Source organism: Leuciscus leuciscus, assembly GCF_965113295.1.
Source record: "Leuciscus leuciscus genome assembly, chromosome: 4".
Taxonomy (NCBI): Eukaryota; Metazoa; Chordata; class Actinopteri; order Cypriniformes; family Leuciscidae; genus Leuciscus; species Leuciscus leuciscus.
In genome coordinates, this window is record NC_138728.1 from 43,820,478 (window position 1) to 44,052,575 (window position 232,098).

A 232,098-nucleotide genomic window follows, 5' to 3' on the forward strand; every position below is an offset into this window, starting at 1 on the left:
CTCTAAGCCCGAGGGTGGTGGTGTGTATGGAAAGTTAGAAAAATGGTGCTGAAGGAAGTGGCGGATTTGAAAGTAACGAAATAGGCTAGACCGCGGTAGACTAAATCTGTGCGACAAATCATCAAAGTTTGCAAAAATGGAGTTTGTGTACAAGTCTTTAAAATAGAGAATGCCTCGCCTTTGCCAAAGAGTGAATTCAGAGTCTAGCATTGCCTGGGGGAAAAGGTGATTATTGTGTATGGGACTTAAATGAAAAAGGTTTTCACATTTAAAGTTCTGTCTAAGTTGAAACCAAATTTTAAGGGTATTTATGACTACTGGATTGTTAGTGTATTTCATAATAGGGGCGGGCAGGCTGGAGGTGACCAGGGCTTTAAGAGATGTTGAGGTGCAAGATGCAGCCTCAAAGAGGCACCAGTCTATGACAGGGGTATGTAGCCAATGTATGATTTTTTGAACATTTGCGGCCCAATAATAGTAGCAAAGATTTGGAAAAGCTAAGCCACCTTGGTCTTTAGGTCTTTGTAGGAATTCTAACCGTATTCTAGGCTTTTTCCCATCCCATAAAAATGAGATAAAAGCTTTATCGAGGGACTTAAAAAAAGATTTAGGGAGATTAAGTGGGATACACTGAAATAGATAAAGAAATTTGGGGAGTATATTCATTTTGATACAGTTCACCTTCCCTGCCAAGGATAGATGAAGTGATTTCCATTTTTTTAGGTCTAATTTAGTTTTTTCAAAGAGCTGACAGAAGTTTTCTTGATAGAGGTGCTGCATGTCCCTTGTAATATTAATGGCCAAGTATTTAAAGCCATTTTTAGATATTTGGAATGGTAAAACATAATTTTGTATTTGAAGGGCCAGATCATTAACAGGATAACATTCACTCTTACTAAAGTTCAATTTGTACCCAGAGAAAGCCCCAAATTTCCTCAAAGCATGGGTAATATGAGGGGTGCCCAGAGCAGGGTCTGATACATATAATAATAAATCGTCTGCATATAGAGATACTCTATGCTCCCTCCCCCCCCTGTGTATTCCGCTAATTGATGGTAAAGTGTTGAGTGTAATAGATAAGGGCTCTATGGCCAAGGCAAATAGAAGTGGGCTGATTGGACAGCCCTGGCGAGTACCCCTTGACAGCTGGAAATAGTGTGAATGTTTGCCATTTGTTACTACAGAGGCTTTTGGTGAGCTGTACAGAAGCTTAATCCATGAAATGAAGTTAGGGCCATAACCAAACTTCTTTAAACATGCCAATAAGTATCCCCACTCCACCCTGTCAAATGCCTTCTCTGCATCAAGTGCGATAACCACCTCGGGGACCACACTAGATACAGGAGAGTAAATTATACTTAAAAGTCGACGGATGTTTGTAAATGAGTGCCGCCCGGAGATAAAACCAGTTTGGTCAGCAGAAATCACATCATGTATTGTGGTTTCTAGGCGTAAGGTAAGAGCTTTGGCCAAAATCTTTACATCACTGTTGAGGAGGGAGATGGGTCGGTATGAGCCACATTCTGTGGCATCTTTACCTGGCTTAAGCAGGAGAGTAATAGATGCTTCAGTTAGTGTCTGTGGGAGAGAGCCACGGGACAGAGAATCATTAAACATATCGAGCAAAATTGTTGATAACTTGTTGGAAAACTTTTTAAAAAACTCTATAGGGAACCCATCAGGGTTTTGCCATTTTGCATTGCTTTTATTGCATTAGAGATTTCTATATGATCTAGTGGGAGCTCAGTCTTAGTCCTATGTATTGCTGTTACTGAAGGGGTTTGGAGGTCCTTGAAAAAATGTTCCATATCAGAGCCATCTTCTGTCATCTCTGACATATACAGATTTGAATAAAATAAGGCAAATGTTTCATTGATTTCAACTGGATCGATAGTTAGTACACCATCATCTTTCCGTATTTGGGGGATTTGTTGGGATGCCGAGTGGCATTTAAGTTGGTGTGCTAATAAACGTCCAGCTTTGTCGCCATGTTCATAGAAATATCCCCGTGATTTTAAAAGAAGACGTTCTGTCTTCTCAGTTGATATCAAATTATATTGCGTTTGGAGATCCAGCTTCCTTTTGTAAAGCTCGGGGGAAGGAGAGGTAGAATACTGAGCATCCACCATAGATATTGATTTAATGAGCTCCTCTTGTTTGATTCTTTTAGTTTTATTTATTTTAGCTGAATATGATATAATCTCACCTCTGATTACAGCTTTTAATGTTTCCCAGAGGAGAGAGGGGGAAATATCATCTTTTTTGTTTGATTCTATAAAGTCGTCTATTTTTTGGGATATCATTTTGCAAAAGATGTCGGTCAAAAGATTTCTTTCTAATTTCCAAAAGGGGCGTTCCAATTTGCAAAGAGGAAAAGCAAGATCTAGTAATACAGGCGCATGATCTGATATAATTATAGACAAATATTCGACTTTTGTGACAGAAGAAAGAAGGTTCTGATCAATGAAAAAATAGTCTATTCGACTATACGAGTGATGTACAGGAGAAAAAAAAGAAAAAGATTTACCCACTGGGTACAAAAAACGCCAAGGATCAACACATCCTATGTCATCCATAAAACGTGATAAAAGTTTGGCTTTTTTGGAAAGGTTTGTAAGTTTAGAATGGGAGCGGTCAAGTGTTGGATTTATCACACAGTTTAAGTCTCCGCCAAAAATCAACTGGTGAGAATTCAAATCTGGAATTAATGAGATCATTTTACCCATAAATTTATCATCGTCCCAATTTGGGGCATAAATATTGACCAAAACCACAGGCTTATGATAGAGGAGTCCAGAAACCATCACAAAGCGTCCTTGAGGATCTGAAATAATAGTAGTCGCACTGAACTGAATTTTTTTATGAATCAGTATGGCTGTTCCACAAGTTTTGGAATTAAGATTAGAATGAAATATGTTACCAACCCAACCTTTTTTAAGTCTGACTTGGTCTTTAACCAGTAGGTGGGATTCTTGAAGAAATGCCACGTCACATTTTAAATGTTTAAGATGATTAAATATCCTGGCTCTTTTAACAGGCCCATTCAAACCTTTCACATTCCAGCTAATGAAACGTACAGCAGCCCCTCTTGCATCAGTACCATACACCATGTTTAACTAAAAAAAAATATATATGATGCAAAGGAAAAGAAACTTCTGTTAAAAATAAAATAAAAAAAGAAGTGTGGAGTTGTCCCTTACCCTATCCCTAATCTTAACCTTATCTAAACACAAAACCAGAACAAAGCCTATACTTGTCCCTCTCCCTGAGGCAAGCTGCAGGCTAAACACCATTTCCAAGAGCTTCTGGTAGCACATTCTCTTAATATTTAGGTCTGGGGGGGGGCTCCCAGTTATTTTTAATATTCAACAATAAATCCTCTCAACATTCAAGTGAATTAAAGAGAAAATATATATATATATATAATAATGGAAATAAAAAAAATAAAATAAAAAAAGTGAGGGGTGAGGTGGTTGGGAAACGCAGTAAAAGTCAACCACTGAACATTCACAGAGGCCAAAGCCTGTTCCCCTTATTGTAAGAAAACACATATTATAAATTGATACACGCACAAACATACCTATATGCACGCGTAACGTTACACACATCTGGAAAGCAGCACGAATGGTTTACTCCGTTAAGATTTAAATGTATAAACTCGTGCATAGCATAGTATGAATTAGCCTAGCATAAACATCGTTATGTATTCGTACCGGACTGCTGCTTACCATTATAAGGTGAACATACACACCTTGAGTTCGGGCAATTAACCATCGTCGGGTTGTACAGACAAACCAGACTATAACATATGAGGTGAAGTCCTACTCTTTGCCGAACTTCTGGTGGAAAAACTTCTGAGCTTCATCAGGCGAGTCAAAAGTGAGTACATCGTTCCCATACATCACTCGCAGTCGGGCCGGGTGGAGCAGGTGGAATCTGACGTTCTTCTGATACAAGGCTTGCTTTATACCGTTAAACGCAGCTCTCTTTTTAGCGAGAGCAGCGCTGAGGTCCTGATAGACCCTTAGAGTGGCGCCTTGATACTTGAGCTCATGATTCCGGGCCCAGCGCAGCGCAGCTTCCTTCTGCTGGAATCTGGAGAAGCAGACCAGGAACGCGCGAGGGGATGATCTTTGGCCGGGTTTAGAAGTCGGGGTCCGATGGGCTCTCTCCAGCTCAGGCGGTGTAGGGAAGGCTTCGGGTCCCATCACTTGCATCAGTACATCTACCATGAACTTTAGGGGATCTTTGCCATCTTCACAGCCTTCGGGGATGTTCAATATACGGAGATTGGATCTCCGCGAGCGGTTTTCCAGGTCATCGCACCGATCTAGAAGCACCTGATTTTGGCTCTGGAGCATTCTAATGGCAGACTCCGCCACCGTTAGCCGTTCAAAGTTATCACCAGCTACAGATTCCACAGAGGTAAGACGGCTCTGGAATGAGTTGATTGTCGTCTGTAGCGAATCCAGTGACGTTTGAATTGGTCTGATGGCGTCTTGGATCAGAGACGAGACATCCTCCTTGAGCGAGGTTCTCTGTTTTGCGAATTCAGCCGAAAGTTGGTCCATAACCCCCGCTTCGGGTGTCGCAGGCGCCTTCTCAGTTGTTGGAGAGTTGTTAACGTTAGCTGCAAAGGATGCTAGCTTTCCAGCTGCACGTGTAGCCGGGGTCTGCGTGTTACTGGCTGATTTTGTGCTTTTGGAGTTGCTCATTTTGCAGGAATAAGCTAAAGCAACTACAGCCAAAAAAGTTATGTCGAGATTCGAGCAAAGAATGAATTAGAATGAGATTATGACAAAAAGTAAACTGGGAGCCTCCGCGTGTGCGTCCTCTCCCTACATGTCGCGACCGGAACGCCTCAATCCAGGTATATTAAATGATCCTCAAATTTTGATCCAAAAATTTCAAAACTGAAATTGATTTATATTTTAATGAGAACGACAATGGAGAAGTTACTCCATCCATTTTGTGGGATGCATATAAAGCAGCAATAAGGGGGAAAGTAATTGCCTACACCGCCCTGTTAAAAAAAAAAAAAAAAAAGGAAAAGAGAAACTTGAAAAGTTACAGACCAATCTTAAGGAGTTACAAAGGCAGCACAAAAGCTCTTTAGACAATAATAAGAAATTGGAAATAAAAAGATTACAAAACGAAACTGGCATAATTTATACTGAAGAAACTCAGAAAAAGTTGTTATTTATAAAGCAAGGGTATTGTGAGGTAGGGGGTAGATCTACAAAATGGCTGGCATTAAGAAAACAACAACAGCACAGTTTACAAGATTAAACATCCAAAAACGGGCTTAATACACCATGAGGTGGAAAAAAATACAACAGAGCTATGAAACTTACTATAAAGACCTATACTCCCAGCCAAAGTTGGATAATGATAATCTGGTGGAAAAATTCTTGGACTCACTGAACCTGCCACAAACTTGCCTGAACAAGAAAACAGCAGTCTATTAAAGGAAATTACAGATAACGAAATGAATGCAGCAATAAGTAGGCTAAAAGCTCATAAGAGCCCAGGCACAGACGGCTTCACATCCGAATATTGTAAGATGTTTAGAGAACAACTAACTTCAAGGCTACGAGCAGTCTGTGACTGGGCCCTCAAAGGGGGAGAGATCCCCTCCCCCTCATGGAAAGAAGCAACCATTACAGTCATACCAAAAGAAGGTAAAGACAAAACGGACTGTGGTCAATACAGGCGGATTTCGGTCCTCAATTTAGACTACAAAATTTACATTTCAATAATAGCCAAACGACCCGACAATATTATGCCTAATCTTATAAAAACAGACCAGACGGGGTTCATTCGCCAGTGGCAGACCCAGGACAGTATTAGACGGACCCTGCATGTCATACAACACATCCAAAATAATAACACAGAAGCAATGTTGATAGGACTGGACGCAGAGAAAGCTTTTGACTCTGTGAGATGGTCATTTCTTTATCAAGTTTTAACTAAGTGTGGTTTTCATGAAAACATTGTCAAGGCGACCCAATCAATTTACAATAAACCAACAGAGCTATATACAGGATACAGAATATATATATATATAAATAATGGAGAGACTCGCTATGACCTTAAGATTAGAAAAGGAGAAATGAATTGGTCTATGATCTAAGTGGATTGAGTATATAAGGGCGTTTTTCCACTGGGTTCGTTTGCTGCGGTCCGAACCCGAGTGCGCTAGTTCCCGGCCCCCCCCGCAGCGTTGGTCTGGTTTCACACTCAATTAGTTGTATCGTACCCAGGTGCGTTTGCAGTGATCTTATGTCATCGCAAACGCACACGGAAAATGCATGGATAATACAACTCGACTGAGCATAGCTGTAATTTGTCTGTTTTTTTGGTGCTATTATGCACAACATAGTGAGAGACATCACCTCTTCAGTGTCCCACAACGTTCCCCTGCCACTCATGTTTGTCGTGTGTGAGGAAACAATGATATCGACAGTGATACGCATGCGCGGGATACTATACTTCCTGAACAAGCGCGCACCCGAGTCCGTGTTGCTTGCACATTAACGCGAACCGCGCCACGGTTCGGGAGCAACCGAGCTCAGACCACCTCCTCCAGGTAGTCTCGGGTTCGGTACTCTAGTGCGCACCCGGGTCCGATGACAGCGTTCACATTAGCGATTTTTCATGCGAACCGTGCCCCGGTCCGCACTAAACTGCCAGTGTGAAAGCGCCCTAAGAGTAATAAGACTGGATCTTGTCTGAGGTCTGAGCAGTGAGGGCAGACGACACAGGGTTGGGAAGGGAGTGGACAACAGGAGAGAGAGGATTTAAACAAACTGTAGTTTGTTTTGTAGTCTGTTTGTGTTACATGTTATGTGTTCTGAGTTCTGGTTTTGAGTCTGTTTCTGTGTTATCAGTTTTCTGTGATCTGTTTTCCCCTGTCTGCTGTTGGATTTTGGTTTAGTCCTGGTTTTCCCGGTCAGTTTAATGAGTTCATTTGTATCACCTGTTCTGCCCTCGTTAGTGTCGTCAGCTGTGTCTTGTTTTCCTGATCTGTTCTCCCGTGTATTTAGCCCTGAGTTTTGCCTTGTTCAGTGTCGGTCAATGTTTATTGTTATGGTTATTTTTGTCTGAGCACACGCTCCCTTTTTGTTTGCATTTGTTTATATTAATAATTAAAGCCTTGGATTTCTGCATCCACGTGTTCATTCTCCTTCTTCATCCACCTGAGAGAACCCTGACAGATTGTGGTTTTGTGTAAATTAAGCACTATACGAGATTTTATCCACTTGTACCATTTGTATATAGTTTTATATATATATATATATATATAGTTTGTGTTTTTAACAATGTTTTTTTTTAAATTGTGTTTATTGTGTGAGGCAATAAAAAATACTAATCTTCTTTTGTTTTCAGACCGAATGTTGTGTTTGGAAGAGTGCATAATTAATGAGCATAAGTCACACTTTATTCAAGTTTTTGAGATATTATGGAAGTGTGTCTTTCGCAGAAAATGTCAGAAAAGTTTGCCTCCAATGTATACTGTCAAATGTGCAAGATCTTATAATAAAAAAAAAGAAAACCTTTTTTTCATACATCTGTGTATATTCGTGTTTGCCTATGCAGACATGCTCTATAACGAAAGACCACATTCTTTCTCATTCTTCTTTTACTGACAGTTGGTGTGTTGGATGTAATGGATAGATAATAAATAAAATATTTTGTGTAACAGATGCACAGTGATAGTTGTCATTGGAAAAGTCTCACAGTCGTGTTAGAAATAACGTTTCTTTTTTTTCCTTCCTTTCTTTATCTCTCTCTTTTGACAGAGACTGCTTTGACAGTTGCAAGGATGAATGACACTGTGGGTGGAAGTTTGTACGAAACTGAAAATCTTTCAGTTTAATTTCTCTATGAAATTCACAAGAAAAGGCGTCAAAAAAGGTGTTGGCCCACACCATGAACTTACATGTGAAGGAGTGAACAATTTATGGGTTGTACATGGCAGATTTTTGTATTTGTCAGTTGTATTGTGAGCTTTCAAAACACAGGATATTTTGATGAGTGATGAATGAGACTTTTTCTTTTCTTTTTATCAATGACTCCGCAATCACTGTGCATCTGTTACACAAAACATTTATTATTATTCAGGATTCATTTTGTTATCCAAGCTAAAGAAACCCTGTGAAGGCCTTCTGGACTTTACTGTCTCAGAGAGTTCTTTTGGATGCGGAGCACAATAACTGAATTTAGAAAAAGATCAAGTTAAACCGTATTTCAAATGGCATTCAGCTGGTTTCTTGGATTGTTTCTTTGAACAATGAATTGTTTTCATTCATGAATGTTTTGTTAATTCATTACAAGTCACTTATAAATAATGAACTAATCATTTACAAAACATGACTACACATGCATAAATGATTAATAAGTGGTATGCTAATGATTTACAAATGCGTTGTAAGTTAGCATAAAAAATGTGTAAATCATGAAATAAAACAAACAGATCATTAGTAGATGGTTTAAAAGTTATTAGCTGAATCATTATTTATCACCAATAAATCATTGATCTATTCATGTCAAAATTGTTTTAATATCATTATCTCAATAAACAATTGTCTAATGTTTGCTCTGAAGAAGAATGTTTAATGTATGCGGATGACACCGTTCTATTTGTTCATGGTCGCTCTAAAGACATTGTTGCAGATAAACTCACTAAAGCAATGATTCGTGTTACATCCTGGCTGCAGGAGAACTGCCTGCAGCTGAATATTTCGAAAACTGTAGGTATGTTCTTCAGTAAAACCAATAGAGCTTCATTTAATCCTGACATAATAGTTTCTGGAGAAAAATTACGAATCGTAAATCAATACAAATATCTTGGCTTAGTAATAGAATCACATCTCTCCTTTAAAGCCCATATTGAAAAATTATGTAAAATAATCAAGTTTATTCTTGCAAATTTCCGCTCAATTCGAAATGACATGTCAACCGAAGCTGCACAAATTTTTTTACATTCCATGATTTTCAGCCACCTTAACTACTGCTTAACAAGTTGGTCTCAAGCAAGTCAGAGCGCAAAAAGACTTTTGGAAACATTATACAAACAAGCCATTAAAATCATGGACAAAAAACCAAGGCACTATCATCACTGTGCAATTTTAAAAAAACACAGCCTTTTAAACTGGGACAGTATTCATAAGTTTTTAGATCTGAGTCTTATATACAAAGTGACACATGATTTGGCCCCAGCTCCTCTGGCTGAGTTCATCAGCCAAAGAAACAGCTCTGAGCGCGTCACTCGAGGCTCTGCCAGAGGGGACTGTGTCATCCCTCTGCGCAGGAGCGCTTTCAGTCGCTCGGCCTGGTCAGTGAGGGGCGCTGCTGAATGGAATTCTATACCTGAGGAGGTTAGACAGCTCAACACTTACAAGGCTTTTACAAAAAAAGTGAAAATTTGGCTCATTAACAATTATGTCTGCCAACATTAAAAGCCTATTGAGCTGTATTATATATTTGATATACTATAGCCTTTTTGAAAATGTGTTGTTTGTGTGTCTTATTATTGTAACAGGTACAGTGTACCTTAAGTTATTTTACAGTGTCATTTATATTGTAGGTATATTGTAGTCAATTTGCCATAGATTTGTAAATGTATTTTCTTGTTCGTATTTTAATGCTTTTTTTACATCTTGGCCAGGGGACTACAGATGAAAAATAGCCTTTTGGCTAATTCTGGCTTTTTTAACCATGTTTGTTCATGTGTTTTATGAAATTGCACTGTCCCCTTTTAAATAAACCAATAAATGAAAATGAATGTTAATCATCAACAAACCAATAGTAAATAATCAGAATATAATTTATTAATGTATTGTGAAGTTGTAAGCTGGTCTGTGTTCAAAAGCACAAACCTGCAGGTATGCTAAAGCAGTATTTTTTTTTGAAGAGTCATTTATTTGTGTTGATGTGGATGCCTTACAGTCAGGGGATTGCAGTGGGTTATGTTACAGTACATCATTTCACTCATCAGCACAGACTTGTGTTCTGTGTGGAATGTGTGGGATCTGGCGATAATGTGAACCGGTTTTACCTTCCACTGAAGCTCACATCAGGTGTCTACAGCAGTTAAAGAGTCCATGTGTGTCAGAGAAGACAGCTGTCTGTACCCTCACCTGTCAACACTTACACTGCAGTGCACACTACAAAGTGTACAACACCTGTTATAGATGATGTGTAAATGCATGAATAAACCAATTACAAAGCTTTTATTCATCTGAACTATTCATCCCACGCAAACATGTTTCATATCATTTACAGATCTTCGTTACAAGATATGTGTGTAATGTGATCTCATGGAGTGTATTAGTACGTTCTGTGTGACATTTCTTGTGCAATATTCAACTCATTTAGAAACATATCCATCACTTTACCCAAGCCACTTTATTGCTCAGAAACCGAAGGGTGAGGATCCAAATGCAGTTTTATTGAAAGGGTAATCCACAATCGTAGTCAAAACCAAGCAAAAGTTCATAAAACACTGGATTAAACAGTCAAAACGAACAACAAGGCAGGAAATACAGGCAAAAATGGTTTTCTGAGTCTCATAAGATATGCTACCTGTAACTGTAAATGCATTTCTGTAAATCACATAGATAAAATAAATGGTCGGAAAGTGTTTATACCTTTTTTAAATGATCCATCTCAAGAAAAACATAGAACATTAAAAAATCAAATAAAATACAGGTAATCCTTAACACTGATAAGTTGATCGTAGACCTGTTTCGCCTCCTCATGTCTATGGAATATGAAAGTTTCTTCAGTAAAAGTCACTCTCAGGCGAGCCGGGTAGAGCAACTAAAAAATCGAATGCTCCTGTGGCTCAAGTGATCACTTAATGCCATTGTAAGATGCAAGTTTCCTTGACAGGGTAGCGCTGAGATCTGGGTTGTCAGGATAAACAGAGGACCCAAGAGCGAAGGCAGGTACAGAAAAAAAGTTTAACTGAAAAGGGAACAAAAGCAGTCTGCCGTCAGGCGGACGCAGAACTGGTAAACACAAAGTAGATAACTTGGCTGGTGAAACTCTACGGCAGAGGTCCCCGAGCTGGGTGGCAGCAGTCAGCAAGGATAACACAATCTTAGGTCAGTAGTTGCTGATACGCAGGCAGCGGTGAGGTTGGAGACCACGAGCAGCAGGATGGCTGGGCAGAGAATTAAGATTAAGATTAAGATATACTTTATTGTCCCCGAAGTGAAATTTGTTTTGGACCCTGTCCATTCCGCAGTTTTACAAAGACAACACAAAATACAAAGTACAAGAATAAACGTCGTATACCATCGGGAATGTACAATATGTATACCATTGGGGATGTGCAATATGTATACCATCGGGAATGTGCAATATGTATACCATTGGGGATGTGCAATATGGGAGCTGAAATCAATAACGGTTGTAATTTTTAAAACTGCCAATGGAAAGGTGGTAATGTGCTTACTATATACGTACCTGTCTAATGTATATGAGAACGGGTTTTGTGAGTGGATGTGTTGATAACATATTGCACATCCCCAATGGTACACATATTGCACATCCCCGATGGTATTCATATTGCACATCTCAATGGTATACATATTACACAACATATTGCACAATGAGATAATGCACAACCCCCCTACCCTACAAAATGCACAACTGACATATTGCACAACCTCGATAATATACATATTACACAAATGACCTAATGCACAGCTCCCAAAATGGCCTACAGATTGCACAACTGACATATTGCACACCCCAATAGCCTACAAATTGCACAGATGACACATTCCACATACCCTAAACATTACATAACGACATAATGAACAATCCAACAATCCATGCATTCAACCCCTAACATATTACATTACCCCAATAACCTACGTATTGCATGGTGATGTAGCCTACATATAAGTATTAATAAGTTTAATGGACATAGGCAAAATTTAGTGTTTATATCGGTTTAGCCTGCATTTAGGAACTCTGAATCTTCTGCCAGAGGGTAAAAGCTCAAATTCTGGGTGAAGTATGTGGGTTGGATCTGAAAAAATGTTTTGTGCCTGTCTGATAACTGACTGTTCATACATTTTCTGGAGCGGCAGATAGTTTTTAACCCCCATAGTCTTCATAGCTGTCTTTATCTGGTGGGCGATCTGTGATTTTAACTGTACTGTCAGGTTACCATACCAGGCTGTGAGATAGAACAGTCTAAACAAACAGGCAAACTGGACAGGACAAGACATGCTACTCCAGAAGTGGATTTTAGCTGAGTAGAAGATAACTGCTGATAGTTCAGGAACGAGCCTTGACAAACCAACAATAATCTGGCAAAGAAGCAGGAAGAACGGTAACTAGAAGTAGCAGGCAAAATTAGACTAAAGAGAAAACAGGTGTGGTGAAAATCAGCACGAGCTGAATCACCAACCAGGGATTCTGTTGCGGTCAAACAGCTTTGAAAGCCATCCACAGTCTCTCTTAGTGCATTTATAGAGCTTTGTAAAGGACCAATAGATTCCTGAATCAAGACAGAAGTGTCTTCCCTAATACTAATACGCTGTTTAGTTCATTCGAGAAATCAACTGGTCCATGGAGACCGATTCAAAAGTTTCTGTCATGGCCTGTTTTTCGAGATTGGAAGTAGGCATGCCCCCTCAATGATAGACTTTATCGAAAACGCACTAAAATAAAATCTGCAGCTCCCCCCGACCTTGAATCTCCAGATAGAACGGGCACACCGCACGCTCGCCCCGGCCCCCCCACCAGACGGAGCCCTTCCTCGGTCCATCGTTGTCCACTTTCTGAGCTACAGGTCTAAAGAAGAGGTCCTTAGAAAAGCGTGTCAGAAGAAAGGGTTTAACTGGAAAGGTAAACAAATAAACTTGGATAACGATTACGCACCCAACGTGCTTAGACAAAGACAGTCATACGTGGAGGCTTAGAAGATACTAAAAGAAAGAGGGATACGGTTTCAGGCGCCATTCCCAGCGAAACTACGGGTGTTTTACCCGGATGGAGCACGAGTATATACCACGGCTGAGGAAGAAATGTATGAGAAGGGACTACCCGTCACTGTCATTAAACCACCTGCGACGCTGATGGAACCGTTAAAGAGACTAACGTGGTCCGTGAGTGACGGGAACCGGAAAGAGCAGCGACGAGGAGGAGAGCGCACAACACGAGCAGGACCGTCGACTGAAGATAGACTTGAGCAGTTTCGAAGGGAGCCAGCCTAGAGTGACAAAGGAGTACGTAAGAAATATGCTCAAATGTGAAACAAACAGCTTCAGGTACTTTTAAGTGCTTTAGTTACATTTTGTTCTAGTGTTGGTTACACACGAGGAATCCTGTAAGAAATGATCAAAGAGCAGATGGTTTTAGTATACAAAAAATGCCTGCCTATTTTGATTTGACGCCGGGAAACGACAGTTTTTATTTATTTACTTTATTTTTATTTTTATTTCGTTTGTTTGTCTCCACACGAAAGAATGTGGGAACTGAGCGACAAGGACGCTTCAGCAGAGGGCCCACCCCTAACTGGGGGGCTTACCCTCCTAGAGACTGTACTACATCAGGTCTTACAGGGTTATATCATGATAACCCCACCTATGGGAGTCATTTCAGTTTGTATGTTTTCAAGTATTTGTTATTTTACTTGTTCAACTATGTGTTTTTGGTTTGCTGCCGTTCTATGCATCTTAAAATCTGTTATTGGTACAAATGGAAATACTGGGTCTGAAAACATGTCTTACCTTAATAATAATGACAGACACTAATCAATTATTACATAGTCTCTCCTTCAATGTAAATGGGGTGGTTAATCCACAAAAGAGAACCAAAATATTGGCTAAATTGAAAAAGGAAAAGGCTCATGTAGCCCTGCTCCAGGAGACACACTTATCGGACGAGGAGCACACAAAATTAAAGAGAGGTCCATATGAGTATGTTTTCTCATCATCTTACAAGTCAGGACATCGAAGTGGGGTGGCAATCCTAATTTCCCACCAAACCCGCTATGAGCACTTATCTGAAAAGAAAGATAAAGATGGTCGATACATACTAGTCAAGGGGAGAATTGATGGCTTACTGGTCACTATTCTTAACATATATGCACCACCTGGGAACGACTGGGTATGTTACAAACAGTTATTTGAAATTATGATGTCAGAAACCCAGGGAATGGTGATATGTGGAGGTGATATGTAAATATATGTGTCAGGGTAGTGCAGGTTGAAGACGAGGAGACAGGATTTCAGTACATCTGGTTTATTCACAAACTCAGATTACAGGAATACTCAGGAACTTCAGAAACTCAGGAATACAATGACATTCAACACTGACCTTGAAACTTCAACGACCTACAAAGACTGAAGGGACACACAGGGCTTAAATACACAAGGAAACAGATCAGGGAAATATGACACAGCTGGAGCAAAACAAACGAGATAACTAAATGAGGTGATTAACCGGACACAGGTGAGACAGATTAATTAATGATGAACTGAATACAAATCACAAAAACAGTCCAAACAGAAACGTGACAATATGAGATTATCTAAACTAGATAGTTCATGTACAAATTTACTACAACAAAAATCCCTCACCAGAAAGATAAACTGTATCATGACCGAAACTGGAATTATTGATATTGAGACTACACGCATTATTCTGCACCCCACTCCACGTACTCTAGAATAGACTACTGTTTTACCTTTGGTAAAGACAGACACAGAATTAAAACATGCAACATTGGCACAATTGATTTATCGGACCACTCTCCTGTACATTTTATCCATCCACACTAATAATAAACCTAAATCAACAATCTGGAGACTCAATCCAGGTATATTAAATGATCCTCAAATTTTGATCCAAAAATGTCAAAACTGAAATTGATTTATATTTTAATGAGAACGACAATGGAGAAGTTACTCCATCCATTTTGTGGGATGCATATAAAGCAGCAATAAGGGGGAAAGTAATTGCCTACACCGCCCTGTTAAAAAACAGGTGTGGAGAAACTTGGGAAGTTGTGGAAAAAGGAAAAGAGAAACTTGAAAAGTTACAGACCAATCTTAAGGAGTTACAAAGGCAGCACAAAAGCTCTTTAGACAATAATAAGAAATTGGAAATAAAAAGATTACAAAACGAAACTGGCATAATTTATACTGAAGAAACTCAGAAAAAGTTGTTATTTATAAAGCAAGGGTATTGTGAGGTAGGGGGTAGATCTACAAAATGGCTGGCATTAAGAAAACAACAAGCTGACAGCACAGTTTACAAGATTAAACATCCAAAAACGGGCTTAATACACCATGAGGTGGAAAAAAATACAACAGAGCTATGAAACTTACTATAAAGACCTATACTCCCAGCCAAAGTTGGATAAAAATTCTTGGACTCACTGAACCTGCCACAAACTTGCCTGAACAAGAAAACAGCAGTCTATTAAAGGAAATTACAGATAACGAAATGAATGCAGCAATAAGTAGGCTAAAAGCTCATAAGAGCCCAGGCACAGACGGCTTCACATCCGAATATTGTAAGATGTTTAGAGAACAACTAACTTCAAGGCAACGAGCAGTCAAGTCAAGTCAAGTCAAGTTTATTTGTATAGCGCTTTTCACAATACAGATTGTATCAAAGCAGCTTCACAGTATTAAATTAAAATAATACAACAAAGTTTGTTTCAAGAGGAATTTATTGATTGATAAAATTAAATTAAATATCCCCAAAATATCCCCAACTGAGCAAGCCAAAGGCAACAGTGGCAAGGAACCGAAAAACTCCATCAAGTGACCTAATGGTGTCCTAAAACTCCATCAGGTGACCTAATGGAGAAAAAAAAACCTTGGGAGAACCCAGGCTCAGTCGGGGGCCAGTTCTCCTCTGGCATTTATGAGCTAGAGGCCGGATTGTAGTTTGAACTGTAGGATTATATGAATGCCTGGCTGAAGAGATGCGACTTTAATCTAGTTTTAAACTGGGAGAGCGAGTCTGAGCAACGAACAGTATCAGGAAGACTATTCCAGAGTTTTGGAGCCAAATGTGAAAATGCTCTCCCTCCTTTGGTGGTTCTGGATATCCTAGGTATGACCAAAAGCCTTGAATTTAGTGATCTTAAAGAGCGCGATGGATTATAGGGCGATAGAAGATCCGTTAAATAGACTGGAGCTAAGCCGTTTAGGGCTTTATAAGTCAGTAGCAATACCTTATAATTAATACGGAGCTTTATAGGTAACCAATGCAGTGATGATAAAATCGGCTCATGCAGCGATGAGCAGTCTGTGACTGGGCCCTCAAAGGGGGAGAGATCCCCTCCCCCCCTCCCCTCCGCAGAGAAAGCTTTTGACTCCGTGAGATGGTCATTTCTTTATCAAGTTTTAACTAAGTTTGGTTTTCATGAAAACATTGTCAAGGCGACCCAATCAATTTACAATAAACCAACAGAGCTAGAATAAAAATAAATGGCAGCTTGTCAAAGCCATTTACATTAGAAAGATCCTGTAGACAAGGGTGCCCCTCCCTCCCCAACCTTATTTGCTCTGTTTATCGAACCACTCACCCAGTATACAAGGCAAGATTATCTCGTTAAAGGAATAAATATGCAAGGAGGGGACCAGAAACTATGAAAGTGAAAGTGAAAGTGAAAGTGACACGTGACGGCCAAGTATGGTAACCCATACTTGGAATTTGACCTCTGCATTTAACCCATCCAAGTTAATGCACACACATTAGGAGCAGAGTAGTGAGTAGTTAACACACACACTACACTACTGCAAACGTGGATACACACACCCAGAGCAGCGGGCAGCCTTGTGTGGCGCCCGGGGAGCGATTAGGGGTTAGGTGCCTTGCTCATGGGCACCTCAGTCATTTCCCACCGGTTCTGGAATCGAACCAGCAACCTTTGGGTCACCAGATCAACTCCCTAACCACTAGGCCATGACTGCCCCAAATATCTCTATTTGCCGATGATATCTTGATTTATTGAGGCCAGCCAAAGGAATCGTTACAGAGGCTGATGTCCAGACTTGGAGAATATATATATATATATATATATATATATATATATATATATATATAAAATCTTAAATGGGGCCAGAATTCGATGAAATATCTTGGGGTAATTTTATGTAGAGACACTACAGCACTATTCAAGCTTAACTATGGGCCATTAAATTAAAAAAAATTAAGTCTGATCTATCAAGATGGAGTCTTTTCCCTTCTCTAGGGCTAATAAACAGAATTGAATCAGTAAAGATTAGCGTTTTGCCACGCCTCTTGTACCTTTCCCAAACCCTCCCTATTGTAGTTACTAAACAACAATTTGTTGAATGGGATAAAATAATTTCTCGCTTTATATGGCAGGGGAAAAAACCAAGGATAAAATACAACACATTACAACTCACAGAAGATAAAGGAGGCCTGGCATTGCCATGTCTAAGAGATTATTATTCAGCTGCCCAGTTAAGACCCCTAGTATGCCTATGCAACCCAACTTTTCCAGCAAGATGGAAAGACATAGAGGAGGCTACCACTAATGGCCCTCCAATACAAGCCATGGTAGCAGATAAGAGACTACTCGCTCACCTAAGAGATAAAGATAACCTGTGGATAAAACTAACTTTTAAGATCTGCCATCAAGTTTGTAAAAATAATAAACTAATCGAGGCAGTGGCGATGTTAAGATGGTGTGCCTATGACACGGAATTTGTTCCCTATAGACATGATAAAAGATTCCATGAGTGGGCAGAGAAAGGCCTCACCTCTTACTTTACATTTACACATAATGGACAACTAAAAGACTTTCAAACTCTCAAGGTGAAACATGGTCTGGTAAATCAAGACTTCTATCGGTATCTGCAAATGAGAAATAGATACGAGAAAATTACAAGGGGAAGCACAGACAGAAGGGACGGCATCATTCTGAATATATTCCGGTTAGCTTATAATGTGAATACCATTACAAAAGTCATAACAAGGCTGTACCAAGGTCTCCAAGAAAGCAAACCAATAAACACACAATACGTCAAAAAGAAATGGGAAAAGGAAATAGGCACATCAATAGATGAGAATGACTGGGAAGTAATGTGTAAAATGCAGTGGAAGACAACTTACTCGCTGACTTGGAGAGAATTTGGATGGAAAAACATAATGCGATTTTTTATTAACCCTGTTCAGAAAGCTCACCAAAACATAGGAACAGGGTGCTGGAGATTGTGTGGCGTCAGCGACGCTAATCATTATCATATATTCTGGGCCTGCCCAAAGGCTGTACCCTTTTGGCAAGAGGTATACAGATGCTTAGAGAATATATTCCAAACTAATATCGCTTATGATTTCTTACACATGTACCTAGGTCTTGAAACCCCAAATCTGACTTCAACTGCTGTTTTGGATTCTGTTATTGTCAGCCAGAAAGGCCCTGACAAGAAAATGTCTTCAACTAGACCTACCGGGCACTGAGGCATGGTACAACACTATATACTGTACCAAATATATATATATATATATATATATATATAAATAATGGAGAGACTCGCTATGACCTTAAGATTAGTTTGTTTTGTAGTCTGTTTGTGGTTTTGTGCAAATTAAGCACTATACGAGATTTTATCCACTTGTACCATTTGTATATAGTTTTATATATATATATATATATATATATATATATATATAGTTTGTGTTTTTAACAATGTTTTTTTTAAAATTGTGTTTATTGTGTGAGGCAATAAAAAATACTAATCTTCTTTTGTTTTCAGACCAAATGTTGTGTTTGGAAGAGTGCATAATTAATGAGCATAAGTCACACTTTATTCACGTTTTTGCGATATTATGGAAGTGTATCTTTCGCAGAAAATGTCAGAAAAGTTTGCCTCCAATGTATACTGTCAAATGTGCAAGATCTTATAATAAAAAAAAAGAAAACCTTTTTTTCATACATCTGTGTATATTCGTGTTTGCCTATGCAGACATGCTCTATAACGAAAGACCACATTCTTTCTCATTCTTCTTTTACTGACAGTTGGTGTGTTGGATGTAATGGATAGATAATAAATAAAATATTTTGTGTAACAGATGCACAGTGATAGTTGTCATTGGAAAAGTCTCACAGTCGTGTTAGAAATAACGTTTCTTTTTTTTCTTCCTTTCTTTATCTCTCTCTTTTGACAGAGACTGCTTTGACAGTTGCAAGGATGAATGACACTGTGGGTGGAAGTTTGTACGAAACTGAAAATCTTTCAGTTTAATTTCTCTATGAAATTCACAAGAAAAGGCGTCAAAAAAGGTGTTGGCCCACACCATGAACTTACATGTGAAGGAGTGAACAATTTATGGGTTGTACATGGCAGATTTTTGTATTTGTCAGTTGTATTGTGAGCTTTCAAAACACAGGATATTTTGATGAGTGATGAATGAGACTTTTTCTTTTATTTTTATCAATGACTCGGCAATCACTGTGCATCTGTTTCATTTCATTTTTTCATTTTATTGTTTATTTTTACAGGGACAATGCACAATTAAAAGTAATTGCACCAGAATTAGCTAATAGCTAGTTTACATCGGCATTCAGCTGGTTTCTTGGATTGTTTCTTTGGTTTTTGGTCATTGTATATATTTATTTTTAAAGATAGTATATTATTGCTGTGGGTCTGTGGAAAGATACGAAACGTGTAGTTAAATAAAATAAAACAAATATTTCAATAATGCTTTAAACTGCGTTTATTATGTAATTATTAGTTGTGGTAAATCTGTAACACTTTATTGTAACATTCTTTATAAGTTATAAGTTATTAGTTAATGATGAACTTATCATTTAAAAAACATGACTATATATGACTACTCATAAATGATTAAGTGATATGCTGACATTTATGAATGTTTTGTTAATTCATTACAAGTCACTAAAGCCCCTTTCACACAGAGATTCCGGAAAATACACGGATAAAGTGACACGGGATTTGACCCGGGTTCGTTTGATTTTGGTTCATTCACACTGCCAGTGATTTTCCGGAATCAGGGAGTGCGTTCACACACAACCCGTAAAAATGCCGTATTAAAGACACATGACATCGATGTGACTTGTAATCTCAGCAGCGTCTTAAGTTTGCTTATGAACCACGCTTGTGCATTATTTTCTCTGATTCGATCATAAACTTGCGCATTACGTACCGTTTCACAGCTGGCGAACGATCCCGGCTTCAGCGTCATCACATACGACACGGCATTATTACGGCTTTTGTTCACACAGCGCGCGTTCCGGGACTGAACACGGCAATGTTACTAGGTCCCCAACACGGCATCGATCCCGGCATGAATCCCGGGTCGAGTTTGCGTTCACACAGAAGGCGCTCTGGCAATTTGCCGGCAATTTCCCGGGTTCAAAGCGCTGTGTGAAAGGGGATTAAATAATGAACTAATCATTTTCAAAACATGACTACACATGCATAAATGATTAATAAGTGGTATGCTAACGATTTACAAATGTGTTGTAAGTTATCATAAAAAATTTGTAAATCATGAAATAAAACAAACAGATCATTAGTAGATGGTTTAAAAGTTATTAGCGGATTCATTATTTATCACTAATAAATCATTGATCTATTCATGTCAAAATCTCAATAAATCTCAATAAACAATGGTTAATCATCAACAAACCAATAGTAAATAATCAGAATATAATTTATTAATGTATTGTGAAGTTGTAAGCTGGTCTGTGTTCAAAAGCACAAACCTGCAGGTATGCTAAAGCAGTATTTTTTTTTGAAGAGTCATTTATTTGTGTTGATGTGGATGCCTTACAGTCAGGGGATTGCAGTGGGTTATGTTACAGTACATCATTTCACTCATCAGCACAGACTTGTGTTCTGTGTGGAATGTGTGGGATCTGGCGATAATGTGAACCGGTTTTACCTTCCACTGAAGCTCACATCAGGTGTCTACAGCAGTTAAAGAGTCCATGTGTGTCAGAGAAGACAGCTGTCTGTACCCTCACCTGTCAACACTTACACTGCAGTGCACACTACAAAGTGTACAACACCTGTTATAGATGATGTGTAAATGCATGAATAAACCAATTACAAAGCTTTTATTCATCTGAACTATTCATCCCACGCAAACATGTTTCATATCATTTACAGATCTTCGTTACAAGATATGTGTGTAATGTGATCTCATGGAGTGTATTAGTACGTTCTGTGTGACATTTCTTGTGCAATATTCAACTCATTTAGAAACATATCCATCACTTTACCCAAGCCACTTTATTGCTCAGAAACCGAAGGGTGAGGATCCAAATGCAGTTTTATTGAAAGGGTAATCCACAATCGTAGTCAAAACCAAGCAAAAGTTCATAAAACACTGGATTAAACAGTCAAAACGAACAACAAGGCAGGAAACACAGGCAAAAATGGTAATCCAAGAGATAGTCAGAGAAACCAGGAAACTAGGATAATGTTCAGAATAGAGGGAATGAATTGACGTCACTTTCACGTTACTCTAATCAGAGCCTCATCCCAAATTTCGTCAGGTATTTCACTTCCTATGTCCTTTACCCACTGACCTCTTAGTCTGTCCATTAAAACATTATTTGAGGCCATAACCATCTTACAGATGCGGCCTTTAAAAATGTGGCTCTTCTCAGAGAGAAGAATGCCGCGAGCACTTCCGAAATTCTGCGGGATCGTGCAGAAGGGGGATTAGGTGTTGGACGCAGGAAATACTAAAACCTGTAGATAGCAGTCGTGTTTCATGTGGCCATACTGATGAAGTATGACGAAGACAAAGTTTTCTTTTGTCAGTTACATAAACAGTCACATATTCTTCATAAAAATCCAACTCAAACGCGCATCATTTGTCTTATTTTTTTTCTGTGTACTTACAGTAGAAGAGACGTGATGTATGATAACTGAGTCTTATAACACAATAATTCGCGAAGACCTTTGAAGAGACCGAGAGCATTTGTGCAATATCATTAACTAGTTTATCTAATTTTACATTTAGTTCCTTTTTGCATCTGAACGTTTTAAATAGCTTTAACAATGTTGTAATGCGCTTTTCTGCATTACTGTACAGTACTTTTTACATTATCATGTTTCCCTTATAGGCATCGATTTTGTCATGAGTCATTTTGTACCCACCACTTTTAACTTCCGTCCATATTAATTTGACTTTTGGTTAAATTTTTTTGACCGTTTTCAGTGGTTATGAGGAGCAATATGAGAGAGAAATTTGGTAATCATTGTCTGACCCAACAAAAAAAACATTATAATATTCATTTTATTTTATTTTTCGTGTTCGCATTTATGAGGGAAAAAACAACGTGTCAGTTTACAGTTACGGACGTGAGCACTCTGAAAGTGGCACTAAAAGACTGTCACCGGGTGACGAAGACGGAACTAAAAATCAGCGCGTGATTCCCTTGGGGAGCACTTCCGGGGTGACACCAGGCCGGTTCCGGTTCGCTGTCATGGCCGACCAGAAAGGTAAACGGGGAAATTAGTGGCAGCTGCATCAAATCGGAGTTGATTATGGTGGTGATTAGGACGCGCATTTCCAGAGGGGAGATAAAAGCAGAGATTGGAGAATCTAGAGGGAGGAAGGATGTGAGGCACGCAGCAGGTGAGGGAGAGAAAGGCTGAGGCCGAGGCCGAGGCGGAGGAGGGAGCCGCGGAGGGAGGCCGCGGGAGAGAGAGAGCGAGAGAGAGAGAGTAAGAAAAGACTTCGGCTGGATTGTGGGTGTAAGCCTTGGTTGCACCGTGAGTCTGTTGAATTGCAGTTTTATTGTGGAAATGAGCACGAGTGAAACCTTACAGTGTGTTGGTGAATATACGAGTGTGGGAATTGTGTCCTGCTGTTCACTCGCAGTCACAGCTGTTCATTCCTCTCCCCTCCTGAGCCCAGTGAAGAGCCTGCTGAAGCTTGAAGAGCCTGCTGAAGCTGTGAGTTATGCGTACCCTCCATTCTCTGTCTGAGTCCAGTGAAGAGCCTGCTGAAGCTTGAAGAGCCTGCTGAAGCTGTGAGTTATGCGTACCCTCCATTCTCTGTCTGAGTCCAGTGAAGAGCCTGCTGAAGCTTGAAGAGCCTGCTGAAGCTGTGAGTTATACGTACCCTCCATTATCTGTCTGAGGCTAGTGAAGAGCCTGCTAAAGCTGTGAGTTATGCGTACCCTCCATTCTCTGTCTGAGTCCAGCGAAGAGCCTGCTGAAGCTTGAAGAGCCTGTTAAAGCTGTGAGTTATTATTATTATTATTATACATTTTATTTATAGGCGCCTTTCTTGACACTCAAGGTCACCTTACATCATCATCAACAGCAATAACAATATTTAAGTAAAAACAATGAGAGATACAATACAGTTAAAAGAAAGGGCAGTTGTGGTCAAAGGGAGTAAGCTATTCTAAACAAATGAGTTTTGAGTTTGGATTTGAAATGTGAGAGAGAATCAATATTACGGAGGTCCGGTGGAAGCGAGTTCCAGAGCTGAGGAGCAGAGGAGCTGAAAGCTCTACTCCCCATAGTAACAAGGCGGACACGGGGAACAGTGAAATGAATAGAAGAAGAGGATCTGAGAGTACGAGTGTGTGTGGGTATATGGAGGAGATCAAAAAGATATGAAGGGGCTAGATTATCCAAGATGGCGCCGCGGATGGCTGCCTCGGTGTGGAGCTCTCCAGTTATTGTGTTGTTTTTGTTGGTTTGTTCTGCGTTTAGTCATTCTTTTCCTATCAGTTTCACCAAAGACGAACTACTGGACATTAGGAAACACACACCAGACAACTTTTTTACAGATTTTGATTTCTCAGGCGTTTTACTGGACATTCTCGTCGGAGGGGCAGCGGTGTTGTTCAAACGCGCGGTCAGACGCAAACGCGGGAAGCGCGCTGGCGCGCTGGTTAAACTCCGCGAGCGCGGCCTCCGCACTGCACTCCCCAGTATTCATCTTGCGAATCTCCGGTCTCTTCCTAACAAAATGGACGAACTTCTTCTCCTCACCCGCACTAACAAGGATTTTTTAAACTCCGCTGCTCTGTGCTTCACTGAAACCTGGCTGAGTGAAGCCATACCGGACAACGCACTACATCTGCCGGGCTTTCAGCTGTTCCGAGCGGATCGCATCGCGGAACTAACGGGGAAAACGAGAGGTGGTGGATTGTGTTTCTACATTAACGAAAGTTGGTGTTCAGATGTAACAACACTGAAGAAGATGTGCTCTCCTAATTTAGAGGCACATTTCATAAACTGTAAACCTTTCTACTCGCCGCGGGAGTTTTCCTCATTCATTCTCGCGAATGTTTACATTCCTCCAGACGCGTGTGTGAGCGCGGCGACACAACAGCTGGCTGAACATATAGCTGAAATGGAACAAAGGTACCCAGACTCTCTTTTAATCATTCTTGGGGATTTTAACAAAGCAAATCTCTCCCGTGAACTGCCAAAATACAGACAGCATGTTACATGTCCTACCAGAGACAGTAATATATTGGACCACTGTTACACCACGATAAAGAATGCGTATCACTCCGTCCCACGGGCAGCTTTGGGGCTCTCTGATCATTGTTTGGTTCATCTTATACCGACCTACAGGCAGAAACTGAAATCAGCTAAACCTGTAATAAGGACTGTAAAAAGATGGACCAACGAAGCAGAGCAGGATCTACAGGCCTGCTTCGATTGCACTGATTGGACTGTTTTTGAAGCTGCAGCCACCGATCTGGATGAGCTCACAGATACTGTAACATCATATATCAGTTTCTGTGAGGATACATGCATTCCTACCAGGACATTCTTATCATTCACTAATGATAAACCATGGTTTACTGGGAAACTCAAACAGCTTCGTCATGCCAAAGAGGATGCTTACAGAAGTGGGGATAAAATCTTGTATAACCAGGCCAGAAACAGACTGACAAAGGAGATCAGAGTTGCTAAAAGAAGCTACTCTGAAAAGCTGAAAAACCAGTTTTCAGCCAACGACCCGGCATCAGTCTGGAGAGGCCTGAGGAACATCACCAACTACAAATCACCATCCCCCTGATCTGTGGAGAATCAACAACTGGCTGACACTCTCAATGCATTCTATTGCAGGTTTGAGAAGCCCAGACTCACACCTCACACCCGCTCTGATGTGCACTTCACACATCCACCATCACCTCCTGCAACCCCTCTCCTCCCCCCTTCTGCCATCCAACCTGAGCTTAAGGTCTGTGTGGAGGACGTGAGCCGAGTCTTCAAAAAACAGAAGACTAGGAAAGCTTCAGGCCCAGACGGCATCTCATCTGCTTGTCTAAAAGCCTGCGCTGACCAACTGGCCCCAGTCTTCACGCAGATCTTCAACAGATCATTGGAGCAGTGTGAAGTTCCCTGCTGCTTCAAACGCTCCACTATCATTCCGGTTCCCAAAAAACCTAAAATCACTGGACTTAATGACTACAGACCTGTCGCTCTCACGTCTGTGGTCATGAAGTCGTTTGAAAGACTGGTGTTAGCCTATCTGAAGGACATCACTGGACCCCTTCTGGATCCCTTTCAGTTTGCTTACAGAGCAAACAGGTCTGTGGATGATGCAGTCAACATGGGACTGCACTACAGATGGTGGACAACCAGAATGAGACTTTTACCGCCGCCGTTCCCGCGGCGGCAAAATTGGCATGTGTATTTGCTGCCTTTTACCGCCGAGTGGCGCTGTAATCACAGACTTTGAAAAGTGTCAGTTTATTCTCTTAATGACGTAATCTGCCGCGGCAGTAATCTGAGCTGAGGTCACAGATAAATTCAAGATAAATCTTGTGGTTAAACGAATTCAAATTCATTAAATTTAAAAAAAGTAGACACACGTTAACATTGTGTGCCCAGTTTTTCTATAATTTAGAAAGGCTATGTCAATAGGTTACTTGTCATTTACTTCGTGTTATTTTAATGTGTTTGTAGATTTATTAACTGAAACATAACAGTGAAATAAATTAAAATAATTTACCGTAAAATTAAAACATTTTCAGGACTTGCAGTTAGGCTACTAACCGATGTTAGTCGGTTTAAGCATTCTTTGTTATATTCAGAATTAAATAGGCTTACTTGTTGTTATGATTATCAATTGAATTCTTTAATAAATAATCAACCACAATGCCTATTACTGCCGCAGAAAAAATAAACCAGTCGAATTTCAAAGTCGTTCGCGAAATGACTATAGGCTATACCGGGTGGCGCAAGTGACAGGGCAAAACAGCAGCAACTGCGGCATTTTAAAAGGTAAGTTTCCTATCTGTTTATAATATATATATATATATATATATATTTTTTATTATTATTATTTGAACAAAAATGAGACTGATTGAATATGTAAAAATATAAATCTGCTAAATTATTTTTTTGTGTGTGTGTGAATCATTCACGAGATTGAGATGACTGACAGTGATACCCGGCCATAGCAACGGAAGACATTTTACAAAACAGATCGAACAAATCAGAAAAATAGCCTACTTTCAATACAGTATTGCTTTCAATTAAAAAATAAACAATGAAAATGTATAAGAAAATTAATTAAGTTTGAAAACCCATCGCACATTTCAAGGTATGAATAAAGTGTCGGGACAGTTTATTTATTTAAACAGGGTTGCATCGATAGAGTTTATTCCCTTTGTGATGCAAAATAAGAAACACAGAATCTTATTCTTGCAACATTTTAAATTTCTATTGTCAAAGAAATTGCAGCTAAATTAAAAAATTAAAACGGTACAAAACGAAAAAAGTTCAAAGCAACATAAATTAAGAACAGGCGTTTTTCTTTGCCTCTCTCGCGCTGGATATTTTTATAGTAAGTTTGGTCTCCCTCACTGCGCGCGGCGGGTCTTTCTCGAAATTAAGCATTTCAGCGTAAAAAAAAACACCATACAGCTGATAATACTGTATATGTGGCTGTGTGTCATCCACACAAATCACGAAGAAAAAACTGTAACAAATAGCTTTTGTTCCTTCAAAGATACAACATGCCTTGCTGAATTCACCTACAATAAAACGAGGTGGGTCGCGAATTAAAGAGCTGCTAAATTGAAATTGTTTGTGGAAAACCTTTAAATACAATCAATAAAACTACAATATAAATATAGGGCCTACTGTACGTAGGCTATGGACTTTTGGAGATTTTGAGATTAATCCTTAGAATTTTGCCTTTGCCTGCTCATCAGGCTGGCTCCGACACTCTCCATATGAAAGACGGAACATTAACACCTCTGTCCTGCACCCCCACGATAAAGCAACTATTGCCTTCTCCAAACCCCCCACAGGCTAGCTGAGTTTGCAAAACAAAACAAAGAGTTTGCCACTCGTCGTGGTGTGCCAAAACACTTAATTATTAACTTCAATATTTCATTCAAAACAATCTCAAAACGCTTTGTGACATTTTTAAAAGCCGTGGATGCATTACTGCCACTGGAACCATGAACGCAACAGAATACTTGTTCTGGTTTTATTGTTTGTCGTTTAAACGTCATATATATATAGCCTATAGCCTATATATTATTTTTTTTACAGAACTGCTTTTGAAATTACGATTGGAATTATTATAGGTTACAGAAGTAAAGTCATTGTATAATATTTGTTCCTTGGTGTAAAATGGAAATGCATGGTGATTTTATTTTGTAAATAGGCTATAAGCAAAAAACTATGTTTTAGAACTATAGACAAATCTCTCTGCATCAACAATAGACTATACAATGCATTAATAGGCTAATATAAAAATATCAGTAGTCTAAGTTAGTTCGGGTTTCGAACCCGTGTCATCTAAATGATCGTATCGTAAGTTCAACCACTCTGCCACGATTCACACGTTGCGACATGGCCTAACGTTCCAGTGTGTGTTCGCTCACACGAGCGAGAAGCGCTCTTCATTCAAAAGAACGCGCCGCCGCGTTTGTCGAACACTAATTCAACATGCTAGAATAAAACCTGGCTTTAGAACAATGCATAGCGCCACTCGTCGTGGTGTGCCAAAAAATTTACAATACTTTAGTTTCATTTATTTCAGTGTTAATGTTTGAGTTAAAAAAATCCTCTACAGATTAAATTAACACAAAGTCGCCTATAAGAATCCTTTATAGGCTACGAAAAAAGCAAAGGGCTTACAGTCTTAACATTTAGGCTACTTTGCTTAAATTCGATACATTTATTTTCAGTAGGGCCTAATACATTTGTAGGGATGTAATTTCAGTATGCTTTACCAACGCTATGTATTCAATTAAAGTTCCAAGAGGTCTGGTCTCTATATTTCCTTCCCAGCTGACACTAATATGCAAGTGCACAGCAAAAATCACAACTTGTGCTTGCTGCGAACGCAAGTTATTTAAGGTGTCTCAACTGTACACAGTCTACCCTACAGTGTGAATTCGTTACAAGGTTTCATTTAATTAAATTAATGTGCAGCAATTTGTACAAATAGAGTCTATAGGCCTACTATACTGTTGTAGCCATTAAATAATCTCATTTAGTATCATATTTGTTAAAATATTCTAATGTTATTTTTTTCCATCTATGTTGAATATGAAAAGTGAACAGCACGAGTAAGATAGGATGCATTATATCGAGAGATGGATATGGAGTGGGTCAGACATGATTTTGACCACTTCATTAAGTTTTGTTTAGTAGAAAACCTTTCTTTAAAGTGAATTTCGTTTTCTATAAATTGTATCTTAATTTTAATAAATTTTTCATCAACCAATTGCTGGATTTAAGAGATAAGTAAGAGAAGCAAATATAACAGACACTAATCATGGAGGCGCCCGCGCGGTCACTTGCATTGCACGTCAGTTGGAGCGCATCTCATCCTCCTAACTTAACGAAACTCAGCGTATGCCTCACACAGACATGAGAAATACATCAAATACACAAAGCTTGAAATGTCTTCAAACGAAATAATTCAAAACGAAAAGAAAAAGGCTACTCTCTGATTATGTCTTTACGTGCATTTCTCTCTAGGTGCGTTCACTACAAATATGGCGATCGTCAACTTCATCTTTGCAGTCGACACTGTCAGAAAACACTAGTTTATTGATAAAAATCTATGCACGCATCACCGGATTTACAAATACACATCTTGCTTGTTGCACGCACATATTATGTCGAAAAAACGAAATATTATGTTGAAATAACATTATTATTAATAATACATCTTTTAGAATATTTGATTAAATGCTGCTTGTTCAATTTAATAAAATTAAAACTTGAATTGTGATAATTAAAATAATTGAAAATTAAATATTTAGTGCCCAAGTTTTGCTAATTTATTATATAGGCTATTATATGCCTATTGCCTATATTAAGTAGGTCATATTAAGACAAGGCATATATTAAGTTATTTTAGCTGTTATGAGAAAATAAATCGAACGAAATCTAAAATCGAAAAAAAATTCTAACGCCAATTCAACATGCCAGAATAAAACCAGATTTTTGAACAATGCGTAACGCCACTCGACCTGGTGTGCCAAAACACTCCATTTTAAACTTCAATTTTTAATTCAAAACAATCTCAAAACGCGTTGTGACATTTTTTTAAGCAGTAGCGTAGCCTATATAAGGGCATTGAAACCAGGATCTTAACTAAAACGCGTTCCGCGTAATCTCTCAAAAATTATGCCACACTAGGCTACTCCATGCATTTCAAAAGGACTGCTTTTGAAATCACTATAAATTACTATGCAATTGTATCGCTCACGAGAGCTCTTCATTTATCTAATTCCTCAATAGAATAGTAAAATATTCAGCGTCATTGCTCCTAATATTGTCTCTATTTTTAACTTTTGATTCTATTTTTTCAGTTCTAAAATTGATTCTATCTTTGGTTCTATTCTGTTGTAGCCTAATAGGCCTATTTATATATATGAACAATATGCCTATTAGGCTTAGGGTTTTATATTTAACCCACTTACATTTTAAAATACGGCAATTGCTGCTGTTTTGCACAATGTCCCTTTGCGCCACTTGGCGGTCATTTCGGGAACGACTTTGAAATGCGGCGGTAATAGGCATTCTGGTTGTCCACCATCTGTATATCCTGCAACATCTTGACAGACCTGGGACTTATGCACGGATCTTACTTGTGGACTTCAGTTCGGCCTTCAATACCATCATCCCTGATCTTCTCACAGCCAAACTGACTCAGCTCTCCATGCCATCCTCAATCTGTCAGTGGATCTCCAGCTTCCTGACAGACCGGCAGCAGCGAGTGAGACTGGGGAAGCTCACATCCAGGACCCTCACCATCAGCACTGGCGCTCCCCCAAGGGTGCGTTCTCTCCCCACTGCTCTTCTCCCTGTACACTAATGACTGCACTTCTAAAGACCCCTCTGTCAAGCTCCTGAAATTTGCAGACGACACCACCGTCATCGGTCTCATCCAAAATGGTGACGAGTCTGCTTACAGACTGGGGGTTGAACAGCTGGCTGTCTGGTGCAGCTATAACAACCTTGAGCTGAACACGCTCAAAACAGTGGAGATGATTGTGGATTTCAGGAGAAAATCCCCAGCACTCCCCCCTCTCACCATCATGAACAGCACTGTGGAAGCAGTGGAGTCATTCAGGTTCCTGGGCTCTACCATCTCTCAGGACCTGAAGTGGGCAAATCACATTGACTCCATTGTGAAAAAGGCCCAGCAGAGACTGTACTTCCTTCGCCAGCTGAAGAAGTTCAATCTGCCACAGGAGCTGCTGATCCAGTTCTACTCAGCCGTCATTGAGTCTGTTTTAAGCACTTCCATCACTGTCTGGTTTGGTTCAGCTACCAAATCGGACATCAGGAGACTACAACGGACAGTCCGGACTGCAGAGAGGATTATTGGTGCCCCCTTGCCTACCCTCCAGGACCTGTACTCTTCCAGAGTGAGGAAGAGAGCAGGTAAAATCATCACAGACTCCACTCACCCTGGACACCCCCTGTTTGAACTGTTACCGTCAGGACGGCGACACAGATCACTGGCCACAAGAACATCCAGGCACAGGAACAGTTTCTTTCCACAGGCCATTTCCCTTCTGAACACTTAACATGCCCCCCAAGGCATATGCCTGCAAGTGCAATACTCCCACTGTCTAGTGCAATATTCTCTTAACTCAGGTGATATTTATATTTATATTATTCATACTACTCAAAATACTGTAAATATGTTCATAATCTGTAACATGCACTAGACTCCCACTGTCTAGTGTAATATTCTCTAACTCAGGTGATATTTATATTTATATTATTCATACTTCTCAAAATACTGTAAATATGTTCATAATCTGTAAATGTTTATTCAGACTAAACCCAACTGTGACCCCTTTTTTTACTTTTTATACTATTTTTTTTTTTTTTATATATATTTTATTCTTAGAATTTGTATTACTATGTTTCTTGTTGTATTTGTATTTGTATTTGTGCACTGGAAGCTTCAGTACCAAGAAAAATTCCTTGTGGGTGCAAGCACACTTGGCAATAAAGCTCTTTCTGATTCTGATTCTGATTATGAATGACTTTAAAAGTAAGGAGAAGTATTTTATAGTTGATACGGTAAATGATAGGGAGCCAATGGAGCTGTTGTAAAATAGGAGTGATGTGATGAATAGAAGAGATACGAGTAATGATACGAGCAGCTGAGTTTTGGACCAGTTGAAGTTTATGAAGGGTTTTATGTGGGAGGCCAAACAAAAGGGAATTGCAATAATCTAAACGGGAGGTGACTAAGCTGTGAACAAAAATGGCAGTGGAATGAGGCGTGAGGAAAGGACGCAGGCGGTTGATGTTTCGAAGATGATAATAAGCAGACCGGGTAACATTATTAACATGAGATGTAAAAGAGAGGGTGCTGTCGAAGATGACACCCAGACTCTTAACCTGAGGGGAGGGGAAAATGAAGGAGCTATCAATGGGAATAGAAAAATTATGGAGTTTGTTTAATCTTGATTTTGTACCTATAAGAAGCAATTCTGTTTTATTGCTATTTAATTTAAGGAAGTTTGAAGTGAGCCAGGATTTTATGTCAAGCAGACAGTTAGTAAGGGAAGATGGTGGAAGTGTAGAATTAGGTTTGGTTGAGAGATAGAGCTGGGTGTCATCTGCGTAGCAATGGAAATTAATCTGATGTTTACGGAAAATGCAACCAAGGGGAAGTAAATAAATAATAAACAGTAGGGGCCCCAGAACAGAGCCCTGGGGCACACCTGTAATGACAGGGACTGAATGAGAGGTGAATGATTTTAACTGAATAAACTGAGTGCGGCCTGAAAGATATGAATGAAACCAGTTAAGAGGTGTATTAGTAATTCCAATGGAGGAGAGTCTGTCTAAAAGGATGGTGTGTGTGATGGCCGACGACGTGGCCACACAGCAAGGCGGTAACTAAACCACACACACTGACATGCCTTTTCCCCTTTTGTTTGTTTACATGTTATTTTGATTGTCCTTTATTACATTTTATAATTAAATCTTTTGTTGCAGATCATCCTATATATTTCATAATAAAGACACACACAGATTTGGTTCATTTTACCCACTTTATTTATAATTTACACTTTTACCATACATGACTAGGTTGGGTGCACACTTTCTAGTTATTAGTGGTATATTGTGTTAATGTTTATTTCTTTTGAGTCTAAGTTGCTTACGTGGGAAGAGCGGAGGTTTGGCGTTGTCTGGGACGCTGCGCTCCGGTGGAGGTCTATTCCAATAAAGGACCGGCTGGCGTCAGTTGCTGCCATTTTGTTCTGTTGGGCTAATCCATGTTGCCAATTAGTTGGGGGGTGTATGATTGACTGTATGTTTGTTTTGTTTATTATAATTCTATTTGTATTTTGTTGATTATAATTATTTGGGTAAATTACTTTGGTTTATGACCTATTTCTTTATTTCTGAAGTTAATTACTTTATTTATTGTAATTGTGTTAAGTGATGTTTGTGGTGTTCCCTGTGTATGTGTAATGGACTAGTCCTTTGTGTATATAAGTTCCCCTTGTGTGTCATTTGGGAGGTCATGTTGTTTTGTTAGTTGGTTTGATTACTGTTAAGTTTGGTTCTGTTCAGTTGATCCTTTTTATGGGCCCAGACCTGACTTTATTTTGTTCAGTTTTTCAAACTATTTAATTTGTAACTTTGTTTTTGTATTTAATAAATCATTTTTGGTTGGAAATCCTGTGTCCTTTGCCCTTGACTGCTTGGTCCCTCACAGTGTGTGAAATAGTATCGAAGGCCGAACTCAAATCAAGCAGAAGAAGAATGGATAATAAACCAGAGTCCGCCGCTCGGAGAAGGTTGTTAGTGATTTCAAGTAGTGCTGTTTCCGTGCTATGAAAAGGATGGAAACCAGACTGGAATTGTTCATATAAATTATTGTAAGAAAGATGAGTATGGAGTTGAGCAGCAACATACTGTATACGTATAATGGGGGTACTGCACTTTCCCTCTGTGCAGTCGGTGCTGAAAGACAATGCTTCTGCATCTGAGACATTTGACAAAGTTGCAGAAAAGTACTGTGAAGTCGTAAACAGACTTGGGCAAGAGTTTGAGAATAGGTTTTGTGACCTTCATCAGCTTGAGCCATGTGTGTCGTTCATTTCCAATCCTTTCATGAATCTGGACACAACATGGTTTGCTGAGCAACTAAGTGCAACATTCAACTTGGATGCTGGACAGGTGGAGATTGAAATCATAACATTGCAAAATGACCTCCACCTCAAAGCCTACCAGGCTGCACCAAACTTTTGGTCCCTTGTTGACACAGAGAAGTACAGTGGAGTATGCACAGCAGCTATGAAGGTTGCTAGCCTGTTTGGTTCAACCTATCTCTGTGAATCAGCGTTTTCTGACATGAACTTCATCAAGAACAAACACAGAACACGCCTCACTGATGCACATCTGAAAGACTCACTCACAGTTGCAGTGTCAAGTTACACACCAGATTACAATACACTGGTGAACAGCATGCAATGCCAGTCTTCCCACTAAAAAAGAAACAGATACCAGATGTTGTCAGTGGCAACATGGCAGTGCCATGGCGAAGTTGAATTAAAATAATGAAGAATTGTGTTCAATTTAAAAGTGTGTTAAAAAATGATGCTGATTTGGTCATTAGTTCAAAATGTGACAAGATTTATTTAAAAATATGTAAGTTGATTTTTCTAACATTAATAATTGATAACTTTTTGAAACAGTGCAACATAGTTCATGATTTGTTAAAAGGGTTTGTCACTGGCTAGTGAAAATGGGACATTTTTCCCTTTTCAAATATTGAAGAATTGTGTTCAATTTAAAAAGTGTTTTAAAAAATGCCACAGATTTGGTCATTAATTCAAAATGTGACAAGATTTATTTAAAAATATGTAAGTTGATTTTTCTAACATTACATAATTGATAACTTTTTGAAACAACAGTTCATGATTTGTTAAAAGGGTTTGTCAGTGGCTAGTGAAAATGGGAAATTTTTCCTATGAAATGTAGTGATGTAAGTGATCATCTAAAAATGTAACAATTACTGAGATTAAAGTGCTGAATATTGATATCTGTTTCCCTCCTTTATTGTCATTGTTGCTAATTATTGTGAGAAATCATTTACGTGATTAGTGTCTTCACATAGATGAGTATTATTAATAATGTATAACTAAAGGCAAACTGAGCAAATTTGTTATTTCAGAAGAGCGTATCAAACTGGTAGCCCTTCGTATGACTCAGTACCCATGAAGTAGCTCTCAGTTTCAAAAAGGTTGGTGACCCCTGCTGTAGGCTATATAAGTAATTAAATTAATATAAAGGGGCGATTTGTCCACGAATGACTTAAATGAACAATCAGCCTACTAGTCGAAAAAAAAAAAAAAAAAAAAAAACCTTTTAGTCAGAGGCAGCCCTTATTCCACATATTTTCGAACCAGGCAACAGGACATCTGGGTTGAGCGAGCGACCCTGCGGAATGAACGAGCGGAGCGAAATATTCAGAAAGGCGCTCTCCACTCACGAGCTCTGATCGGAACAAATTCGAACCTCACTGTCTGCTGAACTTGCGCAGAAACATCAAAATAGAATATTTTCTAAAGAAGAATTTTAAAACTTTATTGGTGGTGGTTGAGAAGAATTCCTCTTTCCATATCTAAATCATTTTAGCGCAATATAAATGTATCATATTTTTATTCTTATTATACAAGAATACGTATTTTTTACAACATTTTTAACATATAGAGAATATAAGTTTAGCGTGTTGTGTGTATTTCCTTATTATAAGCTTTTGGTGAAATTGCAACAAAACTAAAAGTGCATAAAACATAAAAAACGTCATTACTGTTTTAATTCTTATTCACTCTTTGTTTAGCGATGTTTATAAATATACTATATTTTTTGCATTTTGTTGACAAACTGTCCTACACTGTGGAGCCAGAGCTTTCCCTATCCGATTTTTTTTTCCCCCGTTCAAAAAAAAAAGTCGTCTCAAGAAATATCTGCGTACACACGAAACCACTGAAACCGACTCAAAACGATGTAGTATACATGCCAGACCAGGGCCGGGTTTCCCGATAACGATGTATCTTAGCTCTTAAGAGCGCTTTCTACGTGCAAGGTTACGAACGCTCGCAGCAATTCCACGAGCGTTTCCCAAAAATGCACTTAACATGAACGTGCTTCTTAAGAGTCGCTGTCCATTCGCGAAGTGCTGAAATATAACCTTATATGGAATCGTATTCTGAACGTTTAACCTAATAACTGTCATCTGTTGTGGATTAGCAATCAAGGCAAGTCTATATAAAGCACCTACAGGCGGAGGCACTGACAAAATGGCAACAAATAAAAAAATAAAAACATAAAAAAAGATACCTTTCAAAAAGATGAAATTAATGTCCTTTTAGAGGAGATAGAGCGAAACAAAGATGTCATTTTTAACAGATTTAAAGGATTTCTTTTATTTATTTTTTGTTCATTCATTTAATTTTGATTCAAATTATTAGATTAAATTATTTCAATTTTTTTGTTTTGTTTTCTGACCTTTTTAATTATTTAAAGGTGCAATGTGTGATATTTCTGAGGATCTATTGACAGAAATGCAATATAAGATCCATAACTATGTTTTCAGTGGTGTATAAAGACCTCACTTAATGAACCGTTATGTTTTTATTACATTAGAATGAGTCATTTATATCTACATAACCGCGGCCACCCCCTTCTATGAAGGTCGACATACTGTGACGTCATGTTTCTACCGTAGCCGACAGCGAACAGAGCGCTACAGAGCGCGTTTCGTCACTAACTTGAATGAGAAGCAGCAGAAAAAGATGTAGCAGAATACTCAGGTTGTCCCTGACGCAGCAAACGTGGAGAAAAACATGCTGTCTGAACGACGCCTCGGACATCGTAACGTTAGCTCTTTCCCCTTACCTAAGTTAGCTGCTTTGATGCTCTTATCTTATACTAACTAGCATGGAAACAAGCTATGGTAAAGCCAGTGAATAAAAGACTAACACAATGATAAACAAGGAAAAATAACAATCGCAATAACATGTGGTTTTACTGAATAATTAAGTAAATATAATTTAATATAAAATATAATATAGAGAAACCTCATTGCTTGACTTGCTACTCTCTGCTGACTCAGACGACGACATCTTCCGATCCTACGTCGGCCACCGTAGCTTCTCATTCGAGTTTGCAATTTGAAGGAAAGGCCGCGAGCTATTGACCTGTTGCAATTCGCAAATCTCACCACTAGATGCCGCTAAAAATCACACACTGCACCTTTAATTTATACATTAATTTAACCAACAACAAAAAAAAGAGTAATAAAGTGTACAATAAAGTACAATCAAAACCTTAAATTATAATCACATTGCATTTGAATAAAGTTAAAGCTGTAATCTGCCGGTTGTCCTGCAGGTGTCCTCATAAATCTGTCTTCTTATGATGCATTTGGGGATGTACGATTACTCCAGAGCACTCGTAGTTCTACGAAGATTTTCAAGTGCTACTTAAGCTACGATGCTTTTGGGAAACAGACCATAATATTAAGATCAGTCGTACGATCGTTTTTACGATCAACTTAGGCTTACGATGCTTTTGGGAAACGCAGCTCAGTATGTGGCGTTGTAATTCTGCCACAGACATACACTAAAAACGGAGAAGAAGACTTAACCCTCTGGGGACCAAAAACGCGCCCGCGCGTTTTGCTCGTTTTTTTTTTTAGCAATGAAAAATAAACACAAAATGCTCTGTTAATTTTGATCTTTCATTTTCGTGTAATACATCAATCGATCCTGTTCAGTTTCTATTTTTTTTCTGTATACTCACAATAAAAATAAAGTGTTTTGCTTTTTGACAAATAAAGAAAAACTAACATGATGCTATTTCTGCCTTCTCTCTGCCAGTAAACTCCCATTTGAAACGCGTTCGAAAATTATCTATAACTCCGCAAAAATTCAGTCAAACAGGGAAACAGACCCACGGGCATGAAGCTTGAGATCGCAGCTTTTAAATGAAGTAATTTATATAAAAAACAAATATTATCAGCTTCTGTAATCTGTATAAAAAGAGAGCGACTCCAGTCGAGCTCATTACGAGATGATTCACAGTAATTTGACCACGCCCCGGAGAGCGCGTGCTATTCAAACGCAAATTCTGAGAACCATTTCAGTCTGTGAAACGCCCCCACATCAGCTGTAAACAAAGAGGCATAATATAGCCTACCTTATGGAGAAAATTTTCCGTGCTGATATGAGGAGCAGATCCCGCTGAGGAGTGAGGTAGGCTAAGTTATCCTTTCTCAAGTGTTAATGTGGAATAACGTTATGGAATAACGTTAGTGTAGGCCTATGTAAACAAAAAGATGAATCGCGTTTCTATAATATGAATCGCGTTTCTGTGAGATGAATGAAGGGTACATATTTGTAAAGACTGTTTAGCCTAAATATGAATCGCGTTTCTGTGAGATGAATGAAGGGTACATATTTGTAAAGACTGTTTACCCTAAATATGAATCGCGTTTCTGTGAGATGAATGAAGGGTACATATTTGTAAAGACTGTTTAGCCTAAATATGAATCGCGTTTCTGTGAGATGAATGAAGGGTACATATTTGTAAAGATACTTTTCTGCTCATATATATAAAATACTATTTTGTCAAAAATAAAGTCATAGACTAAGATGTTCCAATGTTGGCTATATTCAAACTAATGAATACATATGATAAAATGTAGGCCTATAATCTTTTTTTTTTTTTTTACAAAGAAAGAGTACTTTTTTTGCAGAAATATTGCTGAAATTGTAATTATTGTTGTAATTGTAACCTTTTTAATAAAATAGCAAAACATATTTACAAGATAGATGTAAGCAAAATCTTAAATGGTCAATATAAGTCTTCTTCTAAATATATAGGCTATTTTGTCCTTGCATTGTGGCTCAGTCAGTGTCACACCTGAATGAATGGCTAATTATGCAGAGTCATTATGCAGAGTGGGTGGGACTGGGTAATCTAAGGTGTAAACTACTCCTCCCCCTCGCATATTGGCTTTCCAAGCAAAACCTGTTTTACACCATTTAAATCAATGTATTTTTTTTTTGTGAACGATAAAGCAAGACTATTTTCACATAATTTTGAAGCTAGAACTCCAAGAGAAAACATCCATTAGTCAAAAGTCTTGTGGGCACATATTTTGTATGAGTTTTGTGGTCTTATTTCAGCAACTTTCATTTTTATTTTTTTTAATAACCACGCATAAACATTATTCTCTTAAAAATACAAACATCTACATACATGTTGCTCGCATATTATGGTAGGCCTGTTTGTGCTATATAGAGTGAATTTACACCTTTGCCATTAACATGTTTATAAATAACTGAAAAAAGCACAAATGTCAGAGCATGTCAGAACATCTCAAGGGCCCCAAAAACAGCTTGGTCCCCAGAGGGTTAAAGCATGTGCATAAACCTTGCGTGCTGTATACAACAATAATATTAGGCACAGTAGCTTCTTTTTTTTTCTTTTCTTTTTTTATCAAGAACTTTGTTGAACAATATGAACAACCATAAATGGCCTGGTACAAAATACGAGTCACGATTTTCGATAGTTAGCGGACGCATAAAGCTTGCCACAAAGAACCGGCAAAAGTAGCCTAATCATTATGAATGTGTCAAATATAGCAAGGAGACATTTTAATTGTTTATTAATAAACTAGTGTTTTATGTGTCAGTCAAAGATGTTGACAATGCTGACTCGTCATCTTCGCAGTATTGTGAACGTGCCTAGAGAGAAATGCACACTTCATAAGGATTACATAAGAGAGTTGTCTGTTTCTTTTCGTTTTGAATTGTTTTGTTTAAAAGTGGACATTTCAAGCTTTCTATAGATACATTTCTGAGTTTCGGTTCATTTATGATTATGAGACGAGCTCAGTTCACGAGCAATGCAAGTTATATCGCGCTGGTGCCTCCATTTCCTGATTAAATCGTCTGCTATATTTGCTTCTTATTTATTAAATCCAGGCAATTGGTTGATGAAACATTGATTCAAATTAAGATACAATTTATACAAAACGAAATTCACTTTAAAGAAAGGTTTTATACAAAACAAAACTTAATGTGGTCAAAATTAGCCTATGTCTCCCGATATATTGCGCATCTTATGATTACATGCTGTTCACTTTTCATATAATCAACATAGATCAAATAAATAAACAAAAAACATATTATTCACACATAATATGAAACTAAATACATTTTCTTTAATGGCTACAACAGGTAGGCTACAGTACAGAGAAATTTAATGTCAGAGTGGAATTTGAGCGAACGTCATTTTACCGGTGATCATGTGGGGCAGGGGTGCGTTTTTTGAATAATAATCAAATAATTCCCAGCGATCGTCGAAAAAGATTTTTTCTTGAAACGCCCATCCCTACAAAATACGAAATGTCTTAATCAGACAACAGACAAGCATCATAGCATAAGAAAGAAAATATAAATAGGCCTAAATAAAGAAGTAAAAAATAATTAAAAAAATAAATAATAATAAAAAATAAATAAAATATAAATACATTCAAGTAAATAATAAATAAAATATAGCTGCAAGCAGCAATTATCGGGGCCAAGCGCAAGCAGATGACAGGATATGCCAACATGGCTGAAGGTGTCAGACCAACTGCAACAATGAGCAATTAAATACATTTAAAGAGGATTTTAGGTCAAATGGCTGAAGAATCACATCAATTGTCATTCAAAATATGATTTAAATGATTATCACTTTCGACCAATAGGTGGCGCAGTTACAAAACTGATGTGATGTGGTCAGAGTGAAGTGACAATGACACATACAAAGTTTGGTGTCAATATGTCAAGGCATTGCAGAGATAAAGCCTGAATAGTGCTTTTAGCATCATGCCTCAACTTTGCTGCTACGCTATACGAAAACAGTTTCGTGTATCGACACGAAATCCATAACTTTTAGTCGGCACGGTTTGGAGATGATACGATTCGATTTTGGTGAAAATCGGACAAACGGTCTAGGAGGAGTTCGAAAAAGTAGGTTTTGACTGAAAATCAAGATGGCGGACAGGAACTTCGGCCAAATAAGGAAAACTTGGTATCTATGTTCTCGGCTTGACCCAAGGAATCTATTAAGACCAGTGGCATTTCAAAAGCCAGATTTATTCAAAAGTTATTAGCCTTTTTGGAAATTTTGTCATAACATTTGATCACTAGGTGGCGCTGTCTCGAAATATTTTGGGTACCTTCAGGGGATGGTGCTGATGGCACATTCTGAGTTTCGTAATATTACACCAATGCATTTGTTTACTATAGCATTTTAATTCACAAAACTGTATTGAAGTCAATGGGAAATTCATGTTTTGTTCTGTTATATCGCCACCAAGAGACTCAGTCCCACCATTTTTTTTAAGTGTCCTCAGAGTGAGCCCATGCATATTTGTGTCAATTTTGGTGAAAATATCTCAATTCGCTTCGGAGTTATAGACATTTATATGAAAAAACACGAAAAAAATGACTGACACATGACTTTGATTGGAATTTACTACCCCTAAACATCAATATTTTCACATTTGGGCATAAGCATATAGCTATCGACCTATGTTTCCAAACTTCTGACGGTGGTTTCGTCTCGATCGGACAAGCGGTTTCAAAGATATAGCCAAATGTTTTTTAAGCGCTAAATCACAACGCTACACAAACCATAAGGCGAAACCTAACATGTTTGGTATCGTTGGACTCGGCAACGATTCAGGAGTCTAAAGAGATGAGTCTCGTGAAAATAAGTTGACCACATCCAAAGTTATAAGCATTTGGAAGCATTTGGGGAAAAAAATTCACCACTAGATGGCACTGTTTCGAAACTTCTCAGACTCCTTCAGGACATCGTGCTGATGACCCATACCGAGTTTCGTAACGATACGTTCATGCATTCCTAAAATACAGCATTTTAGCACATAATTCAAAATGGCCGACAGCCAAAATGGCTGATCTGGGAAAATTGGATATCAGTCGACTCAGCATGACGTCCTGAATCTAACGAGACCACGTTTATGATTTTTGGGCAATCCATTCAGAAGTTATAAGCAAAAACAGCCATTTTTCATATCTCCGGACCAGTAGGTGGCACTATGACGAAACGCAGCATGTAGCCTCAGGTCATGCTTGTGATGATATGGACCAAGTTTGGTCTGAATATGATAAAGTGTTGAGGAGATACAAGCTTGTGTCTGTTTTCGTTAGCGCTACGTAAAATTTGTTTGCGCGGTATTCGAGAACAGTTTGACGAATCAACACGAATTCCATAACTTTTTGTCGGCATGGTCTGGAGATGATCTGGTTCAATTTTCGTGAAAATCGGAGTAACGGTCTAGGAGGAGTTTGAAAAAGTATGTTTTTCGGAAAATTCAAAATGGTGGAAATATTTCCATGACGGAAAATGACGTCATAGGGTGCAGTCGAATCGTCCTGAGCCAAGGAATAAGAGGAAAAAAGAAATTTTGTTTCTAGCCCTTGTGGTTCAAAAGTTATTAGCATAAACATGAGTGCAACTTTGGACAGCTGGTGGCGCTAGAGGGAATGAATTGGAGACTCCAAATTTGCTATGCTGATAGGTCAGACTCTCCTCTATCAGTGTGCCAAATTTGATAACTTTCCCGCAAGCGGTTCTATGGGCTGCCATAGACTCCCAGTCGGAAAAATGAAGAATAATAATAAATATAGCTGCAAGCAGCAATTATCGGGGCCAAGCGCAAGCAGATGACAGGATATGCCAACATGGCTGAAGGTGTCAGACCAACTGCAACAATGAGCAATTAAAGACATTTAAAGAGGATTTTAGGTGAAATGGCTGACAAATCATATAAAAAGTCATTCAAAATATGATTTAATGGATTATCACTTTCGACCAATAGGTGGAGCAGTTACAAAACTGATGTGATGTGGTCAGAGTGAAGTGACAATGATACATACAAAATTTGGTGTCAATATGTCAAGGCATTACAGAGATAAAGCCTGAATAGTGCTTTTGGCATCATGACTCAACTTTGCTGCTGCACTATACGAAAATGGTTTCGTCTATCGACACGAAATCCATAACTTTTAGGCGGCACAGTCTGGAGATGATATGATTCGATTTTGGTGAAAATCGGACAAACGGTCTAGGAGGAGTTCGAAAAAGTAGGTTTTGAATGAAAATCAAGATGGTGGACAGGAAGTTTGGCCAAATAAGGAAAACTTGGTATCTATGTTGTCGGCTTGACCCAAGGAATCTATTAAGACCAGTGGCATTTCGATAGGCCGATTTATTCAAAAGTTATTAGCCTTTTTGGAGAAATGTTTATAAATTTTGACCACTAGGTGGCGCTGTCTTGAAATATTTTGGGAACCTTCAGGCTATGGTGTTGATGGCACATTCTGAGTTTCGTAATATTACACCAATGCATTTGTTTAGTAAAGCATTTTCTTTCACAAAACTGTATTGAAGTCAATGGGAATTTCATGTTTTGTTCTATTATATCGCCACCAAGAGGCTCAGTCCCACCATTTTTTTTATGTGTCCTCAGAGTGAGCCCATACGTATGTTTTTCAATTTTGGTGAAAATATCTCAATTTGCTTTGGAGTTATAGACATTTATATGAAAAAACACGTAAAAAATGACTGACACATGACTTTGATTGGATTTTACTACCCCTTACTATCAATATTTTTGCATTTGGGCATTGGCGTATAGCTATCGACCTATGTTTCCAAACTTCTGACGGTGGTTTCGTCTCGATCGGACTAGCGGTTTCGAAGATATAGCCAAATGTTTTTTAAGCGCTAAATCACAACGCTACACAAACCGTAAGGCGAAACCGAGCATGTTTGGTATCGTTGGACTCGGCAACGATTCAGGAGTCTAAAGAGATGACTCTTGTGAAAATAAGTCGACCACACCCAGAGTTATAAGCATTTGGGAAAAAAGATTAACCACTAGGTGGCGCTGTTTCGAAACTTCTCAGGCTCCTTCAGGACATCGTGCTGATGACCCATACTGAGTTTCGTAACAATCCGTTCATGCGTTCATAAAATATAGCATTTTAGCACATAATTCAAAATGGCCGACAGCCAAAATGGCTGATCAGGGAAAATTGGATATCAGTCGACTCAGCATGTCACCCTGAATCTAACGAGACCACTTTTATGATTTTTGAACAAACCATTCAGAAGTTATAAGCAAAAACAGCCATTTTTCATATCTCCGGACCAGTAGGTGGCACTACACCGAAACGCAGCATTTAGCCTCAGGTCATGCTTGTGGTGATATGTACCAAGTTTGGTCTGAATACGATAAAGCGTTGCGGAGATACAGGCTTGTGTCTGTTTTCGCAAGCGCTACGTAAAATTTGTTTGCGTGGTATTCGAGAACGGTTTGACAAATCAACACCAATTCCATAACTTTTTGTCGGCATGGTCTGAAGATGATCTGATTCAATTTTCGTGGAAATTGGAGCAACGGCCTAGGAGGAGTTCGGAAAAGTAGGTTTTTCGGAAAATTCAAAATGGCGGAAAAATGTTATGACGGAAAATGACGTCATAGGGTGCTTTCGAATTGTCATGAGCTCAGGAATCAGAGGAAAAAAGAATTTTGTTTCTAGCCCTTGTGGTTCAAAAGTTATTAGCATAAACATGAGTGCAACTTTGGACAGTTGGTGGCGCTAGAGGGATTGGTTTTAAGACACCAAATTTGCTATGGTGACAGATTGGCCTGTCCTCTATCACGGTGCCAAATTTCATAACTTTCCCGCAAGTGGTTCTATGGGCTGCCATAGACACCAAGTCGGAAGAAAAAGAAGAATAATAATAATAATAATAAATATAGCTGCAAGCAGCAATTATCGGGGCCAAGCGCAAGCAGATGACAGGATATGCCAACATGGCTGAAGGTGTCAGACCAACTGCAACAATGAGCAAATAAAGACATTTAAAGAGGATTTTAGGCAAAATGGCTGAAAAATCATATAAAAAGTAATTTAGAATATGATTTAATGGATTATCACTTTCGACCAATAGGTGGAGCAGTTACAAAACTGATGTGATGTGGTCAGAGTGAAGTGACAATGACACATACAAAGTTTGGTGTCAATATGTCAAGGCATTGCAGAGATAAAGCCTGAATAGTGCTTTTGGCATCATGCCTCAACTTTGCTGCTGCGGTATACGAAAACGGTTTCGTCTATCGACACGAAATCCATAACTTTTAGTCGGCACGGTCTGGAGATGATGCGATTCGATTTTGGTGAAAATCGGACAAACGGTCTAGGAGGAGTTCGAAAAAGTAGGTTTTGACTGAATATCAAGATAGCGGACAGGAAGTTTGGCCAAATAAGGAAAACTTGGTATCTATGTTCTCGGATTTACCCAAGGAATCTATTAAGACCAGTGGCATTTCAATAGGCGGATTTATTCAAAAGTTATTAGCCTTTTTGTAAATTTTGTTATAACTTTTGACCACTAGGAGGCGTTGTTTCGAAATATTTTGGGTACCTTCAGGGGATGGTGCTGATGGCACATTCTGAGTTTCGTAAAATTACACCAATGCATTTGTTTAGTATAGCATTTTAATTCACAAAACTGTATTGAAGTCAATGGGAATTTCATGTTTTGTTCTAATATAGTGCCACCAAGAGGCTCAGTACCACCATTTTTTTAATGTGTCCTCAGAGTGAGCCCATACATATGTGTGTCAATTTTGGTGAAAATATCTCAATTTGCTTCGGAGTTATAGACATTTGTATGAAAAAACACGTAAAAAATGACTGACACATGACTTTGATTGGATTTTACTACCCCTTACTATCAATATTTTCGCATTTGGGCATTGACATAATGCTATTGACCTATGTTTCCAAACTTCTGACGGTGGTTTCGTCTCGATCGGACTAGCGGTTTCGAAGATATAGCCAAATGTTTTTTAAGCGCTAAATCACAACGCTACACAAACCGTAAGGCGAAACCTAGCATGTTTGATATCGTTGGACTCTGCAACGATTCAGGAGTCTAAAGAGATGACTCTTGTGAAAATAAGTCGACCACACCCAAAGTTATAAGCATTTGGGGAAAAAAATTCCCCACTAGGTGGCGCTGTTTCGAAACTTCTCAGGCTCCTTCAGGACATCGTGCTGATGACCCATACTGAGTTTCGTAACAATCCGTTCATGCGTTCATAAAATACAGCATTTTAGCACATAATTCAAAATGGCCGACAGCCAAAATGACTGATCTGGGAAGATTGGATATCAGTCGACTCAGCATGACGCCCTGAATCTAACGTCACTTTTATGATTTTTGGACAAACTATTCAGAAGTTATAAGCAAAAACAGCCATTTTTTATATCTCCGGACCAGTAGGTGGCACTGCGCCGAAACGCAGCATGTAGCCTCAGGTCATGCTTGTGATGATATGTACCAAGTTTGTTCTGAATACGATAAAGCGTTGCGGAGATACAGGCTTGTGTCTGTTTTCGCAAGCACTACGTAAAATTAGTTTGCGCTGTATTCGAGAACGGTTTGATGAATCAACACGAATTCCATAACTTTTTGTCGGCATGGTATGAAGATGATCTGATTAAATTTTCGTGGAAATTGGAGCAACGGCCTAGGAGGAGTTTGAAAAAGTAGCTGTTTCTGAAAATTCAAGATGGCGGCCATATTTTATGACGGAAAATTACGTCATAGGGTGCAATCGAACCGTCATGAGCTCAGGAATCAGAGGAAAAAGGAATTTTGTTGTTTGACTTTACGGTTCAAAAGTTATTAGCAAAATAAAAGTGAATTTTTGGACAGGTGGTGGCGCTAGAGGGAATGACTTAGAAACACCAAAATTGGTGTATTTAATGTTGGGACTGTCCTCTATCAGAATGTCAAACCATTACAACTTTCCCGCAATCGGTTCTATGGGCTGCCATAGACTCCCAGTCGGAAGAAGGAAGAATAATAATAATAATAGGAACGGGAACGAAAACAATAGGTGCCTAGCACCTTCGGTGCTTGGCCCCTAATAATAATAATAAGAACGGGAACAGAAACAATAGGTGCCCGCACCTTCGGTGCTTGGCCCCTAATAATAATAATAATAAGAACGCGAACGAAAACAATAGGTGCCTAGCACCTTCGGTGCTTGGCCCCTAATTATCGGGGCCAAGCGCAAGCAGATGACAGGATATGCCAACATGGCTGAAGGTGTCAGACCAACTGCAACAATGAGCAATTAAAGACATTTAAAGAGGATTTTAGGCGAAATGGCTGAAAAATCATATAAAAAGTCATTCAAAATATGATTTAATGGATTATCACTTTCGACCAATAGGTGGAGCAGTTACAAAACTGATGTGATGTGGTCAGAGTGAAGTGACAATGACACCTACAAAGTTTGGTGTCAATATGTCGAGGCATTGCAGATAAAGACTGAATAGTCATTTTGGCATCATGCCTCAACTTTGCTGCTGTGCTATACGAAAACGGTTTCGTCAATCAACACGAAATCCATAACTTTTAGTCGGCACAGTCTGGAGATGATACGATTCAATTTTGGTGAAATTCGGACAAACGGTCTAGGAGGAGTTCGAAAAAGTAGGTTTTGACTGAAAATCAAGATGGCGGACAGGAAGTTCGGCCAAATAAGGAAAACTTGGTATCTATGTTCTCGGCTTGACCCAAGGAATCTATTAAGACCAGTGGCATTTCAATAGCCAGATTTATTCAAAAGTTATTAGCCTTTTTGGAAATTTTGTTATAACTTTTGACCACTAGGTGGCGCTGTTTCGAAATATTTTGAGTACCTTCAGGGGATGGTGTTGTTGGCACATTCTGAGTTTCGTAATATTACACCAATGCATTTGTTTAGTATAGCATTTTATTTCACAAAACTGTATTGAAGTCAATGGGAATTTCATGTTTTGTTCTATTATAGCGCCAACAAGAGGCTCAGTCCCACAATTTTTTTGATGTGTCCTCAGAGTGAGCCCATACATATGTGTGTCAATTTTGGTGAAAATATCTCAATTCACTTCGGAGTTATAGACATTTATATGAAAAAACACGTAAAAAATGACTGACACATGACTTTGATTGGATTTTACTACCCCTTACTATCAATATTTTCGCATTTGGGCATTGGCGTATAGCTATCAACCTATGTTTCCAAACTTCTGACGGTGGTTTCATCTCGATCAGACAAGCGGTTTCGAAGATATAGCCAAATGTTTTTTAACCGCTAAATCACAACGCTACACAAACCGTAAGGCGAAACCTAGCATGTTTGGTATCGTAGGACTCGACAAGTTTTCAGGAGTCTAATTAGATGAGTCTCGTGAAAATAAGTCGACCACACCCAAAGTTATAAGCATTTGGAAAAAAAAATGTACCACTAGGTGGCGCTGTTTCGAAACTTCTCACGCTCCTTCAGGACATCGTGCTGATGACCCATACCAAGTTTCGTAACAATCCGTTCATGCGTTCCTAAAATACAGCATTTTAGCACAAAATTCAAAATGGCCGACAGTCAAAATGGCCGATATGATAAAATTTGATATCAGTCGACTCGGCATGTTGCCCTGAATCTAACGAGACCAATTTTATGATTTTTGGACAAACTGTTCAGAAGTTATAAGCAAAAATAGCCATTTTTCATATCTCCGGACCAGTAGGTGGCGCTGCGCCGAAACGCAGCACGTAGCCTCAGGTCATGCTTGGGATGACATGTACCTAGTTTGGTGTGAATCCGATAAAGCGTTGCAGAGATACAGCCTTACGTCTGTTTTCGCAGGCGCTACGTAAAATTTGTTTGTGGCTTTATCGAAAACGGTTAAGCGAATCAACTTGAATTCCATAACTTTTTGTCGGCATGGTCTGGAGATGATCTGGTTCAATTTTCGTGAAAATCTGAGAAACGGCCTAGGACGAGTTCGAAAAAGTAGCATTTTTGGAAAATTCAAAATGGCGGCCATATTTTTATGACGGAAAATGACGACATAGGGTGCAATTGAATCGTCATGAGCTCAGGAATCAGAGGGAAAAAGAATTTTGTGGATTGGCCTTACGGTTCAAAAGTTATTAGCAAAATATGAGTGAAACTTTGGACAGGTGGTGGCGCTAGAGGGAATGACTTAGACACACCAAAATTGGTGTATTTAATGTTGGGACTGTCCTCTATCAGAATGTCAAACCATTACAACTTTCCCGCAATCGGTTCTATGGGCTGCCATAGACACCCAGTCGGAAGAAGGAAGAATAATAATAATAGGAACGGGAACAGATACAATAGGTGCCTACGCACCTTCGGTGCTTGGCCCCTAATAATAGGAACGGGAACAGATACAATAGGTGCCTACGCACCTTCGGTGCTTGGCCCCTAATAAATAAAAGAGGCTCAGTAGCTTCTGCAGCACGAACACAAGCATGTAGTCGGCAATTGTTGCTGTGACTTAGAGGTGTCTTACTAGTTGACACTTGGTGTGATTACATCATCGTTTCACAAAATGTACGGATTGGCCGTACACACGAAAACGCAAGGGTGGCGTTTTCAGATTTATCCACCTTGGGACCCGGTTTCAAAAACTAGCAGTTTCAATCTCCGAGAACGCCGGATCCGTCTGGACGAAACGCCAATACTATACAAAATTTTTACATATACAGCTAAACGCTTCTCCGTGTGGACAGGGAGAAACCAATGTAATCTTCCTGATTTAATCACGTAAAACACAAGTCTAAACACAAGCACCACTCTTCTGAATGATGGTAACCACAAACCTCCAAGAGTTTGTAAACCAATTGTTTGTAAAACATATTTAATGCTAACTTTACTTACAAATTCCCCAAAAAATTTTTTACAGTGTATAAATAAAACGACATGAAGGAAGTTATTTCCAAAATGTAATTAATTGCACAGTCTTTGTTTTAGCTGCTACCAATTGAGTCAAGAAATTACAAACCACCCAACCCCCACGTCTGCCGATTCTTTGTCAACCCCCAATGCTAATCGATCTCCTCTCAGGGAATCAAAAGAAAACCGTTTTTTCCTGTTTTCACCAGCGTGTGGGGTTTTAATTCCTACCCTAGCAGTTCCTTTGTTTAAGCAAATCTACTATACATACGCTTTAAGTTATTTCAAAATAATGTTTATAACTTAATTTGTTGATATCGCGTAGGCTAACTTAATTTGACATATGTTGATATAACCAACTGACATTGTAGCCTAGTAGATTAGATTGCATGCCAGGAAGAGGCTTATGCTTTGTATTAAGTAATGAGCGTTTACTTAATATAGCCGCACTCAAGCGCACGACCGCACGCATAAAGCTTGCCACAAAAGAACCAGTAAAAGTAATGATTATGAATGCGTCTAAATACGCTGTGAATGTGAATGTGCATTATACGCTGTTTTTATGCACTTTTAGTTTTGTTGCAATTTCACCAAAAGCTTATAATTAGGAAATACACACAACACGCTAAACTTATATTCTCTATATGTTAAAAATGTTGTAAAAATACGTATTCTTATATAATAAGAATAACAATATGATACATTTATATTGCGCTCAAAATGATTTAGATATGGAAAGAGGAATTCTTCTCAACTACCACCAATAAAGTTTTAAAATTCTTCTTTAGAAAATATTCTATTTTGTTGTTTCTGCGCAAGTTCAGCAGACAGTGAGGTTCGAATTTGTTCCGATCAGAGCTCGTGGGTGGAGAGCGCCTTTCTGAATATTCCGCTATAGCCTACAGGATAATGAGCGTTTACGTAATATAGCCGCACTCAAGTGAACGACCGCACGCATAAAGCTTGCCACAAAGAACTGGTAAAAGTAATGATTATGAATGCGTCTTAATGTGTCTAAATACGCTGTGAATGTGCATTATACGCTGAGTTTCGGTTCATTTATGAGACAAACTCCAGTTCACTCGCCGGCACCTCCAATGTCGTGATTGTCTGCTATATTTACTTCTTATTTATTAAATCCAGGCAATTGGTTCATGAAACATTGATTAAAATGAAGATATAATTAATACAAATGAAATTCAATTTAAAGAAAGGCAGCTGTTCTGTTTGAGGTCTCTGTGAAAGTTTTAAAGCAGTCTTTTAGTTCCGCTTTCAGAGCGCTCACGACGTCCGTAACCGTAAACTGACACGTTGTTTTTTCCCTCATAAATGCGAACATGAAAAATAAAATAAAATGAATATTATAATGTTTTTTTGTTGGGTCAGACAATGATTACCAAATTTCGCTCTCATATTGCTCCTCATAACCACTGAAAACGGTCAACGGAAGTTAAAAGTGGTGGGTACAAAATGACTCATGACGAAATCTGGTGGGTACGCGCAGGGCCGGAATGGGGCCACTTTTCAGCCTGGGAGTTTCAGGCCCAAGACCGGCCCTCTTTTTCCATGGTGGAATTCCAAATTAGCACTTTTTCCAAATTGGATAAATGAAGCAACAGTTCAGCTCTTACTATTGTGTAGTTTCTATTAATACCATGGTTCAACAAATAATGTAAAGGTTAAATAATAATTCACTTAAGCTGAGAAGTTAACAAAAAAATATTCCACTATTCCACAAGGATAGTTTGATAAATTAACAAAAGCAGAAAGAAAGAAAGCATTTGAAATGTCTTCCACAAAGAGGCATATTGAACTAATGTTTACAGATTTAGTTGTATAAAAAGAAAATGCTTTTTTTTAAATCAAAAAACGTGATACCTACTAGATAATAATAATAATAATAATAATAAATTTTATTTAGAAAATCGCCTTTCAAGGTACCCAAGGACACTGTACAAATTGGTATAGTAAAGAACATACCAAAAAAACTACAACACAATGCAGCTACATCCATGATGGAATTCACTGACAGTATAGACAGTACAATCAGCTTGGGACATAGATTACGTACACGGTACATAAAATGCCAAGATGCAGAGAAAATATAAACACCCTCAAATGGCATACATGAGTGCACTGAGCACGAAGTGAAGACAGTGCAATCAAAATCAGGGTGCTAACACGAAAGCTAATCTAAAAAGATGTGTTTTTAACTTCGTTTTAAAAATGGATACACTTGTGCTTTGGCGCTTTAGATAAATGAGGCCTATGATTAATCAGATGCAAAGAGAAATATAAAACCAGTCCTAATTGAAAGAAAACAAGTTGACAAAAAGATTGAATCCAATATTGGGTGATATTATAGTATAATGAGAGATTTATAAGCTATTTTTTGTAGGCCAGTCATTTTTGACCGGGAACACCACAAGTGTGTCTATGTGCCATTTTGTACAAAATAAAAGTTTTTCAAAACAAATTTTCTGGTGAAAAATTCAAGTAGACTAGTGTGATCAACAGTGCCAATTTTTTCATATTTTATGTAATATTTACAAATTTGTTGAAGATTGAATCCAATATTGGGTGATTATATAGCATAACAAGTGATTTATAAGCTATTTTTTGTAGGCCGGTCACTTTTGACTGGGAACACAAAAGGTGTTATAGGGTTTTGAACACAACCTGAGGGTTAAAGCTGCCGTCGGCAAGTCTGGCAGATTGGGTCGATTAGCCAAAATTTTGAATGTTTACAACTCTCATGCCCCTCCCCATTACCAGCGAGCACCCTCCCATCGAGGTCGTGCTCGTCAGTGCGTCACTGTGCGTGTGTACCTGATTTTCTGTGAACGCGTCCGTCTCTTCAGCATCTATCAACACCATGGACTCGGAGGTAGGCTGCCCTGGCTAATCTATCCATAAATAGCAATAACCGAGGAATTGGAAGCTTGTTAGTAGATTTTCTCTCCGCCATCACGCTTCATGCAATCTCCAGATGAACTTCAGGCGTGGCGTGTGCATGTGATATTAACGTGCGCGAGTGAGGGGGATCTGTGGCGTGTGCACGACCTGTGATTGACAGTCAGATCTCACACCCCCCTGCGCTGATTGGACCAGATGAAGCGGGAGCGCTGGATTTTTGCAAAACAAATAACACGCTCCAGGTGGAGTTAGAAGCTCGGGTTTTTTTCTAAAACCACCTTATTTATGTTGTTCTGTCGGATTATAGTGTCGATTACACTGAATATGATCAAAAAAATGTTGCCGACGGCAGCTTTAAATAACTTTAATTCATATTGTTTACTCTGGTATCCTCTCTACCTGTCCCTGTAGTCATCATGGCCTCCTCATTTTCAGCGGGGGACTGGCTTATCTGCTGCTCAGAAGCTACAAAAAAATTATTAAGAGGTAATTTTACTGCATACACAGATCAAGCTTGAGTTTTGTTATCAATATTAAATTGCATAATATTTGCAAAGTATATGAATCGCCATGTATTGGGTGATACAAAAAGGCTAATATTTTAATTCAATTTTATATTTTGCTTGTGAGTAGGTTGACAACCCTACAACAGTATTAGCCAAATAATTACGTTGCAGCGTTGCTAATGCTAATCATTACTAGGCCTATCCAAAGTCTTACATAAATTGTCTCTGGCCTATCTCTCTTTACCTGTTGCCACTTGTGTTTGTCCTCTTGAAAATAAATCTGTAAGCTTGGCACATTTGGCAGCATCCTCCTCCAATGCCTTTCTTTTTTTCAACCTGGCTTTTTCAGCCCCTCCTGGCCTCTTCCTCCCATCCATCCTCCCTAACGCGTACCGTTACGGTAGGGCCGGCCCAGCTATCGGTAGGCGCCGGCGGTGCCGCGGTAGCCTACCTGAGGAAAAGACGGGCAATGGACCCAACCAACTCTATGGGAGGGGAGGGGAGAACTCCCTCTCATGGTACAACCCATGCAGAGGCTGCACGCTGTGGTGTCAGAATGTGGAACGTGTGTTGGAACTAACGTGACAATTTGACAAATGTAAAAAAAATAATAATAATTATAATTCCTCGACCGGCCCAAAAGTGAAGCGGCCCACCGGGAATTCTCCCGATTACCCACCCCGGGCCTGGGTAGGTGTACCCACCGTCCCCACCGAAATCTACGCCTATGCTAGTACAATATCTTTGCTTCTGACAAGTTTCTGTAATAAATCCGTAAATCAATCACAAAACGTGTTGACGTGTTGGCGAATAAAATTTTAAATTGTCAATTTAAAAAAAGCAGAAACGTGTATAAAACCCGCTTCAGTTACAGTTAACAATATCTGAACTGTGCTCTTTTGCATATTTTCTCATGCACTTTGTCTTGTATTTCTGCAATAGATTAATTGATCTGGCCATATATGTGACCAGACTAACGTAATTTCTCTGTCATTTCTCTTTTTATCTCTTTAAAATATTGCTACTTTTAGAAAAAAATGACATAATTATGAATCAAATTATTATGAACAAACAATGAAACTGTGTCAAAATTCGACAACACAAAGAATTATCAAAAGGCGATGTAACACACATCTCAGGTTAAATTAATTATATAAAAAACAGGGAACATTTTGTAAAAGCAAAACTGAACAAAATGCGTAATTAAAATAATTGTATTATGTTTTACCAAATATTTAATACCACTTCCCCATAATGATGTAATTAATTTTTAAAACAACATCTGTCAAACTGTCAATCAGATACCTCTTATCTGGTCATTTTTATTTTATTTTAGAAGTCATAACTGTTGATCACCCTTTATATGGATTTTGTGAATATGAATATTTAAAAGATTTACAAACTGTCGGCAAGACCTCAAACCAACCTCGGACATTCTGAGACTAACGTAGAAAAATCTTTATGCTTAATGCATTAAGACAGTTCAATTAAAATATTTATTAATAATGTAATGGCAAATCAGATGCGCCCAAAATATAAATGCTACGCGTTGTGCTGCAACATTACCTCACAAGAAATATCTGCACAAGAAGAGACTAACGTGGTCCGTGAGTGACGGGAACCGGAGAGAGCAGCGACGAGGAGGAGAGCGCACAACACGAGCAGGACCGTCGACTGAAGATAGACTTGAGCAGTTTCGAAGGGAGCCAGCCTAGAGTGACAAAGGAGTAAGTAAGAAATATGCTCAAATGTGAAACAAACAGCTTCAGGTACTTTTAAGTGCTTTAGTTACATTTTGTTCTAGTGTTGGTTACACACGAGGAATCCTGTAAGAAATGATCAAAGAGCAGATGGTTTTAGTATACAAAAAATGCCTGCCTATTTTGATTTGACGCCGGGAAACGACAGTTTTTATTTATTTACTTTATTTTTATTATTATTTCGTTTGTTTGTCTCCACACGAAAGAATGTGGGAACTGAGCGACAAGGACGCTTCAGCAGAGGGCCCACCCCTAACTGGGGGGCTTACCCTCCTAGAGACTGTACTACATCAGGTCTTACAGGGTTATATCATGATAACCCCACCTATGGGAGTCATTTCAGTTTGTATGTTTTCAAGTATTTGTTATTTTACTTGTTCAACTATGTGTGTTTGGTTTGCTGCCGTTCTATGCATCTTAAAATCTGTTATTGGTACAAATGGAAATACTGGGTCTGAAAACATGTCTTACCTTAATAATAATGACAGACACTAATCAATTATTACATAGTCTCTCCTTCAATGTAAATGGGGTGGTTAATCCACAAAAGAGAACCAAAATATTGGCTAAATTGAAAAAGGAAAAGGCTCATGTAGCCCTGCTCCAGGAGACACACTTATCGGACGAGGAGCACACAAAATTAAAGAGAGGTCCATATGAGTATGTTTTCTCATCATCTTACAAGTCAGGACATCGAAGTGGGGTGGCAATCCTAATTTCCCACCAAACCCGCTATGAGCACTTATCTGAAAAGAAAGATAAAGATGGTCGATACATACTAGTCAAGGGGAGAATTGATGGCTTACTGGTCACTATTCTTAACATATATGCACCACCTGGGAACGACTGGGTATGTTACAAACAGTTATTTGAAATTATGATGTCAGAAACCCAGGGAATGGTGATATGTGGAGGTGATATGTAAATATATGTGTCAGGGTAGTGCAGGTTGAAGACGAGGAGACAGGATTTCAGTACATCTGGTTTATTCACAAACTCAGATTACAGGAATACTCAGGAACTTCAGAAACTCAGGAATACAATGACATTCAACACTGACCTTGAAACTTCAACGACCTACAAAGACTGAAGGGACACACAGGGCTTAAATACACAAGGAAACAGATCAGGGAAATATGACACAGCTGGAGCAAAACAAACGAGATAACTAAATGAGGTGATTAACCGGACACAGGTGAGACAGATTAATTAATGATGAACTGAATACAAATCACAAAAACAGTCCAAACAGAAACGTGACAATATGAGATTATCTAAACTAGATAGTTCATGTACAAATTTACTACAACAAAAATCACTCACCAGAAAAATAAACTGTATCATGACCGAAACTGGAATTATTGATATTGAGACTACACGCATTATTCTGCACCCCACTCCACATACTCTAGAATAGACTACTGTTTTACCTTTAGTAAAGACAGATACAGAATTAAAACATGCAACATTGGCACAATTGATTTATCGGACCACTCTCCTGTACATTTTATCCATCCACACTAATAATAAACCTAAATCAACAATCTGGAGACTCAATCCAGGTATATTAAATGATCCTCAAATTTTGATCCAAAAATTTCAAAACTGAAATTGATTTATATTTTAATGAGAACGACAATGGAGAAGTTACTCCATCCATTTTGTGGGATGCATATAAAGCAGCAATAAGGGGGAAAGTAATTGCCTACACCGCCCTGTTAAAAAAAAAAAAAACAAGGAAAAGAGAAACTTGAAAAGTTACAGACCAATCTTAAGGAGTTACAAAGGCAGCACAAAAGCTCTTTAGACAATAATAAGAAATTGGAAATAAAAAGATTACAAAACGAAATTGGCATAATTTATACTGAAGAAACTCAGAAAAAGTTGTTATTTATAAAGCAAGGGTATTGTGAGGTAGGGGGTAGATCTACAAAATGGCTGGCATTAAGAAAACAACAACAGCACAGTTTACAAGATTAAACATCCAAAAACGGGCTTAATACACCATGAGGTGGAAAAAATACAATAGAGCTATGAAACTTACTATAAAGACCTATACTCCCAGCCAAAGTTGGATAATGATAATCTGGTGGAAAAATTCTTGGACTCACTGAACCTGCCACAAGTGCACAGGTGCACAGACGCCACTAAATGGCCAACGCCACAGAACGCTGCAATGACACACACTATAAGCGCACGTACACCAACCCCGAACCCACGTGAACGCCATTCACCTGAATAAACAACCAGCCAACCCCAACCTATCTGCTCCTGTATCAAGTGGTCCAACTGATTTGCATGCTACCTTCCAGTCTATACCAGCGGCAACAAAAAATATTTAATTGTCATATCACAAGCAAACATATCCAACGCAAACATTTACACATACCTTTTCCCCTGCAGCACGTCGAGCCCGAATGACGACACAGAATAGGGCGGGTGTTACAACCGATCGCGTCACCCAACTGGCGCAGCCCATTTAAATACGCGCTTCCTAATTTGACATAACCAATGGGTGATATCTACATCACCCACACACAACATTCACATATTCCCCCTTTAAGTATGATGAAATGTAAATTGAAATTTTGTTGTGAGACCCCTGACCATTTGGTCTGTTTTTTTGTTTTTAAAGGGGCTTCATTTTCTGTGGTTAGTCAGTTAGTTCTGGTGAGGGATCCCTGAAAAATATCTGAGACCCAGAACTAAATAATGTGCTGCTGTCCTGTTTCCCACATAGCAACATTGTGTCGATCTGGCACACGTGGAAAATTATCTGGCCCACATGCAGCATGGAATGACGGCCCTTGGGTGGACCGCTCCTGTTTGCCAGATCTGGGCCACAAGCAGGCATAGCAATGCCACATGTCAGCCAAGAGCAAATAAATAAACCACAACTGAACCTTATCTGAGCCACAAAACCTGTGTATATTAAATATGAAGTCATCTCAGCCTTAATAAGCCTGTTAACAAAAAAAAATCACTGAAGGAATGAACAGAAAAAAGAGACGAGCAGAACTACAAATGACTTCAACCACAGTCTAAGATGAAATCAACTGAAGATAAAAGAAGACATTAAATCTGTGAAGATCTCAGATCTAAATCAGATCTAACCAGATTTACTTTATATCTGTCAGACGTCTGTAACCCAGGTGGGTTATTATTATTTCATATAGGGTTATTATATCTTATTTCTGAGAATATTACAGAAATAGTTAATTCTGAGTAAGAAGGGAATTATTATTGATTAAACAATATTATTAGTAATTCAGAGAGTTAATTTATAGGATTTATAAGTGATATAAATTCTCATGAAGAAGAATAAAACTGGGATGTGTTGCTTTAAGAATAATGAGGGAGATTAAAGTTTGTCTGTAATGCACTTGGCAAAAAATTGCTTTTGCCTAGCAATCTTGTATTGTTTTATTCTCATTGGCTGTTGCTTTATGTTTATCCCGCCTTCTTAGACCGAGGGTGATTCTGATTGGATGGGAGCGGGGTAGAGACTGACAGGGAGGCGATTCGAGAAGGGTGAGAGACTGAAGTTGGAAGAATATGTTCTGATGGCTGAAGTGGAAAATGTAATCTAAGTGCTGTATAAGTGTTTCATTCTTCCTAATCGGACTTTCAAAACAAGAAACATTTGTGAAAGTTTTAGGTTTTAGGTTCTGCATCCTCCGATTGGCCGTATCTGAAGGCCGATTGCGACACAACGGCCTGATGAAGGACGTCCCAATTCAAAGGCTGCATCCTTGGAAGGTCGCATTTGAAGGCCGATTGCATTACCACGGACCGATGAAGGCTGTCCCAATTCAATTCTGCATCCTTCAAAGGCCGTATTCGAAGGCTGGTTGTGTCATCGCGACGCAACGAAGGCTTCCCTGATTCCAAAGCAACACCAAATGCACCCTTCGTTTCCCTGTGAAAGGAAGGATACATAAATGGATCCAAAGCGGCCTATCCTACCCTATCCTACCCCATAAGTCATTGCATTGTTTTTTGTTGTTGTTTTTTTTAAAGGCGGCCGAGACAAGAGTTTGGTGGTGGACAGCAAATTCACATTTAAATGTAAGTATTATGTTTTCATTTACTCAAATAGCTAGCGAAACCAGAGTTAAAGTTTATCATAAACTTCATCTTAACTCCTTCGTCACCATTGCGTGGCTTCATTTGTCAGGTAGTTTTAGGCAAAACTTGTGCTAGTTTAACAACCTATTTGTAATATTTGCCTTTATCTATCTCACTTGTGTATTATAAGAAATATCACTCACCCTATAAAGCCCACAACAATAAGAAAAGCATTAGATAAGGCAGTTCACTTTTATGTGTTTTTGTAGTGCTGTCATGCAAGCTATGTCTTCATAGGTTTTAACCAAATTTGAGTATCCAGAAATATGATTTCTGAAGTATTTTGTATGCATGTCTTGATGTGTCATATTTTGCAGCGTTACCAATGCACTTAAGATTGCACCCCTGTGTTAAGTAACCTTTTCTACTTTTTTTAGAGCAATTCAGGAGAAAATGGGTCTGGGGAAGGTTACTGCCATACAGGCAAAAAAAATAATAAATAATAATAATAATAAAAAAATGGGACAAAATGGGACTTAAAGAAAAAAAAATACAAAGTAAGAAAATTAATACACATCTTTGCTGAAATGTATTGTGCTGTTGCTGTTAACAAGCCATGGTTCATTTGCTCTGCCCTTAGGATTGCAAGTGTACTGGGACATGTGAGGGTGTGAGTGGGAAATCCACTGCTGAAACTTGGCCCTGGTTTGTCCTCATGGATGAGGTGTTGGGACAGAGGTATTGCACCAACCCCCCTGTCCTCATTGCCTCAATGCCTGAGGACACACCAGGGCCGAGATCAGTAGGTGCCCACGGTGAGGAGGAGCCAGGGGCAGCAGCACCAGCAGAAGCAGCACGAAGGCGGCCAGACAGAGGATGAGTTTTTGGACTTCATCAGAGAAGACATGCAACTACAGAGAGAGGCAGAGGCGAGAGCACAGGAGAGTAGGGAGAGGATGGACAGGCTGTTTTCTCTTCTTGAGAGAATGATTGAAAAATATCAATTTTTGCTACATATTCTTGTTTAACTTTTTTTCACTTTTATTTTTTAAAAGGAAAGAAAAAATCTGTACATTATTTTTATGCAACTTTAAATGTGTAAATAAAAGAGAATGAATTGTTCTGGACATTGTTTATTTTTGTAATGAAAGTGTCACATTTTACGCCTGCTGTTTCCATCCATTCACCACCAGAGGTCGCCAGTTCACCATTAAGACTTTTTCACTGCACACTACATTACAGGTTACCCTGGACTACATTTCCCATGTTCCATGGCTTTAATTGTTTCCACACCTGGGACTAATTGGGACTATACAGCACTATAACATCTTTATGGAGCCTATCTTAGTGTTCCTAGTCTTACTCAGTGCAAAATATGAAAAGACAATGCAGAAAAGCAGAGCGCATGTGGCGGAAGACAAAACTTGTAGTCCATTATAACCAGGGGCGGATTAAGGTTGTCAGGGGCCCCTAGGCTGCTCTTTGTGTGAGTCTCTCTCTCTCTCTCTCTCTCTTCACTTGCTGTTGTCTTTCTCTCATCACTTGCTGTTGTCTCTCTCTTCACTTGCTGTTGTCTCTCTCTCTCATCACTTGCTGTTGTCTCTCTCTCTCTCTCTCTCTCTTCACTTGCTGTTGTCTCTCTCTCATCACTTGCTGTTGTCTTTCTCTCTTCACTTGCTGTTGTCTCTCTCTCTTCCTGTTGTCTCTCTCTCTTCACTTGCTGTTGTCTCTCTCTCTTCACTTGCTGTGTCTCTCTCTCTCTTCACTTGCTGTTGTCTCTCTCTCTCTTCACTTGCTGTTGTCTCTCTCTCTCTTCACTTGCTGTTGTCTCTCTCATTTCAATTTTTTCTTTCTTGATTTTCTGGCAGAGAAGTCCTTAATGAGGCCGGAAAAATCCAATTTGCGCAGAACGTCATTTTCAATGGACATCAGAGACAGGTGATTGAGTCGGTTTTGGCCCATGGTGGATCTGAGTCTGTTTTTAATTAGTCCCAGTTTTGAAAAAGAGCGCTCCCCGCTGGCGTTGGTTACAGGTAAAGTCATAAATAGCTGGAGTGCTATGTCAACATTTGGAAACACTGATTGTAGTTTCCTTGCTCTTATAAATTGCAGTAGTGACCTTCCTGAGGTGTCCTCTTTTTCTTTGAGGAATTGTCTGAATTGTCCAATTTCGTCCACAAAATCCTCCTCTAGATCACCTGCATATTTTTTCTGCAGATTTGCTGCTCCTATACGTAGATCTTGTAGGGGGATGGATGGGATCTCATTCAGAAACCCAAATGTCTGCTGAATTCCTTTGTAGGAGTGATACCTCCTATCCAGCTCGGCAACTAGACGATCTATGATGGCAATAAAAACAGCTGTTTTGAATTTTTCGCGGCCTGACCGCACATAGTCCGGTTCACTGGATTCATCCGCTTGTTTTTTCCTTTTCCTGTGTCTCTGCGTGTCCACTTTGTAGTCTTGGGACAAAGATGGAGACATGTTTTTTGCATCACTCTCAAAAGTGTCAAAATCTTCTCGGAGGCTGGCTACATAATCCCTCAACGAGCTGACCAAACTAACAGCATTGCATAAATCCAGGTCAACTCCCTGTAAAGCAGTACTAGTCTTGTGGAAACGCTGCAGTATGTTGTTCCACATATTACACAGAATGGCATTCTCTAGTTTGTCCATCTTCATATACAGTGTCCTGGCTTCATCCCGTGTAGTAAGACATTGAGTTGTGTCATTACTGATCTTTTGCAGTGACTCCTGGATTCTGGAATAATTCTGTTGCAGTGCTTTTGTCGCTTGCGCGTGAGCTGACCATCTAGTATCTGAAAGGCTTTTCAAAGTTTCGATCCTTTGGTTGTCATTTGGTAGTAAACCCGCTGTAATTGTCTGCCAACGGGATGTGGATTTGGAGGAAAAATTAAAAAGTGTCTGCACTAAATTAAAAAATTCCTCCGTCTCAAGGCAGCAGTTAACACTATTAACACCCACTAAATTTAGTGTGTGTGCAGCGCACGGTACCCACTCGACTAATGGGTTTACTTGTTTGATGCGAGCTTGTAGGCCACTGTAAACACCAGACATGTTGGCTGCATTGTCGTAACATTGGCCTCTGCAGTTACCGATATCAATGCCCATGTCCTGTAAAACACCAAGCACAGACTGGCAAAGCGACTCTCCTGTATGACTCTGGATTGGCAGAAACTTGATGAAACGCTCTGTGATGCAGCCATCAGGTGTCACATATCGCATGATAAATGTGAGCTGGTCAGTGTGTGTAACGTCAGGAGTGGAATCAACACTGATCGAGAAGTACTTTGCCACTTTAATTTGACAGATGATCTCTGCGAGGACCTGTTCCCCCATCAGTTCAATAAATTCTAGGCATGTTGTCGATGAGAGGTATGATGGAGTTCCCTTTCCAGCATTGCCATATTTTTCTATGTGTGCTTTCAAAAAGGGATCAAACTCGCTGATAACTTCCAGCACACCCATAAAGTTCCCATTATCCGTTTTCCCAAAAACTTCACTATGTCCCCTAAGTGGTAGTCCTCGTTCTGCTAAAAACTTCACCACCGCAACCACCCTCTTTAACCCTCTGAGGTCTGAGCTGTTTTCTGGGCCCTGGAGGTGATCTGACATGCTGTGACATTTGTTTTTTTTTCAGTTATTTATAAACATGTTAATGGCAAAAGTGTAAATTCACTCTATATAACACAAACAGGGCTAGCATAATATCTGATCAACATGCTTGTAAATCTTTGTATTTTTAAGAGAATAATGTTTATGCGTGGTTATATATATATATATAAAAAAAAAGAAAGTTGCTGAAATAAGGCCACAAAACACATTCTAAATATGTGCCCACAAGCCTCTTGACTAATGTATGTTGTCTTTCTAGTTCTGGCTTCAAAATGATGTGAAATTCATCCTGCCTGATCGTTCTCTTAAAACAATACATTGATTTAAACATTGTAAAACAGTTTTTTTTGTCAGAAGAGGTTTATGCGTGGGAGGGGTAATCGCTCATCAATATTAATGAGATTCAGACCAGGGGTGTGACAGACACTCCCCCAATGACTAATTGGCCATCAAGAGAGGCAGCCTGAACAAAGTAGAGGAGATTCAAAGGTTTTGTTTTTCACTGTTTTATTGTAATTCCTCTATGAGGAGGAACTAAATGTTTTAAATTTGCAGGTATCTCACAGTAAATGCTTATGCCCCGTTGATGCGGGCTCTAAGCAAAATAAAGCAAAATAATGCAAAATGAGCAAAATAAACAAAAATAAAGGCAGATAGAATATAGTTACATGTCTTTGTGCCATTCTTGAAAACAGTTCCTGTTTAACTGAAGACACAAGTGAACATTACATGCCTGGCATTACCACATTCCTATAAAAATAATAATATTAATATTAATAAAGGTTGAACAAAGTACTATGCCAGCACATGCATAACTGATGGACAGTCAGCATTTTGGTAAAACAACAAAAATAAGCTCTTTTATACTAACATTACCAATCACTAATTGTAATATTGTGCATACATAACACCACAATTTTTGCAATTGTGTCTGGTAATTGTGTTTTACAATTGTGTCTGGCAATCCACACAGGCAGGCACATGTACATATAGCATCACTAAGTATATAAACAAAATTGGTCTAACATCTGTAAAATAGTGGGTAAATATGTACTTACTCCTTCTGATTTCTGTCTGTGTTGCTGCGTGCCCTCTTAGTGCGAGTTGCAGTGAGAGGTGAGAGTGAGCAACCTACATCATTCCTTTCAAAAAAAGTTGAAAACTATTATTATCATATATTTTAGAGTACTATTCCAGCACATGCACAACTGTTGGGCATTAGCATGCTGATAAGATGACACAAAGAAAAAAATGTAACATTATCAACCAACCTCTAAAAATAAATAAATTCATACAGGCTCATATTGTAATAAGTATATAAACAAAATTGCACAAACATTGGTAAATATGTACTTACTCTTTCTGACGTTCAACTGTGTTGCTGCGTGCCCTCCGAGTTGCAGATGAAGGAGATGCAGCATTCCTGTTTTAAAAAAAGTTGAAAACTATTATAACATAAATATTTCAAAGTATATTACCATTAGTCTATATGAATAACTGATGCAAATAATTGTAGACACGTGCTGTAGGCATATATTGTGTGTAATGGGCCATTACGGAGATAGCACAACGCAAACATTAACACATTTGCAATTCATCAGCTGGGCATATTTACACATTTCAGCACATACACACATTTGCAATAGATATTTGCAAGCACTCTTCATTTAAATATAAATTACTCTGAATGGAAAGTATGGAAATGGTCCAACCAGTAAAATCTGTAGCCTACGTTTATTTAAAATAGCTTGTCAACTAATTTCTCTGTACTGTAGGCTAATTGGCCTACGTGTTGTAGCCTAGTCATTAAAATTAAATAAAACAATTTAGTTCATATTTAGGTTTAAATAAAATCATTATTTTTTTTTATTTCATTTATGTTGATTATATGAAAAGTGAAAAGCATGAGTCAGATCATGCGCAATCGCGAGACAAATGGAGTGGGCAGACAAGATTTTGACCATTTCATTAAGTTTATTTTTTGTATAAAGCCTTTCTTTAAAGTTAATTTTAATTTTAATAGTTGTTTCATCAACCAAATGCCTGTATTTAAAACATAAGAATTAAAAATAGCAGGAACTGGAGGCCTCATAAATGAACCCAAACTCATAAGCTTTGCCTAAAATACCAGAGAAATATATAGAAAGCTCGAAATGTGTTATTTTAAACAAAACTATTAAAAACGAAAGAAAACAGACTGCATGAAGCCTCTCTCCTACTTTATAAAGCATAGCCTAGACCAGTGGTTCCCAAACCTGTCCTGAAGGCCCCCCAACACTGCACGTTTTCTTTGTCTCCCTACTCAAACACACCTGATTCAACTCATCAGCTCATTATCACATGGGTTAATTGAGCTGATGAGTTGAATCAGGTGTGTTTGATTAAGGAGACAAAGAAAACGTGCAGTGTTGGGGGGCCTTCAGGACAGGTTTGGGAACCACTGGCCTAGACCATTTAAATATAATTACTCTGAATGACAAGTATGGAAATGGTCCAACCAGTAAATATGTAGCCTACGTTTATACAAAATAGCTTGTCAACTAATGCAAGTAAATTTAAAAAGACTTACTCATCCGAAATATCCACGCCTGGATCAAGTCGCTCCTCAAAATACAAACGTTCATTGTCAGAGTCCTCTTCTTCTTCTGAGGAAAAAGTGAACTCTTCATCACTATCCAGGACGAGCTGAAGGGCTTCCTCACTGGTGTATCGCGTCATCTTCCAACGGCGCAGGAACGTGAGTGAATGAAACTAGCTGGTTTTAAAGCATTTCAGGGGGCTTTTTACCTTATTTTGCATAGATCACCTCAGCTCATTAGCTCATGAATAGCGCGCTCTGCGAGAGGGCGTGAACTAATTACAGATAATTAGATGAGACGGGAGAAACTGTACTTCACTTTAGTTTCATACAGATTACATTGCAGGAGAATATTTGTTTTGAATGTGAACTGTTTTATTTAAAAGTAGAAATTTAAAGCTTTCTTTAGACGCATGTTTCATGGTTGTGTGATAAGTATTCGCTGAGTTTTCCAGACTTGTTCCAGAAAGATTTTTGCGGAGACAGAGTGAGCTGAAAGCGCACCCTGTTTATTTTATTTATTTAAAAATAAAAACAAGGTTTTGATGTTAATGTGAGTGTACACAAAAAAAAGAAGACCCTCTATAGTTTATAATCATGTATTTATTTTATTTATATGACCATAAATTACGGATTTTTTTAAGTTTATGTTGCTGCTATGTGAAAAAAATCCAGCAAAACGCGTGGGCGCGTTTCTCGACCTCAGAGGGTTAAAAGCTCGGTCCAATATTCGCATTCATTGTCAAATTGTTTTTTTAGTTCTGAATCTATACACCCACCATCTGCACAGCGTGTAACATACGTGAGCATTGCCTTTCTGTGGCTCTCTGATCCCTCGTGTTCAGCTAGGCGGACAGCTGCATTTTTCCAGTCACTATAGCCTGCTGTCAATGCAGACTGAATATCACTGTCCCCAAATAATTTGCACGCAAAACAAAACACGGTGCCTGTTGAGGGGGAATAAAGCAGCCATTCTCTTGGCTGAGTTTCACCATTTGCCAGCTTTCTATTAAACAGGGTTTTGGAAAAGTATCTCTTTTGGTGTTTATGTTGTCTTTCAGAGGCAGCAACATCTGCGTCTTTGTTCTTGCACCTTTCATGTCCAATTTTAATCCAATATGCCCTCATGTCTTCATCAATTTTATCCCAACATGCAGGATCCGAGCTATAAGTAGGATTTGCGGCCTCTTTTTGTGGTCTCTCCTCCGCAGCAACAGGTGGAGGGGGGCCGGGAATTCCCTCCATCTCTGCCAGGGGCTCGACTGACCCAAGAGCAGGTGAACTCTGTCTGCAGCATGGTGCTTCGGGTGGCTGAAGTGTCTGATTCAATCCCTCTGTCTCCCTCCTATTAGAGTGAGATGGTTGTCTGGCTGTCTTAAAAACCAACCTGTGTGTAATATGAATGTCATTGCAGTGTTTCCTTTAAGATTTGTTTTAGCAGTGGGGGCGGGGCGGGGCGGGGCAGGGCAGCCCCCCCCCCCCCCATTTTATTACCATATTCAATATTGTTGTATAGAATTGTAATAAAACTATACTATTTCTCATCCTATTTTATGGTACAACTGGTATTCCTAACAAATTAGGTCTAGGCCTAATAGCATATTATTGTGCAAATTTACTTAATTTATACCTAGTCCTAGGTCAGAGGTCATGAGGGCCAGAATACAACCAGCATCATCATCAAGAATGAAGAGGTGAACATAAAGATTGCGTCATTCACGTGCATATTAAATAGCCACATAATTGGTTTGTTTTGGTCTTGTACATCCATAAATGCTCCAGCAGATGATGGATAGTTTAGCTGTTGATGATATTAATCATTGCTATATAAAACTAAATAAGCTATGTATTAATATTAATAATAATAATAAAAAAAAAATAATCCTCACCATCGGCATTGGCGTGTTCCACCTCTTTAGGTGACGGCTTACAAAAGAAATCTGTCAGCGTTCGTTTCATCTTCTCTCTAGCCGATCACACGCGTTGTTCAGGTTCGATAACACAGAACGAGCAGTGCGCTGCACTTTATGTTGCTAGGCAACCACCGAAACAGCTGTCCCGTCAGTCAAGTAAACGTCAAATCAGCCTTTTAAATTTCACGCAGTAGTCAGCTCCCAAATATATTTTTAGGTCGCACAGATTATATTTCAGGAGCATATGCGACCAAAATGGCTTTTATTTCGAGCATTGATGTTTCTTGTAATGTTAGCCATAGTTATTTATTTCTTGATTTTGGTGTCTGGGTTTCAAAGCCATCTCCCACGGACGCGGTGACGTTTTTAAGCGCGAAGGGCTAGGAGGGCGCCAGCGCCTCTGCCTCGCGAGTGGATGATAGCCTAGCACCCGAATCGTCCCGCGAGCTGTTCGTTTAATAGTCGAATCGGAAGAAAGCGAACATTTTGGCAAAAATAAAAAGCGAGGCGGAAGAAAATGCCATTGCGCACCGCCATAATAAAATAAACATAGAGGAAACACTGCATTGTGGAATAACTCCCCAAATTCCCTGAAATATTACCGATAACATGATGAGCTAGCTGCAGGCGTTTCAGCTTGCTCCTTTCCGGCAGTCTGCGGTGGATCTTGTCTTTGACTGGATGAAGATTCAGCAGCTTTGAAATATCCAGTCAATTTAGGAATTTTTTTCAATATATCTTGGTCCCGTTGTTCTCTTAACTTTAGTAATTTACGTTTTTGTGCTCCACTTTCATGCTTTCTTTCAGCCATTCTGCCACTATGTCGTCCAGCAATAGCAGTGAAGTAAATGAAAATGATTGACATGATTTGACCAGCAGCAGCTGATTGGATAACCAATTCACATCTACCCAATCACCTGCTTGTTTTTTTTTAATGTTTCTTATGGGCCAATTAGGGTCTTCTTTTGTTCGCGCCCTGACGGGCCTAGGCCCACCCACTTTTCAACAGGCCAATCAAAAACTTTTCTTCAAATAAAATATATATATTTTTATATGTTCTAATTTTGTCAAGAATAAGAATATATTCTTATCAAGAATAATAATTTTATGAGCAATAAGCTCATAATTTGTGCTAAAATAGTCTAAATATTAGTATAAAAAATAATAATTTTAAAAAGCTGGTTATGTCTAACCTGTCTTTGATGTTTCTGCGCAAGTTCAGCAGACAGTGGTTCGGGTTTGTTCCGATCAGAGCACGTGAGCGGAGAGCGCATTTCTGAATATTCTGCTTGCTCATTCCGCTCAGGGTCGCTCGCTCAACCCAGAATGGCCTGCAGGCTGCAAATATGTGGAATATGGGCTGCCTCCGACTAATGTTTTTTCTAGTCGACTAGTAGTTGTTCATTAAGCCATTCGTGGACAAATCGCCCCTTTATATTAATTTAATTACTTAGGCTATATACCAGATAGATGAGCGTTTACATAATATAGCCGCACTCAATCGCACGACCACAAGGATACATTTATTAATTATGTATTAATAAACTGGTGTTTTCTGTGTCGCAGCAAAGATGAAGTTGATGATGCGGTCTCGCCATGAACACCAGAGAGAAATGCACATTTCATATTACATATTCAGAGAGTAGGCTAGCCTATTTATTTTAGTTTTGAATATTTTCGTTTAAAAGTAGACATTTCAAACTTTCTATAATAGATAGCCTATATTTCTCAAATCTGTGAGGCACAAGCTGAGTTTCGGCGCCCTCCAGTTCACATGCAATGCAAGTGATCGTGTCGGCACCTTATTACACTGTCTGCTATATATTTCCTTGTTATTTAATAAATACAGGCAATTTGTTGATAAAACATTGATCAAAATTAAGATACAATTTATACAAAACGAAAATCTTTTAAAAAAGAGACTACAAAACAAAACTTAATGAAGTGGTCAAAATGTTTTACCCATGTCTCCAGACATATTGCACATCTCATGATGTATAATATCTTTCTCATGCTGCATGCTCACTTTCATAATCAACATAGATTAAATTAAAAAACATAATTACGTCACATATTTTCCAACCCAGCCCTCGGCCCTGTTGCAACAGTCGTTGTTTAGGTACCTTAAACGCGCACGTACAGTCTCGGAGTCATCGCTGCAACCAGGAGATGAAGAGAGCTGAGATCCACATCATCACCTACATCTTCGTCTCTGCCACCCCAGGATGCTAGCGCGACCAGCGCCATTGCTAAGAGGGCGCCAGCGCCTCTGTCCTCAGCACCTCTGCCTCGCGAGTGGATGATAGCCCTGAAGACGCCTAGCAATGGTTTAACCTTTAGTTAAGTTATACCTTAAGAGTCTTCGTAGCGCGCTAAGAGACAATGTTATCGGGAAACGCAGCCCAGGAATGATGCTTATGATGCGTAATGGAGATTCCAAAGCGCTCTTCTTTGGTCAGAACCACGGAGAGCGATCGCGGTTAGGTCCGTCCTATGCACCGAAACTTTTTTACAATGCAACAAAATATTTAAAGAGCATCAAGCTATTAAAATCTATATAGTCACAGATAATTTAACAGTATATTAGTCAGTATTTTTTATTAGGTTAAACAGTGATTAGATAACGTTTTTAATTTAACGTTCTTTCCCATCCAAACTGGAATCCCCCCCCCCCCCAAAAAAAAAAAAAAAAAAAAATTGTCTGGCCAATCCGAGGCCCCCTGAACACGTGGGGCCCCTAGGCTGCAGCCTATGTAAGCCTGTGCATTAATCCGCGCCAGATTATAACATCTACAAAGACAGCCTTCATGCTTTTGTAGTGGGATTGCCCCTTTAAGAATAGTCTGCGTGGCCCTTTTAAAAATCGCGCACGGATTGCATTAAGTGGGTGGGTACCCAGGTAATCACGTAGCTATATAGATACAGGTGAGAGTTAGTTTCCTCATGACATTGTACCGATGTGACCTGTTTGTGATCTTGTATCTCCTTCATTCCTCGGGAAAGGTAGGTTTTATTAAACTGGTGGCTCATAGACGGGAGGGAATTATAAATTTAGAATACGGGTGTTCGTGGGAATTTAACTTAATTCACATGATTGATTAATGTGTTTGTTTGGCGTAATTTTAGATTAGTCGGGTGCGTCCTGGCATTGTTAGTGAGCATGTGTGAGTGAGTATCTTACACGTGAAAGGTAATATTATTTTTCCCTTACCCTGTTTGATTACAAATCTGAGAGGAGTGGGGAGGGAGAAGAAAGCAAACCAAAATGTCTATTTGTTTTTCAGAAGTTGCCAGCTGCTGCTTTGCTGCGGCTTAAATAGCGTTTCCAGTTTGGGACGCGGGATGATTCATTGAATGCTCGCGATTGCATTGAACGTGTTCTATTGCCTGTACAACGCTCACGTTGGATGCGCTGTAAACCCGTGGTCTGTGATTCTGGCGCCACCTGGTGTTCGCTCACTTCGCTGGCGTAATTTCATTGATTTGTGTCTATTCGTGATCTGTGTATTTTGTTTAAGTGTGCGTGCAATATAATATAATTGAAATTGTTTTGTTTGCTTTATTGTATTATTATTATTATTATTATTATTAGGTTTGTTTATTAACTAATTCATCCATTTTGTTTATTGTGTTATTTTGGGTTGGTTGTATAATTTATTTGTCTTGCTTTACATTGATACTGCTCCATTACAGAGCTGATTAATTGTGGTTTATTTGTTCTTTTGTTCTTTTTGACTTTGGTTTATTTGGTGAGTGCTGAGTGGGTTTAAATAATAATTGTATTTTTGGTTTTGGTTGGTTTGAAGTGTTTGATTTGTATTTTGTTTTATTATTTGAGCAGTGAAAGGTTTTATGCAAGGACATAACACCGAAAAAAGAAACCAACTTATTTAGTTTATCTTTTTTTTGTGAATTGTTCTTTTGTTAGTAAATTTTTCTTTTTGTGTGTGTTTGGCCAGTGTATAGGTGGCCGGCCCATGTGAACCGACTAAAACGAAGCCCATTGGGCTGATTCATTCACAGTGATTAAATTGTTTTTATCATTGATGTTGAGCTCAATGTGTTTTTAGTAATTCATTGATAAATAAAATTGTAGTCTGTGGTTTTGTCTCTGCTCGTCCTTTTCATTTAGTTGAAAGCCTGTTTGGGGAGGCTTGAAAATTTGGGGTCTTGAGTACGGGCCTTATTAGTGTAAGCTGATCGAGTCATACGGTCACACTTTCAATATGGAACTAGGCAAAACTAGACAGACTTACTTCTCAAATATTATAAACTGCAATTTAAACAACACACGCATTCTTTTTGCTACTGTAGAGACTGACAAACCCCCCAAGCCAGATTCCCAGTGAAATGCTCTCAAACAGCAAGTGCAGTGAGTTTGCTTCTTTCTTCTCTGAGAAAATCAATGATATCAGAATATCACTTGATTTTAAAGTATTATTACTGGTATATAAATCATTCAATGGCCTAGGACCTCAATACATTGCAGATATGCTCACTGAATATAAACCCAACAGATCTCTCAGATGAATGTGAAGCTATGAGCTGTTACTGACCCTCTGATGTTCAGAGCTGGAGGAAACATTGAGCCGGTGAGCAAATGTGAAGTTATGGACTACATTCTTCTTCTTCTTCTTTTTGGGTTTTATGGCAGTTGGCATCCAAAATGTTGCATTACCGCCACCTACTGAATTAAATAGTTTTCCCAGTGCAGTATATTTACAGTGACCACCCTAAAGTTCACTGCCCGTTCTATATGTCATACTCTATGGTCTGAGATGGTATAAATTCTTTCCTCAGTGTATTATCTAGTTCTTCTCCTGATATGTCCACAATGTCCAAAAATCTTCTCGCCGCATCCAACACCATCTTGATCCTCTCTGATTTCCCTTTAATTTCCACAGCACATTTGACCACCATAGCAATAAATCCTAGAAATCGCTTCTTGTCCATGCCAATAACGTTATTCTGATCATCTCCCTTCTTTCCCGTCTCCTGTTCTGTTTGCACTACTACTCGTTCCATTCTCTTAGTAGCTTCTGCATATGTTAGCCCTTCTTCTGCTCTGATTTTACTCACTTTTACCTGTTTGATTTTTTCAGGACATTGCATTGACCCCGCATGGTGATTTCCCAAACAGTGAATGCATTTTACTTGTTCCTCTTCACACTCCCCTCTTACACAAGTATTTTTCCCACATCTCCCACATCTCCTGACTCCTCTACACACTGCAGCCACATGTCCATACTCCTGACAGCAAAAGCACCTTAACGGAGCTCTTTCATAAGACCTCACCCTGTAGCATATATAGTCTAAATATATCCTCTCTGGCAAATCTCCCACAAAAGTCAGACACACAGAAGTACTTTCTTCCCTTTCTCCTTGACGGAATCTTGTCAGTCTTCTGGCCTCACAAACTCCTTCAACGGCCCGAAACTCCTCGTCTTCCACTGACAGCGGTACGCCACTTACTACTCCTTTCTTTTTGTATTCTGTCCCGAGTGGGAAGCATTTCACAGCTCTGTACTCTGTATACACCTTAATCTTTAGAGCTTGTTCTCTCTGATGCCTTGACACGAAGTCAATAATAACCATCCCACTCCTAGTTATTTTAATGGACCGAACATCTCCGAGTTTCTTTCCAACGAATCTTCCAACCTCATGCGAATCCTTGAAGATCCCGTCACTTCTTGTTACTGCTATCATTCCTACTTGATATCTCTCAACAGTTCTTCTTGTCTGGCTTCCGTCACTTGAAACACTGTTCTTTTTCCTTTTCCTGTTCTCAACTCCTCTTGTATCTTCTTCATTTCCCTCGCTCTCGTCTGACTCCATTTTCCTCCCCGTTCAGGTTCCCCTCTATCCGCTGAACGACCTCCACTCCTCCCTATGGACTACATTTCCCATGTTCCATGGCTTTAATTGTTTCCACACCTGTAGTCAATCACAGGGACTATACAGCACTATAACATCTTTATGGAGCCTTTCTTAGTGTTCCTAGTCTTACTCAGTGCAAAATATGAAAAGATGAAAACATGTTACTGACCCTCTGATGTTCAGAGCTGGAGGAAACATTGGGCCGGCGAGCGAATGTGAAGTTATGAGCTGTTACTGACCCTCTGATGTTTAGAGCTGGAGGAACCATTGAGCCGGTGAGCAAATGTGAAACTATGAGCTGTTACTGACCCTCTGATGTTCAGATCTGGAGGAACCACTGAGCCGTTGAGCGAATGTGAAGTTATGAGCTGTTACTTACCCTCTGATGTTCAGAGCTGGAGGAACCATTGAGCCGTTGAGCGAATGTGAAGTTATGAGCTGTTACTGACCCTCTGATGTTCAGAGCTGAAGGAACCATTGGGCCGGCGAGCGAATTTGAAGTAATGAGCTGTTACTGACCCTCTGATGTTCAGAGCTGGAGGAACCATTGAGCCGTTGAGCGAATGTGAAGTTATGAGCTGTTACTGACCCTCTGATGTTCAGAGCTGGAGGAACCATTGAGCCGGTGAGCGAATGTGAATTATTATTATTTTTTTTTAAATTGTTATCTTCATTTATATAGCGCTTTTAACAATGTAGATTGTTTCAAAGCAGCTTTACAGAGATAAACGTATAATTTATGGTAGCAGAGATTGTTTTGGCTTTATAGCGGTTCTTTAGTAAAGTTATTTCCAGCTAAGGTTAGTTATGATTGATTCGCTTCCGTCGCAACAATCATTTGTTATTAAATTAGGGGCTGCTAAGACGACATCATTCTCTCTACATAGACTTTAAACGCGAACCTGTGAGAAACGCGGATGGCGTTCACATGCGCATTAAGAATTGGTTCTATAGTTATGTGCATTTGAATATATGTACGCAGGTTTGTAATTCCCTACAAACCAAGCCTAAACAAAGTACTGGTGTTTCCTTATAATTTTTGATACAGAATTTTATTTTATTTTATCAATTCGGGGTAGATACGCGAATTGAGTTGAATTGAGAGATGTGTCTTTAATCTGGCTTTGAACTGACAGAGTGTGTCTGCTTCCCGGACAATGGTAGGAAGACTGTTCCAAAGTTTTGGTGCTAAATAGGAGAAGGATCTACCGCCAGCAGTCGATTTTGATATTCTAGGTATTATTAACTGGCCGGAATTTTGAGACCGCAATAGATGTGAAGGACTATAATGCGTTAAGATCTCGCTCAAGTACTGCGGAGCTAAACCATTTAGTGCTTTGTAAGTAATCAGCAATATTTTAAAATTTATGCGATGTTTAATAGGCAGCCAATGCAGTTTTGACAGAACCGGGCTAATATGGTCATACTTCCTGGTTCTGGAACTTAATATTGTTTATATCAAACTTAATAAGTGTTATTTTTTGTGATGTATAGCATATGAAACTTAAAGTTGTAACACATGGTTTTGTTTTCAGGTAAACAATTTGTAAATTGTTCATAGTTAGATTTTTTTAATGTTTAAAAGTATTATTTAAATATACATTTAAATTGAATTAATTTTAATGTATAATGTAGGCTATAAAGATTTAAAGATAATTCCAAAAAGATATGCATTATTTATACATAAATTCAGACTAAATCAGTGGTCTGCACAGTCTACAGCTGTGACCTTAGGAATAAGTTCATGAAGTGATCCACATCTTTCTACCAAAACGGGAGGTGAATTATTATTCTGATTTGGCCCAAAAGCTACTTGCACTGGCGCACCTATTGTTTTTAAGGTCCACTTGAATAATTACTTTTCAGTGTGTTTGCACCATAGACTGTAAAACAGGATGCAACCCTAGATAGATATAACTCTAATTTTAATTAAACTCCAGTACAATAGGTGGCAGCATGCATTTAATGTTCTGCCTGGCAGTAAACCTATTTGATGAACAGGAAGTTGGGCCATATCCGCCTGTGATATGCACACAACACGGCTGGCAGACGCGCTGGAAGACTGCGGGTAAGATTTTTGTCCTAATTTGAACATTAAAATGTGTTTAATCATGACTACAGTAACTTTGCTTTTCTATTATACTATAATCTTTTGACAGATTAACGTTATTTGTCACAAGCTAAGGATGCATGATCTTGCACACATCACTCGCTAGAAATGTAACGTTATCTCGCGCGCTTCACGCAGCGTATATTATATGTATGAAAGGTTAATATATTAATACATTTACTTACCACAAATGTAACTGTATGTCCACAGTTGTCGCGAAGAAAGTGTAATGGACCACTTCGACGTACTATAAACGCTAAATTTCACTAAAATATGATAACGTTACATTTCTAGCGCGAGTGATGTGTGCAAGATCATGCATCCTTAGCTCGTGACGAATAACGTTAATCTGTAAATGTACATTTTACATTTATTTACCACAAATGTAACTGATTGTCATCAACTTCTCTTATGTTTCCTTATCCTAGTTGATCTGAGACAAGAACATATTCTTATCCTAGTTGATCTGAGACAAGAACATATTCTGTGTTAATCCCAGGAGTATGAGAAATAAAAACATTTAATTAATGTATGCTTTCTTTGACAGACAGAAGACAATAAAACCTCATGTAATGTAAGGTGGAGGTCTTTATGTTGAGCCAATACATTTACTCTGGAATAAAAAATAAAGAGACTTAAAAGTTAAAATATATACAGTATTTATTCATACAAAAATAATACACAACAACATACAAACTCCTGTCTACATTCACCGTGGGGAAAAAAATTGAGGAAGTCAAGTATAAGGTGGAATGGCTGGGGTAAAGCAAGGGGTTTAGAGAAAGAGGAAGGGAGAGGAACAGTGTGATGGCTACCCTTTGTACATTAACAAAAGAGTGCACATTAATCATCACATAAAGTATAAAAATCCTGGACTACTTTTGATGCCAAAACTTTTGGTGGGAAATCCAAATCCAGCATCACCCTACTGGATTTGGTCTTTCAGACACCGGGCAATATTTTTTAAAAACATATCATTTCCCAGAGGGGTGAAATGAACTCCACCATGCAAAAATTGTCCAGGATCTCAATGCTTTATCTGAGGATGATGTACAATCTTTCCAGCAAGAGTACAAACAAAGGAAGACATCACAGTGTCAAAAAAGCGCTGAGCTTTGTAAATTTTCTTGGTTGAGAAGACCTCCACCGGCATCTCTGGGTGATGGCAGAGAAGATGATTTTCATCTGAGGGAACTACCGATGGAGGTCTTCCAAGTCCTGCTTGATCCCTGCGACAAGCTTCACGCTTTTGATGGCCCAAAGATCATTGCCGCCACAGTGGACCAACAGGACACCTGGCACAGCTCTTCCTCGAAGGCACTGGTGAAAGAAGGAGAGGAGATTTCTCCAAACCATGCCAAACCACCGGACTCGCATGTTTTTCCCCATAGCGAATGTAGCTGTCCCCAATTATGTATATTTTGGGTCCTGTTGATTGTAAAACCAAAAGAAAACAACATTACATTTAAAAAAAAAGTATCTGGTGTTATATTAAATGTAACTTAAATTATATTTTATTATTTATTATATATATTCAGTTTTTCCAAATTTTCCACATCCACAACTGGATATAAATTTCAGTGTATTTAGATCATTCTCAAATTATTCTCAAATTAAAAATCTCATGGTGAAATCACAATACAAGGTTTTATTTCTAGATATTTCCATGTAATTTTTACTTACTCTGGGCCTCCGTGGAGATGAATGATACCTGTGAGGAGGATGTTTGGTCTCTTGATGCAATGACTAACAATCCATTCAAATATAGGCTATTGCTTTTGTATGAGAAAGCAGAGGTGTGTTGCATTAATAACTAGTTGCTAACATATTGAAAGCATGTTAACAATAAATTATAGGATGCTAACCTAGCTAAAACAGACTGTATGAGCTAAATATGAAGTTGATTTAGCTGTCCATCAAATTGTGATAGTTGTTTAATTGTACTAATATGAGTACTCGTATTTTACAGTATAGCATATATTAATGTGTTACTTTTTGTGGTTAGTAGTTGTATTTACCTTATTTTAATGAGGTACTGCAATCAGCAGACATCAAAATTGGAGCAGAACGGAGCAGATAGAGGCCTCTAAAAAAAAGTGCAGGGGTGTCACATGCTGCGTCCCAATTCGCCTACTCATACTACGCCCTAAAAGTATGTACTCTTTTTGTGAAGAAAAAGTGCATACTTTTGAGTGTGTAGCAAAAGAGTAGGCAAGCTTTGGGACATACTACTCCGTCATCTTTAACGGACAGATCTGTCGCGTGCGTCCTGTCACCGTAAACTGCCCTGTCTTGTCACAGTTAAAATCCTCCATTCAATCTAATTTAATTTCCTACCGTTTCGGAGAGAAAAGTTGCACGTTCATCTGTCAGTCGTGGGTCTTTCATGCGGAGACTCTCCTCATGTGCTTGCAATATGCATATAATGATGCATTTAAAAGTTAATGGCTAAACGTATCTTTACAAAAGTTCACAATGCATCTGCAGATGCAATATAATGTAGACAACATTGAATAAATACATTTTCGTCAGGTTAGATACTGATAATTAATCACTCAAACCCCTTTATCTAAACCTCTCTACATAACCGCCAGACTCGCGCGTCCTCCATGTCTGTAGTTTTTTTTTAACACTTTTCACTCGTGTTTGTAGTTCTTACCGAATCCTCGTCCAACGCGCGATGGGTTGTGGGCAATATAAGCCGTTAGAGTGTGCATCGATCTGCACATCGGATTCTGACCGGAAATAGTAGACCATCCGGGTATCTTTGGAACACTCATTTCAACATACTACGATTTGGGATGTACTAATTCTATTTTCGAATGCTATTTAGGACGGATAGTATGCGAATTGGGATGCACCAACAGTGTCTGGTTTGTGTTTCCCCGGGTGTCCACTAGAGGTCTCTTCCCCATATTGTCACCATTACTTCCTGAACTGCATTTCCCACAATCCCTGTCTGGACTCATCACTGATCATTGCACTCAGCTGTTCCCTATCACATTGTTAGTTTCTGTGTATATATACCCTGTCTGGTTAGTGTTTGTCATGGAGTACTTGTTATTCGTCACTACACTTCTGAAGCCTGTTCTTGCTTTGTTTCTTGTGTTTGGATTGATATTTGGATTTTGACCCCTGCCTGGATTACTTACGATTTTGGATTACCCTTAAATAAATACTGCTTTTGGATCTACCCTTTTCCCGTGTGTGTCACGTGACAAGGGGCATGTGCTTGAGACTGATTCTGCGAGAGTGAGGGCGGGGCCTTGATTTCGCGGCTTTACTTCCTGCTCACTACTGCGCGGGTCTGGTCCCGAGATCGCTACTGCGCAGACTCAAGTCCAAACATGTCAGCGCCATATCGGGACACTGGCGGCTTCACTTCTCACCAATGGAAGAGAGCGAAGGGGCGTTGTCCATCTTTTTTTACAGTCTATGGTTGTGACAGTCATGAAGAGTAGCTGCCCATTGTGTCAGCCTTTTGAGAGTGACCATTAACTGATTTCTTAATGAATGATAAGTTGTTGAATGTTTTTACAAAGAATATTGTTATATTAATGCAATGGATTTATAGTATGCACAAGACAATCAATTCAATTAAACAAAGATGTCTTAAATATGAATGTAATTTTATGTAGTCTAAGAGGTGTTATTTGCAAATCAGTTTTCAACTTCTTTACAGTTCTATTTTGAACGGTTTTACACAGATGTTATATTAATACAATGATTTTATAGTATGCACAAGACAACAAATTCAGTTTTTTAAAAATGAATGTGATTTTTATTCATTGTTTAAAACTTGAAGCATAACATAACATACACTGTAGAGAAGATTCACATATTATAGTATCAATTTTATATCACTTGTAGGCCTAAAATATATTTTTTAAGATTTTATCCATAGCCCTGTCGAGCAAGGTCACTGTGAGCTATTGATCGCTATTCTTTTACCTATTAATAGCTTGTGGTGACCTTGCTCAACAGGGCTATGGGTTGAATAAAATCTTTAAAAATATACCTAGTAGGAAAAAAAGATATACCATGGAAGTCAATGGGACCAGAAACTGTCTGGTTACTGACATTCTTCTAAATATCTTCCTTTCTGTTCAGCAGAAGAAAGAAATTCATACAGGTTTGAAACAACATGAGGGTGAGTATATGATGACAGAATTTTCATTTTAAAGTGGAGTATCCCTTTAATGATTCTTCATGATTTCAATCTTAAATCATATATCAATATATTTAATTAATATGCTGAAGGTTCAGAATTATTGGAATCACATTCTGCAAAGCTCCTGTTCTCTTAAGGGAAACAGTAGGAAACCACTGAAAGTGTTGTGGTTATACTGGCTATCATATATCCTCGCGCCAGACCAAAGTCTCACATAGACAACATCTCCAACCTCCAGGATCAACACAACTCCATTCGAGGAGCTCATGCTATCCTTAGCCTGATAACCATCTGCTGAAACCACACGCTCTCCATTCTTATAAATGGATGCAGTTGCTGTAGTTCCTCCATGACCAAATACAGAGACTCTGAACATGTACGCTCCTTTCAGTGGGGCTGTGAAAATACCTAAATCAAATAACAAGAGACACAGAATCAGATGTTTCCTGTATGATTGCTTAATTACCAAGAACACTGTGTAATAGTTTTGAAATATGGCAGATCATTTAATTCTCTAATACACATTACACAACTGCAGAGAGGTCTGAATGGAGCAGAAGGGTTTTCATTACTATAAACTGAGTTTTATGATTCATTTCATTGATTACCTGTAATTGGGTTGTAGGCGTTCCCTATGTTTGTGAAGACTTTCATGTAGGTTAGTGTGATTTCAGTGGTAAAAGGACCAATATATCCACTGCCAGATTGCACCAGTGCAGCTGAAAAAGCTATTTCTCTGTCTGTTATTGAAAAACATAAGCAATATTGTTATATATTACTGAATTACACTGATAATGTATACACTGAATTTAACATCATTCAAGCACACTTTCACCTCTATTTTCCTTTCTCAACTCCACTTGACCCAGAGTAAGATTTGATATTTCTGTGAAGGAATAATGATTCTGTTAAATGACATTGAAACTGCTTATTGTAATATATAATATAATATGTAATATATTTACACAGTTGACACTAACATTTTACACTATGCAATGTATTTCATTTGAGGATCATTGATAAAAGAGTGAAATTTTTGGTGAGGTACCATCATTTTTCTTGTTCATCTCTTCCCTTAGTTGTGTCTCTAAATCTCTGATGTTTGCTTTCTGCTCTGTAACGGTGGTGGTCAGTTCTCTGATGTTCACTTTCTGCTCTGTAACTGTGGCGGTCAGTTCTCTGATGTTCACTTTCTGCTCTGTAACTGTGGCGGTCAGTTCTCTGATGTTCACTTTCTGCTCTGTAACTGTGGCGGTCAGTTCTCTGTTGATGGTTTTCTGCTCTGTATCCGTGGCAGTCAGTTCTCTGATGTTTGCTTTCTGCTCTGTAACGGTGGCGGTCAGTTCTCTGATGTTCACTTTCTGCTCTGTAACGGTGGCGGTCAGTTCTCTCAGCGCTGCATGGATGTCACTGAAGCACATATGGTAGTTTTGTTGGCTGTCAGTTGAAGCTTCATCTCTCAAAGTGTCTGTTTGAGGTGGATTCTGTCTTCCGTCCTCAGATCTGAGCTGTTGAATGATCTCATTCTCATTGAGTCCTCCATCTACCTGATGCTGTACGACACACACAAAGGTTTCCAACAGCAGCAGTAAACATACTAAACCCTTCATTCTTCACTGATGTTTGTTTCCAGCTCTTGCTCTGTCATCCTCACAGCCTCTCATGATCTTTTTATAGTGTCCTGATTTACTGTCTTTTGTACTTTATCTATATTGCTTCAGATAAAAAAAAAAAGTAGTTCAAGTTAATTGTTAATCATAATCAAAGGGATGTTCAGGGTTCGGTAGATGTTTAACTCTATTCACAACATGTGCGTCACTATGTTGATCACAACAGAAAACAACTCTGATTCATCTCTCTCCCTTTAAAAAAAACTAAATTATATAGAACAGTGATCGGCATCATTATAGCATGCGAAGGGAAAAATCACAGAAACCTCCAGTTGCGTTAATGGATTTTTGGATCTCTTTAATAGTATTTACTGGACAGGCTTAATAAAACAGGCTGTGTGACTGTGAGGATGATTACCTCAAAATGTACGTCCATATGAAAGTTTGAGTGACTTTATTTAAATTAAATACATTAGCTATTGTCACGTGCCAGTGATTATCCTTACCTCTGATATATTGCTAACTTCTTATATAGATGGTCAGGAGAGTCCCAGAGATGGACTCTCTGGTGTCCATGTGTGTTTCTTACAACAGTTACCAGGTTTATCAGCTTTATGTTATGACATAAAAAGAGGAAACATTGCACATACATTTACAAAGTCAAAATTAGTAAGTGAGGTTTACATAAATAAGGTTTAAGCCTTGTGGCTATACTAATGAAACAGTGTATTTTAATCTTGGCCCATTTATGTGATTGAGTTATTTCTGTGGTTACTGATATCATGCCACAAATGGTGGAGTTTAACTTGTTGAATTCACAAAATTAATTTAAATGTTATTTTTCCTCCTCATGCAACAAACATCCTGTATCAACAAATGTAAAACTGAATAAATTCACAAAACTTGTTAACTTAAAATAATTGAATGACATGTATAAAACATTGAATGTAACTAGATGGTAAAGTTCGTAGACAAACTTTAAGCCTAGCCAGAAAGTTTGAAAAAGTTTTAAACTGTTCTAGCATGGTTTACCATGATTTACCATGTTTCTAGTATGGTTTACCACATTGCTAGCATGATTTACCATGTTTTAACATGACCATGGATGGTTGGATGGATAGATCAAGATTAGTTAGAAAGAAAGAAAGAAAGATTAGAGAGAATGAAAGAAAGATTAGTTAGAAAGAAAGAAAGATAGATTAGTTAGACAAAGATCAGTTTGAAAGAAAGAAAGATTAGAAAGACAGAAAGATTAGTTTGAAAAAAGAAAGAAAGAAAAGTAAAAAAGAAAGAAAATGTTAGGAGAAAAGAAAGAACAGTAAGAAAGAAAGAGAAAGAAAGAAAGAAAGAAAGAAAGAAAGATGGATTAGTTAGAAAGAAAGATAGATTGGTTAGAAAGAAAGAGAGATTAGCTAGAAAGAAAGAAAAAAAGATTAGTCAGAAAGAAAGAAAGATTAGTTAGAAAGAAAGAAAGAAAGAAAGAAAGAAAGATGGATTAGTTAGAAAGAAAGATAGATTAGTTAGAAAGAAATATTGATTAGTCAGAAAGAAAGAAAGATTAGTTAGAAAGAAAGAAAGATTAGTTAGAAAGAAAGAAAGAAAGAAAGAAAGAAAGATGGATTAGTTAGAAAGAAAGAAAGATAGATTGGTTAGAAAGAAAGAAAGATTAGCTAGAAAGAAAGAAAAAAGATTAGTCAGAAAGAAAGAAAGATTAGTTAGAAAGAAAGAAAGATTAGTTAGAAAGAAAGAAAGAAAGAAAGATGGATTAGTTAGAAAGAAAGAAAGAAAGATAGATTGGTTAGAAAGAAAGAAAGATTAGCTAGAAAGAAAGAAAAAAGATTAGTCAGAAAGAAAGAATAGATAGAAAGAAAGAGAAAGAGAGAGAGAAAGAAGAAAAGAAAGATAGATAGATAGATTAGTTAGAAAGAAAGAAAAAGAGAAAGAAAGAAAGATGGATTAGTTAGAAATGAAGAAAGATAGATTAGTTAGAAAGAAATATTGATTAGAAAGAAAGAAAAATTGATTAGTTAGAAATAAATAAAGAAAGATAGATTAGTTAGAAAGATTAGATAGAAAGAAAGAAAGATTGATTAGTTAGATAGATAGATAGATAGATAGATTGATAGATAGATAGATAAGTTAGTTAGAAAGATAGATAGATAGATTAGTAAGAAAGAAAGATAAGTTAGTTAGAAAGATAGATAGATTAGTTGGATAGATAGATAGATAGATAGATAGATAGATAGATAAGTAAGAAAGAAAGAAATATAGATAAGTTAGTTAGAAAGATAGATAGATAAGTTAGTTATAAAGAAAGATAGATTAGCTAGAAAGAAAGATGAGATAGATAGATAGATAAGTTAGTTAGAAAGATAGATAGATTAGTAAGAAAGAAAGAAATATAGATAAGTTAGTTAGAAAGATAGATAGATTAGTTAGAAAGAAAGAAAGATAGATAATTTAGTTAGAAAGATAGATTAGTTAGAAAGAAAGATAGATAATTCAGTTAGAAAGATAGATTAGTTAGAAAAAAAGAAAGATATATAAGTTAGTTAGAAAGATAGATAGATAAGTTAGTTATAAAGAAAGATAGATTAGCTAGAAAAAAGAAAGATGAGATAGATAGATAGATAGATAGATAGATAGATAGATAGATAGATAGATAGACGTTTATAAGTACATTGAATGGTAGTTTAATTGAGTCTTTATAAGTACATTGAATGGTAGTTTAATTGAGTCTAGGGCTTCAGAGAATTTAGATTTGAGTTTTTGGCTTGTACACTAATGGGCCACCGTAGTCTTGGCTCAATTTGAGCATTCTGCAATGTAAGTCTATGGGATTTTTATGATTTTTAATATTAATTTTTAAGAAAACCATAATTTAAAATCAGTCTGAAAAGATATAGCACACTAAGGCCGGGTTCACACCGGACGCAGAAGCGGCGCGGAACGGAAAATCACGCGCGGTCCGGCGCCTGCCTGTTCACACCAGACGCGTATTCTCCGCGGCGGTCGACAAGCGCTTCTGCTCAGTTGTTGTTTATTCAGAGCTATTTTTTACATCATGGGTAAGTAAATAACCTCATAAAATGAATACACCATGTTTCTGTAACCAAGAAGTTTGTACACTTCTTTTATTAATCTGTTGTCGAGACACACACGCAGCCAGAGAGAGAATATGGTAGACAGTTTTTTTCTTTGTTTGTTTTCATCTTTCTAGTCTGTTTAGATACACAAATATGATCGCATTTGTCACTCGCGGTATTTTAATTTGAAAATTGCTTTTATTTTGACAATTGACCGGATGTCTCGTGTTTCTTGGTGTGACTTCCTGCCGGAATGGACGCGGATCACTCGCGGTGGCGCAAAAAATAGACCAGACGCCGAAACTAGCGCTTCACGGCGCGGGCCGGCCGCGGCATGCCGCGGCGCTCCGCGTCTGGTGTGAACGACACCATAGGTTAACATGGGCGCCGAAAGGAAGCGGCCTCCGTTCCGCGCCGCTTTCGCGCCGCTTCGGCGTCCGGTGTGAACCCGGCCTAAGTCAGAACAGTCTGAAGGTCTGACCCGAGTTTGGTGGTCGTAGCTTTAACGGTCTAGGAGGAGATACAGTCTAAAATTTGGCTCAGAAGAAGAAGAATAATAAGTTTAAGTACAATATCATTAAGTTGGCTTTTCCAAGCCAACTTAATTATTAACCCGATTTACAACTTTTCATGTAAAAGATTTCCTTAGATTTTGGGAAAGTGGACTATGCACTAATGATAACATTCACATGGACTTTTTTACAGTACCATAATGTGAACTGTGTTTTTATCTTTGTTAATTATTACTTACTCATAGGTTATGTCAGAGTGCAACAATTTTACATTTACACATTTTGCAGATGCTTTAATCCAAATCCATTTATATCCACATTGTTGCACAGCTTTGTTTACAGAACACAGAGAAGAACATATAAAGAAGAGAAAATAGTATTTTAAAACACGAGCAGACAAAGGGAAAAGTGCCAAGGGAATTCCTTAAGATAGTTACAAAATGAATAATGTTGCAATTTTCCATCTTGAGTTGTTTTTGTCAGCATTAGCTATGTAAATAAATGTGTGCACGTATCATTTGGTGAAAGTGCATTGGTGCAGTAAGTTTTAAAAGTTTTCTGTTTTGGTTCATAATCAGAGTAGTCTGTCTAAAAGTACACTGTATGATATACTACTGTTGTATGTGCACATTTATATCCTGTTCATATTTTACCCTTTGTTTGCCATTACTGTGTATTTAGATTCTAGTCAAATGGTGCAAAATCACTAAGTGGTTTATTGTGCTTTTCTTACAAATGGATTTACCAGTATTGACAGTAATTTCACTGATCCATTTTAGTCTGAAGGAGATAACTGATAACATGTAAAACACAAATGCACAGGAAAAAAACAAATAAAAGAGAACTAAATATAGAATCAAAGGACAATGATATGCAGGAAGAAAGTGTCTATCAAAACAAAGGTGACCAAGAGAGACAAATTACAGAGAAAAAAACAATGGAATCTACAGTTTTGTTTGCCTTCAATGACATCTAGGGTGCTTTCACACTGAGCTCGTTTGCTGAGGTCCAAGCCCAAGCGCGATTGTCCACGGTGTCATGCTGAAAAGTGATCGTCTGCCAAAAGCCGTCTGCGGTAGCGCATGCAGCGTGTTAAAGTTGTATCGCCCCAGTTTCTGGGTGATTCTATGAAAACATGCCATTTTGTGTACCTGACACAAAAACCTCTCGGTTAGTAATGTAACCCTCGTTCCCTGAAGGAGGGAACGGGAGACGTAATTGGGATCACTTCAGGGAGCCTAATCATCATCGAGCGTCTACAGAACGAGCCAATGAACGCTGGCGTGCGTGAATCGCATCACGCACCTCACAGCGCGGGTATAAACAGGAAGCGTGCGCACACATTCATTGTTTTTCGCTGAGGAGCCGAGATCGTGATGGCCATACAGCGATGGTCAGCAACGGTGGCGACGGGACATAACGTCTCCCTTCAGGTAACAAGGGTTACATTAGTAACTGAGACGTTTTTGTGTCAGGTACACAAAATGGCACGTTTTCATAGAATCACACCCAGAAACTGGGCGATACAGCTTTAACATGCTGCGTTGATGTGATGACGTAATTGCAGACCTGCCAACCTGTACGCATTTTGCGTAGCGGATACGCATTTTGACTTCAAAGTACGCTGGTACGATTTGTCACTCTAAACTACGCAAAAACCTGGTAACGCCTCTGTGCACGCGCTGTCCTCAAATCAAGCTACAGCAAAAGAAGAAGAGTTCGACCAATCATAGCGCTGGGTTCATTCCCCAAATAGCAAGCGGGGATGATTGACAGATGCGTAAGGCCTATCATTAAAAAGAGACTGAAAATCGACACCAATAAAGATTCCCGCTCGATCCCCCTTCCACTCCCGCGGCCGCCGTCTGACTGATTTCATAAGCGAGTACAGTACAGTACGGTACTTCTGACTCCTGAAGGTAAACGGCCTGGGGTTGATGTGGAAAGTTGATTGTTGAGTTAACTTAATCTTATGGATTCGATGATCACACAGATCGCATGGATTATCTTAAAATACTCCGTTAAGTTATTCATGGTCACTCAGAAAAGAGGAAGACATCATTCAGTCATGCAAATAATAAAATGCTCAAGTAATGCTGAACTATAAATCTTGAAATCGCTATGGCTTAGTGATTATGAAAGTGCTGTGATTTGTGGATTAGCCTACTGATAAGCGCGAGTCTGAAGAAACAGGCGTTTATTTATTCATTCATTCTCAGTGTTGAGAAACGTATGTGTTATTATTGTGTTAATTATAACTAAAGTACCTAATTATGTTACATATTTATTTTGTATGAAAACTAGCGCGTTAGTTACTTATGGATTAAAAAGTACCGTTGTATCAGTGCTGCGCGAGCTCTCTCACAAACACGCGCGCACACAGAGAGAGAAGATCATTGTAAAATTAAAATTGACGGGCTAAGTTTAAATTTTGTTCTTGCTTGTTTTTTTTTTCTGTCAAAAAGCATTTTGTATTATCCATCCCTGCTTTTAAAATTCGTTAAATGACGGACGATTTACTGTTAACACAGCCCTGATTATATGTCGGATTCGGAACTTATACTTTATATTATTTTTAGAATAAGAGATTCGTTATGCTATTATTGGACTCCTGTCTATTCATTGTCAAATGTTTTATATAAATATGTTTGTATTGGCTAACATTTATTCAGCTAATGCGTGTCCTGTTTAAAATGTGCAACGTTCAAACGCAAAGACAGCACGTCACAAATAGAAGCCCCTTTCCCTGTGCTATTTAGTATCATATTTGGATATTGGAAAATAAATTAAAATGTTTTTATATTTTTTTAATAATTTTTTTTTACTGTGTTCTAGGGGTTTCTTAATTTTAGACTAGTTGATCAGCACACATTATATGCAATGCAATTATATAATGCATGTGTGTTGTCATCCAAACCGCCCATACAATACCGGGCCGGGCCGAATTCTATAATCTATCTATCTATAATCGGATACCGCTACAGTTTAATTCGAAGTTGTTAGTTTGCTCTGCCCATTTCACCACGGACTGTTTTTCTAACCTGGAACAATATCAAGCAGCCAGGCTTCTCCCGGCGTCTCAAACGGACGAAGGGGGCGATTTCAACTAACGTTATATTCCCGCAAGCGGTAAGTAGTGATTTTATTAACGATAATTTACACTGTGTTATCCAGCGCGATATTGTTTTTTCCTCGAGAGACATCGTGGCTTGCAAACGAGCGAACGAAGCATGGCAGTTGCTCAGTGTTTGGATGTACAAATGAACACAAAAATATTTGTTTAGCTCCTTCATCCGAGCCTCTGGAGAACCAGTGGGTTATGTGAATTTCTGATGTGTAATTGTTCAAGTTCAGACAGATAATCTTTCTCTCAAAGTCGTTCAACACTGTTTATGCATCAGTAAATCGCGTTGCAGTGATAAGATCTTCATTCACGCGATCAACAGGCTGTCATCTGCTCAATGCTCACTGCAACCTTTTATGTGATGGGAATAGATCTAAATACTTAAAAAACGTAATCCCGATAGCTGTAATAGTAAAAACGTATAAAAGCTGTAATAGTAAAAGGTTTCCAGATAGCTCGAATGCCAGATTTCATATGCAAGCATGTCAGCCAATCACAGCAGTGGCCGTTTACATTGAGGTCTCACAGCAGACACGCCCCTTCAAACAGAGCGTTCAAATCAGGGGATGAAATCAGGCTAGGAAATATGCCTTTTATTTCTAAATTATAACAACTTTTGATCTAAAAAACATACTAACATTATAAGGGCACCCCAGGAAACATTCTAAAATAATAAAATAATCCATTCTAGGGCACCTTTAAGGTTGGAGGAAGACAGTCTTCGCTCCAACCCATCTTGCAGGAAGAAAAAGACAGCTCTGCCCCGAGCAAGTTCGGGGGTTCTCCTTGTGAGAAGAACACCACTCAGCGAACAGGTTCCACTTCAACGCATAGAGGCGCCTCTTGCGGAAGTGATGGTGTCAATAAACACCTGGGATAGGTCACCTAGAACAGGGGTTCCCAAACTTTTTCGTTCTAGGACCCACCTAGACAAGTATAATCAATCTCAAGACCCACTTGCACTGGTGCTACCAACTTTCTCAGTTGGTCGCACCAGCATGATTTGGTCGCACATTTTTCTTTTTTTCTTTTTTTTTGCTACATGCCATGGGATTAATCAATGCATGCTGATGGTCTTAATCTGCATTCCCTAGTTTTGCACTGATGTAAAAAAAGACTGACAGTGACAAGCCTTCATGTTAGCAAAATATTTTAAACTTTTAACTCTTAAAAAAACTTTTAAAAACATGTATGTTCTTTAATGTTTGATTATAATTTTACCGTCTTCACATAGGGATGGGAAATTATAAGATTTTATCAATAATAATAATGCCACTGACGATTCTGATTATCGATCCGATTCTTTAACGATTCTCTTTATCGATTCTTGATAGCACTGTGTGGAAAAATGTAGTCATATGCTTTTCAAAAAAAAAACAAGGGGTTTTATTTATTTTAAAGCTTAAGCTTGAGTAAGCAAACTGTACTTTTTATGTAATTTATGTAATAAATAGAACTTTATTGTAAAGTGTTACTGATTCAGACGTCTCCTGAGTTCACTGTTGGAAAGATCAGTTGTCCATTCATTAAAATGAATCGTTCAAATGAGTAATTAGTTCGCGAATTGGACATGTCGTGCGCGTAGTGTGATTATCCCAGCAGTTAGGACATAGACATCCAAGATTTGTGTCAACACAGAAAACATTTCATCACTGGATAGTTTTTTTTCGTTTAATTGAAGTGTTGTTTTATGTCAGCTGAATGTCTGGGACGCTTTTCAGAGAAGATAAGGCAACAACTTATTTAGCACAATTCACACCCAGCGGTAATTGAGGAAGAAAAAAAAAATCTCCGAATGCTCCACATGAAACTTTGGTCTTCCGACCTTTTACCACCGTGTCGATTTATTTTGATTAATATGTGCGAGGGAGAGAGAGCAATACAGCGCTTAGTTTGGAGACGGTGAAGTATTTTTTACACTTTCGCCTGGCTCCGAAGAGAGAGAGAGAGAGCGCGCGCGCGACCGAGTATTCTCTCTGCTCGTTCTTTCAGTTAAATGTGCACTGTGACTCTGTCACAAGCGCAGCAGTTCATCTACATTACTCAGCGATCAAATAACACTTTGGCGGCCGCTAAAATAGTCGTTTGATCATTAATCGGACTGGTTTTGTTTCACTCATCGTAACGTAAATTTAGCTGCAGCTATGTGCCTTTGTGCGACCCACCTTTTCTCACTGTGTGACCCACAAGTGGGTCGCGACCCACAGTTTGAAAACCACTGACCTAGAACCTCTGCGTCCCGTCCAGAGACCAGACATGGAGTTTCTAGAGTTCTGGACGCAGGTGCCATAGGGTCCCCTGTCTCTGAGAGAGCAGGTCCTCTCTCAGAGGAATGGGCCAGGGAGGGACTGTCGCGAGGAGGACCAGATTCCGGGAACCAGGTCCGGTTGGCCCGATATGGCACAACAAGTTTGGCAGGTTTAGCAGCCCCCAAAGCGACCGCAGATGCTTCTTACTCCAGAGGAGGAGATAGCGGGCGAGTTGTGACATGTGGCGGGAGCGTAGACCACCCTGGCAGTTGATGTACCCAAAGGTCGCAGTGCTGTCCGTACTGACCAGTACATGCTTGCCTAGTAATGGCCTTCTGAAGCGGCCCATCGCAAGATGTACTGCTACCAACTCGAGGTAGTTGATGTGCCAATGCAGTTGAGGCCCGTCCACAGACCTGAAGCTGCATGCATGTTGTACGTGGCCCCCCAGCCAGTGGCAGAGGCATCCGTGGTGACCACAGAATGCCTGGACACTTGTTCTAGGGGAACACCTCCCCGCAGGAACGAAGGGTCCGACCACAAGCTGAGAGTTTGGCGACAGTGCGGGGTAACTTGGACCCGACACGAACCGCTCTGCCACACCCATCTTGGGACTCGATCGTGGAGCCAGTGTTGGAGCGGCCTCATATGAAGCAACCCGAGCGGAGTTATTGCGAATGCAGATGCCATATGCCTCAGGAGCCTCTTAAAACTTTTCAGTGGTCCAGCTGTTCTGCGTCTGAGCAAGCTCATGCACTTCAACACTGGCTGGACGCGGGTCTCAGTGAAGCGCTGTCATGTTGATCGAGTCCAGCTCCACACCAAGAAAATAGATCCTCTGCCCGGGGGTAAGTTTGCTCTTTTCCCAGTTGACCCAAAGCCCTAGGTGGCTGAGGTAGCCGAGCACCATGTCCCTGTGTTCGCAAAACTGCTCTCTCGACTGAGCCAGATCTCCTCTCGGTCTTCATATCGGCTGGAGGGACCGGCTCGAATGCGTCCTTCGCCAGTAGTACTGCGATCTCTGCCTGGAGCACAGGGGCATTGTCAGCCAGAACATTGGTGAAGGCTGGGGGGCGCCGGGCTAACTGAATCGCATAGCCGAGTCTGATAGTATGGATGAGCCAGCGAGATGGGCTGGGAAGTGCTAGCCAGGCTCCCAGACACCATGCTAGCGAGACCAACGGTACCACAGGCGTACCTGCGGTGGGGCAGCGCGGCAAAATGCAGGGACCTGACTCGGACGGCATAGCAGCCCGGAGTGGGGTCTGAATGTGTGGTGCAACACGTACCTGGTTCCGTTGAAGGGCAGAGTGAGTGTGCAGAGGCATCAATGCGTCCGGGACACTGCCACTGCTGCTCGCTGGCGATGAAAGAGGGGGCTGAGGGTGACAAGGCATAGCATCCTCTTGGGAGCCAGAGGTTCAAGAAATTGCTCTTTTATTGAAATTGTGGGTTTTGTGGAAATAATCTACCACCTATCCTTGTGGAAATTGTGGGCAGAACAAAAAGAAAAGGAAACAAAAGATGATCTGCCCTCCACCGGGGGAAGGAGTGGTGCGTTCACCATCTCTTGAAGAGCAATCTGATCCACCTCTGGGTCGCCCGTCTTGGGGGCGACTTCCCGTGGCTTACCCCACGCTGAAGCCTGGGTGAAGGCTGCTGTGGCTTAGCAGGAGCGGAGGATACAGCAAGAGGTCGGCCTCGGCGACGAGTGGATGGATGCTCCAACGGGGCAGGATGTGCCGGATGGCGTCCGTCTGCTTCTGGCCGGCCGAGAACTACTGGGTAAAGGTCTCGACCGTGTCGCCGAATAACTCAACCTGGGACAGAGGCACATCCAGGAACCGATATTTATCAGTGTCCCTCATATCCGCCAGGTTGAGCCAAAGGTGGCGTTCCTGGACCACCAAGGTGGACATCGCCTGACCGATGGAATGTGCGGTTTGTGTGCTGCTCTTGGAGGAGCTCTGAGTCAGAACCACCCTTGTGCATGTCCATAAGCACCTGGGACCTGCAGGAGCACCATGGCATGGAGAGCGGAAGCAGCCTGTCCACAGGACCTGTAAGCCTTTGCCGTGAGGCCGGACGAAAACTTACAAGCCTTGGACAGGAGGCGTGGATTACCCAGCCAGGAGGAAGTGGACGCTGGACACAATTGCATCGCAACGGCATGCTCCACCGGCGAGACATCCACATACCCCTTATCTGCTTCGCCATCGAGGGTGGTGAGGAGGGAGGAGCCACTAGGACGGCTTCTGGCACTATACGGTGCCGTCCATCTCCCAGTGAGCTCCTCATGCACTTCTGGAAAAAATGGTAACGGGGCAGTGCGCTGAGAACCAGGACGCCCCGCCCCGAGAAACTAATCCAAACGGGAAGGTTCCGGACGTGGTGGAGGGATCCACGCAAGCCCGACCTTCTCGGCGGCCTGGGAAAGCATAGCTGCCCATTCTGAATCGGACTCCGGCAACGCTACACTCCTCGAAGGGGGTAACGTAGCCGAATCCTCATCTACAGAGGACTAAAGCTCCCCTCCGACTCTGCAACCGACATCTGCTCCAAGAGACACGACTGGTCATCCATGTGAAGGACCAGCACGCTCTTCTGGAGGCTCCGTCAGCGTCAGCGTTTGTGAGGCGTGAGGGGCCCACGGAGATTGCCTCGGCGGGGAAGCCCTAACGGTAACCCTCAGATCACCCTGGCTAAGCACCAAAGTAGGCCTATTCTGAGGTCCAGAATAAGCGCTAGATCGGGTCATAGGCAAGGGGACTGCACCTCCCTTGAGGTAAGCAATTCTGGATCTTAACGCTGCAATGGAAACATGAACTATTCACAATAGCTGCCTCAGCGTGCTGAATACCTATACACGACAACTATTGTGGCAACTATTGTGGCAACTATTGTGGTCGTCTGCTGGCACCAGGGAACGACCGCATCCAGAAACGCACAAGTGAAATGACATCCTGAAAAGTATGCAGGGTCACACTTGTGTTGCTCTTTTGTGAAGAAAAAAATGCTCTCTTAATGCATTCCCTCAGTGCTGAGGCACCCAGGGAATGGCCGCTGTGTGCAGCAATGCTCTAAACACTTTGCAGGGAATGCCCACCGAAACTGACACAGAAATTTCAATGCTGTGAAAACAGCAGTTCGTCCCCTTGGAATTATAAGGTTCTGTCTGCGTTCTGAGCAGTTTTGAGATATTGAGCTTTAAAGTTTTTGCATTCCATTCGACTGTGTAAAAAAGAACCTTTTTATTTTCTAAATAAAAAGTTCCAAAATGTACACAACTTAAAAAACAACATCACATAATGTAAAGAAGTGGTCACAGAAGTTCATTCACAAAAATGTCAGATAGAACCTTATAATTCCAAGGGGACGAGTTGTTGAGCTTTGAGCTTGCGGCCACTCGCTGTTCGTGCCGTCACACCAACACTGGGTACAAGGAAGGAGAGAGAACGCAGTAGCTTGAGTCTGTATTCAGAAGACCAACTGGAACTCGGCTCCGAAGTGAAAGACAATGAGTGCGTGCGCCCGCTTCCTGTTTATACCCGGGCTGCGGGGCACGGCGCGTGATGTTTAATGTTCATTGCCTCATTCTGTAGTCACTCGAAGATGATAGTGCTCCCTGAAGTGATCCCAATTACGTTGTCACGTCAACGCAACATCGAACATGAGCGACTAATAGGGAACTACCCCATAAAGCCATATTAACCACAAAATATTTAAGAAATTTGTAGGTATGATATGGTAAACAAACAATCTTCATTTCAAAAATTCATACATTGATTTTTTAAAAGATTTATGTATTGTAAATCTTTTCAACATTGTAAAAATGGCTTGTCCCTCGGTAAAATGTTTCTATTACAACAGGCTTTTAAGGAGGATAAAGTCAAATTATCTGAAAAAACCTTTAAGTTATGAAAAGCCTCAATTGTTAGTACGTTATTGTTAATACCTATGATGCATGTATTTTATTCTTGACCTTTTTGGAATATATATTAAAAAAACAAAACATTTTAGTACTGTCCCTACGTTTTACGTCAAACCTATTACTTTGGATAAACACACCCCTCAGGGACAATGGACTATACTGCCGTGCAAAGGCAAAAGACCTTAACTTCAATTTTGGTCAACATTAGTTATTGCCATTTTTGGAACAATGGACATCAGTTTTATCATGTGGAAAAATATCTTGAGTCAATTTTGTTCTTTTCTGCTAAAAATAAGATGTTGTTTTTGTCATAACTTCCAAAAGCAGAGGGAAAGCAAAGGCAGAAGCCTTTTAGGCCTTTTAGCTTTGTTCCGCTGCACTCTAGAATGCTGGAATCAAGTTACAGTTGGAGTTAAGGCACTCTGCCTTTGTTTTACCAACGTTACATTTTTGCCGCGCTGAAGTTACGGTGTAACGTTAATGCCTATATGTAATTGAAGCACTTTTGCCACACCCATTAAATAAATAAACAGGGTTTATACAGAGATTCTTAAATTGAATTTACTACCTTTTTACCACCTATTTTACTACCATCACAATATTTTTACTACCAACACGGCTTCAAACTTCAACTGTAGCAGTGTTAAGTGTTAAGTAAAGTGACAAGTAAAGACATGAAATATCTTTCCAAAATGAATTAATAACATATTTAATCACAATTTAATGAGGCAATTATAACTTAATTTCAACACTGGGAGGGAGAGATAGAGAACCAGAGAGAGCGAGAAAGAGAAAGTCAGGAGAGGTTCTGTAGGTGTATGTGAGTGTGCATGTGTGTTAGGGCAAGTGAGTGAGCTACATTCAAGTAAGAGGGAACTCTACCATAGGACTTGGATTAATCAAGATATCACAACAGGCCTTGGTCCATAGGATTTACTCAATATGTCAAAGAGTAACAATTACATAAAAATTAGAAGACAGACTGGACCTTTAGAATGAACAGCTACACAATGTGTAATAATAAAGTGCAATTGAACACTATAATAACAGTATTTCATTAATAAACAAATAACTTCAACACTGGACACAAGCCAAGCACTGTCCAACACACACAGAGAGAGAGAGAGAGAGAGAGAGAGAAAAAGAGAGATTGAGAGAGAGCATAAACAATTAATTGAATTTACAACAAACATAAAAGTTGCCAAGGCAGGATCACAAGTGCCTCAGCTGTGCAGCCTTTTCTTCGATCAATTTTTCCACTTGGAGAAGTTCTGCTTTTTTGTCCTTGTGCCTTCTTCGAAGAGAGTTGGATTTTGTGATGAGCTCAGCCATCTTTGTTCCTGCCTTTCCCTCAGCCATCTCTGCACACTTGTCGGCTTCATTCTCAAGTGAATGGCACACACTACCGAGTACCTGCCGCTGGTTCCGGAGGTCCTCCAGCTCTTTCTCTGCTGCTTTCCTCTTCAGCTCTTGTGTGGCACTCTCCTTTTTTTTCCGCTCACTATCAAGGTACAGCCTGTATTGTGACCTTGCTGAAGCAGCAGATGCCAAGAGCTCCTTGGTCAGGGGAACTTTCAGAACGCCACCATAGACAATTACTTTATCGCAGATTAACCTGAGGGCTTCGAGAGATTCCTCGCGAAGGTTGCACGTTTCTACCTCCTTATTAACTGAGAAGCCTCTCTCCACTGTGGCTTGTCCATGGGACAGGAGGAGAGCACTTTGACAGAACTTGAGCAGGTCAGGGTGGGACGTGCAGAGTTTGGAGTGGAGAAAGACATCCAGACGCTGCCTCAGGGGTTGGAAGGAAACAAACTCTTCTTCTCTGCCCACAACCGAGAGCAAGGAAGTGAACTGCTGAATGATGACATCACCTGCAACATTGAAAGGAAAATTTAAATACATTTTTTAAATTAACAGATACCAGTCAACTGCGTCATCATCCATTCAACAAAAGTACATACTGTTCATCATAGATACACAACAGTATCTAAAGCAGTGGTTCTCAACCTGGGGACACAAAGATCTTGCCTAAATTACAAACTGATCATTGACATTTTCAAACCTCTATTAAAAAGGCAGAAAACCACAAATGAGCACAAGTCCTTATTTTCTTACCAGCTGCAATGCCACCTGCCAGCTGCTGTCCCCGGATGAAAGTTTGTACTAATGCCTTCATTTGTACGATGCACCACTCTGGATCTTTGACCATCTTTGTGGGATCCAGGCAGGCAATCTGCCTAACAATGGGGAATTTCAACGGGGACCTTTCTTGCAGTTTCTTTATGATTTGAATCAGACTCTGCAAACACTCTCTTCTCAGGCTGAGTATGGAGTGTTCCCCTATCTTGGTTCCTGGTTTGCCCAGGAGTGCCTATTAAGGAACATTATTAATTTAATAATTAATTAATATAATAATTATTTATTAATTTAAGGAACACCCATGTCAATGTTTTCTTTGAAAGGAAATGTTTGTATAATATTAATGATCATAATATTCATAGTGAACAAATTGTATGTAATTGTGATTGTGTAATTAGTGTGATTGTGTAAAACAAATAAAAAACAATGAAATTACCTTGATGGAAGATTCAGCCCCCAAGCCTATGTCTACCCTTTTGAGGGAGATCCAGTTCTTCTCATCAGAGATGTCCAATTTAATGAGCTGCAGGGGGGTTAGGTCTTGAATGAGCTCCCTTCTGATGAAGCGCCTCAGTAAACTCTGATGATGACAACAAGCAGATAGTTACCAAGCCATTCCATCAATTAATACAGGTTTACATTCAAATGAGTTAATCAAAACCTTTACAGTGATACTCACCAAGAGAAGCTGAGTTAAATCTTTTGCCAAAAATGGCAACACAGGCTCATCTGTCTGGTATTTTTGGAGAAAGGGGTTGAAACTTCTTGCAATGGAGAGGAAGAATTGGAGCTTTGGGATTAAGAGTGGATCCCCCTGTGCTGCCAGGATGGCATCATAAGAGGCCGTGTTTGGTTTTTGAACCTTCTTATTCTCTGCAGCATTGATGTATTTCTGAATCATAGGCCAAATTTCCAGGACTCTCTCGGCAACTGGCACATTTTCTACCCATCTGTGGCCACAGAAAGAGAGGGGAAAGCAGGACGACCCAGTGGTGATGGTGTAGTCCTCTCTGCGGGCAGGAACGTTGTGAAAGAGGAAATGGAGCGCACGCAGGAGCTTGTCAATTTGCCAGGCTGTAAAGCCTGCCTTCATGGCATTGTGGAGAGTGTGAAGTCCACAGCTCCCAACTATCAGGACTTGAGCACCTCCATACAGCTCGGTATGCTCCTTTTGAAGGAGATCGAGGAGCTTGAAGTTTACGTTGGGGCCATCCATTCCCACAGAGAGGAGCCGCCTCATGTTGAGCTGAGCAACACATTCCTGTGAATTATCACACAGAAGAAAGTTTGTTTAAATAACATTTATTGATTAAGTAAACCACATTCAATATACAGACCGACAGTAAAACTGTATACAGTATGCTTCAAATTAAACTTTTAGCTTTATTATCCTAATGTAAAACGTAAGTAAGATGTTGAAATACATTTGAAAGAGATAGATATTATGCTTATGTCAAGGACTGCTTTGCCAAAGCATAAGTTAGGCTATAACACTTTTTAATCACCATATATACATTTTTCCAACATTGTGTTACAGAATTCAGAAGTAGGCTAAATGAATAAAATGATCAAATCCATGAAACTGTTCAAATGCAAACAATGTCCCCTGGCCAGTGTTGGGCAAGCAACTTGGAAAAATGTATTAAGCTAATCTATAAGTTACTCTCCATCAATCACTAAATGAAAAGCTAACGTTACCCACCAAACGAAAATATAGCAAATGTAGCAAGCTAAGCTACAATAAAATGACAAAAGTACATAACTACATCAAAGCTACTTTATTAAAACATTGAACTAATTTCACTCCAAGCCATGGCTATCTAGTGATCAATAAAACTGTAAGACAAACTAATAGGCAAAAATGTCAAGATAGCTTATTAAACTGTTCTCAATGCTTTAACTGCTAAAAACCATGGCAACACAAACCAACAAAAACATCCTCACATAGCCAATTACAAAAACGGGAAGAGTGTATATTGTAGAAGAGCCACACTGTTTGGATGTATACTTCATTTAGGGCACATTGGGAGGACACTTTGTATAAGATCACTAACGTTAACGTGGTTCAACCCACAGGAGCAAAATTAAGACCTGCTCCAAACAGTAGCAGCCTGGCAAAAAAAAAGGACAAATGACGTTGAAGGTGAATTTAAGGAAAGAGTTTTCCTGAAGTCTGATAAGATTCACTATATGAACTCGCACTTCTCTCCCCCTGCTTTCTCACCGCTGTCTCCTGTGCACGCTCCCCAGCTACCCCGCAGCAGCGTCTGTCATCACCATGGTTACGGCTTGAGCCTAGACCACAGCAGAAACTCCGCTGGGAAATGTAGCTTCTGTGAATGCTACCATGTTACTTAATCAGTAAAATAGTTTCACTTCTGAAAAGCTACTTGATGTAGAAAATAGCGACGCTACTGAGAAATGTAGGTAAACTAGTAACGGCGCTGTTTTGAATGCTGCTACTGCCCAACACTGCCCCTAACCAATAAGTAACGTTATATAAAAATAAACTTACTTTGATGTGCTGCAACAGATCCTCAGCTCTTCCATGTCCCAGAAATTGAGAGACAAAATACCTCGAGCGGACACAGCCATCCTCCAAAAAACGAATGTGTATGTCCATTTGTTTTTTCTTTGACGATTCATTCAGACTCTCATCAAACATAAGTACGTATGGTCCGGCATTATTTATAGCTTCAACCAGTTGCTTATTAAAATAGGGGGCGATGCCAAATTTGATCATGTAGCTGGTCTTGTCTTTGGCCAAAGCGAACGATTTGGCGATTTGGGAATCCAGGAACATCATGCTAAACAGCTCTCCTATGCCATCATTGGACTTGAACGAGTGGTGTTTCACTGCCAAGTCTAAACACCATAGTACTTCAGCCTGTAGCGTAGCGGTGGTGGTGCAGATCGTCTGTATGCTGGTGGTAGGATTACTGGCCGTGGACTGCGAGGAGCGAGCAGGCAAGGTTGAGGGAGCAGTGGAGGTTGATGGCGTCGATGTAGCCGTTGGTCCAGCGCAAAACAGCGACAGCTGGGTGTTACGTCCCCACATCCTGGCTTGGTGGCTAGTAGACTCCCTGTGGGAATTAACCGCCTTCACCCCCATCCAAGTAATATTTATCGTTTTCTTGCAAACGTTGCAAAAAGCTTCTCGGCTGTTTCCAACTACTGGCCTAAGCCAGTCTTTAAACCGAGCGTCCTCCAGCCAGAGGTCCGAAAACTTGCACTTGCCCATATTTACTTGGTAAACTCGCGAGGAGCAGAGGTTTACCGCCAAGCTACCAGCTTCAACCGCCCAACGTACACATCGCGTGACGTCATTCCGTTCACTCGCTATAAATCCTTCCATATTTTTTTTCAAAACGCTATAAATCCATCCATATTTTTTTCCAAAACGCTATAAATCCATCCATATTTTTTTCCGAAACGCTATTAATCCATCCAGATTTTTTTTTCAAAATGCTATAAATCCATCCAGATTTTTTTCCAAAATGCTATTAATCCATCCAGATTTTTTTTCAAAATGCTATAAATCCATCCAGATTTTTTTCCAAAATGCTATAAATCCATCCAGATTTTTTTCCAAAATGCTATTAATCCATCCAGATTTTTTTCAAAAGCTGTAAATCCATATTTTTCCCCCCAAAAATTGTCTTTTTAAAAAGTATTTTGTCTTTTATTTCGTGTTTGCATTTGAGGAAAAAAACATGTTATGTAGCCTAACCGTTCGTTCTCCATTAAGGATGCTTTTAAAACTTTCACAGAGACATCAAACAGAAAACACAAAGCCTCTCTTTGAAACGAATTTCATTTTGTATTAATTTTATCTTAATTTTAATCCATGTTTCATTATTTTGTATAATCACAACACGTTCAGACATGAACCGAAACTCAGCGTATAGGTAGCCTAGGCTACTCGCCTCACAGTCCTAAACAAATTAGAAATATCCTATATCTATTATCTACAGAAAGCTTGAATTTTCTACTTTTAAACAGAACCATTCAAAACTAAATAAAAGTAGGCTATATATAGGCTAATCCGTAAGAAATGCATTTTTCTCCGGCGCGTTCACTACTGCAAAGATCGCGAGTCAGTGTCAACTTCATCTTTGCAGCTGACACAGTAACACTTGTTTATTAATAAACAATTAAAATGTCATAATATTTTTTTTAACGCGTCACCACTGCATGAGAGAGAGAGAGAGAGAGAGAGAGAGAGAGAGAGACAGACACACACGCAAGGTCTCTGCCGTGCGCTCGCTACACGGTTTGCACGCGCGCTTTTGCTCGCTCGCTCGCTCTAGATTCGCAGGAGATTTTAACTAATTTCCAGGCATCATTACATTACAAAAGGCAATTGTAATCTTTTTTTATTACTATTTTGGTATGATGAACATTCACCCGCCAGTGTGGCGGATAGTCTTTTGAGATTTACTCGCCAAACGGAAAATCTAACCGCACTTGGCGCTTGGCGGGTGTTAATTTCGGACCCTGGCTGCGGGCCAATAAAAACTGGACCTAAGTTTGGACACCCATGATATAGACCCAGTTAGATGGGGCTTCGAAAATGTACTACCTCGTCAGATGACGTTTACTACTTTTTACTACTTTTTACTGGCCTTAATTTGGCATAATTTAATTTACTACCTTTTACTACCTTTTACAACCCCGCGGAAACCCTGATAAAGTGAAAAAATTGTTGCAGTGGTTGTTTTTTAACTTTATCTAGCATTAAGAATGGCCTATCCTCGCGGGAAAATGATGGTGGAGATGGCTTTGAAACGCAAACACCAAGATCAAGGTAAGGATGATATGGATACATAGCTTCAACCAGTTGCTTCTTAAAATAGGAGGCGATGCCAAATTTGATCATGTAGCTGGTCTTGTCTTTGGCCAAAGCGAACGATTTGGCGATTTGGGAATCCGGGAACATCATGCTAAACAGCTCTCCTATGCCATCATTGGACTTGAACGAGTGGTGTTTCACTGCCAAGTCTAAACACCATAGTACTTCAGCCTGTAGCGTAGCGGTGGTGGTGCAGATCGTCTGTATGCTGGTGGTAGGATTACTGGCAGTGGACTGCGAGGAGCGAGCAGGCAAGGTTGAGGGAGCAGTGGAGGTTGATGGCGTCGATGTAGCCGTTGGTCCAGCGCAAAACAGCGACAGCGGTAGCTGGGTGTTACGTCCCCACATCCTGGCTTGGTGGCTAGTAGACTCCCTGTGGGAATTAACCGCCTTCACCCCCATCCAAGTAATATTTATCGTTTTCTTGCAAACGTTGCAAAAAGCTTCTCGGCTGTTTCCAACTACTGGCCTAAGCCAGTCTTTAAACCGAGCGTCCTCCAGCCAGAGGTCCGAAAACTTGCACTTGCCCATATTTACTTGGTAAACTCGCGAGGAGCAGAGGTTTACCGCCAAGCTACCAGCTTCAACCGCCCAACGTACACATCGCGTGACGTCATTCCGTTCACTCGCTATAAATCCATCCATATTTTTTTTCAAAACGTATAAATCCATCCATATTTTTTTCCAAAACGCTATAAATCCATCCATATTTTTTTCCGAAACGCTATTAATCCATCCAGATTTTTTTTTCAAAAGCTGTAAATCCATATTTTTTCCCCCAAAAATTGTCTTTTTAAAAAGTATTTTGTCTTTTATTTCGTGTTTGAATTTGAGGAAAAAAACATGTTATGTAGCCTAACCGTTCGTTCTCCATTAAGGAAGCTTTTAAAACTTTCACAGAGACATCAAACAGAAAACACAAAGCCTCTCTTTGAAACGAATTTCGTTTTGTATTAATTTTATCTTAATTTTAATCCATGTTTCATTATTTTGTATAATCACAACACGTTCAGACATGAACCGAAACTCAGCGTATAGGTAGCCTAGGCTACTCGCCTCACAGTCCTAAAAAAATTTGAAATATCCTATATCTATTATCTACAGAAAGCTTGAAATTTCTACTTTTAAACAGAACCATTCAAAACTAAATAAAAGTAGGCTATATATAGGCTAATCCGTAAGAAATGCATTTTTCTCCGGCGCGTTCACTACTGCAAAGATCGCGAGTCAGTGTCAACTTCATCTTTGCAGCTGACACAGTAACACTTGTTTATTAATAAACAATTAAAATGTCATAATATTTTTTTTTTACAGCGTTTAGGTGCCGTTTATATGAACGCGTCACCACTGCATGAGAGAGAGAGAGAGAGAAAGAGAGAGACAGACACACACGCAAGGTCTCTCCCTCTCTGCCGTGCGCTCGCTACACGGTTTGCACGCGCGCTTTTGCTCGCTCGCTCGCTCTAGATTCGCAGGAGATTTTAACTAATTTCCAGGCATCATTACATTACAAAAGGCAATTGTAATATTTTTTTATTACTATTTTGGTATGATGAACATTCACCCGCCAGTGTGGCGGATAGTCTTTTGAGATTTACTCGCCAAACGGAAAATCTAACCGCACTTGGCGGGTGTTAATTTCGGACCCTGGCTGCGGGCCAATAAAAACTGGACCGAAGTTTGGACACCCATGATATAGACCCAGTTAGATGGGGCTTCGAAAATGTACTACCTCGTCAGATGACGTTTACTACTTTTTACTGGCCTTAATTTGGCATAATTTAATTTACTACCTTTTACTACCTTTTACAACCCCGCGGAAACCCTGATAAAGTGAAAAAATTGTTGCAGTGGTTGTTTTTTAACTTTATCTAGCATTAAGAATGGCCTATCCTCGCGGGAAAATGATGGTGGAGATGGCTTTGAAACGCAAACACCAAGATCAAGGTAAGGATGATATGGATACATGAAGAAATATTTTTTTAGATATGCAATTTACTTTAGATTTTGTGAAATTCAGCTAGGATACTGGTAGCCTAGTTAGCTAGCTAGCGATGCAAACTTGGGCTAAGATAGGCTACTTGACACACAAAACACAACTATTCCTGATCCAAAAATAGCCTAATGTTACATAATAGATGGTTGTGTCAGCTGTAAGACACCATAAATCAAAGCCTGGATACTATCCAGCCAATCTGACAGTCCATGCACTCACTGACAGAAAACAACGCGAGTGGGTTGGGGACGCCTCGCGATAAGTAAGGGGAGGAGAAAACATTACCACGCAAACAAACAAACCCAGCAGATATAACTTAGATTGCAGCTTACCTTTTTTTTAACATGGTCAAACTCAAAATCCATGGAAAACGACATCCACTGAGAAGACAATCCATTGTTTAAATCCATCATGTGCCGGCTGGCTAACCTAATCTATCAAAGTGCAAGTTGTCCGGAGGTTGACATTTTAAGTGTCGCTGTGGGTAGGCTATTAGTAGGCAGACGTCCGGTTAAACAGTTCAAATTAGGGTGACCAAACGTCCTGTTTTCCCAGGACATGTCCTGTTTTCACGTCTTGTCCTGGCCGTCGTGGTTGTTGTTTTTTTATAAAGTGATGAAAATGTCCTGGTTTTCATTATTTTTCATTGGGCCGTTAAGCATATACTTTAAATTTATTGGCGCTTATCTTTGCACACACAACATATGAAACCGGCTAATCAGCACGTTCCTCAATCCGCAACGGCAAGCAGAGAGCACGTCAGAAAACAGAGGCCTCTGTGTGTGTGTGTGTGTGTGTGTTCATCTCAGCCTCATTGGTCTGTCGAATATTTGAAATGAACAATCAATCAAATCAAAGTAGGCGGACTTTATGTTCACAAAAACTTTTTTATACGTTTTTTTTAAAAAAAATTTATGGCCATGAAAAAAAATATGTCATGTAAAATGTGTTAAAGGGTTAGTTCACCCAAAAATGAAAATTCTGTCAGTAATTACTCACCCTCATGTTGTTCCAACCGCGTAAGACCTTCGTTCATCTTCGGAACACAAATTAAGATATTTTTGATTAAATCTGAGAGCTGATCACTCCTCCATAGGTCAAGTCAAGTCAAGTCAAGTATATTTGTATAGCGCTTTTCACAATACAGATTGTATCAAAGCAGCTTCACAGTATTAAATTAAAATAATACAACAAGGTTTGTTTCAAGTGGAATTTATTGATTGATCAAATTTAATTAAATATCCCCAACATATCCCCAACTGAGCAAGCCAAAGGCAACAGTGGCAAGGAACCGAAAAACTCCATCAAGTGACCTAATGGTGTCCTAAAACTCCATCAGGTGACCTAATGGAGAAAAAAAAACCTTGGAGAACCCAGGCTCAGTCGGGGGCCAGTTCTCCTCTGGCATTTATGAGCTAGAGACCGGATTGTATTTTGAACTGTAAGATTAAAAATATTATATGAATGCCTGGCTGAAGAGATGCGACTTTAATCTAGTTTTAAACTGGGAGAGCGAGTCTGAGCAACGAACAGTATCAGGAAGACTATTCCAGAGTTTTGGAGCCAAATGTGAAAATGCTCTTCCTCCTTTAGTGGTTCTGGATATCCTAGGTATGACCAAAAGCCTTGAATTTAGTGATCTTAAAGAGCGCGATGGATTATAGGGTGATAGAAGATCCGTTAAATAGACTGGAGCTAAGCCGTTTAGGGCTTTATAAGTCAGTAGCAATACCTTGTAATTAATACGGAACTTTATAGGTAACCAATGCAATGATGATAAAATCGGTGTTATATGATCATATTTTCTTGATCTCGTAAGAACTCTAGCGGCGGCATTTTGGACTAACTGTAGCTTGTTTATTGAGGATGCAGGACAACCAGCTAATAAAGCATTACAGTAATCTAGTCTCGAGGTCATGAATGCATGAACTAACTTTTCTGCATCAGAAACTGATAGCATATTACGCAGCTTAGCAATGTTTCTAAGGTGGAAAAAGGCAGTTTTTGTAACATATGAAATATGATTTTCAAAAGACAGGTTGCAATCAAGTATAACACCCAGGTCTTTTACTGTAGAGGATAAAGTAACAGGACATCCTATGATGTTAAAGTTGTATTGTGCGAGGTTTTGTGGCCGGTTTTTTGAACCGATAAGTATTACCTCTGTCTTGTCTGGATTTAATAAAAGAAAATTACGCGTCATCCAATCTTTTATATCTTTAACACACTCTGTCAATTTGGAAAATTTAGCGTTTTCATCCGGCCGTGATGAAATATATATTTGAGTGTCATCAGCATAACAATGGAAACTAATTCCATGTTTCCTTATAATATTTCCAAGTGGCATCATATATATTGAGAATAACAGAGGGCCTAACACAGATCCCTGCGGCACTCCATAGTTTACTGGAGTTATGATCGATTTTTCTCCATTTAAATAGACAAAATGGTAGCGGTCAGATAGGTATGATTTGAACCAGCTTAATGCTTGTCCTTGAACACCAGTATAATTTTGTAGTCGATCTAAGAGTAATGTGTGATCTATAGTATCGAACGCAGCACTAAGATCAAGTAAAACTAGTATTGAGATACAGCCTTGGTCAGAAGCTAAAAGTAAATCATTTGTGATTTTAACGAGCGCAGTTTCAGTGCTATGATGTCTGAATCCAGACAGAAACTTTTCATAGATATCATTTTGTTGAAAGAAAGAGCCCAGTTGAGCGGACACCACTTTTTCTAATATTTTAGACATAAATGGAAGATTTGAAATGGGTCTATAATTTGCTAGGTTATTATGATCTAATTGTGGTTTCTTAATTAGAGGTTTTATAACTGCCAGTTTAAATGTTCTTGGAACATGACCTAAAGATAAAGACGAGTTAATAATATTGAGGAGAGGCTCTTCCACTACAGGTAACACTTCTTTCAATAGTTTAGTTGGTATAGGATCTAATAAACATGTTGTTGTTTTAGATGAAGTGATAAGGTTAACTCTTTTTGTTCTATAGTTGTAAAGCACTGTAATTGTTCTTGCGGGGTGATAATTGAAGCTGAATTATAAGGCGCAATTGAAGATTGAACGTTTACAATTGTGGTTCTGATGCTTTCTATTTTCTCAGTGAAGAAGTTCATGAAATCATTACTACTGAACTGTAACGGGATATTTTGTTCAGGTGACGTCTGTTTATTTGTTAGTCTAGCCACGGTGTTAAATAAAAACCTTGGATTGTTTTGGTTGTTTTCTATTAGTTTGCGGAGGTGCTCAGCCCTTGCCGCTTTTAGGGCCTTTTTATAAAGTGACATACTGTCTTTCCACGCGATTCTAAAGACCTCTAAATTAGTTTGTTTCCATTTACGCTCTAAAATACGGGTTTCTCTCTTTAAAACATGCGTAGTATTGTTGTACCATGGTACTTTAATTTTCTCTCTGACCTTTTTTAATTTAATAGGTGCAACCACATCCAATGTTCTAGAGAGAATGGTGCTCATAGTGCTAGTTAGTTCTTCTAGTTCATCTGTTTGTTTGAGTTCAGGCAGCAGCTGAGACAGATTAGATAAGCAATTTGAGAAATTATCTATGGTGGATGGGAGGATTGTTCTGCCTGATTGATAACGCGGCGCCGCATGACATATTACAGCAGTACGTAATATGCAAGTTACCATGTAGTGATCAGTGACATCATTACTTTGTGGAATGATATCTATATCGGTTGGATCGGTTCCATGTGATATAATTAAATCGAGTGTATGATTAAGACGATGAGTTGGTCCGGTGACGTTTTGCTTGACCCCAAATTAATTTAATAAATCTGTAAACGCAGCCCCTAACGCATCATTTGGATTATCTACGTGTATGTTAAAATCTCCAACAATTAATGCTTTATCGACATTGACTAATAGGTCTGAAAGAAAATCTGCAAACTCTTTTAGGAAATCAGCGTAAGGCCCTGGCGGTCTATATACGGTAGCCAAGGCTAGAGATAATAGGGATGTTTTTCTAACATCTAAGAGCGTAACATTTAGTACAAGTACTTCAAATGAAATAAACTTATAACCCGTTTTCTGAGTAACATTGAGAATATCTCTATAGATTGTTGCAACACCGCCGCCACGGCCAATCAGACGGGGCTCATGCTTATAACAGTATCCAGATGGAGTAGACTCATTTAGACCGAAATAATCATTTGGTTAAAGCCAGGTTTCAGTAAGGCAAAGTACATCGAAGCTATTATCTGTGAGTATTTCATTTGCAATAACTGCCTTAGGTGTGAGTGATCTAATGTTTAGAAGACCTAGCTTTAGAAATTGTTTTTGTTTACTAATAGCAACATTTTCTGTTTTAATAACAATTAGATTTTTCCTAGATCCTGCAGTAGATTTATTATTTGATCTCACTAAACGAGGAATAGACACGGTTTCTATGCAATGTTCTACACTAGTATTTATATCAGTTAAGTTGGTGCAGCAGAGACTATGATTTGGACTTTTGGTTACTAAAGGTCCAAATCATAGTCTCTGCTGCAGAGAGAAGGAAATGAATAGTAGAATAAAGTCGTTATTTTTGTTTGTTTTTGCGCACAAAAAGTATTCTCAACGCTTGATAAACTTAAGATTGAGCCACTGTAGTCACTTGGATTATATTAACGATCTCTTTAATAACTTTTCTGGGCCAGCAAGTTTCAATCACATAGAAGCCTATGGAGAAGTGATCAGCTCTCAGATTTAATAAAAAATATCTTAATTTGTGTTCCGAAGATGAACGAAGGTCTTACGCGGTTGGAACAACATGAGGGTGAGTAATTACTGACAGAATTTTAATTTTTAAACTAATATAATGATATTCATTAGCTGCATGTGTCTAATTCATTTTCTTTTCTACATTTCAGTTTCTTTCGAGTCCTTTCCTGGGGTTAATGCACAAAATGCAGAGAGCATGCCCCCCGCGAAACTAGAGGCAAAGGAGTGGACAACTCCACACTTATCTAGACATCAGCGGATTCAGTGATGATCTGTTTTGTGGAGCAGATGAGCTGTTCACCCCGAGCACACCAGACCCCACTCCTCTGCCACTAATGACACCAGAGCCTGTGATTGCCCATGTCACAGCCCCAGACCCAGTTCTTCCACCAGTCACACCACTGCCTGTCCTTGTTCCAAACGGTCAAGCACACTCTCCTGCTCCTCCATCAGAGCCCACAAATAGACCACCAATGAGGGGACCATGTGGAGCTAAATGCCGACGGCAGTGCTCTGGAAAATTTTCCGAAGACAGGCGGCAAGAAATCTGGTCTGAGTACTGGAATATGAGGTATGCACAGAAACGGGCCTTTATCTTTGCCTCAGTCAGCCAGGTTCCAACAGAAAAGGTCTGTGCCAATGCCAGTCGGCAGCGGAGCAGCTCATTTGTCTACAGGCTGCACGACCACAAGACCCTGCAGCAGGTATGCAAACTATTCTATCTTTCCACACTAGGCTATCATCCCACCAGTAATAGCCTAGTTCTCTCAGTCATGGGCAAAGCAATAACAACTGCTCTAGCTCCACCCAACGACATGAGAGGGAGACATGAGCCTGCCAACAAGCTGGACTTGCAACCACTGATTGACCACATAGAATCCTTCCACCCGTCAGTCAGTCACTACCGGAGGGAGCATGCACCATTCCGGCGCTATCTCCCAAGTGATGTCACGGTCAAGCTTATGTTTGCCGACTTCATTGAAAAAGGTAACCGCTGCTCTTATGAAACTTACCGTAAAACAGTGAAGTCGAAGAACATAAGCTTTACCAAGCTTGGAGAAGAGGAGTGCGAGTGCTGTTTGCTCCAGGACCAGCATGTGAGGTCTGATCACCAGGGGGAGGCTGCAGAAAATTGCCCTCAGTGCGAGAGGTGGCATAAACACCAAACTGAAGCAGCTGAGACCCGACTGCACTACAGGTCGGATGCAGACAAGGACTGGCCTGAGAATACATCTGTCAGAAGCGTTGACCTGCAGAAAGTCATCATGCTCCCACGCATGCCAGGTGTGAAGTCGGCAGTGTTCACCCGACGAATATCCACATACCATGAGACCTTCGCGTCAGTAGGCAAAAAGCTAAACAAAAGAAAAACCATCTCTGTTATCTGGCATGAGGGAATTGCAGGGCGGAATGCCAAAGAAATCACATCGGCGTATGCAGCAGCACTAGAAAAAGAGCGCGACATCAGGCATGTTATATACTGGGTGGATAATTGTAGTGCCCAAAATAGAAACTGGTGTCTGTTTACTTCACTGCTGACATTGGTCAATTCTGAAACAATATCAGCTGAAGATGTCACTTTGAAGTTTTTCGAGCCGGGGCACACCTTCATGAGTGCCGACAGCTTCCACCATGGTGTGGAACAAGAAATGAGGCACAGACCTGGAGGAGTGGTTTTTGATTTTGATGACTTTTTGTCAGTGGTGGCCAATTCCAACTCTAGGAAAGTGGAGGTGGTGGAGTTGAAGAATGATGACATCAGGGCATGGATGAATGGCCATTCTGCAGCCAAGACTAAAAAAATGCCAAGGCTGGCTGAACTCAAAGTGGTGCAACTGCGACGTGGGTCAAGGTCCATGTTCGTGAAGAAATCCCATGGGGAGGAGGACTTCATAGAGCTGGACTTCCTGCAAAAGAAGTTCATTCCCTGTATACCAACCACCTTGAGGCAGCAAGACTGGGGTGTGGAGGAGGCCAAGAAGACGGAGATCCTAAAGAATCTTGTTCCCCTCATGCCTCCTACCAGGAGGTTTTTCTGGAGCTCCTTGGCTATAGGATAAATTAAGCCCCTCTGCGGACTGATTTCCGGACTCTTGTGATTCTCTCTCTCTCTCTCTCTCTCTCTCTCTCTCTCTCTCTCTCTCTCAACACACACACACACACACACACACACACACACACACACACACACACACACACACACACACACACACATCTGTGCAGGCAGACACACACACATCTGTGCAGGCAGACACACACACACACACACACACACACACACACACACACACACACACACACACACACACACACACACAACCAAAATACCAGCAGCATTTTTCATTTTATTCACCTCTTAACATTCTTTCTTTTAATTTTCTTGTTCATTTAATACATTTCTTAAAATCATTTTGTTGTTAAACTCCCTTCTTTGTAAACTGTCATAAACTAACTATATCAAGAAAATCTATCCTAATCACATCAAATTTGTGAGCGAGAACTGTAGTCTGTACATGCATGTGGTACTAAATACATTTTCCATTTTGTCCAGGAAAATGTATTACAGTTTTTCTCAATTGCTAAAACACTAAACCCTATTGTCTGAACCAAATGCTCAGTTGCCTGAACCCACTGATTGAATCAATCACTCTTTTGGCAAAACCATAAGCACTTTTCACCTGTTTAGACACAACTTGCCAACACATTTTCATTGTGATGCACCCGTGCTGCATAATGGTGAGCACAGGTGACAAAAGTCAAACACAATTAAAGCACAGGTGTCACCACTTGAACACAACAACTCAAAATTGATCACACTTGTGGCTAATGATGTGAGGGAACATATACAGTAAGCCAGTTCAGAGAGCACTGGTTTGTGAGGCCCTACAATGGATAGAAATCTGAGAGGAAGAGTTCGTGTGAGAGGAGGTCGAGGTGGTCAGCGAAGACAAAGAACAGTAATATTTGATGAAATCAGAGCTACTGTGATTGACCATGTTCTTGTCCATGGTATGAGCATGAGGGAGGCTGGACAAAGGGTACAACCAAACATCAGTAGATTCACTGTGTTCACCATAATCCGAAGATTTAGAGAAGAGAACTGGTAATTACCTTTTTTTGACATTATAGTACAGTATGTAAATGTTGACAGCAATTACTGTATTACATACTATATACTGTACCACAGTATACTGTAAGTAAATATATGTTTCAGTACATCACTGTACCAATGTACTGTAGTATTGTAATGGAGGGTTGGTCTAACTGTTTGTAGGCCTAGTTTTCCATGTATATTTTTTGTAACTCCATGTTCTCTTTTTGTAGAATTGAAAGACTGCCACATGGGGGTGGGAGGACAGGTATGTTCTCCCTACAACAAGAGACCCTAATTGTTGATATGGTCCGTGAGAACAATGCCATTAACCCTCTGAGGTCGACAAACGCGCCCGCGCGTTTTGCTGGATTTTTTTCAGTTCAGTTCAAAAGAAATAAATTTTGCTCTGTTGACTTTGATATTACAAGCAAGTTTCATACATCAATCGATTCTGTTAAATGTGTATTATTTTTGTGTATACTCACAATAAAAACAAAGTGTTGTGCTTTTTGCCAAATAAAGAAAAATAAACGTGATGCGAGTTCTGCCTTCTCTCTGCCAGTGAAGACCATTCTGAAACGCGTCCGAAAATGAACAATAACTCAACGAATACTGAGTCAAACAGGCATACAGACACACAGGCATGAAGCTTGAATTCTCTTCTTTAAAATGAGGTAATTTATATAAAAAACAAATATTCTCATCTTGTGAAATCTGTATTAAAAGAGCGATTCCAGTCGAGCTAATTAGAGCTCATTCAAAGGTAATGTGACTCCGCCCACGGAGAGCGCGCGCTATTCAAACGCAAATTACTGAGGCAAACCTGTGAACGCCCCCCATATCAGCTCGAGAAAACACAAGTTTAATCATATCATTGTAGCCTACGTGTTTACACCATCTGGCAGCGCTGTGAGGAATAATAATAACGGAAAATCTACCTCAGAGTGCGGGTATTGCAGGAGAGAGGATCCGAATATGTAGTAAGTTTTTTTTCCTTCTCAAGTTAATCGCGTTTCTGTGAATGAATGAACGGCAGCCGCAGAGATGCGCGCTGTTTATCACAGCTCGCAAAAAGACAGTTTAAATTTAAATTGCGTCTCTGTGTGAATGAATGATGATGTTTTAGCAAACTGTATTGCTATACTGAGATGAGTAAACTGAAAATTAACATTTATATGCCCTAATATTTCATAAAAACAACGTTACAGTCAGGCGTTTCTGTTTGTGAATGAATGTTTCGGTTTTAGCAAACTGTATTGCTATACTGAGTAAAAATCGACTGAAATGTTGAAATAAAATGTATTTGTATAAGCAACGTATTAAACTGCAAATTAACATTTATATTTCTTATAATAAAAACGAAAGACCTATGTTACAGACATATGAAAGACAACATTTCGTTGATTAGTTTTGGATAGATTATACATTTTTACTGTAAAATATCTGCCAACTCAAATAAGCCAATATTTGTTTGCCAATATTTGCTCATGTTAAATATAGTATGTTTTGTCAAAAATAAAGTAATCAAATAATCAATCAAATCCTTAACTTTGAAATATGTATGATAAAATGTATACTTTAGTTTTTACAAAGAAAGATTACACTTGAATTGTTGTTGTAATTGTAACCTTTTTAATAAAAAAATATATTTACAAGGTAGATGTAAACAAACTATTAAAAGGTAATAAGGTAATAAGCCTTTTCTTTAAATAATTTTTATTGTGTTTTATTAGTGACAAATTTGGGGAGAGGATAAATATTCCAAAACTGAAAATACAGTATGAGAATTAACTGCACAATTACTAGACATGTTTTCCTTGGATATTATAGGCCAAATTGCAAGCACACTATGTGGAAAAATAAAATATAATTGAGATGCTTCCAACTGTTGCTCTTGCATTCTTGTGGCTCAGTGACTCACCTGAATGAAAGGGTCATTAAGTATGCAGGCCCCATTGTCTCCTAAGGTGTGAACCACTAAATATGCATGATCGTTGACGCCCACTCCGCATATTGCCTTTCCAAACAGAAAGTGCTTTGCAAAATTCAAATCAATGTATTGTGTTATGTGAATGATAAGGGCAGGATGATTTTCACATCATTTTGAAGAAAAAACACTAGGCAATGACATCTATTAGACAAAAGTCTTATTGGCACATATTTAGTATGTGTTTTATGGCCTTATTTCAGAAACTTTAGTTTTTAGTTTTTTCAATAACCACGCATAAACATTATTCTCTCAAAAATGCAGACATGTACATTCTTGTTGCTCACATATTATGATAGCCCTGTTTGTGCTAAATAGTGTGTAATTTTTTTTTGCCATTAATATGTTTATAAGCAACTGAAAAAAGCACAAATGTCAGGGCATGTCAGAACATCTCAAGGACCCCAAAAACCCCTCAGACCTCAGAGGGTTAAACTGAGTGAAATTCAGCAGAAGATCATTGAGGACCATGTAAATTTTGAGGGTATCAACAGTGTCAGCCTCTCTACTGTTGATCGTGTCCTCAAGCGCAACAGACTGCGCATGAAACCGCTATACAGAGTGCCCTTTGATCGCAACTCAGACAGAGTCAAAGAGCAAAGATTCCAGTATGTACAGGTTGGCATATATCCAGACACATTCAAATTTTGAGGGTATCAACAGTGTCAGCCTCTCTACTGTTGATCGTGTCCTCAAGCGCAACAGACTGCGCATGGAACCGCTATACAGAGTGCCCTTTGATCGCAACTCAGACAGAGTCAAAGAGCAAAGATTCCAGTATGTACAGGTTGGCATATATCCAGACACATTCAATGTTGATTACTCTAAGTAGTGATTTACTCTAGTGGCCTAAATCACTTTTTCCGTATCACTTACAAAACTATATCTATTTCTACAGAGGGTTTTTCAACTGGATGCAATGAAAAGACCCCATGAATTCATCTACATGGATGAAGCTGGGTTTAATCTCACCAAAAGAAGGAGAGGCCGTAATGTGATTGGCCATCGGGCCATTGTTGGTGTTCCTGGGCAGCCTGGTGGCAATGTCACATTATGTGCTGCCATCAGCAATCATGGGGTTGTCCACCATCATGCCAACCTGGGGCCCAACAACACTCACCAGCTCCTCATTTTCCTCAATCACATGCAAGATGCTCTGTTAGGGCAGCAGGATGAGCATCCCATCTATGTTGTTGTTTGGGACAATGTGAGTTTTCACAGAGCCCTCCAGGTTAGAGAGTGGTTCAATATGAACCAAGGTTTTATCAATCTTTGCCTTCCACCGTACTCCCCTTTCCTAAACCCCATTGAGGAATTCTTCTCCTCATGGCGGTGGAAGGTATATGAACGCCAACCTTACACCAGGGTAAATCTCCTGCAAGCCATGGGACTTGCCTGTGGTGACATGGGTGTGGAGGCATGCCAAACCTGGATACGGCATGCCAGGGGTTTTTTCCCCCGTTGCCTGGCCAGACAAAATGTGGCCTGTGATGTGGATGAAGTCCTGTGGCCTGACCCAGTACGGAGACATGATGCTGTGGCTGAGTAATGCACTTATTTGTATATTTTTGTACTTTATTTTTACATGGGCTTACTGTACACAAGTGGCAAACGCATAAGATTTCTGTTTGGTCTTTTCGTACAAGTGCTAAATGCACAGGTTTTTTTTGTTTTGCAACATGCATTTAGCCTACAGTGAACAATAAACATTTATTTCTCCAGCTTCATGTCCTGAGCATTGTGTTTTCTATCTTTCTACGTAGTGTTTAGTGACTGTTCAGTAGTGTTTTTAATTTTGATTGACTCGGGGCACGATTTGACAACATAGTTCAGTTTTGAGCACAGATTGAACTGTTTTGAGGTGAAAGTTTGGTTTTGCAAGAAGAGTCTGAGGTTTTGTGAATGTAGCTTGGAAATTGGGTTTTGTGTTCACAGTTTAGAGAAAAGGAGAGCAGCTTTCAAGAAATGTGTCTTCGCAATCGAGAAAAACTGTATTACAGAGTTTTTTCATTAATTCTGGAAAAACATACACCCAATGTCATCAGATATAAGCATATTCCAATACGTTTTGTCTGAAAAGGGTGAATGGTATTTGAGAAAGGGCGTCTACAGATTACTGGCATAGCCAAATCAAATCTTTCAAATGTAAGAAATATTTGTGAAAGGTTACTTTAACTTCTTAAAGTGTTATTTTACTTAAATTAAGAACACCGATAAAGTTTTAAAACGATCCAGTACAGTAGCCTTCTCATTATTTTTTATTTTGTAATATTCTATTGATGTAATATTAAGCCTTCTAAACAGAACTCACTAAATGTTATTTTAAGACTATCATTATCATAGAAATGTTTTTATAGAGTGATAAAAGTCAAAATGGTCAATAAATTAGAAGTTAAGGTACTTTGCCTTTTTATGAGCCATTATTGTTTTGCAGATAATGCAAAGGCAGAATGCAGTAACTTCCGAATAAGGGTCAAAGGTCAAGTTTGAGCTCAAATTTTTTTTATGTAGATAAATATATTCATTATGACAACTACTTGGCAAATTTTCAGTGTCCTACCTATCATACAATTGGCTGGACAACAAAAAAAACTTTAAAGTCATTTTTCTCAGTTTCACACTGGTGAGTTAAGGTCTTTTGCCTTTGTAGGGCAGTATACCAGAAGTGACATTTTCAGGAAGTGAAATTAGGGCTCTCAAGTTTTGAAGACAGGCAAGAGTAACCCCCATCCACCCATTAATGTTGTTGCTATTAATAATTGCTCAGACTTGCAGAAGAAAAGATTTGACACATGGCACTGACAGTTCAACCAAATAAAAAGTATTTATTAAAATTCCACGTGTGTGTGTGAGAGAGAGAGAGAGAGAGAGAGAGATTATGACTGGTGGTGTTTATTGTAAGTGTTTGTTGCCTTTTTGGACTTCTTTATCATGTGTGGTGTTGGCTCCCATTTGGAACAGTTCGGTTTAAAGGGATACTCCACTTTAAAATGAAAATTCTGTCATCATATACTCACCCTCATGTTTTTTTCAATCCTTTATGAATTTCTTTCTTCTGCTGAACAGAAAGGAAGATATTTAGAAGAATATCAGTAACCAGACAGTTTATGGTCTCATTGACTTCCATAGTATATTTTTTTCCTACTATGGAAGTCAATGAGACCAGAAACTGTCTGGTTACTGATATTCTTCTAAATATCTTCCTTTCTGTTCAGCAGAAGAAAGAAATTCATACAGGTTTGAAACAACATGAGGGTGAATATATGATGACAGAATTTTCATTTTAAAGTGGAGTATCCCTTTAAGCCCAGACATTTTCAGGGTCATGATTGTAGACAATATGTCAGTCATCGTGTGATAAGGAAAATATGACTAGGCCTAGACTACTTTTTCTGAGTGAACAGGCTGTACAACTGTTGGCTAAGTTACAGACACTCATGAAAAACTGATGCTAATTATCTGGGAAACATTCTCTAACAGCAGTCAAGTTGTCATTGTTTGTGTCAAACAAGTTGTAAATTTGTTGTAACATTAAAACAGGAGATCTTGACTTGCTCTGTGCTCAAAGTGATGCTCGGAGGTCCAGTGGTTTCCTCTGTGGGTGAACGAAACTTTCGGAAGATGTTGTAGCAGAATCACGTGAATAATTCCAGGATATGCTTTTTTTTCATTGGTTTTTGCTTTAAATCTTACCCAGATACTATGGTGCTATTTTCTGATTGGCTATTGTGTAGCCCCTTTCTTTTTTTTGATTGGCTGATAAGTGGCAGGCTCGACTAAGAACTCCAGGGGAGACGTGCTTGATTCCTGCGGGTTCCATAGTGAGAGCGGCACGGCCAGAGAAATTTTGCCAGCTGCGGCATATTAAATATATTATAAATAGTTTTTCCGCATGAGAAATACAATGTGTGGTGGGAGTGCTTGACAAAAGACCGAATTGAGTGACTGTCACGCTCAATGCGTGACACTTGAGAGCCCTATGACTGCCTTTTATAAGGAAGATGCCAAACAGACAAGTAAGTGCTCCTCTCTTTTAATAAATTTTCAATGAGTTGTGTTTAGTCTGACAGAAGAGGATGATCATAGTGTGTCAACCACGTTACTGTGATATCATGTATTAAAAAGTTAAAATACATGTGGTATCATGGTGTGAACCACATGGCTAGTAATGGCTGCCAAAAACATATTTCATCAACCCCGTTACGGGCAACCCTGTTACTGTTAACCTTTTCCCTGCCATATCCCAATATTTATTGTGTGTCCAGAATTATTTATACAATACATAATTATTATGTAGACTTTGTTATTTATATTATGAATAACATGTTTTGTCCCTAAATACATTTGTAAGTCCATTAAACTGATAAACCAAATTGTTATAAATAATAACCAAATAGGTTATTGAACAGAAATGTGTATTGACCCCATATCATTTCGTTAGGTTTTGAAACTTCTTCAAATCATACTAATAATATAAGTTACAATATGAAATAACCTATTGTGAACAAGAAAGGTGTTTTAATATGCATTTGAATTTTACATGTTTTTGTTAGGATGCCTCTTTCTGCAGCAGAAAAACAGTGCTGATACAGGCAGCGTAGGAATGCTGATTCTGAGAAATGACAAGAGTATTTAGAAAAAGAGAGGGATAGATGGAGGAAGGCAAAGACGCCAGCAAAAAGCCATCTATTAGATAATTCAATGAAAGAGAGATGAAAGCCAAGCGGAAATACTGGAGAGCAGAAATCCAGAAGAGCCAAAGCACAATTTACAGCTACCTTAGAGCAGTGCATGACCCCTCCCTTAGGTCCAGAGCCAGCTCCAGGGCCCTCAAGGTTAGAGTTCAAGGACAGAGGTTATGGCTTATTATATGAAGTAAATTTAGGTTTGACAGAAAGAGAGATAAAGTGTGTGTGAGAGAGAGAAAGAGAGATTGGTTACATAGATGATAATCAGTAGATTATCAGCATTTCATTGTGTTGCAGGCAACGTCGTAAGGGTCGAAGATCGAAGAAGGAGAGAAAAAGGCTCTGACTTGAACTTGAGGAAGTAAAGAAAAAGCTGAAAGAAGAAAGAAAAAAGACAGAGAGGTACAAAAAAAAGTTCTTCCATATAACAAATAAAGAAGCTTCGCCATTTTCTGAAGTCAAGCATCACCTGAGAACACCATCTGAGCAGTCACACGCACAGAGAACCCACAAATTTCATTCTGCACTTTTGAGGGACTGAACGCTGCGGAAGCCCCAGCCTACCTGAGGAAGGCCTGGAATACACATATGTACTAGCCCAGTGGGGTAGTGAAACATATGGCAGTCCCTGAGGTAGTCCCAATCCGAGGGAAGTGGGAGCGTACTCAGCAGGGACGACAGAACGAGTCTGTCAAGGGCAAGACACGGCTGAACTGCACGTGGCATCATGGGTCACCGTAGAGACCACTGGAAAAAACACCCAGTCTACTAGCGACTCCTTACTAGAGGTAGCAGACCCGGCGCCGGGCGGTCCGCCACGCCTGGCACCGGAGGGGAGGTGGAGGAACTCACGAGGCTCACCAACGTTGGGCGCCATACGGAGCAAAGGGCGCACGTATCCGGCCGAGGCGCGGAGTGGCGTAGCAAGCCGACACAACCTATTCCCTCGCACCACTGGCCGTAGCGAGTACTCGGGAGGAAACAGGTTCCACACGTAGGCTATAGAACCTAGCGAACGTGTTCGGTGTCGCCCAGCCCGCAGCTCTACAGATGTTTGTCAGCGAGGCGCCTTGAGCCAAAGCCCAGGAAGCGGCAACACCTCTAGAAGAGTGAGCGCGCAACCTGGGAGGACAAGGCTCACCCAGAGATTCATACGCTCGGGTGATAGCATCCACTAACCAGTGAGCCAACCTCTGCTTGGAGATAGCCTTCCCCTTCTGCTGGCCTCCGTAACAGACAAAGAGCTGATCTGAGGTCCTGAAGCTTTGCGTTCGGTCAATATAAACCCGCAGGGCGCGGACGGGACAGAGAAAAGCTAGGGCTGGGTCTGCCTCCTCCGAATGGATGCCGAATGGACCAAATGGACAGCTGTCCACAGAGTAAGTGATTATTTTAAACCAGGAAACTGGAAATAAACAGCATAAAGGAGGCAGCATGTCAAACAATGGGAAAACAGTGACACCTAGTGGTCACTTGCAGTTGTTGATCTGAAACAACCTTGACAACGAGCCATTAAAAAATGTGTTGTTTTTTTATTATTGTATTTTTTTAATATGTGAAGCTTGTAACCTGTAGGCTCCTCACTGTGCATAATGTTATTTTGGTCATGAAAAATGAATATTAATAAAATAAATCAAGCCACAATGTCTCACTTATTTATAGATTTTTATTCAAAAATATGAATTTCTCTGCTGTGGAAGGACTTAGCCTACTTCTTTTTTTACAGATAATTTCTCCAGCCTTTGAAAAAATCCTCTCACAAGGGACACTTGTTGCTGGCATGCAAAGATATTTTTTAGCCAGGACATACTGGAAAGAGAGAGCAGTAATCTTTCCTCATTTGTAAGTTAGGGGATCATGAGTTCTGGGCAAAAATGCATCGTTGAGGTATTTTTTCACTTCCACTGTGACATCAGCTGTAGCATTGTGTATCATCTGGGTTTCACGTACACGATTATCAAAAAGTTCCCATAAACTGTCCAGTGTTTCTACTGGTGTTGATGTTGATGATGATGATGGGCCTGATGTTGAAATTTGTGGCTCTGAATGAAAATGAAAACAGCAATTAGTAACAAATCCTAAACTGACGGCATATGAAGTATAAATTACATGAATCAGATTACATAACATAACATAGACTGAAACTGCTCACCAGGAGTTGTGTTTGAACGCATCAGCGAAGCACACTCCAGTGTGATGTGCTTTTCAGCGTCCTGGGCTTTGGCAGGATTTCCAAATGCCACATTTTTTAACCTTGGGTCCAGCAGTGTAGCCAGTGCCAAGGCTCTAAAAGTCTCATACCCTCCACATCTGGAGTGCAGACCTTCTTGCAGATGTGAGCCTATGAGCCAAAACAGGAGAAAACCATATTAATTATAATAATGACAACAATATGACAGTTATGGCCAATTACATGGGTAGTATGGTCATTGTGGCCTACCTAATTCTACAGTTGATTCCTGCGTTGCATGTCCTTTTTTCTGTGCAAGCTTGTGCTGCAACATCCTGTACAGTGGTATAAGCTTTGAAGCAGACACTCTCTGTTCCTCTGACATCTCTGTTGTTGCTAGTTTGAATGGTTGCAGTAGTGACAATGATTGTTGAATAATGTCATACTCAAGACTTGTCAGGGTAGCAGTATCAGAGTTTAACTTACCTTGTTGTTCATGCCATCTACAGGTCCTAACTTCATGGATATATTCAGCTATGTCTCCAAGTAGGCAATCCGCTACTTGAACATTTATCAGCCTCCCCCTTGCCCATTCAAGGCTCCTCTGCATAGTCTCCAATCTAATACACAGGAAATGTAAAGATGTAGCAGTTGACATCAAGATTAATGGCAGGAAACAATTCAGTGGAGTGCCAGTCTAGGTTTGACTTTTAACATAAGTGGGAAGGAGAATTGCATTGGGACAGGATTTCGTAGGACTGCAGAAACATGGAGACGATCATTAAAAGGTTTTCAATCAGGAACAAGGTTTATATATTGCTGTACACCAAGGGAGAGAACATCGTTTCCCAAGAAGACTGACCAGCATCTCTGATTACACATGCACTCTAAGCGCAAAGGGGTGTCAACAATTAAATGTATGGGACAGATGATCTGAAAATTAAAATACCTGATGACAGTCAATAAAACTAACATTTCTTCAGGTGAGAGTTCGTCGTTCGATTTTTAATCATGATCATGAACTTCTTTAAAGACAAGAACGATGGAACAATGTGTCCCAGAGAGCAATAAAACCTCTGAAAGACAACAGCAAGTTGTTTTATAGTTTTCCTTAAGATCCAGTTGATTCACGTCCGGCTTAGAGTGCATTCATTCTCAGATTCAATGTGCTATACTATTAAAGCACTCATGAATTAACCTTCTGACAACTTCATCTGCATTGGGAATAGCATAACGTTAGCTGGCTTAATAGTTTTACAATAACAAAAACTGCTCACCACAATTGCTAATAACGTAAACGTTAGCCCAAAATGTTTAACCAAGCTAACATTAATCTTTTAGATCTTCGTTTGAAATGAATTCACCAATGTTGCTCTTAACGTTACTTTCCCAGTTAACGTACAGGGAATAAGATGGATAAGTTATATAAAGATGGACCATTGAAACTTGCTAGTAGGCGAGCCAGGTTAACGTTAACTAACATTTAAGTTAAAAAGGCATGGTTAGCCTCTTACTAAATTATATATCCAGATGCTTTGACATGGCTAACGTTAACCCAGTCACTGGTTCAACTTGACATTCACTATCAATACTGTAAACGAAACTCCATTTCTCAAGCAACTTTACTAATTACAGCTAGGTCTCAAAAACCCAAACTCTCACCTGGTTAATGTGGATTCCAACACAGCAGGCCCAGCATAATCTGTCTGCAGAAGACGAGTGCAGTCATCTAATGTCCACTTGCACTGGGAAATAAAGTTTATCCTAGCCATCTTTTCAAACAAAAGCGGGACAGTCGTCGTCGTTCTTCTCTTTTGATTGAAAACAGACTGAATTGTTAAATAGAGTTTAAAAGTGACCGCCCCCTTATTTTGCGGTTCAGTTTCCGAAGTAAATTCCCCCTTGATTTCCCCAAAAGCCTTTAAATAGTTTTAAGCCTTGAGCCAATCCAACCGGCTACGATATGGATCGCGACCACAAAACATTAAATCAGCACAAAAAAACCCCAGGAAAAACGGAAAAAGACAAAAGGTACAAGACTGTGTACATCCTTTTTTAAATGAGTAAAGGAACTACTAATCCCATAAACCATTGTGAACTCAGTTAACCAGGACGATTCCACACAGAAGTACCTTATAGAACATGTTATCATAAATCATTTAGTATCATTAATATCATATTAGAACTGATACATGTATTGCATATCAATTTGTAAATTCTACAATTAAACAGGTAAAAAAAGACAAAAGCGTGGTCTTTGACGTTTTGATTTTGCAAAAGTATCCAGATTTAAAACGTATCCCTTTATTTAGGCTATTTCTTGAATGGTTCAGTCTATAGTGCCCAGGTGCGGTGACCATCTATGGCGGTGACCGAATGAAATGTAGCCTCCACTCATTCTGCGAGTTTATGAGGTGGGCTCATATGTATGGGTATACAATTTAGTTAGTAAAATAAAATAAATGCTACAATGCAGTCCAGTTCAACCAGGCACAATGTCACAGCCACCCAAATGAACACAGTTGAATCACCAGCTCTTCAAATTAGTTTAAACAGTTGCTGCATATACACTTAATGAAGCAGCAAGGATTAATGCTATAGCCTGACAATAGCCTACACCCAGTATCAACTCTTAAAAAGTCTAAAATGACATATAGCAGCTTATAGGCTACTTTGTTGGTATTTTTAAAAGTCCAAGTGTGAACAGTTTATTTGTGGACACATCCCTTGTACCATCTGGACAACTGGGGTTAAGATATGTGCCCCGTCACGGAAACCAGTGACACAAGTCGGCAGCACAACTTTCGAGCAAAATGAGAAAGAAGCGGGGTTTTTTTTCAAAATTGGTGATTTTTGCCTTTTTTGCAGAATCTGTTAGTTGAGATCAATAAGAAGCCTCTCCATGTTTGAGATAGCAGTATTGGTATATTTAAAAGCGTACATTTTGAGGTTGAAATCGGATTGTTTTTCGGAGATTCTAGCATGCAGTAGAGCGTGTCATTGTCTGTGTGTATTTCCATACTGGATAAGCCGGCTTTTGTTTCTTTTGTTATTGCCCCCGCCCTCCAAGGCAGCGTGGCTACTTATTATGCAGTGCTCTGGCCGGCTCTATCTGATATCAAAATTCAATGAAGATGGACGCCGCAAAGATTGTCGCAGACGAGCTGAACCGTGGCCGTTAAGCCGAAAATGTTTTTATGTACTTCTTCGACATGCCGGATTCTTATGAACAAGTGCTCACTGATTCTGAAGACGATCTGAGCGATGATGAAAGCGGCATGATAAGACTGAATAATATCCCTAAAATGTATCGGACTGGCGTCAGACGAGTTGGACCGTAAGATATCAGAGGCTATATCGATAGTAACATTTGATGGGGATATAGACAGAGAAATGGGGAAAATCCGTAACTTTGAATGTAAATGCTACACGAGGATAAAAGAGAACTCTCTGCATGGGAGACAGTCCTGTAGCCAGAAGCTTTCTCCAGACATTATGTACAACATACGGCTGGATTCCTTAGCTGCGGAAAAAGAGTGGCAGGACATGTGAATTATTGGACATTTAGAGGCAAACAGACGCACAGTGCAAACTTCGGAGATGGTTACATCCACAAAGAAGACCCCAACAAAGAGAAAGTGTGCCCGGACGACTTATTTCATTGGAGGCAACGAGATCTGCAAGAATACTTTTCTGTTTCTTATGGGGTGAGTTTCCATAAACATCAAAGTTTGTCGTTTTGTGTTCATTCTAAGAACACGTACACGTTATCTCATGTTTAGTCCATGTTTAGACCTTCCCATACCTACCTATTGTTATTAGCTAGCTCAGGACTGTCGTTTTAATTGTAATCGTTAGCATCATATCACTTGCCGAAAAGCCCCATTACTATAATGAGCTTTTAGATGGTAATGTGAGCATCTGCTATTAATTTGAATAATGCTTCAATTGCTTGAATTGACTGGTGTGAATGACTTAGCCCACGTAAACCTGCCTGTTAGCATTCTTGAATTGAATGTGATGCTAATCATTTTAGCCAGTGGTGGAGGAAGTACTATTTAAGAAGCGCAGTCTCAGTTGAATGGCATTTGCGAAAACCTGACTGAAATTTATCAAACAAATTGTTTCCATCAAGAAATGAAGTCAGCTGCCCCGCCACCACTTGGATTTTAGATTAAAAAAAAAAGGCAGTTTAGATATAGGCCTGTAGTTAGTTGGTTTAAAAGAATCCAAATTAGGTTTCTTCAGTATGGGGCTGACAACTGCTTGTTTAAAATGGCTAGGCACAGAACCGGTTAAAAGGGAAAGGTTAATCAGTCTAACAACATACGGTCCAACTAAATCAAACACATTTAGTATCAATGAAGTCGGCAATACATCAAGCAAGCTTGAGGATGGTTTCACTTTACTTAATAAACCCTTAATATTCTCACAAGTGACAGGTGAAAAAGTATCCCAAGAGTATGAAGAAGCTAAACCATAGGATATAATCTCAAAAGATGGGTTTATAGTAGTTCTAATATCTTGCACCTTGTTTACAAAAGCGTATAAAAACCTGTTGCAATCAGACTTTGAGTGCACAGGCACTTGGGGAGCAAGGGGAGAGACAATCTTAGATATTGTATCAAACTGGACTTTAGGATTTTTCTTGTTTAGAGTTACAAGATTAGCAAAATAGTCCGACCTGGCCTGTTTTATCATAACATTAAGCAATGTGATAAGCTTCTTCAAATGCAGTCTATATACTTCCAATATATATATATATATGGGGGTGTACAGTGTGTGGTAATGTGTTCAGATATACATTCTTCACAGAAAATGAGCCAAGGCCAATGAGTCTGAAAAAATAATTATCATATAATTTTTCTCTTGATAACAAACACCATACAAGGGTTAAAAAACAACAACTATCCATTTTTGACGAGCCATTTACCATAGGCTACAGTAAATGTAATTTTTTATGAACCGCCAAAATGCAGATTCATCACTCAACAACTTTTGGGGGAGGGGTTAGTAAGTTAATTGGATTCATTTAGAAAATAAAATTTTTCAAAAGTAAAAGAATACCTAAATCAACATGTATATCTATTTTGGGGTTGAGAATACATACACATATATATATATATATATATTAAATCTTTAGTAACATCTTTTAGCCAATAGGGGGTCTGGGCCCCTGAAAGCTCCACTTATGTGTGTGTTTGTGAAGCTGTTTCAAACATTTCTGTATGTCATTTGTACCAGAAGTAGCCAAGGCCAAGGCTGAGTGCTATATCGAGATAGATTAGCTGCATTTACGTGGACACGAACCTGAGAATAAACCACTGGTGAGACTGCTGAGACCGCCGAGTATCAGACGCAAGATTAGAGAGGAGGAGTCTGACTTAGGCCTCGGCATGCTCATGATAGCCTTCATCTGCTCACTGTGTTGCCTCATCATTAGCTTCATAGTCTCATCATGTCTTTTGTTCATGTTTTCTATCATATTTTTAAACAGCTGGTCACTTTTCTTTTCTGCTTCTTCATTCTTCCTCCTGAAGTCTTCCATCTCTTTAGTCATCCTGTCTGCCTTCTCCTTAAAGCCCTTCTCCAGCAGATCAGCCTGCTCCCTCAGTTTACTGTCCATGGCACGCTTAGCCTCCTCTCTCTGGAGCCTGATCTCCTCATCCATCTTCTCCTTCATCTGTCTCATCCTCTCTTCGTTACTCTGTCTCTCTGCTTCCATCTTCTCTTCGAGTTGTCGCTGCTTTTGTTCCTTGGTATTTATTTCCTGAGCCAGGAGAACAGCCTTATCTCTTTCCTCTGGAAGATTTTAAGGACAAATGAGATACATTTAAATGGAAAGTGCAAAAAAAGTGCACCCAAATTTCCACCCAATTTTGCATTGCATTTCAAATCTTGACTTTTCACTTCAAAATTGATAACATTGAAATGAAATGTTTACACAGATCACAGATGTACTGGCTTTCTCCGCTAGATGGTGCTATTGTTGCCTCCTCCAGGACACAAAAGACTCACCCATAATCTTTTTCTCCTTCTCAGTCAGTTTATTGTCCGCCTGCAGAATGGCATTAGAATCCACACACTTCTGCTTCAGAAACACTTCAAGTGTGTCTTCTGCCTGTGGACAACACACATATGATAATCTTAAAACTGCTGCTAGTACTATTACAAGTGTCTATGCCCCAACAACCGGGGACTCAATGTCTTGCATAAGGATTCTTCCACAAGGAACCAGGAATCTACTTGTTTCCAGTTGATTTCTCTACCCCTAATTCACTGTTTCCCACATTCTATGAACAGATATTCTAGGAAAACATGACAAACCTCTTGTAAATTGAAAAAATCTGATACTCACCTTGACTCCTTTATTGGCTTGGATTTTGTATTCTTTTACAATGTCTTCAAGGTCCTGGGAGAAGAGAACATAACCACCAGATCTGGCATAAAATCCTTTCTTGAGTTTTTCTGTCATTGGTGCAGAAAGGGATGACAGGAGATTCTCGCATCTTTTTTTTGAAGCCTCCTCATTTTGGCACAGGTATCCATCAAAGAGTTTATTAATGTCTTCCTGCAGCATCACACAAAATATAACAAACAGAAAACTTTAAATACCATTTCACGAGTTCACACTTACATCAAATTAAACAGAGTAAAGATTATGCGTATTTGGCGTGCTGTCCGGGGGGACATTTTTGCCTGAACCCAGAGTATTACGAAAGTATAACGAAAGTATTACAAAAGTACGAAAATATTACCTATAAAGCCAGAGTTTAAACTATTGTGCGAACCAATTATTCAATGGCCCATTGATAAAGAGCCATTGAAAAGGAATTACTTATTTAGACATTTACCGCCACCTACAGGCAGTTTTAATTTCTTATTTAGATATTGCTTTTTTAAATCATATTTTGTGGATAGTTTGGCCAAAAATGAAAATTCTGTTTATTTACATTTACTCATTCCCATGTTTTTTAAATCTGCAATGAATTTCTTTCATTTATGTAACATAAAAGAAGATATTTTGAAGAATGTTTAGTAATCATGGCTGTTGTAGTCTAAAGTTTTTTTTTAAATAATAAATTCAATGTTGAATCAAACAAACTTTATTTCTAAAGCTACTTTTTGTAATGTCTAATTTATGATTTTCTCATTTAACACAATAATGACTTTAAGTGATCTTTTGGGGGTAATTTCTAATTAAATTAATTAATCGGCACATAATTAATTAAGATAGATAGATAGATAGATAGATAGATAGATAGATAGATTCTTGAATAACAATTTAATAGGAATTGTATATTAATAACTGGGCATTACCTCTAGACATTTCATGAATATCCCGTCACTGTCCTTAAAGGAACGGTTCATGAAGACCTGTGTTGCCAAGCTGCTGAGACGTTGGTGTTCTGAAGATACTTCCTTCAGTTCCAGAGGGAAGGATTCATTCAGCTTCTCCATTCCACTCTTGTAAACCTCAAGCCCCTCCTTCACTGCAGCCTCATTCTCAATCATTGACATGGCGATCACAGCATTCTCCAGAAATGGAACTTCACCACCGGAGATTGTGTCCACATACGTCTTCACCAGCTGACCAAGAACTTCAGGGAAGGAGAAGGGTCAGACACAAGTAAATTAACTGGGCAGCTATAGATTGACATGCAGTCAAGAAAGTGTCATTAACAATGTTGTAACTTAATTTATGCTAGTTTTAGTGGGAATAATTACAATTTGCCACTCTCTTCTGAAGATTAGGAGCTTATATTGTGTCTCCCAGTTCAGTGCTATTACATCACAAAGATGGAAGAACATTTCGATTTAGAAATTAGTGTTTTTCCTCCTTCTGGTATGGGGCATTACAGTGCAATGAGAACACGACCTATTAAAGAGAAGCTTAGGTTTTTGAACCAAAATGGTTCCTCGTTGACAGCAGTTTGGCAACAACTACAGGATAAATACATGTGTCTGGTTACTACTTCAAAACAGCTGACCGCTGTGCTATTCACTTGTGTAATTGAATATAGTAAGTTAATAATATATTAATGTTTATTTAGCAAATTTGTCACGTCACATCATCTAATATATCCTATTGAATCACCTCTGCCTGTGACTGTGTGTCCATCTTTCAGCTTTTTCACTTCACTCCTGTCAAAGATGAACTTGCAGAAATGATCTGAGACCTTCTGGAAATCTGGGGAAAGGTCAGCAGGATCCAAGCTCTCCAGACGAGACACATTCTCTGGGCTGGTTGGAAACGGGAAAGTAAAACACTTCCGGGATGGGAAATAATTTCGGATACATTCCCGTGGAAGGTTGAACTCTTTAACTGTTCTTGAAGTGCCTTTAAAAGATGTGAAACACCTTTTTGTCAAAGAGGTTAGGAAAATACAGTGTTGCTTGTAAATTGCTATTCCCTGTTGCTTTTGGTTGCTTGCATGCTTGAACAGAAATGAGATTATTAGTTTAAGTTAAGTTTTTCCCAGGCTCTCTAAAATTGTATCTAAAACAGACTCTGACCTTCCAGTCAGGGTTTATTTTATGATTCTGGCTGGCTGTACAGTATCTCTTACACACTATTTTCAAGGATGATAAGGTCATTTAAAAGCTCAATTTAAATATTACCTGGTTTCAGCTTCAAGGCATAGTCTAAGTATTGGTCCTCAGTCACGTATTTGCCATTGATTTTATGTTCCAGGGTGAAGTCCCTCACAGCCCAGATGAAACTAGGGAAGAACTTAACAAACTCTGAGTCGTCTTCATCCTCATTAGATGATTTGACCTTTATATACTCAGTCAGCTCTGTGACATATCTGGCAGCGGTTTAGGTTTGAACACTAAGGAAACAGAGAACATAAAAAACACCATAGAGAAAACAGAAAACTATCTGGCAGAGAAATCACTAGCATGTGGCAGTCCATGATATATGTGGAGCGTCCATGAGTTAAAAAAGGCATCTGTAAAACACGTAATCTTTTTATGTCATCAGAAGCCGATTGATTGTATGTCGAGCATCTACACCTCGTGGTTCAGGTCCTGCAGTCGCCGATGGACTACACCGGCTGCTTTGTCAAGGAGCCATTTGTCTTAGAGCTCTGCTCTAGGGGCCTTACAAGGCTAACGCTTGTCCTGCCAGGGAGGGAGGAAGGTTGTAAAGGCCAGTACTTCCATTGCTATAGAGCAGGGGTGTCCAATCATGCACCTGGAGGGCCATTGTCCTGTAGAGTTTAGCTCCAACCCCAATTAAACACACCTGAACCAGCTAATAAAGGTCCTACTAGGCATACTAGAAACTTCCAGGCAGGTGTGTTGAGGCAAGTTGGAGATAAACTTTGCAGGACAGTGGCCCTCCGGGACTGAGTTTGGACTAGTGCTGCACGATTAATCATACCGCAATCGCAATGTCAAGCCTATGCGATTATATGACGCAAAATGCTGCGATTTTATGAAATAAATAAATGCATGATGGGACATGACAACCCATTCTCTCTGAGAGCTGTTTTCCCATTTTCTACACCGCTAAAAAAAAGAAGACCAGTCAATCAGTTTCAGTTTAGGCAGTGGCATGTGTGGCACGTATGGTCACGTCGTGACTTTTCCCGGTGTGCATCGCGGAGAACAGGTGAAGATGGATGCCGAGCAGAAGGACACTGAACTGGTGGCCAGAAAAAATTCTACCTCTGTTATATGGCGATATTTTGGCTATAAGAAAACTGACACTGAGCTGAGAGAGCAGGACTGCCAAATCTCACTCATTCAGCGTGAGACTCACGCAATTGACACTTTTCACACGCTCTCACGACACACATCCATTTTCTCACACAGAGAAAAATCGCGAAGCAAAGAGGACACAGAGACCGACAGACTAGACAGAGCAGGTTACTTTTATCAGCTCTCAGATTCTGTCAATTTTTTTAGTCATGAAATTCAAACAATAGCGTTTTGGCGCTTGTAAATGTGACGTTACAGATCGTGGTCGTGAACCGATCATCAATTACTCTTTCATAGTAAATAAACACGAATGAACAATGTGTTGAAAGATACAGTACAACTTACTGAAATGTTTATACCTCGTACATAATATCGATCAATCAGTGTTTTTCAACCGTGGAAAGAGGGTGGCAAGGGTGAGGAATAGTGTACAGTCAGCGGATTATTATGCAAAAGAAATCTCTGCAGGGTGATAAAAGACTACACTGGGTAATTATTCATTATGTGGCTACTCACCAGATAAGTAAATAATTGGACACAAAATATTAATTTATTATCTCAAAATAATGCAGTAAACGCTTGAACGTTCTGTTATCAGTTGTAGTGGTTGTTGTTGTGTAATAACACACCACTAGATGGCATGATTGAAGAATCAGAATTGAGTACTGCAGGGAGACGTGTAGAAATATAAATGAATGATGCATGGTTCTGTTCTAAGCATGGGACATTTTGTGAAAGGATTGCTATGGTAAACGTACAACAGTTGACGAATAGCCTATACTTCAGACTCAAAAATACCAAAACAAAGGGTCTACACCAGGTGCGAGTGGTGCGACCAAACAAAATCAAATAGAACCCACTTATGTTCAATGTTCAATCTTTTACGATTGGTGGTGCTAAGAGACATGCACAATGAGAAATAAGTTTGGAATGAAGACTTTACTGAACAAACTAGGAACTAGGAGAAACTATGGAGGAAAACACAACCAAACATCAATGAGAACCGACAGAGACTGAGGGAGAACACAGGGAATATATACATGGGGCAGACAAAGGACCTTAACAAGATAATTAATTACACACAGCTGAATCAAATGAACTAATGATGGCGGTGACTTTGGAAAACGAAGGTGTGGCAGGAAACTGAACAAATGCAAACAGAAAGTCCAAAACACAAACTGACATGTAACAGTTACTGGGTGATGTGACACAACAAATCCCGAGAGTAAACTGATGCCCTGTTCTATTTCTGATGAACTCCAGTGCTCTTACACAAAGGACTAGGAGTGTCACGATTCTCCAAATCCGTGATTCGATTAAATTTTCGATTCTAAAGTCACGGTTCGATTCGATTCTCGATTTAATTAAAAACATTTTTTTAAAGCACAGGTTGCTATGCCATTTCTAGACAAGACTTTTATGCATAGGCATAATTTGCGGGTGGGACAGTTGGGACATGTCCCCACCACTTTTTGCCAGGGTCGATATTGTCCCCACCACTTTTGAAACAGTGGTTAACTCCAGTTAACTAGCAGAGCATTCATTTCGTTTGTGAAAACAAAATGCACACAAACGTGTCCCTGCCTGATATACAACCACTGATAAACATAATCGGTTTTGATGAAAAAAAAAAAAACCTATATGAGTGCGGATTAGAACCCAAAAGCTCTGACACGCTTGGCAAAAGTTCTGCCACTGGACCATTTAAATACACACTTAAAATAGTCGGATCTATGTATTTATTCATGTGAAAATTCTCGCCACTAACAACATATATTAGACCTCATTAAACAACAAATTAAACCCAAAATACTATTTAAATCGATTGCTGGACATTGTAATGTTATTGTACATACATCTGATTTATGATTTAGCATTGTGTTAGCAATGCTTTTTTTTTTCGCTTGGCAAGCCTACCGGACGTGACATGGGGGCGTGGCAGCATTGACGATTCCATTTTTTTATTCGAAGTTCTTACAAAGGACAAACATATTTGCAATGTTTTGTCACGTCCAGTAGACATCAGCTGTTGTGGTGCTGCTGTCGCATCTGGTGTGGTGAAAAGAAAACATATGATGAGGCATATTTCACCCTTGCTTGAAAATATTTTTTCAAATATTTAAAAGGGGGAAAAGTTTGGGAACCATTGGCTAAGGGACTGGTACCACTATACAGTCTTTATAAGTAATTTTGGTTGCTCCCTTGGGGTCGACATGCTCTAACTCTGGCTTAGTAATCAATTTAAACCATGCCGATTATGTTTGTGCATATTTACAGCTCAGTGAGGTAGGCATTCCTTCAGCATGGCATAGGGGGGTATTGGTTCCCCATAGCATCAATATCCTAGCGTCTCATTCCAGGGAACCGGGGCTGTCTCCTACTTTCACTCGCTCCTACGAGTCTACATCCCTACCAGAAGCCTACGATCAGTCAATGAGCGACAGCTCATGGTTCAATCACAGAGAGCCACAAAATCACTTTCCAGAACTTTCTCATTGATGGTTCCATGTTGGTGGAATGCTCTCCCCCTCCCTCACCCGGAATGCAGAATCCCTGACAACATTCAAAAGACAACTGAAAACTTATCTCTTCCATGAGCACTTAACCTCATATATATATATAAAAAAATTTATAATAATCCTTTCCTTTTCTCTTAATCCTCCCTTGTCTGTCTTATGCTACTCTGAGCAATGCCTGCACTTTGTATTTTGAGTACCTCTTGCATTGATTTTTCCTCTTCACGATGACTCCTAATCTCCTTGTCTCCTAGTCCTAATTTGTAAATGTACTAAAAGCTGTTTTAAAACTAATGAGGAAGTTGAGTTCTGAAACGTATATTGTTTTTATAGTACAATGAACACTTGTATGTCAAAATATCAAGGTCATTTGATTGTCTCCTTGAGATGAATCGCTTCTTATATTCCTCATTTGTAACTTACTTTGAATAAAATGCTGCTAAATAAATAAATGCAAAAGTGCACCACTGGGGCTTCTTCAGTCTTTAGAACCTGGCTCAACTGCTTTTAATGTATATAAATAGTGGTTAAATTCTTACTGAATTAGTAGTATAATATAAGATAAGTACAATGATGGAATTTTGAGTTTCATGTATTTTCCCCCATGAATAATGCTATTTTGGAAATTTTCAGAGGAAACAACACTCCTTTGTACTAATCCATGAAATATCAACTCGAAAATTGTATAATGTATGAATGAAAGGATACTGCAAATCCTCTATGGCCCTGTTGTCGATAGTTCCTCGGCTGTTCAGCACTAGAGTGCTACTCAGAAGGACGGCCAGAGAGAAGATCTTGGTGTCATGCTTTGAGTCCCCCTGAAACAGATTGGATACAATAATTTGACAAAGAATGACATTACAAGATTGTTATCATACACAAACCCCTGACAGTATATAGTGGAACTGTGCACACCCTGGTGGTTAAAATGTGTCAGAAACTAACACATGAATGGTTATTGATGTCTGGTTTGTGGACAAATTGTTCTTTTGAACTGGTTCTTTTCTGTGAACTGCTCTCTCAAATATGTCCAACACCTATAATTGTAAATGCTGAAAACTTTAACTTTAGTTTTCTCATTAAAGGTTCTGATGTATGCTTTCATACAGGCTGTTACGTCACCTTGTCCACGTCTCCTAGTCCCTCAGTGTCCAGCAGCACCAGAGTGGTTCCTGCTTTAGTAGGGTGAGACACACACCACATCCAGATGCCCTTCGTCTTGGACTCAATGGTGCTGCCCAACGCAAATCCTAAAAGACAGAAAAAGCCAAGAAACATGGAACACTGTTCACCAAAATATTTTGTTTACCTCCTTGGCAAATTGAGTATTGCTTTATTTAGGTTGTAACAACTTATGTGCTTAATTTCACATTAGATAACAGTCTTGCTGAACTAGAGAAAGTTTGGCAGATGGTCAGCACAAACATCTGTGAAATGGTTTGAGTTACAGTTTTCTGACAAATTTCCACCAGGATACGTAGTTGTTAGATTTTGACAACAACAGTGTCTTCTGACAGACTGACAAGACAAATGTCTTGATAACATCGTTATGATAACTACCAGTTAAGGGGCAAAAAGAAGAAACATGGTTCCACTGTGGCCTTTTGGCAAACGGCTTCCAAACCACTGTGAAGAAGATTAGATGTAGTATTGCTAGATATTGTGTAAAGATAATGTTTACTTTTACGAATAGAAAGTAAACTGTGAACTAGTTAGTATGTAGCTTATTAGTACATTTTGTAGGCTGCAAGTCACATTGTCATGGCTATTCTACCAGATATTATGCACAGTGTACAAACACACCATGAACCTAGCTTCTCCGTCAAACCTGTGGTCGACAGATTTGCACGTGATCACTATGACTGCATGTCAAGTGTGACTATTGTTTAAGACAGGCATAAAATATGGTTATTGGTCTTGAACAGTCATCAAGTCATGACATTGGGTTGCTCTTTGAATGTTGCTGCCTGTATAGATCTAACCTGTTTGTTTCCCTGCGAGGCGATTCATCAGGTAGGACTTCCCGGTGCGGTAGAGACCCACCACGGCCACCACCACCACTGGCTCCTGGATCTGCTGCAGGATCTGTAGTGCTGACTCCTGCACACACAGCTTCCCTTCTGACCCAGTGTCAATCAAGCAGACTGGTGTATCCATGATCACTGGAGAATACAGCTGTACAACAGATACACACATTTAAAATGCCAATAAATAAATAACTGCAGTGTACTACAAGTAAAATATTAAGGTAGGTTAAGAAATATTCCAGTAAATCTACAGTACACAATACAGTGATTCCCCAGATGAGCAGCTTTTTCCTTTTTTCTGTTTGGAGAAGTTTATGTAAAAGTGTTTCTCATGTCGTCTTAACACACACATACACATGTGGAAAGAGAAACAGACAAAAGCCACAGAATATACTGACTTATAAACATTTATAAACAGTCCAATATAAACCACATCTTTCAACACATCCAGACGTCCACAATCACATAATGCACACATACACGTTCACCACAAATGACACAAGCACACTGAATGAGACAAAAATGCTGTAAGCTTTGTTTGTGTCCAGCTAAAATATCAGGCCCCATTCAAACTCCTCTGGTCTATAACTTTACTGGATTTAGTTAATGAATAAAGTCATTTGAAGCTGTAGCAAGACCTGTCCCTAAACTTTATCAAGACATGTCAAAGTGTAGAGTTAAAACACACACACACACACACACACACACACACACACACACACACACACACACACACACACACACACACACACACACACACACACACACACACATTTATACATGGCTTAGGGTGACTCTCCATATGTGTAATAGCTTTTATGCTAAGCCAATGATATTTACTATCTGTTGTAATACCCATGGATGAAGGAACATCACTTACCCTTTTACTTTACTTAACTTCAGCAGCTTGATCTGAGTTGTATACATGCTGTAGCTTCCTCACATTCTGTCTGTGTTTCTTAGACACTCCTTCAGGTCCGGCCTCTTAAAGCTAATTGGTCTAGAGTAAGTTAGGGGATTTCCCTGGTCTCTCAGTTTATCTCTGGTTATTCCCTGACTGACTTACATCCACTTTTATCGACACAGCAAATAGCAATGTGTCTTCCCAGACTGTGTAACCACATTGTCATTGTTAATCTGTGGTGTTTTTTCCCCCTGATGAAATTCACTGGAAATTCCCAACAATGTCTGACTTTATCCCGGGTATCAGACAAAATATGTTTACCTGTGACTCAATCAGTGGTGTATGACACTAACAATGCAAAGGTAAGAGTCCAGGAAGCTCTTTTACTCAAACATTTTCTAACGTAGAAATGTGTTCAATAAGTTTACTGTTCTATAAAATTATTGCATGAAAGCCTTGATACAAATAACAAACCTTGCCAGATAAACAACAACAGATAACCTTATGTCTCCAACATACACATGGAAAGAGTCTAACCCAAAAGTTGGGATTTCCTAGCAAATTCTGACTACACTGACATTATTAGGCCATTTTTTGTCGCTATAAGTATGTCAAAGCAGTACACACATGCACGAACACACACTCACAGATCTTATTCAATATATATATGGATATGCATTAAAAAAAATGTCAGGGTTACTTTGGGACTTTGGCTGGAGTGAGACTCTGTAAAACATCAGTGCGCACGCGTAACCCTATCCCTAATTTTAAAAATGTCAGTCCTTGTTTACTTAGTATAAACCCTGATTTATGAAAAAAGAAAAAACCTAATAGAATGGAAAAGTTTTTTCAAAATGTACAATTAATTTATTGATTGCACTATAAAAAAAAGAAAGATAGAGGTGATTAAATAACAAACATGTAAAACAACAACATCAAAACAATAAAAAATCTCAAAACAAAAGGGACACATAATAGTTACTCCACCTCCCCAGAAAACCACAACACAAGTTTCACACATTAGGCCTGTTGTGCCACAGTGGCAGTGTTGGCCTGCTTCACTACCTCTGCAGGAGCTCGTATCTGAAGCAGGGTTCAATCCGTTCATGAACGTTCACTGTCACGTGACAAATGAACGAAAGACTCGGAAGGTAAAGTAATTATTTATGTTCCCTGTAAATATTTTTTGACTGCATTATAATGATTTCTTAATTCAGAATATGATAAAGATTGCGTAGGTGGATGTGTTCGGGGAATTTGGCTGTTAAAAGTATAACATTTAAAGCCCCTTAAATGAACGAAATGACTCGAAAAAAGATTCGATCGAACAAGCGAGTCAGTAAAATGATCCGAACTTCCCATCACTCACAGGGTGCCATCAAGTGACAGTCTGTTCCTGGTGTCAGTCTTGTTTAGGCCAATAACTGAAAAGGGTCGCTCAGCATCCACAATCTGGGCAACCTTTGATCATTTGGGGAATTTTAAAATGCCACTTGCCCAATTTGCCAAAACGTAATTTGTACCATGAGCCTATTTTTATTGAGCAATTAGCTAGCCCACATAACGCACGTCAGACACGGTTCGCAACAATAGTTGAAGTCCGGCACACAGACTGATTAGGCAAGGCTACGTCTGTAGTGAAAGGCACACCATTTTATTATCTGCTTACCTTGATTGTCATCCAAACTTTCAAACACGCATCAGTGGGCTCCGACTCGGACTCCGAACCTATGCTCTGAACTCTCTCTGGACTTTTCACACGCAACTGACGTTTCAGGTGCAAGGTTTTCAGCGAATCATCGATCAGAGAATACTGCAGTGAGAACGTTGTAGGCAGATGTTACAGCTGTGGGCCTTAAACTCCTCTCCTGTCATTAATACGCTGTGGTCTAGTCATCAACAGAAAATTAACATTTCTTGCGTGTGCGTGAGAGCGTGAGTGTCACGCCAGATGCGTGAGAGTTGGCAACCCTGAAATTTATAGACACAGATGACTGGTAACCCTTTCGCACGTAAGCTTCAAATATTCTAGCTGAACCCCAAGCGTGAGTTTTTAGGGCGACCTTTATTTTAGAATGTATCACCTTATTATTTCCATGACGACACATCATGCTCGTCACATGACACATCGCAGCCACAACAGCCCTATATGACTGATGTATTGTTTTTATTTAGTTTTAAATCAAAATATTTACAAACTTGTTGGCTACGTCATCAACTACCTGATATTCCGATCCTCAAATACATGTAAGTAAATGTGTTTTGTTGTTTAAAAACCTTTATAATGATCGTGTGAGTTGATCTGGATCGTATCTGTTGGATTTACAACACGTCCGTTCATCCACTTCTTCCGAAGCACATGAAAGTAAGCAGCCGGTGAACTGGTAGAAGAATAGAGTAAGCTGTGTATTATCTATATCCATACCATGTTATCTGACTAGACTAACAAAAACGCTTAGCACAGTAGAGCTAATAGCCGTATGATTAGCTTAGATCATTACAAACCAATCACCAGATCAGTATAACCAATCACAGTGAAGAAGACTTGTAACACTGTTTTTCTTTTTTGACTCTGAAGAACTGTAAGTTATGGATATGTGTGCATTTTTCTGTGCTGGGAGTCTTTCGGTTGTTGTGACTAAATGCTCCCGGCCGTTGTCAAATAAAACTTTGCTCCTGCAAAGAACAACTTGAGAGTGTATTCTTGAATGTTGCAGCTTGGAAACAGAAGTACTAAAGATTTTACGCCCAGATGATCACAACTGAGTGATTGTGTTGGACGACTAAGTCCTGGACTCAGGGTGAGACAGTAAGACTCTTGAGTTAAGTGTTAATGCCCATGTGACACATCTGCGTACTCCCAGTAGGGTGCCAATAGTGTATAGATGCTAAAGACCTGGGCCCGTATTCTTATGTCACGGGGTGACTAAAAGCCGGAACTTTTCTTTTGTTGATCCCCCCGGCATGGAAATATCTCGCTGGACTTGAGCATTGTTCTAGTTGTGGGGAATTGGAGTGATACTGCGGTGTCTGTTGAACTTTGCACGATTAATGAGAGTGATATTGCGGTGATTGCACGTGTGGGGCGGAGTACAGTGTTTGCAGCGAGGGAAAAAAAGTGCAACAACAACGTGTCGAGGGACGGGGGATTCAAGCATCTAAGTTGAATGCAACCACAGCTGAACGCCCATTGTGAGTACTCTTTCTTGAAGTTACACTGAATGTTCTGAATGCCTCCTCTCCTTATGCTGTTGCATTGATACCTATATGCTGAGCCATCGTCTAAAGCACTGTCTTCTACGCTGAGCCACCACAGCTGAACGCCCATTGTGAGTATTCTCCCTTGAAGTTACACTGAACGTTCTGAATGTTTCCTCTCTTCATGCTGTTGCATTGATACATATATGCTGAGCCATCGTCTAAAGCGCTGTCGTCTATGCTGAGCCACCACAGCTGAACGTCCATTGTGAGTACTCTCTCTTGAAGTTACACTGAACGTTCTGAATGTTTCCTCTCTTCATGCTGTTGCATTGATGTCTATATGCTGAGCCACCACAGCTGAACGCCCATTGTGAGTACTCTTTCTTGAAGTTACACTGAATGTTCTGAATGCCTCCTCTCCTTATGCTGTTGCATTGATACCTATATGCTGAGCCATCGTCTAAAGCGCTGTTTTCTACGCTGAGCCACCACAGCTGAACGCCCATTGTGAGTACTCTCCCTTGAAGTTACACTGAACGTTCTGAATGTTTCCTCTCTTCATGCTGTTGCATTGATACCTATATGCTGAGCCACCGTCTAAAGCGCTGTCTTCTATGCTGAGCCACTATGGTCTAAAGCACTGTCTTCTATGCTGAGTCGCCACAGCTGAACGCCCATTGTGAGTACTCTCTCTTGAAGTTATACCGAACGTTCTGAATGTCTCCTCTCTTTATGTTGTTGCATGGATGCCTATAAGCGGAGTCATCACAGTCTAAAGCGCTGTCTTCTATGCTGAGCTATCACAGTTGAACGCCCCTTGTGAGTACTCTCTCCTGAAGCTATACCGAGCAGCCTGAAGGTCCTTCCGCGTAAGCTGTATGCTTTGAAGCCGCAGTCTCGCGCCACTACCTCCAAGAGCCTTGTCTCCTATGTTGAAGTACCACCATTGACGGCTTGACCTGACTACCCGAACTACGATCTTTGCCTACCTGGAGCGGTGACCCGAGTCCGATTCAGATTCCCCGAGGCCCGAGTGGCGGCTCTACGCAGCCTTCGAAGAGGTGTACAACCCGAGTCTAGAGCCCGAGGCCGTTCCGGTGGTGCATTGATCCTGAAACACAAAAGCCGAAGAATAGAGGATATAGCTACTTACCCACATTGACGTCGTCCCGAATCTCTGGTAGTGCCGTTTCTGTCCAAGCCGACGATCCTTCCCGGCCGTGGTCCAGGCTGACCCTGTGGAAAAGAAGCTCAACGTTAGTGCATTTACTCTCATCCAACTGCTGCTGTGGAATTAGTGCTGCCACTTTCCTGTCCTTCCCTTGCTGGTTCCGGCCCGTCCTCGGAAGAGTTTCCCCCTCCTGTAGTGGTGCCTCGCTTGGCCAGCCGAATCCCGATCCTGTGAGGTAGAAAACAACGATAAAGAGTACACCCTGTGCCCACCCCTTTGTAAGAGACAGAACGGCCACCAGGAGCGAGGATCTGCGCCGCTGTGTTCGAGAGTCTTGCCTTCAGTGCCATATTCGCCCACCAACGGTCCTGACCTTAGTGACCAGATACTTACCCCCCGTCCACATTCAGAGCAGCCTCCAGTTTTAGAATCATTTAAATAATAAAGTCTTTTAAATTGTTACTCTGTTGTCTGTCGTCTCTGGGCTGTGGGGTAGCTCCTCGGAAGGGCACTGCCAAGGGGTTAACGGGGAGGTCGGTCGGCGTGGTGCCACCGTATCCCCGACCTGTGACACTTCTAAGAATCCTCTCAGAAAACTCCTAATTTAGCTTAAAAACTTATACGTAGGAGTCTTAGCTTAAGAGCAATTCGGGCTGACCCCGTTGCTACGTATGACACAATCTTTTGACGACTGTGATTGGTTGGTTGCCCAAGAAGGAAAAATAAGGTCTATTCTAAGCCTTCAAATTACATAGAAAGTTCTATTCGCGGATGATACTTATATTTTTTGTTCTGGGGAGAAATTACAGGAGGTTTTTGGAGACTACTACTTCAGAAATGTGTAAATTAAAAAGATGGTTTGATAGAAATAAATTATCATTAAACATTTATAAAACCAAATTCATGTTATTTGGTAGCTGTAAAAAGAGTACACAAGTCTAGATACAGGTAGATGGTGTGGACATAGAGAGGGTTAATGAAAATATGTTTCTTGGGGTGTTTCTTTCTTAGATGACAAAATATGTTGGAAATTTCACATAAAACATGTACACAAACTTTCAAGAAGTATTTCATTACTGAAAAAAGCAAAACATGTTCTGGACCACAAATCACTCCACATTCTTTATTGTGCGCTGATATTACCATATCTAAATTACTGTGCGGAGGTTTGGGGTAATACTTATAAATGCAGACTATCATCTGTATCTGTGTTGCAAATAATAGCCATAAGGATAATTCATAATACCAGTTATAGAGATCACACAAATTATAATTTTTTTTAAATCAAAGACATTGAAATTCACTGATCTGGTTCATGTTCAAACAGCACAAATAATGTATAAAGCAACTTCCTGGCAATATTCAAAACTGTTTTTTAATAGAGAAGGGAGGAATAATTTTAGGGGTGAGTGCAACTTTAAACATTTCTGTGTCCGTACATCATTCAAAAGTTGTTGTATTTCTATGTGTGAAGTGAAGCTGTGGAACAGATTAAGTTCAGTGCTCAAACAATGTCCAAGCATGACAATGTTCAAAAAGCGGTACAAAAAAGCGGTAAAAAAAACAAGGTACAAGGATGAATGATGAAGAAGGTCATTAAGTAGGTGTTCTCACAGTTTATTTATATATTTATTTTTTACACATTTTATTACATGCATATGCATAATTTTTACTATTTTACCGTTCTCTCTCTCTCTCTCACACACTTTTATTTAATTTAATTTTTTTACTTTGTTTGTGTCACCGGGTGACATCGAAGGAACCTTGGCAGCGGAACGAGTTGCCCTGGGGGGAGACTTCCGGTGCGACACCAGGCCGACCGCGTTGACAAGCGACAGCTGCAGCGGCTAATCAAGCAGCTATTGGAGTGCGTGTCTCCAATGGGGGATTTAAAAATGGCGTTTTGAAGAGGCAGAAGGGGAAGCAGAGCAGTCGCGATCAAAGTTGGAGTTACGAGAGCAAGAGAGGCAAAAGCGGTGGGACAGCAGCAGAAGTAAAGACGGTTGATATTGTGAGAGAAACGAGTGGGCTCCGAATTTCAGGCGGTATGGGCGGTTTGGACGACAACACACATGCATTATATAATTGCATTGCATATAATGTGTGCTGGTCAACTAGTCTAAAATTAAGAAACCCCTAGGACACAGTAAAAAAAAAATATATATATATATATATATATATATATATATATATATATAACAACATAGGAACATTGTGTACAATTAAGATAGGCTAATTCATTTATTTTCCAATATCCAAATATGATACTAATACCACAGGGAAAAGGGCTTCTATTTGTGACGTGCTGTCTTTGCATTTGAACATTGCACATTTTAAACAGGACACGCATTAGCTGAATAAATGTTAGCCAATACAAACATATTTATATAAAACATTTGACAATGAATAGACAGGAGTCCAATAATAGCATAACGAATCACTTATTCTAAAAATAATATAAAGTATAAGTTCCGAATCCGACATATAATGAGGGCTGTGTTAACAGTAAATCGTCCGTCATTTAACGAATTTTAAAAGCAGGGATGGATAATACAAAATGCTTTTTGACAGAAAAAAAACAAGCAAGAACAAAATTTTAACTTACCCTGTCAATTTTCATTTTACAATGATCTTATGTCTGTGTGCGCGCGTCCGTGTTTGTGAGAGAGCTCGCGCAGCACTGATACAACGGTACTTTTTAATCCATAAGTAACTAACGCGCTAGTTTTCATACAAAATAAATATGTAACATAATTAGGTACTTTAGTTATAATTAACACAATAACATAACACATACATTTCTCAACACTGAGAATGAATGAATAAATAAACGCCTGTTTCTCCAGACTCGCGCTTATCAGTAGGCTAATCCACAAATCACACCACTTTCATAATCACTAAGCCATAGCGATTTCAAGATTTATAGTTCAGCATTACTTGAGCATTTTATTATTTGCATGACTGAATGATGTCTTCCTCTTTTCTGAGTGAATGCGAATAACTTAACGGAGTATTTTAAGATAATCCATGCGATCTGTGTGATCATCGAATCCATAAGATTAAGTTAACTCAACAATCAACTTTACACATCGAGCCCAGGCCGTTTACCTTCAGGAGTCAGAAGTACCGTACTGTACTGTCCTCGCTTATGACATCAGTCAGACGGCGGCCGCGGGAGTGGAAGGGGGGTCGAGCGGGAATCTTTATTGGTGTCGATTTTCAGTCTCTTTTTAATGATAGGCCTTACGCATCTGTCAATCATCCCCGCTTGCTATTTGGGGAATGAACCCAGCGCTATGATTGGTCGAACTCTTCTTCTTTTGCTGTAGCTTGATTTGAGGACAGCGCGTGCACAGAGGTGTCACCAGGTTTTTGCGTAGTTTAGAGTGACAAATCGTACCAGCGTACTTTGAAGTCAAAATGCGTATCCGCTACGCAAAATGCGTACAGGTTGGCAGGTCTGCCATATCAATCCGAACGCAAGTCCAATAATGAAACACTGGAAGAACTAGTCATTCAAACCGAACCTCCATCACAAGGACGACTCGAGCTGGTCTCAGTGTTTCTCAGTGATACACTACTCAGTTTGAGGTACATTATATGAGATGTTGCAACTGTAATTCCTCAGCATCAGCATTAACAAGTGCATGTCCATCAACAAACCCGATTATTTTACTTGTACTAATTTATTTACCGAGTATTTTTCTAATATATTGGAAGTACTAGTGCTAGTAACATGTTGCAAGACACTTTTAAAATCTGGCTATCATTTTTAATGGTATTATTTTAATGTTTATGTAAACAAAAAGTGCATATTGATGCTAATTTTATTTGTTATTTGCTGGTTTTCGACATAAAACTTGGTGAATTGATTTCATTGTGTAGTATTAGTACTTTTTGAACAGGATTATGTGATAACTGTGATAATTTTTGTCACTATAATCATGAAATGAAATGTTCATGCCATTTCATCTCTAGTTATGATCAACTAAAATCAACTAATTATGTGTTTTTTACAGTATAATATGCAAAGTACAATTTTTTTTTATTTTTTTTTTTATATAGATCTGATTATTTTCTTTTCTCTGACACACGTTGTTGGGTGTGGAAGGTTACTAATGTGATTGCTTTATCTGTAAATTAAATTAATGCTTTTTCAATTACTGAATTCATTGAAATAAAATGAATTCTTTGATTTGAATATGTTTTTGGCAATGCGTCATGTAGGTCTTAAATTTCAATCTTTATGGTCTTAAAATGTCTTAAAAAGGTCTTAAATTTGACTTACTAAAACCTGCAAGAACCCTGTAATTACCTCTGTTTTAATTTAATGTTACTTTAGATAAGTGTACGTGGAATGCCACGAGCTTGGCCAATCCAAAGCCATATTAAGGGAAGTGAAGTTGATCGACTAACGTCTTTTAATGGTGGTCAAGAGCTCTACTAAAGTAAAACGATTGAATTAAGTTCAAGAGGAAGCAGTCCAAGGGGGCTATTTAATTATCTTTGATTGTGTACGTGTGAATACGGCAAATCCCAGATATTTAGCCAATTACCTCTGTTTTGATGAGTGGAACTGGCGAAATTGTGTCGTGAGACCTTGCAAGAGAGATTCAAGGACCTCAAAGTGATATATTCCTGATCTAGGTGGGTAAAATATAATTAAAGAGTTAAAATAATCAAATATTCGTTCACTTTTAATGATGCCCAGACATCATTTAAAATCTTTTTCATTTATGGAGTCAGATGAAATAACGAGTCAATACATGTGAGAAAATATATTGCATTTAATCTTGTTGTGTTGCAAAAAGGAAAGACAAGTAATACGCAGAGAAACCTTCCCCGTATTATTGGAAACCCTCATTGGACCAATAGACGGACTTACAAAACTGTTAAACAGAGACCATAAACTAATGAAGACGAAGAATAGAAGCGTTGTGTGCTCAGGGTCGCCCGTAAGAATAAAAGTCAGCTTCACTGGGGACACATTATCGTCAAAATAAAAGTCCTGCTGTTACGAGGACATAAAAGTTTGCGATCTCTAAGGGCGTTTTTCCACTGGGTTCGTTTGCTGCGGTCCGAACCCGAGTGCGCTCGTTCCCGGCGCCCCCCGCAGCGTTGGTCTGGTTTCACACTCAATTAGTTGTATCGAACCCAGGTGCGTTTGCAGTGATCTTACGTCATCGCAAACGCACACGGAAAATGCATGGATAATACAACTCGACTGAGCATAGCTGTAATTTGTCTGTTTTTTTGGTGCTATTATGCACAACATAGTGAGAGACATCACCTCTTCAGTGTCCCACAACGTTCCCCTGCCACTCATGGTTGTCGTGTGTGTGTGAGGAAACAATGATATCGACAGTGATACGCATGCGCGGGATACTGTACTTCCTGAACAAGCGCGCACCCGAGTCCGTGTTGCTTGCACATTAACGCGAACCGCGCCACGGTTCGGGAGCAACCGAGCTCAGACCACCTCCTCCAGGTAGTCTCGGGTTCGGTACTCAAATGCGCACCCTGGTCGATGACAGCGTTCACATTAGCGATTTTTCATGCGAACCGTGCCCATCGCACTAAACTGCCAGTGTGAAAGCGCCCTAAGATTCGCTTGAAAAGAGTCTTCAAGATCCATCACAATATAAAATCGTCAGATTGCCCAGCCCTACGTTAGAGTTCTGAAAAATGAAAGATATCAAACGGAAAGGTACTATCAGGTTACTGTTTTTTTTAGTTTAGTTTTTTTTACCTGTGACAACATTGTAAAGATGGAGCTTGGTGAAGGCAAGCGTCCCCTTCCCGCACTTCATATTGAAACTGGCCATTACCTAATTTGTCATCAACCTGTGGATACAAAAAGTGGATTTAAATGTCCAAATAATTAATTACATACAACACATTATGAAGCGGTTGTTATAATTTAGTAGGTTTGTCATATCTTGATGTCACACTGGTTCTACTGTTGGCCTGGTGTTGATTCCAAAGGTCAGTAAGGATTTGAACATGTAGAAAAATCTCTAAATATTTAATATCATATTTAGATATTGCATATTGGAGTAGTAAATTGAGTATTTTAATTGAATCAAATGTACACAGTGTTCCTATTTTTACTGCAGGGGTTTGTTAATTTTAGACTAGTCGGTTACTAAACTTCTGTTTAAACGGCTAACCATAGACCATTGACCAGGGACCATTGACCCTCCCAAAGCCTTTATACAAACTAACAGATGTCTTTGTAGTCAAATACATCTTTAGAATTGCATATGAGTTACAGCTATGAATACAAATATTGATAGTGAATGTTAAAACAAGTGAGACATAAAGCTTGTGTATATGCACACAAGCATTCACTAACTGGAATTTTTAAAGGTAATTTTGGAAGATGGTTGTCTACTTGATCAACAAATATAAAAGCAAGTCATTAGTACCATAAATTAGGCTAGTTCATTATGATACCTAATTATATTCCAGACTCAGTGAACAAGTCTAAGCTTTCAGCAGATTAGCCTGCTGGCAACAGATTTAGTGTCCCACACAGCCGGTGTGTGTATTGGGGAGTGGGGTGAAAGAGATTTACCCCAAAACTAGGGTTCCTGCAATAGTCGGTGTAACAGGTGTTAATGATGTCCAGCCGCAACACAGGTTACATCACTTGCCCACTGCGGCCCCGTCCCCCACTGTCATTTAGATTATTTTTTTTAGTAGTAAAAATAATTAAGTTCAGTTAGAGCAGGGGTTTTCAACCCATATATTTGAGTCAAACAGCTGCAATTGTGAGATTTTACAAGCAAATATTTAGTCATCAACTAGAGGGGGGCAATTTGACTATTCTCCCAGCTAATTGTCACACTAAATTTGGTAAGCTGTTTATATTTTTAATATTTCAGTTTAACTAGTTCAGTTGCACCTGTCTATACTAGAGATGCACCGATTGCAATTGTCTTGGCCAATTCTGATTTCCGTTTTTTTGGTAAGTGTGACCTGCCAATACAGATTTTTGCTGATGAAATTAAATAAACCCTTCCGTTTTTTGGGGAAAGTGCTGCACAACAGAGGTTTAAAACATGGAAGAAATCAAATCGAAAAGTTGAGGTGGGCCGGTGGGTTGGTTTGGGGGTTTAGCTTATTTATTGAAACATAACAGTTTCAATAAATAAGTTAAAGTAACCTTAAAAAAGTATGGTATTTACTTGGAAATGTGGTACCCAACAGTATGCAGATATATAAAACCATAATAAATAAAAACTTGATAATCTACAGCTGTGTACAACTATTTTCCTTGGAACAAATAAATTAATTATACAGACTCGTAGCTGTTGGTGAGAAATAATTATTTATTTATAATTGTTATGCTTACATGAAAATATTCTGACAGTGAGACTTGATAACCACAGGCTACTCACTCCCACTGTATAAAAAATGCCTAAACACAAGTTAAAAACTATGCACCTTTACAAAGAAACTGACAATTTAATAACAAACATAATTATATATTTCTCTACCCACCTAATAAATCTAATCAGAATCAGAATCAGAATCAGAAAGAGCTTTATTGCCAAGTGTGCTTGCACCCACAAGGAATTTTTCTTGGTACTGAAGCTTCCAGTGCACATATACAAATACAAATACAACAAGAAACATAGTAATACAAATTCTAAGAATAAAATATATTTAAAATTTTTTTTTAAAAAAAATAGTATAAAAAGTTTTAAAAAAAGGGGTCACAGTTGGGTTTAGTCTGAATAAACATTTACAGATTATGAACATATTTACAGTATTTTGAGAAGTATGAATAATATAAATATAAATATCACCTGAGTTAGAGAATATTACACTAGACAGTGGGAGTCTAGTGCATGTTACAGATTATGAACATATTTACAGTATTTTGAGTAGTATGAATAATATAAATATAAATATCACCTGAGTTAAGAGAATATTGCACTAGACAGTGGGAGTATTGCACTTGCAGGCATATGCCTTGGGGGGCATGTTAAGTGTTCAGAAGGGAAATGGCCTGTGGAAAGAAACTGTTCCTGTGCCTGGATGTTCTTGTGGCCAGTGATCTGTGTCGCCGTCCTGACGGTAACAGTTCAAACAGGGGGTGTCCAGGGTGAGTGGAGTCTGTGATGATTTTACCTGCTCTCTTCCTCACTCTGGAAGAGTACAGGTCCTGGAGGGTTGGCAGGGGGGCACCAATAATCCTCTCTGCTGTCCGGACTGTCCGTTGTAGTCTCCTGATGTCCGATTTGGTAGCTGAACCAAACCAGACAGTGATGGAAGTGCTTAAAACAGACTCAATGACGGCTGAGTAGAACTGGATCAGCAGCTCCTGTGGCAGATTGAACTTCTTCAGCTGGCGAAGGAAGTACAGTCTCTGCTGGGCCTTTTTCACAATGGAGTCAATGTGATTTGCCCACTTCAGGTCCTGAGAGATGGTAGAGCCCAGGAACCTGAATGACTCCACTGCTTCCACAGTGCTGTTCATGATGGTGAGAGGGGGGAGTGCTGGGGATTTTCTCCTGAAATCCACAATCATCTCCACTGTTTTGAGCGTGTTCAGCTCAAGGTTGTTATAGCTGCACCAGACAGCCAGCTGTTCAACCCCCAGTCTGTAAGCAGACTCGTCACCATTTTGGATGAGACCGATGACGGTGGTGTCGTCTGCAAATTTCAGGAGCTTGACAGAGGGGTCTTTAGAAGTGCAGTCATTAGTGTACAGGGAGAAGAGCAGTGGGGAGAGAACGCACCCTTGGGGGAGCGCCAGTGCTGATGGTGAGGGTCCTGGATGTGAGCTTCCCCAGTCTCACTCGCTGCTGCCGGTCTGTCAGGAAGCTGGAGATCCACTGACAGATTGAGGATGGCATGGAGAGCTGAGTCAGTTTGGCTGTGAGAAGATCAGGGATGATGGTATTGAAGGCCGAACTGAAGTCCACAAATAAGATCCGTGCATAAGTCCCAGGTCTGTCAAGATGTTGCAGGATATAGTGCAGTCCCATGTTGACTGCATCATCCACAGACCTGTTTGCTCTGTAAGCAAACTGAAAGGGATCCAGAAGGGGTCCAGTGATGTCCTTCAGATAGGCCAACACCAGTCTTTCAAACGACTTCATGACCACAGACGTGAGAGCGACAGGTCTGTAGTCATTAAGTCCAGTGATTTTAGGTTTTTTGGGAACCGGAATGATAGTGGAGCGTTTGAAGCAGCAGGGAACTTCACACTGCTCCAATGATCTGTTGAAGATCTGCGTGAAGACTGGGGCCAGTTGGTCAGCGCAGGCTTTTAGACAAGCAGATGAGATGCCGTCTGGGCCTGAAGCTTTCCTAGTCTTCTGTTTTTTGAAGACTCGGCTCACGTCCTCCACACAGACCTTAAGCTCAGGTTGGATGGCAGAAGGGGGGAGGAGAGGGGTTGCAGGAGGTGATGGTGGATGTGTGAAGTGCACATCAGAGCGGGTGTGAGGTGTGAGTCTGGGCTTCTCAAACCTGCAATAGAATGCATTGAGAGTGTCAGCCAGTTGTTGATTCTCCACAGATCGGGGGGATGGTGATTTGTAGTTGGTGATGTTCCTCAGGCCTCTCCAGACTGATGCCGGGTCGTTGGCTGAAAACTGGTTTTTCAGCTTTTCAGAGTAGCTTCTTTTAGCAACTCTGATCTCCTTTGTCAGTCTGTTTCTGGCCTGGTTATACAAGATTTTATCCCCACTTCTGTAAGCATCCTCTTTGGCATGACGAAGCTGTTTGAGTTTCCCAGTAAACCATGGTTTATCATTAGAGAATGATAAGAATGTCCTGGTAGGAATGCATGTATCCTCACAGAAACTGATATATGATGTTACAGTATCTGTGAGCTCATCCAGATCGGTGGCTGCAGCTTCAAAAACAGTCCAATCAGTGCAATCGAAGCAGGCCTGTAGATCCTGCTCTGCTTCGTTGGTCCATCTTTTTACAGTCCTTATTACAGGTTTAGCTGATTTCAGTTTCTGCCTGTAGGTCGGTATAAGATGAACCAAACAATGATCAGAGAGCCCCAAAGCTGCCCGTGGGACGGAGTGATACGCATTCTTTATCGTGGTGTAACAGTGGTCCAATATATTACTGTCTCTGGTAGGACATGTAACATGCTGTCTGTATTTTGGCAGTTCACGGGAGAGATTTGCTTTGTTAAAATCCCCAAGAATGATTAAAAGAGAGTCTGGGTACCTTTGTTCCATTTCAGCTATATGTTCAGCCAGCTGTTGTATCGCCGCGCTCACACACGCGTCTGGAGGAATGTAAACATTCGCGAGAATGAATGAGGAAAACTCCCGCGGCGAGTAGAAAGGTTTACAGTTTATGAAATGTGCCTCTAAATTAGGAGAGCACATCTTCTTCAGTGTTGTTACATCTGAACACCAACTTTCGTTAATGTAGAAACACAATCCACCACCTCTCGTTTTCCCCGTTAGTTCCGCGATGCGATCCGCTCGGAACAGCTGAAAGCCCGGCAGATGTAGTGCGTTGTCCGGTATGGCTTCACTCAGCCAGGTTTCAGTGAAGCACAGAGCAGCGGAGTTTAAAAAATCCTTGTTAGTGCGGGTGAGGAGAAGAAGTTCGTCCATTTTGTTAGGATGCAATATAAATCACTATATTTACTATACTGTTAATATTATAGTAAATATATATATATTTACTATTTATTTATTACTACATAGTAAGTATTCAATATAAATATTGCACATTTCTGCCCAACCCATGGTAAATTACTACAGTACATTCATGGTAAATGTTTGTAAGGGTTATAAGGGGATTTAAATTCGGTCCGAATTAGGGGTGGGCGATATGGCAAAAATATCATATCACGATTTTTTTCAGGAAAATCACGATTCACGATTTTATCACGATTCTTTTTTATGTTGGTTTTACTATTTTGTGACTGAGCATTACAGCCAAACTAATGTCCATATTTTAAAAACAAAGCCTTAGGTAACAAAATATATAAGAAAATGGCAGACAGGGGTGAAGATAAAAATATTTGTCATTATTTTCTTTGTTATTAAATATTAAGATCAAAGATACACATTACACATACACAACTTAATATACAAATTAAATAAACAGTGCTTTATGTTTTCAGCTACAGGTGTATTTAACAGTAGCATTGAATAAAGTAATTAAATGAACAAATATGAAAATAAAACAAAACAGACTTCACTGTATAAATTATACATTGATACTTATTAAAGCTACTATTAAAGTTATCAGTTAAGAGCAGTGAGTGATTTTCTCTTTGCATTTTGTTGTTTTATTATCGTTTTAGTTCTCCTAAAAATTCAAATTGTCATAATTTACTCTCGCAAGTTGTTTTAAACTCGAATAAGTTTCTTTCTTCTGTTGAAAATAAAAGTTATTTGGAAGAATGTTGGTATCCAAACAGAGTTGATGTACCCCAGTGACTTCCATAGTATATTTTTCTCCTATGGAGTCAATGGGGACCAGCTACTGTTTGGATAGCCACATTCTTCAAAATATTAATATTAGAAAAATATTAGAAAATATTAGAAGGAAATTAATACAGCTTTGGAACAACATTAGAGTGCGTAAATGATGAGATATATATATATTTATTTTTTTTTGGGTGAACTATCCCTTTAAGGACCAGCGGCAGTGTGTTTATTACTACTGTCTCTTTAAGAGCTGCGCGCGCCGCGTCTATTATACACGCATTTGACAAGCAGATTTTCTCACAATTTTCTCAAGTTTGCTTTCACTTTAGACATAACCGACTTTGTTTATGTAAACCTTGTGTGTATTTAACAGTATAAGCACAGTAAGACTCGAAAGATAACTTAGTCCAGTATCCAGGCGCTGGTAGACAGGCTTTTAGTGCATGTGAGCTTCACATGTAAGCGCTGAGAAACGCACATTAGCACAGTTATGCAAGCGCGTTTAGAAAGAATTGAACCAAAAGAATGATTCATTCACGAATGATTGGTATCGCTGGTTCAGTCGATATAAATTCGGGACACATACAGGTCCTTCTCAATAAATTAGCATATTGTGATAAAGTTCATTATTTTCCATAATGTAATGATAAAAATTAAACTTTCATATATTTTAGATTCATTGCACACCAACTGAAATATTTCAGGTCTTTTATTGTTTTAATACTGATGATTTTGGCATACAGCTCATGAAAACCCAAAATTCCTGTCTCAAAAAATTAGCATATCATGAAAAGGTTCACTAAACGAGCTATTAACCTAATCATCTGAATCAACTAATTAACTCTAAACACCTGCAAAAGATTCCTGAGGCTTTTAAAAACTCCCAGCCTGGTTCATATCTCAAAACCGCAATCATGGGTAAGACTGCTGACCAGAATGCCATCATTGACACCCTCAAGCAAGAGGGTAAGACACAGAAAGAAATTTCTGAACGAATAGGCTGTTCCCAGAGTGCTGTATCAAGGCACCTCAGTGGGAAGTCTGTGGGAAGGAAAAAGTGTGGCAAAAAACGCTGCACAACGAGAAGAGGTGACCTGACCCTGAGGAAGATTGTGGAGAAGGACCGATTCCAGACCTTGGGGGACCTGCGGAAGCAGTGGACTGAGTCTGGAGTAGAAACATCCAGAGCCACCGTGCACAGGCGTGTGCAGGAAATGGGCTACAGGTGCCGCATTCCCAAGGTCAAGCCACTTTTGAACCAGAAACAGCGGCAGAAGCGCCTGACCTGGGCTACAGAGAAGCAGCACTGGACTGTTGCTCAGTGGTTGCTCAAATTTTGCATGTCATTCGGAAATCAAGGTGCCAGAGTCTGGAGGAAGACTGGGGAGAAGGAAATGCCAAAATGCCTGAAGTCCAGTGTCAAGTACCCACAGTCAGTGATGGTCTGGGGTGCCATGTCAGCTGCTGGTGTTGGTCCACTGTGTTTTATCAAGGGCAGGGTCAATGCAGCTAGCTATCAGGAGATTTTGGAGCACTCCATGCTTCCATCTGCTGAAAAGCTTTATGGAGATGAAGATTTCATTCTTCAGCACGACCTGGCACCTGCTCACAGTGCCAAAACCACTGGTAAATGGTTTACTGACCATGGTATTACTGTGCTTAATTGGCCTGCCAACTCTTCTGACCTGAACCCCATAGAGAATCTGTGGGATATTGTTAAGAGAAAGTTGAGAGACGCAAGACCCAACACTCTGGATGAGCTGAAGGCCGCTATCGAAGCATCCTGGGCCTCCATAACACCTCAGCAGTGCCACAGGCTGATTACGGCCATGCCACGCCGCATTGAAGCAGTCATTTCTGCAAAAAGGATTCCCGACCAAGTATTGAGTGCATAACTGAACATAATTATTTGAAGGTTGACTTTTTTTGTATTAAAAACACTTTTCTTTTATTGGTCGGATGAAATATGCTAATTTATTGAGACAGGAATTTTGGGTTTTCATGAGCTGTATGCCAAAATCATCAGTATTAAAACAATAAAAGACCTGAAATATTTCAGTTGGTGTGCAATGAATCTAAAATATATGAAAGTTTAATTTTTATCATTACATTAGGGAAAATAATTAACTTTATCACAATATGCTAATTTATTGAGAAGGACCTGTATAATAACAGCTGAAATATTCGCACGTAATACGTTTCTCAGGTCAATCGGAGCGGGTATCAAACTAAATTAGCCACACCGACCAGAAAAAGACAAGGAAGGAGGTTGGTGCCGTCGGGCCGGATGGAGATGATTGGCGGGCCGCATTTGGCCCGCGGGCCGCCAATTGAATAGCCCGGCATTATACTGTACAATAGTAATACAATCGTACATAGTAATATATTTCTGTCACAAGTTAAACTGAACTTTTTTGACAGGTTGCTGTGAAGATCTTGAAGTTTCTCTGTGTTTATGATATGAAAAATAGTCTTTCTCAAATTAAACAGTAAAATGTTCATTAAAGGGGTCATATAATGGTACATGCACTTTTACAAGTTGATTGCACTGAAATGTCTGTTGGCAGTGCCTGTACACAACCATCCTATCATGATTAAAATCCATCCAGTGGTTTTGTTTTAATCTCCTCATATGTTTGACCATCTATGAAATCAAGCCGTTCGATATTGTGACGTCATAAGATCGTACGCCCCTCCCGCGATTGTGATTGACAGCCGTGCTTCAACACAAGACCTGCCCTGAGCAAGCTGTGACAGCCGTCGTCATAGTAGTCCGCCATTGTTGATATGCTGGAGTAGAATGGCGTCTACACGATTGTGGTGTTCTGTTCTTAGATGTAATAAGGAACACAGCAGTCATTTGGATGTTCCTAAATCTGAGCCGTTATAGATGCAGTGGCTGAGTTTTGTTTTTGAAGCAATATGCCCAAAGGATTGACGCGGGGATTCCCTCACGGGGATTCCCCACGATCGTCCATGCTTTCATGTTTAGGCGAATCATTTCACACCAGACAGCTTCACAAACGAGAAAAAACGGATCGGTACCAACGTGTTCCTGCTGAACCTCCAGAAGATGTGAGTGTAATGTTTTATTAACCTTTATATTAGTATTTATATTAATCTTTGCGAAATTTGCAAACCTTGCTGCAGGCTTCACGATGAATGCATCTAAGGTTTACACTCAGGGTACATTACAGCATGTTTTCTATGTACGACGTTCTCAATATAATTCATAATCCCACGTTTATAATGAACAACGCGTGGTTATTGTGTTACAAACGGTGTACGCACAGAACAGAGGGGCGGGGTGAGCAAAGCTCATTATCATTTAAAGACACATGCACTGAAACGGCGTGCTGAAAACAGAGCTGTTTTTGACCAGGTAAAATTAGTGTTTTCTTACAATACTAATGAGAATTTTTAATTAAAGTATATTACAAACTTTTAATTTAGACCCTAAAGAATCATATTAGCTTGTACAAAAATGGCATTATATGACCCCTTTAAGTGACTCTCAAAGCAGCTCTGGAGATGAAGTTTGTGTGTTCATGTTGTCATACACCGCGAGCGCCACGCGTGTGTAGCGACACTAGCTCAAATGATATAGGGAATCAATAATGATGAATCGGGGTTATGATTCATTTACTTCGCATACAGATTCAATAAAATTATTGAAGCTGAAAAATAGATCAATTGAATATATCAATAACCCATCACAATGAATTATGATTTAATCATTAATATATCAACTGTCCATTCTTCAGATCACTTATCCGAATAACTTTTACTGGAAATTAATGTAATTATCAAACAGTTGTTCGTCCAGCAAACGGCCGTAAGATTAACCCATCAATTTCTCAACAAAAATGATCTTTCTTATAATTCCAGCAGGGCTATTTTCTGGCCACGAAAATCACCTTCCTGTCCTTATAAAATTTAGGTTACTGAAATAGTAACACATTGTAAATGTGCATAGATCGTACGTTTTCAGGGACTTCGAAATGTTGAGCAACCAGAAACAATTAGGGATATATATGGTTTTAATAAAATGAAACTACGGGTACAGAATACTACAATTCACACAGAGTTAATATGCGTATATAGTAATACCAACAGTAAAACAATACAAGACAAAACGGATAACGAATGAGAGTGAGAGAGAGAGAGAGAGAGTAAGAGAGGGTAAGAGAGTGAGAGAGAATGAGAGAGTGAGGATGAGCGAGAGAAAGTGAAAGCAAAATGTCAGGATGACAATTTTCACAGTTAACTCTTGAGAGACACCAAGATATCAAATCACCTTAAGCAGGAGCAGACAATTTTAAACGCATTAAAATCTCGATACTTGCATATAGTCTGTTGTGTTGCTGAGGAAAGAAGGCGCGTGTGTCGGTCTTTCGGAGCTGGGCGTGTTTTCTAGTTGCTTCCTGGGCGAGCAGACTCGCGGTAAATTTAAAAGGTCTACTCAGAGTTAAGTTGCCGGCTACGTTCACTTCACTGAACGTAGGAAAAGGTCCGAAGATGAAAAGAAAGACAAAGATTAAAGAAAAGAAAAGAAAAACGGAGAAACTCCTTAAGGAGTTGTGGAACCGGGAACCTCTCTCTGACGAAGTGCTCTGAGGGAACTTTCTGTGTCAGTCTCTTATGGAGAGTCTTAGTTTACGCCTACTTTGCGTACGTGGACCAACCACCTTCAGAGATTTCAGAGCGGGAAAATGTTCCTTTGTCCTGTCGGGAAGGTGCATCTGCATAGTTATGACGGTGTCAGAATTCAGCAGTTCTACTCCAGAAAGATGGTACACACAGAATAATACATTTTACTGTAATCTCCTGTATATGGTTGGTTCAGTCAAACCGAGGCGGTTAAAGAGATACCAAGAACGGCAGGTACAGGAGGTGGGAATACAAAGTTATATAAGATATGCATATTATAAGCATTTAGAGTTTGATTAACACACGATAAAATCGTAGAGACCCCAATATGACATGGGCATATAAAATGCAACACAGAAAAATATCATATACATTTTGTAATGTCTTAATATGATGAGTTTAAAGAAACGTTTGGGTGTGTGTGTGTGGCATTCCGGAGGTCTTCTGGACCACCTGGATTCCTCTCTTGCAGAGAGAGAGGGAGTTTTGACTGATAACAAAAGTCTTTGAAGCTGTCTCTTGGAGTTTTGAGATGGTTCTGTTAAACTTCGCTAGGCAACAAATGTGTCATAAGTGCAGAGGAGAAGGTATAATGGCCTCTGGAGAGGCTCATAGAGTTGTAACAGTGTCAGGAAGCAATCTAAACCCAGCCATGTCGGAGCCATGACGGTAATTTAGATTGTCGAGAGTCTTGATTTACATATCTCAGTTCAGAGTGTAAAAGCAAGAAGGAATGTGCATTGTGTGCAGGGAGAGGCAGAATCATGATTCTAGCCCATTCGTTACACGTGCTTTGTGCGTTATAAACGCATCCACGCATATCTGTGCTATTCATTACAAAGACACGCAGAACATGTAGGATTCATATTCAAATAGTCTTCTTGCAGTTTAATATTCACAGACACTACTCCATATCGCGATGTAATTTAGGGGGCACCTATTATGCCCCATTTTAAAAGATGTAAAATAAGTCTCCGATGTCCCCAGAGTGTGTATGTGAAGTTTTAGCTCAAAATACCCCACAAATCATTTTTTATAACATGTTAAAATTGACACTTTTGGGGGTGAGCAAAAACACAACGTTTTTTTTATTATTTTTATTTTTTATTTTTTTTATTTAGAAAAACAGGGACAGCGTACAATAAACATTAACCTCAAGGGGAGAGATGCATAGTACCAGGTTTTAGCTCAAGAGATAATTTCCACCCGTAGTCCCTGGGCAGGCTGATGTTATAATAAAATACATAATACATCATACATACATGAATAATGAAATTTACATTGACCAAATAAATAATAAAAGTCTTCATATGCACAACAATCAAATCTTCACACCTTTCATTTACTCAAGTCTACTCTTATAGAACACATACTTACACACACACACATACACATACATACATACCTCTGGTCACATATGGGTGCAAATTTGATTTGAAAAGAGCCATTTCTTTGCCAGGCGTGAAAAAGTATAAAAGTTTGTGCTTCTTATCAACTCTGTAGGCAACATATTCCACTGACGAGCGGCCACACAAGAAAAGGCAGAGTTTCCAAATGCTGTCCTGCGTTTTAGGATCCTACATTCGCCTCGCACTGTAGATCTAGTGGCTCGAGCTGTTGTTTCAGAGCCCAAAGATATAAACTCTTTTAGTGGAGGAGCAGCGGTATCATGAAGGATCTTATACATCAAACACAGATTTGTGTGGATCATCAGATTTTCAAAGCTGAGAAATTTGTGTTTTACAAGGAAATGACAGTGATGGAATCGTCTGCCTTTCTTATCGTGAATCTTTAGAGAACTATTATATAATGACTCAAGAGGCCTGAGGACAGATTTACAAGCCTGTGACCAACTTGTCATACAGTAAAGAAAATGTGGAACAATCATTGCATTTAGATAGGCTCCTGAGGCCTCGATTGTAAGGGAATTTCGAATTTATCTGAACTGTGCCATATTAAATTTGATTGTATTTGATAATTTTTTTATGTGCCTTTTAAAGCCTAAATTTGGTTCCAGTATAACACCTAAATATTTGACCTGATCTGGATTTGAAATGATTTGTCCATCAATTAAAATTTTAGGACAATTTTGTATTTTATAACGATTTGTAAAAAACATCGATACAGTCTTATCTAGATTTAAGGTGAGGCATGATTTTTTCAGCCACAAAGAAACTTTCTTCATCTCTTTGGTCAGTTTTTGAGCGACTTCTTCCGCAGTTTTACCATGTGCATATAGCACCGTATCTGGTCTGGTTTCACACTCAATTAGTTGTATCGAACCCAGGTGCGTTTGCAGTGATCTTACGTCATCGCAAACGCACACGGAAAATGCATGGATAATTCAACTCGACTGACCCGTTTTAGTGTGGGTCCTAAAAGGTTGAAAACCCCGGAGTTAGAGAACAGACGCTACACTTAAAAACTGAAAGTGTCTGCTCAATGTAGCGTTAGTGAGGAGCTGACTGACGAGATGATGGCGGAAGATTTAGGTTTGAAAACGAAATGTAAAAGCGCCTATTAAAGCGAGTTTATCATTGTACTGTATTGTTTTGTTTTACGTTAAGATTAATAATGAACCCACCATTCAAGCAATTGCTGCCAATTTGAAAGCAAAAGTAAAATGCACAAATCATATTTTTCCCTTATATTATCACTGAGGATGACATGGGCCCTTAAGTGGGTCTAAGTTTTGTAACACTAACCCATTCAGATGATTTGACATTTCTTTACACACACACACACACACACAATGAAACACACACACAACTACTACTATATACTTACTTGCTTCTGGCATTGGGTACGGGGAATGTTTCCCATGTGTTGGTTGACTTTGCGTAGATTGCTGATAAACAGGTGAACCTGAGGGTTGTTCCATAAAAGATGCTTAGAAAAGCGGGGATTAAACTCCAAAACCTGACTTGAATAAACCTAACAAATAAGTTGGGGCTAAAGCGGTTTCATAAAAGGTCATTCAAGTTCACGCAATCCCACTAATTTGATCCAGGTTTATCTAGTCTAGATAACTGCGTGTGTACGTGTTTCTTAAGCAGCCCTAGAGGTCGATCATAGATCAAATCGATCCACCATCAAACAGCGTATATTTTGTGCTGTTTTATGCGTTTGAGACATGGTGTTTGCAAAACTTACATTTCACAGGAATATTCTCCATCTGTAAATTTGAGAAAGTGCAAATATTTCCATTTTGCTGCTAAACTTCACATTGAACGAGCGCTGCTGCGCGCGTGCGCGCCAAATAGTCTTTTGCGCTGACTATATTAAAAACTGAGGAGCGTCATTTTGCGGAGGCTTGTAAAGAACAGTTCCTGTCTGTTGCACGTAAGTGGGACATCGAGGGCAAGACGACAACCATTGGGACTGACAGTGCACGCAACATGGTTCCGCAATTCGACTTACACGCTATGAACACATGAACTGTGTCGCTCACATGGTGCAGAGAAGTGTCACAGTGAGTCTTGCTGACAGCGGCTTTGTAAATGCTTTGGCCAAGGTTCGCAAAGTTGTCTGTCATTTTAAGCACAGCCCAGCAAATGCTGCGGAGCTTCAAGCACAACAAGTCAGCCTGGGAAAGAAGCAAGAGCCATTGATCCAGGATGTTCCAACACGTTGGAATTCGACGCTGGAAATGGTCAAGCGCGTGAGCAGAAATAAAGAGGCTGTCATCGCAGCCCTGGACAATCAGGAGCACAAACTCGTTTTGCCGACCGCAGCAGAGTGGGATAAACTGCAGAGGCTGGAGACACTTCTAGAGCCATGCAGGTAAATCAGTCTGTAACTTATCAAATAACATTGCTTTGATTATTTTCTGGAATGAATTAAACCAAGTCAAATATCAATAACATTTATGTATGTAAAAAATAATAATGATAATGATAATAATGATAATAATAATAATAATAATATGTTGATAACCACTGTTCTAATAATACACTGTCTCTGTGTGCATGTGTGTGTTTGTGTCACATGCCTGTCCTGTCTTGTGCTGCACATGGGTGTTTTGTTATTTTGGGCCATGTGCTCGTGTCTATTGTCTAGCCCCTCCCATCTTGTTATCTGATTATTGGTTAATTTGTCCCACCTGTCTGTCTCGTTACCCTTCTTTGTTTGTTCCCCTATTTAGCCTCCTTGTGTTTGTAGTCTTGTGCTGGCAGATAGGCTGGCTAAAAGGGCGCTAACAAAAGAGAATGTAGAAGTACAGGTTAATGTTAGTAAAGCAGAGGTTAAAAGCATAATTTGGGAGAAAATAAATAAAAGATGGCAAGAGAAGTGGGATAGAGAGGAGAAAGGGAGGCATTTATACCAAATTCAGAGAAATGTTAAAGGGGATAGGGTGGGAAGTGGGGATAGGGTGGGAAGTGGGAATAGGAAAGAAGAGGCTGTGATGACGAGGTTGAGGTTGGGACACTGTTCACTGAATAAAACACTAAAGTTGATAGGGAAGCACCAGACAGGGTTGTGTGAGGGTTGTCGAGAAGAGGAGTCAGTGGAGCATATAATTATGAGTTGTAAGAGATATGAAATGCAGAGGCAGGTAATGAAGAATAAGTTGAGGCAGATTGGGGTGCAGGAGATTACATTAAAAGGGTTATTAAGCGCAGTAAATGGGACTCAGAGTAGAATATTGATGTTATTTTTAAGGGAGGCGGGACTTTTCAATAGGATTTAATTGATAATTAAAGTGTGTTTTGTGTGTGAGTGTTTATTTGAGGGGAATGAGTGTTATGTAAGTGTAGGATAGAGAATGGACAAAGTTGTATTATAAAATCTATTATCTGATCCATATTCCGGAGCAGAGGGGGGCGGTAATGCACCAAAAAGCTGGATGCCAACCGCCGTAAAATTGGAAAGAAGAAGAAGAAGAAGTCTTGTGCTGGTTCGTTGTCCGAGTTACCTGTCCTTGTTGTGTGTTCCTGGAGCGCTGTGTTTTTTGAGTTTGTTACCCTGTCTGCATGTCATCAATAAATTCCTCTGCATTTGAATCCTCGTCTCATATTCATCCGTTACGTGACAGATTGTAGGTATGTAACTGAGCTCCTGGGTGGAGAGGCCTATGTCTCCTGTTCTGTGGTACTACCTTCTCTCTGCCACTTGCGTCTCAAGATGGAAGCCTGTGATGAGGACCCTGCATATGTGGTGAGATTCAAGACCAAGTTCAAGGAGGACCTAGCATCCCGTCAAGAACAGCTCAACAATGCATGGCTCCAGATTGCTACAGTTTTGGATCCTCGTTTCAAAGACTTGAAATGCCTGCCCAAGACAGACAGGGAAGAGGTGTGGACCACACTTGAAGGGATGCTGCAACAAGAATCACCCAGAAGGTCTTCACAGACACATGATGATGGGCCACCCAGGAAGAAAATCAGCCTTCTGCAAATGGGCTCAGATTCAGAATCAGAAGATGAAGAGGTCCAACCTGCCATACAGAGGTACAGAGCAGAGCCCACCATTAAATTGGAGGACTGCCCCTTGAGGTGGTGGGCATCTCATTCAGGAGCCCATGAGAAGCTGGCCTCACTAGCTCACAAATATCTAGCCACTCCTGCAACCACTGTTCCCTGTGAACGACTTTTCTCAGTTGCAGGTCACATTGTGAACAAGAAAAGGTCAGCTTTACTTTCAGAAAATGTGAACAAGTTAGTTTGCCTCAGCAACTGGCTGAAAGATGATGAAGCTCAGTAGATTTGAAAGGTGATGTTCAAACAAAAAGACCAGTTTCAGTAAAACATGTTATAGTAGTTAGCAACTGGATTTTTGAGCAACTGGATTAAAGAATGGAGGAAAAGGTAAAATATTGTTCTTTGGTTTGATTTAAAAGTTTTATTGAAAATGTTTTTTTCCACATAAAAATGCAAGAGATGACTCAAATTGTGCAAAAATGTGGTAGGCCACTGTTATCATTTGACTACATTTATTGCTTTCTGTTCAATTGAATACTGTAAATTGTACTTCCTGGTTAAGAGGAATGCCAAAGAGGAAGCGATGGGACATTACAAAGACAAATATTATGGTGTGTAGTATGTTTCAGCTTGATTTAAACCACCATTATTTGGCTGTGTTAATAAACAGACATAATCTGAAAATTATGTATCTGTGTCCAGTTATTTATCTTTTGGTATTCATTTCAGAAAAAAAATGGTTAGGATTCAGGTGTAATTGCAAATAGTGATTAATCCTGATTAATCCACTGAAAATTCTGATTAATTTGATTAAAAATGTTAATCATTTGACAGCCCTAATAAATATATATATATATATATCATCATCATCATCATATTCTTTATTCAGGACATACATAAAAAATGGTCCATAGCACTATACAAACATACACATAATAATGATAAAAAATAAAAACCACAAACACAAAGAGAGTGTTCAAATATTAGCATATAGACTAAAAGGCCAATGGTTCCACAATCTCGAAGTGAACCTAACTGCACTCAATGCAGGATTCACTAGTGTTGCGATGATGCTGTTATATGACTCTGCTAATCTACACATACATCTGTACATGAGATTCCTGAGTACAGCAGGACACGTAAATACATTAACACTTACACACATTTGGCTCGCACTGCCCCATCGTGGCAATTTAAGCAGCAGCCTCAAACCATCATTGTATGCCACATTGAGTTTCTGCATACTGCTTTTTTTATAGTGCCGCCACAAGTGGGCAGTGTACATCGGAGTGCAAAAAGCTTTAAAAAGTGTAGTCTTCACAGATAGTGAACACATACTAAATTTGCGATTCAGCATATTAGCTTGTGCATACAACATACAATACTGTCTATGAATGTCCCTATCATCAGACAGGTCATCAGTTATATAATGTCCCAAATATTTGACCTCATCACACACTTTAAGTAAAATACCCGACAGAAAAAAAGCAGGAAATTAGAGTTTATTGTCCTCCCTGCTTCTAGCAATCATTATATTACTCTTCTTAGAATTGAAAGTAATATCAAAGTCTGAGCCATATTGAGAACATACCCTTAGTAGCTGTTGAAGGCCAGCACTATATGGACAAAAAATGACCAGGTCATCCGCGTACATTAGGTGGTTAATAATGGTGTCCCCAACCATACAGCCTGTTCCACATTTGTTTAACAACTTTGATAGATCATCCATATAAATATTAAAGAGAAAAGGAGATAAGATGCTTCCCTGCCTAACGCCATTACTTACATTGAATGAGGCAGACATAAAGTTACCCCATTTCACATACATTGACTGATGGGCATACCAAAAGGCCAAGATTCTCACTAAATATTTGGGAACCCCTCTATTATGCAATTTGTAAAATAGTTTCTCATGATTTACCCGATCAAAGGCTTTAGAAGCATCAATAAAACACATAAAGATTGTTGAATTATGCCTGTTATATAAATCTAAAACCTCCATTAGGGCAAAAATACACATATCAGTGCCATGTTTAGGTTTGAAGCCAAACTGATTGTCAGAGGTCAAGACAAAATGTTCTAGCCTATTCAATATAATCCTCTCCAAGACCTTGGATAAAATACTGGCTAAAGCTATAGGCCTGTAATTATCCAAGCTGTTTATCTTACCAGCTTTTTCTTTAATGACAGGCACTAGTGTGACAGATAAAATAGAATCAGGTAAAATACCATGGACTAACAACCCAGTAAAACAAATAGCAATTAGAAGACAGAGTTTTCCACTTGCAAATTTTAAATGCTCCGCAGATATCTCATCCATACCGCATGCCTTATTATCCTTTAGCATCATAATTGCATCATATATTTCTTGAGGTAGAACAATTGCATCTTCAATACTGTCAATGTCACCCATTGTAAAAGACTTACTTTTAACACAATTAAACAGCTCATAATAATGTTTCTGCCACAATTGAGTAATTTCTTCCGAGCCGTTGACACCATCAATATTCGTTGGTAACGATGTTTTACAGTTATTCATTCTTTTGATTTCTTTCCAGAACTCAATAGGACTATTATATTGCAGCTTCCTTGCCAAAGAGTCCGACCTCATTGTATTTTCCTTCCTCTTAATGAAACGTAGAGCATATTTAAACTTTGCATTTGCCCGTTTCTTGTATTCGAAAGAGGGACCCTGTTTATGTCTACCTGACTCATCCCATGCTTTAAAGGCCCTTCTTGCCTCGGCATGCATCTCTTCCACATAGCCATTCCAACCTGGCCTGACTTTATACAATGTGTGTGTCTTATACAGGGGTCTGCTCGAAACAAGTAGGGACTTCACAATATTCTCATACAGGGTGCACAGCTCAATACCATGTTGATGGTTCTTGCAATTAATATCATAACATGCCATAGAATCTTTAGGCAATTCAATGTTGTTCAACAAGATGTCACACTGAATATAATATTCTTTAAGGTCCTCCTCATTCAGATTAGACCAATCTATTTTCCCCACACACGTTATCTACAGACACAAAGGCAGGTATATTGCCTAGACTTACAGAAAAAGAAAAAGGCACATGATCAGTAGTGGCAAATTCATAATTAATTTTTAATTGTCTCTATAGAATCATGTGCATCAGCCGTGCAAATGCAGTGATCTAGCCATGATGTTGTGTGCCATGCCTCACTGATATAGGTATAGCTACTATCAGGCAAGAGCACTTTGCTAGAAAGAATTAGACCATTATCAAAACAGAACTGCATTAAATGTTTGGCAAATAAAGCTCTGCCATCAGAAACATCAGCATTCATGTCACCCACAATAAAGAAGCACGTGGAAGCATTATCTTGAATGAAGGATATAACACAAGCCAACCTATTAAGATATTCCTCTTCATTTTGAGAACACTCATAGGGTGTGTAAATGTTTAAGATAATGAAGTTTTTATCACCACAATTAAACTCAATTCCTATGGCCCAATCAACATCCAGTCTAACCACCTTGACCAGCTGATCATATTTTTTATGCCATAACAGGGCAACACCACCAGGTATTCTACCATGAACAATTCTGGTACTCAGGTCAGTAGTAGATTCACCCGCCCCATAAAAGTCTTTATGCAGGGAATTTAGACCCTCTAAATCCTGCTTTGGTAAAAAGGTTTCTTGAACACATAGTACATCACAGGCCTCCAAAAGTTTATCCACTTTTCTAGGCGGCGCGATTTGTCTGCTTCACTGTGCCCAACGCGCAGTCCTCGTGCGTTATATGACACGATATTGATATTCATCTATATGTATTAATCCCGGGCCGCAGCCTGACTGCTGCTCCCCTGTGGAGCTACAGGTATAAGAACAGACACAGAGCGCTGCTGCTGTGGGCCAGCCTCTCCTCCTGATCTTTGGGCCGTGCTGGTCTGCGAGCCTCAAAATAGCGACGTACATAGACCCCCGCCGGCCAAAGTTGTGGCTCGTACATTTCATCAACTACATTACATTCAGCAGTAACATGAAACGAACTGAATCTGTTGCGGGTAGAATCAATCTTCCGACACGTCACAGAATTACCTAGTTTTTCAGTCAGATGATCACGCAGAGTGACCGCATCAAGATCCGGGGAAAATCTAGTCGCAAAGACACTCACCAGCTTAGTTTTAATTACTGGAATGTTACTCACTGTGCCGGTACCAACTATTCCCATTCTGCGCTCTCGCTTTAGACGGGTCTGCATGCCGCCAGGTATCGGTTGCATGGCCACTTTTGGGGGCTTCTGAGGCTTACGCCTCCTTCCTTCACAACAATATTCCATGCTGGGGACGGGGGTTGGATTCTCATAGCCTCTCCCAGAGACTGGCGGACAAGACCCGCCGACCCCTGCGTTTCTCTCTCCTGAGATCCTGACGCATCACCAGCCCGGTCAGAAACACCGCGGATTTCCTCAATATCCGTCATCCGGCGATCTAGAGCCGCAGTAGCTGCCCCAAGATTTTCACTCACGCTTGCCTGCGTTTCCAGAACTCCCCTTAAAGTAGACACTTCCCGACACAATCGTTCCATCCTGCCGAGTAACGCCGAGGCATCCATGTTGCCAAACCCAACAGGTGGAAGTTCATCCAGGAAGTGTGAGACAAACCTAGGAATGTCTTCACCGCGCTCATTGAGCAATTTCAAACAGTCCTTAATATTGTTAACGTCCTTCTGAGCGCCTTTGTGCTTGACATTGCGTTGCGTTGTCGGGCACAGTTCAAACAGAAGTCTCTTGGAATGCTCAATCCAGTCAGAGGAGAAGTTGTTTGAGGCTAGCAAAACAATTTCATCCTGTGATAGTGTCTTGATTTTAATAGAAATAAAGTTTAAGAACTCATCTTCCACTATCACTTTCCCATTAGAGGTTTCATAAACCTCAGGTTTTGTACGGGAACATACAGCACTAGCAGCACGCAACACCGCCGCAGCCGCCATATTGCTTGTCCGTCTTTGCAAATAGTGATTAATCCTGATTAATCCACTGAAAATTCTGATTAATTTGATTAAAAATGTTAATCATTTGACAGCCCTAATATATATATATATATATATATATATATATATATATATATATATAGGCTACAATGATAAATGAGACACTATAGACCTACAAACGTATATATCAACGTTAACAAACATTTAATATACAATTTAACACGTTTGTAGGTCTATATTGTCTCATTTATCATTGTAGCCTTATTTAAGTTGATTTTCTTTACTGTATATTTATTTTTGGACTGATAATGGTTAATAAAGTCAAATAATGGTATGAGAGAGTGTCAGTCATTGTGTTCCTATTGGTCAGTGTTAGAGGATCTGTGTAACAACTGAGGCTTAGCCTGACAGTTAGCCTGCCCTGGACCAGGCTAGTTTCCCAGCATAAGTTGCCAGAGTAACTGAGTTCAAACTATTTTAAGTTTGCTTTATGAAACAGAATCAACCGACAATAAGTCTGACTAACCAAAATAAGCCTGGCTTGTATTCTAATCTTGTTTTATGGAACAACCCTCCGATCTTCGACTTTGTTTTGTTTGGAGAGATGGTCCTCCCTGAGAAGGTTGTCTGGTCTGCTTTTCTGAGATGGGCTCCTGAATTTGCCGGGGGCCTACAAGAATCAGAGAGTAAATTTACAGCTTAAGACAAATGATTAACTAATTGTAATGTCATTTTGGTTTTGACATCCACACTATGGATTTTACTATGACATATTACTTAACAATTAGTTAACCCTCTGGGGACCAAAAACGCGCCCGCGAAAATAAACACTAAATGCTCTGTTAATTTTGATCTTTCATTTTCGTGTAATACATCAATCGATCCTGTTCAGTTTCTATTTTTTTTCTGTATACTCACAATAAAAATAAAGTGTTTTGCTTTTTGACAAATAAAGAAAAATTAACATGATGCGATTTCTGCCTTCTCTCTGTCAGTAAACTCCCGTTTGAAACGCGTTCGAAAATTATCTATAACTCCGCGAAAATTCAGTCAAACAGGCAAACAGACCCACGGGCATAAAGCTTGAGATCGCAGCTTTTAAATGAAGTCATTTATATAAAAAACAAATATTCTTAGTTTCTGTAATCTGTATACAAAGAGAGCGACTCCAGTCGACCTCATTACGAGATGATTCACAGTAATGTGACCACTCCCCGGAGAGCGCGTGCTTTTCAAATGCAAATTCCGAGAACCATTTCAGATCTGTGAAACACCCCCACATCAGCTGTAAACAAAGCGCGTCGCGAGTGAGACATTATAGCCTTTATGGAGAAAAGTTTCCACAGTGCTGATGAGGAGAAATATCTCCTGATATGAGCAGCAGATCGCGCTGAGGAGTGAGGTAGGCTGTTTTCTTTTCTCAAGTGTGGAATAACGTTATGGAATAACGTTAGTGTAGGCCTATGTAAACCGCAAAAAGATGAATCGCATTTCTATAATATGACTCGCGTTTCTGTGAGATGAATGAAGGGTACATATTTGTAAAGAGTGTTTAGCCTAAATATGAATCGCGCGTCTGTGTGTGAAAGAATAAACTGCTTTGCTATAGCCTACTGAGATGAGTAAAATCGACTGGAATATGTTGAAATAAAATGTATTTGTATAAGCAACGTAAATTAACATTTATATGCCCTAATATTTCAATAAAACAACGTTAGTCAGGCGTTAGTCACACTATTTTTGTCAAAAATAAAGTCATAGACTAAGATGTTAGATGTTCCATTGTTGGCTATATTCAAACTAATGAATACATATGATAAAATGTAGGCCTATAATCTTTTTTTTCTTTCTTTTTTTTTTTTACAAAGAAAGAGTACACTTGAAATATTGTTGAAATTGTAATTATTGTTGTAATTGTAACATTTTTAATAAAATAGCTAAACATATTTACAAGATAGATGTAAGCGAAATCTTAAATGGTCAATATAAGTATTCTTCTAAATACATTGTCCTTGCATTGTAGCTCAGTCAGTGTCACACCTGAATGAATGGCTATTCAGAGTCATTATGCAGAGTGGGTGGGACATCCCAGGTGTAAACTACTCCTTCACGCCCCCCTCGCATATTGGCTTTCCAAGCAAAACCTGTTTTACACCATTTAAATCAATGTATTTTTTTTTGTGAACGATAAAGCAAGACTATTTTCACATAATTTTGAAGCCAGTACTCAAAGGTACAACATCAATTAGACAAAAGTCTTGTGGACACATATTTAATATGTGTTTTGTGGTCTTAATTCAGCCACTTTCATTTTTATTTTTTCCAATAACCACGCATAAACATTATTCTCTTAAAAATACAAACATCTACATACACATTGCTCGCATATTTTGGTAGCCCTGTTTGTGCTATATAGAGTGATTTTACACCTTTGCCATTAACATGTTTATAAATAACTGAAAAAAGCACAAATTTCAAGGCATGTCAGAACATCTCAAGGGCTCCAAAAACACCTTGGTCCCCAGAGGGTTAATGGTCACATAATGATACCTTTGCAAATCATTAGCTAATGATTAATTAAAGCAGACAACTGAAAGTTGAAGTACATAGCTTTGACCCATTGTGGAAATGAACACATTAATTTACACTATTAGTTAATAAAATATATTATTAAGGAATGAATACATTATGACATTATTTAATTAATTACTATTCATAAATTAATTCATCTATTAATCATTTAGACTCCATATTAGTTGCTGATGCAGTAATAATTGTGTCATACATTAACTCATGATTATCTGTGCATTAGTTAAGTATGAATTAATGCATATTAGTGCACCCGTATTGTAAAGTGTTAAACCAGAACTTGTAAAAAAAAAAAAATTGTTAAGGAAATAAGATAAATCACGTTCGCACAACATGACATTTTTTAAGGCTACGGCCAATTCATCTATTGGTGCTTTTCCACTGCATGGTACGGCTCGGTACGGTTCGACTCGGCGCGGAACGGTTCGGCTCGCTTCGCTTTTCCACTGCGTGGTACGACTCGGTTCGCTTTAGCTCGGTTGCTTTTCCACTGCAGTTAGTACCGCTTGAAAGTGGGTGGGACTGATCGTTATAGTTGCCGTCTCTACTGCCATGACATCATCATATTAAATGCGAATTTTTCATTCCGTGTTTCCCCATCCACTCCTCGGCAAACAACAAGAGGAACGTCTGCACCTCGTCCACTGACCACGATTCAGCCATTTCTTTTTATCTTTTTTTTTTTTTTTAAGCAAATACTTTTAAAACAGGGGCTACAGCGTTGGCTGTTGTCTACTGGCTATTTAAATCTAGCGGGTTTAGTGTCTCGTGTCGTAAATACAATGACGCTGGTAGTGATGATTCTGTCTGACTAATCAGTGATCTGCAGTGTTTTCACGTCACATTTTAGTATCGGTACGGTACGCTTGGAACCTCAACAGAGGTGGTACCATTTAAAGCGAGCCGAAGCGAGCCGTACCGTACCGTACCATGCAGTGGAAATGCGCCATAAGTGAGCCGTACCGAACCGAGCCGTACCGTACCATGCAGTGGAAAAGCGCCATTAATCAGGGATAGGCAACTTCGGTGCTGGAGGGCCACTGTCCTGCAGAGTTTAGCTCCAACCCTAATTAAACACACCTGAACAAGGCAATCAATGTTTTCAGGATTACTAGATAGATACAGGCAGGTGAGTTTTTATCAGGGCTGAAGCTAAACTCTGCAGGACAGTGGCCCTCCAGGACCGAAGTTGCCTATCCCTGATCTATATGAATAAACACTCAGTATTTATGTGTACACAACAGTCTTAATGTTAGAACAATTGCAATAGATATTATTATTTTTTGTATTTTAAAATTGGCCTGTCGAAAATCCTTATAAATTGACCCACAAGCACATTTTACACAATAAAGTGATCTAGAATCCACGACAAAGGACACGTATGGCCACTATTTTGCGTGTCATGTGGAGGGCTCCGTAAAATTTATATAGATTAATGCATTTATTTCACATGCTAGTCACGTTTCCCCGACTCCCCCAACAACAGCGGCCTATATAACGTAGACTAACCATGTTCCGTACACTTTTCACCTTTCACTGCACGTTAACGGCCACTCCTCTGTTGCTGAGTGCTGTGTGCGTGCTCATTCTCTGGGGAAATTCCCATTGGAGGATCTATTCTTTGATTGATGTCTTTTGGACCAATAGTATTTGAGAAAAGTGGGGTAAAGTCCCTCCTCCGCCTGGGTTCGGATGCTCACAGACGTAAACGGTGTTCCATACAGGCTGCCAACGGTGTTCCGTACAGAGCGCATACCTTGATTTCAGCTGCAAAAATTTACTTTAAAATTATCATTTGTGAGCTGTTTATTTATTTTAACAGAAGAGGATATTATTGAAATCTATAAGAAAGGTGAGTAAATAATATTTTTTTTTAACTTAAGTTAATTAGCCTACTGCTTAATAAGCTAGACGACCACGCGAGTATGGTTAGGCATGATTGTGTCGTGATATTACGTTAATTATGGCACGTGAGTTAAGCATGAACCATGTGAAACGTTATAAAACAACTTGACCATATCTTTCTGAAGAACAAGAAGGAGGGGAAACAATTTGCATTTGTTTAAAACATTTAATAATTGAAAGTAACTAATTAATGGGCAAACTGTGAACTTACAAATAAAATGATTAGGATAACAGTGTGTTTGTGCGCGTGTGTGAGTGTTGTAACGTGTGTGTGCACCATTTACATTTAACATTAAACTGATAAAAAAAAAAATTATTGTCAGTAAATCAGCAGTAAGATGTTAATTTTTTGTGTGCACTATTTAAAACTATTAACATTGTGTGTGTGTGTTAGATTACGTGGACAAACAACATTTATGGCAAAGCCACTCAGCGTCTGGCACTTCCTCCACCCCTGCGCACTCAATGTGGAACCAAAGATGATAAAGGTCACACTGCACCCATTCATCAATAGCCCCATCTCCTGAGCCAGGTGGGACCACCCTACTGCAGACAGCGCAGTGTTCCCCATTTTCCTCAATTGGAGGTGGTGCCTGTTTCTTCTGCCTTTTGGCCTCCCGCTCTTGTCTTTTTTCCTCCTTCTTCTTTGCCATATCTTCCTTGCGCTTTCTCTTCTTTTCTTCCTTCTCTTTCTCCTCTGCTTCTTTCTGCTCCAGCAGTCGAACATACCCGTCACTTGTGATGACGCGGGCTGGCAGCGGAAGGCAACGCCTCACCTTCTCCCTCCTGTCCAAGGCTGGGCTCATGAGGACATTAGCCAGACTTTCTGGAATGACCCCTGCTGCTACCAGGTAATTTTGGGGAATCCCCCTTTTACAGGTGGGGCAAGGTGTTGGAGTGGTGGAGGGAGTGGCTGATGTCTGTGTGTCAGTAGTGGGATCGCTGTATGTGTGTGTGAGAGTGGCAGGTGTACCGGATGGCGTGGCTGAGGGAATGACGGGAGCGATGGATGGCCTGGCGTCAGCAGATGGGAGCACTCTTACCACCTAAGACAATAAAGCATATTTAAAACTCATTAGCACAGCACAAAAAATGCAAGTAACTTAGAGGATGAATTATCATTGTATTAATGTTAAAATTACCTGGGTTGTGTCCACAGCCCCCCTGGACAGAGGAAAGATGCCTGCCTTCCGGAACCCAGCCTTGATGTTTTGTGCAGTGACAGCAGTGGGGTAGACAGTTTTTAGCAGGGAAGAAAACTGCTTCTTCCCCACTACAAGATCCCCTCGCACTAGACCCATCCTGGAAGCCATGGTGGAAAAACCAGTCTTAAGGGGATTAAAGACAGCAATATCCAGGGGCTGTAGGATGTGTGTGGTGTGGGCAGGGAGGCAGAGAATTTCAATTGCATTTTCCCTACAATACATAATCACATCTTTTGAGACATGTGTCTTGTGTTGGTCCATGATTAAAATGATTGGTCTTTCCTCCGGAGCATACTGTACAAAATGCCTGAGCCATTTAAGAAATAGCTCAGAGTCCATGTACCCCTTCTCCTGGAAACCATAGAGAGCGTTGGGGGGCCCATCCAGCCTGTATGCGTTACTTGGGAGGCAGCCGGGGTAGATGATGAAGGGTGGAATGCTTTCCCCGGCTGCATTCACACAGCAGTGCACTGTAATGTGCTCCCTGGTGGTCTGCTGCTGCTGGTAAACATGCTTCCTCCCAATCTGGCAGAGCACCTTCTCCCTTGAGCTAGGCTTGTCCCCAAAGCCAGTTTCGTCACAGTTGAAGACGAAATGGGGCTTGTCCTCTAAACTGTGACGGATGTACAAGGCTTCATATAACTGAAATAACCCTTCAATGACTTATTGCAAGATAAAAATCTGACGAAAACATATCATTTTTAAACAAACTTTTCTTTGATCTTTTTAGATACGTTCAAAAGAGCCTTTAACCCCCTGAGGTCGGATGACGCGCGGGCGCGTCAACTCGATGTTTACTAAATGTTTCTATTAATATCTCCGCGATTGTGCAGCACACATAAATGGTTCTGATTTTGCCGTAATCGATAGATTCTCAGCTTCAACGTCCTTATTCTCGCGAGATCGTACGTGACTCACACAGAGAGCAAGGGGGAGACAAGATGACCGTTCACCTTGCGTGATTGGTGGGCTAGCTTGCCTGTCTGCATTTTGTGTAAAACCAACCAATAGATGCGGTTGAAATCCCTTAGCACCCTCCCATCTCCTCACAGTGAGGAAAATACCAAGCTGACATGGAGAGAGAAAGAGTAAAAAAGTCCGCGAAAGAAAAAGACCGCGAAAAAAACATGGCAAAAACATATATAAAGAAGAGGAAAAGTAAGAAGAAGACGATGAGAGATAATGGCGAAGACACTGATATTGAAAGACGTACTTGCAGCGCTTTTGGAGAGCAGCGACGAGGATGAACGAGTTTCCGAGCCTGATGGATTTTCTTCTGATGAAGATGATGAGGATTATGATCACAGAAGAGATCCAGTTGAAGACGGGTAAGCATATTTATTTTATAAAAACCTTGTTCGCATGGTGCACTTTGTGCTAGGATAACTGTGACCATCTTGGCTAAAATAAGCTGCGCTGTGCTACTTTGTGTAACTTATCTGAACTTGCGCCTAATGCAAAGTGTTTACTTTATGTAAAAGTTATTTTCTTGTGTAAAACTGTGGTAAGTTACACTTACAAATAGTAATGTTGTAGGCATGTAGGCTGTTCTTGGTGGTCTCCTTTTGATAACTAATGTAATATTTCTTCACCTCAATTCACAATTTGAATAACATTATCTCTTGTAGTGATGCATCGATATGTTTTGGCAATTGACTATTTTATCATATTTTTTTATACTTGTATAGATGTGGCTTGATCTTTCATATAATTTAATTTATTTTTGTTTAGTAGGCCTATATTTATACTGAATATAAAATTGTAAATCTCTGTAGAGTTTTGAAATGGAAGAGACAGTATTCACACATCTCATTCAGGTGTTATTTGCTGTGATTTGGGGTGGACAGGACAGCTAGCACATGTGATAAATTGGAATAGATAAAGAGAAGATTAGCTGAAGGATATGTCAAATCCTCCACATTCTTGTTAAGTGTAGATTGATGTGTGTGTGTGTGTGTGTGTGTGTGTGTGTGTGTGTGTGTGTGTGTGTGTGTGTGTGTGTTTGTGAGTGGAATCTGGAATGAAGACAAGAGAGGTGTAAACTTTATTTCAATGAAATTGATAATGCAAGTCCTAACTTATTTGTTTTTGGGTTTTTTTCAGAGAGGATTCACAGCTACCAGGGCCCAGTGTAACACAGGCAGCCTCACCTGTGCCTGTCACCAGGTCACCACCAGCCCCTACACCGCAGTCATAATCAACAACCCGGCCAGCCAAGAGGTTCCGTACCCCCCAGCATCAACCAGCACCCCCACCTACACAGCAACCATCATCACCAGCCCGGCCAGCCAAGAGGTCCCGTACCCCCCAGCATCAACCAGCACCCCCACCAACACAGCAACCATCATCACCAGCCAGGCCAGCCAAGAGGTCCCGTACCCCCCAGCATCAACCAGCACCCAAACCTACACAGCAGCCAGCTCCACTGTCTTGGAAGACAGAAAAAGACCCAGACATCGCTCCCTCTGTCTCCAGGTTTCAACCAGCTCGAACACCAGGGCCACAGCTCAGCTCCACTTCCACATATACACCGATCGACCTCTTCAAACTTTTCTTCCCTGTACAAACCATACAAACACTGTGCCAAAACACAAACAAGCAGGCTGCTAAACAAATGGCACAGGGAAAGAAATATAAATGGTTAGATGTGAACATAGGGGAGTTTTACAAGTACATTGGACTGCTTCTGTACATGGCCATGGTGAAACTCGACAGCATTGCAGATTACTGGAGACAGAATCACTTCTTTTCTTTGCCAATTCCAGTACAGATCATGCCACGGGACAGATACAGAGCACTTTCTTGGAACCTTCACCTTAGCGATCCTGAAGAGGATGTCCAGAACGACAAAAAAAAGGGCACAGCCGACCATGACAAACTTTTCAGACTGAAACCCCTGATGAACACCATCAAAAATGCCTGCATGTCATTTTTATCATCCTCACAGAGATGTGGCTGTGGATGAAAGAATGGTTGCATCAAAGTCCAAAACTGGGATGACGCAGTACATGAAGGCAAAACCGATAAAGTGGGGATTCAAGTTGTTTGTCTTGGCAGACTCACGGAATGGCTATACAGTGGACTTTTCCGTTTACACCGGCAAAAGTGACGTCCCCTCTGGACATGGCCTTTCCTATGATGTTGTGATGTCCCTGGTACAACCAGGTTACCCTGGCACGGGCTACCACATTTACATGGACAATTTTTATTCTAGCCCCAAGCTCTTCAGGGCTCTCCATGAGCAAAAATTTGCTGCCTGTGGGACCTACAGGGAGAACCGCAAGGACTGCCCTCGTACAACAAATAACGCCCTCACAAAAAAATCAGAAAGAGGCTCCATAAGATGGATCCAGGATGGCCCCCTCATCTATGTGAAATGGATGGACACGAGGGAAGTATCAGTCTGCTCCACACTTCACACAGCATACTCTGGTAACGCTGTGCAGAGGAGGGTGAAACAACAAGATGGCTCTTGGACAAAGACATCAATCCCCTGTCCCACACCAGTTATGGAGTACAATGCACACATGGGGGGAGTTGATCATTCAGACCAGCTCATTCAGTATTACTCTGCACAACACAAAACAATGCGCTGGTACAGACACCTGTTTTACCATTTTCTGGACATTGCCACCACCAACAGCTACATCCTCCACAAGGAACTCTGTCTGGCCCAGCAAACAACACCCATGACACACCGAGCTTTCATGGAGGAGCTGACTGTTGAACTCTGTGGTAAGCCTCTCCATACTGCTCCAGTCCCGGTACCTGCAGGTCATATTCCTGTGCCAATTGCCGTTCATGCAGCAGATTCTTCCACAAAAGCCACCACAGGTCGCAGCAGGTGTGCGCATTGCCAAAGCCAAGGCCAGAGAAAGGACACACCTTGGAAGTGCAGGGAGTGTGATGTTGCGCTTTGCGTGCAGCTGGACAGAAACTGTTTTGCAGCATGGCATGACAGCTGAAAAACTGAAACATTAAAACATGCACATTGTGTAAATATTGTAAATAGTGGTGGGTTTCTGTGTTATTTCTTATATATAGTTCATCTTTGGTTTGAAAAAAAAAATGTTGAAAAGTTGAAACAATGAAAATGTGTACATTTTGTGAATATTGTTAGTAGTGAGTTTTTTTTCACAAAGTAAACGTTTTGCTTGAAAAAAAGACCTGTTGTAATGCTACTTTTTCATTTGCACACATCCCATAAAGCTTGATATGTAGTAGGAAGTTATTTTAGTCCTATTTTATCTCAGTCCCTCTAACATTTGGTGAAGGTAGAGTCACAGACAAAACTTGTACTAAAAAACGATTTTTCAAAATGTCACTTTAGACAATTATTATTCATTATCTACTATTTTATTCATATATTACACTACTTTTGTGACCCTAAGACTTTGGTAAACCCATATCAAGGACCAAAATAATTTGTCCACATGAGTAATGGTATATTTCCACAAGAGATTTGAAGAATTTCAAAAATCGGACTTATATTTTTCACCTTTTAGAGCCAAATTATCCCTCTTTCTCTCTTTACACAATGCTCTAGGACAAGTGGGGAGCTCATCAGTAAGAGAGCTGGGTTTTCTTTGCACATTTTGATATAAAACACATGAGATTATGTTATGTAATTGCCTTTTAAAAGGTGAATTTAATAAGATGTGTCAAATCGAAGAAAAAATGAAAAAATGCCCTTAGACCTCAGAGGGTTAAAAGAGCTCAAAGTTTATTCTTTTGTGCCTCTAGGCTTATTTGTCAATCACTTTTACACCTAGTGCTTCCTATTTAGGTGTATTAACTACAGCAATCTGCGCTTAAACATACATATTCAGGTTTTGGCCGACTTACAATATCAAGATAAAAAAAAAGCGCATCCGCTTGATGGCAACCTGCAAAAAACAACAACAAAAAAAACAGTTTCAGTAACATTATTCAAGCACCTGACCTTGCACTAAGTATTAAAGCATCTGTTTTGAATATGTTTTGATGCACGCAAAAGCAAAATGTTTGTACAATTTGGGAAGACCTTTTTGCCATCAAATTTGCGTGTTCCCCTGTACACACTGCCAAACGCTCCACATCCGCTCCACATCGTTCCCGCTTTATAGAGAGACTCAAAGGACTCTGAAAAACAAACAGAAAAATATTATGACAAATATATATGAGATTGTTTTATTTAAAAAATATCAGTCCTGGTTGTGTAGAGAAAATAATATTAACCCTCTGGGTTCTAAGGTGTTTTTGGGGTCCTTGAGATGTTCTGACATGCCCTGACATTTGTGCTTTTTTCAGTTGCTTAGAAACATATTAATGGCAAAGGTGTAATTACACTCTATTTAGCACAAACAAGGCTGCCATAATATGTGAGCAACATGTATGTACATGTTTGTATTTTTGAGAGAATAATGTTTATGGATAGTTATTAAAAAACTAAAAATTCATCCATCTATCCATCTTCTTCCGCTTATCCGGGGCCGGGTCCCGGGGGCAGCAGTCTAAGCAGGGATGCCCAGACTTCCTTCTCCCTAGACACTTCCTCCAGCTCTTCCGCGGGGACACCGAGGCGTTCCCAGGCCAGCCGGGAGACATAGTCCCTTCAGCGTGTCCTAGGTCTTCCCCGGCACCTCCTCCCAGTGGGACATGCCCGGAACACCTTCCCGGGAAGGCGTCCAGGAGGCATCCGGAAAAGATGCCCGAGCCACCTCAGCTGGCCCCTCTCGATATGGAGGAGCAGCGGCTCTACTCTGAGCTCCTCCCGAGTGACCGAGCTTCTCACCCTATCTCTAAGGGATCGCCCAGCCACCCTCCAGAGATAGCTCATTCTGGCTGCCTGTATCCGGGATCTTGTCCTTTCGGTCATGACCCACAGCTCATAACCATAGGTGAGAGTAGGAACGTAGATTGACCGGTAAAATCGAGAGCTTCGCCTTGCGGTTCAGCTCTTTCTTCACCACGACAGACCGGTACATCGACTTCATTACTGCAGAAGCTGCACCGATCCGTCTGTCAATCTCTCGTTCCATCCTTCCCTCACTCGTGAACAAGACCCCAAGATACTTGAACTCCTCCACTTGAGGCAGGAACTCTCCACCAACCTGAAGTGGGCAAGCCACGCTTTTCCGACTGAGAACCATGACCTCGGATTTGGAGGCACTGATTCTCATCCCAGCCGCTTCACACTCGGCTGCAAACCGTCCCAGTGCATGCTGAAGGTCCTGGTCTGATGGGGCCAGCATGACAACATTATCCGCAAAGAGCAGAGATGAAATCATGTGGTCCCCAAACCTGACACCCTCCAGCCCCTGGCTGCGTCTAGAAATTCTGTCCATAAAAATTATGAACAGAACCAGCGACAAAGGGGAAGCCCTGCCGGAGTCCAACATGCACCGGGAACAAGTCTGACTTACTGCCGGCAATGCGAACCAAGCTCCTGCTCCGGTCGTACAGGGACCGGACAGCCCTTAGCAAAGGGCCTCGGACCCCATCCTCCCAGAGCACCCTCCACAGGATGCCGTGAGGGACACAGTCGAATGCCTTCTCCAAATCCACAAACCACATGTGGATTGGTTGGGCAAACTCCCATGAACCCTCCAGCACCCTGGAGAGGGTGTAGAGATGGTCCAGTGTTCCACGACCGGGACGAAAACCGCACTGTTCCTCCTGAATCCGAGGTTCTACTATCGGCCGTGTTCTCCTCTCCAGTATCCTGGCATAGACTTTCCCGGGGAGGCTGAGAAGTGTGACCCCCCTATAGTTGGAGCACACCCTCCGGACCCCCTTCTTAAAAAGAGGGACCACCACCCCGGTCTGCCAGTCCAAAGGCACTGTCCCCGACCGCCACGCGATGTTGCAGAGGCGTGTCAGCCAAGACAGCCCCACAACATCCAGAGACTTGAGGAACTCGGGGCGGATCTCATCCACCTCCAGTGCCTTGCCACTGAGGAGTTTCTTGACTACTTCAGCTTGGGTGATGGACGAGTCCACTTCCGAGCCCCCAGCCTCTGCTTCCTCAATGGAAGACGTGTCGATGGGATTGAGGAGATCCTCGAAGTATTCCTTCCACCGTCCGATGACATCCCCAGTCGAGGTCAACAGCTGCCCACCTCCACTGAAAACAGCGTTGGTAGGGCACTGCTTGCCTCTCCTGAGGCGCCGGACGGTTTGCCAGAATCTCTTCGATGCTAGTAGTCCTTCTCCATGGCCTCACCGAACTCCTCCCAAGCCCGATTTTTTTCCTCCACAAACACCTGGGCTGCAGTCCGCTTGGTCTGTCAGTACCCGTCAGCTTCCTCAGGAGTCCCACAAGCCAGCCAGGCCCGATAGGACACCTTCTTCAGCTTTACGGCATCCCTTACTTCCGGTGTCCACCACCGGGTTCGGGGGTTGCCGCCTCGACAGGCACTGGAGACCTTAAGGCCACAGCTCAGAGTAGCCGCGTCGACAATGGAGGTGGAGAACATGGTCCACTCGGACTCAATATCTCCAGACTCCCTCGGGATCCGGTCGAAGCTCTGCCGGAGGTGGAAGTTGAAGATCTCTCTGACAGGGGATTTGGCCAAACGTTCCCAACAGACCCTCACAGTACGTTTGGGTCTGCCGAGTCTGTCCAGCTCCCCCCCCCCCCCCCCACCCCCAAAATTCGATCATTGACCTCCGGCCTAGGGTGTCCTGGTACCATGTGCACTGATGGACACCCTTATGCTTGAACATGGTGTTCGTTATGGACAAGCTGTAACTAGCACAGAAGCCCAATAACAGAACACCACTCGGGTTCAGATCAGGGGGGCCGTTCCTCCCAATCACGCCCCTCCAGGTGTCACTGTCGCTGCCCACGTGGGTGTTGAAGTCCCCCAGAAGAACGATGGAGTCTCCAGTCGGAGCACTTTCCAGCACCCCTCCCAGAGACCCTAAGAAGGCCGGGTACTCTACACTGCAAGTTTCTGAAATAAGGCCACAAAACACATACTAAATATGTGTCCACAAGACTTTTGACTAATGGATGTTGTCGCCTAGAGTTTTTGCTTCAAAATGATCTGAAAATCATTCTGCCTAATCATTCACATAAAACAATACATTGATTTAGATTTTGTAAGACACTTTTTGTTTGGATAGGCAAGGGGGCATGAATGATCATGAATAATGATGTGATTCACACCTGAGAAGAGAATGAGCTGCATACTGAGCGTTTCATTCAGGTGTGTCACACAAGAAAGATTGCGAGGACAAAAAAATGTGTGTATATATATATATATAATCAAAATATAAATGAAAGTCAAAAGCACATTTTTAGTACTTAGTCATACCTGGAAACAAATCCTGTTCAAATAGAGGCTATATGGGCCATTTGGTCATTATGGTCATTTTCCACAAATGTTTTATGCATGCAAATTGTATAATATCCAAGGTAAACATTTCTAGTAATTGTGCTGTTAATTCTCACACTGTACCGTTTGGTTCCCAAGGGACGATGAAGACAGAGATGATACAAATAATTCCAAAACGTGATAAGAAAAATTCGATACAGTGTGCACATAACACAAACAATAACCGACCATGAACACTTAACAGAGAGGAACTTAAATACACAGATGAATTAGGAAAGACAAGGTGACAACAGCTGAACATGGTGAGTGATGACGATGATGATCGCTGGCAGGTGCGGGTAATGGTGGAGTGAGCCGGAGAGGATGATGGGACATGTAGTGCAGACCATCGATATCCATATAAGGCTAGATGTCTTAAGGCGGAGTCTCGAACGGCATCATCGGCGCCATCTTGTCACAGGGAAGCTTTCTGGCGAGCTCTGTGGTATCTGAAGTAAGGTGAGTGATCAGCACGAACACAAATCCTCTTATCTCGCTGAAATCTTGACGGATTTACAAACGGTTTGGTTTCTTACAAACGTTATTAACGTGGCTATAATTCTTTCATATGGAAGTCCATTGTTATAATTATTCATATGTATGCAGTGTCATAACTACATCTCTGACGTTTATAACAAACCAAACTGTTTGGAAATCGGTAGAAAATTTAGCAAGTTGTGGTTATTTAAAAGTACATGCACCATTAAAACAATTAAACAATGTTACGAGTGAGCGAGATCCCTGTGACAAGATGGCCGCCATGTGCGGACGTCGACCTCCATTGGCCAGCAGCGCGGACGAGACATCTAGCCTTTATTATATGATATCTATGGTGCAGACGGTGACTAACTGGTGACTGTGACAGTACTCCCCCCTCCCGGTAGGTGTGTCCTCGCACCGTAGATGGTGAAGCTAGGGAGGGGGGGCGGGCCAGGATGGTACCGGGTGGAGCAGGTTGTGCAGACTACCAGGGTGGAGCAGGGCAGAGCAGGCGGCCATGGCGGAGAAGGTGACCAAGGCGGAACCGGCAGCTCAGGGGACCAGGGCGGAGCCGGTTGTGCAGATGGCCAGGGCGGAGCCGGCCCTTCGGGCGACCATGGTGGTGACGACCCTTCGGGTGGCCATGGCGGACGCGACAAATATCTTAACCCCCTGGGGTCAGCTCGCTTTTTTTCTTATCAGTGCAAAATAGTTGTTACTCTACTGATTTTGATGAGTGTTATACATCATTCGATCCTGTTAAGTGTCTTTTTGTGTGTATACTCACAATAAAAACAAAGTGTTGAGCTTTTAAAATAAAGAAAAATAAACATTGGCACAATGTTCCATAATAACAGAGGAGGAACATTATCAAACCGACATTTGCTAAATGTTTTGAGGATATTATTGAGGCCTGAGATGATGGAGTGTTTTTTTTTAATAAAACGTTCTAGTAATGTGACGTGTTAACAAAGCTAGAACATTTTAAATGTAACATTTTGAGGATGTTTTGGGAATGTTGTTAAGTAACAGATTATACAATGTTCTCAATAAAACATTGGCACAATGTTCCATAATAACAGAGGAGGAACATTATCAAATCAACGTTCGCAAAATGTTTTGAGGATATCATTGATGCCTGAGATGATGGAGTATTTAAAAAAAAAAAAAAAGTTCTATTAATGTGACATAACAAAGCTAGAACATTTTAAATGTAACATTTTGAGCATGTTGTTGAGATAAGATTATACATTGTTTTCAAAAAAACATTGACAAAATGTTCCATATTACAAATCAACGTTCTTAAAAAGTTTTGATGATATAATTAAGTCCTGAGATGATAAAAGGTTTTTAATAAAACATTCCTGTCAATTGACTTTTTAACAAAAGTAGAACACTTTGCATGAAACATTTTAAGGATTTTTAGGGATGTTGTTGAGGTAACAGGTTGTCAAATTATCTTTTATAAATCATTGGCACAATAAAAAAGGAGGAACATTAGCAACATTCATCAAATGTTTTGAGGACCTTATTGAGGCCTGAGATGACAAAATCTCATAATATGATGTTCAAAAGCTCATAACATTTTAATGATTTTTTGGGGAAGCTGTTTAGGTAATAGATTGTAGAATATTATTTTAACCTGTAACATATTGGCATAATGTTCCATAATAAAGGAGGAACATTATCAAAACAACATTCGTAAAATGTTTTGAGGATATTATTCTGAACTGTGCGAACTGTTGCGAGAAATGTGTTTACAAGAGATGAGAAGCTGATTGGGGGCCACTGTAGAACAACAATACTTGTACTTGGACAACAATATTTAAATTAACAACAAAAGCCATTATAAAAGATGAAAGGAAATATGCACAAGGAAATAATTCAGTCAGATGTACAAAAGCAGCACTGTAGAACAGAATTTAAGTTAAATATAGCCTAAATATAAAGTTATGAAACATATTTTCCCCTTAAACAAAATCGATTTGCTCTGGAACAAGTAATAGATTAATAATATCAAAAATCGCCCGTTTGATATACCCCAAATTAATTATATCTCATGTTTAACCACTATCTACATAAGAGCCAGCGGTAAATTCCAGAAGAACTGGCCGAGATGAAGCTGTTCTCTGCAGGTACGTGAGCACTGAACGCCCGCTGACGTCCTGGAGCTCACATCTGCGAAAACGTCTCGACAGATTGTAAAATAAGCACAAAGTTTATGTATATTTGAGTCACTCATTTCAGGTCTAAATAACTACATTCTCGTCTAAAAAACTCTTAAAAGTACATTTTGTGACACAACAACAGTAGTATATATTTTTTAAATATGGTGGATTTGCTCGACAGCCATGACAGTCGCCGCAAGTGGAGTGATACAAATGGTGAAACTTTTGTATACAATTATTTATTTTCCCTATTGTGATTTTCTTTGTTCCCATTTTATTACTGACTGTTTACTTGATTATTTATTAATTAAGAACTGTTTACTTATAGATGAGTATTGGTTTTGCTGTGGTTAGCTTAGCCTATAGATTCATATCACCCTTCTGGAATTAGCCACCACAAAATCAGTCATTTTAATTGCTAAAAAATCACACACACATACACACAAAAATTACAAAATCCAAGAGGGACTGATAAACATGATCTCATGAGTGCTTTAAAGCAAGCATTGTTGGGGAAATGTTCATAAAAGATGAGGAAAAGAAAATGCCACTGTTATTCTGTTATTTATTTATGTAGGATGAAGAGATACGGATCAAGGATCAATAACATGATACACTTAAAAAGGTATTATTTAACATTCTAGATTTACTATTTTAACAAATACTTTTGAGTCACATGTGATTTGTACAAAGCTACATGTATAGACAGCTCATAACTCATGATTATAGTGTCTCATACTGACTTGCAAATTTCAAAACATTATTCCTCTTTAACACAGGTTCAAGTTACTGACTCTTCATGATTTTCATTAAATCGTACGCTGAAGGTTCAGAATTACTGGAATCATATTCTGCAAATCTCATGTTATCTTAAGGGAAACAGTAGGAAACCACTGAAAGTGTTGTAGTTAGCATTGCTAAAAAATAACCTCCTGTCAGACCAAAGTCTCACATAGACAACATCTCCAACCTCCAGAAGCAACACAACTCCATTTGAGGAGTTTAAAGCATCCTTTGCCCGATAATCATCTGCTGCAACTACATGCTTTCCATTCTTAAAAATGGCTGCAGATGCTATAGTTGGGCCCTGACCATATACAGAGATTCTGAACATGTACGCTCCTTTCAGTGGGGCTATGAAAATACCTAAATCAAATAACAAGAGATACAGAATCAGCTGTTTCCAAGCACACTTTGTAATAGTTTTGAAAGATGGCAGATCATTTAATTCTCTAATACACATTACACAACTGCAGAGAGGTCTGAATGGAGCAGAAGGGTTTTCATTACTATAAACTGAGTTTTATGACTCATTTCATTGATAATTACCTGTAACTGGGTTGTAGGCGTTCCCTATGTTTGTGAAGACGTTCCTGTAGGTTACTGTGATTTCAGTGGTAAAAGCACCAATATATCCATCGCCAGATTGCATCAGTGAAGCTGAAAAAGCTATTTCTCTGTCTGATATTGAAAAACATAAGCAAAATTGTGATACTACTCTTTTACACTGAGAATGTATACACTGAATTTAACATCATTCAAGCACAGTTTCACCTCTATTTTCCTTTCTCAACTCCACTTGACTGAGTAAGATTTGAAATTTCTGTGAAGGAATAAAGATTGTTAAATGACATTCACACTGCTTATTGTAATAGATATATAACACAATTTAGACAGTATATGCTCAACTTTACACTAACATTTACACTATACAATGTATTGCATTGGTGTTTTACTTTGAGGATCATTGATAAAAGAGTGAATGTTTTGGTGAGGTACCATCATTTTTCTTGTTAATCTCTTCCAGGATAAACGTCTGTTGTTCCCTCAGTTGCGTCTCTAAAGCTCTGATGTTGGTTTTCTGCTCTGTAACGGTGGCGGTCAGTTCTCTGATGTTTGCTTTCTGCTCTGTAACGGTGGCGGTCAGTTCTCTGATGTTTGCTTTCTGCTCTGTAACGGTGGCGGTCAGTTCTCTGATGTTTGCTTTCTGCTCTGTAACGGTGGCGGTCAGTTCTCTGATGTTTGCTTTCTGCTCTGTAACGGTGGCGGTCAGTTCTCTGATGTTTGCTTTCTGCTCTGTAACAGTGGCGGTCAGTTCTCTGATGTTTGCTTTCTGCTCTGTAACGGTGGCGGTCAGTTCTCTGATGTTTGCTTTCTGCTCTGTAACTGTGGCGGTCAGTTCTCTGTTGATGGTTTTCTGCTCTGTAACGGTGGCGGTCAGTTCTCTGATGTTTGCTTTCTGCTCTGTAACGGTGGCGGTCAGTTCTCTGATGTTTGCTTTCTGCTCTGTAACGGTGGCGGTCAGTTCTCTGATGTTTGCTTTCTGCTCTGTAACGGTGGCGGTCAGTTCTCTGTTGATGGTTTTCTGCTCTGTAACGGTGGCGGTCAGTTCTCTGATGTTCACTTTCTGCTCTGTAACGGTGGCGGTCAGTTCTCTCAGCGCTGCATGGATGTCAGTGAAGAACAGATGGTAGTTTTGTTGGCTGTCAGTTGAAGCTTCATCTCTCAAAGTGTCTGTTTGAGGTGGATTCTGTCTTCCGTCCTCAGATCTGAGCTGTTGACTGATCTCATTCTCATTGAGTCCTCCATCTACCTGATGCTGTACGACACACACAAAGGTTTCCAACAGCAGCAGTAAACATACTAAACCTTTCATTCTTCACTGATGTTTGTTTCCAGCTCTTGCTCTGTCATCCTCACAGCCTCTCAGGTTCCTTTAATAGTGTCCTGATTTACTGTCTTTTGTACATGATTTATATTGCTTCAGATAAATAAGTAGTTCAAGTTAATTGTTAACCCTCTGGGTCCTGGAGGTGTTCTGACATGCCCTGACATTTGTATTTATTTCTGTTACTTGTGACATTGTCATGGCTAAAGTCTGATTACACTGTATTCAGCACAAACTCTGCTACAATAATATGTGAGCAGCATGTATGTAAAAGTTTGTAGGGGCGGCGGACCAATCTCTCCCGTTCAGCCAGAGGAGGGGGGACGTTGAGACCCGTGATGAGGTAGCGATTGACCAGGATCTCCGGCAAGAAAAACCTCCTCTCCTCCACGACCTGGGCATACCTCCTCAGGGTCAACTCACCCTGGGGAGGGAAAGGAAGCTTGCCATTCATACTGTCGGCGATAGCCAACTGCCACCATAGTTCCTGGTCAGTCAACTGTAGTATAGCGGGAAAAGACATATGTCTGCTGGGTTCTGTATCGGCCAGTTCATTCTGTTATGAGGTGTGAGGGAGATGAACCCATATGCAGACCGTATGCACTTGAACAATGTTTATTGTAGACAAAAAAGGGAAAACAAAACCCACAAGGGGGCAAAACATGGACAGGACAAGGAGTGACTAAACTAACTAGACAATAAACAAACAGTAAATACAGAATCAGAACTTTCTCTAGACAATACGCTTGACAGGATACTCACAGAGATGATTACTAGTGATGTGACATTTGAACCGAGGCGTCGGAGCTTGTGTCGAGAAAAAATGGGCGTGCCAGATGAAGCCGCGATTCGAGGCTTGTGTTGTTAACGTGAAAATCACGTGACTGATGACAAACGAGGCCTCGGTTTGTGTGGATACGTCATCGGTTCGGTCTGAGTGTCGCTTCTGGATAAAAGGGGGTTCGAAACTCGCGCCACCTTGTGGGTGTTGTCAGCAGTAGTAAAAAGCAGATGTAGTAGTGTTAAAGAGTCAAAGAGTTAAATAACTATCATTGTCATTGTCGTTATTGTGTCATATATGTGTTAGGGCTGTATATTATTACATTATCAGGTTAGAATAGTTATAGTATATTGTTATTATTAATTATAGTAGGCTTAGCTATATTATAGTCTTGTTATATTAATTAGATACGATTATTTGGATTGCTCTGGATTTTTTTATTTGGATTGTCCTTTTGGATTTGTTTGCTTTTTGTGACTCTTCCTTTCTCCTGGTAATGGAGACAGCAAGAAAGAGGGAATCCTCCCCTGTCTGGGCTCAACAGAAGCATCAGTATCCTCATTTACCAGCTGGCACTGGCATTTTTTAAATAAGTGTGTTACCCCAACACACTTGAAATTATTCTGTTTCTCAATAAAAATCGATTGTAATCCTTCCTTCCAGACTATTCTGTTGCAGTTTACTTTATTACACTCCCTCCAACATAAGCACTGCACTCAACACAGTGTCACTGTTGTTGTTCATACTGTCACTATCCAAACAATTAATGAATATTTAATTAACTGTGTGTGTGACTCTGCACAAGTAAATTCAGACAGAGAAAGATACATATTTTATATTATACACAGTAATGGACAAATGTCTGCTCATGTCTTTTTATTATTGCAAATGAAAGGTTACATACATCAACAGCGAGTACAAAATAAATAAATAAATAAATACATATTTTTATTTATACAAATATTTTTTCTAAAATATATATACACAGTTATTTCACACTGGTTCAGAATGAATGAATTTGTCTGCTATTTCTTTGCACAGTAGCTAGGTGTCACTAGTGAGCAATGCTGAATGATGCTTCGAGTAATGAACCTTTGGCTGAAGAAATGAGCTGCGAGGTCTCAGTGGTTCAGGAAGCCTCATTTTGCCATCACTAATGATTACAAACAAGGTTTCTATGTATGATAATGAACCAGCACAGGACAGCAAACACAAGGGGATTAAATAGGGAGAAACTGATAATGACAGCAGGTGACACAGATGAAACTAATGACTAACGAGGAGAACAAGGGGGCAGGGTTAAGTAACGAGACAACACAAGCACATGGCCCAAACAAAAGGCCATATGCTTGCACACAAAACATGGGTCTGTCATGATCCTGCCTCAAGACTAGAGAAAATCAAGAACAAGAAGGCAGAATCATGACAGTAATTTTGAGATAATGACATTTATGCGTGGTTTGTGAAAAAACAAAAAAAATTAGTCACTGAAACAAGGCCATAAAACCCATACTGACTATTTGTTCACAAGACTTTTGACTTTTTGAGTTTTTGTTTCAAAACTATGTGAAAATCATCCTGCGTTCTCATTCACATGAAATAATATATTGATTTAAAATTTGTAAGACATGTTTTGTGTAAGAAAGCTTTACACGAGGAGGCGTGAATCATCATGAATATTGATGTGTTTCACACCTGGGAAGACAAAAACCCTCCCCTAATGGCCCTATCAAGTGGGACTGAGGGAACTATAAACAAAGAATGTGGAGAGATTTAAAAAAGAATGGCTTTTTATCAGGCTATATGTATTTACAACACAACATATATGATACATGTGAATCGTGCGCGCGTGGGTGTGATCACATAAGAGCTAATGAGCACGCGCTTGAGAAACTGTACATCTCGTTGCCTTCATATGGATTACTTAAACATAGAATATTTGTTTTTGATATGATTTACATCATTTAAAAAAGGACACCTCAAGCTTTCTAAAAACATATCTCTCATGTATGGGTGGCAAGTATTCGCTGAGTTCATTTTCTGTCGCGTTTCAGAATGAACTTCACACTGAGAGAGATGGCAGAACGCGCATCATGTTTATTTTCTTTATTTTATGAAAAGCAGAACATTTAGTTTTTATTATGAGTGTACACAAATAAAAGTAGACAGTTAACAGTTTTGAATGATGTATAAAAATAATACATGCCTGTATTATACTTGCCTGTATGACAAAAATAAAGTCTTCTGCACTCATGAGAAAAAAAGCGAGTTGATGCACTTTTTTTGAGACCCCAGAGGGTTAATCATAATCAAAGGGATGTTCTGGGTTCAGTAGATGTTTATCTCTATTCACAACATTTGTGGCACTATGTTGATCACAACAGAAAATAATTGACTCAAAGTTGTTTTTTTGTATATATTTATATAGATCAGCGGTCAGCATCCTTATGGGACGGATAATCGCAGAAGCACGTAACTCTGGTCATGTGAATGGACTGTCAGATCTGTGCACCAGCGCAGGTTCAAATCTCACACTTTAATACTATTTATAGCACATAGCTTAATAAAACAGGCTGTGTGACTGTAAGGAATGTTTACCTCAAAATGTACATCCATATGCAAGTTTGAGTGACTTTATTTAAATTAAATACATTAGCTATTGTCATGTGCCAGTGATTATCCTGATCTCTGATATATTTATGACTGCTGATATAGATGGTCACATGACTCTCTGCTAACCATGTGCATATCTTACAAAAGTTACCAGGTTTAACAGCTTTATGACAAAAAAAGAGGAAACATTGGATGTTAATTTTACACAGATTTTTTTTTTTTTTTTTTTACAAATACAAAAAAGTAATTTGAGGACAAAATATATTTCATTCTTTCCTTGCTGTTACTGTATAATTATATACAAAATATTCAGAAGATAACAGGCTATACATATAAAACTCACTATTATTAAACACAAAACTTGTCAAGTTAATTTCATGTATAAAAACAGTAAATGTAATTATTAACCTGATTTACAACTTTGTTTGTACAAGAATGCCCTAGATTTTGGGAAATTGGATTCATGCCCTTGTGATAAAGTGCAATAACTTGTTTTACGGTACCATAATGTGAGCTGTTGTTTTGCAGTGTGTACTTTGATCTTAACACCTTTAAATGTTTTTCAAGATCATGTCAAATTACTTTATTTTGGGCCTAGCTAGCATGTTAGCTTAGCACACCATCAATACACGACCATTTATGAGATTAAAACCATGTTTGTGCTACAAACGTACTTTATAACGCAATTCGAGTGTTTTAAATAATCTTCTGTGATCTAATTTGGCTTCAGATAAAAAAAAATCAGACAGAAAATATATTTATAGAATTATGTACAATGATAAAGTCTATATTGATTAGCATTACATTATAAATATAATCTATTATTAAAAAAATACCTGGCATTGCTTGAAGAACACAGGCAAATCACATCCCATTGCAATAATTTTTATTGTCTTCAAAACGTCTGTAAGGAATGTTTACCTCAAAATGTACATCCATATGCAAGTTTGAGTGACTTTATTTAAATTAAATACATTAGCTATTGTCATGTGCCAGTGATTATCCTGATCTCTGATATATTTATGACTGCTGATATAGATGGTCACATGACTCTCTGCTAACCATACAAAAGTTACAAAAGTTACCAGGTTTAACAGCTTTATGACAAAAAAAGAGGAAACATTGGTTGTTAATTTTACACAGATTTATTTTTTTTAACAAATACAAAAAAGTAATTTGAGGACAAAATATATTTCATTCTTTCCTTGCTGTTACTGTATAATTATATACAAAATATTCAGAAGATAACAGGCTATACATATAAAACTCACTATTATTAAACACACAACTTGTCAAGTTAATTTCATGTATAAAAACAGTAAATGTAATTATTAACCTGATTTACAACTTTGTTTGTACAAGAATGCCCTAGATTTTGGGAAATTGGATTCATGCCCTTGTGATAAAGTGCAATAACTTGTTTTACGGTACCATAATGTGAGCTGTTGTTTTGCAGTGTGTACTTTGATCTTAACACCTTTAATCTTATTCTTTATTATTCTCAGGTTAGATAAAGTAAGTTGAGTCTGGCCTAAATTACAAGCATTTTAAATTACTTACAATTTGATCAGAAGACTTCTCTGTGGTATGTTGTCATTAAAAGTTTTAAAACACTATAAATCAAAACTCCGGTAGGCAGTTTTTCTAATTAATTAAATTTATTTTAATTGGTAATTTTTCTTTTTATAATAAACAAAAATGTAAAGGCAAATAAAACTTCAACATTAAAGTATAAACTACAATAATCCTGCTTTGAATCAAAGGTGTCTTCAGCTCTGGACTTCTTGTCTTCAGCTCTGGGCTTCTGGTCTTCAGCTCTGGGCTTCTTGTCTTCAGCTCTGGGCTTCTTGTCTTCAGCTCTGGGCTTCTGGTCTTCAGCTCTGGGCTTCTTGTCTTCAGCTCTGGGCTTCTTGTCTTCAGCTCTGGGCTTCTTATCTTCAGCTCTGGGCTTCTAGGTGTCGGGGGTTTAACCCTCTGGAGTCTGAGCGTTTTTTTGGGCCCTGGGGGTGTTCTGACATGCTCTGACATTTGTGCTTTTTTCAGTTGCTTATAAACATATTAATGGCAAAGGTGTAAATTCACTCTATATAGCACAAACAGGACTACAATAATATGTGAGCCACATGTATGTACATGTTTTCATTTTTGAGAGAATAATGTTTATGCGTGGTTATCGAAAAAACTAAAAATTAAAGTTTTTGAAATAAGGCCACAAAACACATACTAAATATGTGGCAATAAGACTTTTGACTAATGGATGTCGTCGCCTATAGTTTTTTCTTCAAAATTATGTGAAAATAGTCTTGCTTTATCGTTCACATAAAACCATACATTGATTTAAATTGATGTAAAACAGGTTTTGCTTGGAAAGCCAATATGCGAGGGGGCGTGAACGAGGAGTGGTTTACACCTTAGAATACACCCACTCTGCATAATTAGCCATTCACTCAGGTGTGACACTGACTGAGCCACAATGCAAGGACAAAAGATATATTTAGAAGAAGACTTATATTGACCATTTAAGATTTTGCTTACATCTATCTTGTAAATATGTTTTGCTATTTTATTAAAACGGTTACAATTACAACAATAATTACAATTTCAACAATATTTCAAGTGTACTCTTTCTTTGTAAAAAAAATGATTAGGCCTATAGGCCTACATTTTATCTATGTATTCATTAGTTTGAATATAACCAACATTGGCACAGCTAACATCTTAGTTGATGACTTTATTTTTGACAAAAATAGTATTTTATATATAGAAATTGCTAAACAAAAGCTTATTTGATGTGGCAGTATATTCTACAGTAAAAACTGTACCCAAATCTAGTCAACAAAATGTTGTCTTTCATATTTCGTCTGACTGTAACGTTGTTTTCATGAAATATTAGGGCATATTGTTAATTTGCAGTTTAATACGTTGCTTATACAAATAGCCTACATTTTATTTCAACATTCAGTCGATGTTTACTTATCTCAGTATAGCAATGCAGTTTGCTAAAACATCATCATTCATTCACACACGCGATTTAAATTTAAACTGTCTTTGCCAGCTGTGGTAAACAGCGCGCATCTGTGCCGTTTATTCATTCATAAACAGAAACCCACGTGAAGAAATTCACGTGAGAAGGAAAAAACTTACAGTATTCCTCAGCTCGCTCCTCGATATACCCGCACTTCTGAGGGACATTTTCCATTAGTATTATTCCTCACAGCGCTGCAAGACGGTGTAAACAATGATCTAAATAAACTTGTGTGTTTTCTCGAGCTGATGGGGGCGTTCACAGGATTGCCTCAGCCATTTGCGTTTGAATAGCGCGCGCTCTCCGTGGGCGTGGCCGATTATAACGTAATGAGATGAGATGAGCTCGACTGGAATCGCTCTCTTTTAATACAGATTTCACAAGATGAGAATATTTGTTTTTTATATAAATTACTTCATTTAAAAGAAGAGAATTCAAGCTTCATGCCTGTGTGTCTGTATGCCTGTTTGACTGAGTATCCGCTGAGTTATTGTTCATTTTCGGACGCGTTTCAGAATGGACTTCACTGGCAGAGAGAAGGCAGAACTCGCTTCGTGTTTATTTTTCTTTATTTGGCAAAAAGCACAACACTTTGTTTTTATTGTGAGTATACACAAAAATAATACACATTTAACAGAATCGATTGATGTATGAAACTCCTATGGAAAATCAAAGTCAACAGAGTATTTATGAGTTTCTTTTACACTAATAAAAGAAAAGCGAGCTGGTATCGCCGGCGATACCGTAGACCTCAGGGGGTTAATGATGTATATGTATCCAAAGATACAATCAACTCTTCAGTTTTTTTATACTCCTGTTGTTTCCCACAGATGTTAGGTCATCTTCTTGATTGACATTAGTTGTAACTTTCCTGAAGTTTCCACGATCCTTCTCAAGGTCTTGCAGGTAACAAGCTGTCCACCTCTTTGTGTCCTTGAACTCCAATAACCTCAACCAGGATGGCTGATTTCCTTTTAAGGTTCTAGGAGTAGAATCACAGTTCTTTGTGTCCTTGAAAACACACACACACTTCTGCTCCTTCTTCTCATGGGTAGGCACACACACACACACACACACACACACACACACACACACACACACACACACACACACACACACACACACACACACACACACACACACACACACACAACAAACATATACATACATAACTACCAATTTCAAGGCATTTCTTAGAAACAAACAACAACATTGTAATTAACAAATAAATTTGAGAATCTTTCCTTTTACACAGATAATGTTGAAAGCGTGGCATTTAGAAATGGATAGAGGAATGTTTACCGAATACGCCACCCCGGAGCCTATTTCCGGGGATGTTGTGAATACAGGTGTACATTTTTTAAATGTAGCGATGTGTCGTTCGCGAACGATCCGTTCATTGCGTGTCACTAAATGCGTGCGTCACTAAATGCGTGCGGTCTATATGGCCCATCAACAGATATATACATTGTGCGTCCATAACCATCAATTGCTCATCAGTTTACTTTGAACAGTGGCTCAATCTTAAGTTTATAAAGCGATGAGAATACTTTTTGTGCGCCAAAAAAAAATAAAAAAATTAACGACTTTATTCCACTATTCATTTCCTTTTCTCTGGGCCTTGAGTTTTTTCACGTAGTTTAACTGCACAGCGCTTCTGTGTTGTACGTCACACGTAGGCTCACTATTGGCCGACGCTGGTCATGTGTGTGATGCGTGTGACGTGCGCAGTTATACTACGTGAAAAAACTCGAGGCCCAGAGAGAAGGAAATGAATAGTGGAATAAAGTCGTTATTTTGGGGGGGTTTTGCGCACAAAAAGTATTCTCGTCGCTTTATAAACTTAAGAATGAGCCACTGTAGTCACTTGGACTACATTAACGATGTCTTTAATACATTTTCTGGGCCAGCAAGTTATAATGTCTTAGAAAGCCTATGGAGGAGTGATCCAGCTCTCAGATTTAATCAAAAATATCTTAATTTGTGTTCCAAAGATGAACGAAGGTCTTACGGAGTTGGAACAACGTGAGGGTGAGTAATTACTGACAGAATTTTCATTTTTGGGTGAACTAACCCTTAAAGATATAGCCTGACAGCCACAAGATCACACCGAATGCTGAGTGTGTTTGTTGGAAATCAGGAATGGTGAGAAATTTGTGCTTGGTACGTTTTTTTTATCTTCAAACCAAACTTGGGTATTCAGCCGACAAAGTTTAAATCTTGTCTGTTAAAGGGGTCATATAATGTCATTTTTGTACCCTGAGTGTAAAAATAGCCGCATTCATCGTGAAGCGTGCAAGCAATTTGCAAAGATTAATATAAAGATTAATATAAAGGTCAATAAAACGTTACACTCACTTCAGTTCTTCTGGAGGTGCAGCAGGAACACGAATAGTTGGTACCGATCCTTTTTTCAGGAGCAGCTTCTTGGCAAATAACCTGCTTTTTACTGACCCTCGTTTGTAAAGCAGTCTGGTGAAATGATTCGCGCAAACATGAAAGCATTGACGTTGATCGTGGGGAATATTCCCTTCGAAAACAAATTCAGCCACTGCGTCTTCAACGGTTCGGATTTAGGAACATCCACATGACTGCTGTGTTCGTTATTGCACCGAAGAACAGAACACCACAATCGCTTAGACGCCATTCTACTCAGTGCTCCAGCGTATCAACACTGAACGCGCCGGTCTGCGCGGGCTATGATTGACAGCTCATTCACGAGGGCGGGTATGTGTTGAAACGCTCCTGTCAATCAACCATCGTGGGAGGGGCGTCGATTTTGTGACGTCACAAAATCGAACAGCTTGATTTGAGATGGGAGGAAACATAAGAAGATTTTAAAAAAAACACTGGATGGATTTTTATCATTTAATGATGGTTGTGTACAGGCACTGCCAACACACATTTCAGTACAATCAGCTTGTAAAAGTGTATGTACCATCATATGACCCCTAAGTGCGCTTCCCATAATGTTTACTCATTTGGCCAGTAGGTGGAGAGTAGGTCTTTTGTGGCTCTTCGAATGCATTCAACCACATGAGCATCTACACTACGAAAGCAAACCTGTCAAATGTGTTTTTGACTACCTCTGGAAGTGGTCGATAGTGGACAAGCTCAAAACATTTTAGACTCTGTTTACAACTGTATTTAGCATCATCCACTTGTGATCCAAACGACTAAAGCGCATTTTAATACCAGGGCCTTAGGGACTGTTCGTTTTTTATTTAAGGGGCCACCGGAGGAGTTTTGAGATCTGTTGTCAAAAAAGACATGACCCTCCCTTCGCCAGCAATACATTTTTCTATGACCCTCCAAAATGTTTGTGAAAAAAGGCATGACCCTCCCCGATAATTTATTGATTAGCCTACTTCTGTACTGGTTTGCGCTTGGCAAAGATGTTCAGATAGCCTTTTTTTTTTTTTTTTTTTAACCATAAACTCTTGCTTTCTCATCTTACTAGGGCTGTAACGATAGACCAAACCTACGATTCGGTTCGTATCACGATTTTTCATTTTAGATTTGAAAAATCATGTTTTCGGTGCTGATGTTTGTGACTTGTTCAACATGTGGGTGGGGCTGCCAATAAAGCATCTAAAAGCTGTCACAAAGAACCAGCAAAAGTAATGATTATTAATATGTCAAATATAGCAAGGAAACATTTTAATTGTTTATTAATAAACAAGTGTTTTCTGTGTCGACTGCAAAGATGAAGTTGACGATGCGTCGCGATCTTCTCAAAACGCGCCAGAGAGAAATGCACATTTCATAAGCAGAAAGCAGTCTGTTTTCCTTCGTTTTGAATTGTTCTGTTTAAAAGTAGACATTTCAAGCTTTCTATATATTTCTCAGGTCTGTGAGGCAAGTAGCATAGGCTACCCTACGCTGAGTTTCGGTTCATTTATGAGACAAGAGTCCAGTTCACTCGCCCGCGCCTCCGTGATTATCTATTTTCTACTATATTTACTTCTTATTTATTAAATCCAGATGAAACATTGATTAAAATTAAGATACAATTAATAAAAAAACGAAATTCACTTTAAAGAAAGGCTTTGTGCTTTCTGTTTGAGGTCTCTGTGAAATTTTTAAAGTCGCTTTCAGAGCAGTCATGTCCGTAATGGAGAACTGTCACGCCCGTAACATTGTTTTGTTTGTTTTTTTACATAAATGCGAACACGAAGAATAAAATAAAAATAATATTTTATGTTCTGTGGAGGCCGATCTTTATTCATCCGGTGAGTATATATCTTTTGGTTTGCAGTGTAATTTATAGAAGAATTACTAAAACATATTTTGCCACCTAAAAGTTAAAGATTTTTTTGTGTCACGTCACGTCACATGTGTATTTCCCTCATATTAAATATAAAATTTAATGTGTAGACTGATATTTTTCTAATGTCTTGACTCCTTTATTTTTCTAATGCATTTTCTGAGAATTTATATTTCAAGTTTTGACTGCAAATGTAACGTCTATAACACTGGAATCGCCCAATTTTAACGAATTTATCCTCAACTAGTTTTTGTGGTGTAGGTCTACGTATTTTATTATGTTAACTTAAATAATACTAATAGTAATTTAAAGATGTGGTAGCCCTACATCTTACACATCGTGGAAACAAAATAAGAATGGAACTAAAATATGGTAGTATCGTGCTACAGCGCACATTCTATCAGCAGCAGTTCTGGCGCCTCAGTCGCAATACTGTAAAACTCGACGTTCACATCACATGTTAATGCAGTGGTAGAGTTACACTCACAGGACACTGTGCACTTATTCGCAATCACAAAAGTTCATTATTTGCTCGTGCTTTAAAGCTTTGCCGGGTAAACATTTCATTGGCATTCTGTTCTGACATGATGCATTTTTTCTAAGCGCGAACTGAAGTGCGCGCGCACAGTCAAACAGCGCCAAACTGGATTTTTGTTGGGTCAGACCCATCTGATATCGAAGGAGGGCTGATAACGCGAGATCAACATGGAGCTAAATGGAAAAAAATATCACCAAACAAGCCACTTTGAAATGTTGCTGTTTTCATGTATATAAAAGTTGGGTGACCCTCCCCCTAGACTAAAAAAAGTTGAATGACCCTCCCCTCAACAAAGAATAAAAAGACATGACCCTCCCCTATTTTCCTCCGGTGGCCCCTTCCATAAATACCGAACGGTCCCTTATTTACACTCACCAATGCAGTCGCATACAATTATAGTTTCTCTTTTCTTTTCAGTCCCTCTCATTAACATTCTCTTTTAATATCTTGAGCCTGAAGGGCTTATAGAGTTTGCCACTATTTAATATAGCATATAGATATTAATCTATAGCCTTTTGCAATGTAAATATTTGTATAGTTTAGTGGGGCATACCTATGGCACAATTTCTTTGAAGAGAAATGGACAAATCTAATTACCTCATTATTTGTCTCAGTTACTTGTCTGAATATTGATAGTTAATAGTACTCAGATTTTTAACCACTCCTCTGCCTCATACAGTATACACAAGCACACACACTGTTTTTTTTTTTTTTTTTTTTTACAAATACCATCTGTTTATTTGATGCTTAAATCACTAATTAAGCTTATTTGTCACTGTTTATAATTACTTAGCAATGTCAAATAAACATAATTATGATAGATCATGGATCATTTACACTGGACACACAAAATATACTAAAATGAAATGTAATTTTCCTAATCTATCACTGAAGTTTGTGCGAAGATAGCATGAGAATTTTTTTATTGTTAGATTATATACTATATAATATATATATACTGTGATTTCACTTTGCAATGATATGCCCCTGATAAGTAAATTCTGATGAGTGATTTCACAAGATACAACATCCGCCTGGAGAGCGTGCATTCATCCGCTGGATGGCCTCCATCTGTTGTCTGCTTTGCTGCATCATCATAGCCATAGACTCCTCATGTCTCTTGTTGGAGTTTTCTAACATCAATGCAATCTCTCTAGCTCTATTACTCTCAGCTTCAGCATTCTGTCTCTTGAACTCTTCCATCTCCTGGCTCATTCTGTCTGCCTTATCCTTAAAGCCCTTCTCCAGCAGATCAGCCTGCTCCCTCAGTTTACTGTCCATGGCACGCTCAGCCTCCTCTCTCTGGAGCCTGATCTCCTCATCCATCTTCACCTTCATCTGTCTCATCCTCTCTTCGTTACTCCGTCTCTCTGCTTCCATCTTCTCTTCAAGTTGTCGCTGCTTCTCCTCTTTAGCTTTGATTTCCTGCTTCAGGAGGGTCGCTTTCTCTGTTTCCTCTGGTCATTCATTGACAAAAAGAAAAAAAGGGAAAGAGATGTATTATAGAGACTCAAACTATGTGATTAAGAGTCTATTCTGGTGTAGGACATAAGATATTGATTTAATATATGATTCACATACTAATACACCTTTTAAGAGGAACACTTCCTTCCACTTTCAACTTCCAAAGAGATTATTTTCATCTAAGTTGCACTGTTTTCAAAAACATGGGCTGCATTTGTTATTGCAGGGTGCACTTCTTGGACCCTTGAAACAGCTTGTACCAAAATAAGAGGCTGTTACTTCATCTTGTCCATGTGTCCTTCAGTGTCCAGCAGCACTCTCACAAGTACCTAAACCTTTGAGCACCTCTTTCACAAGGAGTCTGGTATGAGCTTACAAACAGGGAAAATGGGATTTAAAGGCTTAAGACTCTTACCCTTAATAATTTTTTCCTTCTCGGTCAGTTTTTTGTCAGCCTGCAGAATGGCTTTTGATTCCACAGACTTCTGCTTCAGAAACTCTTCCAGGACATCTTCAGCCTATTATATACAGACAAATATAGAAAAAAAATAGATAATTATGACGATGATCATATTTCTGTAATGTGCAATATGTGGATAGAAGTGTAATAAGTGTAAAATATGGGCAAGACCTTGACTTCTATATTGGCCTGATTTTTATAATTCTTCACAATGTCCTCCAGATCCTTGCAGAAGAGATCATAGCCACCAGGTTTGGCATAGAAACCCTGCTTGAGTTTTTCTGTCATTGTTTCCGAGAGCGATGACAAGAGATCCTCACATCGTCTCTTTGAAGCTTGCTCATTTTGGCACAAGTATCCATCAAAGAGTTTATTAATGTTTTCCTAAAAAACACAACATGCACCAGAGGAGATTTCATCTACGTATACTCTGACATCTCTTCATACCATTGAACCCCAGGAGAGGACAATGAAATAATCACACTGATTATTGGGTTTGTATTCAGAACCAATAAAGGGCCAGAAGAGAGATTGCATTTTTCAGTTGGTTGCCCAGTGTTACTGAGTCAACAGTTCACAGCATCATCCTAAATGAACTGAAACTGAAAAACTGTGAAGAGATTCGGTCTACCTCTAGAGATTTCAGGTACTTCCCGTCAGTGTCCCTGAAGGAACGCTTCATGAAGGTTTGTGTCGCCATACTGCTGAGACGTTGGTGTTCTGAAGACACATCCTTCAGTTCCAGAGGGAAAGAGTCCTTCAGCTTCTCCATTCCACTCTTGTAAACCTGAAGCCCCTCCTTCACTGCAGCCTCATTCTCAATCATTGACATGGCGATCACAGCATTCTCCAGACACGGCACAGCCCCACTGGAGATGGTGTCCACATACATTTTCACCAAATGACTCAGAACTTCAGAGAAGGAAAGAAGTCAAACAACATGATATGGGAAAGGTATTGAACAATAGACAGTCATCTGTAAGTACATGCAAACTCTAAACAGATTTATTTTTGAGTAACCTCTGCCAGTGACTGTGATTCCATCCTTCAGCTTCTTCACATGGCTCTCGTGAAAAACAAAATTGCAGAAACGATCTGTGACCTCCAGGAACTCAGAGGAAAGATCAGCAGGATCCAAGATTTCCAAACGAGACACATTCTCTGGGGCGGTTGGAAACGGGAAAGTGAAGCACGTCCTGGAAGGGAAGAATTTTTGGATGCACTCCCTGGGCAAGTTGAACTCCATCACTTTTTTTGATGTGCCTGAAACAAATAAGCACATTCTGTAGCTCCTCTCAATTCAAGTAATATTAAACCATAAGTATTATCCAATAAATTATGAATTTTAAAAGAGTAATACAAAAGATCTGTTGACAAAATCTAGTCACACAAACTCATTATGATAGTGATTGTGACTCTTAAAATAATCTTTTTGTACTATTATTAAATTACCATGTTTGAGCTTCAGCGCAAACTCTAGGTACTCATTCTCTGTTGCGTCTTTGCCATCGATCTTTCGCTCAAGGGTGAAGTCCCTCACAGCCCAGATGAAACTAGGGAAGAACTTCACAAACTCGCTTGAATCGTCGGCATCCTCATCTGATGATTTGACCTTAATGCACTCTGTTAGTTCAGTAACATATCTGACAGTTTGTTTAGGTATGAACACAAAGAGACTGTCAAACAACACAATTTATAGTCTAACAAAAGTTTGTCATTCAATGAAGTACTAAGCAAATTCTCAACACCGGTGCTAAATACTTTAATATCTATGTATTCATAGCCTAGCTATGAAGGAAGCAGTTAGATGTAGATAAGTAGGTGTAGATATAGGAAAGTAGATGAAAATAAAATGTATTTTAGCACAAAAAGGGACGTCTCCTTGTACTAAGTTGTGCTGTATTTGTTCTCATTTGTAAAAACATCAGCTAAATGACATAATAGTTATCTAGACTGTCAGAAGGATACTGTAGTTCCTCTACAGCCCTGTTGTCAATCGTCCCTCGACTGTTGTAGACCAGAGTGCTGCTCAGTAACACAGCCAGACAGAAGATGTTAGTGTCATGCTTTGAGTCTCCCTGAGAAAGAGAAAGACAATCACTGGAGATTAATCTCAAAGAAAGCTGCTCTATTTAACGGTGTTAAATCAGTGCAAATTAGTCTTTAAGTTGGGTGACCAGACGACCCATTTTTCCCGGGACACTACCATATTTCAGCTCTATTTTTAGTATCCTGACTTATTATGCGAAAATCATGTTTTGTCCCACATTTTTCAGTATTTTGGTTTTTACGTCACCTTTTCCACGTCTCCGAGTCCCTCAGTGTCCAGCAGCACCAGAGTGGTTCCTGCTTTAGTGGGGTGAGACACACACCACATCCAGATGCCCTTCGTCTTAGATTCAATGGTGCTGCCCAATGCAAACCCTAATAATGCCACACCAAAAAAACAAAGACTTGTATGCATATAACTGCATGATGTTTCTCAAGCTTCTGGATGCTCTCAGCACTGTATAGTTGTAACCTGTTTGTTTCCCTGCGAGGCGATTCATCAGATAGGACTTCCCGGTGCGGTAGAGACCCACCACGGCCACCACCACCACTGGCTCCTGGATCTGCTGCAGGATCTGTAGTGCTGACTCCTGCACACACAGCTTCCCTTCTGACCCAGTGTCAATCAAGCAGACTGGTGTATCCATGATCACTGGAGAATACAGCTGTCCAACAGATAAACACATTTAAAATGCCCCAAAAAAAAAAAAAAAACTGCAGTGTACTACAAGTAAAATGTTAAGGTTGGTTAAGAAATATCCCAGTAAATCTACAGTACACAATACAGTGATTCCCCAGATGAGCAGCTTTTTCCTTTTTTCTGTTTGGGGAAGTTTGTGTAAAAGTGTTTATCATGTCGTCTTAACACACACATACACATGTGGAAAGAGAAACAGACAAAAGCCACAGAATATACTGACTTATAAACATTTATAAACAGTCCAATATAAACCACATCTTTCAACACATCCAGACGTCCACAATCACATAATGCACACATACACGTTCACCACAAATGACACAGCACACTGTCCAGCTAAAATATCAGGCCCCATTCAAACTCCTCTGGTCTATAACTTTACTGGGTTTAGTTGATGAACAAAGTCATTTGAAGCTGTAACAAGACATGGTTCTAAACTTTATCAAGACATGTCAAAGTGTAGAGTTAAAACACAAATTTTAAAGCACACACACACAAATTTATATATGGCTTATGGTGACTCTCCCTATGTGTAATAGCTTTTAACCTGAGCTAATGATATTTTCGAAGGAACATCACTTACTCTTTTGCTTTACTTGACTTCAGCAGCTCGATCTGAGTTGTATACAATTTGTAGCTTCCTCACATTAAATCTGTATATCTTAGACACTCCTTCAGGTCCGGCCTCTTAAAGCTAATTGGTCTAGAGTAAGTTAGGGGATTTCCCTTGTCTCTCAGTTTATCTCTGGTTATTCCCTGACTGACTTACATCCACTTTTATTGACTGAGCAAATAACAATGTGCAGTTTAACTCTTGGGTTCACTTTCAAAATCAGCAACTTTATCATGTGTTAGCAAATACAAGAACTTGGAGTCTTCCCAGAATGTGCAACCACATTCTCACTGTTAATCTGTGGTGTTTTTATTTTTCTCCCTCCAAATGAAACTGACTGGGAATTCCCAACAATATCTGACTTTTTCTCTGGGGAAATATGTTTACCTCTGTGACTCAATCAGGAGAGCATGATGCTAAAACAATGCAATGGTCAAGAGTCCAATGTCCAGGAAGCTCTTATACCCAAACACTTTCTACCAGAGAAATGTATTAGGTAGTTTGGATAAAAAAAACATTTGAAAGAGTAAATAAACCATGGCTGTTGCAACTCAGAATAGCAGATCCTTTTAATGGTCAAAAGTAGGTGAGGGAATGACTCATTCTCTGTCAGATTCTTCCTCTAGAACAAGGTATATCTAGAACACTGTATTCAGCAGTGTTGACATATTGAACAAATAACATACAACTGTTCATAAAGATATAAAATTAAAGCTAATGTAAGTGATTTTGGGAAGTAGATTTTAGCACAAATGTTAACTAATATCACTTTGTAGAAGCAAAATATAAACTTTTTGTTTCTTTAAACTAAACATGAAACTTTGATAAGTAGGTAGTTTAGTTAGTGTGTGCTCCTCCTACATAGTCTGGCTATCACCAGACCAAGCTCAATCTGTTAAGATTGAACATTAGTCTGGGAAGTCTGCTCTGTATTTTCTACTGCACAAGAGGTGTGATCAACAGGCATAGTTCAAATGACTCTGTACGCAATTGGACAGTCCTTTAACCAATCAGCGACGCGAAAACTCCAGGCAGGAAATGTGTAAACAAACGTGTTGGTTTGGAGCATTGATTAGTGGTTTGCAGAAGCAGCAATAACATCGAGCAATTTTTGCAGGTTGTGCAAAAAAAAACATGAAAGTGAGTGGTATTTACACCCACTCGAGCGATTTGTTTGCTAAACTAAAGAAGCCATTGAGCATCGTCGAGAGGTTAACCCTCTGAGGTCTGAGGGGTTTTGGGGGTCCTTGAGATGTTCTGACATGCCCTGACATTTGTGCTTTTTTCAGTTGCTTATAAACATATTAATGGCAAAGGTATAATTACACTCTATTTAGCACAAACAGGGCTACCATAATATGTGAGCAACATGCATGTACATGTTTGTATTTTTGAGAGAATAATGTTTATGCATGGTTATTGAAAAAACTAAAAACTAAAGTTTCTGAAATAAGGCCACAAAACACATACTAAATACGTGTCAATAAGACTTTTGACTAATTGATGTCTTTGCCTAGAGTTTTTTCTTCAAAATGATGTGAAAATCATCCTGCCCTTATCATTCACATAACACAATACATTGATTTAAATCTTGTAAAACACTTTTTGTTTGTAAAGGCAATATGCGCAAGGGGCGTCAACCATTCAACAGCATCATGCATATGTAGTGGTTCACACCTCAGGAGACAATGGGGCCCGCATACTTAATGAGCCATTCATTCAGGTGTGTCACCTATAGCCACAAGAAAGAATGCAAGAGCAATATATATATATATATATATATATATATATATATATATATATATATATATATATATATATATATATATATATTCTACCAAATTGGTTCACAGTTGGAAGCATGTAAAAAAAATTTTTTTTTCACAAATTTTGCTTGCAAATTGTATAATATCCAAGGAAAACATGTCTATTAATTGTGCAGTTAATTCTCATACTGTATTTTCAGTTTTGGAATATGTATCCTCTCCCCAAATTTGTCAATAATAAAACACAATAAAAATTATTTAAAGAAAATGCTTATATTTACCTTTTAAAATTTGTTTACATCTACCTTGTAAATATATATATTTTTTATTAAAAAGGTTACAATTACAACAACAATTGAAGTGTAATCTTTCTTTGTAAAAACTAAAGTATACATTTTATCATACATATTTCAAACTTCGAATATAGCCTACATTGACAAAACATACTATATTTAACATATTAGCAAAAATTGGCAAACAAAAGCTTATTTGAGGTGGCAGATATTTTACAGTAAAAATGTGTAATTTATCCAAAACTAATCAACGAAATGTTGTCTTTCATTTGTCTGTAAAATAGGTCTTTCGTTTTTATTATAAGGAATATAAATGTTAATTTGCAGTTTAATACGTTGCTTATACAAATACATTTTATTTCAACATATTTCAATCGATTTTACTCAGTATAGCTAAATAGTTTGCTAAAAGCAGATCATTTATTCACACACAGAAACGCAATTCAAATTTAAACCGTCTTTTTGCGAGTTGTGGTAAACAGCGCATCTCTGCCGTTCATTCATTCACACAGAAACGCGATTTACTTGAGAATGAAAAAAAAAACTTACTACATTATTCCATCCGTTGCTCCTCGAAATACCAGCACTTCTGAGGTAAGTTTTCCATTATTATTATTCCTCACAGCGCTGCGAGACAGTGTAGACAAGTACACTGATCATCTGAATAAACTTGTGTTTTCTCGAGCTGATATGTGGGCGTTCACAGTTTGTATGGGATCGTCTCAGCCATTTGCGTTTGAATAGCGCGCGCTCTCCGTGGGCGGGGCTGATTATAACGTAATGAGATGAGATGAGCTCGACTGGAATCGCTCTCTTTTAATACAGATTTCACAAGATGAGAATATTTGTTTTTTATATAAATTACTTCATTTAAAAGAAGAGAATTCAAGCTTCATGCCTGTGTGTCTGTATGCCTGTTTGACTGAGTATCCGCTGAGTTATTGTTCATTTTCGGACGCGTTTCAGAATGGACTTCACTGGCAGAGAGAAGGCAGAACTCGCTTCGTGTTTATTTTTCTTTATTTGGCAAAAAGCACAACACTTTGTTTTTATTGTGAGTATACACAAAAATAATACACATTTAACAGAATCGATTGATGTATGAAACTCCTATGGAAAATCAAAGTCAACAGAGTATTTATGAGTTTCTTTTACATTGATAAAAAAAAAGCGAGCTGGTATCGCCGGCGATACCGTAGACCTCAGGGGGTTAAAAGGAATTGGATTGACGTTCGTGGTGCGAGAAGACGGGTAAATCTGATTCTTTTTCAGGCGCTTCTCTATCGTCATTGGGTTAAATCCGCCAATAGCGCGCCAGGTGGATAAGCCAGTTTGCAATTGGTTCCCACAAATTTGTAACCGAAGCAGGATATATAAATGAAATAAATGTACAGATTTCCAGCCTGAGCTGCTGGGCGAAATCAAATCGCCAGCGGATCGGACTGGGTTTACCCAGTCTACCTCCTACAGGCAGTGGGGGAAGTTTTGTTACAAAGGTTTGTAGAGGATTGAGTGTGACAGTCATTGACCGTGAGATGTGTGTCAGGCAGAATTAGCTCCTCTGTAAAGTAGATCATCTTTAGAATATATAATGTATTTTATTTTACAATCACTAAAAACAATCAGTATTATATACTGATTATATACACTTTACATTTATAACTTTGGATTCCATGCATAAATGTATTACAGTATAAACAGGATTACAGTATATATAGTGCTATATAATTAAATGTGATTTTACTTGCTTTATAGCTGAACTTTACTTTTTTCATAATTGCTTAACTTTTGCAACATTGGCATTACTTTATTACTATTTAGCTGCTTTGAAACAATCTGTATTGTATAAAGCACCATATAATTAAATCACTTGCAGCAAAATATCACCACAGAAACTCACAGAAATGTCCTCTCCTCCTACTCATATTATATTATTATTCCACCTTTACAACATTACCTCTGATTATCATAAGCATCATGTTGCCTTACTCTGATCAGTCTAATCTAATGTTTACAGAACATTGAATATCTAGGCAACATTCCCCCAAACAACTGCTGTGATTCACTGATCCAGGACGAAGGTTGGCTGCAGCTGGCAAAGGCTTCACATGCTCACTTCAGTGAGAATCTGAGACATTCAGGGTGCTTCTCAATATCCCTCCTCGTCTCCTCCGTCCTCCATCCTATGACCCGGAAACCGATCGAGCTCAGCCATCTTGAAGGACATCTCAATTCTCTAATTGCACCGCGAGGAGTCGAGGATCGAGGAGTGAGGAGGCTTCCTGAGGAGTCATGAGTGAGGATACACAGGTGTATCCTATGCGGAAGAGTTTTATCCACTAAACGTAACGCACGTATAAATTCTTCTCCCTCTTCACATCGGGCACAATCATTTTAATTTATACTTTACCTTTGCAGTTTATATAAACCACTCATCTCAAATACTTCAAAAGGGTATCTTGCTTTATTACTATTTATTACGAATTTCTTAAATAACCAAACTTCAACAACATAAGGGCAGATCATTTGAGTGCTGCTGATGACAAAGTGAAGTGACGCTCGAGTGATCAAGTATTCCAATGTATAAAAAAAGCTTTCATTCGATTCCTCCGTCCTCCTTTTCTTTCCTTGCGTCCTTCCCTCGCATCCTACAGGGGGTGGAGCTGTGACGCGGGGAAAGGAAGCGAGGATGCACAAATAAGAATTGAGAAGTACCCCCTGTGTCACGGTCTGGGTTGATGAAAGTAACGAGGACTCAAGTGCAGGAACAATGGGTATTTATTGAGTGGTCACAATAAAACAAAAATACAAACAAAAACTCCCCGTGGGGGAAAACAAGGCAGGAATCAAGCTCAACAGAACTATGGCAGGAAACAGGAAACAGGAGGGAACATAGACATAGAACCAGCACAATGCTGCGTTCCAGTCCAAAAATGTCATACCCTTCACTCGCTAACTTCCCTCCGTCTCGTTCACTCGGATGTACGTCATTGCTTACGTTGCACGAGTGCCCACTACTGGCGGAAACTCCAATGGGCTGAACTGGAACGTCCTAAGCCCTTGACCACTTGGAATCAGCTATGGAGTTTATTTATTTATTTATTTATTTTTTCCCTTTAAGAATTTGTTTAATGCAGCATCCACATGTTTATAGGTGTGTTTGGGTTGTTTAAAAAATAAATAAAAATTGAATTAATATATCATACTTTTTCATACAAGTTTGTTGTGGTGGTGATTCGATGAGATCTGTGGTGACGTCACAGGCGTACTGCATTGTGGGACATAAAGGTGCCTGAAGTGTACATATGAAGTAGACTCGCTCCCTCTGTCAAAATCGAGGGTCTGTCCATCTAAACTTCCCTCGTCCACTTCACGAAGTGGAACGCACTTCAAAATGGCGGCAGGGATTCCCCCAAGGGGAAGTGCTTAGGGAAGTTTGCAAGTGCATGTCTAAAAGTGGACTGGAACGCAGCCCAGGACTGCAAACACAGGGAGAATAAATAGGGAAGCAAACAAAAGAGGGTAACGAGGGAAGGTGGGGGCAATTAATCAATGATCAGGTAACAAGATGGAAAGGGTAAGACAATCGACGAGAGAGCACATGGCACAAGGAAACACAAGACAAGCCATGTGCTCACAACAAACAGGACTATAGCCTAACTAAAACACATGACAGACCGGGAGTGTCAGAGCTCTGTCACCAAACCAAGATATAAACTAGACAGAACCCTCACATTCAGCCTATGAAGTTTTCACTGCTTAATTAAATCTAATACATCTAATACTTATCAAGCCAAACTTAATCATTTAGACAGTGGCTACAATGCTAATGCTATCAGATATGTTTCTGTCAGATTCTAAATTCCAAAATCAGCCTAACATGTAATTTACATAAATGGATGATCAGCTATAAAACATTACCATATTAAATTGACAAAACGCAGAACTTGAAACAGCTGTGATATAACATTTAAAAGTTTGTAGCTATGATTTCAAACAACAAGTCACATCAAATGCAGTGAGATTATAGTAATTACAAATTGAGAAATCTGTAAAAGCAGTGATCTACATCTTTCAACACATTTCACTGTATAGAACAGCGGGATCGAGATGCGGGTCTGGGTCTGCTATTTATTGCTTGCATCTGCTGACTGTGCTGCTGCCTCAGTACTTCCATGTTCTGTTCATTTCTTCGCTGCTGATCTGATATCATCTGTGCATACTTTCTCGATGTACTCTCCTCTACCTCTGCATTCTTTCTCTTCAACTCTTTTATCTCCCAGGTCATCCTGTCAGCTTTCTCCTGAAAGCCCTTCTCCATCAGGGCAGACTGCTCCCTCAGCTTACTCTCCATTGCACGCTTTGTCTCCTGTTGTTGGCGGGACATCTCCTCTTCCATCCTTTCAATAACCTGTCTCACCCTCTCTTCATTATTCTGTTGTTCAGCCTCCATCTTCTCCTCCAGTTGATGCTGCCTCTCTTCCTGGGCTATAATTTCCTGTTCCAGAAGGACTGCCCTTTCTCTCTCCTCTGGGAGGCAAAAAAGAAGGAAGGAGAAGTTTAAGGAAACAGGTGAATTAAAGATGAAGAAGAGACAAGAGTCAAATCATGGAGACAATCTAACATAGATAAACTCAACAGTGGCCTCCCACATGTTTACAATGATTACACTGAAAACTTGCAGAACTCAAAACATTGTGGATGTGGAACGAGATTGCCTCAGATTCTCTTGGCCATTGACTAGGGATCGACCGATATGGATTTTTTAGTGCCGATGCCGATACCGATTTTTTTTCATCAGCCTTAGCCGATGACCGATACGGGCTGCCGATTTTCTTGAGCCGATTTTTGGAGCCGATACTGCTTTTGCTCCCTCAATTTACATCATAAAAATGACACAATGATCATGATGATAACAAATGTTGCAAGTCTCAATTTAAAAGAGGATCATTTATTGAACTTAAAAAAATATATATTTAACAAATAGTAAAAACAGGTGAGGTAGAACAAGTAAAAAAAGAGTTCAGTGCTGAAAATACTTAAAATAATTATTTAAGCATAATTAAAAATGAGCAAAAGGTACATTTGTTACTGTATTATTTATTAATCTTTGTTAATCTTAGTTAATAAAAAATTCAGCTGTTCATTTGTTCATGTTATTCACAGTGCATTAGGCTAACTAATGTTAACAAATACAACTTTTGATTTCAATAAGGCTACTATAAATGGTTAAATTAACATTATCAAAGATTAGCAAATGCTGTAGAAGTGCAGTTTATTAATAGTTAATGTTAACTAATGAAGTTAACTAGAGTTTAATAAACTGAACTTTATTATAAAGTGTTACTGATTTGTTATACACCGATTCAGACGTCTGGTGAGTTCAGTGTTGGATAGATCAGTTGTTATAATGTATTGCCATACATTAAATAGAATCGGTTTAAAGGAGTCATTAGTGCGTGAATCAGAGGTTTCATTAGCGGACGTGTACGTGTTTGTGTGATTATCCCAGCAGTTTAGGACATCGCACAAGATTTGTGTCAACACAGAAAACATTTCATCACTGGATAGGTTTTTGGGTTTATTGAAAGTGTGGTTTGTGTCAGCTGAATGTGCGGAACGTACGCTTTTCAGAGAAGATAAGGAAACGTTGTTTTTTTTAGCACAAATCACATCCAGCGGTAATTCAGGAAAGAAATGTCCCAATCCTCCACATGAAACTTCGCTCTTCCGACCTTTTACCATCATGTCAATTCTCAATTGATTTTGATTAATATGCGCGAGGGAGGGAGAGCAAGACAGTTTGAAGACGGTGTGAGTGTGCGCGCGCGCGGCCAGAGGAGGAGCGCGCTCTCTCTCTCTGCTCGTTCTTTCAGCGACATGCGACCTGTCACAAGCGCAGTTTTCAGTCATCAACATCACTCAGTGATCAAATAAGGCTTTGGCGGGATAAAAATTCGCTTTGGCGACCGCAAAAAACGCAATATGTGGCGGCCGGTGTTGATTCTGTGGCGCACTTCCACGAATTAGTCTATGTGTGGGAAACTGACTGGAGACACACACACCACACGCGTCCAAACCTCTGCCAGGTGGTCGCTGAATAAAACTCCCACAAATACCACGGAACAACGTCGGCATTACTTAATCCTATGACCAGTGTTCGTAACAGCTACCTTATGCATACGAATAGCCTACAACTTAGCTATTTGCAGCTCCCTAAATACAATGGCAAGCAGTTTTATAGAGGCATTCGCGTTTTCCATTTGGACCCACAAACTTGCTTAGCTATAGTTGCTAGTACATATAGAGCTACCTGTTTCCACTTTCAAAGTGTATGGCAATATTTCAGCTAAGTCAAACAGTTAGAAGATGCTTTGGAAGTTTAAAACTTATCGTTGTCTTGAAGAGCAGATTCCAGCACTCTGCTAGTGGGGGAGGGGCAGTGCAGCGTCTCCAGCAACACAGAGCTGCCTGTGGACGCCTGTCTGTAAATAATGCCGGGAAAAAACTATCGGCAGACGCAGCAGCCGTGTATCGGCCGATGCCGATACACGTACAAAACGCAAATATCGGCCCGATATATCGGCCGGCCGATATATCGGTCGATCACTACCATTGACTGGCATCTTCCCCTTTCTACTAGAAGTATGAATAGCTTATATAGCTTACTGTTTTTACTTAGAGCAGTTTTTATGGAAAACAACAACTGTACAACTGGGATGGTGCTATTCACCACATCATGTGTGTCTACTATGTTGAAAACACAAAGCTTTTACCACAAATCCTTCTTTCATTTTCAGTTAGTTTATCATCAGCTTGCAGAATGGCTGTGGTCACTGCAACCTTTTCCTGTAGAAACTTCTCCAACACCTCAGCAATCTATGAGGACACACAAGGGAAGAGTAAAAGTGGTGTTAAAAATATAATATCACTTTACATTCAAAATATATACCACAATATTGTTAGGGACTGTTCGTTTTTTATTTAAGGGGCCACCGGAGGAGTTTTGAGATCTGTTGTCAAAAAAGACATGACCTTCCCTTCGCCAGCAATACATTTTTCTATGACCCTCCAAAATGATTGTGAAAAAAGGCATGACCCTCCCCGATAATTTATTGATTAGCCTACTTCTGTACTGGTTTGCGCTTGGCAAAGATGTTCAGATAGCCATTGTTTTTTTTTAAACCATAAACTCTTGCTTTCTCATCTTACTAGGGCTGTAACGATAGACCAAACCTGATTCGGTTCGTATCACGATTTTTTTATTTTAGATTTGAAAACAAATGTTTTCGGTGCTGATGCGGTGTGACTCGTTCAACTTGTGGGTGGCGCTGCCAACAAAGCATATAAAACCTGTCACAAAGAACCGGCAAAAGTAATGATTATTAATATGTCAAATATAGCAAGGAGACATTTTAATTGTTTATTAATAAACAAGTGTTTTCTGTGTCGACTGCAAAGATGAAGTTGACGATGCGTCGCGATCTTCTCAGAACGCGCCAGAGAGAAATGCACATTTCATAAGCAGAAAGCAGTCTGTTTTCCTTCGTTTTGAATTGTTCTGTTTAAAAGTAGACATTTCAAGCTTTCTATATAGTTCTCAGGTCTGTGAGGCAAGTAGCATAGGCTACCCTACGCTGAGTTTCGGTTCATTTATGAGACAAGAGTCCAGTTCACTCGCCCGCGCCTCCGTGTCATGATTAGGCTATCTATTTTCTACTATATTTACTTCTTATTTATTAAATCCAGATGAAACATTGATTAAAATTAAGATACAATTAATATAAAAACGAAATTCACTTTAAAGAAAGGCTTTGTGCTTTCTGTTTGAGGTCTCTGTGAAATTTTTAAAGTCGCTTTCAGAGCAGTCATGTCCGTAATGGAGAACTGTCATGCCCGTAACATTTTTTTTTTTTTTTTTTTTTTTTTTACATAAATGCGAACACGAAAAATAAAATAAAAATAATATTTTATGTTCTGTGGAGGCCGATCTTTATTCATCTGGTGGGTATATATCTTTTGGTTTGCACAGTGTAATTTATAGAATTACTAAAAAATATTTTGCCACCTAAAAGTTAAAGATTTTTTGTGTCACGTCACATGTGTATTTCCCTCATATTAAATATAAAACGCATGTGTAGACTGATATTTTTCTAATGTCTTGACTCCTTTCAGACGTTTCAAAATATTGGTATTAAATGCATTTTCTGAGAATTTATATTTCAAGTTTTGACTGCAAATGTCACGTCCATAACACTGGAATCGCCCAATTTTAACGAATTTATCCTCAACTAGTTTTTGTGGTGTAGGTCTACGTATTTTATTATGTTAATTTAAATAATACTAATAGTAATTTAAAGATGTGGTAGCCCTACATCTTACACATCGTGGAAACAAAATAAATGGAAACTAAAATATGGTAGTATGGCGCTCAGCGCACATTCTATCAGCAGCAGTTCTGGCGCCTCAGTCGCAATACTGTAAAACTCGACGTTCACATCACATGTTAATGCAGCGGTAGAGTTACACTCACAGGACACTGTGCACTTATTCGCAATCACAAAAGTTCATTATTTGCTCGTGCTTTAAAGCTTTGCCGGGTAAACATTTCTTTGGCATTTTGTTCTGACATGATGCACTTTTTCTAAGCGCGAACTGAAGTGCGCCGCACACGCACAGTCAAACAGCTCCAAACTGGATTTTTGTTGGGTCAGACCCATCTGATATCGAAGGGGGGCTGATAACGCGAGATCAACATGGAGCTAAATGGGGGAAAAAACACACCAAATAAGCCACTTTGAAATGTTGCTGTTTTCATGAATATAAAAGTTGGGTGACCCTCCCCCTAGACTAAAAAAAGTTGGATGACCCTCCCCTCAACAAAGAATAAAAAGACATGACCCTCCCCTATTTTCCTCCGGTGGCCCCTTCCATAAATACCGAACGGTCCCTTATTGCATAATTATGGTTTGCTGCATTTTTAACTAATATCAAATATTGAATATACGATTGTCATAATTTATATGATTTAACATTTATGACCTTGACTTCTTTGCAGGCCAGTGTATTGTACTGATTCACAATGTCCTCCAGGTCCTGGCAGAAGAGATCGTAACCACCAGCTTTGGCATAAAATCCTTGATTGATTCTTTCTGTCATTGGGTCAGAGAGAACTGACATAAGACTTTCACATTTTGCCTCGGAAGTCTTCTCATTGTCCCAGAGATACGCATCAAACTGACAACTGATGGCTTCCTAAAACAGCACACAGAAAAACAGGAAGGATACTTAATGCTCATTATTTGGGTTATTTTGCACATTATCCATCTATTCATTTAGCAGATGCTTTTATCCAAAGCAACTTACAAGTCATATCTACCTACCAGTGGTGGAGGCTACCATGCCAGGTGTCCTATCCTAACCACTGGGAACAAGTAGGGGTTCAGTGTCTTGCCCAAGGACACTAGATATATATAGCCAGGATGCACCAGGCTTTGAACCAGGAACCTTTTGATTGTAAGTGAATTTCTCTACCCCCTGAGCCACTGTTTTCTAGGTCAAATTTAGATGTTTATAAATTTAAAAAAAAATGTTTAAAAATAATTTATTTAGCCCTGTGATAGACTGGCCATCCATCAGGGTTAGACTGCAGCATCCCTGCAACCCTACATAGTTCAAGCGGTTTGGAAAATGGATGGATGGATGGAAATTTCTATTTTTCCTTTCCCTTTGCTTTCTTGGATTTGGTTAAAAAGAAAAACTTGAAAGGGATTAATAGGTAAAATTGGACACTGCTTGGAGCAACTTTGTCCAGATAAAGATATCTACCTGTCCTACAAAACTACAAGCACATAACAGACAGATAACAAGGACAAACAAGTCAAACACATTGTTTGTGACTTTATAAGGGACACATCAGAATCAGAAGCATGGGGGTGCGAGATGCGTACCTGTTTAATTACTTCAAAACCAGGGATTTTGTCCCCTAGTTATTGAGAAATATTATGTAGCAATTCAATAGTAAACCTATTTTATTAATACAAGTTTCTGTGATCCCGAATGCTTATGTTTGTATATAGCACGATCTCAGAGTGACGTATGCGTGTGTGTGTGTGTGTGTGTTTCAATGAAAACAGATTATTAATATAGAACGGTGATTTGTAGACTTGGAACTACCTGTGCAATAAACGATTTTATTACACACCTTCCAGCCAATCAGACTGGAGTATTCAGACAGACCATGGTATAATTTGGTATGGCAACTCCCACCTACCTCTAAAGTTGTCAAGTACTTCCCATCATGGTCCCTGAAGGAGCGTTTCATGAAGGTTTGTGTTGCCATGAGGCTGAAACACTGGTGTTCCAAGGTGATTTCATTCAGTTCCACAGGGAAGGAGTCCTTCAGCTTCTCCATTCCACTCTGGTAAACCTCAAGGCCCTCCTTCACTGCAGCCTCATTCTCAATCATTGACATGGCGATCACAGCATTCTCCAGACACGGCACAGCCCCACTGGAGATGGTGTCCACGTACGTTTTCACAAGATGACCCAAAACTTTAGGGAGGCAGAGGGGTCAAACACAAAGAATTAAAAAAGGTCAATATAAATGGACACTGGCTACTTAGAGTAGCGGATCATCTGGTTAACTGAGAGGTTTAATTTCTGAAGCTGTTTTTGATTTTTCAAGCATCATGTCACAAAGATGTTGGTGAATAAAATGTGCAAAAATAGGAAACACTGCCCACCATAAAAAAAGGGCAATCCAAAACATTGAGGCTTCCTGATTTACCTCTTCCAGTGACCGTGTGTCCATCTTTCAAATTTTTCACTTGGCTCTGGTCAAAGATAAACTGGCAGAAACGATCAGTGACCTCCAAGAATTGTTTTGAAATCTCAGCTGGGTCCAGTGTCTCCAGATAAGAGACATTGTCTGGATTGGTTGGGAATGGGAAGGTGAAACATTTCCGTGAAGGGAAATATTTACGAATGCACTCTCTTGGAAGGTTGTAATTATTCACTTGACTCGAGTTACCTTCAAAAGAACAACACAAAGCTTTCCTTTAGCCAAATGATACACAGTGTACAAAATTAATTCTTTAAAATCAAAGAAACTGTAAGCCTCCAATTTATCTACAAAAAATAAATAAATGATAATGACCAAATGACTGTAGATAAACACAGGAAGCTAAAATCTGTTATTGGAACAGTTCCACATATCCATAAACTAGCTACACAATCTGATAATGCAGGTAATTAAAAAAAACTTTCAGGCTTTAAATATTACCTAGTTTTAGCTTCAAAGCAAACTCTAGATATTCGTCCTCTGTTGCGTCTTGGCCATTGATTTTTAGCTGCAGAGTGAAGTCCCTCACAGCCCAGATGAAACCAGGGAAGAACTTCACAAACTCTGAATCCTCTACAACTTCATCAGGTGATTTGATCTTGATGTACTCTGTTAGCTCAGTCACATATATGTTTACTGTGAGTTAAAGAACTGATTAGATAGATTCACTATAAGCCAGGGACCATATACAGTATAAATCAGTTGTTATTTACCAAATGTAGCCAATGGCCAAATTCCAAAATACATAATATGAAGTCCATAATGATATTGAGTCTTTGTAATTTAAATGCATGAAAATCTTTTTGAAATATAATCTGCAAGCTCTAGAAATAAACAAACAGAGGAATTGTGACTACACTTGTTGCTTAATCCTGGCAACATAGTAGATGCATGGTCATTATTATCCAACTCATATTTATGTATATATCAAAATAAATATATCAATGTATACATCTATTAATTTTACATTAAATTACTTTGAATTTATTTAAAATATACATGCACCATTTTTGCATCAAAAATCCAGGAAATAATTTTTATCAGTGAGGAATATTAATTATATTGACAGTCATACACAACAACAATATATTTTTAAGATCCTGCTTTAGGAGGGGTATTTGACAATGAAATTCAAATTATGATCAGAAGGATACTGCATTTCCTCTATGGCCCTGTTGTCGATAGTTCCTCGGCTGTTCAGCACTAGAGTGCTACTGAGAAGGACGGCCAGAGAGAAGATCTTGGTGTCATGCTTTGAGTCCCCCTGAGATAAATGGGATGTGGTGATTTGACATGAGACCATAATAGAGACACAATGCCTGACATTTTATTGAATGGTGCTCTAAATAATGATCTGTAATTGTGAGATTGGTGTACAATATATTTAAGATCCTGAAGATATTGATTCTCATGCTGCTTTTATCACAGTTTATTTCGCCATCTGTATGGATGGAGAGTAGCTCCTTGATCGTGAGCATCTTTGTCTGTATACAGACTTTCTCTTTCTTCTTCCCCCGGCTAAATATTATAACTAAAGTCCTCACTACGACACACAATACCCAGCATCGGCTCTGGCTCTTGTTCAAACTGATGCATTTTGTAGCATTCCGGGTTCATCTTGCATTCACACAGAAGACTCTCCAGCAATTTATGCAATCAAAGTTCTGTGTGAATGAAGAGATAAGATAGATAGATAGATAGATAGATAGATAGATAGATAGATAGTGTAACGACAGACAAATCAGACACAATTATTTGTTATATTTAACAAATAATCTTTAAAACTCACTCTAGGGTCTATAGATCCACCCCCCAACTAGGGCAAGAAGGGCCTCAGTGACTACCATGAACTGATAAGAGGGTTTATTGCTGTTAAAAATGTGGTCACGTGGAAAAGCAGATGCCATAGGAAAGACCTACAGCCCTTAAAACAGATTTTCCTGCATTAATTTATTGACAAACTGATCTATAATTGAACATGCACCCCAGGACATTTTGCGAATGATTATTACTGTCTTGTATAGTATCTTGATACAATTTTTTTTATACTACCGTATTTTCCGGACTATAAGTCGCTCCGGAGTATAAGTCGCATCAGTCAAAAAATGCGTCATGAAGAGGAAAAAACATATAAGTCGCACTGGACTATAAGTCACATTTATTTAGAAATTTATTTCACAAAATCCAAGACCAAGAACAGACATTTAATCTGGAAAGGCAAGTTATTCAACTACACAGTAGCACACAGAACAACAGGCTGAATAGGTGTCCGGTAACGTAACACATTAACAGTTATTCAGCTACACAATAGCATAAAGAACATATACCTGGGAGGCTGAATAGGCTAAATTAACATAAGCCAGCGAGTCCAACAAGCAAGTTACCAGTAAACAAGTTCACCAAGCTCCCGCGATCTCATTCCACATCATTTTCTTCATCCTTGGTGTCGCTTCTGAACAACTCCGCCAACTAGAGCGCCCTCTCGCAGCTGTAGACGGTAATGTTTTCTCTTGGTTCATCTCAGTCTGAATTAATTTTGATATATAAGTCGCACCTGAATATAAGCCGCAGGACCAGCCAAACTATGAAAAAAAGTGCGACTTATAATACGGTATGTATTTTATGTTAGAACCAACAGTCAATGTAACCTCATCTATAATATGTTTGGTCTCTATAAATTGGTACTTTGAATATCGAAATGATTGTGTATATGATATGTTGATAGCTGCCTGCGCAATATATTAGTATTACAAGAATCTTTAATAGTTTCTTCATCAGCAACCAATCCAGCTGCACATGCAAATGAGCACGCTTGAAACAAAGAGCCACAAATCTCCAACAGAGGAATTTTACAGCTTGGAAATTCCACCTTTCTCATTGGTCAAGCCAACCCGGAGGGGACCTTTCTCAGGCTTTATATAGCCTCTACACAAGCCCTTTCCTCGCTTAGACTTCTTTGTACGTTCGCATAGCCTCACCAGGCCCCAGACCCCAGGGCACCAGGCCTTGACTCACAACCAGCCATGTGCTCATTCAGGAGAGAGAGGACTCTCTCAACCACAACAGAATCAAGGACAATATCGGGAGTTTGTCACAATTTCTTCATTCAATGCAGAAGAAGTCAATCGCTACTCCAACTATCGAGTCACAGAACCAATGAGATCTTCTTCAAAGACGTCACACACTGCTTCCACTGCAAGGGAGATGCAAGTATCGCACATTTTAAACAGGGATTTAATAATAAGCGGTAGACGCCTCTTCATGTGGTGCTTTGAAAGAAGAAAGATGATGGTTCTTTTCATAGTTAAATGGATCTTTTCCATAGTTTAATTTCCTGTTTCAGGTTTCATTCCGTCACTTACCATTTTACCCATGTATGTGTGATTGTGTGTATGTGTGTTTAGATTAGTGGTGTTTGTTATTTAGTAAATACAATTTGTGCACAGTACATATTTGGTTCTGATTATCTGCCTTGCAAACAAAGTCAATTGAATTATTTCAATTCTGACTACATGTTCTGTATAGTACTGTACAGTAAAACAATTATTTCCCAACATCGGAAATTTATATTTCTATTAATTAATTAATTAATTAATTAATTAATTAATAAATAATCAATATTGAGTGTTCACAGGACGAAATTATTAATTGATTGTAATATTACTGTAGCTACATCAAGTTTATCTGATTAACTGACCCAAAAATTGGTAATTAATCATAAGTTATACATATTTATTACTAATATTTCCCTTTTGAGCTAATTTGCTACAATAGACAGATACTACATGATGAAACTAGTTTGGCAGTTACCTTGTCCACGTCTCCGAGTCCCTCAGTGTCCAGCAGCACCAGAGTGGTTCCTGCTTTAGTGGGGTGAGACACGCACCACATCCAGATGCCCTTCGTCTTGGACTCGATGGTGCTGCCCAACGCAAATCCTGATAAAAAACAAAGACTTGTATGCATGTAACTGCACAATGTTTCTCTTGAGCTTCTGGATGCTCTCAGCATTGCCTGTATAGATCTAACCTGTTTGTTTCCCTGCGAGGCGATTCATCAGGTAGGACTTCCCGGTGCGGTAGAGACCCACCACGGCCACCACCACCACTGGCTCCTGGATCTGCTGCAGGATCTGTAGTGCTGACTCCTGCACACACAGCTTCCCTTCTGACCCAGTGTCAATCAAGCAGACTGGTGTATCCATGATCACTGGAGAATACAGCTGTACAACAGATACACACATTTAAAATCCTTCAAGCTACTGCAGTGTACTAGAACTAAAAGTCTAAGATGGGTTTAGAAATATTCCAGTAATTCTACAGTACACAACACCAGATGAGCAGCTTTTCCTTTTCTGTTTAGCGAAGTTTCTGTAAAATTATTTATCATGTCGTATTAACAAACACATGTAGAAAGAGAAAGAAACAAAAGCCACAGAATTTACTGACTTGTATACATATTTAAACATTACAATAAAACCTACATCTTTCAACACATGCAGACGTCCACAATCACATAATGCACACATACACGTTCACCACAAATGACACAAGCACACCGAATGAGACAAAAATGCTGTAAGCTTTGTTTGTGTCCAGCTAAAATATCAGCCCCAATTCAAACTCCTCTGGTCTATAACTTTACAGGGTTTAGTTGATGAACAAAGTCATTTTAAGCTGTAGCAAGACATGATCCTAAACTTTATCAAGACATGTCAAAGTGTAGAGTTCAATCACACACACACACACACACACACACACACACACACACACACACACACACACACACACACACACACACACACACACACATTTATACATGGCTTATAGTGACTCTCCATATGTGTAATAGCTTTTATGCTGAGCTAATGATATTTCCTATCAGTTGTATTATCAATACAATAATATAATAATATTATTAATAATAATATTTCTTATCTGTTGTATAACCCATTGATTAAAGAATGTCACTTACTCTTTTGCTTTACTTAACTTCAGTTGCTCGATCTGAGTTGTATACAGTTTGTAGCTTCCTGTCATTCTATCTGTATATCTTAGACACTCCTTCAGGTCCGGCCTCTTAAAGCTAATTGGTCTAGAGTAAGTTAGGGGATTTCCCTGGTCTCTCAGTTTATCTCTGGTTATTCCCTGACTGACTTACATCCACTTTTATTGACTGAGCAAATAACAATGTGCAGTTTAACTCTTGGTTTCACTTTCAAAATCAGCAACTTTATCATGTGTTAGCAAATACACGAACTTGGAGTCTTCCCAGAATGTGCAACCACATTCTCACTGTTAATCTGTGGTGTTTTTATTTTTCTCCCTTCAAATGTAATTGACTGGGAATTCCCAACAATGTCTGACTTTCTCCTGGGTATCAGATATCATGAAAACATTGGGGAAATATGTTTACCTCTGTGACTCAATCAGGAGAGCATGATGCTAAAACAATGCAAAGGTCAAGAGTCCAATGTCCAGGAAGCTCTTATACTCAACCACTTTCTACCAGAGAAATGTATTAGGTAGTTTGGATTAAAAAAAAAAACATTTGAAAGAGTAAATAAACCATGGCTGTTGCAACTCAGAATAGCAGATCCTTTTAATGGTCAAAAGTAGGTGAGGGAATGACTCATTCTCTGTCAGATTCTTCCTCTAGAACAAGGTATAAGTGAATTTTCTGTGATTTCAGCAGTGTTGACATATTGGAAAAATAACATACAACTGTTCAAGAAGATATAAAATTAAAGCTAATGTAAGTGATTTTGGGGAGTAGATTTTAGCACAAATGTTAACTAATATCACTTTGTAGATGCAATATATAAACTTTTTGTTTCTTTAACTACTATCAAAGTTTCTTGCTTAGTTTAGTTTAGTTAGTGTGTGCTCCTCCTACAGGCAGTGGGCGAGTTTTGTTATAAAGGCTTGTAGAGGATTGTGACAGTCATTGACGTGTGTCAGCACCTCTGTAAAGTAGATCATCTTTAGAATATGTTGATTTAATTGATTTTATTTTACAATCATTAAAAAAAAAATCAGGGCTCTTCGGATTCCATGCATAACTTTATTACCGTATAAACAGTATTACAGCGCCATATGACTTTACTTGCTTTATAGCTTAACTTTTTTTCATAATTGCTGAACCTTTGCAACATTGGCATTTTATTACTGTGAAGCTGCTTTGAAACAATCTGTATTGTATAAAGCACCATATAAATACATGTGATTTAGCAATTATCACTTGCAGCAAAACATCCACACATAAACTCACAGAAATGTCCACTCCTCCTGCTCATATTATATTATTATACCAGCTTTACAACATTACCAATCATCTGGGCCTCTGATTATTAAACATCATATTGTTGCCTTACTTTGGTCAGTATAATCCGATTTTTACAGAACATTAAGATCCTCATGAATAAATATATTTGAGGAGTGTAAAGGGGAAAACATTTTATGCCAGGTGTAAAATATCACAAGAAGATAACAACACTAGCTTTTTTGCTTTTAATATTATCTAACGTAGTGCCATCTTGTTCAATTTCTTTTATAAAATGTCCACAATTTGGCTTAGCTTCAGCCCATTTCTTCACATGAGTGTGTTATTTTCCCAAGTAAAATAAAAAGTTGTACTTTTGGAATCAATGGAATCCTGTAAAAAAAAAAAAAAAAAAAAGCCATCATACAGATCAATCTGTATTAATGTTAGAAATGAAGTTAGAGACATTCAACCAAAAAAAATATTGAATAAACGCATTCAAAGAAAAGATGGATCAAAGACTATTTAGCAACCCCACAATCCACGCTAGTCTTCCGTATCCAAATTCAAACGTTCAAGTAACTCCTTAACAGGTGTCACAAACTGCTCTGAGACACGAAGGTTGAGATCCAAATGCAGCTTTAATTAAGGGGCAATCCAGACACGTAATCCAATATACAGGCAATAGGTCAAAAAACAGGTAGGCCGTCCAAACAAACAAACAAAGAAAACAGGCAGGGGTCAGAAGCAAAAGAGTAATCCACGGAACAGGCAAGAAATCCAAAAACCAAGAGACATGAAACCAGCTTGGAAATGCAGTACAACAACATACAAAACTTTGCAGTGAGTGAATGAGTGAACATGGTATAAATAGGCTGAGACTAACAGGGTGATGAGACACAGGTGAATGCAGTCAGTGATGATGAGTCTGGGCAGTGAGTTATGGGAAATGTAGTTTGTGAGGGAGTGATAATAGTCTGGTGTGGAGTGCTCTCTGGTGGCTCTCAAGGGCACTCCAGCTGGTGACCGTTACAACAGGGTAAATTCTGTGTAGAATTTCAAATGATAATTTTCCACTGAATGTTTTCATATTTAGATGAGCAAAACACCGTTGAACATGGCAAATCATTTTTCTTTAATACATTTAACTTTTTAACATTTAACTTTTATCACCAATTTCCTTATTTCAAAGTTTTTGTTAAGGCTGCAATTCCAATCCAGAAGAGGATTTCCTACTCTTGGACCCAAGGAGTCTGTAATTATTTTTATTTTTATGTTATATATGTATATCCCCCAGTTTCACAGACAAGGTTTAAGTCTAGTTCCAGACTAAAATGCATGTTTGAGCTGTTTTAACTGAAAGCAACTTGCACTGACAAATCTTAAAATACGTAAGTGCCATTGAATGTTTTTTATAAGGCATATTTATTAAATGTTCTAATTGAACTAAGTCCTAATCCTGGCTTAATATAAGCTCTGTCAGGAACATCAGACAATGTTGGTTTTTGTTTTTTGACTGGGAATTAACAGGCAGTGTATTAGGCTACAACCTATTATAATGCACTTTCTCTCAATCCAATGTGTCAGCCCCAGTTTTCCATTTTAATCAATAACTTGTACAATTTCATAAGGTCCCTTCCACTGGGTTGCCAGCTTCATGCGGCTCTCCACTGGGTTTTTAAACCACACCTCGGCACCTACGGTATAAGGCTGGTGATGCAATCTTTCATCATGGTATATTTCTGATGGTCACGAGCTTCCTCGTGTGAGTAGCCGCGTTTCCATTACCCTTCAAATTGCGCAAATTGAAATTGCGAATTGAAAATACGCCTAATGGAAACACATCAATTTCACAAAAACTCCCATTTATCGCAAAAAAACCAAAAACGTTTTTACGCTCACATGAGGTGGTTTTTCAAGCAATTTGAAAAATAAATATTTAGCAAAACTGAAATGGAAACAGTTTTTGCGCATTTGCAGGTCACCTGCCATTTACAATGACACTGATGATGATGACAGATTCACCGACTGTCTCAGCAACTTTAGTGAGAGAGACATTTTTTTGATGACTTGCCAGATGTGTCTGACATAACAAAATACAGCCAACCATCTACCTAACATTTTAAATAAACACATCTACTTGCTCTCTAAGAACTGAGATGAAATCAATTGATGGTGAGGAGTATGTGTATTTTGCTACACTGGAACATTTGTTCCAAAAGAAAGGACTACTGTCACAAACTCACACAATCAAATTGCAGGTGAACGTATATGGACTGCAGTTATTCAGAAGTTCTCAAAGGATCTTTTGGCTAATTTTAGGAAACGTCCCTTTGAAAGGGATCCATTTGTTATAGGGGTCTTTTGTGGAAACTGCAAACCACACAATCCTAATCAATATCTCCAAGACTTTCCTGAGGAGGTTTCCACTCTAGAACAAGGTTTCACTGTAGATGAGAGGACATTTCCTTTGTCCCTGGACTGCTTTATTTGTGATACTCCTGCATGATCATTTACTGTATTAAACAAAGAGAGGAGCATGGTTGTTATCGTTGCACACAGGAGGGATCATATGTGAGACGAAAAATAATGTTTCCTGAAACACATGCCACCCGGAGAACAGACGAGTCTCTGCAGAACTGTGTGAAATTTGGGAATGGTCACACAATTTGTTCTTGACATGTTGCTTGTCTTGGTGCCACAACAAGATGCTTGTTTTTTTGTTGTTTTTTTGAAGATTTTTGTTCAAATACAGACAGAGCTGCCTTAAGATCACAGCCAGAAAACCTTGTCAAAGTACATATCTTGCGAGTTTCCATGAAAGCCAAGGTCAGTTAGATCGCTGGAAAGCTACGAAGGAATGAGCCATAAAGTTACTAATATTTTGACATAATGTCTTCATTATAGTCTATTTCTTGTTTCTGTATTTCTGAATGTAAATCCGCTTGCCAACCATAAACCCAAACGATTATATGATTAATGATATTGTGGTTTTGATTTTGACAATCTTATCTGAGAGTGTTTTAACTTAGTAATAAGAAACTTATTTCTTATTAAACATGACATTTGTCCATTGGTGTGACTGTCCGGGGTAGCGTTGCTTATCTTAAAACTACTGTAATTAAATGAAAAATAAGTCTAAATACATTAAAATACTTGAATAGATGTTATAGCGGTGTTAACTTAATGAAACTAAAGGTTATAAGTCATAAGGTCCCCATTTAGAATAATTGTGACACATTACATTTTGTCCGCAAAACTGGTGTCCACCTGGTGTGACGCCATTCTGTAGATATAAAACGGGCATTAATTTGGGCACCCTATTACTGAGAGGGGCCCTTCTTCATCAGGAAGTACAGTAGACCTCACTGGAGTACATGGACTGCCCACAAGGTGAGTTCTGTTTCAAATATTTTCATAATATTGGTATTTCCGTGCACTGTTGGAAATGGGATCCATTATGCAGTCCTTTGGTGTGACATAATCTAAGTATTGATCTGAAAATTTTCATCAATTTATATTGATTGACTATTGAAAATAATGTAAACCTTAACACTGTTAGTCAGGATTGAAGACTGTCTCTCATATAGCTAGGCCGCAAACTGGCCTTGATCTTGAAAATATCCACTGGTGTGACCGCACTGTCCTATAGTGTGACATGAAATCCACACTGGTGGAAATGGCTGTCACACCAGTGGATGTAAACATTCTTTGTTCCTATAAAATAACCAAAATCGGACAGAAATCACAGACACAAACCAGATATATTTGAATCCTGCATTTATTAGCTTCTTGAATCAGATGAAGAGATGTGTTTAGTTGTGTTTGTAGCTCAGAATGAGGAACTATACACAGCGTCATTGCATTAGAACAGCCTTATGGTCTGGTTGGTTCACGTGAGATGATTGACAGCTTCAATGAGCCAATGGGAAAGGTGCACCCGATGGAGTTGGGGGATCAGTGAAACGCATGGCAGACATGGCAGACAACCATGTCCATGGGGGGCAAGACATACAAAGCCCTAAGGACCTCTATGAGTTCCTAGCCCGAAAAGAGGTCCCAAACATCAAATTCAAACGGATCGATGAGGCAGATATCCAGGTGTTCAATGAGATGTTGCCACCTTCTGTCCCGAAAGTACCTGGCATCTTAAACACACACCAAATACTTTCCTTCTCTGCTGGAGAGATCTTCTATAGGGCTCTAAGCTGTTTCGCCCGCTACCCAGAGATGTGCGACTGCTTCTCTCCAAGCAAGATGAGGCCAGACAATCGGTCAAAAGATTCAGAGGAACCGCTTGCCTGCGAAGTCCAAGAGACCCAGCCTGAGAGTCCCAGTAGTGGAGAGGAAGAGGAGGAAGAGTTTGACGACAAGTACACTGTAGGGAAATTCGTCATTGTCCGCTATTACAAGAAGCCATTTGTTGGCCAGATCACACAACTAAATGCTGAGCACATTGAGGTCAATTGCATGGTGCAAATTGGCTGGAAAAACACATTCAAGTGGCCTGCTAGGCGACTGCCTAACCCTAACCCTAACAGCAAGGACCAACTTGTCAGTGTCATCTCTGAGCCAGAGCCCCACCAAGCCCCACCAGCGTGCAGCCCAGCTCACCAAATATGACTGGCTGCTGTTCAATGAGGTGTGAAAGGAGGATGAGTCCTTAACCCTCTGAGGTCGAGAAACGCGCCCACGCGTTTTGCTGGATTTTTTTCACATAGCAGCAACATAAACTTAAAAAAATCCGTCATTTATGGTCATATAAATAAAATAAATACATGATTATAAACTATAGAGGGTCTTCTTTTTTTTGTGTACACTCACATTAACATCAAAACCTTGTTTTTATTTTTAAATAAATAAAATAAACAGGGTGCGCTTTCAGCTCACTCTGTCTCCGCAAAAATCTTTCTGAAACAAGTCTGGAAAACTCAGCGAATACTTATCACACAACCATGAAACATGCGTCTAAAGAAAGCTTTAAATTTCTACTTTAAAATAAAACAGTTCACATTCAAAACAAATATTCTCCTGCAATGTAATCTGTATGAAACTAAAGAGAAGTACAGTTTCTCCCGTCTCATCTAATTATCTGTAATTAGTTCACGCCCTCTCGCAGAGCGCGCTATTCATAAGATAATGTGCTGAGGTGATCTATGCAAAATAAGGTAAACGCCCCCTGAAATGAGTTCACACCCACTCGCAGAGCGCGCTATTCATAAGATAATGTGCTGAGGTGATCTATGCAAAATAAGGTAAAAAGCCCCCTGAAATGCTTTAAAACCAGCAAGTTTAATTCACTCACTTTCCTGCGCCGTTGGAAGATGACACACAGCCCTTCAGCTCGTCCTGGATAGCAATGAAGAGTTCACTTTTTCCTCAGAAGAAGAACAGGACTCTGACAACGAACGTTTAGTATTTTTGAAGAGCGACTTGATCCAGCCGTGGATATTTCGGATGAGTAAGTCTTTTTAAATTTACTTGCATTAGTTGACAAGCTATTTTGTATAAACGTAGGCTACATATTTTACTGGTTGGACCATTTCCATACTTGTCATTCAGAGTAATTATATTTAAATTGTCTAGGCTATGCTTTATAAAGTAGGAGAGAGGCTTCATGCAGTCTGTTTTCTTTCGTTTTTAATAGTTTTGTTTAAAATAACACATTTCGAGCTTTCTATATATTTCTCTGGTATTTTAGGCAAAGCTTATGAGTTTGGGTTCATTTATGAGGCCTCCAGTTCCTGCTATTTTTAATTCTTATGTTTTAAATACAGGCATTTGGTTGATGAAACAACTATTAAAATTAAGATACAATTAATACAAAACAAAATTCACTTTAAAGAAAGGCTTTTTACAAAAAATAAACTTAATGAAATGGTCAAAATCTTGTCTGCCCACTCCATTTGTCTCGCGATTGCGCATGATCTGACTCATGCTTTTCACTTTTCATATAATCAACATAAATGAAAAAAAAAAAAAAAAAGATTTTATTTAAACCTAAATATGAACTAAATTGTTTTATTTAATTTTAATGACTAGGCTACAACACGTAGGCCAATTAGCCTACAGTACAGGGAAATTAGTTGACAAGCTATTTTAAATAAACGTAGGCTACAGATTTTACTGGTTGGACCATTTCCATACTTTCCATTCAGAGTAATTTATATTTAAATGAAGAGTGCTTGCAAATATCTATTGCAAATGTGTGTATGTGCTGAAATGTGTAAATATGCCCAGCTGATGAATTGCAAATGTGTTAATGTTTGCGTTGTGCTATCTCCGGTAATGGCCCATTACACACAATATATGCCTACAGCACGTGTCTACAATTATTTGCATCAGTTATTCATATAGACTAATGGTAATATACTTTGAAATATTTATGTTATAATAGTTTTCAACTTTTTTTAAAACAGGAATGCTGCATCTCCTTCATCTGCAACTCGGAGGGCGCGCAGCAACACAGTTGAACGTCAGAAAGAGTAAGTACATATTTGAGTGCAATTTGTGCAATTTTGTTTATATACTTATTACAATATGAGCCTGTATGAGTTTATTTATTTTTGGAGGTTGGTTGATAATGTTACATATTGTACTTATATTACATATAAGTACACTTATTCCCTTTCTTTCAGATATTAGTATAATTCTGTTTACATATTCTGGTTTTACATAGTCCATACAAACATTATGTGTCTGTATGGCTTTGCATCTGGCCAATGTTACTTATAATGATTGAAATGCAGTTGTTATATTTTGTGTAATAAACATGCTCAGTTGTTTGTTTGTTTTACAGCTATAAAGGTGATGGTGATCATCAGACACCTGTTGCAAAGAGGGCCAAGACAAACATTCAGACAAGCAACAAGCAGTCTACTCTGTCATGGAAAACAGAGACTGACATTGATATGGTTCCACAGACTCTGAGATTCCTGCCTGCACAGGAACCTGGACCACAGCTGAGTTTAAAACATTGCAAATTTAAAACATTTAGTTCCTCCTCATAGAGGAATTACAATAAAACAGTGAAAAACAAAACCTTTGAATCTCCTCTTTGTTCAGGCTGCCTCTCTTGATGGCCCATTAGTCATTGGGGGAGTGTATATGTCACACCCCTGGTCTGAATCTCATTAATATTGATGAGCGATTACCCCTCCCACGCATAAACCTCTTCTGACAAAAAAAACTGTTTTACAATGTTTAAATCAATGTATTGTTTTAAGAGAACGATCAGGCAGGATGAATTTCACATCATTTTGAAGCCAGAACTAGAAACGACAACATATATTAGTCAAGAGTCTTGTGGGCACATATTTAGAATGTGTTTTGTTTTCTTAAAAAAAGAAAGTTGCTGAAATTTTTTTTAAATAACCACGCATAAACATTATTCTCTTAAAAATACAAAGATTTACAAGCATGTTGATCAGATATTATGCTAGCCCTGTTTGTGTTATATAGAGTGAATTTACACTTTCGCCATTAACATGTTTATAAATAACTGAAAAAAAAACAAATGTCAGAGCATGTCAGAACACCTCCAGGGCCCCAAAAACACCTCAGAGGGTTAAACTCTAAAACACTACTGTTTTTTTTATTTGTTTGTATTTCATGGTGTACTCTGTTGTACAGCACAGTTCCTAAAGAAAATAATCAATTTACTATGAATTATTTTTAAGAACCACAGGATGTTTTGCTGTTTTATTTAGGTCAATTAACTGCAGACGTGGTCCCCCGAAGAGCCTGGTGTCTGTGGTTTATTTATGTTAGTGGGTGAAATCCACTACATGTAAAACAAAGGATTTGATAGACAGAAATATGTTATTATAGTAATTAGTATAGAGAGAAACCATGTCCCCTGGGGGGTGTTTTACCCCTCAGCGTAGGGGGCGTTTTACTCCACAAGCTATGACTTTTAAATAAAAAAAACTACAGACTTCACTATTCATCTATCATACATCACTGTGATATTGTCACAGGTCGGGATGGGCCGAACCAGACTACACCCACCCCTAGACCAAGAACACTTTGAGGAGCGTGCCAGAGACGAGACCAGAGACAGAGAATAAGAGTAACAATTTTATTGAGAATAAAATAATTGATAATCCTAATCTAAAAGTCTTCTCCTCTCCCTCGTCCAGGGAGGATCCAAGGCGGGGCAAAGCAGACACAACCTTCCCCACAGGCGGCGATTCCCAGTGAGGGGTACTGGACAGGTAAGTATTGGCCAAGTGAGTTCCTCACAGGTAGGTAGATGATCCAAGCTTCCTCTCCTCTTTCACGTGGGGGACAGTTCACAGCAGTCGATAATGGGCAGGTAAGTTTCTTACGGTAAGTAGGTTGTCAGAGTTCCTTCTCCCAAGCTGGTATCAGGTGCACAATGGGAGGTGGTGAACAGGTGAGTTCTCCGATGAGCGGATGGTCAAAGCTTCTTCTCCTTTTTTACACCAAGGGCAGTTACCACGGTAAGAAATGGACAGGTAAAACTACAGCAGGTCCTCCGTAAACACCGTACGAGACTTCCCCTAGGGCAGAAGGGGGCAAGCTCAGGAGCGGTGTACAACTCCCACGGGTGTCTTGGGCGGGCGAGTGCTTCGCACCCTACAGGTGGACTTCAGGGCTATAGCGGGCTCACGGTCACAGGTAGAACGGCTCACGTGTGTCGTAGGAAAGACAGGGACTTCACACCATACAGGTGGCTTCAGGGCTGTAGCGAACTCAGTCACAGACTGAGCTGGGCTTTCTCTAGGGCAGACAGAATCATAACTTCACACAGCAGTATAATGTTCTCACGTGTGTCGTGGGAAAGACAGGAACTTCACACCATACAGGTGGGCTTCAAGGCTGTAGCGAACTCAGTCACAGACTGAACTGGGCTTTCTCTAGGACGACAGAATCATAACTTCACACAGCAGTATAATGTTCTCACGTATGCCGTGGGGAAGACAGGAACTTCACACCGTACAGGTGGGCTTCAAGGCTGTAGCGAACTCAGTCACAAACTGAACTGGGCTTTCTCTAGGACAGACAGAATCATAACTTCACACAGCAATATAATGTTCTCACAGGTGTCGTGGGGAAGACAGGAACTTCACACCGTACAGGTGGGCTTCAAGGCTGTAGCGAACTCAGTCACAGACTGAACTGGGCTTTCTCTAGGACAGACAGAATCATAACTTCACACAGCAATATAATGTTCTCACAGGTGTCGTGGGGAAGACAGGAACTTCACACCGTACAGGTGGGCTTCAAGGCTGTAGCGAACTCAGTCACAGACTGAACTGGGCTTTCTCTAGGACAGACAGAATCATAACTTCACACAGCAATATAATGTTCTCACATGTGTCGTGGGGACAACAGAGATTTCACACCAACTGTCCTTTCAAACCCCTTCCCCAGTTGGGCATACTCGATCTCTCCAGGCTCTGATGATATACAATATACCAGTCTGACTCTTGGGCGAGTGCACGGCAGTTAAAAGCAATCTTTCACACACCCACAGCAATTTCACTCCAATATACAGCGCGAGGAAGGAGAAGGAACGTCAATTCAAACACTACAAGTCCACTCGTTAAAGTGTAATTAAGACCAGCACTCACCCTGGGTCTCGATCTAAAGAGCGAAGGATCGGCGGTGTGAGGAAGGAAGTTCTAAACACTTCTTCATAGGCATGAACTGGATTCGCTTCACCATCCGAACGGAAGGAGGAGATAAGAACGGCAGAGAATCAGTTTAATTCACTCAGTGTTATTCATACGGCGCACTCCAAGCACTTCAACCCACATCTATCTCAGTATCAAGCGTGCAATAGGAGATTCAATAATCAATTACTTATCTTCACTCTTCCATCCAGACGATGTACTTTCCTCTTTCCCTCTCGCTCTCCGTCTCCAATTCCTCATACACACGATATTCCTTTTTCCTCGCAACAAGCCCTCAACGACACACTTCAGAGAACACTTCCCAACAGAAACAAGTCACATCCAAGCGGGGGAAAAAGCACCACAAGCAGGGGAAGAACAACACTCACTTTCTCTTCCTCTGACTTTTTATACTCTCATGAGCTAGTGTGGCCCCATTCAAACGCTCAGCGCAAATTACCCACACCTGCTGTCAATCCGCCACTAGGTTACCATAGCGACAGGCACTCACCCAGGCTTTGGGACGGTGTTTCGCTTCCCAAATCTCAGCGGGGACATTTCTCTAACAGGGATAGTCCCGGGCTTATTTGTCACCCCGTGACAATATCCTGCAGAACAATATTCTCTTAAACACCTGTTTACTAATATCTGAAAATTATAGCACTTACCATGTAATCCTCTTCTCTTCAAATTCGTTGCTGGTGTCAACTTCTTTGAGATTTGTATATCCCCGTTGTCTGGTGGGGGGCGTTTTCCCCCACTCTACCCTTACATTGTGCGAGGCGAATAAGAGGGTGATTTCTAGAGGAGAAGATTAGTAATAAGATTCACGTTAATCTTATGTAATGTTTGCGGAAATAAAAATGGAAAAGACTAAATTCTCTGCTTTTGTGAATCAATATTGAATCGACCACATTTAAAAAAAAAAAAGATTAATCGGAAAATACTTTTTTTTTGCCCAACCCGGTCCGTGTACTTTTGCGTCCATTCGTTTTTCCTTTTTTAACCCGTAATTGAAAAACGAAAAATGAACGGTTGTTGTATTTTTAAAACGCAAAGTTGAACAGCAAAATTTTAATTTTAATTGTACACACCAAATGCTGCGCAAAATAAATAAATTATTGACGTATTTTCAGATCTTTGTTTATGACTTTTTGCCCTTTTATTAAACATTTAAGATATTCACAAATTAATATGAAAAAAAATATATATTTTACTGGTTTTCTAAGGCCAAATTAGAACCCGGAAATTATATTTTTCCCGCAGTACTGAATGAGAAGAGCCATGTCTCTGGAACCATACAGAGAAGTGATTTCTGACATGATTTTAAAACACAAAACACACACGGACATTGCAGAGCACCTGTCTCAACTTGGTGTCGGGCGAGGTTGCTCGGCGAGGAGTGTGAGACGATTTTGTGCCAGTCATTGCCTGAGACGGGAAGTTTCTGGCTCTCAGCTGTGTGTTGATGATTAATTCCTGTCCTGTCGCCCCACCGGGCTAAACGATCCCCGACAAAGCTTTCAGAGTGCTGGTAGCATTTAATTTTCCCATACTCGTGCAAGCATCAAACCACTTTAAATCTTCACACGTGCTCACTTCAATCGTCAGACACTGCAATGACACACCACTTCACAGTGAAAAGTATACCTTTACTCCATCTCGTCGGGGCCGGCCAATCCACCGTTATGATCTTCCAAAGGGAGACACCAGGGGCCTGTACCATGAAGGTAGCTGAACAAACTCGAGGTTACAGGATTAGTTTTGAGTTGACAAAACCAAACCGATGCAATCAGGCTTTATTGGTACCATGATGCAGCTCATCAACTTTCTCTGTCAACTCAGGCTTTGATCCTTAAGCTATGATTACTCCACGCGCACGTGCACATAAAAGAGTGACGTCGACACTGAACAACCAATCGCGGGTAGAGCGTGAGCGATATATTTTTCCGCGGAGGAGCAAGAGATAATCATTCAGAATTACGATGATTTTAAATATGTATTTCAAGCTCGAAACAATACGGTCTCTGCTGCCAAAGCAAGAGAAGACTGTTGGAGAAAGATTGCTGATTGTTAATGTGTAAGTTAAACAAATACGTTCTATATTTATGTAAAATTATGTATGTATGTGTAGCCTATATGTGTAATATAGCCTATAGCCTATTTTTATAATATATAAAAAATGATACATGCACATTTTTTTATATATTATAAAAATAGGCTATAGGCTATATTACACATAGGCTACACATACATATACATAATTTTACATAAATATAGAACGTATTTGTACTACTAAGAAAGCTAGGGAATCCTATCATAAGATTAACAGAATAATAATAAAGATTTAAAATAATTCTTAACATGTAT

The 232,098-nt window shown here is 39.4% G+C and overlaps 8 protein-coding genes and 3 long non-coding RNA genes across 12 annotated transcripts; 4 read left to right on the forward strand and 7 right to left on the reverse strand.

The window, feature by feature from the left end:
* Positions 1-69,631: 69,631 nt before the first annotated feature.
* LOC309495991 lies at positions 69,632-70,799 on the forward strand. The gene is made up of 3 exons (XR_014204922.1): positions 69,632-69,718; positions 69,842-69,905; positions 70,000-70,799. It is a non-coding gene; the product is annotated as an uncharacterized lncRNA (long non-coding RNA).
* Positions 70,800-78,753: 7,954 nt separating this feature from the next.
* On the reverse strand, positions 78,754-184,412 carry LOC309496066 (uncharacterized protein). The gene is made up of 4 exons (XM_082166019.1): positions 183,526-184,412; positions 79,709-79,759; positions 79,482-79,613; positions 78,754-79,281 (listed from the first exon to the last, which is right to left on the reverse strand). Exons 1-4 carry the CDS (start codon positions 184,400-184,402, stop codon positions 78,980-78,982), a joined length of 1,362 nt encoding a protein of 453 aa, XP_082022145.1. The 5' UTR covers positions 184,403-184,412; the 3' UTR covers positions 78,754-78,979.
* On the reverse strand, positions 94,079-98,222 carry LOC309496090 (uncharacterized protein). The gene is made up of 4 exons (XM_082166060.1): positions 98,043-98,222; positions 96,207-96,788; positions 95,964-96,107; positions 94,079-95,259 (listed from the first exon to the last, which is right to left on the reverse strand). Exons 1-4 carry the CDS (start codon positions 98,190-98,192, stop codon positions 95,179-95,181), a joined length of 957 nt encoding a protein of 318 aa, XP_082022186.1. The 5' UTR covers positions 98,193-98,222; the 3' UTR covers positions 94,079-95,178.
* LOC309496105 (uncharacterized protein) lies at positions 112,630-113,914 on the forward strand. Of its 2 annotated transcripts, none has more exons than XR_014204958.1 (2): positions 112,630-112,970; positions 113,092-113,914. XR_014204958.1 is itself a non-coding variant. In XM_082166096.1 (2 exons), the coding sequence occupies exons 1-2, from the start codon at positions 112,804-112,806 to the stop codon at positions 113,740-113,742; spliced, it is 828 nt and encodes a 275-aa protein (XP_082022222.1). In that variant the 5' UTR covers positions 112,630-112,803; the 3' UTR covers positions 113,743-113,914. The 2 variants fall into 2 exon arrangements, 1 of the variants encoding a protein (XP_082022222.1); XM_082166096.1 differs by having other exon boundaries at positions 112,630-112,980.
* LOC309496167 lies at positions 115,709-118,536 on the forward strand. The gene is made up of 2 exons (XR_014205025.1): positions 115,709-116,209; positions 117,179-118,536. It is a non-coding gene; the product is annotated as an uncharacterized lncRNA (long non-coding RNA).
* Positions 118,718-123,745, reverse strand: LOC309496419 (uncharacterized protein; the record flags this gene model as incomplete). Its single annotated transcript, XM_082166411.1, has 5 exons — positions 120,714-123,745; positions 119,538-119,671; positions 119,322-119,447; positions 119,034-119,222; positions 118,718-118,923 (listed from the first exon to the last, which is right to left on the reverse strand). The coding sequence occupies exons 1-5, from the start codon at positions 120,821-120,823 to the stop codon at positions 118,718-118,720; spliced, it is 765 nt and encodes a 254-aa protein (XP_082022537.1). The 5' UTR covers positions 120,824-123,745.
* On the reverse strand, positions 123,889-134,342 carry LOC309496050 (guanylate-binding protein 4-like). The gene is made up of 10 exons (XM_082165986.1): positions 134,183-134,342; positions 133,258-133,450; positions 132,398-132,525; positions 131,984-132,093; positions 127,674-127,861; positions 127,150-127,392; positions 126,372-126,652; positions 125,410-125,622; positions 125,070-125,172; positions 123,889-124,853 (listed from the first exon to the last, which is right to left on the reverse strand). The coding sequence occupies exons 2-10, from the start codon at positions 133,430-133,432 to the stop codon at positions 124,336-124,338; spliced, it is 1,959 nt and encodes a 652-aa protein (XP_082022112.1). The 5' UTR covers positions 133,433-133,450; positions 134,183-134,342; the 3' UTR covers positions 123,889-124,335.
* LOC309496229 (uncharacterized protein) lies at positions 169,929-171,001 on the reverse strand (the record flags this gene model as incomplete). Its single annotated transcript, XM_082166182.1, has 2 exons — positions 170,676-171,001; positions 169,929-170,579 (listed from the first exon to the last, which is right to left on the reverse strand). Exons 1-2 carry the CDS (start codon positions 170,997-170,999, stop codon positions 169,929-169,931), a joined length of 975 nt encoding a protein of 324 aa, XP_082022308.1. The 5' UTR covers positions 171,000-171,001.
* A 9,381-nt stretch (positions 184,413-193,793) lies between the features above and the next one.
* LOC309496193 lies at positions 193,794-194,858 on the forward strand. The gene is made up of 2 exons (XR_014205049.1): positions 193,794-194,211; positions 194,351-194,858. It is a non-coding gene; the product is annotated as an uncharacterized lncRNA (long non-coding RNA).
* Positions 194,859-196,544: 1,686 nt separating this feature from the next.
* LOC309496052 (guanylate-binding protein 4-like) lies at positions 196,545-201,039 on the reverse strand. Its single transcript, XM_082165988.1, has 10 exons — positions 200,895-201,039; positions 200,084-200,276; positions 199,859-199,986; positions 199,531-199,640; positions 199,015-199,205; positions 198,583-198,825; positions 198,194-198,474; positions 197,734-197,946; positions 197,518-197,620; positions 196,545-197,095 (listed from the first exon to the last, which is right to left on the reverse strand). Exons 2-10 carry the CDS (start codon positions 200,256-200,258, stop codon positions 196,653-196,655), a joined length of 1,887 nt encoding a protein of 628 aa, XP_082022114.1. The 5' UTR covers positions 200,259-200,276; positions 200,895-201,039; the 3' UTR covers positions 196,545-196,652.
* A 4,704-nt stretch (positions 201,040-205,743) lies between these two features.
* On the reverse strand, positions 205,744-219,025 carry LOC309496139 (guanylate-binding protein 4-like). Its single transcript, XM_082166157.1, has 10 exons — positions 218,801-219,025; positions 217,856-218,048; positions 217,637-217,764; positions 214,981-215,090; positions 214,268-214,455; positions 213,773-214,015; positions 213,257-213,537; positions 212,026-212,238; positions 209,760-209,862; positions 205,744-207,513 (listed from the first exon to the last, which is right to left on the reverse strand). The coding sequence occupies exons 2-10, from the start codon at positions 218,028-218,030 to the stop codon at positions 207,068-207,070; spliced, it is 1,887 nt and encodes a 628-aa protein (XP_082022283.1). The 5' UTR covers positions 218,031-218,048; positions 218,801-219,025; the 3' UTR covers positions 205,744-207,067.
* Positions 219,026-232,098: the final 13,073 nt, after the last annotated feature.

Coding starts and splice junctions, on each gene's coding strand:
- LOC309496090 (XM_082166060.1), bottom strand. CDS start 98,192: ATGTTTGATGAGAGTCTGAATGAATCGTCAAAGAAAAAACAAATGGAC. Junction 96,789..98,042: donor ATCTGTTGCAGCACATCAAA/GTAAGTTTATTT, acceptor GATAATTCACAG/GAATGTGTTGCTCAGCTCAA. Junction 95,260..95,963: donor GGGCTGAATCTTCCATCAAG/GTAATTTCATTG, acceptor TCAATGTTGCAG/GTGATGTCATCATTCAGCAG.
- LOC309496105 (XM_082166096.1), top strand. CDS start 112,804: ATGTACAGGTTGGCATATATCCAGACACATTCAAATTTTGAGGGTATC. Junction 112,981..113,091: donor AAAGATTCCAGTATGTACAG/GTTGGCATATAT, acceptor CTATTTCTACAG/AGGGTTTTTCAACTGGATGC.
- LOC309496050 (XM_082165986.1), bottom strand. CDS start 133,432: ATGGATACACCAGTCTGCTTGATTGACACTGGGTCAGAAGGGAAGCTG. Junction 127,393..127,673: donor TGCCTTGAAGCTGAAACCAG/GTAATATTTAAA, acceptor CATCTTTTAAAG/GCACTTCAAGAACAGTTAAA. Junction 124,854..125,069: donor GAAGGAGAAAAAGATTATGG/GTGAGTCTTTTG, acceptor AAAATCTTCCAG/AGGAAAGAGATAAGGCTGTT.
- LOC309496066 (XM_082166019.1), bottom strand. CDS start 184,402: ATGAAAGGTTTAGTATGTTTACTGCTGCTGTTGGAAACCTTTGTGTGT. Junction 79,614..79,708: donor GTTGAGAAAGGAAAATAGAG/GTGAAAGTGTGC, acceptor TTTCAATAACAG/ACAGAGAAATAGCTTTTTCA. Junction 79,282..79,481: donor CGCCTACAACCCAATTACAG/GTAATCAATGAA, acceptor TATTTGATTTAG/GTATTTTCACAGCCCCACTG.
- LOC309496052 (XM_082165988.1), bottom strand. CDS start 200,258: ATGGATACACCAGTCTGCTTGATTGACACTGGGTCAGAAGGGAAGCTG. Junction 198,475..198,582: donor AATCACAGTCACTGGCAGAG/GTTACTCAAAAA, acceptor CCTTCTCTGAAG/TTCTGAGTCATTTGGTGAAA. Junction 197,096..197,517: donor GAAGGAAAAAATTATTAAGG/GTAAGAGTCTTA, acceptor ATGAATGACCAG/AGGAAACAGAGAAAGCGACC.
- LOC309496139 (XM_082166157.1), bottom strand. CDS start 218,030: ATGGATACACCAGTCTGCTTGATTGACACTGGGTCAGAAGGGAAGCTG. Junction 217,765..217,855: donor CCTCGCAGGGAAACAAACAG/GTTAGATCTATA, acceptor GTTTTTTATCAG/GATTTGCGTTGGGCAGCACC. Junction 215,091..217,636: donor GACTCGGAGACGTGGACAAG/GTAACTGCCAAA, acceptor CATTTATCTCAG/GGGGACTCAAAGCATGACAC.